This window comes from Mauremys reevesii, linkage group 6, assembly GCF_016161935.1.
Source record: "Mauremys reevesii isolate NIE-2019 linkage group 6, ASM1616193v1, whole genome shotgun sequence".
Classification (NCBI taxonomy): Eukaryota; Metazoa; Chordata; order Testudines; family Geoemydidae; genus Mauremys; species Mauremys reevesii.
The window spans coordinates 4,949,264-5,200,904 of record NC_052628.1 but is presented as its reverse complement, the minus strand read 5'-3'; the positions used below and the strand labels follow the sequence as shown (position 1 = coordinate 5,200,904).

General features: G+C 43.3%; 3 protein-coding genes and 4 non-coding genes across 10 annotated transcripts; 2 read left to right on the top strand and 5 right to left on the bottom strand.

Moving 5' to 3' along the window:
- Positions 1–19,562: 19,562 nt before the first annotated feature.
- UBE2R2 (ubiquitin conjugating enzyme E2 R2) lies at positions 19,563–116,921 on the top strand. 3 transcript variants are annotated; one of them, XM_039543639.1, is made up of 6 exons: positions 23,759–23,968; positions 24,781–24,811; positions 91,539–91,625; positions 100,538–100,635; positions 108,212–108,346; positions 113,128–116,921. In XM_039543639.1, exons 1-6 carry the CDS (start codon positions 23,808–23,810, stop codon positions 113,345–113,347), a joined length of 732 nt encoding a protein of 243 aa, XP_039399573.1. In that variant the 5' UTR covers positions 23,759–23,807; the 3' UTR covers positions 113,348–116,921. The 3 variants fall into 3 exon arrangements, with proteins under 3 accessions (XP_039399571.1, XP_039399573.1, XP_039399572.1); XM_039543637.1 differs by lacking the exons at positions 23,759–23,968; positions 24,781–24,811 and adding an exon at positions 19,563–19,658; XM_039543638.1 differs by lacking the exons at positions 23,759–23,968; positions 24,781–24,811 and adding an exon at positions 45,236–45,256.
- A 9,222-nt stretch (positions 116,922–126,143) lies between these two features.
- Positions 126,144–218,769, bottom strand: UBAP2 (ubiquitin associated protein 2). Of its 2 annotated transcripts, none has more exons than XM_039543632.1 (28): positions 218,630–218,769; positions 213,917–213,994; positions 211,257–211,367; positions 204,930–205,083; positions 202,532–202,609; positions 185,564–185,618; positions 184,519–184,622; positions 181,660–181,719; positions 180,070–180,122; positions 174,706–174,773; positions 173,482–173,671; positions 172,454–172,676; positions 170,782–171,056; positions 170,053–170,225; positions 168,277–168,487; positions 165,204–165,243; positions 155,406–155,589; positions 151,935–152,001; positions 148,566–148,761; positions 147,063–147,154; positions 146,048–146,098; positions 134,655–134,733; positions 133,216–133,430; positions 131,779–131,878; positions 131,578–131,685; positions 130,200–130,267; positions 128,582–128,773; positions 126,144–126,381 (listed from the first exon to the last, which is right to left on the bottom strand). In XM_039543632.1, the coding sequence occupies exons 1-28, from the start codon at positions 218,726–218,728 to the stop codon at positions 126,286–126,288; spliced, it is 3,420 nt and encodes a 1,139-aa protein (XP_039399566.1). In that variant the 5' UTR covers positions 218,729–218,769; the 3' UTR covers positions 126,144–126,285. The 2 variants fall into 2 exon arrangements, with proteins under 2 accessions (XP_039399566.1, XP_039399567.1); XM_039543633.1 differs by having other exon boundaries at positions 146,048–146,095.
- On the top strand, positions 139,885–140,470 carry LOC120407717 (interferon beta-like). Its single transcript, XM_039543640.1, has one exon. The coding sequence runs from the start codon at positions 139,885–139,887 to the stop codon at positions 140,425–140,427; it is 543 nt and encodes a 180-aa protein (XP_039399574.1). The 3' UTR covers positions 140,428–140,470.
- LOC120408808 lies at positions 154,328–154,410 on the bottom strand. Its single transcript, XR_005600984.1, has one exon. It is a non-coding gene; the product is annotated as a small nucleolar RNA SNORD121A (small nucleolar RNA).
- LOC120408809 lies at positions 157,430–157,510 on the bottom strand. Its single transcript, XR_005600985.1, has one exon. It is a non-coding gene; the product is annotated as a small nucleolar RNA SNORD121A (small nucleolar RNA).
- On the bottom strand, positions 170,561–170,646 carry LOC120408807. The gene has a single exon (XR_005600983.1). It is a non-coding gene; the product is annotated as a small nucleolar RNA SNORD121A (small nucleolar RNA).
- On the bottom strand, positions 173,084–173,167 carry LOC120408806. Its single transcript, XR_005600982.1, has one exon. It is a non-coding gene; the product is annotated as a small nucleolar RNA SNORD121A (small nucleolar RNA).
- Positions 218,770–251,641: the final 32,872 nt, after the last annotated feature.

The following is a 251,641-nucleotide window of genomic DNA, read 5'->3' as shown; positions in this document are numbered from 1 at the left end:
GCAACTGCCAACGTGGTCCATTAATACGCCAAGTCACTAGCTCTTACGATTAAGACGGAAGAAGCCCAAGATGGAAACAGCTGCTCTGTTGTCCCCGACAGTACATCACCCATCAACCATCACATGCAAAGCACCATCCCCTGCCTTGCCAAGTTCCACCTGTGAAAATGCACACACACTTGCACACAGCCCCTTGTGCCCACCCGTGTCAGTTTCACTTTCTGTGCTTGGATTGCAAACACGGCGGTCATGGAAATATTTCTGTTGCTCATGGATGGTGAGAGGTGGCTCTAGTGTTGCCCTTTAAAACAATCAGATTGGCTACATAGTACAGTCCCATGGCATGAAGATGCCAACACCTCCCTCCTCCCAATTTCAGAGCCAAAATCAAGCATCACCCATTGATTAGAAAAAGGGATTCCTTCAATATGTGCACAGCCACTTCAGGGGGCAGGTTAAGGCACAGGCACATGATGCTTGCACTGCAACCCCAAAGTCTTATTGATCACTGCCCTATTTCCACCCGGTATGTGCAACAATAGAAACTTCTTCTCCGTCATACCGGACCCTACATCACAACCTATGGCATGCAGGACCGGGAATAGAAGGCACGAAAGGCAAGTGCCAAGACCTGGCAACCCATGTGGAAACATGAGTAAGGTGCTAATATTACTCCTCCGTTTGGGATGAGACACAAAACCAAGGTCCTGACCACTCATGGGCATTAAAGGGCCCATGGCACTTTTCCCAACAGGTGTCCTGGCCAAATTCTAACTCGGGTATTTGCATTTTGCCTACCTAATTCCTCCCTGCAGTTTCAGTAAGCTATGGCATGATTTCTCACTTCCTGTCCTAAACTGGCATATAGTGTTGCTGTTGGTCCCAGCCCAGAAGATGCATTTAACTCTGGAATAAACCATTCCTCTAAGGTTTGTAAAGTGCTTTAGGATTCTTCAGGAGGATAGTTTTTTTGTCTGGGAATGATTAATAATCACTTTGTAGAGGTATAGAGTATACACCTGGACAATGGGATTAATAATAATTCCTAGACACAAAACTCTTAAAGTGGAGAGTATTTAGCAGTATTTTAAGGGAAAGAAGACATTACGAGAATTCTGTAATTATTCCCCAAATGTGTTACATTATGTAAATGCACAACTGAGGCACCCAGACAACTATAACTTTGCCTTATAGTGACACCACAGAGGGGAAAAATATGTAAAAAAATCATTTTAAAAAATCAGTTCCAGCTAATCTGTCACCAAAAACACTTAAGTGCCTTTGGTTGCACATCAGCAAGGTCCTTAAGTAACAGAGAGTGGACAGTGCTAGACTGGGACTCAGGAGACCTGTGTTCAAATCCCTGCTCTGCCACAGACTTTGTGTGTGACCTTAGGCAAGTCATTTAGCCTCTCTGTGCCTCAGTTCCCCATCTGTACAATGGGGATAATAGTCCTGCTCTAACTGCTAGGGGTGTTGTGAAGACAAGCGTATTATAGATTGAGAGGCTGAGGTGCTAAGGAAATCAGGACTCGATAAGTACCTGAGATAGATGGGAGTATTCCTGCTGAAGTCAATGGAGTGACTCATGTAAAGTTAAACACATGCCCTCCTGACGCGGGGCGTCATTTGGCTAGAACGGATAACCTGGCCCATTGTGTCTTGCACAGGCGCTGCCTTTGTCATTTCCTGGGGGGTACTCGACCCCCACTCTGCCCAGGCAATGCCCCCACTCCACCCCTTCCCCCAAAGCCCCACCTCCCTCTCCTCCTGCACACCGCTGAACAGCTCATTGCAGTAGGTGGGAGGCACAGGGAGGAGCTGATGGGGGGAGGGCACTGGTGGGTGCTGAGCACCGACTAATTTTTTCCCATGGATGCTCCAGCCTCAGAGCACCCGCACACACATGGAGTCAGGGCCTATGGTGTCTTGTCTTCCCTCTCCGTTTCACACCAGCAAGCAATAGGAAGCCTTTATCTTCTCTACTGAACCACAGCAACGCTGACTCACCAAATCTCACGCTCTTAGCACAAGTCTCACTGTATTTCTTGTTTTCCTTAAAGCCCCACTTCCTGGAGTTCAGTGATTATGAAACTCTCTGCTTTTTAAATTTGAAGTAAGTTTCTAGCCCTCAGGCTTGCGGAGTAAAGCTTGAAAACATGACCCCTACAGCCTTAAAAATCTGAAGGCAAATACAGAGAATCCCCAAATCTTTTTTTTTTTTTAAAGTCTCGTGAATTTTAAGCCAGTCTCATGATTTGTGTGGGAGGAGGGTTGAGGCAGGATTTTGAAGGTCTGGGGTCAGGAACCTTGAAATTACATTCAGAGAACAATCTGACCTGAATTAAGTGGGGATAGGGGAGCTAACAGATGGCTCCAGGGAATTTGCTAGCAAGGTTTTTTCTTTATTTTTTGGATTTGTTTACCTTGTGACAGGACTTTTCACCTTTTCTCCTGCATGGTCAGTTTGTTTTTCTTGTTGTTGGTGGGGGCGGGTCTCTTGTCTTACCCACCAACAGGGAAGAGCAAAACATTTTTAAAAGATACCATAAAGCTGCCCAAAACACAATCGAAGACTCAGAGGGAGGGATAGGACCTGAACCTACTTTTAACCCATTTCTTGAAATTGTTTGGTTTCTAAGTGCCTGGTATCCCTTTAAAAGGATCCTCTGACCTGTTTGGGTGAGGATTCCACTCAAATAAAACTCCACATTCTCTGCAGATCAGAATCTCATTCTGTTTCCCCCAAAACAGGCTTTTTATTGGTATGTGCAACTCCTACAATTTAGATTTTCTTGGAAAGAATCAAGAAAATGGAAATCCTGTGTTTATTTATTCATGCATTAAATCGGCTGCTGCCAAATTGGCCAGCAATCTGGGTACACTTGCTCTCTGACTCACTCCCTTCTCTGCAGGCAAAACCTGAACCGTATTTTGCTTGCTACAGTGAAGGCCTTTATTGCTGGCTCGTTGCTCTTTGCTTTGCCGCTGTTTGCTGAAACATAATGGAAACAGTAGAGAAACTGTGCTGTGTGTGTTTGTTGTGCAACAAGCCATCCCGGCCCCAGTGCCTCCTTCTTCCAAATATTAACTGTGCTCTTGGCAGCCGTGAGGAAGAGGGAATCTTGACTTTCTGCCACCTGCAGCCTGAAAATCAACTCCAGCAGCACAAATGTGCTAGAATATTTACATCACTATAGAAACCTGACGCCCCTTTCATTCCCAAAGGATCCCAGAGCCCTTTGCTAAGGATATCTAGGCAGCACCTCTGCAATGCAGCCACTTCTGTGGGGAGGGGAGGCGGGTGGCAGCAAACAAGAGATGAAAGTCAAGAGATAGAGGGAGAAGTTTGGGCAAAAGCACTAAGGGTAACCCCCTGCTTCTACTAAAAGTGCCATGAGAGGATGATTGTAGCACAGCCCCCCACCAAAACTGATTGCGGGGGGGGGGGGGAGAAAGCACCTGATGGGTGGAGCCGAGCCCTTCAGATGCAGAAGGGCAGGACAGGAAGCTTAAAAGCCAAGCCCTGCAGCTCAGTTGGGAGGGAATTGGTGAAGGAGACAGAGGTGTCCTGCCTGCTGCTGAGGCTGAGCCCTGCAGTGCCGAGGACCCAGAAGGGCTGCTGGGTTGGACAACTGACAGGAGCACAGAGGAGCTTCTCAGACTGCTGGTGGCCATGTGCCCTGGGGAGACGGAAGACACCCACAAGACAGAGGCACATTGCAACAGGGTCGTAGGAAGTAACCCAGGGACATCAGCAATAGTCCAGTCGTGTGGCCAGAATACTGGTCAGTGTGTTTCAGTGCGATCCCTTCTGACCCCATGGTGGAGCCTTCCGCCACTATCAGGGCCCTGGGCTGGGACCTGGTGTAGTAGGGTGGGCCCGGGACCCCCTATCCCCTGCAGCTGCCCCACCCCTGGGGTGGCAGCCTCCCCACATTAGGCGGAGAGACCTGCATTTGTCTGCTGTCTGCCTGGGCCAGGAGAAAACTGCCTGTTGCTCAGCCCTGTCCTGAGGGCCTGAACTCCTCAAACTGTTTGTTGCTCTGCCGTGCTTGAGGGCCAGAGCCTCATCAACTGCTTGTCGCTCTGCCTCGCCCATGGGGTCAGAGCCCTGAAAGCACTAATTCCCCCTGAAGCTTTGTTGGATAGCCATGCGGTAGTGAGGGGGCCTGGCCCCCCCACCCAGACTGATGGGGAGGGACAACCACGGACCCTTGCAGTGATAAATAATACTGTTATCTTATACTTGCCACTTTTCATCTTCCAAATGCATTGCACCCATCCACAATGAATCTGCACCAATCCCCATTTGAGGGAGGGGAATGTTTTATTCCTGTTTTGAAGATGGAGAAACTGAGGCAGAGAGGATCAATGCCTTACCCAAGGTCATGCAGGAAGGCAGAACAGGAGCTTGCATGAGGATGCATCTATCTTTTGCAGAATGGACAGAAGCTCAGTTCTGAAGATCTCCCCTGTAGAATCCAACCATTGGAAATGCACAGCTCAGCTTCTTCAACTCAGCCGGATGACGGGGTTGAGTCAGTCTTACTGGGATTCACGCTCATGGTCCAAGAATCCCAGTCTTGTTGCTTATACTACGGGCACCTCCCTCTAGAAAAGGCTGGATACAAATTAGTATCTTGACTTCAGATTGAAATAACCTTCTCTCCCCCACCCCACAAGATTGTGCTGACGTTATCATACAGTGTCTAACCTCCCAGTGACTTGACAGGAGGTCTATAATGAGAATGAGTCAGAAGGCCCTGGTGCACTCAGGGACTGAGCTGCCCTTCGTCCGGGAGATGCCCGCCATCTCTACACGGCAGCCAGTACCAATAATCTTGCCCTCAGCACCGCTGTGCGGCGCATGCCCCTCTACAAACACAGCCCACAGCGAGAGCCTGTAGGCTCTTTGGTCCGATCACACAGCTCAGTGAGGTGCTGTGGTCTAGGGCGCTGCGTTTGGGGCTAGGGCTGAGGATTTTCAGCCTGAGTTCTAGTCCTGACGTTGACCTCCTCTGAGGCCGTGTGCAAGTCACGGAGAATTTGCCAGTTGAACTTTAGGCACCTGAAACTCTAGTAGTGGTAGGGTGACCAGATAGCAAGTGTGAAAAATCAGGACAAGGGTGGGGGGTAATAGGAAAAAGCCCCAAATATCAGGACTGTCCCTATAAAATCAGGACATCTGGTCACCCTAAGTAGTGGGCAGGTGCTGGGTGGTATTGGTGGCTTGTGGTATACAGGCAATCAGCCAAGATGATCCCTTCTGGCCTGAAACTCTAAATTAGAGATCTAATTTTCAGGGGTACTGAGCACTGGCAGCTCTTAGCAACTCCCCCTGGAAACTGCGAGTGTTCAGCACCTCTCCGCATCAGACCACTGAGGGTTTTAGGAGCCTGACTTCAGGCATCCAGATTTGAAAGTTACAGCTTTACCTCTCTGCACTTCCATCTTCCCCTCGGGTAAAACAGGGACCAAAATACCAACCTACGTCCCAGCAGCTGTTGTGAGGCTTAATCAACCCCTGTTTGTAAAGAGTTCAGTGCCATTATTATTTATTTGTTTGTGCTGAGCAGGGCAGCAAGGACTGCCCTGAGAGGGCAGCTTCCCCTGCTGGAAGCAGTATCTACGTTTCACTTCTTCTCCCTCTCTGACTGCAGCCACTGATAAGCTCTTGGGAAGTTCCCCTCTGCGGGCCAAGCTAGGACTTCGGAACAAATAAAGCAGAGGCAGCTCAGAGCACGCAGGAAGAGGACACTTGGAAAGCTCTAGTTAGCTCTGTTTGGCTGGACGACTGTTTCAATAAACGCTCGTTATTACATGCTAGTTCTTTACGTGAATACGGAGCCTGACTTCTGTATTCAGTTCAGATTTCCAGTGACTTGGCATGAGAAGAATATGCCTCAAGAATATTGTTACCAAAAATTAGTACCATTTTTGGGGATCCTGGGAGAGAAAGGGGAAGAGGGCAAATCAGTCAAAATCAAGGTTTAATTTGTGCCAGGTCTTGCCAGGGCTGAGCCCTGGCACCTCTGGGCTTGGCAGTTCCTAGCCACCACACCTCTGGGCTTGCCGCATCCGTTATGAAAGTAAACAAATTGCTTGAGCCCCAGCACCTCTTTCATTACTGATTAAGCACTGGTCAAAAGATATGGAAACAGCATCCAAAGTGAAGCTGAAATCTGTACAGGTGGCAGAGGCCAGACCAGGGCTGCAGATGCCTAGCTCAGCAAGGTTAGAAGGAACTGGAATGAAATGTCCTAGAGGGGACTGTTGGCTCAGAAAATGTCTGACCTGCCTGTGCCACCAACGTCCAGAAATCTTTGAGAATGCTCATAGAAGAGTTCCCTACTATAGCATGCTAGGGACCTGAGACCCAGGATCAGGAATCCAATCCATGTGGCATCTTCAGAGCCCAGATCAGCAGTAATTCGCACCCGAGGGGTGCCTAGGCACAACGGTGTGCACCCCTTTACATTCTTCGCTGAATGAACAAACCCCCATCAGGCCACTGTGCTTTACGAAATCAAGGAGGGAAATGTCACCCTTATCCCAGCCATTGATTTAGTTTATGCCCTGAATGAAGATTAATAATAAGCATGCACCGAATCTTCCTCTCACCACTACTTAGCCAGTTGCCTCAATATGCAGCAGAGAGTTCCACAGTTTATTATATTTCTCCTGGGTTTCTGTAACGTCACGGAGGTGCATGGCACATTAGAGCAGTGGCTCTCAACCTGTCCAGACGACTGTACCCCTTTCAGGAGTCTGATTTGTCTTGCGCACCCCCAAGTTTCAGCTCACTTAATAATTACTTGCTTACAAAATCAGACATAAAAATACAAAAGTGGCACAGCCCGCTGTTACTGAAAAATTGCTGGCTTTCTCATTTCTACCATATAATTTATAAAATAAATCAATTGGAATATAACCATTGTACTTACATTTCAGTGTACAGTATACAGAGCAGTGTAAACAAGTCATTGTATGTGTCAGGGTCTATGCACACTCCGTCTCCATTTGGGGCAGGGCAGGGTGGTGATATCACTGGCATTAATCCCCCCTCGTAACCTTCGGGGTGACTGCAGAGTCAATATGGCGGCCCTCAGACACAGGGTAGCACAGCCTAATGGCTAGCGTCAATATGGCAGCTCTCGGAGTGTGGAGTTAACCCTTTCTTCTCCGGTGCGGTGTATACGCGCCCCGACACAGTATGAAATTTTAGTTTGCACTGACTTTGCTAGTGCTTTTTATGTAGCCTGTTGTAAAACTAGGCAAATCTCTAGATGAGTTGATGTACCCCTGGTTGAGAACCACTGCATCAGAGAACCAATAGAGACCGCCTTCCTGGCCAGAAGACCTTGCAATCCAGGACAGCAGCAACAACAGAGGAAAGGGGACAGGGAAGAGGGAGCATGAGCAATAGGACGATGTGAGCTCACTGGGGAAGCTAGTTCATGTCTCTTGATGGTTCATTTTGATTTAATTTTTGGAGCAATGGGTGTTTGTCGCTATAGAGCTTCATGGCTGGTGTCATTCCACGGGCTTCACAACAGCCGTCCTCAATCTTTACCATACAGCGACCACATCTTACAACAGAAAAAAGTTTTCAGACTTTCTAGCCAAGAGAGTAACTGGGACCTTCTAGCATGGTCATGACCCCCAGCTTGAGAAGCCAGAGGAAACACCAATGGGTCAAGTTCATCCCTGGCATAGTTCCACTGAAGCCGATGGATTTTCACCAGGACTGGAATGGGCCCATTTGTTGAGACTAGCTCCCAGCCCCAGGGAGCTTATGCTGTAAACTGAATGAGTGCAATACACTGAAAGGGTGAGGGGCAAGGGTTGGAGAAGACAAAATGGTGGCTGATTAGCAATGGAAGGTGACAGAAGATGGATTTAAAGAGATAGGAGGGGCCAAATTCTGCTCATTTACACTGGTGTAAATCCAGAGTGACTTTGTTAGTGATATACACCAGCGTAATGAGCCGAGATGCAGGCAGGGGTGGCGCTAGGAGTAGCCATGGTATAGCGGAGGACAGCCTGGGTGGGTGCAGTGTTTCCAATTGTGTTGCTATGCAAGGAGTCTGTCATGGGCACGGAGCCTGGCGGAGGAAGGAGCAGCACTTGGCGAGTGATGTAAGAAGATAGCGTCAGGCTGAACTAACTCAGCCAGCCAGTCCTTGAGATAGGATAATTTAGGGTGAATAAGTCTAATGTGAAACCCTGATAAAGGAACAGCTGCTTGCTCTGAAGGGGAGAAGCCTTGTCTGAAGGCCACACGATAAGGGACAAGCAGAGGCCAGAAGACAACCACTTCAGAATCTCTCCTCGCTTTCTTGTAGGGTGACCAGACAGCAAGTGTGAAAAATCGGGACAGGGGCTGAGGGGTAATAGGAGCCTGTATAAGAAAAAGACCCAAATCAAACAGGCACTGAGCAGCTAGGGCAGCACGTCCACTCCAGTGTCCTAGAGGGCAAGACAGCCTATTTCGGCCTTTCTGCCACTACTGAGATTTCCAGTGGGGTCAGTGCTGATGGTGGGTTTGATGATGAAAGCACTGCACTGGTAGCAACGGGACCGAGCCGACCCAATCTCCGAACAGCCAGTGGCCAGTTGCAAGTTTTGATCACTTGGGCTGGGTTCAAGACCGTACCTAGAAGGTGAAAAGTTCTGTTATCCTGTTATCTTCCCTGCCCTAGTAAGTAATAATGGGGCTGTGCTCTTGTTTAGCACTTTATATCTATATATATCACAAAGCACTTTACAGAGGAGGCAAGTGTCATAATCCCCCTTTCACAGGTGAGGAAAGTGAGGTGAAGCAACTCACCCAAGGCCAAACAGCAGGCCAGTGTCAGATATTGTAATAGAACCCAGCCCAGGTGTCCTGAGTCCAGGTAATATAGGATGTGCTCATTTCCTTCCCAGTAAGAGATGAGTCTGGATTAAACAGAAACATTCACAATATGATGAACAGGAGCTATGACACCAATTCCTGCTAATAAATGATAACTCCTAGGCTTACCTGCTTAGCAAATCATTTGGAAATACGCCTCCCAGGGAGAGAATTTCCAGGAGGGCCGCCTGCTTATAAACATTGCAAATGAATGGTCCTGGCAGCCTCAGATAAAAGACTATTCTAATGTGTTTATTATTTATTAATCATCAGAATAATAAGAGTAACAGCAGGGCATTTTCATAGCCCTCTTTCATCAGCTGCTGAGCCGCCCCGAGTCCTGCGTGAATTTTAAAAGAGCAAACTAGATTTGAAAGAAAAAAATTGTCTTTGCTTGTCTTAATTTGAATGGACAAATCAAAATGCTGAGCAAATGTACCATAAACACCAGGATCTTACCCATCACCTCCAAGGAACCAGAACAGGATAGAAGGTAGAAAGAGTGGGAGGATCAAAAAGGAGGTGCAAGGAACCACAAAGTAACACTAAGGGGAAATATGATACTGACAAGTGTAAACACCCAGGTGTGACAGCACATGGGTAGAGTGGGCAGAGAGAGTATAAAGAGGAGCAATGGGATGAAGTTAAGCACCAACAACATAGGCTAAATATCAGGACAAGTTTCCCGAGGGTGAGATTATGTCCCAGTCTCCCGAGGGAAATATTACAAGTCCCCACATTGAGCCATTCAAAACTGGCCTGGAGCAGGCTCTTGAGGGGACAATCCTGCACTCAGAAGAGACTGGGATGTTACTAATCTTTCCCATCACTAATTTCTATCACTAATTACTGATAAGACAGTAAATATACAGCTCAGACCTGATGTAGCACTGCTCTGCCACAGACATCCTCTGGGACCTTGGGCAAGTCACTTAAACCCAGATCCTCAAAGGTATATTGAGGCACTTAGCTCCTATTGAAATCAACAGGGATTAGGCATCCAAATACCTCTGAGGATCTGGGCTCCAGCTCTTTGTGCCAAAGTTCCCCATCTCTAACCCAGAGATGATAGCACTTCCCTGGGATTTTGTGAGGTGCTCAGAGATCTACTGATGGAAAGAACTATATAAAAGCTAGCTATTCTTTTCAAAGCTGCCCAGACTGTATATGCTCCATTACTACATGGAGGACTTGAGTTCCCTGGGCTCTCATTTTAGGATCTTTTACTAGAGTTGCACTCAGGATAAATAAATAAAAATTAAAAACAGATGCCAAGAGAGGATCTAGATGTATTTCAAGAGAAGCATTTTCAGAGTTTTTCATTCTTTGCAGCATTTTGAGATCCTTGGCAAGTCCTTGGCCTCTTCTTTGTAAGGTATAAGAATCACTTTACCTGTTCATAGGAGTCTCAGTTACTGATGAAATCTTTCCGTTCCTGGGGTCAATGCCTCTCCCACTCTTGGTGTGTTTTTCCATACACAAAAAGAGCAAACGGATACTTTGTCAGAAAGACTCTTAATTCAGATTGAGAACAAGAAAAAACAGAGGTATGGTCTCAGGCTGGGAGGAGAGGAGGGGAAGAAGTGAGAGAGTGAGTATGTGTCTTTTCTCAGTTTGCACTGGACCAGCCCCTGTAGACACTAAGGTGCAAGCAGGGAGCATGGTGCTGACTGGCTCTGTAACCTGTCACGAGGTAGGATGAGGATAGGTCATGAAGGGCGTTGAATGTGAACAGAAGTAACTTAGTTATGATATGATAAAGAGGACGCCAGCAGAAGGATAGATGTTCAGAGAATTCTTGCACACTTGACACTGGATCTATAAAGTTAGTTCTCCTATGGATGGGTGGGGCTTAGTGCTGAGCCTTCACTTTGGTTTCTTTCCTATGGATCTCCTCACATTTATTTTGGGAACTGCCATGTAAGGGCCAAATTCAACCCTGGTGCAAGTGGGACCAACTCTATTGACTCCGTTTTGTCTAGAGTCCACAATGCTCCTACTTAAAAATGAAAAGTGAATCAATAGAATTTGGCTTGCTAATTAAATTTCTGCCCTAATGGCTGGAGGGGAGCTCTTTCTATTTAGCTTTCAAAGCATTGCTAAGGATCTGAGCTTCTGGGATAGCTAACCCTAGCCGGATGCCTTTACAGGCAGTGTCTGGTTACACTGCCTCTGGAGGCTGGCCCACAGAGTAACAGCCAACCGGGGATTGTTCTTTAGCTCAGGTGGCAGAGGCAGTTGTTTCCTAAATCAAAGGTCCTAGAGGCTCTGTCCACACTGATGACCATGGTATTGGTATATATGCAGCACATGGTTTCAAGGCATTGAGGCAACTCTTTCAATGCATTCTGCTTTGCTTCTTCTGCTCTCTTCTTTCTTTTTGCAAAAGGCTGCTGGTGTTTTTTTCCTGTTAGGCAGAGCCGCCCAGAGGAGGGGGCAATTTGCCCCAGGCCCCAAGCCCCACAGGGGCCCCCATGAGAGTTTTTTGGGGCCCCTGGAGAGGGGTCCTTCACGCACTCCGGGGGCCCTGGAAGACTGTCACAGGGCCCGGGCCCCCGGAGCTTCTTCTGCTCCGGGTCTTTGGCGGCAATTCGGTTCCCGCCACCAAAGTGCTCTGAAGACTTGCAGCGGGGGGTCCTTCCACCCCGGGACCCACCACCGAAGTGCCGGGTCTTCGACGGCAATTCAGCAGCGGGTCCCCCGCCGCCGAAGGCCCCAGGCCCCCTGAATCCTCTGGGCGGCCCTGCCGTTAGGGAGATCAGTGGGTGGTGGGAGAAACCAGGCCTTCCCTTTCCTCTGGGTTCCAGTCCAGGGACCTAAGCAGCCACGGTTGGCTGCACAGACCCATTGGTGCCTCCCTGGTCCCTTTCCTATTTTGCCTTCTCTTAGGCCTTTCCCACGGCCTCTTCCCCATGCTGCCAGGATATCAGCCCCTCTCTGCAAGCCTCTTTCCCCCCAGGCTCACTGCAAAGCTTCTCAGCATTTTCTCTACCCCAGCTGGTTCTGCTGCAGGGGCATTTTCTCCACTCTTCAGGCAGGGCTGTCTCTGACCCAGTAAGAATTCTCCTACTCCCTGCAGGCCCCTTGGCCAGCACAGAGAACCCCAAGCAGACTCACTTCCTCCAGCTTTCCTTCCCCACAGCCTTGTACGCCCTGTTGCAGGCCCCTCTACCTGTCAGGAGCCTGGACACCTTGCACAGACGCAGCAGGTTGGGGCTGACTGAGACCACAGGTGCTCATTAACCAATTCTGGCCCACTGTGGGATTGGCACACCCCTCCTGCCTCTCTTCCCCCAATGCCCTGCACCTGCTGTCAAGCTACCTCCTGTCCCCAGAGAGAAAAAGGGAAGTGGGAGGCTCTGTGATTGGGGATGGGATTCCAGAGACTTTCATTCTAGGTCACTGGTTTGAAGGCAGCCCCAGTTACCAAAAGTTGTAAGTATCCCATGAAAAGCAACAAAGAGTCCTGTGGCACCTTATAGACTAACAGACGTATTGGAGCATGAGCTTTCGTGGGTGAATACCCACTTCGTCAGACGCATGCATCAGATGTCATGCGTCTGATGAAGTAGGTATTCACCCACGAAAGCTCATGCTCCAATACGTCTGTTAGTCTGTAAGGTGCCACAGGACTCTTTGTTGCTTTTTACAGATCCAGACTAACACGGCTCCCCCTCTGATACTTGAAGTATCCCATGGTCGCTCGGTGACCCATGAGAAATTTAGTTTGGTGTGTCTCAGTCCTATTCCTAGGGACCTGGGGCCCATAGTACCAAAAACACCATCAGAACTGAGCCAGTCCCAGGGCTGCCCTGAGGATTCAGGGGGCCTGGGGCAAAGCGGGGGAGCTGTGGCACTTGTACTCACCCGGCGGCGGTCCGGGTCTTCGGCAGCATTTCAGTGGCAGGGGGCCCTTCAGTCACTCCAGGTCTTCGGCAGCATTTCAGCAGCAGGGGGCCTTTCAGTCACTCTGGGTCTTCGGCAGCACTGAAGGGCCCCCCACCGCCGAAATGTCTCCGAAGACCCGGACCGCCACCGGGCCAGGGCTCACGGGGCCCCTACGGGGCCTGGGGCAAATTGCCCCACTTGCCCCCTGCTGGGCGGCCCTGGCCAGTCCACAGTCTCAGCTGTGTTTCTGCTCATAAACGATTATATCCCAGGTATACCTGCTTTGCAGATGCAGTGTCCATCATCATTTTTTAGCCAACACTGGGGATTGAACCAGGAACTTCTATAGATAAGAGCATGAACCTCTGCATCTTGAGCTAAAGGCCAGATTTTTAAAGGTTTTTAGATGCTTAACTCCCATTGATTTCAGTTGGAGTTAGGGGCCCAGTTACCTATGAAAATCTGACCCTAAATCCCTTAGTTGTCAGCTCTAGCAGACATATTCTTCTGTGGGTCAGGCACTTGGGATGTAACATGCACTGAACAGAGGGTTACACACACTTTTGGAAATGCAAGCCATTGTCTCAGGGCCTTCAGGAGAGACATCAGGACATAAGCATCCAAATTGCAGGCTACTAGGAATCACAGATAAAATGGCATTCTAATGTGTTTATTTATTAATCATCACAATAATATGAGTAAAAGCAGGGCTTTTTCATAGCACTCTTTTGTCATTCCCCCCCCCCCCCCGACGTACCTCATGAATTTTAAAAGAGAAAGCTACAGTTGAAAGGAAAGAAAATGTATAACATAATTCCATTCAAATTAAGAGAAGCAGGAAAAGGGAGACATCAAGATAAGGAAGAAGAAATTAAAACCATTTTTTGTTATTGTTGTTCTTCTAGTTTTTTCTTTGGCTTTATCTACCAATTTCTCTCAAACTCACAGACTCTGGGGTCCCATTTTGGCATCAATAGGTGCACGTGACTTCTATTAACATGAATAAGTGTTGAGTGCTTGTCATAACAACATAGTGCTTTTGCATTCCTATAGTACCTGCTTGTGTCTGAGGAAGATTGCAAAGCGCTTTGCAAGGTCATTTGGTATCATTAGCTTAGTTTCATGAAAGAAGAAATTAAGATAAATTGAGAGTAGGACCCATGTCTCCTGAGTCTCAGTCCCTGGTACTAACCACTAGACAAATCTGCCTCCCAAACACAGTAACTCTCCTATTGATGACAAAATCTACAGTTATAGTGGAAGTCATCAGATGATGCTGTTAAACATCATCTTAAAAGTCCTTTTTCTTAGCATGCGAGCAGTGTTCAGACTTTGAAGAAATGTTGATAGTTTTGTGAAAAGGGTTCTTCTGGGGAAGATGTTGCAAACCGCAAAAGAGTTTACTCTGTGCTTTAATCTCTCTAACTAGAGCCAGTTCTTGGAGCGGAATTGTTCCCTGTGCACCAGGCTTGGGTATGTGGGCTGAGATTCCTGAAAGATAGATTTGCCTGTACGCTGTTTGTGACCACCTCTGCTCCAGGACTGGTGTATACGGTGTAAATAAAATAAGTTGCATTAATAAAACACCCAGACTCCATGTCACAGATTTCTCCTCCAATAGGAAACCTACCTGCAAAGCCTCAAAATCTGCCAACATTTGGCAGATGAGCAGCAATTATCTCTGGACCAATCATCAATATGAGTCTCACACAGTTTTTCCAGGGCTTGTAGGAGGCTCTCAGAGAATCTACAGAACTAAGCAGAGTTCCCTGCCCTCTGACTGATTCTTCAATCACCAGAGTACTCTCTGTGCTGCCTGACATGGGTGAGGCACTTGGGGGGATGAGGGGTGGAGGGTTGGGTGTGTAAAGGTTGAGCAAATGCAGCATAGTTACCAGGAGCCCAACCAAACATCCAAAAAAGCGAGAGAGGACATAATGGAGAGAGAGGAAACAGTGTCATGTGGAGTTGCAGGGAACAGGATGTTGACAACCCTACAAATATTTGAAGGGTATAAATATCTAGGTGACAAATGTTTTGGGGAGAGCAGAGTAATGTGATGAAACCGAACACGTGAAAATGTAAGCTAAATAACTGGAAAAATTTTCTGGGGGTGACACCTCTTAGGCAAAGTTATAGTCTCCTAGAGGAAGTAATAGATGCCTCATTTGAGTTATTCAAAAATGGATTGGCTAAAGGCTAAAGCTGTGAAGAATATGGTGCAGGCAGGTGCCAATCATTCGCTGGTCAAAGGACAGACAAACTGTGACCCCTTACCAATCTTTCTCACTTCTAATTTCTATCACTCTATTAACTGATGGAGCAGTACAGAGATGCTTTAGCACTTTGCATTTTCAGAGAGGCTCGGTCTGGACCTGTTCTGTTGCTAAGCAGATCTGATTCTCAGTTTGGCATCTTTCACAAGCGTGGCACTAGATCTACACAATGTCACCAGCAGAATTTCAACTCTTATTGTCAGGCCCAACAGGCCTTGGAGCTGGGTTAGCATGGGATCCTTGCAGCCAGCACACTCCAATCCTCCACCCAGCAGATCATGGACAGTCACTGGGACCGGTCCCCATGAAGGACACTAGCACCACACCTACTCTGTGATTGGGAGAGCTCCAAAGCTTCCGATTGCTTTGCTCTGCTGCACCTATTTAAGCCAGAAGAGGAAGCAGGAAGTTGTTTGCACAAGTGGGTTCTACTCTGCTAAAAAGTCCTTCCCTGGTGTTTATTTGTTTCTGCCATCTAATCCTGATCTCCTGGTGACCTGACTCTCCCTGACACCTGTCTCTTGGTTCTGGCCCTCTGGTTTGTCACTGGATTCTGATCTCCTGGCGTTCCAAGCTGGCCTGGTTCCTGGCAATTGGCTCCTGGCCCCTGGATCATTGGCCTGTGCCTGATGTTAACCCCTAGATCTAGCCACCCATGCCCTGGCCTTGCCGCCTGCACATAGTGACAGGTTCTTGGACTGTTCATTTTAGATTAATTATTTATATACCCAGGATTCTTCTTTCCTGGTGAGATATTTTTCTCTTTCCATGCCTTAGTGTCTCATTTTGTGCGCTCGTGTTACACTTTCAATACACAAAAAGCAAACAGAAACGTTGTCGGAGCGACTCAAAGTCAGACTGAGAACAAGAAACACAGTAGGGTCTCCATGACAGGGCACTCAGTGTTTGTGTTGGAGTGTGTGTATTTCTTCTAACAATCTGCACAGTAACTGGACACCATATGGCTGCCAGTCTCTGCAGCACATAGAAGCCTCAGATATATAAAGGTGGGAAAAGGCATAAATTTAATAGCTAAATGTTAGTGCTGGTTGGACTAAAAAAAATTTCCATAGAAAATGTTGACCAACACACATGCATATACAAATTTTTCATTAACAAATTCAAAAGAAAATTCTGACTTTCCAGTGAAAAATTTAAAACTAAAAAATTTTCTGTTGATAATAGAAAATCTCAATTTGAAAAATGTCATCACACTATCTAATGGGAGTTGTAGTTTGGGTGCCTCGTGTCCCCATTTTCCTGTATGGGTCAGGCTCCCTAGCTGGACTACATCTGCCATGATGCATCATGCTTTCCCTTCTTGCTGTGCTACCACAGTGCATCATAGGAGATGTAGTTTGTCTGGGGAACCCAGACCACAAGGAGAATGGGGTCATCAGGCACTCAAACTACAACATCCATGTGGCAGCCATTCAGAATTGAAACTTTTCAGTTTTTGGCCAAAACACCAAAACAATTTGGGGTATTTGGTTTCTTGGAGAAGAGTCTACATTTTCTGTGGAAAGCAGACACTTTTTGTGAAAGATCTTGTTGTGTCAAAACCCCAATTTTCTGTATAAAAGCAGCTTTGATGGAAAAATTTTATCCAGTCCTCTAAATATATCAGAGCTCTCTCTAAATTCTGCCTCACACAAGTAACTCTGTTACTACATTCTAGAATGGCAGTAGGCACGGCTAACTCATGAGTAGTTGTGAACTCAACTTTTCCATTAATCCCAGCAACAGGCTAGTTCAGTCAGCTTTTGTTTGAGGCTGGCTGCAATGAAAGGTGCATTGATTATTGTGGCACTGTGTACCTCAAAGCAGCACCCATATTCACCCCTCTCATATAATTATGATATATTTAATACAAAGCATGCCATGTAAGATATCATATGAAAAGTCATGACCTTCTGAAACCCATTGTTCTGTCAGTGTGTATATCATTTGTGTGTATGAAGCTATGAGGTTTTGCTGTATGGTTGTTACTGAACTATGTTGTAAATTAGAGAGTCTCCACTTCTGGTTCTCCAGTGACAACAAAGGAGGTGACCCACTCCTAGGAGGGTATTAAATGACCATTAATCAGCAGGAGAGTTGTAATCAAGGGATTTACAATGCTGTAAGAGGGCTGGGCAAGCATCACACAATGGGGTATTGCTCAACTCTGTGACTCAGCAAAGTCCACCAGGACATGTCTGGACTAGTGTGTTCCAGGAACCTGGACTGAGGATATAAAATAGGGGACAGTGGCATCATGCTTTTGCCTTTCTCCTTCCCCACCTACGCTGGAAACAACAAGAATGCTGGGAGGACAAAGACTTGAACTGAGGAGACTGGTCCCAGGCTTAAAATGGAAGCCTATGTATTAGAACTGTAACCTATCTACAGCATCCAATGGGGGGAGAAAACTGCTTCATCCAAATACTGCCTAGTCTAATAAGGTTCAGGATTTAGATTGCGTGTTTACTTTTTATTTTTATTTTGGTAACTATCTCTGATCTTTTATGCCTACCACTTATAATCACTTAAAATCTATCTTTCCGTAGTTAATAAATCTTGTTTATATTTTACCTAAAACAGTATGTTTTGATTGAAGTGCTTGGGAAATCTCAGCTCAGGTTACAAAGGCTAGAGTGTGTCCTCACCACATCAAGGGAGGGGCAGACTGGATATTGAACGTCTACTGTTCAGGCTTCTGGCCAGGACAAGATGGTACAGTTCTGGGGGCTTGGGAGATTTGCTGGTGCCTTTCTCTGTGCAATTCATGAGACGCTCAGGGAGTGTTCATGCAATTTAGCTGGGGGTGGGGCTCCACAAGCTGTTTTACTGAGTGATGATAATGTCTGGAGAGATTTGCTGCTTGTCACTGGCAAAGCATTGTGAGAGACAGCCCAGGCTGGAGAGTTAAGGGGGCACAGGGTACACCAATTCCAGGTTGTACCCTGGGGATCCCGTCACCATTATTGCAGAGATAGGGACAGCTCAAGCCAGAAAGAACTACTCTAGACTCTAGACAGTTCAGCTAAATATTTCCCCTAAGGCACAAGTGAAGAAATGAGGCTCTTTGATCTGTTTCACAGCAGTATGGGAAACAAAGCTAGGCTAATTAGACAAAATGTGCAGGTAATCAAAACCCAACATCAAGGGTGCAGGAGGCAACATGGCCTCGTGAACTAGACCTTTGGGAATAACAGTTGTGAATGGGAATTAGGATCTGACCATTGGGAATGGCAGTTGGAAAAGGTCAGGGGGAGGGATAGCTCAGTGGTTTGTATATTGGCCTGTTAAACCTGGGGTTATGAGCTCAATCCTTGAGGGAACCACTTAGTGATCTGGGGCAAAATCAGTACTTGGTCCTGCTAGTGAAGGCAGGGGGCTGGACTCAATGACCTTGCAGGATCACTTCCAGCTCTACAAGATAGGTATCTATCTCTCTCTTTTTATATATATATAGACTTGGGCAGTTGGAAATCACAGTGGAGAATAAATTAGACTGGGGCAGTTAGGAGTAATAGTTTAAATGGAGCAGTTAGATTTGGGTGGAATAACAGCTGGGAATGGCAATTAGCAGGGAGCAGGCATCATAGCATCAGTGATCATTGCTCTTTCACTACATCAGATGGGATCACTATAGATAGATGTGAAGCACTCTCTCTTTCTGAGGGCCTGGTTCTGCAGCACTTCCAGCCTTGGCCTAGGTCCTCAGATATTACAGTGATGAGGACAGTATAAGAACCTACATAGAGCCAAATAGACTGCAAGCTGGGACTGCTTCAGAACCCAGTGCAGATCATACATGTTCTAGTACAATGTATTCCCAATTGCTTTGGACCCTCAAGGATTGAATATTATGTCCAGGGCACCTGTGTATTATATTGAGAGGCCAAGGATGTATTTGAAAAATAAAGAAGTAATAATGTGGAACTGAACGCTTATCAGCAAAAATATCTATCATCACCTCAATGTCCAGTCTAATCGCTGCAGAATATACAGTATCTGTCAGAGGCACTGCAGGGAGACCACGCTGACAGTTTATGGGTATGTGTGCACTTGATGGCTGCCACTGGCTCTGAGGATGAAGAGTTTGAGAATTGGATTAAAGAAAGACTCTTACTACTGCAAACACTTTCATGTCAATGGCAGAGCAAATGCTTTGGAAGACAGTGACCCCAGATTTAATCCCATCAGTAACTATGTTCAGGAATTAGGTGCATGAGCAAGTATATCAGGGACTTTAAATGGTTCAGAAAATGTTGCACCTGAGTATGATTGCTCTCATCAGGAAGAACTCCACTGGAGTTGCACTGGTGTCAGAAAAAAAAGACTCACGCCCATTAACTTGTGATCAGGGGAGGGGCTTGTCTGTCAGCCTCTGAGTGGGAACTCAAGTTTTGTGGTGGCCTAGAGGAAGGCTATGCAGGGAAGCCTGAGTGAAATGTAACAGGCATTCCTGTTGCTTATCCTCCTGCAGCTGCTCCTTTAGCTCAACAGCAGAGAATTCATTCAAGGACATGGGAGACTTGGATACTAGCTCCAACTGCGATTTCCACCAGACTTTGATCTCACTTATTCACAGTGCTAATACAATACAGGTACGGATCTCATTGGGGTATAGGCCTCGTGTTTAGGAGGTAACAATAATGGACCCAGGACCAGTATTACAGGGTGGCAAGCAGGGCAATTCCATGAGGCCACATGCCACAGGTGGCCCAGCAAAGCTAAGTTGCTCAGGCTTCAGCTTCAGCCCCTGGTGGTGAGGCTTGGGCTTCTGCAGGACCAGCGTTAGACTCACTGGGGCCCAGGGCAGAAAGCCCAAGCCCAAGCCCTACCACCTGAGGCTGAAGCTGAAGCCTGAGCCCTGCACCCAGGGCTGAATCCCTCAGGCTTCCACTTCAACCCTGCGTGGCAGGGCTCAGGCTTTGGCTTCCTGCCTGGGGCTCCAGCGAGTCTAACGCTGTCCCTGAATGGACCTGTTTAGGCTTAAACGTTAGCTAGAATGACAACTTTTGGCTTTAACGGCTGATCCATGGAAGGCAAAATCATATATGACAGCTCATTAATGGTTGAACAGGGGATCCCATGCCATGTTGGAATTTTACTGGATTGTATAGGGGAACCCGTGTCTGATACTGACTCCTGAGGGATTCTGTGTGGTGCAAAGATGCTCTTATGTTTGCCAGTCACTGTAGAAGTTTTTGTGTTTCTCATGTTCTGTACCTCAAAGGAACAACTGTAGTAGCCCACTACAAGCACATGGTTTTGATAAGGCACCATTTTTGGTGGGTGAGATGGCAGCTTGTGGAGGATTATGAGCGCGACATGTGAGGCGGTCCCACAAATTGGACATTTGAGAACCTCAAAGCAGCTGCAGGTCCCCTCCCCGCTCCTTTGAGGCTGGGCACCAATGTCAGCCCTGCAAAAAACACCCTGTGTGCAGGGGGCTGTTCGGGGCATGGGGGAGGAGGGGCTGGATCAGTGGTGGAAGAAGGTGTGGCTGGAGTGATTCAGTTTCTACTGATTCCCCACTGCTGCAGAAACCAGGTCGGGGATTAGCCCCTGCAGCAGCAGATGAATAGGGAAATCACAAACTGCCTGCTCTCAGTGCCTCTACCTGCATTAGTGATGGTTCAGGGATGAACCTGGCCCCTAATCTTTTCCTGTCGTCTTCTCTTCTGCCCACTACCACAGGGATCGAGGGACCCAAACCTTCATAGCCAACCTTCCACCCTGGACCGCCATATTCCTGTCTGCCAGCTTTTCTGTGGGAGTTCCACAGGCCTCTGTCCTTGGTCCTCTTCTCCTGCTAGGCTGTATCTCTGGCTAATCTCATCTGCAAACACAAATTCCACAACCTTCTCTATAACGATGATCCATTGGCTCCCCCCCTTGCAGTCCTGGTTCTGGAGGAACTGTCAGTTTCCCAGAGGGCCGATGGAGCTCACTCTTTCCACCATGGCCCCGAGGCTGCAGTTCTGTGGTTGATTATTGGGAGGGGGAGGGGTTAACCCTACTTGCCTGCCTTGTGCACACCCTTGGCTATATCTAAATCTTTCTGATTCTTCCTGCATAACATCCTTAAGATACAGCATTTCTTATCCAGCCACACTGCTAAAAATCTCATACAAGCTCTCATCATCTTGTGTCTTATCACTGCAACATCCTTCTCTCTGACCTTGACAAAGGCAGTCTTGCCTCCCTCACATCCATACAGAATGCTGTTGCAAAGCTAATTTTTCTAACCCGTCGCTTGGACCCTCTCACCCCTCTTTGAATCCCTCCACTGGCTCCCACTTCTCTATGGCATAAAACATCAACTGCTTGTCTTCACTTTCCAGGCCTTTCATGGACAATCCCCACCCTACCTATCATCTCTCATTCGCATCAAGCTGTCCATGATCACCTCCGATCGGCCCATGACACCAGCCTCCGTCACTCAGTTGTTACATTTTTAAACAAGCTTTGTGTTTGCTAGGCAGCAAGAGAGAATACGTGGGTGGTGCTTCCCATGAACATTCACAAAGCTACCAGCTTCAAATCCCTTCTCAAAATGCTCCTTTGCTATGAGGCCTTCAAAAATCTTAACAACAATTAGGCTGTTGGTGGGCTGAGACGACCACTGTCTGTCATGCTGACCAATATGTTCTCATTGTTTCTTTGTACTCCCCCGTCTATTTGTATCCATCTGTTGTCTCTTGTTTTATACTTTAGACTGTCAGCTCCTTAAGGTCTGGATCCTGTTTTTATTCTGCTTGTACAGCACCTGCTACAATGTATCCTGGTCTATGATTAGGGCTCCTTGGTGCTATGATAATACAAATCATAAAGAAAAATAGTAAAATGTGGCCACTCTCTTCAGCCATCTCATCCATCCTCAGATGACTATTGAAGAGAATCTGGTCCTGAGTGCCAGACAAAGATTTAAGAGTCCATCTATAATCCAGACTCCCCAAAGGACTACCCTTCCCCACTCCCAGCCCCAGTTTTGTTTTATCTAGTTGGAACAAGGAGGAGAGGCAGATTTCTTTGGACTACCAGCATATGTTCTTCAGACCACTAGTTGCCTGTGGGAGCCAGTATTGCCAACCCTAAATGTTTACCAAAAAATCACATATGGAGTGGTGGGTTGTAGCCATGTTGGTCCCAGGATATTAGAGAGACAAGGTGGGTGAGTAAATATCTTTTATCAGACCAACTTGTGTTGGTGAAAGCAACAAGCTTTTGAGCTACCCGAAGAAGAGCTCTGTGTAGCTTGAAAGCTTTGTCTCTCTCACCAACAGAAGTAAGTCCAATAAAAGGTATTACCTCATCCACCTGGTCTCTCTGAAAAAAATCATGACTCAGGCCCCAAACACATACAATATATGTTGGGGTTAGTTTTTGTTGCCTTCTGTTTGTTTTAGCTTTTAGGATGCAGTCGGGTCACATTTTCAAGTTTTCTCTGCAACCATGAAGGCTAAAGCTTATTTTCTTTTTCAAATGAAAGCTGAGATTCTCATATATTGCCATACCTCCTGCAGCTGGGGCTTTAAGAAAATCACTAATTACTGAAAGACTCATGACAAAATCATGAGAGTTGGTAACATGGTGGACCACAGTTTGGGAACCTCTGCTAGGCAGATGGGAATTTCTGCCAATTATAGCCACCAGTATAGCTGCACCTGTGCACAGTGCTAGTGGCGACACACAAAACATTATTTGCACTCATGACCTTTACCCTGGTGCCAAGCAGTCATTACGTTTCATTGCTGCAAACAGCAGCTTTTCCTGCCTACTCTAGGGGTTGCGCTGATGCAGCTATACTGATGGCTGTGAGCAGGGAAAACACCAGTAGATCGCTGGATCAGTCCAGGCCAGCGGTTTCCAAACGGTGGCCCACAGCATTGCCCACTCTCTTAATGTTACCTCTGGCTTTGACCAAGAGAATCCCCTGGGCCGACAAGACCATAGAGACTGGGCCAAATGTCCCCGAAGCCCCAGGCCAAGGAAACTGTTACCCTGCAAGTGATGTAGCCGGCTGCTCATACAAGCACCATAAAAAGAGGGAAACCACTTCCCTAGGGTGGGGGAATGATGGTGGCAGGGCAGGGGCCGGGGCCAAGCCATGCAAGCCACGGTGGGCGGGAGCCACGAGAGGCAGCGTCCCCGTGCAAGCGGGGTGACCTGGGGGGGCTGCCCCAGGGCCGTACAGGACGGCAGCCAGCAGGGTGACCCTCAGAGACAGGGTGGGATGGGGTGCTCACTTCTGCCCCCAACAAATCACTAGGGCTCCAGCCAGGGGAGGCCGAGGGGGAAGGGCCTGGTTCTTTGAGAGGGGGCGGGGCAGCGTGGGGGGAGCTGGCTATGTGGTGGTGGGGGATGGGGCGAGAAGAATGGCGGGCAGGGGCGGGGCTTCGGCGGGCCGGGGCGGGGCGTAGCGGAGGGGGCGGGGCCCGGCGCGGAACGGCGCGCTGAGGTCAGCGGCGAGCGGCGCCGTCACAAAAGGAAGTGGCGGCGGTGGCCGAAGGGGGGTCCGGAGCCGGGCGCGAGCGAGCGAGCGAGAGAGCGGGCGGGGAGCTGGGCCGGAGGCCCCGCGGCGCCGTCCCGAGGCAGCGGAGCCGAGCCGCCCCCGCAGCCCGAGGGCGCGGGCGGAGCGCGGCGCCCAGGCCCCGGCGGAGGGCGGGAGGCAGGCGGGCGGGGGCCCCGGGGCGGCGGCGGCGGCGGGGGGCGCCCCGGGCCCGCTCGGCGCCGCGCCGCGCCGCGCCATGGCCCAGCAGCAGGTGAGCAGCTCGCAGAAGGCGCTGATGCTGGAGCTGAAGTCGCTGCAGGAGGAGCCGGTGGAGGGCTTCCGCATCACCCTGGTGGACGAGTCCGACCTCTACAACTGGGAGGTGGCGATCTTCGGGCCCCCCCAACCACCTTCTGTGTGTGGGGGTGGGGGTGCTGTGAGGTGCGGGGGCCCCCACCACCTTCTGTGTGTGGGGGTTGGGGGGTGCTGTGAGGTGAGGGGGCCCCCACCACATTCTGTGTGTGGGGGTTGGGGGGTGCTGTGAGGTGAGGGGCCCGCCCCCTCTGTGTGTGGGGGTTGGGGGGTGCTGTGAGGTGAGGGGGCCCCCCTCGGTGTGTGGGGGTCGGGGGGGTGCTGTGAGGTGAGGGGCTGCCCCCAGCTCCCCCTCTGTGTGTATGTGCGGAGGGGGTTAAGGTAAGGGCCCAATGTACTCCCAAACACCTCTATTGTGGTGGTGGTGCTGCTGCTTCAAGTGTAATGGACCCCCAAACCCTTCTGCTACTTCAAGATAAGGAGACCCCACTTCCTCCAACCTCCTCTATTGGGGGGGAGGGTTGCTTCAAGGTAAGGAATGCATGGGTCTTGACACTTGTGCTTGGGTCTCCCATAACTCTTGGAGTGGACCCCTCCTCCACCCTGTATAGGGGGCAGTTTTAGGGCCCCCTGACACCACCCTCAGGATTCCCTGTGCCCCTCTGAGTAGACCCATCATCTCCTTGTATGGTGGTCCTTCAAGGTAAGGTATGGGCTCATGTTCCTTGCCTCTCTCTGGGAGAAGAGTGTGTGGGGATGGCCTGCACGTGTATGGGTGAGTTGCTTCAAGACAAGGCATCTGCTGCCCCCACCATCCTGTATGTGGGGGTGTGCATCAAAATAAGGGCTCCTTCCCCCACTCACTCTCAGAATTAATTATCCCCTCCTTCTGGGCCCCCCAGTGTTCCAGTTTGAAGTACTGTACTCCATGAGGGAAGCTACTTCAAGGTAAGGGCCCCCCATCCACTGGTTGCTTTTCAGCCTGTATGAAGGAGTCCTTTTCAGGATAGAGAACCTCCATCCCTGGGACTCCAGAACTCTGCATCTTAATTCAGAATAAGGGACCCCATAATTGAATCCCCATAACCTTTTGTAATGGGGAACACCACCCTCTGTTGCCTAAGATTAGCCTGTGGGGAGGCCTTTCCAGTCCCTGTGGAAGGGTATTTCAAAGTAGGTGATCACTCTCATCCCCAGGTTGTTGAGGTGCCCCAACACTCTGCATAGGGGATCCCTTCAAGATAAAGGATCTAGGGGCTTCTGTTGTCCCCAGTGATTCCCCTATATCTTTCAGCTCCCCTATACTTGTATAAGGAGTCTACTTTAACTTGAAGAACCCAGAGTGGTCTGTCATCTCCTACACTGGCAATGGTGGTTTAACATTCTGTATAAAAGAGGGCTGATTCAGTATGAGGGTTCTGTCCTCTGTTTAGAATGGGGGCCATTCTTTCTCCTGATGGTTCTACTGCGAGCATTCCTTCATCCCCTTTACAAGTAATGTATCTGTGCCAACACCATATAGAAAGATAGCTACTTCATGATAACCCCTATGGCATTCTCCCATCCCTTCCCCCCAAGCTGTCCCTGGGTGAAAACATATATGAATGTGACTGTTTCACAGTAATGGGTTGACCTTGGTGTCTGTTCTTCTCCCCCAACCCCCCCAACTCTTAACTTCTTTCAACAGCACCCTTTATCAGGATGGATACTTCATGCTAAAGGTTCTCCCTGCTGCAGGAATGCCTCGGGTCATCCAGTGTTTGATTTACCTGTTACCTCACAGTGCATCCCTCCTCCATCCCAAACTTGGAAGAGGGGCTAAAAGGGCTATAAATCTGCTTCAGTGCAGAAGGCAGAGAAATGCTTTCAGTTCCTCTTTTGATCTTCCTGTCTTTCCAGAAAACTGCATATCTATTATTTCTCCTCTTGTGACTAAACAAGTCCTTTGACTTATGAGAAAGGAACTAAGGGGAGCGGGCTCCAAAAATGTGGAGACATTGGGGATGTTAGAAGATAACTGCCCTGATGAAGGTATGGGGAAGTAGTTAATCTTCTATTTGTTACAAATAGCATATTTGAGGGTTGGCTGCTGCAGATGGTACCCCATTGGTCAAATGTGGCCTGCCAGAATTTTGCAGTGTCAGTGGCCTCTGATATGGCATCACCTGCTGTAACTTATTTCCATGGGATTCCCCCTTTCTAACAGTGACTCCAGTCTGCTCCATTTTATGCCCACTAGCTGGTGTCCTTTGACTCCTAGCAAGTTGAAGAAAAACTTGAACATGTTTACATCCGGTTCTTTGCACCTTCACTGACTTATTGTCTCTCTGGGTCAGAGTGTTGGTACTTTCTTTTGGGAAACCAAAATATTAACAGCCTGTAGCTTTCTGAATAAATCTGAGTCACCTTTCGTTTAGCCTCATTGTTTTGAAAGAAGAGAATACTTTGGCACAAGTTGCTTTCCTTTTGTAATGAGTATGGTTGACTTAGTCATGGCAGTGTTATGTTTATATTTTTAGCCTTACCGCCATTACTACTTAGGAAGCAGCCCCAGTTTTGGGTTAGTAACTGGGTCAGCTTTGCATCATATAAGGTGGGGTTAACCTTTCATACCTATACTTAGGAATTGGTGAGTAACACTAATAAAACAGGGAGGGCGGGTCTCAAGTATTTTGTATGTGTTTAGTTACTTGCTGGGTCCTGCATTTGTCTTTGGGCTTTAAAATGCTTGAACAAGCTGATAAGTGTATTTCCGAAGAATACTTTTAAGTTTACGTTTCGGCTAGGAGGCCACAGTTGACTTTTAGTAAAATAAAGCAGTGAATGATTATGGCTCTGATGCTCTTCCCCTTGCTGTACTGTATCTGTTGTAGCTTTTCCTGGGGAGAGATTTGTGTTACATTTGGCACAACTGACCTATTATACAGGTCTGGGGTGCTATATTTAAAAAAATATTTTATTTCTATACTTCTATATATAGATTTATTCCACTCTCATTACCATAGTATCAGAGTGTTTTCCAGTAGTGCAGAAAGTAATTTGACTAACATTGTCATATGTGATTTGTTCTCTCCTTTTCTCCCTAGGGGAAGACTTGTATGTGCTGTGTAAACGTTCCTTGTTTTGTCAGGATTTTTTTGGGAGCGGGGGGGGGGGCACATTTCTTTTAAATACACACATAGCTCTTTGTTTGAGAAGGCAGGTCAAAGAAGTGCACCTTGCAGTTGGAGCAAAAGGTGGTGAGGTTTGTGATATACCTCGCTTCTTGCGGGAATTCCCAAGAGAGCTTGACCATCTCCTGCACAAGTTGGCTTTACCATTACTGTACGCAAATTCCATTGTACCTCAGGAATGGAGTTTACTGACAAAGGTCATCCTGGAGCTTTGGCAATTCTTCAGATATGCTGGGCCCAGGCCACTGAGTGCCTTGAAGATAGGGACTGGGGCCTTGGACTTAACTGTGCTCTATGGGATGCTAGCATAGAGAAAGGAATGGAGACTTGATATACTTGTGGCAACCTGTGTTGCTGAGGAGACTAGGCGCAGTGTTCTGTAGTAGCCGAGTCTCTTGGCCAACTGGAGGTATTAAAAGTATTATTCATTGATGTTATGTGAGATCTTATTGTTGGCAAAGAATCCAGAAGCAGTCTAAACTACTGCTGGATTCACCAGGTGTGCGTGCACCTTTGCAGCTATGGAGTCTCCCTCGGTTGCACTCCTCAGAGTGCTTTCCTCTGCCCACCAACATAATGTCCACCTTGTTTGGATTCAGCTTCAAATAGCTGTTTATTTACCAGCTGATCCTGTCCAAACATTGGGCTATCTTGATGAGTGGTATGGTCAGAGTGGTAAAGGGTAGCTAGGATGGTTATCGAAGTATCATTGACATGAGATTGTTATCTTGTCAGTTCACCTAGTGGCTGCATATTGATCTCTTTAAATAAGAGCAAAGAGATGGTCCTTATGAGACCTCCACAAGTGATGGGTCTAGTGGCGGAGATGCAGCTTACCACGACTCTTTTTTTAGTGTTTCCCTCCAGGAAGGATTTAAACCATTTTAGAGTATAGGATCTCTGTCACTTCTACCAGGCAGTGCAGAAGTATCTTAATGTTAACAGTGTTGACTGGTGCAGAGAGGTCCAGTAGGAGGAGAATGGATGTCTCCATCCTCTGATAGCAAGAGATAATCTATCACTGCCACAAAATCAGTTTCCATCCTGTACCCTGGCCTGAATCCAGATTGTGCGATGTTCACTTCAGTTAGATAAACTTGTATTAGGCCTTTGGATAGAGTCTTGTTACACTAGGAAAGTTTTAGCTGGAATAGCTATACTTGTATAACTTGCTGGTAAACCCTTCTAGTGTAGATGTAGCTTATACTGACACAAGTGTTGCTGGTAACGTAGCTTGTACCAGTTCCCCAAGACACGTAAGTTATAGCCGCAAAATACTTTTATGGCACTGTAAGTGCATCTACACTGGGACTTATACTGGTATAGTTATTCTTAGGGCCCTACCAAATTCACTGTCCATTACGGTCAATTTCACAGCCATGGGATTTGAAAATGTTTAAATCTGAAATTTCACCCTGTTGTAACCAGTGGGGGTCCTGAGCTAAAAGGAGATTAGGGGTGGGGTGGGGTGTTGCAAGCCTGTTATAGGGAGGTCATGGGATTGCCACTCACGCTTGTGCTGCCTTCAGAGCTGGACTCTGAAGGTGGCAACTGCAGAGCTGCTTTCAGCTGCAGCAGATTCCCGGAGGTGATGGTGGGATCTCTTATCTTTCCCCCTTCCCCCCCCAGCAGCTGTGCAGGAGATGGACAAGTCCTGTCCCTCCCCTGCCTCACCAGAGCTAGGAGCCCCCTTACCTGGGATGCTCCTGGGGACGTCAGATTTCACAGGGAAGGGCTTATTTCACAGTCTGTGACATGTTTTTCATGGCCCTGAAATTGGTAGGGCCCTAGTTAAACTGGTATAAATTAAGTGTTGCCCACATATGGGTGTTCTAGCAGCTTGTTCAGGAATGGAAGTTTTGATACTGGGTAGTAGTTGCCTAGAACAAATGTAACCGGGTGGATTTCTTCTGTGCTGGTTATACTATTGTCTGTTGGAGGAAAGGATGATTCCTTCTGAAATACCAGTTCCTCATTCAGGATTATAAGCGGCACTGGTTGGTCTTCTCTCTTTCACAAGCTGAGAAGAGGTCTTGGGTTGAAATGCCTCTAAGGTATCCAGTAATTCTTGAATGAGTGTACTAGACTCCAGGAATTCATGTGGGCTCTTATTTGGCTGGTGCAGGGGGAGCAGATCCATGTTTGAGAAGCATTCCTGCAAGTGCATATTCTTTTCCATCAAGTAGGATACTAGTCCTTTTGCAGTGCTTGGTACTATGTTCTGATGTGGCCTGTCAGGATTGATGAAGGGGGTTTGCCATCCTGGACAGCTCCTTAGGGTGGGGTTTGGCAGCCTCATTGGAGGCTGATGGGAAGGTTCTCCTACCCTGTAATATAGCCACAATATAAGCTTGGAGAAAATCTTTCAAGTCTGTTTTTTCACCATCAGTGCTTAAGTTTCTGACCTTCTCTTTCTATTACAAGGTATAAAAAAAAAACCAAGGAGATCTGTTGTGGGTGAAGAGGAGCTGGGTGTGTGTGGATGGTCACGGTTCACCAGATTAACTCCTTGCCTTGTGGGTGGAGTGCTGTTGTCCATTGGCATGCTTTGGAATTCAGTGCAGTTTGCCTTTTATTGAATCAGGGTCATGGTCTTTCTCTGATTCTGGGAGCTGGGAAAACTCTTAACTGCTTTAATGAGATGATGGTCTGTCCAGAAGACAGTGGCTGGATTGTGGTCATCTTGATATTGGCATCTAATCTGAAGATCTGGTCCAAGGTGTGACTGGCTATGTGGGTTGGACTGGAGAGAATCTGAGAGAGGCAAGTGAGGAGAAGGGATTTGGGGTTTTGAGAAGAGTGTCAGACACATGTCTCCCTTTAATCCTCCCCAAAACTGGGAACAAGGTAATATAGGAAGCCTAAGAAGATGTGGGTGTAACTTTCTGCTAAGTTATATAAGCTTGTTTTTTGTTTTGAACAGTGTTTCTGTATAAAACAGGCTTGTGGGCAGTAGTTAAAACTGGGTCTATAAGTAATGTCCCTGATGAGGGATGATTAACATGACAGCATTGAGGTAGGGCAAACCAGAAAAGGGAATGTATATAATTCTTGGGATAAAAACATTTGGGAAGTTGATAAGATGCATCCAGAAGCAGAGTCAGATGAACCCGAATTCAGTCACACTAGTCAAAATTTGTAGTTAAGACACCCAGGACGAGTTGCTTATGTAAAGGGTGTGACTTTCATCATGTTAATAGAAACAGTGGGTAGCACAGGCATTAAAAATAGTACATAGCAACTAATATATTTAGTAGAAGAGCAAATTTTTAAATTTAAAGGGACACAGTTGATTTAAAAATCACACTTGTCTGCAAAGTTATATATTTGATATGATGTCCTAGATGTTTCTCCAGTCATTCAAGATGGGATGGTTCCTGCCTGGAGGAGCTCACAGTTTAAGTATAGGCATGTGGATAGAGGCTAAGGAAGGGCACAGTAAATAGAGATGGTTCTTATACAAGTCAGCTAGATTCTCTATAGAAAGCATGACAAGTGGAAGTTGAAGAGGGGCTTAAATGTGGACAGAGTAGTGGCCTTGTAGATGAGCTAAGAAGTCCTGCCATGCATATAAGAGACATAATCTTGTGAAGCTGACGGGTGGTCAAAGACATGGCTGCAGAGTGGAGGGAGCAGGGTGACGTGAAGCTTGACAAACAAAATGGGGCAGAATTGCATAGAGCTCTGAATATGGTGATAAGAGTTATTTGTAACAATTTAAGGTTAATACCTTTTAAAATTTTTCTCTAATCCTTCACTTTATTGTGGGTTTGGTGAAGTTGTGTTGTTGTTTACACAAATCATCACCCATCCATTTCCATTGCTACTATGATCAGTACTTTGCACAATAACTTTCAGTATCCCTGGGTCCTAAATATGCCTATCACAACATGTGGTATACCTCATCCTGTGCAGCAAATGTCCCAACTGCTACTATGTGGGTGAAATCAGAGAATCGCTACACTGTGGAATGAACTCACTCAGAAAAATAGGACCAACACACCCTATCTGCCCATAAGCAAACACTTTTGACAAAGCGATCACTCCATATCTGGCCTTTCAGTCTTTGTCCTCAAAGGAAACCTGCACAACACCTTCAAAACGAGTCTGGAAACTCAAATTCATAACTCTGCTTGACATTAAAAATCATGAACTTAGCAGAGATGCCAGTTTTATGGCTCATTACAACAATTTGTAATGCATCCTGTTATAGAACTGCACAAGTGTTAATTGCCCACTTCATTCATGGTCTACAACATGATTGAAGCACTGATGCTTAACAATCTGTCCTGCCTTGTATTTAGATAAGACACTTTCTGGTTACCTTCTCAAGGCCTGAGGAAGAGCTTTGTGAGGCTTGAAAGTCTCTCCAACTTCTGTTGGAGGAAGGGTCCAATAAGAGATACTGTCACCCACCTTGTTTCTCTCGGATCTTGGGGCCAACACAGTTACAACAACACTATAATCATTGAAGAAGAAAAAAGGTATATCTCCATTATTTCTTATCTCCTAGAACTGGAAGGGACCCAAGTGTCATCAAGTCCAGCCCCCTGCCTTCGCTAGCAGGACCAAGTACTGACTTTTTTTTTTTGCCCCAGATCCCCCAGTGGTCCCCTCAAGGATTGAACTCACAACCCTGGGTTTAGCAGGCCGATGTTCAAACCACTGAGCTATCCTTCACCCTGTAAATTGTTACAATCATTGCTTTCTCCTGTATAGTCAAATTGTTTTCCTCTTTGTGGGTCTTTGTTATAAGAGAAGAGAGATTATGGTTAAAATAGGGAAATATTATAAAACCACAGCCTGGCTGGAGGATTGAGGGGGCAGGTTTAACCCCTGGAACTGTTTTATATTTCTTTGAATAGATGCTGCCAACTTGCTCTTTAGTCAAACTTTTCTAACAACATTGCAGATTTCAGGATCTATTTTCAAGTATTCCAGCGTCAATTTCTTTTAACCTTTTTATCTGGAGTTGACATGTCACATTTAGTAGTACAAAAAGAGGTAGAACAAACATATCTAATTGCTTGTACACGGTCTCCTTCAAGTCACCCAAATCTTCTAGTACATACTGTGTGGCTGTTAAAGTGCCTGGGGACGCGTATTTAGAAAAATAGACAAACTCATGGCGAAGGAAATTCAAGCAATGGTGACAGCTTCAAACACTTGTTTTCCACTTCACTTGATGACTGAACTTCTTCTAGCAAGGAATTCAGTGTTCCTTCATAACACTTAGATAAAGCTAGTATCTGAACTTTCCTTTGTACTATCCTCTTATCAAACAGGCATTAGTGCCCAATATATCTAGCTACACTTCATTTTAAACCTCTTTTATACTAGCATATTATTCTCAAAGAAGCTGCCAGTCATTGATTCACTTCAAGATTTTGGCTTACTAATATTAGATAGCAGTTGGCTTCTTATATTCTGATCAGTTGCAGGCTTGGTGCATCCAGCTTGAGCCACTACTAGTTAACCTTACCGTTTATTCAGATTGAGGCCTCCCATTCACGTTTTCTTTGACCGCTTACTGTATTTGTCTCCAGTCTCTCTTTTGAACAGCTTGTGACCCTTGCTTTGGTTTTTCTCCACTGCTCCAGAAAAGCCTCATGTATGAAATACTACATCTAATATCTTATATAATTTCTTGGATTTTGAAGCTAGCTGACTTCTTGCTGCTTTGTGTCTGACACTCAACCACTTTTCTTCATTGACCAATTAATAGGGCAATGTGGAAGACCACAATGTTGCTGTGACATGCATGTTTGGTCTTCCACACTTAAAAGTAGCCACTAGCATAGTGTGCCCAAACCTTGCTGTCTGTTACTGGCATAGTAAAAAAATCTTTTTTTGGTGGAACCAAGTATTAAACCAGCCAGAATAATGGTGGGAAATATCTGAACCCTCTGTCCTCCAATTTCCTGGTAGAGGAGCTATCCTGATTCAGCATTATCTGTGGAGATCTGTGAAAGAGCAAATTATGGCTGGTGATCCCAAATAGTTCTTACAGCAATTCCTTCCATCTACAAGTATGTTCCCTGGAACAAAGGATCTTCCAGTTAACAATTGACTTGAGTGGTGACCATGAACCAGAGTAAAAGCTGTTTTTAATGGTGATGCAAGTATGAAATCATAATCTAAACATTTTATTGTTAATCAGATTAATTGAAATTTTAGGGAATGTTAGCCAAATACATCATGACAAGGGAGTCCAAAGTTCTGTTTGATGTACAGCAAAAGCCATTACAATTTTCAATGACTTGTGTTGGGGGAAGATAGAAGTGGGTACACCTAACAGGCAATGTGCAAAATTAAAGACTACTTTTTCTTAAGGCAGTTCATTATTTCACCAGGTATTTTTTTCAGGAAGCATGGCTTAGCAAATGTAAATAAAAATGTGACTTACCTTTGGCTGTCTTGAGTAATCAGTAGGCAAAGTAACTTTTAGCCATTGTTTTCCTTGATTCTTGTGACAACCATGTACTGTTGGGTCTTGGTTTCTTTCAGGTGATTTAGATTTGAGTTCTGTGTAATGTTCAATATGTGTCTTCATTCTGGGCAGAGTCAGACAGAATACATATTCTTAACAGTTTAGAGTGAGTAGAAAAGAGCACTATATTTAGAGATCTGAAATTGTGGACTACTTTCCAGGAAGCTTAAAATTCAGCAAATAGAAGATCAAATTCTTAACCATTCAGTCTACAGCCTGTTGGATTATTTAATGGGTAGAATATTAACATAAAATATTACACAGTGCTGTAGATGAATTGTGCTGTTGGTCTTCATGCACAGTAGATAAGGAAGCCTTAAATTGTCCTCTACAAAGCTGTTCCCTCTAACCACACTTCGGTGTCTTGCAGTTTCAATTTTTGGTTCCTACACAGATCATGTGATACTCCTATTGTGCAAAGAATTGTCAGAACAAAGGGATGTAAATATTGTACATTACTGAAAGGTTGGAATTGCCTGCTGATCATTAATGCTTTAAAGCTTGTGGTGTTGCAGTGTGCTATAGCTAGAGTGAATAGTGACAGGTAGGCTGTTCCTATGTACAGGATTTTTTTTTCAATTCTTGCTGTTCTAGTACTAGTGAAGCTCTACTGGTACTAGATACAGTTGGAATCTGACTGACTGATAGATATGGTCCCAGGGTTAAGGTAACCTGTACATTGCTATTCTGTAGGGACTTCAGTTGTGTTAAATTTTTCACCATTTGGGCTGAAAGTTTTCAACTGTCTGCCTGAAAATAATTGAGGAAGTTAACGCAATCTTTGAGTACAGTCAGCAGTGGGAAGAATTGTGACCTCTCTTGAAAGTTCTAGCACTTTTAAACTTCAGCATGGGTGGCTAGTCATTTGACCAGATGTTCTTTTCTGGGGATTAGTAGAAATGTCTCAGTTTGGCTGAGTTATCAAGATTGATGTGAAAACTTGACTTAATAAAGATCTCCCAACGTTGTAATGACACTTTTGTGTGGTTGCGAAATGAAGTACTCAAAGCTAGGAAATGCCAACTAAACTCTGCCACTTGTTATACATTGATACTCTATCTGACCATGTCATTTAAAGCTATCCATAGTACCCTTTCTGTTCCTTATGTAGTTCACATGATGGCATGCTTAAATGAGAAATAGTTGGTGAATGAGAAACCCAAAGGGCAAAGATCTGCAAGATCCAATTTTTTTTAAAGAGGTGCAAATTCATAAACTTGAATTTACTTGACTCTACACTAGTAACTACATTTGAGGACAGTATACATTGTGTATTTATTTGTATTAGCATAGTGCAGGGGTCGGCAACCTTTCAGAAGTGGTGTGCCAAGTCTTCATTTATTCACTCTAATTTAAGGTTTCGCGTGCCAGTAATACGTTTTAATGTTTTTAGAAGGTCTCTTTCTATAAGTCTAATATATAACTAAACTATTGTTGTATAAGTAAATAAGGTTTTTAAAATGTTTAAGAAGCTTCATTTAAAATTAAATTTAAAATGCAGAGTACCCCGGACCGGTGGCCAGGACCTGGGCAGTGTGAGTGCCACTGAAAATGAGCTTTCATGCCACCTTTGGCACACGTGCCATAGGTTGCCTACCCCTGGCATAGTGCCTAGCATGCTTCTCATTGACCAGGACCCCATTGTGCTAAGTACAGTACAAACATAAAAAAAAAAAGTTCCTGTACCCAAGAGTTTACAGTCTAAGGGTATGTCTACACTGGCAAGTTTCTGTGCCACAAGTTATACCACTTTTATTAAAACGCTGGAATTAAACCACTGTTGCATGTCCACACTGTGTTCCTTATGACGCTGGAGCACATCCACATTAGCAGCTCTTGCAATGGCAAAGATAGCAGTGCATTGTGGTAGCTATCCTACTGTGCAACTAGCCTCAGGATGCTTTGGGAAGGGTTTTCAGTGCCTCATGGGGCCAGGCACAGTGTAACATGATGCAGGTTGCCCAATCGCATTGTTCCATAGGCATCCTACTACATTGCCTGCTGATTTTCAACTGGTGTGTGTGTGAGGGGGGAGAGTGACGGGGATTTTGTGTGTATGGGGGCAGGGGGAGAGTGCCAGCATGCTGTCTTGTAAGTTTAGACAGTGGCAGGAAACAACCAGTCCTGGGGGAGGGAGAAACCCTGACATCAGTCCCAGCCTCTCTCCCTGGACTCTGTACAACTCCCCCTCTCCATCGCACCCATGCCTCTGTGTTCAACAGCATGAGTGTTCCACATTAATGGTTTGCTTTGTGTCCCGGAGAAGATCAGCACAGCACACAACAGCTGTCAGAAATGGTGCTTTGAAAGGGGAGGGGTGCATGTCTCCAGGGCAGCCGAGTTCAAAACAATGGGCAGAACAGTCACTTGAGGCATTATGGGACAGCTCTGGAGGCCAATTACAGCATAGAGAGCAATCAAGTGTCTACACTGGCAACAGAGCGCTGGAGCCTCTGCGCAAATAGCCTTACAACTCTTGTTGAGGTGGTGTCACGGAGTCCCCGGGTGATGGCTTTGTGGGGAGCAGTTCCAGAGCAGTCAGGACTTTGGGGAGCCGCCTCTCCCTTGGAGCAGACTGTCTTCAGGGCAAGAAACTCACATGGCTTCACCTTCCTGGGTCTGACCTTAGTGCATTCAACATATGCCCCTCCGTGCGCTTCCCACAGCAAGTCCGCCCAGGCAGGGTCCTGGGGAAGCCAGAAAGTCCTGCACGCACCACCACTTTGCAGTCAGACGTGACTCTTAGCCAGCCAGTAAAAGAGGTTTATTAGATGACAGGAACATGGTCTAAAACAGAGCTTGTAGGTACAGAGAACGGGACCCGTCAGCTAGGTCCATTCTGGGGCCCAATGAGCTAGACAACCCTGTCTGCCCTCACTTCCCGTCTCCAGCCAGCTCTAAACTGAAACCGCCCTCTAACCCCTCCTTCTCTGCTGAGTTCCTTTCCCGGGCCAGGAGGTCACCTGACCTCTTTGTTCTCCCACACCTTTAGTATCCCCTTGCAGGGGGGAAGGGCCCAAGCCATTATTTGCCAGGAGACAGTGTTGGCCAGAAACTGAGGCACCCACACAATATTCAGAGGAAACATTAAGAACAGTCCCACTTCGTCACAGGTAGGTTTTTTTGCAGCACTGCAACTGAGGAGTTTCTGCGCACGAGGTGGCTTGGCAGTGTGTACACATCTGCAGTTTGAGCGCAAAAAGCTGCTTTATGGTGCAGAAACTTGCCCATGGTTTTCATCCTATTTATCATTGTGGGTCTCACATGGGGCTCTGTTATGTGGGCCACATCCACACAATATATATTAATACCTGGATGGCCTTGAGGTTATCACATGGGCCACAGCTGCATGCTGCTAAGGGCCCTGGGTTGAGAACCTCTAGTCTAGGGGTATGTCTTCACTACCCACCATATCGGCGGGTAGCAATCGATTTCTCGGAGTTCGATATATCGCGTCTCATCTAGACGCGATATATCGAACTCCGAACGTGTTCCCGTTGACTCCGGAACTCCTCCACCGCGAACGGCGGTGGCGGAGTTGACGGGGGAGCCGCGGACGTTGATCCCGTGCCGTGAGGACGGGTAAGTAATTCGAACTAAGGTACTTGGACTTCAGCTACGCTATTCGCGTAGCTGAAGTTGCGTACCTTAGATCGACCCCCTCCTCCAGTGTAGACCAGGCCTAGGACAAGTAAAAGATAGATACAAACTTGGGAGTACAAGAAAACAGTGTTAAGTAAGCATGATAGACTGTGGTCTCAGCACGCCAGCAGCTGTAGTGAGGGAGGTATTGATCATGAATGTATAATATCAAATGATCATGTAACTAAAAACTATACATAAATGCAGATACAGAAAAAATTAATTGTGTGTGGCATTTTTTTCTGTTTTGTGCTTGTGTTTTCAGCCTTATAACATACCCTAAGCTATTAATAGTAATGTGAGAGCTACATAGCTGTGTGTGGTGACTGGTTCTTCCAGGGGTTTGGTTTTGTCCCAGGGACACATGCAGACTTCAGGGAGTCTGCCAAGCAGCACCGGAGTTAGACTCTCTGGGGCCCAGTGCAGAAAGCCAAAGCCCCCCTGCATGGGTCTTAAGCCCAGGGTTGAAGCTGAAGCCTGACCAGTGTAGCTTTGCGGGGGCCCCTGTGGCGTGGGGCCCAGGCAGTTGCCCAGTTTGCTACTCCCTAATGCTGGCCCTGGCTTTTATATGCAAGAAAACAGTTGTGGCAAACCTGGGCAGTGGAGTTTCTATAGCATGTTGAGGGGGCCTCAGAAAGAAAACAGTTGAGACCTTCTGGTGTAGACTGAGAGGTTTCTTTTTTTGCTCTGTGCACTGAGTTGATGATTAGTTATATGGTGATAGAATTCTGTAACCTCCATTTAAAAGACTAGCAGTCAAGACTAGCCCCTAGCACCTTCTATCAGTAACTTGATTTATTAGCGAAACACATCAGTATACAAGACTACTACTACATCTTTCAAATCTATAGTATTGCCAAAAGTGAACTGCACACAACTCTTTTTGAAGTCCCAAACACTCAAGGCTTTTTAAAAAAAACCATGGCTATTGTTAAATATAATTGGCACTATAGCTTAACAGAACAGTTTGAGATCCTAAGAAATCTGACCTGAAGGCTTTGTGTGTGTGTGTGTGCTCATTCACTGGCTTAAAAAAAAGTGCCACAAACAAAAAATGAAAATAGTGGGTGTTTATGGCAGCTGCCATAAACAATGAGGAAGACAGCAGGGTGCAGCTCAGATTCCTCAGGGTCTCAAGGTGGTAATCTGACTCTCTAATTGAATTACAGTACTAACTATAGTTCAGTGTCTTTTAGAATCTTACCTGTGATTTGGAACCCAGCGAACAAAAAAAACACTGCTTAAACAGTTAATCTAATTTGCTGCTTTTTTTTTTTTAATTTCCCCCCTCTCAGGGACAAAATTGAGTCCATTATAGTGGATGCATGCTTCCAAGAGGCAAGTAAAATTTGTCCAATTAAAGAGGGGTATCTGTGTTTAAGATCTCATCAAAATTTAAATATAGGGTTTTCCTTATGCCCTAGTCCCACCAAGGTCTTTGAAAAAGGCTGGTATTCCATAATATGAAACTATTTGTTAGATGGCATAAGAATACTGTACAAGATACACATTTAGTGGGGCAGTCCAGCTAACCATTTAGGCCATGACTTACACCGACATAAGTGGCAGTGTATTTATGTTGCTCAGGGGTGTGGAGAAAACTCGCCACTCTGAGTGACATAAGTTACACCAACAGAAGCACCAGTGAGGACAGCGCTGTGTTACCTGGAAAGTTGCTACCGCTGTTTGTGGAAGTGGTTTTATTATGTTGATGAGAGAGCTCTTTCCTGCTGTAAGCTCCCTAGTGTAGATGTGGCCTTTGACTGAATGACCTGCTATATTTCTGTGCCAGTGTAGGTTTGTCCCCTACTGTAAACTTTCTGTTAGTCTGATTTCTAAAACGCCAAAGCAATGGGGGTTATTTCTTTGGGAGACTCTTCTACAGCCAAAGGCACATCACTATCAGATTTCTTTAGATATGGTCACTATAGAAATATCTGAAATGTGATTCTTTTCTACATCCTTGGGGCTCTTATAAAGAAAGGTTATGCCACTGTGACCATACTGGTGCAGTTTCAGCAATACAACCCCTTTAGTGTGGACACAGTATCTGTATAAAGGTGCTTATTCCAGTATTCACCTTCCGTCGTGGGAATAAGTTATACTAGTATAAGGCACCTTTGTACTGATGTAACTGCACCCAAAACCCCACTCTCCCCCCCCCCCCACAACACACTCCCTGTCACACTCCACCCCACCCTACCCTCCAATTTGAAAAGCATGTTGCAACCACTTGCATGCTGGGATAGCTACCACAATGCACTGCTCTCTGTGGTTGTTGCAAGAGCTGCTAATGTGGCCACGCCAGTGTGCTGTGATTGTGGCAGACTACAGCACTTTCCCGATTTGTGCTCTATGAAGGCCGGTTTAACTCAAAGCGCTCTACATCTGCAAGTGTAGCCGTGCCCTCAGTGTAGACAGTGTACTCTACTGAAAATTACAGCAGCGTAGCTGCACTGGTGTAGTGCTTTGAGTGTAGACTTATCAAACCACTTGACACCAAGAGTGAGGGTAAGTATCCTGTGATGCACCCAAATGCCTTTGAACTTTTGTACACACAATCTAATGTTTTCTCTTGTATGGAAAGGCTAGTGAACGTTCAAATGTTGCATATGAAGACGTTAATTGTTGTATTTTCAACCTGAGCTGAAAGCTTCATCTCAAATTGATCACTTAATTATTGTCTTCCACCAGTTATGATTTTAAGATAGTTCTCATCTAAAGCACACTTGTGGGTGCTGTAAAAATAATTCTCCTTCCACTTAAATTTCACTACTTCAGACCAGCTACAGACAAATGTTATTACATATGGTCGTGACTGTAGCCAAAAAGGCTTGAGCCTTATGATTGCAGCAAGTTGAATTTGGATCTTTGATGTCAACTTGTTAGTGCTTAGATTGTAGTTAGCAAACTTGTCTTCTTACTTTAGTGCAAGCAGCACAATAAAGAAAGGGCTCCCAAAGCTTTCCCTTTCATGCATTTTGATGGACCAAATATGTGTAATGCCCCTTCTGTGTATATTAATGAATCCCAGGCCACTGGGCTGAATGTGGCAAAGCTTGAACATTGGAGGTGTAAAATGGGAAACAGAATTATTTTGTGGAATGGCCTAAATTCTTGTGGCTATAAATCAAAGTAGCTGCTTACTGACATACAGGGCTATTATATCAATATTGCATCAGTGCCTAGGAACCCCAGTTATTGACACTGACCTCATTGTGCTAGGCACTGCATACACACCCACAAAAGGTGATGCATGTAATATACAAGTTAGGTAGTACAGTAATAAAAAAAACAAAAACAAATTCACTCACATTTAAAATAACAATAAATGTATAACACCTGTAATAAACTCCTCCACTCCTGAAATCCTCCCCTTGCTAAAAGACTGAGGGGTGGGAAGATGAGTGGTATGTGCTTTGGAAGATTAGACTGTAGCTTCTGGCAGACGAAAGGTGGGGAACAAGTTCCAAAGCAGAATGCCCTGCTATGAGCAATCCCTAGTGTGTATCGTGGAAGTGCCAACTCGGCTGCCTCTGCTGATCTCAACAGTGGCAGTATTGCTGCAGGGAGGCAGGCAATCTCAAGTGAAATGAAGATCCAGCCACTCAAAGCATTATAGGTGAAAACTAATGTTCGTATCTGAAACTTCTGCATAGCCAATGCAGATCCCAGAGCACTGGTGTATGTCTACAATAGCCCTTGCACTGGTGACAGAAAAATGTGGGATACTGTCAGAGGACACTGAGCTGACATATTCTACTCTAGTTTCCATTTAAATGGTCTCTGCTAATAGCAATCAATCTTGAGCTCATAAAATTGTGATTACTATGGCAAGTCCCAATTGAAGAGGTCTTCTCACTAGGTACAGATACGGGAAGAAGGGAACAAAAGTCTATTGCGCTTGGACACATCTATTATGTCGGCATCCAGGAGCAGCTCAAATTTTAACATGTCTAAGTTGAGCATCAGTGTTCCAAATGGCAGTCACAATCCCTCAGTTAGAGGTACCCATACATCTTGACTAGTTCCCCAGTCCAGTAACATTGGTCTTACACAATTTGAATGTGACTGGTATTTTATGCTTTTAACATAAAGTGGAGTAGTTCAAAGTCAAGCAAAAATCCTTCTATTTTAAGGGTAGTGGTTAGTCTAAATGCTGCAGCTGTTACAGTGTAAATACCATGGAGATTCTATGTTAACATAATGTAATGAGTGCCCTGTATGTAGATGAGCACCTATCGTTCTAGTCTTCAAAATAACCCTTTAGGGCAGGATGCTGTATTTGCTCCCTTGCTCCTGCTCACATCCACTATAGAACAATAGTACATATCCTTCTGGAGCATACAAGCACACTGTGTACAATGAACAATTGCCTTTGATACACTAAATTTCATTAGTCTAAAACTAACTTCCAAGAGACCACGTTGGCTCATTAGAGGGGCAGAGAGCATGCCAGGAACTTCCATTCAGTTTGGGAAAGGCTGTTAAAGTGCCACTTCACAGAATGATCACTCCATATCATACCTCTCAGTCTTTAGAGAGAAAAGGAGGGTGAGATAATATCTCTTACTGTACCAATGTCAAGTCCTGAAGAAGAGCTCTGTGTGGCTCGAAAGCTTGTCTCTTACTGGACCAACTTCTGTTGGTGGAAAAAGACACTGCCTCACCCACCTTGTCACTCAACAAGAGTAGCCATAGTTAATGTAGTGGATGGAATTTCCTATGCCAGGAATGATAGGACAAAATTGAGCAAAGCAAAACTTTGACTGAATATCAAACCATCCTACCATTGATCTAATTTAACTGGAAGTGATCTCCTAAGGGAAGTTGTATGACACGTCTGTATCTAGCACAACATACTAGGAAAACGCACTGTATGTAATCTTGCTTTGACATGAAGAACTGCTTAGTACTCTTCCAGGTCTAGTTCCTGTGTTTGTGTTGTGAAATCATGATGCATCTTGATACTCCCAACCTTTGGATTTTTAGGCTATGTAGAGGATTGTGGAACTCTGTAGAACTGGCAGACTGGTTCAAGGGGTAATGGTAGGCCTGTAGCTGTGATGGTGTGGAAGTTAGCAGAGATAGCTGTTGGCTTGTAGAAACCTTGCCTTTTCAGTTCTTGGTAATTCACTAAGTCCTCTCCACACATGTACTTTAACACCATGCTGCATGGTGAACTCTTATGAATCTCTGAACCTAAAAACCAATGTCTAGAAGCAGTCAGTTTGGTGGACTAAAGGATTAAGGGAAACTCTAACTGCTTCATTCCAGCAGAAGGACACCATATGTCTTTCAGAAGGTATCAGATGCTTTTATGTCAGACAATGCCCAGTCAGTCCTGTTGTAACAGCAGTAAAGATTGTTTCTTCTAGTTTCTATACTGCTGATCTCCCTTAGATAGTATACACCTACCCTGATATAACATGGTCCTCCTGGAGACAAAAAATCTCACCGTTATAGGTGAGACCGCATTATATCAAACTTGCTTTGGGCCCCCCCTTCCTTGTTCCCTGTCCAACCCCTATCCACCCCCCGACAGGCACTCACTGGCAGCAGCGGGAAGTGGAGCAGCCTGGCCCCAGTCTGCTCCACTCCGTCAGCTCCCAGCCATGGTGCTCTGCTTCCAGCTGTTGGGGAGGATGGGGTAAGGACGCCCCCCCGCACTCACCTGCGGCAGGAAGCGGAGCGACGTGGCCCCAGCCCACTCCGCTTTCCTTGCCCTGGCCCCAGCTGTGAAGCTGGAGGGCGGCTGGGGAAAGGTCCTGCACTCACCTGTGGTGGGAAGTGGAGTGCCATGGCTGGGAGCTGGTGGAGTAGAGCTGGCTGGGGCTGGGCTGCTCCGCTCTGCTTCTGCTGGTGAGTGCGGGAGGGATCCCTTCCCCCGAGCGACATGGCTGGGGCCGGGGCGAGGGAAGCAGAGCGGGCTGCTCTCGGCACCTCTGTAATCCCCCGGGCCACTCTGGGACTGCAGGGCCCCCAAAAGTACCCTCCCACAGCTCCTGCCCCCCAGACCCTGAGCTTTATCACATTGTATGCAAACTCTCTTTATATCGGGTCGTGTTATATCGGGGTAGAGGTGTAATATTGAAGTATGACACACAACTTTTTTGTAGCTACTATCCTGAATTGTGATGGTCTCAGCTTGCTGTCAGACTGGATGAAAGGGACAACAAAACCCAGAATTCATCTGTTATGCTCGTTGTTTGCAGAGCATACTCTGCCTAGAATGGTCTGCAGTTACCACCTATGTTGTGTGAAAGGAAAACCAACACAATGCATCGTTTGAGATCTTTTGGTGGTTGCATAAGGTACCCATGTGAGAGACAGGTGGGTTGGGTCAAGGGCAGGGGAAAAATGCAGAAGCCACGAGTCTGTTGCCTTTGTTAAATATAATGTAGGACACTATACTGAACTTGTTATGAAACTAATTAGCGAATATACCACTAGGATACAGTGTGGTCTAGTGCAGGGGTTCTCAAACTTCATTGCACTGCAACCCCTCCTCTGACAACAAATTTCTACACGACCCTAGGGGGGGACCGAAGCCTGAGCCCACTCAAGCCCTGCCACCCTGCGTGGGAGGGCCAACGCTTGAGCACCACTGTCCTGTGTGTGTGTGGGGGGGGTGTCAGTCGAAGCTCAAGGGCTTCAGCCTGAGGTGGGGCCCTGTAACCTTTCTTAATCCAAAATGTTGTGTGGTATCAATTCAGATACCTTACAGAAGTCTATATTTGGGGCATCTAGTAAAATGTTTTTAAACAATCCTCAGTTATCACTCACTTTCCATTCCAATAGTAACTCAGGATGTCAAAAGTTTGCCAAACCCATCAAAGAATTGTTGAACTGCCCTGTCTACTCTACCTTGTTTTCTCAGAAAGCCAATCCATTATACCATCCCTACAGGAAGACTCAGATCTTCGAGCATTCTAAGCAAGGCTTGTTTGTCTTCATTATAAGTGAAATCTTAAGCTGGGAAGGAGCCCCCTACTCTGCGGATATTATACAGTTCAGACATCTTGGGGAGAAAGGCATGAAGTGCATGTTCAGGTCTCTGGGCTTTTTAAGACTGATCTGGCCAGAATGACTTTCACTGGAGGCAAAACTCCCTTATTGGCTGCCTCTGCAACAGGTGTTGCTGCATTTAGGCATCAACTTTTGAGGATGTGCCAGAGGGCCCTGTGCTGGTTTTAGTGGAACTGTATCTTCTACTTCCTTCCCCTTCTACACCTCCCTTTGAGGGTCAAATGTTTCAATTTTTTAGATATTGCAGGTAACTCTTGTGCTATAGCTAGGCTGACTTTCCTTCTTCCCTGCAGTAAGGCTTCTGGAAGTAGAGAAACTGAGTGCCTAATAGAAGAAGATTGGTATGTATGCCCTTGGCATGTAGGGCTTGAGGGATCTGTGTGTCTTAATGCGACTGATACGTAAAGATTCTGTAACCACAAGGTCACGTATGTGCTTTGCACAATGTGGTTCTGTATAAACTGGTAAGTTACAAATTGCTAGAATAGTATTGCTGGTTATAGTTTGCTATTAGCAGAACCTGGTGAAGGCATGTTATGCTTGTCTAAGTGTAATTTCCCAGTCTATGCCATAACTTTGAGTTTAAAACACGTGGTCAGAAAACCAGTCTCCACATTTAGAGAGTGTTTTAAATAGAAAACTACAACATGGATGACCTGCAGGTAATTCTTTTCCTGGTTGTAACGTAGCTAGTATTTCCAAGTTTTAAACTCCTGTGAATTTAAACTGATTACCATATGTAGTGGCTTAATGCTTATTATTTTAGGCTGAAAAATGACTGATTGCAATGGAGAGTTTAAGAACTATGCTATCAAATTCAAATGTTTGTTCAATTTTTTGCTTGTATTAATAGGTACAATGCAGGAACATGCGCTTATTACTGTCTCTTAACAGGTCATTTGATGCTTCATTCTATCATAATAAAGTTTCACGGTACAAAATTGTTCCTGAGTTCCCTGATACAATGTTATAATTTTCTGTTCTAGACTCAACTCCTTTATGCAGCCACACTTCCATATAGTAAGCCGATGAATATATTTTCAAGATAAAAATATGCAGGTAACTATGGAAATATCCACCCATAGAACTCTGAGAGAACAAACATCATTTGTAAAAATGTGTGCGCATGGATATTCACTTCTGAGTCGTCTTGGCCCTGCCACATGTTCTGATGGATATTGAAAATCATTTTACATTTCTCTTGGTAACATTATAAAAATTATTAAAGAATGAGCTTCCATGGCTTCTTCAGTGTTTACTACATTGTGGTGTGGTGTGGTGATTGGATACCTCTTTGGCTATGTCTACTCTGCATTGAAAAACCCACAGCTGGTCCAAGTCAGCCGACTCAGGCTTGGGACTCTAAAATTGCAGTGTATGCATTCCAGCTAGGCTGGAGCCTGGGCTCTGAGACCATGCAAGTAGAGAGGGGTTCATTCCATCAGCACACAGGGTGGACTGTACTCTGGGAATTAATCAGAGTTGTGTAATGACGGAGTCCATCCTGTGCACTGAATGAGGCAGGAGTCTGGGGGACTTGGGTTGGGGGAGGAGTATTTGATCATCTAATTAGTCTGTTAGAATGCATATACACAATGGAACTGAATTAAGGTGTACCAGGCATCAAGCATTTTTCAGCCTTTGAGTGCTTGACTTTACTACCTTAACATTCTGCCTGGTTTAATTGCTGTAAATGTATACACCTTTTGTCCTCTATCATGCTCTAGATAGCAAAACAATACCAAACTTTATCATGAATCCATAACTTGGTTTTAATCTTCTGCCTTTTTCCTTGTGAAGCACTTAATTAATTTATGTGCCTTGGCAACAAAAACTTGACATCTGAATAAACTAAACGAAGTTTGAACTAATAGCTTGTCTTTTTGCCATAAGAATGTATTTGTATCTGCCAGCTGTGACATGTTTGTAAAGGCACCACTTCATGTTAAGCAACACCAGGTGTTAATTTCTTGGCAGAAGAAAATTACAGAAGGCTAGTCATAAACTTTCTGAATCTCTGATCTGCTATCTGAACCTGTATTTGTACAATGTCTTTGTATAAGAGAAATAGTGACGGGTGAGTTGTAATGGTTAAGCTCTGTATTCAGATGGAAGCAGGGATTTTTCTAGTGCACTTTCAGCTGTGAAAGAGCTCTGGGCAAAAGTAGGTGGTAGGTTCAAAATCTATTATGAAAATGACATCTCTGTTCCTAGTTCAATAAAATAGCTTTGTGTAAATGCTGGCATCTGTTTAAAAGCTGCCTCATTACTTTGCTAGTGTTAAGGATTTGTCTAAGGTATCTTCTGAATTCAACTTGTTCTTAATTTCCCACCAGCGCTTCTATGGTGCAGCTCTGTGGGTGGTAGCAATTTGAGCACTCTAGTTCATACAGAGTCCTGAAGACCTTTTTAACAATGTCATCTAGACCTGCTCTAAGCAGAACTAGATGACATGGTGGTTAAAATGTTGTATGATCTGCACTAGCAACATCAGCAAGCCTGTGGGTAACAATTAATACTTGGAAAGAACTCAAAGCGATACTGGAGCTTCCATTTAAAATAAAAAAAAGGACTACATACGTAATCCTTATGGCTGTGAAGGTAATGCAGTGTTTTCTTCCAAAGTCTGTTTTTGTGGGAAGATGCATAGTAATACAAAAATTAATTCATTCTGGCTAGGAAGTTTATTCCTTAGGCTAGTATGTTTTGGATAAGCTTTCCTAACCCAATTCTTGATATGTACTGTAACTTTCATCCATAGATCTCAAAGCACTCTATTAATTGAAATGGATTAAAAGGGCTAACTGTTAACATAACCCAATCTCTGTTTAATATTAAACAGTGTTCAGCGAGGTCCAGGGATTGTTATACAGATACCTAAGCCTGGCACCATGGCACAAACACCATTAAAAATCTTTTTAACCTTTTTACTAAAAATACAGAAAAGAAGGAAAAGCTGTTTAAAGCATTTGAAATATAAATTATGAAATACGGCTTTCATTTTAGCAACATCCCCTTCTACCTTTTCCCTTTAGCTGGAAACCATCTTACAGAAGGAAAAACTCCCTGTTTGAGAGTCTTAGGTGTTATGAGAGAAGGTAAGTGTCACTCCAGAAGATGTTTGGGATTCATTAGGAACTGGTAGGGGTGACAATATCATCCAAGTCCCCCTCTCTCTGGCCTGTTCTGGTCAGGACACCTCTTAGGATCAGGATGATGAAGGCCCATGGTTCCAGGAAACCTATGGGGGACAGCCATAATGGTGGAGCTTGGTCCAGTAGCCTTTGTCTATATTTCCATCAGTTTTTTTATTTATTCTTTTCCCCCACAATATTTTCTACCCACCATTCCCTTTTGGATCTTTAAGTGTCCATGCCCTCATTATTTTATCTACCAAATAGGCTTAATATCTGACACCAATTTTGGCTCTAACGTTAGGCTCCACATCTGTTGGTTTTATCTTCAACGCAGTCCTTGAATCATATTGATCTCTTCTGTTTAGACTAATTCGGTTTTTGCCTCCCTTTTCCAGTCATCGTTTGTTATAGGATATTATGACATCTTATAAACTTTTTACATACTTCTTACAATTGAGCTCACAACTCAGGTACATTTGTAGGCCCAGTTGTCACAACAATTCACAACGCTGCTTTTATTAACTTTCAAGGCCCTTTATAGTCAGTCCCCATCCTATCTCTCGTTCGCTGTTGAGCTATTGGTGCTTGCCTCTGATCAGCCGTGATGGCAGCACCCACTCCTCACGTGTTAAACTTTGTGCTTTCTCATATGTCTGCCCCACGTGCTTGGGAGGAGATCCCAGTAAATATCAGCAAAGTTACCTCATTGTTAACCTTTTGAGTCCCTCCTCAAAACTCTCCTTTGCTATGAGGCCTGCAAAAGACTTGACACCGGTTAGGCTGTTGGTGGGCAGAGACCGCTGCATGTTATGCTGATTAGTGTTCTCATTGTTTCCTTGTATTCCCCCATCGGTCTGTCTGTCTATCAGTCAGTCTCTTGTCTTGCATTTAGATTGTAAGCTCTTTAGAGCAGGGGGGCCATCTTTTTGTCCTGTGTTTGTATAGTACCTATCACAGTTGCATCCTGGTACATGACTCAGACTCCCAGTTGTTATGGTAATACAAATACCTTAAAAAGGTATTGCTGATGCAGAGGCATTAAAAAACTAATTTTTTTCCCCAGAGGAACTGAGAATCTGCTGCTGCCATGGACTTGAGTTGAATGAGTGCTCAGTAAGTGTGAAAATTAGGCCCTACAGTAAAAGTGCCAGAGACCCATTTTCAAAAGTCACATCTAAAATATGTGCAAATCATATAGGGCAGTGGTCCCCAACGTGGTGCCCGCTGGGGCATTTATGTGCACCCGCTTAGTGCCCAGCAGGGGAGAGAAGCCACGGCCCTGCACCTGCCAGGGACAGAACTCCGGGGCTGCAGGAGCCAGTGTTCTCGGTCCCTGGCAGGCGCGGGGCTGCGGCGTCTCTCCAGCTTCTCCGGGGCTGCAGACTGCGGGCACCGGTGTTCTCAGTCCCTGGCAGGGCCCCAGGGGGCCGGGGCTTAAGCCAGAGAGAAGCCGTGGCCAGAGAACTCTGGGTCTGCAGGCGCTGGTGTTCTCAGTCCCTGGCAGGCACAGGGCTGCGGCTTCTCTCCAGCTTCTCCGGGGCTGCAGACTGCTTCGGTGTTCTCTGTTCCCGGCAGGCACAAGGCCCACCTAGTGCCCAGCAGGGGAGAGAAGCCAGGGCCCCGCGCCTGCTGGGGACAGAACTCCGGGGCTGCAGGCTGCGGGCACCATGTTCTGTCCTCCCAGCTTCTCTCTGCACTGCCCAGAACTGGCACCAAAACCAAAACAAAACAAACAATGCTCTGACTCTGCAGAACGGATGGAATGTTGCCCCGTAGCATGTGCTGCCCCAGGCACGTGCTTGCTCTACTAGTGCCTGGAGCCGGCCCTGTATGTGAGTAATTGTTGGTGCCCGCCACACTCTTCTGAAAACATGAATGTGCTACTGGCCACAAAAAGGTTGGGGGACCACTGATCTAGGGTAAAAATTTCAATAAATGCCTAAAGTTGAACAGTGAGATAGGGGCTGGTCTAGGAATATAACTTAGATGTTCTGACTTGAGCTTGTGCTCTGCCTATTTGGATCATGCTGCTTCAGGGTTATGAGTGTTCTTAATGTGTTTGCAGGCTTTTAGTTACAGTTCTTAGTAGAAGGCATGAACATGTAAAGCTTGCCTTCTATTGATAGTATAGTGACCTATTCAGATTCAGTTGGTCCAGTAATCTTGTTGTGAACTTTGCATGGTACTTTCTATTAAAGCGGTACAAAAACCATGGCATAGTTGACACTGGCCTCTGGAGCGATGTGAACCTTGGTATACCAGATCTTGCTGAAACTGTGCACTAGAGTATTCCATGCTCTTACTACATGTTCTTTTCAGAATCTGATATTTCAGCTGGCACTAATTTTGATGATAAAGGAATTTTAATCACAATTCCAAAAGGCCCGCTTTACTTCATGGGTCTAACATCAAATTTAAGCAGATTTCTAAAGAGCAACAGAAACCAAATATTTTAAAAAGAAGGCTAACCCATGCTTTAAATGTCCCTAAAGAACCTTGCATGTGGGATGAGTGCACATATCCCAAGTATCAGACCTAAGTGTTTAAATTTGTCTGAAACAAAATTTGATAGCAATATTAACAAAAACCCTTCATTCTGCTTGGTTAAGTTCCCTCTAAGCTGCGCAGCACCCTATTAAGTGCTGCGCAGGCACTCAGGGCTGTGGCAGGGAGAGATGCCTCTGCCGCAGCCGGGGGGGAGTCCTCTCCCTGCTGTAGCCCCAGGACAGCCTGCACCCCAAGCCCTCATCCCATCTCAGAGCCCTCTCACCCTCCTGCACCCCAATCCTCTGTCACACATCACCTCCATATTGGTGCACATAATTGATTCCACACATGCGTGAGGAAAAATTAGAGGGAACACTGCTGCTTGGTGAACCTTGGTGCTTCCAGTGACTAAGGTCTTGTTTAAATGATCTTTTTTTATAAAGCACCCCTTGCAAAAGCACACAGGGTGCTGAGCAACAATTTTATAAATCTGACTTCTTATTCATTAACAAAAGAACATCCTGACCTCAGTGAAATTACTGACGAGGTGGGTAAAGGGTACATTTTAAGAACATTTTAGCTAATATGTTTTCAAACCGTGTAGGCGGGGTGAAGTTGAGCCTCCAAGGTTTCTAAAGACGAACCTTTAAAAGCCTAGTCTAGACAAGCCCCAAATGACACTTAATCACTGACAAGAGCACTTCAGTGCTCCCTTGAATCCTAAAAATGTCATGTTGCGTTGTACAGTCAGATTTAGGGCTGGTCTACACACAAAAAATTGCACTGAAATAACAAGGTATTACCTTTAAGCCTGTTTAGTTGTCTTGCTGCAAGTCAGTGAATGAAAGTGGTTACAATTGATTTAGGCAAAGTTGGTTGACTTTGAGCCACTTTTTTCCAAAATAACTGTCTGCGCATACTTTTAAACCCATCTAGTTATTTTAGTTAAAGGGAACTGACTTGAGCTGATTTAATTAAGTTTTTGTATGCTAGCGCTTAGTAAATTGTTTATCCCATTGGTCTAAAAATTGTAATTAGCTTCCAATGCTCTATTCCAATCATGAAGGTTTCCTGAGACTGATATGGCACTGCAGTTAGTTGCTGACATGTCCTGAAGCATGAGTTGGTATCCCTTTAATCCTTTTTATAAACTTTTATCCTAGCTGATGTAATTGTGGATGTTGTTATCCATATAAATGTCTAATCCTTTTTTGAATCCTGCTAAGCTGTTGGCCTTGATATTGCTTAGCAGTTATTTCCAGAGGCTGCTTATGAATTGCTTGTTTCCTAAGATCCGTTTTAAATTTGTTGATATTTAGTGCTGAAATCCCAAAAATTTTAAATTACAACATGTATTGTTATGAGGTGGATGTCAAACCTTCCTGGTTGTGTAACGCTGAGACGTGCCTTATAGGTGTCTCCAAACTTCCAAGAGGCCTTGTGTGTCTCACCTTCTGGCCCCAGAATTTTTACTTTTTAGTCCCCTCCCCCCATTTCTTGAAGCCTATCATCATATACATTAGATGGCCTGCCTTGTTACTCAGAAGTCCCCAGCGAAAGGCTTCCTCCTCTTCCTTTGGGCATCTGTAAACTCTGAACACTCATACTTTTTTTCCTGTAGACTTGAGAAATGCCCACACTGAGACCAGTGGGACTTTTTTCAGTCTTTTTTTCCCCCTTGAATTATAAAAAGGAAGGACAAATTATTTCCTTGTTGGTACAGGATGATAGAGGGCCCCCAGGGCAAAGTGACGGGTTCAGTTTTACTCGTGGATAGCTGTTAGTTAGAAGTCATTACAAAAGATGACTTATTTAGGAATTGCTCTGTTTAAAGCCTAGCAGAAGACCCCACATTTGTTTTCTCTTATCTGCTGTTTCCTCTCTTCCCAAACACAGTGCTAGCTAGTGTTTTGAGCATGGCCATTTAAAGGCAAAGTATGCTGCAGGATTTTGTACTCCTTTCTAATATTTTAAGTGTTTCTACCAGTGTGGACACAGAGGATACAAATCATCAAATACTTTCCTTGTGCATTTTTTTCTGCCCTGGTGATACTGATTATATTTGTTTACAAATAAGTTTCATTTCTGGAAACAGCCTTGGCTAGAGGGTGCAGAATTCCTTGGTTCTTAACTGCTACTTACCTGTAACTGAAAGGTCTACCAATAATATGTATTGGTGTAAATAAGGATCCAAGGGTATGATATCCACCAGCACAGATTCTTTAGTAATCGAATGGTGCACACTGCTGTCTTCTTTTATTTTTTTTAACCTTTCCTTTTTCACCTAAGGAACTTAATCTGAAATGGTTATCTAAAATCTGGCCCTGTAGCAAAGCTCTAGCATCCCTCTTAATTTTTCAGTAACTTCAAAGCATAGTTCATATGTCTGGCTTCATAATGTCATTGGTGAACATCTAAGAATATACAAAAATGCCTTTATTAGTTTTCTGTCTTTAGTTTTTTTAGATGCAGTCCTGATTTAATAAGGAATAGCTTCATTTTAACACTAAACCGTTTTAATATCCTATAGCAAATGCTGACTAATCTGACTTTCTAGTACATGTTTAATTTGCAAACTAAAATCTTGCTGTTGTGGCTTTTGTGTTAAACAACTGAACTGTACAGGATAATGAACTAATGATGCAGACTCACAGGATCATTAATCTGTTTTATTGCTCTAGCTGTATTAAAATCAACTCTAATCACAGTTGAAAAGCAAATGAACTGTGTTTTACCTTTAGGTATAATTGGACATACTGCCTTGTAAGTTTGTTTTTGTGCCTCTGTTTCATCTGTAAAATAAGGGGCTATTAGATATGCTGCAAAGCCTAATACATAATTGATTGTGGGATACACACACTGCAGCACATACCATTATCTAGGCTGCAGGGGCTGTTTTTGTATCTGATTTGCTAAGAACAATTATTTTTATAATAAAAGCTAGAGGATTTTCAATCCTGTTATTGGGGGTACCTGATTACTCTTCCCCTATCCTGATAAAAGTATCCAAAATGAAATGCTAAATCCCTCATCCAAATGCAGACTGACTTTTTTTGAGGATCCAGTGTCCCAGTAAACATCAAGCAGTTAGCACTGCACATGCCATTGCTCACATACTCCTGAGGTCACTTCCCCAACATCTGACTCCTTGGTTTTTCCATATGAGGAAGATCCGGGTACTGGAATCCTGTCAAACATACGTAGTGCTGCTGTGCTCTGTAAAGTTGCTATGTTCTACTTTCTTTGTATCTCTCCTTGGGATCTTTTTGTTCAAAAGATGCTGTTCAAGTGTAGCTTAATGTACGCATATCAACAGGTACTTACATGGATGTCCTCCAGACACTTTATTATTCCTTGTGGTGGAAGCCTTCCTTTTAAGGCCATAAAATATTGGCAGTTTCTGATGCAGATCTTGCATACCTGCTTTTTGGGATGGGTGCCCTCTTTGGGACTGCTGTCACTTTATTATTTTTTTAATAGAACCCAATACTATGGGGCCCTGATCTGACTGGGAACTCTGGGTGCTGCAACAGTATAAATAAATCTGTGAAGTTAATCCCAGTACGTGATGCAGTAAAGATTTTCTGGATATTAATGTGCTGCACAAAAATAACACTTGTTCAGTTGTTAGCTGTACAGCTTGTGTGGATGCAAATGTAGGCAAATTGATTAGTGTATTACATAACACTAAAATTCTCTGAGTTTCTATTTGGCAAGCCTCATGCATACTCCTGAAGCGAACAAGTAATTTTTTAGTGACTGGGTTATGAGTGAGCAGAATTTTGCATAATGTTTGGTGGTTTTGTAGCTTTGAAAGAGAATTTATGTACAACAGAAGTAGATATGGCATATTTTGTTGTTGTACAGGGGTTAGTGTTTTTTAGGTTAAGTCTTAATCTAGTAATTGACAAACTTTTTAAAATATCCAAGACTGAAGCAATAACTTAAGTCTGGTTAAAATGGTTAGTTTGGTCTTGTGTATATACCTATATTTGAATTAGTGAGGGAAAGTCCATTAAACTGTCTAACTTGGAATATTCCATTTTCTTACACACTGTTGACTATTCCACGTGCATCTAAAATAACACCATAACTGTTTAGATAAGTAAGGTATCAGTTGAGACTGAATGCATATCACTTGATTTTGATAAATGCTATAGTTTACATATGCAAACCCTAAAATTCTTAGTCCATGGATGAGTCTTGTACACACTCTGCCTTGAGAGAGTACTGAAAGAGTGCAACATTTTATTACAGTAGCATCTAGAGGCTCTAATCAGAGTCTATTCTGTGTGCATACTATATGCAGATTCAAACGATAACATTCATCAAAATCTGGCAAATACTCCATCTAAAATGTTTTCTAATTGGAAAAATACAGATATATCAACACTTCACTGGTCATTGAACTCCTGAGTGTTTACATCCATAGAATACTGGAAAAATGGTTGAAAACTGCGGCTCTAGAGGTTTATTAGATCTGAAGTGGTTACACCACTTTTCAATGGAATGCCTTCTTTAAATTAGGCAGTCTGAATCTTTCAGAAGTGTGTAAGTGTACTGACACTTCCCTCAGTCATACAAGGTACCTCCATATTAAGCCACCATTTCACTGTTGCTTGTATAACTAATTTAGTTTACTAATCCCATTTCACTACTTGTTTCCCAGAGTGTGTGGATGCAAACAAAACTTAACACTGTTTGGTAAACCTGTTGTGATGCTAGGATGCCACACTTAGAATTCCAGGCGGCAAACCTTCAGTCCTTACTTGGCTGAGTCCTGTGAGCCTAAATAAAAACTGGTTCTTCATTCTCCTGGTATTAATGCATCTTTTCCTCACACTGAGGTTATTGGCAGTTTCCCCTAGCAACCAGCACACTGCAGCAGTTTGCACATGAGAAGCACAGCTGTACAAGGCACAAGAATATCAGTAGCTGCAACTTTAGATACTCATGGGTTGGGGAGAAAGCATGTTTATTGAATAAACTTAGCACCATGAAATGGCCTTCTGTAGAGTTCCTTGATTTGCTCTCCAGAACTGACTTTGTTCATTAATACTAGAGTGGAATAATTAACTCTCAATTTGAGGCTTCTCATGAACAGAATCTTAGTTCAAAGCCTCTTTACTAGCACTCATCTTCAATAGTTAATACTTTTTCCCATTCACTGTGGAAAAGCAGTGACTTCTGTTTCTTGTAGAAATATAGGCCTTGATAAGGGACTTGATAAGTCATCAAGTCTAGCCACCCGTGCAGAGGTAGGACCAAACACACCTAGATTTCTGACTTGGATCTTGTCCAAGTGGTTCTTAAAAACCTCCAATGACTGGGATTCCATAACCTCCCTTGGAAACCTATCCCAGAGTTTAACTACCTTTATAGTTGGGAAGTTTTTTCCCAGTATCTGTCTTAAATTTTCCTTTCTGCAGAAGGTTTGTCCATCTTTCTTAAAATGTGGCATCCAGAACTGGACACAGTACTCTAGCAGGTTCACCAGGGCTGAGCAGAGCGGGACACTGCCTCCTGCATCTTGCATACAACACTCCCGTTATATACCTCAGAATATTAGCCTTTTTTGCCACTACATCGCAGCTGTATTACTGCATAGCCAGTTAATCCCCAGTGTGTAGTTTGTACACTTGATTCCTTCCTTGTCCTTGTTGATTTCAGACCAATTCTCTAATTTGTCATGTTCAGTTTGATTTCTAATCCTGTCCTCAAGTGCTTGCAACCCCTCACAGCTCAGTGTCATCCACAAATTTTGAGTGCATTCTCTTGATGCCATTATCCAAATCATTAATGAATATATTGAATAGGATTGGACCCAGGACTGACCTCTGAAGGGATCCCACTGGGTCCCCCCCTTTCAGTTTGACAGTGAACCATTGATAACTACTCTGAGCATAGGTGCTGACTCCATGGGTGCTTCATCCCTGGAGCACCCATGGGGGGGGGGGAGAAATAGTGGGTGCTCAGCACTCACCAATAGCCCCATGGATCAGCTCTTCCCCCCCCCACCCCCTCCGAGCACGTCCCACCTGCTATGATCAGCTGTTCAGCAGTGTGGGAAAGGGGGAGCAGCGGGGTGCAGGAAGAGGAAATAAAGAACTCCTCTCCCATCCCTCCCTCCCCGCCATGCTTTCCCTGCCACTCTATGTAATTTGCATCATTGTAGCTTCAGCACTTTATAACAGACACGGGGAAACTGAGTGCGGAATAGTTCTTGGGCTCAGGACAGGATCTCTTCTCCCTGTATGGTTAGAAGCAAAAAGGCCTAGAGCCAAATTCAGGTTTTTGCCTCAAGCCATGCTGGCTTCCACCTTTACATTTGCAACAAATTTCTCCCTGTTGGTTAGAATCGAGTCTAAAATGGAAGAAACCAGGGGGACAGCCTCCACTTTCTGAAACAAAATGTTGTCCCTGAGACATTCCAAGAGTTTAAGGGAAATTCTGTGTATTGCTGTATTAAAGCCCCCATTACTACCAGGTCTTGGGTATTGGATTTTTCTGTTCATTCTAGAAATGCCTCATCCACTATCTATTCCTGATTTGCTGGTCTGTAATAGACACCTACCATGACATCCCCTTTATTTCTTTTTCTCCTTTTATCTTTATCCAGATATTTTTCAACTTGTCTGCCTCATCTCCTTCTGGACCGCAGAGCAAGTGTATACATTCTTGATGTATAATGCAACATTCTCTATTTTTTTTTTCCTTTGTGACCAATCTATCTCCCTCGGTACCAATATTCCAGTCATGAGATTTATGCCACCAGGTCTGTCAATACATCATAATTTAGTTTATATACTAATACTTGTGGTTGTTCCTGTTTTGTGCCCCATTCTCCTATTTGTTTATAGATATCTGATATTGAGCAGATTTTCCTCTTTTTGCTCCCAGCATCCTATTGCAACTTTGCATAACCCCCCACCCCCCCAAAATCTAGCCCTTTGCTAAAGTCCCTTTTTTATTCTTGTCTGTGAGCTTTGTCACTTGCCCTCTTTGAATCTAGTTTAAAGCCCTCCTCATTGAGTTGGTGAGGAAAGATGCTGTTCTCCTTCTTGGCCCCATGGACCACATCTCTTCCTAGCAGTCCTTCCTGTGACCACATCCTGAGGTCAAGAAAGCTGAAGCCATCCCATTAAAACCTTCTCTACAGCCATGCATTCACGTCCAACGTGTACGTGTCCCTCCTTGGGTCCTTACCCGCAACTGGGAGGATGGACTAGAACATAACCTGCTCCCTGAACTCCTCCATCCTTGCTCCTGAGCTCTGCAATCACTGATCTGCTCAGGGGCATATCTGGTAATAGTATTAGTGCCCATGAAGATGAGCACCATGTGGTAGTGGACAGAGGGACACCCTTTCCATTATGTCTTGCCTGCCTGGATCCTGCATCCATCACACTTCGCAGGATATCATGTTGTTGTCAGGGTGGCAGATGGATACCTGTTACGCCAATCACCAGCACCATTGTTTCCTCCTCTTCAGTGTGAAGACCGAGTCTCCCAGTTCTCGGGGGGAGGTGGTTCCTCCTTACCCATTGTGGGATCTGCTTCTCTCCATCTGTTGCCAGTAGAATATACAGGTTCTTGACCCAATGGGCAGGGTACAGAGGCATGAGTTCTCCTTCCTCCTCTGGTGTTACTGTAGTTGGCTAGCATCCTCTTGTCCCAGATGTTTCATCGACAGGATGCACACAGCAGTCCGTGGGCTCTTGGATGATGTGCATACAAGCCATCTTTCTGCAGTTCTTACTTGCTTTCTGAGGGACTCCACCAACAGACCTCTCACACTGGATGTTTTCCCCCTACCTGGCTTTTGTTGGCGGGGACATGCAGGCCACGTTGCCAGCAAGTCAAGACTGTGGCCTGGGTGGAAGCCTTGAGGGTTAGGATACTTGTCTGGCAGGGCTCCCATAGGTGCAGGTAGAGGAAGAGCTGGTGGTGGTGATGTGTAACAGTTGAACCCATACTGTTCCAACCTCCTTTCCCTGAGTTGAAATCTTTTATCTATTCACCTGGGAAGTTTTTAGGTTCCATTTCAAAATCACATCAGTTTTAAAAGAAGCTAAAAGTTTGTGTCCCACCCCCACCCCCCCAAGTCTCCCCAACTATTTTTATGGCATCATGATCACATTGTTTTTAAAATGCCTACTTTTTTTCCCCACTGCAGTGTGAAGGACCCGTGGGGGTGGGTGGAAAGAGGGGAATGGAATTGATCTTGCATAAAGTAAGTTTATGAGATTCTCCATATTTTGTTTTTAATCTATAATCTTTGTGTTAATTCTAAGACTAGTTAGTGGTCAGATAAAGTGTGACTCAAGTTGATGTCCCTTTAAGTCCTGACACCAATGTATGCATTAAATTTCAGATTGCATGCCTTCTTCAGTTCATCTTCCCTGCATTATATTTAAAGAGGATAATTTTGTTGGTAAAGACCACGTGACTTGCTGAACATGTCTACAAGAAAATGAATTTGTAAATTCTTACCTTTGTATGTTGCTTGGTAAACTGAGTGCTAAATTAGTATGTGGCTATGCATTTTGGAGGAGAGGGACATGATGAAATAAGAGTGTGTGTGTTAAAGCCACACTTTCTCTGAAATAATCTGAACATGGCCTTGCCTTCTCTACACTTAAATACAGCAGGGGTAGTCGATAGGTGGGCCATGGGCCAAATCTGGACTGCCAGATGCTTTTGAACGGACTCCAAAAATCTTATTTACTTATAATTGTTTTCTCTGGAGTCTGGACCTTGACAAAAAATGATTGCCCCTGAAGTACAGTGTATCTCTGCTGCAAACAGATGTCAGCAATAGGTAGCCTGTCTTGTCTGGGGCAGATATTAAAGAGCTAGTGTAAGTAACTGTAAGACAATCATCACTGTCGGAAAGGATGTTGGGCTAGATGGCCCAGTATGGTTTTCCTTATGTTCTTAAGTCCCCTTTAAAGTGCATTTGTACTTTGAGTTGTCAGTGTGAAAATGGCACTTACCAGAGTTGACAGATCTGATCTAGGTCATCTCTGCTTTCTTTAGGAAGCAAAACTTTTTTCTGCAGTTTAGCCCTACTAACAGTGCAAAGCCAGTATAACTGGGCAGAGATTCTATTTTGGCTTGTGCATCAGCAGAACTGTTAAATCATTTCCAGCTACAGGAGCAAATTCTGCCCTCAGTAGTTGCATCTTTACAACCAGATGCTACTGAAGGAATGCACAGATGTAAGTAAAGGGTAGATTTGGCATGCTGAATCTGTTACCAATGCCTGAGCCAGAAAGAACAGTGTGACAATTTTATTTGCAGCACTGGAAGTCTAAAAACATTTTTTTAAAAAACCTTTTTCAGTTTGCTTGTGTTTACTTAGTTTCTAAATGTAGCTAGTTCAAATAAACAGTTTCTTCTGTGTGTAGGTGCTTCATACAGTAGCTGATGGATGTGCATTTTAAAAACCACAAATTGGTAGAGGACTAAGTAGTAGGCATAGTACATGAAACCTCTTTAAATAATAATAGCCCAGATATCCAGTTCAAGTCCTAGTAATTTAGTAGCATAAACAGTCCTAACTGCAAAGAGCATACAATCAAATTAAGACAAATATAGCCAGGAGTAAGGCTTTCACAAAAAAAGGACACAAGGCTATATGCACTGCTTCACTGCGTTGAGTAGCTTTTAAATTTTCTTTTTTGATATAGGAGTCTGGGTCTTCATTTGTCACAGGGCTGTGAAGGAAGAGGGTAGGTTGGTCCCAAGTGTAGAGGTCTTTTGTGTAGTCTTATGTTTTTTAGAAATGTTAAATGTCTAGCAAAAGAATAATACTAAACCTGACCAAATTGGCTTGGTTAGACTTGAACTATCACTTCACAGAACTGTAAAGCAGGGATCTCAAACTCAATTTACCTTAGGGCCAGTGCCAGTCCTCAAATCCTCCCAGGAGGCCAATGTCACTCATGCTGCCTGGAACCCCCCCCCCCCCAAAAAAAAACCTCTGTTCCCACCTGCCTAAGGCTCTAGGATGGAGTTTGGGTGGGGGAGGGGGCCTGGGGTGCATGATCTGGGAGGGAGTTTGGGGGCGGGAGGAGGTTGGGGGTGTGGTGCTTGCTTGGTGCTGCAGGGCCGGGGGGGCCTCTGCGTGCTTCTGCCTCCAGGCACTGCCCTCGCAGCATCTCATTGGCCGCAGGGGCGCTTGGGGCAGGGGCAACACGTGGAGGCACAGCCCTGCCCCTGGGCCACAGGAAGGGGCTGGCAGCTACTGGAGTGAGCAGGCAGATGCTGCTCTGCTCTGCTGCTGGGGCCTCTGAGGGGGGAGCACCTGGGGCCAGCAGGTGGGGCCAAGGGAGAGACCCAACCCCAAAACTGCCGGATCCCTGCGGGCCACGCTGGGGAGGCTTGTGGGCTGGGAGTTTGAGACCCCTGCTCTAAAGGATGGAAACTGTTCACTTCACTTTGAAAATATCACAAAATATGGGAGTTCAGTCAGCCCAGCATGCAATCAAACAAGGGATTTGGGGTGATAACTCTTTGTTCAGCAGATGTCTCTGAAAAGTTACAGCATGATAAACAAAACATTCAGATATTTTATGTGGTTATCTTGTTGCAAATACCACATGACAGAAACTTATCTTAGTCAGCTGATGACTTAGCAGAAAAGTTTGAAATGGGAGTGTCCTCACTTGACATTGGATAGCCATCTGTCTTGGATGGTTGAGACACAACAAATCCTGCATGTTGGCAGGGGGTTAGACTAGATGACCCTTGTGGTCCCTTTTAACTCTGTGGTTCAATGATTCTATGAAACTGTCCACACTTTCTCAATAGTTTATATTGGGTATGAAGTAGCTGCTATTTGAGGGAAAGGCTTATGTCTTGCTTTATAACCACAATTTAGTGGTGGTGGGTGAGGCCTTAATTATTAGAACTGAATTGCAGGCATTTCTGTCATAAATGCTAACTGAACAAGCAGCTGTATCTGGTTTCCTGGGATACCAATGCAGAAACAATGAACAGATTTTAGATGTTGTGCCCCTTCCAATGTCTGTCCATTGTAGAATATGGTAAATGCACTTACCAACCATATTTTGTCAAAGTGCTGTCTAATCAACGGAATTGCTCCTCAGGTTTATCATAAACCTCTAGTATTTGGACAGCAGTAAACACCTAGTGGTGGAATGATTTTTATATTTTGTAATGCACAAAGTTATGATTGGTAATGCAGTCAGTGACTAGGCATGTATAGCATCCATTTAGTGCTTAGTAGCTTTTTTCATAGTCTCTCACTATAACCTCTCACTAAGAGGGAATGTTGGTCAGCATGCTGGATTTATCCATACTCTCGAGAAACTCACAGGATCTTCAACGTCACTGCTAGTCTCTCAAACTGGAAGGACCTCTGTTTTAATGACAGCCAGGGGCGGCTCTAGGTATTTTGCTGCCCCAAGCACGGCAGGCTTGCCTGTGGGAGGTCCCCGGTCCCACGGATTCGGCGGCACGCCTGCGGGAGATCCACCGAAGCCGCGGGACCAGCGGACCCTCTGCAGGTATGCCGCCGAAGGCAACCTGCCCGCCGCCCTTGCGGCGACCTGCAGAGCGCCCCCTGTGGCTTGCCGTCTCAGGCACGCGCTTGGCATGCTGGTGCCTGGAGCCGCCCCTGATGACAGCAGCTACTGAATAACAGTCTAGTGCCCCACCAGTATTGCATTCCATTGTTAATGTCCGCTCTGAATCAAACCTGGCATAGGGAATAAAACTCTCTTCAGGCTTATGCTACTCGTTGTGTTAAGTGGAACTTGTGTGCTATTCCTGTGTACTTGTACTGAATTTCTTATAGTGAATTTTGACTTGAGTACTTCAGTATAGCATCTGAAGTGTAAGGATGTCCTCTTACTTGAGAACCTTTGCTCCCTATTTGGTATATGAACTTAAATGTTGGGGCAAATAGCATATTTGCCATAAACATTTGAAATAAAGCTTAGGCAGGAAGCTATGGGAATTCTGAAGCATCTCTCATTGTTTGCAATGCATGGTAATTATTACATAGTGTGAAGTAACAGTAAATGAAATTTGCATAAGGGTTTTTTCCCCCAAAGCATAGTACACTAATTTAAGCCTTCAAGGAAAGGGGTGTGTATGGGTGAATTCCAAGCTATATTATTGGAAGAATAAAGTAACTGTTTTGACCAAAAACCTCAGTTGTCTTAAAATCCAATTGTCTAAATTAATAGCCAGTTTGACTTGAACAAGTACACTTAATTCTAACTCCAAATCTCCTTCACTTCAGTAACTGAGCCTGGCCACAATGTAAAGAGGTTACGGTTTGAAATCTGTATCTGTAAGAACACAAGTGCAATTCTGCCTGGTGAAGAAAGGTCTTTAGAATGTGGCCCGATTGATAGCATTTAAACTTGACCTATATGAAAATAACTTCTGGAGAGATGACACCATAACTACTCTCTCTACCAGGGGTGGGCAAACTTTTTTTTTTTTTTTTTTTTTTTTTTTTGGTCTGAGGGCTGCATCAGGTTTTGGAAAATTGTATGGAGGGTTGTTAAGGCAGGTGGTTGTGGCCTAGCCCCCACCTCCTATCTGCCCCAGGACTCCTGCTCCATCCAACCCTCACCCCTGTTCCCTGACAGCTGCTCTGGGACCCCTACCCTATCCATACACACCCGCTCCCTGTCCCTGACGGCCCCCCTGGGACCTCGCTACCCCATCCAACCCCTCCCCTCATTCCTGAGGGGACCCCCCCGGGACTCCTGCCCCATCCAACCACCCCTTCTCCCTGTCCTTTGATTTCCCCTGGAACCCCTGCCCTTGACTGCCCCCTGCCACCCCATCCAACCCCCTCCTTCCTGACTGTCCCCCAGGACCCTTGCCCCCATTCAATCCCGTTCTCCCCCCCCCGACCACCACCCACACCCCTGACCACCACCACCTTGAACTCCCCTGCCCTCTCTCCAACCTTCCCTGCTCCCTTACCGTGCTGCCTGGAGCACCGGTGGCTGGCGGCGCTACAGCCGCACTGCCCAAATGGAGCCGGGGCACACCGCTGCCACCATGTAGCACAGAGCGCTGGGTCAGGCCAGGCTCTGCAGGCTGCACTGCCCCAGGAGCTCACAACCCCGCCACCCAGAGCATCGTGCTGCCGGCGGAGCGAGTGAGCTGAGGCTGCAGGGGAGGAGGAACATCAGGGGAGGGGCCAGGGGCTAGCCTCCTGGGCCAGGAGCTCGGGGGCCAGGCAGGAAGGTCCGGTGGGCTGTAGTTTGCCCACCCCTGCTCTGTAGGCTCGGCTACTTACTGATGGAGAGCGCGCTTAGGGGGAAAAACAGTTCACACCACAATTGTATATGAGCTTTTCTTTTGGTTTGCAGTAATTTTTTTAAAAGTACCGATTCCTGCAGACTTTACTGGTGGTGTCAAAGGCAATAATTGTTACCTTGGTGTGAACATCCTAGGTGATATGGCCATTTTTGTGTATTAATTATTGTAATGCATCTTGATCTTAAAGTATTTATTAAACTAAAATGTATAAACTGTCAGCTGATGCATGTATAAAATGTGCCAAAACTACTAAAATGGGAAACTGAATTTTATTTTTACACTTCCAAGAGATTTTTCTAAGAATTGAGATCATATCCAGCTATAAAACACAGCTTAAGACTTTAAAAGAGCTCATCTATATCTTCTGATACGAGATGTTAATGGTGAGGAAATCTTCTGTTACAATAAGGGCATGTCTACATGAACACTTGGTGTACAGCAGGTGAGTGCAGGGTAGATTCATGCCCAAGCTTGCTATGAAGTAAGGTTATGGCTACACCACAGTTGTGCTGCTGTAGTGACCTATTGTAGATACTTCCTACATAGATTGAAATGACCCTTCCATCCACCTGTCCAAGAGGTGGGAGCTAGGTCAACAGAACAATTCTTCCATCAATCTAGCCGCCTCTATGCTGGGGATCGGTTGACCTAACCATGGCACTCAGGCTATGAAATCTTTTAGTGCCCTGAGCAACGTAGCTAGGTTGATCTAATTTTTAAGTGCCTTAGTGGTCATGTAGAGTAGCCCTATGTGTAAGTGTTCAAGTTCTTGGAGAAGCAAGTCCATGCTAGGGGGGAAGAAGGCCTGAGGTGGCGTGTGGTGGTTTGCTGAATGGTTGCGTTCCTTGAGGTGTTTAAACTTCCACAACTTAGTGTTTTTAAAATGGGATTTTTAAAAGTGCTTAGCATTGGCCTTGCTCTGTCATATTGAAGTCAGTGGTAAAAGCTCCTACTTTTCAGGGGGGGGAGTGAGTTAAGCCAACCGTGAGCCACTTTGAAAATACAACCATAAGTTTCTGAATACAAACTGATACAGTGAGTTTAGAACAGACAATTGTAAGGGCCAAATGTACAGAAGGCTCTAAATATAGGAGCCACTGTAGTTCGTTTGTGCAGAGAGGAGATACTTCCCAGAAGAGGTCCTTGGTGGCATGGCAGACTGTGGTCAGTAGATGAGTCATTACCCTTTTGTAAAATGCTGTACATATAGCTCAGTGTGGTGTTTGGTGCTGCTCAGTCTAAGCAGAGCAGGTGTTGCAGCCAGTAAGGAAGCAGCTGCAGAGGGTTACCTCTGCATTCACTCAAGGCCAAGCTTGTTGTTTGGTGGGTGAGACCTTAGAAACAATTGCCCTTAGGATCTTAAAAATGCCTCACTCTTCTCGATAAGTTGATAACAGTGATGCCTAACAACTTAAATGCTAGAACTACATATTTCCCTGATGATTTGAACAGAAATATCCTTCTACTCTGGGATTAGAGGCACAGTTTGGGAAGATTGCCACTATTTCCCTCCCTTCCCCCATCTTCAGTGTGGTCTCCGGAATCCATTCTGTGCTGCTCGGATGAAAATTGTCCAATTAAACATTTGCTCCAGCAATTATGAAAAGTGGTGTTTGTGAACAGTGGCGGGAATGTTACTGGTTATATAGTGATACGTGCTGACGTTTTCAAGAATGAAAACAAAATCCCTTTTTCCTGAGAAGGAACTTGGAATCAGTTATTTTGCAGTAGCATCTGTCCCCTTTTGGCAGAGATGCAGTGCAGGTAGCTCACCAACTATTACTTGAAATTTTCTTAATTTGCAATTTGAGACAGACACAGTGTCCCTTAACACATTCTTCCATTAGCTGATTAAGTGTGTTCTGCAACTTGCTCTTTTCCCATCAATACTTGTATGGCTGGAACTCTAAAAAGTTACACATACAAGAATGAGGATTGTCTAAACTGAATACAGCTGAACAGAAGCCAGATATCCATTTCTGAAGTCAAGTCATCACAAGAGTAGAAACATAGTATTTTTGACAAGATGGCCTATGAGAACTTCTGACAACTAGTGGAAATCATCTAAGGGCTTGGCTACACTTGAAACTTCAAAGCGCTGCCGCGGGAGCGCTTTGAAGTGTGTGGCCGCAGCGCCGGTGCTGCGCTCCCAGCGCTGCAGCACTGTTTACAGCGCTGTAAAGCGCCAGTATATCTTGCAGCACTCAGGAGGATGTTTTTTTCACACCCCTGAGCGAGAAACTTGCAGCGTTGTAAAGCACCAGTGTAGCCAAGGCCTATAAGATTCATTGTCAGGGTACACAGTGTATCCTGCTATTTTTTTCCTAGTACCACCACTGCATGTAAAAATAGCAAAAGTAGCTTCTAAAATGCCACCTGCCCACTCTACGAAGAACATAAGAATTTGCCATACTGGGTCAGACCAAAGGTCCATCCAGCCCAGTATTCTGCCTGCTGACAGTGGCCAATGCCAGGTGCCCCAGAGGGAGTGAACCTAACAGGTAATCCTGTCATCCATGTCCACCCTCTGACAACCAGAGGCTAGGGACACCATTCCTTACTCATCCTGGCTAATAGCCATTAATGGACTTAACCACCATGAATTTATCTAGTTCTCTTTTAAACTCTGTTATAGTCTTAGCCTTCACAGCCTCCTCAGGCAAGGAGTTCCACAGGTTGACTGTGCGCTGTGTGAACTTCCTTTTATTTGCTTTAAACCTGCTGCCCATTAATTTCATTTGGTGGCCCCTAGTTCTTATATTATGGGAACAAGTAAATAACTTGTTCACTTTCGCCACACCGCTCATGATTTTATATACCTCTATCATATCCCCCCTTAGTCTCCTCTTTTCCAAGCTGAAAAGTTGTATCTTCTTTAATCTCTCCTCATATAGAACCCGTTCCAAACCCCTAATCACTTCAGTTGCCCTTCTCTGAACCTTTTCTAATGCCAGTATATCTTTTTTGAGATGAGGAGACCACATTTGTACGCAGTATTCAAGATGTGGGCATACCATGGATTTATATAAGGGCAGTTAGATATTCTCCATCTTAGTCTCTATCCCTTTTTGAGTGATTCCTAACATCCTGTTTGCTGCTGCACACTGCGTGGACGTCTTCAAAGAACTATCCACAATGACTCTAAGATCTCTTTCCTGATTAGTTGTAGCTAAATTAGTTCCCATCATATTGTATTTATAGTTCGGGTTATTTTTTTCCAATATGCATTACTTAACGTTTATCCAAAATAAATTTCATTAAATTTTACTTCTGCAATAATCGGTTAACTATCTTATTTGTCTTAAGATGTCAAACCTCTTCCAGGAACAGAATTTTAACAAGCTGAAAGGATTTTTTTTTTCCTTTTTGAAAACCTGGAAAAATGATCAAATGTAACCCCCTAACCACTTCGTAGCTAAACTTGCATTGGAAGTACATGTGGAGAGCTAGAACTCCCAACTTAATTTACCAAAAAAACCCAACAAAACAAACTCAGGACTTTTATCACTAGTCAGAATGTCTGGAGGGGTCTCTACTTTTAATATAATGTCTAGTTCTTTTAAACTGAACCCTCTTGAGTGGCAATTCCTGTAAATGCGTTATATTAGTATGTATATCTCGTCTGAGAGCTTGTCAGGTGGCCCGGTCCTAATTTGTATTGCTTTCTGACAAGATTTAAATTTTTTCAGTGGGGCTATAGGCACTTTGGTCCCAGGATGTGAGAGAGGATAGGTGAGGTTATATCTTTTATTGGACCAACTTCTGTTGGTGGAAGGAACATGCTTGCGTGCTTCACAGAGCTCTTCCTCAGGACCTTGTCCCTTCCACCAACAGAAGCTGGTCCAATAAAAGATATTGCCTCACCTGTCTTGTGTGTCTCAGGATTTAAAAGGAAACTTCAGCCTCTCCCTCAATTCTGTTAATGATTTTAGATCTTGAGAAGGATTTGTTAGCCTGTTTCTCAAGTTTTGTTGTTCTAGTGACCTACAATTTCTCCATCTTGCTGTCCTAAAGAAGCTGTTTTTTAGTCACTAAAAACAAACCTTTTTTTAAATACTTTGACTAAATCTAGTTTTGGAGTTGGTAGGGAGAGAGAAGTGCTGAAATGATTCTTAATCCTTTTTAATATTTGAAATTCATCTGCATTCTCCAGCATCTGATGCCTACAGGCCCATATAGCCCAACAGTTCATTCTGCTTTTGTCATTTCTTTAAATAAGTCATAACATGGATGGGTCTGGTTTGATACTAAGCAGATGTGACAGGGTCTCCAGGGTGCAACCTGAACTGTGCCCTCTGTCCCACCAACCTGGTGTATCCCTCTCACCCTGTGATGCTGTTGACAGGCTACAGACCTTACATAGACATCCACAGGTAGGGACATACCCAAATGAGTTACATAAATGCTTTTCCAACCACTCATGAACCAACAATATAGAGACTCCAGCCAATTCCTTCCAGTTCCCTAGCCTTGCACCCCAGAACTATACCATCTTGCTCTGGTCAGAAGCCTGACCAGTATAAGTTCTTTACCCAGTTCACCCCTCCCTCGGGGTGGAGAGGACACACACCAACCTTTGTAAACTGAGCTGAAATTTCCCAAGCGCTTCAATCAAAACACACTGTTTTAGATAAAATATAAAACAGATTTATTAACTACAGAAAGATTTTAAGTGGTTATAAGTAGTAAGCATAGAGATCAAAGCTGGTTACCTAAGAAATAAAAGTAAATTTGTAGTCTCATTTATAGAACTCAAACGGGATTTGAATCAAGCAGTGTCTCACTCTGCTAGATGATACAAACAAGTCGCAGATCTTCAGTACACGGACTGGAACTCCAGCCTGTGACCACCCTCGCCAGTTCAAAGTCTTGGTCTCCAGAAGTTTGTTCCAAGTTTTGAGTTGTGGAGGGAGTGAGGACAAATCGTGATGTCACTTCCCCTCTTTATAGTTTCTTCCAGCTTGCAAGAAGCCTGGGAAACAAGCAGGGAGAACTCGAAGTCCTGGCATAGTCAAGGAATTATGATGTGGGTGGGATAACTCACATGACTGGAGTACTGTCATGGAAGGGTATAAACTGTTCAGGAAGGACAGGCAGGGCAGAAAAGGTAGGGGAGTTGTATTGTATGTAAGAGAGCAGTATGACTGCTCAGAGCTCTGATAGGTTTTTCTGCAGTTTCATGAGAGTCTCTGGATTAAGTTTAGAAGTGTGAGCAACAAGGGTGATGTCATGGTGGGAGTCTGCTATAGACCACCAGACCAGGGGGATGAGGTGGACGAGGCTTTCTTCCGGCAACTAACAGAAGTTACTAGATCACAGGCCCTGGTTCTCATGGGAGACTTGAATCATCCTGATATCTGCTGGGAGAGCAATACAGCGGTGCACAGACTATCCAGGAAGCTTTTGGAAAGTGTAGGGGAAAACTTCATTGTGCAAGTGCTGGAGGAACCAACTAGGAGCAGAGCTCTTCTTGACCTGCTGCTCACAAACAGGGAAGAATTAGTAGGGGAAGTAAAAGTGGATGGGAACCTGGGAGGCAGTGACTATGAGATGGTCGAGTTCAGGATCCTGACGCAAGGAAGAAAGGAGAGCAGCAGACTAGGACCCTGGACTTCAGAAAATCAGACTTTGACTCCCTCAGGGAACTGATGGGCAGGATCCCCTGGGAGAATAACATGAGGGGGAAAGGAGTCCAGGAGAGCTGGCTGTATTTTAAAGAATCCTTATTGAGGTTGCAGGAACAAACCATCCCAATGGATAGAAAGAATAGCAGGCAACCAGCTTGGCTTAATAGTGAAATCCTTGCTGATCTTAAACACAAAAAAGCAGCTTACAAGAAGTGGAAGATTGGACAAATGACCAGGGAGAAGTATACGCTTAGAGTTGCAGCTAGCAAGAGATGTTAAGAGTAACAAGAAGAGTTTCTTCAGGTATGTTAGCAACAAGAAGAAAGTCAAGGAAAGTGTGCGCCCCTTACTGAATGAGGGAGGCAACCTAGTGACAGAGGATGTAGAAAAAGCTAATGTACTCAATGCTTTTGTTGCCTCTGTCTTCATGAACAAGATCAGCTCCCAGACTGCTGCACTGGGTAGCACAGTATGGGGAGGAAGTGACCAGCTCTCTGTGGAGTAAGGTGGTTCAGGACTATTTAGAAAAGCTGGACAAGCACAAGTCCATGGGGCTGGATGCACTGCATGAGAGGGTGCTAAAGGAGTTGGCCGATGAGATTGCAGAGCCATTGGCCATTATTTTTGAAAACGCATGGTGATCAGGCGTGGTCCTAGATGACTGTAAAAAAGGCTAATCTAGTGCCCATCTTTAAAAAAAAAAAAAAAGGGGGGGGGAGGAGGATCTGGGGAACTACAGGCTAGTCAACCTCACCTCAATCCCTGGAAAAATCATAGAGCTGGTCCTCAAGGAATCAATTCTGAAGCACTTAGAGGAAAGTGATCAGGAACAGTCAGCATGGATTCACCAAGGGCAAGTCATGCCTGACTAACCTAATTGCCTTCTATGATGAGATAACTGGCTCTGTGGATGAGGGGAAAGCAGTGGATGTGTTATTTCTTGACTTTAGCAAAGCTTTTGATACGGTATCCCACAGTATTCTTGCCAGCAAGTTATAGTAGTAAGGGCTGGATGAATGGACTATAAGGTGGCTAGGAAGCTGGCTAGATTGTCGGGCTCAACGGGTAGTGATCAATGGCTCCATGTCTAGTTGGCAGCCGGTATCAAGCGGAGTGCCCCAAGGATCGGTCCTGGGGGCCAGTTTTGTTCAATATCTTCATTAATGATCTAGAGGATGTTGTGGACTGCACCCTCAGCAAGCTTTCAGATGACACTAAACTGGGAGGAGTGGTAGATATGCTGGAGGGTAGGGATAGGATACAGAGGGACCTAGACAAATTGGAGGATTGGGCCAAAATAAATCTGATGTTGAACAAGAAGTGCAGAGTCCTGTATTCAGGATGGAAGAATCCCATGCACTGCTACAGACTAGGGTCCGAATGGCTACGCAGCAGTTCTGCAGAAAAGGACCTAGGGGTTAGTGGACGAGAAGCTGGATATGAGTCAACAGTGTGCCCCTGTTGCCAAGAAGGCTAACGGCATTTTGGGCTGTATAAGTAGGGGCATTGCCAACAGATTGAAGGATGTGATCATTCCGCTCTATTTGACATTGGTGAGGCCTCATCTGGAGTACTGTGTCCGTCCAGTTTTGGGCCCCACACTACAGGAAGGATGTGGAAAAATTTGAATGAGTCCAGTGGAGGGCAACAAAAATCATTAGGAAGCTGGAGCACATGACTTATGAGTCGAGACTGAGAGAACTGGGATTGTATAGTCTGCAGAAGAGGAGACCAACTTAAGACAGAACAAGGAGCAATGAAGTAGGAGAGGTTTAGGTTGGATGTTCAGAAAAACTTTTTCACTTGGAGGGTGGTGAAGCACTGGAATGGATTACGTAGGGAAATGGTGGAATCTCCTTCCTTAATGGTTTTTAAGGTCAGGCTTGACAAAGCCCTGACTGGAATTTAGTTGGGAATTGGTTCTGGTTTGAGCAGGGGGTTGGACTAGATGATCTCTTGAGGTCCCTTCCAACCCTGATATTCTATGATTCTATGATCTTTTGCTATGATGTGGGTCCAGCAGTCTCCATTGTATATGTGCTGTCTCTGAGAAGTCTTCTGAGATGATGATTGAGAGGGTGGATTCCTTTCAGTGAGCTATCTGAATCTTGCTACTGCATTGTACCTGGAATGCTGGTTGTGGGTGTTCCTCATCTCGCAACATATTTCAATAACTCATAGCAAAACTTCATAACCTCACATACAGTGATAGAACATAACATCCAACAGGATATTAACATTCAACAGATCAAGACTTTTTTAAAACGATACATCACAAGGCATATTTTGTACAGAACATATAATTCTATGACAGTGGTGAATATGGGGGTTCCAGGATGCTGCTTTGAGTTACAGAATGCCACAGCAAGTGTTCAGAAATTTTTGGAGTTCTTGTTTTTAGTAAAGTTTGGTTAATTGGTTGCTAGTTCTTATGAACTGTCTTATCTTCACCCCCAAACACTATCTGTTTATAAAAAAAAAAGTGGGTGGGGGATGGGACCCTTACCATATGTTTGGGCTGTTTCCCGTTAACACTCAAACCTAACTTTTCATCTTCCTATTTCACTTCTGCCTGTCTCAGTGAATGTGGAAGCTCCTAGTTGTGATTCCTGGATCTGAGCTATTTTGTTCTTGACATGTAATGTGTAGCGGATAAGTTCATGTTCAGTCCAGTGGTGAACTCTTAGAACAAACAAATGCTTAATGGTTATTTAGTGTGAACAAGCCAGTGTGGCTTCTACATAACTAGGGCACAGATGAAACATGTAACAACATAACTGCTTTTTAAAATTTTAGTTATTTTTACAGAGCATTTGAGTTAGGCTAGCCTTCTCTATATCAAACACTTTACTGCCAGTGGCATTGCCAAAGCCAAAGTCCCAAGCTGTGATTGGACATGACTGGGGTAGGAGGGCAGATGGAAATCCCTCTCTACCAACTCTGCACTTACCTGACTTAGGATCTGTTCCTGCCGCTGGTCAGGAAGGAAGTGGGTTTTTTCCAAGACAGTACCTGGCACGTGGTAGACCACTTAGCTGACTCTTTTTGTCTCTTAACCATGTAAGCTTTCTTCAGTGCAGGAGCTTAAACTGTCAAATTTCGCTTTGGTATTTTAAGGTACAATATTAGCTTGTGAAAATATAGGACCTTACCTTTTAGCATGCAGTCTTTGAAGTATAAAAAGTGAGTCTAATAACTGTTCTATGCCCTGTATGAAACCTTAGATTGGAGTGCTAAAAATTGTAGATTCTATATTTATCATGTTGAAAGGTTGACTCCTGCCTCTGATCAGCTTCCCATGCCCATTTGTTAAACAAGCACCTTCATACTTTCTCCTGTGCGGCCCCTCACACTCGGGAGAAACCTCCCATAAATGTCTACAAAGTCACTTCACTGTTCTCCTTAAAACTCTCCTCTTGCTAGATCTCCGAAAACAAACCAACCACTTGAAAATGGTTAGGGTCCTGGTGTGCTGAGACCACAGTCAGTGATGCTGACCAATATTGTTTCAGTTTCCTTGAACTTCCCAGTCTATTTGTATCCTCCTGTGTAAGCTCTTTGGTGCAGGGACTATCTTTGTTCTGTGTTTGTACAGAGCCTAGCATAGTGGGGTGTTGGTCAATGACTAAGGCTCTTAGGTGCAATAGTAACACATTATTTGTAACTCCTCATTCCAGTCAATGTTGTATTAATACTTGTCCTGGTATCTAAGGAGGACATAGGGAGACAGTGAATGGTTCATAACGTAGTACAGTAAAGGGGTACAAAACTTAAGTGCTAAATTTAAACTTGGGCCTAGGTCGGTACTAACAATAAACACTTAATCTGCAGCTTTCAAAGTATTCCAGTAGTTACTAATGGTTTCAATCAATTTTTCAGTGGATAGATATAAAGGTAATTAACAACCTTGTTTGTGTTTACTGCAGAGGCTGAGAATTGGCCTATATACTCATCTATTTTATTACCACTAGAGGGTCCTCCAGGTCATACTTCATTCATTTTAGCAATATGAGGAAGCTTCTACTGGCTGTACTGTGGACAGAACTTCAGTTTCCAAAGCTATCTGTTCAGCACCTTTTCACAAGCACTAAATTATTCTCAAAATACTTGTAACCCTTTACCCTCTTGCTGTTATGGATAAGGCTATAATTTAGTCCGAGGTTGTGGAAGTCATGGAATCTGTGACTTCCAGGAAGTTCCGTGACTTCAGCCTGTAGTGGTTGAGAGCTGCAGGGTCCCCTGCCTCCCGCGGGTGCCAGGGGACCTCCCCCCAGAGCTCCTGGTGGCCCTGGGCAGCAGGGGAATCCCCTCCCCCTGGAGCTCCCAGCTGCCACAGGCAGGGCTCCTGGTCCCTGTGCTGCTGCCCTGCTTCAGGCAGTGTGAGGACCCGCATATCTCCCATTTTGTCTCAGATATTTTTACTAAAAGTCATGGATAAATTCACGGAGGCTGTGACCTTTCTTTTTTGCCTGTGACCTGTCCTTGACTTTTACTAAAAATATTCGTGACAATCTTAGTCTTAATTATGGATAATTGAGGCATAGAATACCATTGTGACCTAGTCACTAATATTGTTGTAGTACTTAAAGCAATTTAAATAGAGACCTACATCATCAGTGGATAGAAACACATTATTTCTAATTTACCATGAACTATGAAAAGTTGGAGACAGTTCTCCTTCTGAAACAGGTAAAAGATCAGATTAATTTAGGCAAAGCTGCCAATCATGAACTACTCCTAGGCTTTAAATAATTCCTCCATATTTTGGGTCTAGGATAGGATACCATTGGTTAGGCTGGTACTTGTAGCAAATGTTCAGAATCTGTTTTGGCAAGGACCAAGCATATCTTTGGTGCTACTGGAATATCATAATATGCCTCAGTCCCATTGTGCTAGGTATTATACAAACATAAGACACCTTCTTGGAGGTGAGGCTGACTGGTGTGTAGTTTCCAAGATTCTCCTTCTTCCCTTTTTTTTTTGAAGATGGGCACTATATTTGTCTCTTCCTAATTGTCCAGGACCTTCCCCAGTCGCCACGAGTTTTCAGAAATAATGGCCAATTGCTCTGCAATCACATCAGCCAATTCCCTCAGCACCCTCGGATGCATTAGATCTGGACCCATGGACTTGTGCATGTCCAGCTTTTCTAAATAGTCCATAACCTGTTCATTCACCACTGAGGGCTGCTCACCACCTCCCCATACTGTGTTGCCCAGGACAGCAGTCTGGGAGCTGACCTTGTCTGTAAAGACTGAGGCAAAAAAGCATTGAGTACTTCAGCTTTTTCCACATCATCTGTCACTAGGTTGCCTCCCTCATTCAGTAAGGGTCCCACACTTTCCCTGACCTTTCTTGTTGCTAACATACTTGTAGAAACCTTTCTTGTTACCCTTCACATCCCCGTAACCTCTTTTTGGGCTAGAGAAATGCTGTCTTGCTCTGATTAATTATCCAGAAAGTTCTTGGAAAGATTTTCTTGGATTGTCACTTTGACCATGTCATCCCTCTCTGCTTCCTTTCATTGGCTTCCCCTTCTCTGCTATATCAAACATAAATGACCTGTTCCACATCCATAATTTAGCATAATGTTGATATGTCTTATGTTGTTGAGCCAATGACTCTGCCTCCACTCCACCAACAATGCTAGCCTCCATTGTCTACTTGTCAGATTTTCCAGAGTTCCTTCATGCTTTCTCCCTTCCTGTCCTTTTTCCTGGAATGAGGTCCCTTTTAAACATCCACAAAGCCACATTTTCCTCCTTCAGATCCCTTCTTAACTCACTTCTGCTGTGATGCATACAGTGTTCTTGACAGTGGTTAGGTAGCTGGTATGTCATAACTGCTGCTCATTGCAAAGATCCTCACTATTACCATGTGCTTTTCCCCATTTGTTTTTACCTGTTCTCTTCTGGTACTTGCATTTGTAAGCTGTTGGTTGGAGACTTTTTTTGGTATTTGTACAGTGAGATCCTGATCTGGATTGGGGCCTCCTGCTGCTACAGTAGTACAAATAATAAAGGCTAGCGCAGGTGGCTGTCTCTCTTCTTGTGTACTACAACAACAGAAATAACTAATGGCGTCTTTCTGTAGGAGTAGAAGTTCAGACACTAAGCACAAAGTTTACTGTTCTAATATACTGGTTAGACTTGAGAAGCAATTCATTGGAAATCATAGTAATAAGTCTGATGACCTCTCTGCTGCTTCTATCTGTCTTGCAGAGCTAGAAGACCACCTTGGTGTATATTGATAATACTTAGCACTTAGACTGTCTTCTGTTTGTAGATTCTATCAAAGCTTCTGTAATAGAGCCCATCACTATAGTGTGTGAATGCCTTCAGAGTTAGTCCATTTTTGGCTATATAACTAACTTTCCTCCCTATTACACTGAAACAATTTGAGTCATTTCAGTTTCTCCCTGCTACCAACTGAAAGGATGCAGGGTTCTGGTAATTTTGAGTAGTTTCTTTTTTTAATGTAACTCTCTAACGTAAGAGTCAGCTTTTTTCCCCATTCATCAGTTCCTTTATGGTGCAGCTTGCTGTGAATTAAGTCATCACCTACTTATGAATAAAGTTGTCATTTAATCTGGTTAGCGCTCTCCAGAACATCCTCTAAACTTGGAGTGGGAAGAGGGAGGCGATGGGGAGAGAATGTGAACCTCTTACAAGTCAGAAATGGAATCTGACAAATGGGACCATTGTTCCATAGTATAAGGCCTATTAAACTTCAGGGTGACTATCTCCTTTGAGCAGGCTTTTGCATTAGTTTAGTCATAAGTTTAAAAACTAACAGTGATTTAGCTGAAACAGCCCATGCTTATGGAGATGCCAGGCATTCAGTTTTACAAGCGTATCTTCAAGTTACCATGCTTATGTAAATACAGGTTTTCACCAGTAGATAACTGCTGGCATGTCACTTGTTACCGTCATGAACCATCTGAGCAGCATTGTGTGTAGATATAACTAACCTAACTTGCTGAGAGAAGAATGTCACCTTACAGTGTTTTGTAAACTAACTGTGCACTAGGACTAAGAAACCAATATAAAGTTTTCAGATTAGAATAAAAATCCTCAAAACTCAACACAGTTTCCATAAGAGGTGGTGTAACTATTTAGCCCTTCCTGTAATAAGTTCCACTGTAAACCAGATCTGCTTATTATTGCCAGTGTTAACTGCTTCCCCCTAGTTTCCTCACCCATGTCCACAGCTTTAAACAGAAGAGTTCAGCTATTTGTTAATGCAGTAATTTGAACATGAGCAGAATAGTAGCATCAGTTCTTACATGGTTTCTTTTTTTTTTTTTGGGGAGGGGGGGGAGTTTGTATGGCAGTGAAATGGAGACTTCATATAGTTCTAGTTCTTAGGTATCTAGCTAATCTGGTGTGTCATATTAGTCTTCAGAAACCATATTTGGTTTGTTTAAATTATAACCAGTGCCTCTAGCTTCAGAATTTTCTCTCTCCAAAGAATTGCTGCCTGAACTGATGGTGAGAAATACCAAGTTGTATAACACTGCAGCAGTAGTGCTTTGGTTTACACTTACAATTCTATAAATAATTCTCTTCCCTTGCTGCTTTCAGCAGGGGGAGAGGCTGCTTATGAAAGAGGTGACTGCATCAAGACCTGCCTTGTGTTTTTAGCTGAACATGTGATTGTCTGTCTCTCTTGGGAAAGCTTAGCTGATACAGATTCTGAATTGCATATGAAGAGATGGAATCAAGGTGGTTAGTCAGTGAATGACTCATGAATGTTCAGAGGTTAGGCTGATATTTATTTAAAGCACTATCTAAAAATATTTAGTTAAACATGAGTGGCATGAAAAAGATGCTTCCAAAGCAAACCATTTCCTATCTACTGTGAATGAAAGGGCGACATACTAGATTACATGGCATACCTGAAAGGTTGAATGACTGCATCTACTCATTTCACTTCAGTTTGTACATGTAAAGCCACAAAGCAAAGGAGGAAGTTGAATTGCTCTTCAAAATCTGTCAACTTAGTAGAATCTGACAAACTGTCTGAGGAATGCAGATAATAGTAGGGTGAGGAGAAATGGGAGAGCTGATATTAAAATAGATCTTGGTGTGTATTCCATTGTGGCTTCTCTCTTCGAGTGATTGGCTGTGTAAAAAATAATCTCTTACCATTATGTTTGAGTCAGACTCTGAATAAAGTAAACATATATATGATCAAAATAGAGCTGTGTTTTAAAAACAAGTCTGGAGAACTACATGCATCACACTTTTTTCACATTCAGAAGCTGAGTCATTTATCCAGATCATTGAAGTTCGAAACACAATTCCATAGATCAAACAAGATTCATCTGGAATGTGTAGAGAATTCAATCACAGACTGATGCAGCTCTTAGTAAATGACATCACTCTCTGGACTTCTGAATTAGGTAAATAGTGACGATGCTAACATGGAGTCCTCTTTCACAATATTGCTATCAAGGCCCAGCACAGATTCTAGTGGGTTAGAAGCTTACTCATGACTTGCTGAGATATCCTAAACAGCTGGCTGGATTGCACTGTCTGCCCTGCGTCTGGGAGCAAGCTTCCCAACCCAGGTCCACAGACTTGTGTTAGTGTGGCTTGTGCTAGGGTGCTAAAAATGTCTGTGTAGATGGTGTTTTGACGGTGTGACTCAAGCCTACCCCTTTGAAAGCCTGAGAGCCCAAACTCCAGCCCAAGTCCTAACATCAAAGCATAGTCTACCGACCTATTTTTAGTGCACTAGTGTGAGCCCTACTAACACAGGTCTGTGGACTCAGGTTGGGAGGCTTGCTCCCAGATGCAGTGTAGACATCCCCTTAGTATCTAATGTAGCCTGCCCGTTTTCTCCATCCCCACCACACCAGACACCACAAGTGGGCCCCTTCAGCCTGAACAACTTCAGATGCTATTGTTGGGTCCTGTTCAGTGTTACGCTGTAGTGATGACTGCCTAGACTTCAATTTTCTGCAAGAAATGCTGCTAAGTTTTGGGAGTTTGCCTTTTTTTTAAAAGCATCTATAGTTGAGTATTGTTTCCTCTCAATGGGTGCATGAATATAATTTTTATGAAGGCCACTGTAAATTGTCTAACATGACTAGTGGTTTAATGAGAGAGCAGAATGTCCCAGTACGAACGGTAGTTGCTTAATCATAGCAGCAGCAGCATTGCTGTTAAGAACGGATTGGAAGTAGAAATGATGTGCATTTGTGCCTGAATGTGTTCTGAAAAGTATTTTCTCATCTAACCAACAGGTAGTGCAGGCTGTGCATAAACTGATTCTCTGAGGCTTAAGGATCATTCCTGAAGTTGTTCAAAGTAAATTCTGGCAGATTTCATCATGGATTCAACAGAATGAAAATTCAGCTGCTAGACTAACAAACTTTCTTTTCCGCCTTTCATACTGCTTTGTTTGGATAGTGTTGACTACACTCTTTCAAAGCCCCTCCTTAAAACACATTTGCACAAGGCCTATTAAACCATAGCCCTCACTTTGCTGAAGCACTGAGTAGATAGTAGAATATTTTTAAAGTGGAACTAGAACTAATGAGGCCTATGCTAACCTTCACTGCTTTTTTCCAGCCAGGTGCACCGCGGTTTTCTAATCTACATGAAGAAATGGGTCATTGAAGGAGGAGGCTAGACCTCAGGATACTTGTTGATGCTTTATACTTACACACCTTTCAGCTATAACTCAAAATGCTTTAGGGACATCAAGTATCTGTTTCCCATGTTGGGAGTGGGGTTGGCAGCTTTAAACTCAGGAATGGTTTGTGACTTGCTCAAGGTCACACAGCATACTGGCAGTCTGGAATATAAATTGCCTTTTTACTCCTGGATCCTGCCTTCAAATAAGCTGTCCATGACAACAGCTACACAACTTGTTTGCAAAAGAAAGCAATGGCTAGATAATAGAGCTGCAAGTGAAGGGTCAGGGAAAACCCAGATAACCTGGCAAATCCTACACTGAACCTAGCTGGGAAGTTGTAAGGTTCCACCTGGTCTTCCAGCATGACTAGACTGGACCTATTTCACTTTACCCATATAATGTTACACAAGCCAATGGATGCTAGCACTTTGGCAGTACTAAGGTATTGATCAGACTGTACGTTATTGGAATTCAGCCACACAGTTCCTCATCCTTGGGTTTGTTTAGTCTGGAGAAGAGAAGACCGGGGGTGGGGGGAGGGGGAAGATAACCGTTTTCAAGTATATAAAAGGATGTTACAAAAAGGAGGGAGAGAGAAACAACAATTCTTAACTCCTGAGGATAGGAGAAGCAGCAATGGGCTTAAACTGCAACAAGGGCAGTTTAGGTTGGACCTTAGGAAAAACTTCCTAACTGTCAGCGTGGTTAAGCACTGGAATAAATTGCCCAGGGAGGTTGTGGAATTGCCATCATTGGAGATTTTGTAAGAGCAGGTTGGACAAACACCTATCAGAGATGGTCTAGATAATACTTGGTCCTGCCTTGAGTGCAGAGGACAGGACTAGAAGACCTCTCAAGGTCCTTCCCAGTCCTATGATTCTATGCTACCTATAGCTGAGGATAAATTTAAAGCCTATTGGGCTCTGTCCTATTTTTTTTTGTCAGCTTCAAAGTTCTTGTGTAGTCACCTTGAAGACTTAATTATATTCTTGTCTGAGTAAGAGAACCACTCTACTAAACTACCACTTTTGGCAACGCTTAAGTGTTCATGGAAGTTCTCCAGTCAAAGCATGCAAATGAGTTTGAAATTCGTTGAGGCTTCCTGCCCTCATTTGCCAAGCCTAACTTTCAAAGCAAAGATATCAGTGGATGATGTAAGATTGTCTTAGGGCTTTGGAGAGGATGGGGAACTCTGAAGTGTATGTACTCAGTATCCATCCGTAAAAACATATGGGCCACAAACGTACTTTGTCCTCTCCCTCACATGAAGCAAAAGACTTGGAACTGACACCCTGAAGCCTGGAGAACAAGGCTTTGGGAAGATCATAAAAAGGTATTTCCATTAGAGGAAGGGAGGGAAATAGTAAGACATGATGTAGAAGAATTTGAGCAGAGATAGGGTCCATGGACTAGTAAAGGCAATAGGCAGGCTTGTAGATTACACATTTGGGGGAAGCATTCAGGACCAATGATTGCTCCAAACAAAGATGCTGTTACTGGTCAAATTTCAAAACTAAATAAACAAATAGATTTAAATTCTTGCAAGTGTAGGAGGGTAGGTGGGAACCAAGTTCAATGATATTCTCTGGACAGTTATGCAGAATTAAAGTGACCAGATGTCCTGATACTTGGGGTTTTGTCTTGCCTATTACCCCCATCCCCGTCCCGATATTTCACACTTGCTATCTGGTCACTCTATGCAGAATGCCAGATACTAGATTACCATAATAGTCACTGAGTCTTAACTGAGTCTAAAATATTTTGATCAATCTAAACCTTAACTCAAATATTTCAAATGTTCCCTTTTAGATTTGTGATGGAGTGGGAACAATACCTTATTTTGTTGATGGGGCGGGGGGACAAGTAAAGTCCTTCTGTAAATGTCTGCTTTTGAAAGGTTGTTAAAGCTTTGAGATTGACATAGTAAAAGCATGGGGTGTGTGTGTGTGTATGTATGTATGTATGTATATATATGTATGTATGTATATATGTATATAAAAATAAAATACACACACACTCTTCCCACCAAATAGCTTGCCACGTACCTTCATTCTGACCTGCAAAAAATTCTGATCGTAGTATCCATGTATTTTAATAAAAGCTAGATTTCAACTTTTAATCCTATTTGCACTTAATTTCCCTTTCTGGGCTGCCTATGCTGAACTAGGAGGAGGGAAGGGATAGCTCAGTGGTTTTGAGCATTGGCCTGCTAAACCCAGGGTTAAGAGTTCAATCCTCGAGGGGCCCATTTGGGGATTGGTCCTGCTTTGAGCAGGGGGTTGGACTAGATGACCTCCTGAGGTCCCTTCCAACCCTGATATTCTATGATTCAGACCTCCAATGGTTAAAATGTCTGTCTTGCTGCATGTGACAGAATCTGATATTCTATGAACTACATTTATAACAAATCACCATTTTTACTATGATATTGGCTGTATTATGTGAAATGATCTTTGGTTTAAGGTTTCAACACTAACTACAGAACATGTGCTGCAGAGCTTCTAGGTTAGTGATTTGTAGTACAGAAGGAACCAAATAACTGTCATTTTTCTTTCCCATGTGCTTTAATTGCAGTTTTTCCTTTTCCCCCCCTTTTCCTGCTGGTGCTGCTGAAAAGTGTGTATTACTAACACTGTGCATGTGAACACAGCTCACTTTGAGCCTGGGATATAACTCTCTCAACAGTTCACTAGTCCGGCCCAGCTTTGAAATAGGCCCTTGCTTTGTCCAGTTCGTATTGGTAGTGTATACTGCTGAGCTAGGAAGGCTTTGCATTGAAAAATGGGCATTGCAAAGTTGGCGTGGTTAATACAGGCAATGGTAGCCATGTGCTGATCCCAGTGCTGACAAAGCAACAAGAATAAATAGCGTGGTAGGGGAAGGGCACTGTTTCAGGAATATGCAGTTGGCCTATTATCAAGGGAGGCAGGTCATTCTGCTTTCAGCATACCTCTGCCATTTTAAACAGCTCTACAGCAAGATGTCAAAACTAAAATATTTTAAAGATACATTTGCTATGTTTAAGGCTGAACACCTAACTCATGGTCAGCTTCCTTACATTAGATATCACAGTAAATGTAGTCTTACAGCAGATAGTGCCTTTAGTTTACCTCTGGTATTTCAAGAGCAGTTTATCCTTGACTCATCAGCATTTGAATCAGCTGTCCTATAATTCATACCTAGTAGCAATATTTAGTTTGGCAATACTGTGAACTATCTCTAATAAAATTTCACTCGAAGGTAGAAGTGACTTAACTGAAAACTTCTTTAAGATCCTAAACATTCTACTGGTTTGCCCAGACTAAGTTTCTGATTAGCTCAGGAGTTTGTAAATGAAGATTAAGAGCTGTAATACATCACAAAGACTAAAATATCTGAGCTTGACTCCTCTGACACAAAAGGGAGAACCATTTAAAAAAAAATAAATTGTTCCTTCTCTTTGAGTTAGAGTGTAGGGAAATGACAGAATAACTGCTCAGCTCTTCACCCATTCCTTGTTCATGACACTTGGAGGAAAGGACCAAATGTGGCTCAGTTTACACAGATCCTCTAAAGACAGTCCAGACGTGAGAAATGAGGAAAATATATATGTCGCTTGTGCACCATTCTCTTATCAGACTATATTTTTACCCTGATTTCATAAGTATGGTGCAGCTGTAACTTTGAACTTGGTCAGTATGTGGACTTGCTGCCTTATTTGTCCATTTCCTGTTGAATTTAACACTGCCCAAAACCATTAGAGTATTTAACAGTCACAAAAGCCATAACTACCCATAAATATGAATTGAAGACAGACATAGTATTTACTGAAAGTGGACACTTTCTATAGGCTATTTCTTGCTTGTAAAATTTACAAATTACAACACAATAATAGTAAAACTCTTAATTTGTAAATTGTAATGTTGCTATTATAATAGTTCCTAGATGCTCTAATCAGAATCGGGGCCCCATTGTGTTAGGCACTGTGCAAACCTATAACATGGTTCCATTCTCAAAACGCTTGAAACTTAATATAAAAGGTTCACTTTGTGTTAAATGACCTACAAAAAAGGATTTATCCATTATTTTAAAATGTATAAAGGACACTTTTCAACAGGGTTTTTGCCTGGAAGATGCTATGAGTGTCCAATGGGTTTTCCTAATGGACCTTGTGGATGAGGAACAGTAGGCAAGATGGTTTTTGTGTGTATCTTGAGTTCATTCACCTTAATTGTAGAAGAGCAAGGTTGTAGGTGTTCAACAAAGGTTTATCATGGAAGTTTTTAAAACTTTTTGGTGGTGTGTAAACAACCAACAGTTTGACTAAAATTTCCTTCATCCTTTCAATAGCTTAACTTTCATTTCCTGTGATGTTTCACTAGATCTCTAGTCTTCCAGATTAGACTGTGAATTATAGGTCACCTTTATAATCATAAAGCAGCAAAACTTGATACAATCCCAATTTTTTCCTTTATGGGTTATCTTCGGGAGTGCATATCCTGTGTTAAACAGTTGCTTTCTAGTTCTATGTAATGGGCATCTTCATTCAGGATTCCCAGAACTAATTTGGCTGGCTGTCTTGTTTTGAATTCATTCAACCACTTGTTTTTTCTAGCATGCATAGTTGAAAGCCAAGCTGTCTCTAATAGAACTCTGACTTGGTGCTTTCTGATTGTACTACTTTAGTTTAATGTGATGTCTGAAAAGTGAAGTGAATTATGGGTGCAGTCAGGTGCTATACTGGGAACTCATGTTCAGGCATGATTTCAATCAGGACTTGAAACTTAGGGCCCGGTGTGAAAAGCTGGTGTATAGCTCACTATATACATCACTGGGAACAACTTTTTATTGGAGAGGCTTGCAAAGACCTTGCACTCAACTTGACAGCATTTCTGTGTGTAATGCAGTAGCGTTTGAATGCCACATCGGATCAATTCCAGAATTCCAGGGAATGTTCTAGGTATCAATGAGCAGAATGCAATTGATTTTAGGGGAAATGGGTGATGCATTGAGCTGCTGTCATCTGTTTAGGACAGTCACTGCTTCAGGTACCTCTGCAGTTGTCTATAGATCAAACCACTGGTGTCTGGCACCTATTTAGTACCTTCTAGCATAACAATTCCTCTCCATGTGGTCCTGATAGTATTTAGCATGTGATGCCCTGGATGACTTCTCTCCCAGACAGAAGAGAAATCCGTGCTCTCCCTGCTGGAAGCTGTGTGAGGTGGATGCTCAGTCAGCAGGGACAGCCAGAAGAAGTAAGAGGAAGGAATGAAGTGTCCTCTCTCCTAGTGCCCTTCCTGGTCTGTAGGGGTAGGACACCAGTCATCCACTCCTCCTTTCCAATCCAGGGTTGGGGGGAGACACTAAGCCATTGGCGTGGGTGAAGGTGGGAACAGAGACCCTGCTGTGGTGGGAGATGGAAATGGGTTGTGGGGGAGGAGGAGGAGACAGAGCCCCAGGTATGGGGGGAGAAGGCAGGACCCTCCTAAAAGAGAATGGAGGGGCAAAAGCCAAAGCATCAGGGAGGAAGTGGGGAAATTTTTGCAGAATCCCTGAAATAGAGGGGGATCGGGAGGGTGGCAATACAGGGAGCTTGTTGGGTGGAATGTAAGGATGCAAGGAACCCCTGGTGTGTTTAGTGAGCTTGGCCTACACAAACTACAGTGTGTGACCCACTACTTTGTATTAATGGCAAGTCAGCCTAGCTAGTTTTAATAGTAATGGTGGTCTTGCAGGTTCTGAAGTTGGACAGCATCAAGGTGCTTCCGCTTCTTGACTGACTTGCTAAATGGACTGTTAATACTTAAGATGACCTCCACTAAATGTTTTCCAGGATGTAGTATTAAACACCACATTTCAATAATCCAGCTTAATGTGGAAGAGCAAATCCATTAGGTGAGTTTTAAAAAGTTGTGATGCACCAGCCAGCAATAAAAGGCATTTTGTGAGACGATATTAAAATTAACATTGTGGTTTATATAGTTCCTGTACTTCTGTTGGCCTTGTGCCTTGTGTTAAGTATGTGCGCAGATACAGCCATTTTGGCTGAAGGCTTTCCTCTGGAATGCAACTGCTGAAAACAAGGTGCATAGGTGGAAGCCTGAGTTTCCTGCTTACTTGCAGCATACTTAGCGGTCATGCTCTGTTTACCTATGCTAAAAATTAAGTGTTAGTGTGTAGAAGTACTGTGTATACTTTGGCCACTGATATTTGAGCACTAGTCCCACGGTCTGATATGCGCAAACAACTGAAGACTCCGCCAGTACATAATAAATCATTGATGGGAATTCTCTGCCTTAGTTTCTCTCAACTGAAATACCCAAACTTTCAGTTGTCCAAATGAGAATTTCCCTTCTATTTCAAAATTTTGAATTACTGTAGCACAATCTGCCCGCACTTATGAAGATGAAAACATTTAATTTGCCCTGGGCAAATGGATGAGTACAAAGTTGCTTTAATATTTGTTCGTTCTGGTGTGGAAAGACTGGGTTACTAATAGCATAAGAGAACTGGCTGGGACAGAAGTGGGAAATCATCAGTGCCAATATTCCAGTTAACTGCTGGGAAACATCAAATATGTGTTTTAAAGTGAAAACCTAAAATTAACAAACATTTGATTGCTGAGAGAACCCTTTCTGTAAACAAGCACTTTGGGCCTTAGTAGTGGTTAAGTCCTTTACACATGAAGGAATTGGATGTAATCCAAACTATTGGTTGACAGTTGTGCACGCTGTGAGATAAACTAAAGCAGTAGTTCTCAACCAGGGGTACATGTGCCCTTGGGGATATGCAGAGGTCTTCCAGGAGGTACATCAGCTCATGTAGATACTTTACAACAGGCTACATTTTAAAAAAAACAAACTAGCAAAGTCAGGACAAACTAAAATTTCATACAGACAATGACTTGTTTATACTGCTCTATATGCTATACACTGAAATCTAAGTACAATATTTATATTCCAATTGATTTTAGAATTATATGGTAAAGGAAAAAGTAAGCAATTTTTCAGCAATAGTGTGCTGTGACACTTTTTTTTGTATTTTTAGGTCTGATTTTGTAAGCAAGTCATTTTTAAGTGAAATGAAACTTGGGGTACATGAGACAAATCAAACTTCTGAAAGGGGTACAGTAATTGGGAAAGGTTGAGAACCACTGAACTAAAGAGATAAATTTGTTACAACAGTAGCCCTTGCAGTATCATCTTGCGTATGAGGTGCATGAGCTAACATGCTTGAGTTTTATGCTTTCTCCTGAGCTTACCTGAAACAGCAATAACTTTGTGTAGTAAGTTTTTGTTTTTTTAAAAGTGTTTTACTGATTACAATAAAACAGTTGACATAAATGGAGACTAAGGGCTTGTTTGGACTACAGGGATGTGAATAGCTGCGTGCGATCAAGTGCTGTGCTGTAACTCTGCTGTGTTGACGCTGTGGGTGCAAACTGAAAGGTTCCAAGGTCACTTTAACATAGTCCTCTTCAAACAGAAGTTAAGTGCCTTTTCTAGGAGGCAGAAGTTGAGTTGAAAGTATCTAGAAATGTCAACAGTTTCAGTGATGGTTTTTGTATACAACACTATTAGTGGGTAATACATTTCTAAACTGCCATCACCTGCCCTTGTCCCTCCATACCACCCTATTAAGAAACCTATGTAGCTAATGAGGCATGTTGTAGTATGAATAAATAATTAGTTGTCTTTTGGAAAGCTACTACATGTTACTTGGCAGAAGGTATTCATTGTGCATTAGTATCTTCACACTGAGATGCAAAGAACATCATACATTCAGTGCACATGCACACCGTCCCCCTCCCCCCAACCTGGAACAGTGTAAATTTAAGATTTTTTTTTTTTTAAAGTTAGGCTGTCTGCTGTTCTGCACCTCAGAGGAAGCTAAGTTTCAGTGATGCTGCATGTTCATAGCTTGTAAAGAGTGTTGGGAATAAAAAGCAAGACCTAACATTTTATTATAGGGAATGTAACTTTAAAAAAAAATTCTTTTCAGAGGTGCCGAGCATTTGCAGCTCCAACTGATTGCTGTGGAAGCTGCTGGTCCTCTGCACATCTGAAAATCAGCTCAGTAGTCTTGAGTACTTTTTATTTATTTTTTTTTGCATAAAACATGCACTTTTCCTCAACAAATTTTAACTGTGTTAGAGTAATATGTTCATATTAATACTGGTCATAGAGGGGACAGTGGTAGGTAAATATTTTGGATGGAGTAAGTACTTAACAATTCTAGAAATGAAAAGCAACGGTAACTACCACACTCTACCCATATTGATTGGCTCTCCGAATGCATTTAAAAACTGACTAGAAATTTTTTTAGTAAACACTTTTAAAAACAAATGCATAGTAAAAGCCGTTTTATCCAGCACTTCAACTGGAAAACTCTATAAATGGTCATTTCTGATCTTCATTGACAGTCCAGATTATAATCTCGTTGGTGCGGGGCCAGCAGGAGGTTGGGATGTGGGAGGGGGTGTGGAACGCAGGCTCTGGGAGGGAGTTTGCATGCAAAGGGGGGGTGCCTGATCCAGGGGGCTGTTCACCTTGGGCAGTTCCCCGCAAGTAGCGAACTGTCCCGGCTGCTCTTAGGCGGAGGCGTGGCAGGCGGCTCTGTGTGCTGCCTCCACCCTCAGCTGCTGCCCACGCAGCTCCCATTGGTTGCTGTTCCTGGCCAATGGGAGCTGCGGAGGCAGTTCTTGGGGCAGGGGCAGAGCTGTCTGCCACGCCTCTGCCTAGGAGCAGCTGGGAGAGGTCAGCGCTTGTGGGGAGCTGCCCCAGTTGAGCTGCCCCCAGATCCGGCACCTATGCCCCAAGCCTCCTCCCACACCCAAACTCCCTCCCAGAGCCAGTGACCCTCACCTCCTCCTACACCCCAGCCCTGCCCCCAAACTCCCTACCTCTGCCATTTTTCACTTACCGGCACCCCCCCATTTCCACAACATGCTGGATAAAACTGCTTTTACTGTAATGTATCTAAATGGTTAACTTAGTTGACAATTGCTTTCTGAGGTTTCCCTTGAATGGCTTCCCTATGTGCATGTGCTTTGACCCATTTTAAATATAAAGGAATAGCGTAGCAGGAAAATGCAGGCAAAGCCAAATAATGTACTTCAAATATGGAACACTGACAGCATCTGGAACATGTAGGGCAATAAACAGGAAGCAATCCACTAAAATAGCCATGCTTTTTCTACAAATGTATTTAAATTGCATAGTGTAGTGTGTCAGCAATCTAGTTGAAGAGACTGTGTATGTCAAATAATTACATGGGTTGGCTGCAGATTCCATCCTATTTTATCAAGCATAATATCATAGTGATGTTTAATTTACCCCTTAGAACCTCTTAACTAACATGTGCCTCGGAATTGGCAAAGCACAGATCTAATCCTGACTTCTACTTTCCATCCTGCTACATCTTCAAGTGTTTCCAAGAACTGTAGTGAGGGAAGTTAAGTGTTCAGATCTCTGAAATCTAGGATTTGCTCTGGTCCCTTTCTATAGTTGGTTTAAGGTAAACTTAAAATGGCTCAACAGCTTGCTGGCAGGTGTGCGCGCGCGCGCCGGGGGAGGGGGAGGAGGGATATTGGGTATCAAATGTTTTTTCATGATTTGTGTATTGGGGCTTTCTGGATACTCACTCACTCTAAAAAATAAATTCCACTTGGAATTTAACCAAAAGTATACTGCCTCAGATCTGTGCTACTCTGACAATATATACAGTAGAACCTATCTTAACCCAGTTCAGGGTATGTCGCGTAAAAAGTATCCAAATATCTTCCATTCTTCACAGGTCAGTGGGGTTGTATAAACTTATTTGCCACAAGTAAGACAGTCACTCAAAAATGAGCTTTATATAATCCTTGGTCTTCTGACGTATTTAATCCAGGAAATATTTTAAATGGCAGTTTGTGATGATGCTGGATTCCCAGCTATGGCGATTAGCGAGTCTTCACCAGCTATGTGGCAGCTTGCCCCTGAAACTCCTGGTTTCCTTCACCCGTTCAAACGAAATATATTAATGCTCAACTGGTAGAAAGCTGCTTTAAACTGATCATTTCTATTAGGAAAGTAAAATGCTGAGTAATACCTGGAAACCTGTTTGTGAAAATTCTAATGTCCTGGATATGAGTTCAGTTTCACTTTTCAAGCCAATGATCAGGAGGAGGAAGAGAGGTGAAAGTGAGCTAAAAAAAATTGGGGAATTTTACAGTGATCATTTGGGTTTCCCCAGTGCACTTAATCCTTCTGGCTACAGCTTGAACAGCTGGCACAGTGAAATTCTGACCTCTAGTGCTAAAGAGCTATTCACTGGAAAAGCCAATTTCTGTATTTGGGTTGCTACACTAGAGCATCTCTGTACTCAGTACTTCAATTTAGCTAAATAAAATGGAGCAGGAAATAATTGCTTGTTTACAAATTCTGTAGCCTTCTGATCTTTTGTGAAGACATGACTGGTTACAATGTAAATTTGATGCGTAGGCAATTGATAGATTTTTAAAAGTGGTTCCCTAATGTATACTTTTTATCTGCTACCCCAACAATGTTGTGTGGCACTCTACAGCAGTGGTTTTCAAACTTTTTTTCCCCTCATGACCCAGTTGAAGAAAATTGTTGATGTCTGTAACCCAACATAATTATATCTTTTTGACTAGTTTTCATAAAATCATAATATTGCAATACATTCCAGCTTAACCCACTTCACGGAACTAAGACTATCCTTAGTAAGCCTATGGTAAGGAGTGTGGGAGGTGGCCCAGGGTGGGGTGCAGGGGTGAGGGCTCTAAGATGGAGCCGGGGTTGAGGGGGCTCAGGACTGGGGCAGAGGGTTGGGATGCAGGGGGGTGAGGGCTCTGGCTGGGGGTGCAGGCTCTGGGGTGGGGCCAGGGATGAGGAGTTTGGGGTGCAGGCAGGACTCCCTCCAAGCCCTCTCCCCACTGGCAGCAGCTAGCTCCAGGGGCGGAATGGGGGGTGAGGGGGTGGGTGTGTGTGTGTGTCCCTCTCCCTCTCGGCAGGCAGCACGGAGCTGGCCCCGCAGCAGCCCTGCAAGCTCCAACTTGCTCCCCTCCCCAATTCCTGCTCCCCCCCACCTCTCTCCTCTCCAGGTCCCTTCTGCGCAGCAACAATCTTTATCATTTGAATCAGCAAGGTGACCCAGTACTTTGAAAAACACTGCTCTACAGTGTATATTGATTTTTGTACACTCAGTGCATTCAATTTGTTCAATTCTGGAGTGTTTGTGTCTTAAGCAGTTCAGTGGTCAGATAGCCTCCCGGTTTACCCTACAGTTGTGCATTCAACCCAGAAACTGCTTAATAATTTATATAAAGGCACTGTCTTTGGATCTGTGTGATTTCTGGATAGAATACGATACAACATAGCAGTGGGAAAGTGCTGTCAAAGTTAAATGGACCTGTCTAAACTGGTTTTCAAATTTTAAATCCTCTGCATTTAAATAAAAATAAGACTCCAAGTTGAAGGCACAAAAATCAAAGAAAGTTTAGGCTGAAGTTGTCTGGGACATGCCTAGCATCATGTTAGGATATTATCAAACAAGAGATGCAAAATTATGCAAGCAAGCTTTCTACCTAGCTCAACCTTGGGTTTTTATTTCTGAATTTAATTTGGACTCTTGAGCACTACTTTTCTCTCTTGTTCTAATAAAATGTCAGAACTGGGGGAAGAATGGGCTTAGAAGCTGACTGATGATCACTGTTGCATTATATTGTGAACATCCAGTTAGCATTTTTCTAAAAGTGTATACTCCAGTAAACCCCCTCTGCTTAGGATTTGACATTACTGTACTTTAGCCAGGATGGGTAAGAATGGTGTACCTAGCCTCTGTTCGTCAGAGGATGGAGATGGATGGCAGGAGAGAGATCACTTGATCATTGCCTGTTAGGTTCACTCCCTCAAGGGCACCTGGCATTGGCCACTGTCGGTAGACAGATACTGGGCTAGATGGACCTTTGGTCTGACCCGGTACGGCCGTTCTTATGTTCTTATGTTTACTTCCATAACGCATGCTGTCTACCTGTATGTGGACACTCTGTGAAAGTGCTTAAAAAAATATTCACGCTACTGAGAATGCTGCTTTTGCTTTAAACTAGAGGAACCTAAATTGCAAAACAGGCTGGATTTTTATTTCAACGCACCTTGCTTCCTTACCAAACCTTAAGAGTCAGTTTTAAGATGCTGGTTTGTACCCACCTCTAGTTTTTAACTGTAACTAGAATCTATCTAGTTGAAATCTAAAGGTCTATTTGTTACTTTTTTTATTTAAAAAATGCTCCTCTAAGGCTTCAGGCATGCTAACCCACCATTAGTACAATAAAATTCTCTTATCAAGGTTCTGGTTTATGTGGCAGGATTACGCAGCTCTGCAAAATGTAAGCCTCCGAATACCTGAATTTGTGAAGTGCTCAGATGCCATGGCAACAAGTGTAGTATAAATACCCAGGTTGGTAGACAAGTTAGTCTGCCTGAAGTAGAATTTCTATTTCCTCCACCAACCAAGTCCTTCAAAACTGCCAACAAATATTCCTTGTGCCTATTCACAAGTTTTGTGCTGTGTACAGGTATTGATGTAAATGTTCTTTAGTTACCTCTTTGTGGTGTGATCCAGATAGTCCCACTAACGTGCTTGGAACATTAGAAAATTTCTATTACTGGGGCCAAAAGGCTTAACCTATTTTGAGGTTTAAAAAAAGGAAACTAATAATATTGGCCACTGAATTCTTAAGTGATTTTTAATTGTCGGTGGTGATTATTTAAACAGTTAATTAAGACATCTCGGGACTTTGACTTGAATTAGAGCTACATGAAGTTGAGGCAGTTGCTTGCCTGTCTTTCCCTCTCTATTTACAAGGATTGCCAGTCCAATGAACCTCAGTCCTGATCTTCAAATTCTACTGTTCAAGTACCAGTCTGCTCACAAAACCCAATAATGGAGCTAAAAACTGTGTAGATTTGTCAGGTGCCTAATGTCCGTTGAAGCACTAACAAAAAATGATCAACTTTCTTTCTTTTAAGACTGAAATCACTTTGGACCACCAAACCTTCCAGTGTGAAAGACTAACATGGATTAATTTGCTGGTCTCAATGTGTTCTGTTACATGAAAACTGAGATTCATTTTATTTGTTGCAGGCTCACATTAAATTTCCTATCGACTATCCATATTCACCGCCTACATTCAGATTCCTGACCAAAATGTGGCACCCCAACATTTATGAGGTAAGATACTTTTAGTGGTTTTTTATCTTCAGGTGTACTAGACATGGTTTTAGTTTTGAGACTTACGTAATGCATTCAACGTTTGCTTGTCTTCAGTCACAATTAAGCCATATTCTAGCTGTTATAACTTAGGCTTCGTATGTAAAAAGCTAACCCTAGATTTTTCTGGTAAGCACTCTAATTCAGAGAGCGGTGTTCAACCCTTGCAGATAACCCCAGTTGTAATTGCCTCAAATTTACCACAGTTGTGAAGCTCTGCTGTTACTTGGAATGTTGGCAGTTACCTGTTTTTTTCCATCCAGATTCGTTTGGGATCTTACTAATGACCAACAATTTCTCCAATCAACTTTTTATCTGACATGGCTTTGTCAGAAATTTGACAAACAGTGAACTTTTAATTTTAATCTAAATATCTTATTTTGAAGCAGTTTTTCCTTTGGTATTAAAGCAATAAATAGGCGACTGTGGGGGTTTGGGGTTGTATACTGTGTAAGCAAGCTAGAGAGTTGAGATTTTTCAAATGTATGGGGAAAGCTTGCCTCACATTTAACTAAATGTGAATGCTCTTCCCTCCAGTTATGTTCTCCCCTGCGCTCCAGAAAATCCTTACTCTTCATCACTAACTATTGTAGATAATTTCACGATATATTATAGTGGTTGGTCTACCCTCTTCAGCAGTTAGTAAAAAGGTCCTCTCTAGTTTCACTATGTCACACTTCCTGATCTTTCAAGTACCATGTCAGTCTTAATTAACTATTGGTCTTGGGTTAAGGAATTTAGCAGTCTGCATCAGGCATCGTGAGACTTATCCAAGAAGCAGCTCTAGGCAGATCCAGCTCTTTGTCAGTGCAAACAAATGTGACACTTAGTGTGGATTTCTGGATTCTTATGGAAACTCTTTATCTTCCTCCTTTTCATGACCTGTACTTTTTCTTAGCATGTTTTAGTCTGTAAAGCCTTTGCCACTGGAGACCTTGCAGCAGCACTGTATGTTTGACAGTGTGTGTGCATGTCACAGAATTCACAGAAGTACCTAACTTCAGCAGTCTTGTTTGGAAGTTGAGAGCCTATTCTGAAATTTTAGATTGGCCTTTAGTGGAGGAGTCAAGACAAATCCTTGGGGAACCTTCTGCCTTTGACTATCTTAACAAAATTTCTGTTCTTAATCTTTAGTCTTGCCAGTCCTCTCTGATGAGAAATAAGTGCACTCCAAGGATACTGCCCACTCCCCCCCTTCAAAAATTTTCTACCTTGTAAACCCTCCTTTCTTTCAACAATGGCCTTAATACAGTCTTTCCTACGATGATGAATAATCATATATGCCTCTGCGTAATGGGCTCACTAGAAAATGAGGAAGGCATTCCTTCCCAGGGGCTGAGCACGCTTCTTGGATTTCTTGAGGAATGAGGACTGCAGCCCAAGTCTTGGACTTGGATGCCCTTACTCCAACATTAAAGTACAGTGTGCTGCTCCTGAATGCCCAGTCCTGAACAAATGGTCTTAAACGTTGTTTTCTCAGTAATCTCTCTAGACTGGAGGCTAGTTATTGAGCTGATGGCTTAGTCTTAACTGTTTGACTGGTGGCTTTTACAAATCTGTACTGGCAAATAAGATCATACTCCATATTAATTTCTTGATGCTGAGGAGGGGGGCTGCTTTCTTATGCAAAGGACTATCCTGGGTTCAGATAGTACATGGTGATTGGTATCCTTGTAGTGGCACTTGGAAAATCTTCCAACTTTTGCCGCCTCCTCTTATTTAAAAACTTAAAACAGGAGATTAAACATATGGCTACAAAGATGTTTTCCTTTCTCAAGGCTCTGCTTCAATGGCATTAGATTTTCGTGACCCGTAAGACCAATTAAAAACTAGGGCTGTCAAGCAGTTAAATAGAATTGTGATTAATTGCACTGTTAATAGTAGAATACCATTTATTTAAATATATTTGGATGTCTTCTACGTTTTCAAATATATTGATTTCAGTTACAACACAGAATACAAAATGTACAGTAGTCACTTTATATTTTTGATTACAAATATTTGCACTGTAAAAAACAAGATAGGTTTGAAAAATACTAATACAAGTACTGTAGTGCAGCTCTTTATCATGACGGTTGAACTTACAAAAGTAGAATTGTTAAAAAAATAAAACCGTGTAAAACTTTAGAGCCTATAAGTCCACTCTGTCCTACTTCTTCTCTGTCTCAACAGTTGGCTGAACAAGTTTGTTTACATTTGCAGGAGATAATGCTGCCTGCTTTTTGTTTACAATATCACCTGAAAGTGAGAACAGGCGTTTGCATGGCACTGTTGTAGCCAGTATTGCAAGGTTTTTACTTGCTAGTTGCGCTAAAGATTCCTATGTCCCTTCGTCTTCAACCACCATTCCAGAGGACATGCGTTCATGCTGTTAATGGGTTCTGCTTGATAACTATCTAAAGCAGTGTGGACCATCTGAGTCAGTACCACAAGCAGAAGATTGATTTTCTGTTTTGGTGGTTCTGGTTGCTCTTTTAAGACGTCTGAAAGCGTGCTCCACACCTTTTCCCTCTCAGATTTTGGAAGGCACTTCAGATTCTTAAACCTTGGGTCAAGTGCTGTAGATATCTTCAGAAATCTCATATTGGTACCTTCTTTTGTTTTGTCAAATCTGCAATGAAAGTATTCTTAACACAAACATGTGCTGGGTCATCATCCAAGACTGCTGTAACATGAAATATATGGCAGAGTGAGGGCAAAACAGAGCAGGAGACATACAATTCTTCCCCAAGGAGTTCAGTCATAAATTTAATTAACACATTCATTTTTTAATGAGGGTTGCTCAGCCACCATTCCAGAAGACATGCTTCTGTGCTGAAGTATGAAGAAGCATACAAAAGTTTTAGCATATCTGACACATAAATACCTTGTAATGCCAATTACAAAAGCCTGCCATGCAAACGCCTGTTCTCACTTTCCGGTGATGTAAATAAGTGGGGCAGCATTATCTCCCGTAAATGTAAACAAACTTGCTTTAGTGATTGGCTGAACAAGAAGTAGGACTCAGTGGACTTGTAGGTTCTCAAGTTTTATATTTTGTTTTTTAAATGCAGTTATGTAACAAAAATCTACATTTGTAAGTTGGACACTCATGATAGAGATTGCACTTCTGTACTTGTATGAGGTGAATTGAAAAATACTATTCCTTTTGTTTATCATTTTTACAGTGCAAATATTTGTAATAAAAAATAATACAACATGAGCACTGTCTACTTTGTATTCTGTTGACAGGTTTCAGAGTGGTAGCCATCAGATTAGGCCTGAATAAAGACTGGGAGTGGTTGGGTCATTACAAAGCCTAAACTTAATTTCCCCATTACTAATTTCTCCCTACTGTACTCACCTTGTCAACTGTCTGTAATGGGCCACTCTTAACACTTCAAAAGTTATTTTTCCTCCTTTGGTATCCTGCTGTTAATTGATTTATCTCATTAAACTGACCCCACGCTTGGTAAAGCAACTCCCATCCTTTCATGTAGTTATACCTGTTCCTGTATTTTCACTTCATGCATCTGGTGAAGTGGGCTCTAGCCCACAAAAGCTTATGCCCAAATAAATTTTAGTCTCTAAGGTGCCACAAGGATTCCTCATTGTTTTTGTATTCTGTGTTGTAATTGAAATCATTATATTTGAAAAAGTAGAAAAACGTCCAAAATATTTAATAAATTTCAATTGGTATTGTTTAACAGTGCAATTAAAACTGCAATTAATCAACAGCCCTAATAAAAACTAATCCATACTGAATAGGGAGTGGGTTTAGCTGTGGATTCATAATCCCCAAATCCTCACTCAGGAAGTGAGGGCATGTGAGGATGTGCCAGTTCAGTTATCTGAATTCCCAAAGTGAACCAAAGTTTTTTAACCCTTCTTGGGTTGAAGTAGAAAGACCTTTCCCCAGTAGTTATGAGTGGGGGGAAAAGATGGCATTCCTATAACTAAAGGAAGAAACTAGCTTAAAACTCTGTTCTTGTTTTTTGGAGGTCACTTTTAGAGCAAAGATATGGAAGCTGTGAAAGTAAAAACTATATGTGAAACTAAGGACCATGAAGCTTCCTGAAATAAAAAACCTGGAGTAGTATTTCAATTTGCTGGCTGTGGTGTGTACTGCAAGACTAAGTGATTATCAGGAGGAGGAAGTGGGACACCTACAGTTGCATGTGATGGCATGCTGCTGCCAAGAGTGGACTGAATCAAGGTACTGCAGACAAAAGGAACCAAATATTCAGTTTTGCTGATGAATGGACATGAGGAGGTGTTAGAGACAGCGTTCTGATTCAGTAGTGAGAGAAGGCATAAAAGTAAACCTTAATTCAATTATACCCCGATAGGAATAATAGATATTTTCCATATTGAGCTTCTGTTAGGCCATCTAGTCCACAGTCTTGACAATGCTATGTTTAAGCCCAATTTCTGATGCCCCAAGCAATGTGGCTTCAATTTGCCATGAGAAATAAGTTTAAATAAGTCTAAGTTTAATAAGCTAACTCAGGATGTTTTTTCTAATATTCAGTCTAATTTTTCCCTTGTATTATGTCCAGTTACTTTTAGTTATGCCCCATTATGCAATCCTCAGGTCCTTTCCATCCTCTGTTTACAGCTTTCAAATATTTATCCTGTTCTTATGTCCCCTTACCTATATCTTAAATGGTTTTAAAATCTCTTAATCCATATGGCCCCCTATTCACTTTTGTTCTGCTCTGAACTCCTTCTCCTCTGTCCGAAGCGTGAAGCTTCACACATGTGATGTTAAACTTCCCACCACTTTTGAGCACTGGAAAAAAGAACTTCCCCTTTCCCTCTCTTCTGTTCCACAGAATAGTTGCTAGTCTGAGCACTACTTGTGGGTTAGACCAGCTCACTCCATCACTCTGGAGCAGGGGTAGGCAACCGATGGCATGTGTGCCACCTTTGGCACACAAGCTGATTTTCAGTGGCACTCACACTGCCCGGGTCCTGGCCACAGGTCTGCGGGGTTCTGCATTTTAATTTAATTTGAAATGAAGCTTCTTAAACATTTTAAAAACCTTATTTACTTTACATACAACAATAGTTCAGTTATATATTATAGACTTATAGAAAGAGACCTAAAAATGTTAATGTATTACTGGCATGTGAAACCTTAAATTAGAGTGAATAAATGAAAACTTGGCACACCACTTCTGAAAGATTGCCGACCCCTGTACTAGACAAAGCCAACAGTGCTGAGGTACAGGAGGGAATACCATTTATGAGAAGTTAGTTCCTCAGCAGATGATTTTGTATAATGGAAGGTGTCAACTGGCTTGGACAGTCCATCCATATTACAGCAACATTTCCCAAGTAAATGTAAGCTTCTAGATGTTGTATTAATCCTATGGCCCACAAGGGTTTGATTAGTGTTTTCTATTGTTTATGTAGTTTCAGCTCTGAAGTCTTGTCACAATGCAGTGCTGCTATAGTTAACAGAGGGAGTCTGAACTCGGCAAAAAGCCTCCAGAGCAGGGTTCGGCAACCTTTCAGAAGTGGTGTGCTGAATAAAGCAGAAAACTTAATTTAAATGATCTGTTTTAATCTTGGTTTGTATTTGTATATTTTCTTTCCTAAAGAGGCTGATTTTCATTGGTTGGTAACCATTAAAAGATGGCCTTTACGCTAAATTTGGTGCTGCTTTTTGCTAGCTGGGAGGATACACGATATTGATTTAGTTAAGCAATTATATAGTGTAATTTATCCAGAGTCTTAATTTTTAGAATAGAAAATCATGAATGTTTTATTTTACTAAATGATAGATTTTTTTTTTTATATTTGATTTGTCAAGCTGTATTTGGAAACTAAAATGCACAAAAACAGCATTTTAAAATTTAAAACTTTTTTTTACTAAAAGTACCTTAAATGTGCTGGATACACAGACATTTTCAGAAAGTTTATCCAAACACGCTTTGCTTTAAAACTGATTTTTATTAAGCAAGGGAAGTACTAGCTGTAGTTTAATTGAGATGGCTGATTTGTTTCTGGTTACCATGTCCTTCAAGATTTTAGAATTAGATCTCATACCTAGGTTTTATTGATAGTTTGGAAGAGGAAAACAAGCTTTCCTGTTTTAACTCCTAGTTTTTCTTAACTTTTTTGAATGAACCTAGTAATTGAACCTAAAGCAATTGAATAAACTGAAATGAGGCAAGTATTCTTTCAGCAGGTGCAGAAGAGGCTACTGCTGTCAAACACTGGTTTACACTTACAGGGGGAGGGATAGCTCAGTGGTTTGAGCATTGGCCTGCTAAACCCAGGGTTGTGAGTTCAGCCCTTGAGGGGGCCACTTAGGGATCTGGGGCAAAAATTGGCCCTGCTAGTGAAAGCAGGGAGCTGGACTCGATGACCTTTTAAGGTCCCTTCCAGTTCTAGGAGATTGGTATATCTCCAATGATTTTATTTTATTTTTTTTAGTTTCTGGTGTTAGGTGCTTAGCCAGTGACTTCCACCAGTTCATTTGTCTCACTTTGTCTTTAAAACTTGGTAACAAACATGTACTGCTTAAAGTCATTTACGTTTAAAAATATTTGTAAATCTAGGTCTTAACGTAGTTTAAATTAAATTTGAAATTATGACAAACACTTTTTTATTTTTATCTGCATAAATCCACTTGTAACATGTTTCATGCTAAAGAAGGGGGTGGTTATGCTAATAGGGAATGTTACTGAAAGTGGCAAAAAACTGGGCTTTTCCTTGAGTTAATCTGAGAATCAGAAATGAAACTTTCTTCTCATTTTTTGAGGAAATGCCAAAAAAATTGAAGTTCCACCTAATATTTAATAGGCTTTGCTTCCACTGAATAATGCCAGCACAGTGTATTGAGTTCATCTTTGTGGTATGCCACAGGACTGTGGTGGTCCATAATGAATCAGTGTTCAGTCTGTCCCGTAGAAGAGGTCACAAACCACAGGGCAATATAAAGCTTTTAAATTCATGCCTAGTTCCTATTTGTGTCATTTGGAGTTGGGCTGTAGATTACACCCTTACAGACACACAGTCCTTTTAATTATGTGCTGCGAAAGTACCTCTTTTTCCTCTGGGATGCTGGGAGGGAGTCTATGCAACCTTCAGAGAGCATCTCTTCTGTTTCTCTCCTCTCCCTGATGTTCTTGCATGGTGCAGGAGCCCATTTAAGAGTTCATCATGCTATCTGGTCAGTTTACTCTGCTCCCAGTGAGGAGCACTGCTGTGATTCCCTGGGTTAGGACAGAATGCCAAACTCAGCTGAGCACCTTAGCATGGGAGTGTTGTTCAGTTGCTGATGACAGGAAGTAAGGGAGCAAATGTGATGAGGGAGCAAATGTGAATGGTCTTATGTTTACAGACTTATTTTGCAGGTGTGACTTTAGAAGAGGGTCAGTATATGTGCTCAACTTCTAGTTGTGATGTTCTGAGATCTTAACCTATAATCCCTCTGAAGTTTTCTCTGACCGAGAGAGTGCCATTTTATACTTTATAAAACTCTCGGTAGTCCTCTCGCGTTTTATCCTCTCAAAAGGAAGCAAAGTAATATAAGTTTATGAGGAGGCCACTGTGTTCTCATAGGGTTTCAGTGATTTGGCTGGATATTTCAGTAGCCATTTGGAACTACGTAACTTCTTGTCATGCCTGGAATCCCCTGTGACTGCAGTTGACCGTTTTTATAGCAACACCTTATGAACTGTAGATTTTTGGGGGATTTATGTGACTTTTGGTATTTGTTACCTTTTGTCTTTAAATAAAGACTGCAGCAATTCAAAATTGTTAACCCTCTTGAATAGAAATTGGAGTGTTGCATAGTAGGGTGGATTATTTTAAATCAGATCACTTAAAATGAGTGTTTTTTAATCCATGATTTAAGCAGGAAACTTTGATTTAAATCAGTCTTAATCTTGTTTTGCATTTGTCTATTTTTATTTATTTAAGTTATAGTAGACCCTCAGAGTTGCAACCATTTTGGGAATGAAGGATGTTTGTAACTCTGAACAAAATGTTATGGTTATTCTTTCAAAAGTTTACAACTGAACGTTGACTTAATACAGCTTTGAAACTTTTACGCAGAAGAAAAATCGTGCTTTAAACCATCTTAATTTAAATGAAATAAGCACAAACAGTTTCCTTACCTTGTCAAATCTTTTAAACTTCGTCTTTTCTTTTTCTAGTAGTTTACATTTAACACAGTAGTGCACTGTATTTGGTGGTTTTTTCGCTCTCTGCTGCTGCCTGATTGCATATTTCCGATTTCCTAATGAGGTGTGTGGTTGACTGGTCAGTTCGTAACTATGGTGTTCTGAGGTTCTACTGTATTTTCCTAAAGAGAGGTTGATTCTCATCGGTTTGGTAGCCATTAAAATATATTGACTTGTGACTAAATATAACCTTTACATTAGATTCCTCTTTTGCTTAAAAAAAAAAAACAAAAAAAAACACCCTTTTAATCTACCCTATTGTTCACTAGTTTACTTCTGAGGCACACTGCGCATATGCTAAGGTGGCAGGTGACCAGGATTCATCACCAAATTTGATCTGCTGGTTGGATCGTTAGCTTCCCCAGCTTGGGTCGGGTACTGACGGGGAGTGCGACGTGAATGCTGATCCAGTTTACACAAACTGCAAATTTACATTGTCTTCATGCACAAAGGCCTCCATTTGCAGTGTGTAAAATGGCTAAAGAAGAATTTGGTGGTATTCCTGGTCCTTTACAACTGCACAGGTTTGCCATACTTTACTGTTTAATAAATATTTTGATCTTGGGTAAAATTGCCCAGGAACCTATCCCAAGTGGCTGAAAGCACTTGGTCAAACAGTCCTCAAGTGTGGTGTTCCAAATTGTTAGTCCAATAATTCTGCTAATGTTTACTGAATCTTTAACCTCTGTCTTGCAGAATGGAGACGTATGTATTTCAATTCTTCACCCACCTGTAGATGACCCACAAAGTGGAGAACTGCCATCCGAAAGGTGGAATCCCACCCAGAATGTCAGGTAACAAAATACGGAATCACTGATTCCACAAATGTAGACCTCATGAAAGTTCTCTTGTGGTCCATATGTCCATCCAGACCATAGCCTGTCTTCCGGCCTCCGATGGAAATGGGAAAACTGGCTTGGCAACAATCTCTAAACATGGCTTGTCTGAATCTGGCAGAAATAAGTATCTCAAATTGGAAAAATAATCTTCTAGTTAGTTACTGGAGTGCAGTGTGTTCAGATACTGTGCTACCTTGTTGAGATTTCCACTCTGTGTGGTGATGTATCAGTGTTTTAAAAATTGCTCAGAGAATAAACTTGCTGTCTCAGATTTAGACTAGCCTTTCCAAATCACACTGTCCTTAGTGTTTAAACTACCATTCTACTTTTGAGTAAGTACTCCACTGAGATACCAGAAGTAGAAAAGACCCATCTTTCAGGATTTGTCTGCATACTCATTTACTAACGTTTGAGATTTGTCCTGAGGGATCGTCCAACCAAAAAGGGTAGAAAAATCCTCTTTAAAAGGCATTTCTGTGGCCTTCTGTCTAGCCCTGGTGACAGACTAAATCAAGCAGGGGGATCCAGCCTGTGGGCCATGATTTTGACACCAGTTGCTTATGCTCTCTGCTTGTACCTTGGGCCTTTTCCTACTTTTTCCCCTGCCTTCCAGTATTTGGCAATCTTGTCCTTTTTGAATGTTGTCCTAAGCAGATGGTTTCCAGGTATTTCCCTTTGGTGCCCAAAGCTGAATGAGTCACGAGTCGCCAAAAGCATTCCAGGCTAACCAACACTTTCCTTTCTTTGGGCAGGTCTACGTTTAAAAAGCTGTATCTGCACAGCTGTAGCACTTTAATGAAGATGTTGTATGTCTACAGGAGAGAACTCTCCCATTAGTGTAATTAAGCCACCTCTGTGAGAGGTGGTAGCTGTGTTGACAGGAGCTCTCCTGCCAACATAGTGCTTAGTTTGATATAATGACGTTGCTCAGGAATGTGGATTTTTCATACCCCTGAGCAACGTAGTTATACCAAAGTAATTTTGTAGTGTAGACCTACTCTTTGAAAAGCCTAACTCTGTATATCCTCTCTTGAGTTTATAGTGCTCCATGCTACAGTATGCCTCTAATGACACTGGCTTTATGTACAGGGGTGAACCATGCAGTGGTAATAGCTACCACTGAGGGATAGCTCAGTGGCTTGAGCATTGGCCTGCTAAACCCAGGGTTGTGAGCTCAATCCTTGAGGGGGCCACTTAGGGATCTGGGGCAAAAATTGGTCCTGCTAGTGAAGGCAGGGGGCTGGACTCGATGACTTTTCGAGGTCCCTTCCAGTTCTAGGAGATTGGTATGTCTCCAATTACCACCTTTTTTTTAATTACCTTTATTACTATCTAGCTACACAGTGGAAAGTATTCTTGCTGGGATATTAAGAACTTAGAGTAAAGCTTTATGCTGTGTTTTAAGTTTGTCTGATTCACAACCAAAAGATAAGTTGTTTTTTTTTAAATAACTGTCTCTAATTTGCATTATATTTTTAGAAAAGTATCAGCAAGTGGAAGTATCCAGTGTTTAGTGTTACTTAATACTAAACAGTGATTCCCCTATTTCAGATCTTGCTCTATCCCTTGATTTATTTTTTCTATTTTTATTGGTAATGTGTATTGAGGTCCCAGCCTATTGGAGAGAAGTCTAATATTTGGAAAGAGTCAAACAATGACACTATACAGGAGAGTTTCTGCCTTGATAGCTTAAGTAGCCAAGTGATGGCACTTTTGCTGTTGTGATCCTTAGAGCATGGAGCTCTTTCTCTATTCCTCAACCAATTTCTCCACTTACTATTAGCTTTCAGAAGATTGTCTCGTAGTCCATGATTTTTAAGCTCTGACTAATTTGGGGTTTTGTTAATTTATCATTAGAAAGAACTGTTGTCTAACCAAATGCTTTGGCAAAGAGGGGATAAGGAAGATTCCTGACCCTTAGGGCAGGTCTACACTACAGGGGTAAGTCGACCTAAGTTATGCAACTCCAGTTATGTGAATAACGTGGCTGGAGTCAACGTACCTTAGGTTGACTTTTTGCGCTGTCTACACACTGTGTCGACGGGAAAAACTCTCCCATCAACTTGCCTTGCGATTCTCGTTCCGGTGGAGTACCGGAGTCGACGGGAGAGTGATCGGTGGCTGTGCATCAGTCCCCCGGTAAGTGGAGACAAGCCTGTAGAATAGGCTAGCGAGCCACAGTCTGCAAGGTGCTGAAGTAGAATGGTCTTGGCTGAAAATGGGGCATTTTAATGAACCATTGATTTTATAATCCCAACTACACATACAAAAGGTTGGGGTCTAAATTAGCTGTTATCAATAAGAAAGATCTTGGAGTCATCCTGGATAGCTCTCTGAAAACATCTCATCAGTGTGCAGCAGCAGTCAAAAAAGCGAACGGTGTTGGGATCCATTAGGAAAAGGATAGGTAAGACTGAAAATATCATGCCATTGTATAATTCAGGATATGCTCACATCTTGAATACTGCATGCAGTTCTGGCCATTCCATCTCAAAGATGTATATTAGAATTGGAAAAAGTACAGAGAAGAGCAGCAGAAATGATTATGGGTATGGAACAGCTTCTGTATGAGGAGAGATTAAAGACCTGGGACTGCTTATCTTAGAAAAGAGACCACTAAGGGACGCTGTGATAAGTGTATAAAATCATGAATAGTGTGGAGACAGCAACAAAGAATCCTGTGGCACCTTATAGACTAACAGACGTTCTGCAGCATGAGCTTTCGTGGGTGAATACCCACTTCTTCAGATGCAAGGGAGACAGTGAATAGGGAAATGTTAATTACCCCTTCACATAACACACAAACTAGGTGTCATCCAGTGAAATTAATAGGCAGTAGGTTTGAAACTCACATAAGGAAGTCTCCTGACAATATTAACTGTCTCTGTAATCCCTGCTGCCTAGCCATTAGTTGGCAGTGTACTTACCCTAGACCCCACAGTGGATCTTCAAGAGGGATTTAATTCTTCCACTCCTAAAGTAGCTGCTGTTCATGTTCCTTTTGAAAATGTAGAGAAGACTTAGCCCACTAGAAACATTAATTTTGTTGGTAGTATATGGTAAAAACGTCAGGCAGATGAGAATTACCAGATAGTTGGTAGTATTTCTCATTGGTGACCCTTGGGGCAAGTACTTAAGGTACAAACTTAAGTCAAATGAGCTTTGCTGGTTTAGGGAGGGTAGAATATCTCAAGCCACTTCCCCTCATCCTATTTCCTTGGGAATCTTTTAGGCACTATCCTAGACCATGTCTTTGCTACAGGGACTATCACCACGTAGCTATGTCAGCGTAACCCTGTAGCATAGACTCAGCCTATGGTGACGGAAGGGTTTTTCCATCGCTGTAGGAACACCACTTCCTCAAGCGTTGACAGCTAGAGCAATAGCAGTATTTTTCTGTCCATCTAGCTGCATCTCTGCTGGGGATTAGGTCAGTATAGCTATGGGGCTAAGGGGGGGTGCGTCCTATGCAACAGGGACTCACTAGTGCTAGGCCCACCTCTTCTCACAATCAAGGCAGAGTGTCTGGAGAAGGGCACCCAGTTAGAAGTCAAGAGATCCTTATGGCTCTGCTTCTTGTTCTTTTGTGGCCTAGTGCAAACAGAAGTGGGTAAATCACATCAATCTGTAAAAATGGGGATATTCGTTAATCCATCCTCAGCACCCCTAGGATATTACTGTCTGTACAGTGATTTGAACAAGACCACCAAGGTATTCCTTTGGACAATAAGAGTAAAGCTTGTCTGTGCAGGAGACAGAACTTTCTCCAGTAGTGGTCAGAGACTGGAATGAACTCTTCCAGAAACTGACCACCTTTCACTGCCAGTGCAAGGCTGTTTTCTTTTACCTTGCATTCAAAGAAGGTTAAGGAGTGTCTCGATTACAGTCGAAGCTACCTACAGGAGGAACAAATATTTAATAATGGGCTCTGCAGTCTAGCACAGAAAGGTATAGCATGATCCAGTGGCTGGAAGTTGAAATTAGACAAATTAAGACTGAAAATAAGGGATACCAGTGAGAGTAATTAACCATTGGAACAATTTACCAGGGCTTGGGGTTGATTTTTCGTCACTGACCATTTTTAAATCAAGATTGGATGTGTTTGTAAAAGATCTGCTCTGAATTATTTTGGGCAAGTTCTGTGGCCTGTGTTGTACAAATCAGACTAGATGATCACAGTGGTCCCTTCTGGTCTGGAATAAATGACCATGACCTCTCCATGTGATCTCCTTGATATTTCTAATTAGAAAACATAATTGTTGGACTACCTACAGGTAACCATAGAATATTGGGGTTGGAAGGGACCTCAGGAGGTCATCTAGACCCAACCCCCTGCTCAAAGCAGGACCAATCCCCAGTTCCCTAAATGGCCCCCTCAAGGATTGAACTCACAACTCTGGGTTTAGCAGGCCAATGCTCAAACCACTGAGCTATTGCTCCCCCTCCAAACCAGTCTGTTACCATGTTTCCTGTTGAAATAGGAAATTCCTGTAGTGTTCCATATATCATAAAGATCCAGTGTGTTGATGCACAACTACTATGCCATCTGCCTATATACATTACATATATACAGGGTTTATTTTAAAGTAAGATGTGAAAAGCAATGACTTCCATCTACCCCTCTTTTTTTCCTACGGAATGCTGACACCCATGTGGGTTGTCAGTAGTGGGGATTAAATTTGTGACCTCTGGATCTATACTGGCTGAGCTAAAAGATCCATGTCCCTTAGCCAACGCTGTAGCAAGCTCATCAACCTCTGGGGCCTAGCTACCACTAGAGGGAGACAATACCACACTAATTGTGGGTTATGGCTTATGCTTGTGTATCTGGCTGGTCTTTATATTGCTGCTATTTTGAATCCCTACTAAATTGTAACAGTTTCAGAATAAGCCATCGCAGAGCACTGATGGTGACCTGTTTGACTGAATAACATAGAATCATAGAATACAAGGGTTGGAAGGGACCTCAGGAGGTCATCTAGTCCAACCCCCTGCTCAAAGCAGGACCAATCCCCAGATCCCTAAATGGCCTCCTCAAGGATTGAACTCACAACCCTGGGTTTAGCAGGCCATTGCTCAAACCAATTGGTATGTGTTTCTTGAAAATACCTTACTTGAGTCCTAAGTGAACAAGCATTTACCTAGAAAACATGTATCCCAAAAATATAGTTATAGGCATAACACTTAACACACTCTTGGACAGTAATCTATACCCCTCATGGTAATGTTTCACTCTTTAGAGCAATATAATTAGCAGGTATGACTTATTTCTTAGCCCGATAAGAGGAATATTCCCTGAGTTCTGTAGACGCAAGTGTTTAGGCACTGTCTTCTCAGCTCTTGTCTTTGGTATCTCCTTCTATTTCATATATACTTTCCTTCCACTTAACTTCTAATGCATTTGTCTCTAGTAAGGCTTCAGAGCAAGTGCAGTAAACATAACAGTAACTGCAGCCATGTGGCTGGGAGTATAGAATTACCTAGTTTAGTTTATTCTTTTTGCCTTGTGCCTTTGTCATGAGGTGTGTGCATGCACCCAAGAGCACAGGCTCTTAAGCTTTGTTGTATGAAATGTAACTTTTGACCTTCCCGTTCTTGTTGTCTTGTTTAGAACCTTGTCTCCTTAAAATAAACTGTCACTTATGAACACATCCATCCTACTGAAGTGAGCTTTGCTCTCTTTTGGCTTGTTATTGCTGCAGATAAAGGAGGCTCTCTGCTAGGAGTTACATAACTGGCCTTGTGCTGATTCACAGCTCACCAAGAATCACGCTTGACAGTGTAACTGGATACTATAGAATTCTTGCCTTGTGTGTTCTCCTTATGTTGCCCAGCAGCTGTCACCCATAGCACTGTGTGGGCTGGGGGAATCCAGGCAGGACCTACTGGGCATCCAAGACATCCCCCAACAGCAGTCAGGCAAGAAAAAGCCAAGGCCTGGAATCCAGACTGTAGTATGAGGAATCCTTCTCTGGAGGCATCAGACCATAGCAACTGCCATCTCCTTCCCCACTACTGGGGCTGAACAGACAGGGTTTCCTGGGAGGCTGGAGGAGGTAGCTCCCAGGAGCATTGGGGATTTCTCAAGTAGCCTGGCTCCTTGGGCATACGCAGCCCCTGGATGTCAGCAGACTGCCTTTTACACTGGAACTATGGACATTATTTTTGTCTACCAGCTGGCTGTCTGCCCCAAACACATCCCACTCTGTCTCTGCAGCCAGCCTTGCACTCCCTGCCTGCCTGCCTTTCATTCCCTGTAAGGAACAAGTAAAAGTAAATGGAACTGACAGGCCTGGTGCCCATCACCGCCCTGAACATTTTTACTTTACGTTGGGCTCCCACCCACCACTGTCATGTCTGCCTTCTCTGGAATGTGAGCCTTGGGGCACAGGCAGTGTGTGCATGGGTCCTGATTTGGAGCATTTGGCTATTTAGGAAAGAATCTTGGGTGGATTCTTTAAATGATGAATATTCAGTTGCTAGGGTGAGGTAGGGGTGTGGTGTATGTGTTTAAACTCTTAAAAGCAAATATGTATGTTCTCCTCAAACTCTAAACTCTTTACGCCAGGGACGCTGGGTGTGCAGGTTTCTGGTACTATCTTATAAACGCTTAAGCACTAAAGCTGGGACTACAGCACACTGGTGCTGAAAGCCCCCAGTACCTCAGGTGTGTGGCGGGGATTATGTTCAGCACCAGTTTGTACGGGCACCTTAACGCTTTCTCCTTTCAAATCTTCCTGGTTTGAAAATCTCCTAGTGCATCATTCGTGGAGTTGGTCAGAGAATTTTTTCACAAATCACCTTTTTTATTGGAAAATGCAGATTCCTCAAGACCTCATGGGAACTTACCAGGTTCAATGAAACTTCCACTGGGAAAGGTTTCTGACTCCTGTTTGGAATTTCTGGTCAGAGACCACATGTCCGCCATTATAGCCAGTAGCTCAGTAGTTAGGGCGCTCACCTGGGATGTGGGAGACCCCAGGTTCAAGTTCCTGCTCCAAATCAGGCAGGACTGAAACTTGGGTTTCCTATATTCCAGGTGAGCACCCTAACCACTGGGCTATTGGCTGTTCTGTGTGAGGGGTCTCTCTCTCTCTGGCATGATTTATTTATTTTTTGGTTGAAAAACTTCAAAAGGTCTTGGGTCCATCCCAGAACTTAGCAGGAACAATTTGCAGTCCTAAATATTTGCTGGATGGGAAAACTCCCCCCCCCCCCCCCCCCACACACGTTTTCATTTTACAATATCTCCAGTGAAACATTTGTTTGTTCTCTACCACCCCATTCCCCTCCCCCGCACACAGCCCTCTAAAACTCCTGGCTAGTGGTGGTGTGAGCGCATAAATCCTGTCCTGCTGTTAACTTTGCTTTCATTCTAGCTGTGGGGTGTGAGTTTGCACCTAACTTTATTCCAAGTCTCAGGTCTAAATGTGTTCCTAAAATGGCAGCCTTAATTCACATTCGAGACTTCTACCATAGCTCCATGAATGCTTTGCCCTGACCTCTAATGTTGCTTTTTTTTATTTTCCAGGACTATTCTACTGAGTGTAATCTCCTTGCTTAATGAGCCCAACACCTTCTCTCCAGCCAACGTGGATGCATCAGTCATGTTCAGGAAATGGCGGGACAGTAAAGGAAAAGACAAAGAGTATGCTGAAATCATTAGGTAAAGTCTTGTTTGGGCAGGAGACCTTGCAATAAGAATTCAGTGTGGTGCGTCACACCTTTAAAAACCACTTTAAAATAAAGTTTCTGGATGAGCTTGATGCTTACAGAGCTAGATGTTGAAGGGGACATGGACAATTACAATAGAGTCATAAGAGCAATGAATGAAATCAGTGGGGGAATCTGCTGTACATCTTAGATATGTGTACACAAATGCAAGGAGTATGGGGAATAAACAGGAAGAACTGAAAGTTGGCACACAAACTATAACAGCTGGTATCACCAACTTGGTAGGATAAGTCTCATTACTGGAATATTGGTGTAGAGATAGCCTTTTCGGGAAGTGGGGGAGGGCAGAACACTTGTTCTGAGGTCCAAAAGAAGGTGAGAGGCAGACCAGTTGAGTCTCTGGATAAACATAGAAGAGGCAGGAGAGTCAGGAGGGGTGATTTCATGGTATGGAGCTACTGTAGACCAGCAAATCAGAAGAGGAGGTGGATTTCTAGAACAAGTAACAGAAATATCCCACACACAAAGCCTATTGGTAATGAGAGACTTTACTAATGGGACCTTCCCAGACATTTGTTGGAAAAGTAACATGGCAAAACACAACACACTTCCAATAAGGTCTTGGGGACAACTTCTTGTTTCAGAAAGAGGAGGAAGTAACCAGGGGAACTAGCATGTTAGACTTTATTCTGACCAACAGAGAGAGATTGTTTGCAAATTTGAAGGCAATTAGAGTAAAAGTGCTCATAAAATGATGTTTCATGATTCTAAGGAAAGGAAGGAGTGAAAGCAGCAGAATAGGAACAGTGAACTTCAAAAAACAAAACAAAAAAAAAGACCTCAACAGATTCAGAGCTAGTAGGTAGGGTTCCATCAGAAGAAAATCTAAGGGATAAAGGTTCAAGAGAGCTGGCAGTGCCTCAAGGAGACAATATTAAAGGTACAACTGCAAACAATTCCAATGCGAAGGAAAGACAGGAAGAATAGAAAAAGGCCAGTATGGCTCCATCAGGAGCTCTTTAATCTGAAAATCAGAAAGGAATCCGACAAAAAGTAGAAACGTGAATGAATTGCTAAGGATGTCTACAAAAAAATAGCACAAGCATGTAGGGACAAAATCAGAAAGGTTAAGGCACAAAATGAGTTACATCTAACAAGGGACATAAAAGGCAATCAGAAGAGGTTCTTTAAATACATTAGGAGCAAGAAAAGGATAAAGGAAACTGTAGGTACCTTACTTAATGGGGAAGAGAAGAGCTAATAACTGATGCCATCAAGAAGCTGGCGTGTTTAATGCCTCTTTTGTGTCCATCTCACTAAAAGGATTAATAATGACCAGACACTCAACACAATATCAATAAAGGGAAAAGAACACATTCCAAAATACAGAAGGAATGGAATAGGCTAACGAATATTTAGGTTAAGTTAGATGCATTCAAGTCAGCAGGGCCTGATGAAATTCATCCTAAAATACTTAAGGAACTAGCTGAAGCAATCTCAGAACTGTTAGCAATTATCCTCAATGAGTTCTGGAAGATGGGTGAGGTCCCAGAAGACTGGAGAAAGACAAACATGGTACCGATCTTTAAAATGCAGGAACGAAGAGGATCCAGGGAATTAGACTAGCCAGCCTAACTTTGATACCATGAAAGATGTTAGTACAAAATATTCACTAATCAGATACTAAACACCTTGCAGATAATAGCATTATAAGGAATAGCCTGCATGGACTGGTCAAGAACAAGTCATGCCAAACTAACCTACTTTCCTTCTTTGACAAGGTTACAGGCCTAGTGGTTGTGGGCGAAGCTGTAGATGTGATATGTATTGATTTTAGTAAATCTTTTGACTGTCACGTGCCATTCTCCTAAGCAAAATAGGAAATGTGGTTTAAATTAAACTTTAAGCTGCGTGCACAACTGATCGAAAGGCTACTTGGAGTAGTTATCAATGGCTTGCCGTCAGAGTGGGAGGGCGTACCTAGTGCTGTCCCACAGGGGTCAGTCCTAGGTCCAGTACTAGCGAATATTTTCATTCATGACTTGGATAATAGAGTGGAGAGTGTCCTTATAAAATTTGGGAGGGCTTGCAAATACAAGGACAAGATTAGAATTCAAAATGACCTAGGCACATTTGAGAATTGTCTGAAATCAACAAGATGAAGTTCAATAAAGACAAGTGCAAAGTACTACACTTACGAAGGAGAAATCAAATGCACAGCTACACAATGGGGAATAACTGTCTAGACTCTAGGTAGTAGTACCGCTGAAAAGAATCTGGGAGTTATCTGGATCACAAATTGAATGAACCAACAACTTGATGCAGCTGCAAAAAATGCGATTCTGGGTTGTATTAATAGGAGTCTTGTATGTAAGACACAGGATGTAATTATCCTGCTTGGCACTGGTGAGGCCTCAATGGGAGTACTGTGTCCAGTTCTGAGCACCACACTTTAGGAAAAATGTGGACAAATTAGAGTGTCCAGAGGAGGAGAACAAAAATGATAAAAGTTTTCGAAACTTGACGTGAGGAAAGGTTAAACTTGGCATGTTGAGTCTTGAGAAGAGAAGATGGGAGAGGGACCTAATAAGTCTTCCAATATGTTAAGGGCTGTTATAAAGAAGATGATCAACTGTTCTACATGTCCACTGAAGGCAGGACAAGAAGTAATGGGCTTTAATCTGCAGCGAGAGAGATTTAGGTTAGATATTAGAGGAAAACTTTCTAACTACAAGGGTTGTTAAACTCTGGAACAGGCTTCCAAGGGGGGCTGTGGAATTCCCATCATTGGAGGGTTTTCAGAATAGGTTGGACAAACACCTGTCAGGGTGGCTTAGGTGTACTTGGTCCTGCCTCAGCATAGGGGGTGAGATTTGGTGACCTCTTCAGGTCCCTTCCAGCCCTGCATTTCTAGGATTCTACATCAGATTCACATAAATGTGTTTTGTTTTTTTAATTGATTGGACCAACTTCTGTTTGTTGAGCATATCTCTTGCACTAATCTGTTCCATCTTGTACATACTTAGCTGTGATACAGAGTACCTTTCCAAGACCTGAAGTAGAGCTCTGTGTAGCTTGAAAGCTTCTCTCTCTTTCTCTCCAAGTTTGGTCCAATAAAAGATATTACCTCACCTACTTTATGTCTCTGATATCCTGGTACCAACACTGCAGATATAAATAAGTTGTCACTTCTAACCTGACTATTTCTGAAAGCTGTTAACTTTAACCTTCTTAGGGCCAAAGTAATTTTAAAGCCATTTCTCTGCCTTGGTGGCAGGAGCCCCTGATAGAACACCCTTAGTGTGCTATTGATGCTGACTGCTGGCACAAAAAGGTCAACATCTCTCTTGACTGCTTTTCTTTGTCAGATTGTTCTGGCATAATACTCATACAAAGTCCTTTGGCCACTAACAAATCCCCAACTGGATCACTGTTTCCCTTTGCGCATTGCCTGTGTGGCTTGGTGAATGGTTAATTACTCATGCTTAATGAATTTACTTGAGGTTGCACTCCTGGCCCTCTTGTATTTTAAATGTTATTTCTGTACTGTAACCTTACTTAACAAAATCTGCAGAGTGTGTTTCTGAGCTTGAAGCATCTGTTTAAAATCCTGCCTGTCTTTCGTTTAGAATGGTGATTCTTAGACGTCCCTAGTTCTGTCAAGTCACTAGTTACTGAAGAACCCTTGTAAAGGCAGTAAGGCCCTCTTGGTCAGTAAAGCTTTCAGGAGCCTTTTTGACTACTGGAGGATTTTCCCTTCCCCAGGTGGTAGCGACTAGACCTGCATGGAGCCAGCACACTTTAGGAATATGTTGAGAGTTCTGGATTAGAGCTGACGACTTCCAATCATTAAATCAGCCTCATAGTTGTATAAGTGTTGGAGCAAGATCCTCTGTCCATGTACAGTCATAGCTCCAACTCTCACCAGGTGTTAGGGTAAAATGTCATGGTGTCAAAATGAGACCACCAACCCTTTCCTCAGTGAAACATGCGGATGGCCAACTGTAATTGGGAGTGTGATGCGTTGTCTCTTAAAGGCAGAACCCTAATTATCAGCTGGTTAATCTATCCATATTTCTGTAAGAGGGAACTGTTTACACACACACCATAATGGCTTCCAAACAGTGTTACTAGAAAGGATTGGATAGCTGTAGCTCAAGGTAGCCAACATTTAGTTAGACTGAATTTTCAGAAGCACTTGGCATTGACTCAGCTCTGTTTGCATTTACTTCAGTGGGAGCACAGCAGTGCTAAGCATGTCTGAAAATGCCATCCTAAGTATAGCTGGATAAAACTTTTAGTGGAACTTAAATGCTTTTGGAGAAACTTTGAGACTGTGGCCCCCAGAGGAAACCACCTGATATGTCTGCCGCGCCCCCCCCTTTTTAGGACCCCTTTTTGGAAAGAGGAAGATTCATTGCATTAATCAAACTTTCTACCTGTAACTAGCTTATGCAAGTCACTAATATTGGACCTTAAAATACACTATCTTGTGTTGCTGGAGTTTTGGAAGAGTTTACTGGGACTGATGATTTGTAGCAACCCCATACTAGTGACTGGAGGAAAACAAACTTGTGTGTTAGCTTCACTTGCTATACTTCTGACTCAACTGCTGGCTTCCTATGGAATGCACGTGCTGAAATGGCTTCATTGTCTCTGGGCCAGGGATGAGGTTTATGTTGGTTCTTGGGGATTGCTCTGCAAGTGTTTTGGAAGGGAAAGCTACGGCTGAACCTGTGATCACATTGCTGCTTTCTCTTCTCTACCTTGCAGGAAACAGGTTTTGGCTACCAAGGCTGAGGCGGAAAAGGATGGTGTGAAGGTCCCCACTACACTGGCAGAGTACTGCATCAAAACTAAAGTGCCTTCCAATGACAACAGTTCAGATTTGCTTTATGACGACTTGTATGATGACGACATTGATGATGAAGACGAGGAGGAGGAAGATGCCGAGTGTTACGATGATGATGATTCTGGCAACGAAGAGTCGTGACCTGCTCCCTACATGCCCCTGTACTGCCCTGCCGACTCAGGCCAAAAGGGAGCAGTGGTAACCTAGCAACAGTCCAGCAAAAAATACACGGGGGAAATCGACAACAAACTCTTGTCTCCTGCTGTACGGATCTCTGTTTGCTCTTTTTTATGGACCTCTTAGAGAGAGAGAGACCCTTCACAGAATGTCTGAATTCTTGCATTCTTAACCCTTTCATCACTGCATTATGATTTCTTTTTTAAGAAAGAAACTCCCCCCCTCGCTTCTCTACAAAACGTTCACAGTGAAACAGGTTTGGTCTGTGTTTAAATACTTTAATTAAACACAGTCTTGCATCGAGATGTTTAATGTATTTAAAGCTGGAACAAACCCATTGAAGTTGGGTCCTTGGGAGTTCACAAGTGCTGCATTTACTGGGAAGAAAAAACAAAACCACACAAAAAAGCAAATTGCCAAGGTTTAGCTGCTCCATTTACAATAATAGCGTGTGCACATTTGTGTAGCTTTGTGGTGGTGGTGGTTTTTTCCTTTTTTCAAGGCTTGGGGCGGAGAGTGTAAGCTACTGTGTGTTGAGCTTGATGGAATGTGTTACTGAAAGGTACAGTATTCCTTTTCAGCCTGTTCTAGTTAGGAAGTAGACAGCCCCTGGAGCCTTGCGCCCAGAGGGCAGAATCAGCTGCCTTTTTACCAAGTGTATGATATGAACCCTAAAATAAACACTTAACACTTCACATCTGTACAACTGAGCCCTGGGTTGCTATTTATTTTTCAGACTGGTTGGGGTTTAGAAATCACTATGCCGTTTGTTAGAATGCTGCTGAGATCTGCTGCTGGCTCCCATTATTGGGAGGGAATCGTGAAAATACCAACTTTAAATCCTCTCCTCCTTCAGAATGCAAAGTTGGCCACCTTAAAAGCGGTGGCAGGTTTAGTCAGCCAGTATTAGTCCTAGGAGCATGTTCAGTGTCTAGAATCTGCCGTTTTCAATAAGCTACTACGCCTCTGGAGAGTCTAGTCTGTGCGTTAGTCGTAGCTGCCAGTTGCTCATCTCTGCGCCTCAAATGCCTACTATTGACTTTTAGCGTCTACCTTTTTGTTTATTTAAATGGGTAAGACTAGTTGTGAGTTGGCAAATGATAGGGCCCCCCAAGACTTGTTGCTGCAGATTGTGGGCCTTGAGGCAGAATCCAAAATTCCCTTGCGCAACAATGCGCTCACAAGAACTAGAAATACCAGTCTGGCCTTCCCCATGCTTATCAGTGGGCAGATCTTCTGAATCGACCGTCAAACCAAGACTGTCCTCGTTACTGGAGAGGGAAAGGGGGTCCTGGTGACAAAGCTTCGTTGTGCTCACATAGCTCTCAAATACGGATGCCAGCTTGTTCATGGCTGAAGAGCTGTGTCAAAAAAGTGCATGGACCCAGATGGCTGAAGGGAGCTCTGCAAACCAGGATTAGAAATAGCTGCTGCTAGGCTTTCAGCATGTTCATTGGGTGGTGTGCAAAATTCAGGCAGTTCAGCCACTCAAGAATCTTTTGCATGTGCTGGGGAGCTTTTGGCAGAAGATCCGACCTATCATCCTCAGACTTTTTGATGAGGGAAAAATAGCTTATTTTTTCCCCCAGCAGAATTTGATTGCTTAACCTGATTGACATCACAAATCCATTATAAAGCACTGTTGTGATTTGGCTGCAGTGTGGCACCCTGAGTTGGCTTTTGGGACTACTTTTTGCCCACTGATTAGGACAGCATTTCAAGTATACTGAGCCTCGAATCACTTCAAGAACCTTCTAGTGGCGTGGAGTGACTCATGGTGCTGTTCTGGCTTCAGTGGGGGTTTTTGCCTATATGGGGGAAGTGAGGACTGTTGCATCAGGCCCTTACAGGCTCCTTGTCCTCAGGGTTTCCAGTGGCATGTCACCACCCTTCACTAACCCTGCCGCCTCAAAGTTGATTGGCTGGGGAAGCCTTCTAACTTGTTAATAAAGTGAAAGCTGGGAGTGCTGGATCTGTGAGCGGAAGGGCTGTGACGTCCTGGTATCAGAAGAGCAGATGTGTCCCCTGGGCTGGGCGCTGATCTTTTTTTTTTTTTTTTTTTTTTAAATAAAAAGATACTGAAGTAAGGTGCCAGCTGTTTGGAGTTGAAAGCAGTCCAGCCTCTTCTACAAGGAAAGAGCAGGAAAATTATGCCAGGAACTGGAAACGCAGGATTCACTTCATATGTTTTTTTAAAATGTTGGTTAAAGCCTTTTTTGCTGATAGAGGAAAATGTGACTGTTCCTTTCTGAAGGCTCCACGGTGTGATCCCATCAAGACATTCCAGAACATGGTATATGAGACATTGGCACCAGCTTGCTGGTGGAGAAACCCCCTCCCTGTGCCCCATGGCATGACCAGAAAAAGCACCCTGTTGTGCCTTATTGATTAAAGGCAGCCTCCTACATAAACTTGCATCCCTCCACCCATGTCCTCACGCCGGATACAAGGATCTGTCTGCCTGCCTGCGTGGCATTCCCTTGGGCGCTAGTCAGTACCGTTCCTTAAGCAGTCACATTGAGTTCTGCTGAGTCACATGAGGCTTTGCCCACCATCCTCTCCAGGAATGAGAAACCTTCTCCCTGCCGCACTTTTGGAGTGAGCAAATGGAGCTCCTGCAGGAGGCGTATAGTGCAGCTACCACTAAGGCGAACAGTTTTTCAGCCAGAAATGTATACTTCCAGATCAAGCACCTGTGGTGTACTAGCTTCTTAAAAACCTATAGGAATGTATACAGTGTGATTAGATTGCAAGAACCAAGTGCGTTTCCCTTGAACTCATTCATGGGAATAGTTCTTAGGAGAATAATTATTCCCTCTGAGGCAGTCGGTGCTTTCTAGGGAAACTAACCTCACTCCTTTTCGGTGTGGTGGTGGATGGGATGGGTGTGACTTAAGATAGGGAAGCAAACAACCCAATCAATGCAACACCACTTGTGCTGATGACTTGGTTTGAAATGAGGATACTGCATCTTTCAGGATCTTTCCCTTGTACTTTGACCGTCTTCACTGTATACTCTCCAGTGATGTGTATTCTCAAGCTTGGTGTTGTAAGATGCGTTATCATGATTCTTCTGTTACCCTTTGATTTGTTAAAAAGCCTGTTCCGAGAGCTCCTACGTTAGCCAGATTAACATCTCTCCCCCTCCGTCCCCTGCAGCGTCATTGCTTGTTGACTTGCTGGTTCCTGTCTCAAGATACAAACCACCCAAGTATGACTATGAAACTATTTAAGAGATTATGAGGAAAAATGTTTACCTGACCTGTGTATTCTTTTCTTACCTCCCATCCCAACCAATGGTGACGTTTACATTTATAATTCAAGTGCAGTTTTCAACCATTCTGAGACCAGCAGGGTGCACTAGATTTTCTTAGTAGTTTTCTTAGCTGAAAATTCTGGATGTTTTCCTTTATTTTTTTTCCCCTTCAATATAATTTACCAGAAAGGATTAACTGATGCATTTTGTGTTGTCTTCCCCTTCAATAGTTTATTTTGTCTTTTCTGCACATCTGTCTACTAATAAAATGTGAAATAAAAATACCCATGTATTGTTACTTCCCTGTCAACCAGACCACTTTGTTGCATACGTTAAAAGCTCTGAATGCCAGCTCTTTGAAGGGGTCCTGAGGTTCTGTCTGTCCTTCAGAGCACCAACACCCAGTGTTCGACGGTTGTGTAAAGAAAGATATAGACCCTGCCCCCAAAATGCTACCCATTAGCATTAATGTTGGGGTGGGGAAAATCCTACCTGCCCCAAGCATGGTCTTAAGAAAGACCAGAGCAGTATGGAGAAACTGTCACTTAGGCCCAAGCTACAGTAGTTCAATACTTTTCATACTCTTAGCATAGCTGAAGTGTAGGGCTGGAAGGGACCTCAAGGTCATTTAGTCCAGCCCCCCACTGAGGCAGGATGAAGTGAAAATGGTAAATGTAACTGACAAAGAGAGAGGACTTAAGCTTGTTATAAAATAAAGCTTAGTAATATAGGGTGTCCAGGTTTTCTCTTGGACTGGAATTAATCCAATGTCTCAATTGCCTAAATGTGTCTTGCTTTGTACAGGGCCTGAGCATGTTCTCATTGAAGTAACAAGCTTTGCTGCTGATTTCAGTGAGAGCAAAGCATGACCACAGGGAAACCCGGCTTAAGTGGTCACAGCAGACCCTGATGGCTATTTGCTGAGTGGAAATGGACTTAAAACAGCTACTGGAGTAACCTGTACCCTGTCAGCTCTTAAGCCAAGACCTGGTTGAAGAAGGCAGGCCTCATGGACAGGTGTGTACTGGGTCAGATTAGCCTGACAGTTCTAAACATCAAGCTCCCTATTCCCCTCCCCTCTGAACTAGTATTTGCTGATGTTAGAATGAACAAATGCTACAATAGGCCTAAAATTAGATCAGGGCCAGTTCACACAGTTCCCTGTAGTGAATACCCTCTCCCGCTGACATGCAACTACTGCTAGAAACCAACGTACTGAATGGTGAATTGCCCTGACTGGTACTACACTTCAAGCAGTTCTCCCACTATTGAGGGTGCTGCACCTCAGTGAAGATGGTCCTGGCATGACTGCCTGGAAGGGCTGGCCACTAGCCCTGTAACTGCATTGCCCTGGATACATTGGATTGGTATCAAAGCTAAGGAAGGCCTTAACTATTTCCTATACGGTTATGTGTAACGGAGGGGACACCTGTCAAAGGCAGGTATGAATTTGTATATGGGGAAAACCTCACCAACAGAAGGGGTGAGACGATCCAGTCTTCACTAACTCTGTAACGCTGTTCTCCTTTCATTTTTGTTACTCTAGCGTTGCCAAAGCACCTCTATGGACCCTCTGATGCAAATATTCCCTGTGCAGGGCCAGTGCCTGTACAAACCCCTGTAAGAGGGGGCAGGAAACAACCTCACAACAAACTTAACTTAGGTAGAATATGCAACTAAAAGATACTTACCACCTTTAGTGTCTCTGCTTCATAAACTTAAGTTTCACACCTTTACAAATTCTTCTGGACCCATGGTTTATGGTGATAGGATGATTTGGAAAATATTAATCCCAAATCTGCTCAAGTTTCTGAATAGCTCTTACCTTGTCAGTAAAGTGCTAGAATGTGGGTAAATAAGCTTGTTGTTGTATTTAGTGCTTGTAGTCTCTCCTAGCGGAAGGCCCCTGAATAATCATTATTGAAATACACTTCCTGCCAGCAGTGCCAGTGGCACTGCTAAGTAGTGATGCTCTAAAGAGCCTGCTGAATGATGGGGGAAGCTGGCTGCCTGGGGACAGAAGGGGAGAAGTCACTGGAAAAGCAGCTGGCCAGTCCCCCAGCGGTGGGGGAGCACCACAACTTAGTGGGATATTAGACAATAGAGGAAATCACTGTGTAGGCAGCCAGGGTGGTGCACAACAGCATTGATCCTGCCCTCAGAGGAAGGGAGTTTATTTCTGCACCAGTTCAAGCTGCTCCAGGGCCTATTACTCCTCCAGCTGGAGCTGATAAGAATAGGGCAGGGGGACCAGGTCTGCAGCTGTGAAGAAGATACAGCTCTCCAGCTCACAAGGAACAGAGAGAGGCAGCCAATGCAGAACTGGTAAAGGATGCAGGGGAGTGCTACTTCCAGGAATGGACTGCAGGGCCTCAACCCACCCTTCTCACGGCCATAGTCTCCAGAGCTCAGGTGACTAGCCCATTCAGATTGAGCCCTGACCAAAGCCTGTGCTGCGAAGAGACATAGAAGGGATGATAACAAGGCAGCTCAGTGCTACAGGTGCCACTAGTGCTTTTCAGTATTAATGTTGAGTAACAAAAAGCAGCAGGTTCTAGCTCAGCTGTGAAGGTGTCTACACTGCACCTGAACCCCCTGTGAACCTGAGCTGGATGCCATAGGCCAGCTGTGGGTTTTTACTGGCAGTGTAGACAGCCCATGCTGAATCCCAGCAAACATCTACACTGCAATTAAATAACCCCTTAGCTTGAGAGTTTCTCAGGGTATGACTACACTGCAATTGGGCAATCTGTAGCAATTAGTAGCTGAGAGTTATACACTGGGTGATGACTAGCCACACTGCTGGCAAAGCTGGTCTTTGCAGATCCAGCTAATCAATGAACAAGCCCATCTTAATGCCAGCTAGCTCTAAAATCTGAGCTGGTCCATATATAGCCCCACTTCAAAAATCTATTAAATCCTAGAGTCACCTATTCCTGCTTGATTGGGAGTACAGACTCAAACTGTTCTTTCCAGCAAACAAATACCCTCATCCACCTCTCCTCACTCATTGTGCCTAGGTTCCCTACTCTTAAATGATTCTGTGGTTGTACCAGTAACAGACCAGGTTTGCTCTCCCAGGCCTATCTCTGAGTAAGCTTCCTGAAGCCACACTTAGTAATGGGTGAAACTTACCCATATCTAGAGGGCTTACAGCTCACAACCCCCCCGTACATTGTAAATGATGCTTAGAGCACAGACTGGCTTGCTGGAGTGTGAATTTCCAACAGGGAGCGGAGTAGTTGTGCACCTCCCATAGAGGCCTAAGAACCCCACTTAACTTAGGTCACATACATCATACTTCAAAATCTTGGCTCTGAACTTTGAGGCCTTGGACAATATTGCATCTCTTCCTGTAACTCTCCTTCACTCTTCACCCAGCAAGCAAATAAATAAATAAATGGGATGTTCTTAGTGTTTCCTAGTCTCTGGGTATTCTATTGAAAGACTTTCCTACCCCCAAGACCTATTTCTGCTTCATACTGGAAACACATGCAGAAAAGCTTAACTAACTAGGCAGCCTGAAGGAAAAGCAGTTTTCAGGCTTGAGTAGCCACTGAAATTTAGACCCCAAAATTGTTTAAAATATTATTTTCCCTAAAGGAGATTCATTACTTCCTTAGCCTGAGGCACCTGGCAAGAAAACTGGCCTGTTGCCTTCCCCCAGGGAAGCATTAAAGGTGTCCTACAAAGGAACTTGATGTCTGGGTGGTTCTGTGCTGCCCTGAATTCCAACTGGAGCAGCTCACACAGGGCAAAATGCTGTTGCACTAAGTGGTCCTGCATTCTAGCAGTACATAAATTGCAGAGCTGAGCCTATTGATGCCAGCATGAAAACTCCAAGCCAAAGTGTCATTCCTCAGTTACATATAGGGCCCTAGGAACATCCTGAACCCAGCTGTAAGCAGAACACACCCAGTGGTGGTCAGCAGTGGCTTTTAGCACACAGGCAAAGGAGGCCCACTTTGGACCACCTCAGGGGATTTGCAGTTCAACCTTGACAGGACATTTGGGCTGACAGCCATTTTCTAAGATACCTACTGAAAATGCCAGCAGGTTAAGTCTTCTGTATTCATTGCTTACTCTGGCCATACTCAGTTTACAGTAAGCTTCCGTTTTAGCAGTCAGGCAAGTCTCTACTTGTATCAGAGTAGCCTCTGCTGGTTGTAGTTCTGAGCTGAAGGCAACATTAAGATGTGCGTTGGAATCTGCTCTTCCACACCCTAGGATGGGAGAAAGATGTCAGTACTGATCCCCACTGTGAAAGGAGCCAGTCACATTTCTGGTGACTTCACCCCTCCCTTCATGTCCCTGAAACTTCAGCCTCAATGTCCTTTTTACTTCCTTTAAAAAGAGCATTGGAAGGCAGCTCCTCTCTATCCTTCCTTACCAATGTCTTCAGTGCATTCAGACTGGCTAGTGGTATCACTGCATGTGGTGTCCCCTTGGGCCACTTTTGCATGTGTCCCTCTGATTAAAGGAAGATTGATCCCTGGACACTGGAAACTTTTTTTTTTAAACCCAACAGTTGTATCAACAACACAACATTTCTGGGGGAGTAGAATGCTAAGGAGAGAACCAGCCCAATGGCCATCTACTGAAAAAGCAAGGAGATAATATGATCAAGAAAGGAGCTGCTATTTCTACTACATGGGGCTGTAGGGTAACAGGCTCCAGCCAGCTAAATAGTTACAGGATGAGAACATAAGAACATAAGAAAGGCCGTACCGGGTCAGACCAAAGGTCCATCTAGCCCAGTATCTGTCTACCGACAGTGGCCAATGCCAGGTGCCCCTGAGGGAGTGAACCTAACAGGCAATGATCAAATGATCTCTCTCCTGCCATCCATCTCCATCCTCTGACGAACAGAGGCTAGGGACACCATTCTTACCCATCCTGGCTAATAGCCATTTATGGACTTAGCCACCATGAATTTATCCAGTCCCCTTTTAAACATTGTTATAGTCCTAGCCTTCACAACCTCCTCAGGTAAGGAGTTCCACAAGTTGACTGTGCGCTGCGTGAAGAAGAACTTCCTTTTATTTGTTTTAAACCTGCTGCCTATTAATTTCATTTGGTGACCCCTAGTTCTTGTATTATGTGAATAAGTAAATAACTTTTCCTTATCCACTTTCTCAACATCACTCATGATTTTATATACCTCTATCATGTCCCCTCTTAGTCTTCTCTTTTCCAAACTGAAGAGTCCTAGCCTCTTTAATCTTTCCGCATATGGGACCTTCTCTAAACCCCTAAGCATTTTAGTTGCTCTTTTCTGAACCTTTTCTAGTGCTAGAATATCTTTTTTGAGGTGAGGAGACCACATCTGGACACAGTATTCGAGATGCGGGCGTACCAGGGATTTATATAAGGGCAATAATATATTCTCAGTCTTATTCTCTATCCCCTTTTTAATGATTCCTAACATCCTGTTTGCTTTTTTGACCGCCTCTTCAGAGAACTATCCACGATGACTCCAAGATATTTTCCTGACTCGTTGTAGCTAAATTAGCCCCCATCATGTTGTATGTATAGTTGGGGTTATTTTTTCCAATGTGCATTACTTTACATTTATCCACATTAAATTTCATTTGCCATTTTGTTGCCCAATCACTTAGTTTTGTGAGATCTTTTGAAGTTCTTCACAATCTGCTTTAGTCTTAACTATCTTGAGTAGTTTAGTATCATCTGCAAACTTTGCCACCTCACTGTTTACCCTTTCTCCAGATGATTTATGAATAAATTGAATAGGATTGGTCCTAGGACTGACCCTTGGGGAACACCACTAGTTACCCCTCTCCATTCTGAGAATTTACCATTAATTCCTACCCTTTGTTCCCTGTCCTTTAACCAGTTCTCAATCCATGAAAGGACCTTCCCTTTTATCCCATGACAGCTTAATTTACGTAAGAGCCTTTGGTGAGGGACCTTGTCAAAGGCTTTCTGGAAATCTAAGTACACTATGTCCACGGATCCCCTTGTCCACATGTTTGTTGACCCTTCAAAGAACTCTAATAGATTAGTCAGACACGAATTCCCTTTACAGAAACCATGGTGACTATTGCTCAAGCGGTTATGTTTTTCTATGTGTCTGACAATTTTATTCTTTACTAGTGTTTCATCTCATATGCCCGGTACCGGCGTTAGACTTACGGTCTGTAATTGCCGGATCACCCTAGAGCCCTTTTTAAATATTGGCGTTACATTAGCTAACTTCCAGTCATTGGGTACGAAGCGATTTAAAGGACAGGTTACAAACCTTAGTTAATAGTTCATACTTCACATTTGAGTTCTTTCAGAACTCTTGGGTGAATGCCATCTGGTCAGTGACTTGTTAATGTTGAGTTTATCAATTAATTCCAAAACCTCCTCTACTGACACTTCAATCTGTGACAGTTCCTCAGATTTGTCACCTACAAAAGCCAGCTCAGGTTTGGGAATCTCTAACATCCTCAGCCGTGAAGACTGAGGCAAAGAATCCATTTAGTTTCTCCGCAATGACTTTATCATCTTTAAGCGCTCCTTTTGTATTTTCATCGTCAAGGGGCCCCACTGGTTGTTTAGCAGGCTTCCTGCTTCTGATGTACTTAAAAAACATTTTGTTATTACCTTTGGAGTTTTTGGCTAGCCGTTCTTCAAACTCCTCTTTGGCTTTTCTTATTACACTCTTGCACTTAAGTTGGCAGCGTTTGTGCTCCTTTCTATTTGCCTCACTAGGATTTGACTTCCACTTTTTAAAGGAAGTCTTTTTATCTTTCACTGCTTCTTTTACATGGTGGTTAAGCCATGGTGGCTCTTTTTTAGTTCTTTTACAGTTTTTCTTAATTTGGGGTATACATTGAAGTTGGGCCTCTATTATGGTGTCTTTAAAAAGCGCCCACGCAACTTGCAGGGATTTCACTTTAGTCAATGTACCTTTTAACTTTTGTCTAACTAACCCCCTCATTTTTGTATAGTTCCCCCTTTTGAAATTAAAGGCCACAGTGTTGGGCAGTTGGGATGTTCTTCCCACCACAGGGATGTTGAATGCTATTGTATTATGGTCACTATTTCCAAGCGGTCCTGCTATAGTTACCTCTTGAGGTGCATAGATCTCACCATGCCCCCCTCCAAACTCCCATTACACCCACTAGGCTTAACTAGCAGGGATCCAGCTTGCTACTCAATTCTAAACAGGCAGCTGGAAGGCACAGACACCCCTTTCCCCTGCTGATGGTCTCATAGAATCATAGAATTCAAGATCAGAAGGGACCATTATGATCATCTAGTCTGACCTCCTGCTAGATGCAGGCCACATAAGCCGATCCACCCACTCCTTTAGCAAGCGACCCCTGCCCCATGCTTCGGAGGAAGGCGAAAAACCTCCAGGGCCACTGCCAATCTTCCCTGGAGGAAAATTCCTTCCCGACCCCAAATATGGTGGTCAGCTGAACCCCGAGCATGCGGGCAAGACTCTCCAGCCATACCCTCTTGAAAAAGGTTATATCATCATATTGACCCATTGGACTATTTACTTCAGTGCAGCACTTAATTGACCTATTGACTAAGCCCGTTATCCTATCATACCATCTCCTCCATAAACTTATCTAGCTTAATCTTAAAGTCATGGAGGTCCTTCGCCCCCACTGTTTCCCTCGGTAGGCTGTTCCAGTATTGCACTCCCCTGATGGTTAGAAACCTTTGTCTAATTTCAAGCCTGAATTTTCTGACTGACAATTTATATCCGTTTGTCCTCGTGTCCACATTAGCACTGAGCTGAAATAATTCCTCTCCTTCCCTGGTATTTATCCCTCTGATATATTTAAAGAGTGCAATCATATCTCCTCTTATCCTTCTTTTGGTTAAGGAAAACAAACCGAGCTCCTCAAGTCTCCTTTCATACGACAGGCCTTCCATTCCTCGGATCATTCTAGTGGCCCTTCTTTGTACCCGTTCCAGTTTGAATTCATCCTTCTTAAACATGGGAGACCAAAACTGCACACAATACTCCAAATGAGGTCTCACCAACACCTTATATAACGGGACTAGCACCTCCTTATCCCTACTAGAAATACCTCGCCTAATGCATCCCAAGACCGCATTAGCTTTTTTAACAGCCACATCACATTGCCTACTCATAGTCATCCTACGATCAACCAGGACTCCTAGGTCCTTCTCCTCCTCCGTTACTTCCAACTGGTGCGTCCCCAGCTTATAACTAAAATTCTTGTTAGTCATCCCTAAATGCATAACCTTACACTTCTCACTATTGAATTTCATCCTGTTACTAATACTCCAGTTTACAAGGTCATCCAAATCTCCCTGGAGGATATCCCGATCCTTTTCCGAATTGGCAATACCTCCCAACTTGGTGTCATCCGCAAACTTTATCAGCCCACTCCTACTCTTGGTTCCCAGGTCAGCAATAAATAGATTAAATAAAATCGGACCCAAAACCGAACCTTGAGGAACTCCACTGGTAACCCCCCTCCAACCTGACAGTTCCCCCTTCAATACTACCCTCTGAAGTCTCCCCTTTAACCAGCTCCTTATCCACCTCTGGATTTTCATTTTCGATCCCCAGTCTCATCCCACTGTCTGCAGAAGAGGGAATGGGAAGGGGTTTAGAAAGCAACTGCTCCTTGAGTCTTTGTGAATGGAGACAGCAAACACCAGTTATACGCTCAGATCTTTATTATTAGGTGGAGTAAGGGCTAAAAAGAAATGAAACTTCTAAAACATTCACCATACTGGTGCAGGACAGGAAGGACCAAGAGCTTCCTCCATCAGTCTTTTTAAAAAAAAAAAGTGGGGAGGGGTAATGAAGTTTCCATCCATTAGCTCTGGGTATCCTGGGCAGGGGCAGCTTGGGGCAAGAAGAGGAACAAGAGACAGCTTATATTTTTATTTAAGAAACCGCTACATAGTTTTGCCTCTAATGATGCAAAGGAGGTTCCAGGACACTGACTGAGCCATCCAAAGTCTCTTGCTAGAGAAACAAAAAACCCTGTCAATTTTTTTTATTTAAAAATTGTGAAATAAAAAGATGATGCTGCAGCTCGTGGCCACGGTAACAAAACTGTCCACGAGAGAGTGTCTTCCACACCAGCGGCGGTGGGGGGAGATAGGGGACAAAAGAAGGGAGAGGGCCCACAAAACAGTTAAAAAAAGTAACGGCTACATCTGAAAGGAAAAAATCAAACCAACAGGAGACAGAACCCCTGATTTGTCTTTCAGGCCAGGCCTTCTCATCTGCCTGAATTAGGAACTGCGTTAAATAAATGGGCTCCTTCTTCAACAAAAATGGCACAGTTTGTCTTTTGACAGATTATAAAGCCCTTAGAGCTTAACAAAAACAAAGGAAGATGCCCTGGTGCAGAATGGAAGTGAATAATTAATTCTCCCTACAAAGAAAATAAAACAGGCTGCAAAGATGCAGAAACCACATTTAGGCTCTATTACATTTACAAATACATACATAAATATATTACATACAACAGCAACTCAAAGAGGGAGCGGGCGAGCGCCACAGAAGGATGGCTGGCTGCAGTTCTCCCCGCACAGACGTTTGGCTGAGCAGTTACTTTTTCTCCTAATAGTTCCAGGAATGGGCATCGACTTTTTCTTCTTTCAGTCTCCCCGTCTCCCCCCCTTCCTTGTTTCGGTTTTAGTTTGTCCAGTATGGAGAAGTGCCATAGGCGGTTTTGGTAGCCTGAGACTTTTGCTGCATGGTGCTTGGCTGATTGCGCTGGCCAGATCCACCCTGGAAAGAAATGAAAAGGGAGGCACATGATCAGATCAGAAGCCACCGCGGCTGGATCCCTAATCCTGAAGCCTCAGGGAGCACACTGCATTTATTAGCTTGGAGCAGTAAAAGACCTGCCTGCCCCATCCATCCTCTCAGCAGCCCTGGGGATGGCCTTTGAAAGCAGCAAGGTCTATGTTAAAGCAGGGAAATGGTGTCCCTTGGCCCTCACTCTGGAGGAAGAGTTGAGTATTCCAGCATCACGCTGCCCCAGGCCTCAACAAAATCCACAAACAGCCAAAGCAAATCCCACCGGGAACAGAGGGCAGAAGTGCTGAGTAAGCTCATTTCCACAAGGCTTGCCCCATCTGGGACAAGTCAGCCAGCCGCCTCACTGCCTCTTTTCAGCCAGAAAACGTTCTTGCCTGCCGCAGCTGCAGCAAGGAGATGGCTTAAGTGATTTGCTGGGAGCGATCATCTGTTGCATGGAAGAGAGACCTTGAAACTGCACACTGAGGGCATGGCCAGTACCCAGCTTTCTGCAGGTCAAGAGACTCAAAGCATCTGGATGCTCTGAGAATCATTTTGCCACAACCTTTACAACAACCTGAACCCCAAAAGCAAGAGTCAACCCTGGATGACCATCATTCTGGCTCTGTCACGTGATGTAACTGGCCTTGAGGCCATCCCATATCTGCTTGGAAAACGCCAATCTCCACTAGCACTGGCCTTCAGCCGTCAGGAAGGACATGGGCCCAGAGCACAGGTTGTGGTGTCAAGTTCTCTTAGCACCTCAACCTGCATTATGGGCAGACACTCAAGCCGAGATGCTGCAGCATTTGTCCCCTGCTGCCAAGATACTGTCCTGCCTCCCAGAACGCAGACAACCCAGCCCCAATCTAGGTGACTTTCAGCACAGAGCAACTAGCTGTTTCCTCAGAAGAGGAGGAAGTTGACTCAGCCGAGCAGAACTAGGATTAACCAAGCTGTCCACGACCTGAAACAAGTCAGCTGACTGAGCGTGGGTGGAGCAGACACACCTTTCCCCCTCTGCCTCTGGACCACACACAATAAAAGTTCTTTTTAAAAACATCTTTGATGCAGTCAGCTTGAGACTTCCCCAACCGGCACCCGAGCGACCTCCTCTCTTGCTGATCATCTGTTAACCAAGATAACCTAGGAGGACAAATCTGAGGCCTAGGACACTTGGGGTCACTGTGGTGATGGTAGGGGGTGAAAGACTTATTAAAGCCTACCTAATCATTGATAGTCTGTCAAAGGAACAGGGCCTCCTTCCCTCAGTGCCCTCTGGGAACACTCCAGTTCCATGAGTTTCTTAGGGCAGAGGAACAAAACACATTCCCCACCCTAAAAAGAAAGGTGTACCCCAAACTCAAACAGCTGGAGGCAATGATTGGCCCATGATCCAGGAAAATCATCCAAGTGGCTGACCCCAATGCCAGCCAACTCTAGATCAAGAATGTGACCAGCTGCATGACCTGAGCTAAGTCCATGATTTCTCTGGCTAATAAGCCACACTGCAGAAAACGAATTAGAAGAGGCAGGTAAAAAACACGGAGAGTGAAGGGAAATGGTCAGAAGCTGGATGGGCAAAGGAGGTTCCCCTAGGGAGGGCTGAGACACCAGGGTGCACAGGCGTAAGACATCAGACACATCCAGGGACAGGGAAATAATTTGTTATGTTCAGACGCAAAGCAAACTTTGCATATTTTTCAAGAGACATTAACAGAGATGAAGGGAAATGAACTGGCCAGAGAAACTGAATGCAAAACCACCAAAGATACTAGGGAAGCTGGCGAGAAGGCTTATTTTGCTGCTAGCTGTATTTCTTTTATTGTTACAGAACAATTATGATGGTTGTAAACATCTCCGTGACCTGCCCAGGAAAGGAGAGTGGCAGTCTCTGCTGGCTGCTAGAGCTTCCCGCCTCTGCACTGAGATTGTGTGCACCAAGGGGGAAACTGCCACAAAGCCATGTTAGCCTCTTGAGACCAGCATCTCCCCCACCCTACCCAAGGCTACATGGCAGTTTAGTCTGTATTACCTAGCGAGGTACTTTGCCAATGGGCAGAGCCAAAAAGAACAGGACCGAGTACCTGTGATGGGTGGGATCAGTTTGGACACACTCTCTGGCTGATGGTCATCTAGTTACTTTGAGGAGCAGCCTCAGAGAGGCACCAGGGATTGATAGACTCACCTGCCCATCTTGCTGAAGGTGGTGATGCAGCATCTGGGAATGAGGCTGCTGATGTGCAGGCAGGATATGCAGGAACGGGGCTGGAGCATAACCTGGGGCAGCACCAGGGTTCAGTGGCCCAGTGGATCCAAGAGCAGATGGCAGGCTGAAAGGAGGCGGTGTGCCAGCATGGAATCCCTGCTTGTCAAACGTCTGCATGGAGGCAACAGGGAAGCAGTTAGACACTTTCCTCAGCGCCCTTTGGGTGACCAAACAAGGGCAAGAGTTGCCTGAACAAAGAAAACTAACTCTTTACCAACCCAGATCCAATACACATCAGCACTTTAGCTAGATATTTACAATCAAGTGTTCCCTTTCCTCTTAAAGGCACACTGCTGTGCTGCCTGGAGTGAATCGGCTGCCTTGGCTATCAACTGCTCATTGCGATTTCACTTTCTCTGACCTGTCTACTTGGTTTGGCCTTAGACTGCAAGCTCCTCAGAGCAGAAGCCATTCCTAAGGGTTTAGAAAGTCCCTAGTACATTGTGGGTACGACCACAAACAAGCAGTAACTGCCCATGACCCAAGATTAAATGATCCATTGACAGACACTAAATTGCGCCTGTTGTGAACAGGAGAAGATGGCCTCTGGGCTTCCCCATAGGCAGGAAATTCATGCACATTCTATACAATGCAGCAGACCAGCAAAAAAACAACTAGTTCTTAGCAATCAATTTGCTCATGACAAAGTCAGGAAATATTTAAGCCAGTCAGGGCTGCTCAGTAAAAATGGCAGAAGAGGTCACAGCAGGAGTTTTGCTTCAAGTCCCCAACCCCTCATGTCTGGTGCTAAGCAGCAGACTCGAGGCCCAGGTGCCTTTGTTCAGAGAGTGTACAGCCCGGCTCATCAGAAATGCAGGAGCAGGTCCCGGGTAGGCAGCAATATCTATATGGATCCCCACCCCAAGGCCCTTACAAAAGGGCACAGGGATTCCATGCTCCAGAGAGTGGAATCGGGAATTAGTATTTAACCCCACGCATTCCACAGCTTCTCAAAGGGAGACTAGCTGCAGCACAAACAGCCACAAGACAACAGCACTGGGTGGAAGAGACGGTGATCTGGTATCAATGCGCACACAGCCCAAAAGGAACAGAGGAAATCAATGGCCATAATTATAGATTTGTGTTTGTCCACACAGTCTAGCCTCTCTCGAGATGATGCTATGGCCCTGTGTTTAGGACAATGCAGCCCTAAAACATTTGTGATACTGCATTTTAAAAGCATCTCAGGACTCGACGGAAGTTAGGCAATAATGTGGGAATCTTTGCTTCCACATTAACAGCCTGTGTCATGAGTCAGCATGGCAAGAGCAGGCTAAGGATGGAAAAGAGCAGTGGTGTCAAATGAGACACTTGGAAGTCCTCTTTAAATCAAGTGGAGTGAGTGCTGGAGAAAGGCCAGAGTCTGGGATTACCCCGTGGAATGGGGCTGAGAAATCACCAGCGGCCAAGAGGCTCCCTGAGAGGACGAGTCCTGCTGAAATGACACTGGCCAGTGATCTGACCACCTTACCCTTGGGCACAGGAGGGAGGAGGGCATGTTCATGCTTCTCAGAAAGAATGGGCCATAGCTCCTCACCTGAGTCTTGTTATAGACTGAGCCACTGATATCAGGCACACCTGTGTTACTTGAGGTCACAGAAACACCTGGAAAACAAAAAGCCGCTGACAACGCAAGAGCCAAAGGCAACCCAACCTGAACCTTCCTTTCCCTTGCTCCTGGGATCCCCATCGTGTTCACTGGCTGCTGCCCGCATCCTCTGTGTCACCCCCACCTCCCTCTCCCCAACTATATCAAATGAGGCCACTCCTGGCTGGCTGTGCCGTTCCCTCCCATGCCATCCCAGGCCCTCTACAATTCCCCACATTAGGAGTCAAAAGAAAGCGCAACAGCCTATTTCCTGAGCTCCCTTTATAAATCAGGCGTGAGACCACTATCCTAGGGCACTGAACATTCATTTAGATCAAGAGAAGGCAATGTTCCCCTCAAATTAGGGAGCTCATTAAAAGACGCTGTGTGGTTCCCTGGTCCACAGTGGCTGAACCAGCTAGTGTGGCAGGATCAGAACCAAGCAGGGGATTGATCGCCAGCTGGGAGGTGGCTGTTCATTCCCAGTCTGAACTAGAATCATGGCTCCCAACTCGAGCCGTTTCACTTACGCAAGAAACAAAGATCGAAGTCTCTAGCCGATGAATGAAAGGATTGGGCTGGCTGGGTTTCCACTGCTCTCAGACATGTGAACAACAAGGCTGAGGATATAGGTACTGAGCAGCTGGGCTGAGGAAGATTTTTCTGGCCAGTATTTACATAAGTCAGGGTAGGATTAGTTGGTGCCAGGGGGTCACTGTACATTTCTCAAGTGGTCCCACTAGCATCTGCAGAGTTTAAGCTTTCATATAAAACAAATCAATGTTCTAGCCCTTATGGTATGCAAAGAGAGCATTCCAGGGATGAATGGATGCTATCAGTGACGGACTCTCCAGAGAGCCTGAAAAACTAACTCGATTTGCCCCCTTCACCTCAAAGGGTGTTGATTCTGGAGCCTAATCATGAATGTAAATAACATTCATGATCTAACTGGTAACTATTTCAGCAAAGAGACAGCTGCTCTGGGATCAGGGAGCTGGCGTTGGCGGAGTGCCACTATCCCTCCACCACATCTGAACATTAGCTTCCAGCTGGCAGAGGTAAGGGTTTGCTGTTTCTCCTCTGTGTAAGTGAGGAAAGCTGGACTTCAAGCCACTCACCTCCTTACACAAATTCAGCCATTGGCTTAGAAGGGGCGTTTGGAACATTAAAAGCATTTTGAACATGAGAGATGGAGAAGCAGCTTGGGACTCACCCCATTTGAGAGCTGGTCGTCATGCTGACCTGACACTGGGAATTCTGGGAGTTTGCCCTGCAAGATCCCTGATCTGAAGTGCTTATGTGCACCTCAGATCCCTTTATTTGTTACCTTTCCCAGGTCCAGTGCCAGCAGATTTGTTTTGTGCTTGAGATGACCCACTGTAGCCTCCTTTGCTGTAGTCTCCAGCTGCCGTTCCCTGCGTTAAGTCATCATAGCCTGCCAACGTGGACAAGACATGGTGCTACAGTGAGCAAGCAGCTCTCAGGACATTAAATGGCACAGATGCACTGTCCACTCGAGTAACCTTACCTGCTCCATAACCATGTTGTCCATAACCACTTGGCTGCTGAAACGGGGTGGAAGCGGTGTTCAAATTGACACCATGCTGCTTGGCTGATGCTGGAGGTACCTGGAGGCAAAAGGCATTCTCAGTTAGAAAACAGCATAAAAGCCAGTTTCCTCTGCCATCTAGTGGGGAAGCTCATAGGAAAGGAAAAGGAAATAATTGGAGATATACCAATCTCCTAGAACTGGAAGGGACCTTGAAAGGTCATCAAGTCCAGCCCCCTGCCTTCACTAGCAGGACCAATTTTTGCCCCAGATCCCTAAGTGGCCTCCTCAAGGATTGAACTCACAACCCTGGGTTTAGCAGGCCAATGCTCAAACCACTGAGCTATCCCTCCCCCCCTCATCCCATGGCTCTGCTGGCCTCACTGCGCTGCATCTCCCAGCTGTGAAATAGAGGCCTTTAAAGTGTTAGGAAATCCTTGATTCCTTTTGCAGTACCTCAGAGCAGTGAGATCTAGTGCTCTGAGCACAGGGCTGGGAGCCAGGACCCATGAGTTCTACTCCAGCTTCCAACCTTGACTGCTGTATAGCCTTGTGAGAGTGACAGCTTCTCTGCCTCAGTTTACCCCTCTTGTAAAATGAGGACAGTATCTGCCAAGCTTGGATACAAGATTACCTATCAATTACAGAGCAAAGTTATCCCCACCCCAAGAAACGTGCCTGTTTTATACATTTATAAAACCAACAGTGAACAATGAATTCCTCAAGAGTCTGGAGATCGCAAACCAGACACACCCAAACACACCCATGGAATTACAGCCCCATAACTCAGGGAGCCTGATATTTATTTTGTATAATAAAAATGTACAAAGCCTGGATCCAAGCCTTGTACAGACACTGTCTGCACTTACCCCTCTACCACCTTCTCCTGCCAGGGAACCCCTTGCCTCCCAAAGCCTCTTCCCCCTAACTGATTTCTCCAGCCTATCCCACGCCACTGACTCAACTTCTGCCTCCCTCTCCAGCGGCCATCATGGGCTGCTATAATATAGTTAGGCTCAAATTTGTAATTCCTGGATGAACCATCACCTCCCCCCAACCCCAAACTGTTTTTGACACTGATCAACATTCTCTGCTGTATCTCTATACCACCCACCATTGCCTACATAAAGTTAGAATATTACAGTCCTGGCCCTTTAAAGTTCCTCCAGTCCTGCATGGACAATGTCATTTTACACGGAAGCCACAGAGCGGACGACAAACTTGGACGTCAAGCTTTAACGTTGCTTGCCAAGTTGCCATACAAGAGAAGAAGTTCCACACGTAAACTGAGCCTTATTTCATCGGAAATGCCCTGAAGGACAGGGGGAGCTTTAAAGAGCCAGGACTGCACTAGGCAAAGCTCGAGAAGCACAAAGAGGGCAGCTAATGGGGTACGGTTTGGTTCCCATGACTTACAAACATGGTGGGCCCATACTGGAATGCACTGGGTACTCCTGGCACGCCGGCGTAATATGGTAACCCCGTGTAGCTGTATCCTGGGGGCAACGTAGGGTTTAGGAAGGGTTGCTGAGTGGTGTGGTGAGTCTGCGTCTGATTCTGCTGCGGCTGAGCCAGGGTGGTAGCGGGAGCAGGGGAGGCAGAATCCCCACGGCCAAATTTTGTTACATCACCTGCAAGAAAAGCCATCAACTGTTTCAGGAGGGTTGTTTCTCATCCTTTGCTTTCTCAGCTCTCCAGCATTGGCAAAAACTGTCAAGGGCTGGGCTTGTGATACAGTCAAGAGGGTGAGAGTTTAGTGGTGAGAGCATGGACTGAGAGTCAGGACTCCTAGGTTCTATTCCAGCAACTCATTGCATGACCTTGGCCAAGAGAGAACTCTCTGTGCCTCAGTTATCCCACTGACAAAATGGAGAGAACAATACTTACCTGTCGCACGGGGGATCCAGTCACCGAGTGTTCGATCATTACATGAAATGTACCATAAGCATAAGTTCTGGGTGGCCAAACCAAACAGTTCATTGGGTTACAGTACCACTCTCCCGGAAGTGAACCTGGCTAGCAACATCTCCTGGGCTAAAGGAATCAGGGCCTTTGACAAAAACATGCAAGTCATTGCAAGGTCTCTATTTGCCAGGCATGACCAATTAGATCTCTGGTTCCTCACAGCACCAAGGCCAGGAAAGCCAGGCTTGCATCTGAGGCCAACTAATTAAAAATGTAGGAAGGGAAATTTGATTATTAGCCCAGAAGAGGCCTTCTAGTAGCGCCAGGCAATCCGAACAAGAAACCTAACCACACTCGTGTCCTGGGGACAGCCTGCAAGGTAGCGCGATCATCAATTTCTGGGGGGGTGGAGGCAGAGATCCTGCAGGTGCCACCACAATACAAACAGTAACAATGGAATGGAATGGAATGAAGTCAGAGAGGCGTTTAGAGAGGTCTGAAAGGGTCTAACCAAGAGTAACAGATTGACACTGAGCAAAGGAGGCTGAATACCAAGAAGAAGAGTTATTAGGCTGCAGATACTTTCCCAGTAGCAAAAGTTCTATTAGTTGAGTCATCTAAACCCAGACACAGCACCATAAGGAACAACCTTGTATTGGTTTTGGGATGGACTACAATTTGGAAGTTAAATCCCTCTTTAGTATGATAGGACTTGTGTATGGAGTAGATATTGGCTGAATATTCCTGTTAACATCTTAAGGAGATCAGTTGTCAGAAGCTGAAATATAGCCACTTACGATTCCTGCTCTTGTCTGACTAGTTTGGACTGGCCAGCTAAGCTGCCTGCAGAGAGAAGGCCTGGATTGCTCCTTTGGCCATAGCAGCATGCCCTATGTTCAGAAACCAATGCTTCTATTCAACCATCATCCTCATCTTGACTTAGTACTAACCTGAGTATGGGTTGTTAGCAAGGCTCCCATCTCTGCCTGTCAAGGTTGCAGGAGCAGGGAATGTAATTCCATAATAATCCTGAAAAAGACAATATTTATTAATACTCAAATGCATAACAGAGCCAGCCTGTTTTATGAATGCTGCCTTATGTGCACGCAAAGGTTCACAAAAGCAGAAGATTCCCAACAACACTGGGACAGGGTGAATGGGTTTATTTTTCCCTCCTGCCAAACGTGCAGGGAAGCATGGACAGAAACTTATCCAGGCAGGCTGTGGCAGAGCTGAAGATTTGGAGTGGCAGCCCTTGAAATCCCCAGCTCTACATAATGCCTGTTTAACACATTTAATGATTTCTCCTTGAAAACCATTCCTCAGCTGGTGACAAGTGTTCCAGCTCTGTAACTAACACAAGCACTGCTGTAGAAAACCCCAGACATTAACTAAAGAAATGGTGCAAACATATATTAAAATGACCAGTGAGGGAGTTGCTAAAGGGGCACAATCAGAGTGTTACCATCCTAGATGGAGAATATAAGAACGTAAGAATGGCCCTACTGGGTCAGACCAAAGGCCCATCTAGCCCAGTATCCTGTCTGCCGACAGTGGCCAATGCCAGGTGTCCCAGAAGGAACGAACAGAACAGGTAATCATCAAGTGATCCATCCCCCCAGCTTCAGGCAAACGGAGGCTAGGGACACCATTCCTGCACATTCTGGCTAATAGCCATTGATGGACCTATCTTCTATGAATTTATCTAGTTCTTTTTGAATCCTGTTATGGTCTTGGCCTTTACAACATCCTCTGGCAAGGAGTTCCACAGGATGACTGTGCATTGTGTGAAGAAATACTTCCTTTTGTTTGTTTTAAACTTGCTGCCTATTAATTTCATTTGGTGACCCCTAGTTCTTGTGTTATGAGAAGTAGTAAACAACACTTCCTTATCTACTTTCTCTACATCAGTCATGATTTTATAGACCTCAATCATATCCCCCCTTAGCCATCTCTTTTCCAAACTGAAAAGTCCCAGTCTTATTAATCTCTCCTCATACGGACGCGGTTCTATACCCCAAATCATTTTTGTTGCCCTTTTCTGAACCTTTTCCAATTCCAATATATCTTTTTTGAGATGTTTAAATTATTCCTATTACAGTAGCACCTAAAGGGTCAGGACCTCGCTGCGCTAGGTGCTGCACACTCAGAACAGAAGCTGATCCCTGTTCCAGATAGTTTATAATCTAAAGACAGGACCCAGAAGCAGAAAGACGCACAAGAAGCACGGTGTACATTACAATTTTTCCCAACTCTCTGCCCCTCCATAACAACCCCACCAGCAGTCCCAGTCCAGGTTTCTCGGCCAACCTGCACTCTCACCATCCATCCAAAAAGCCCTCCACCCACCCCACTGTGCTGTGTTCCCACAGAAAGACATTAACTTTAGTCTGGGGAAAGGAAAAAGTTTGACAGCTGCTTCCAGATGCTTCCATCTCCCCCATCCTACCTACAAGATGCCTATGCATATGTAACCGAAAGCTCCACTAGGCTGTTTTGCTCTCAGACGTCATGCCTCCTGGTCCTCCTCACCCCCAAGCCTGCCCTTCAGTATTACAGCTTGACAGGCCCTTTCTTGCCACTGAACATATTTGCTTCAGATTATTCCCACACACCCCCTGAGACCCTCCCCAATATATTAGCTTGCACTTTTCCATGCTGGGAAAGGATTTTTCTCCACACTTCTAATCTCTTGTGTTCCTTCGGATCACACACATCTGTCCTCACTTGAGCTCCCAGCACCTCCTAATTTTGTATCATTTGTGACTGTCATGAACATGCTCTCCATACCCTCTTCTCCATCTCTGAGGAACTCTCAATAAGACAGAATTTAATAGACGCCTACAGTACCAAGTGGACAACTTCCTGCAATTTGATCCATTGCTATTTATCATTATCCTCCACTTACCAATCTTCCATCTAGTTTGTAAGCACATGGGACAGTGTCATTTCCAAGCCAATATGAATTAACTTTAATGAGAGACCACCAAATCCTCTGCTAAAATCCCAACATATGTCAAATTAAAGTGATATTTACCCATACTGTCTCTCTCCAAGAGAAACAACAGAAACCGTTTCAAGTGAAATCTGAAAGTGCTAGGTCAGAATTTACATTCCATATATTCCTTGGGGTCAGTCACCTTTCTAGATGAGGTGTACAACAAATACACACTCACACCTGTATGAGGACAATTCTGTGGAATCAGGTTGGGAAGGATGTTACACCCCATTGTCTTTCACACCAATTAAAGGAAAATCCAGATTCTCCTCCCCCCCCCCACTAGCCCCATGAAAAAAGTCACAGAAGAAACAGCACAAATATCCCATGAGGAAAGTGAGAGTTGTTTACAAAGCAAATCCACATTCACCCACATGTGAGTGTGAGGGGGGCACGTGTTTTTGTTCTTAAAAACAGTTCAGGCATTATGTTCTTGGCCCCACAAAACGTGGGGTTTGATGTGCCATTGATGAGAGCCAAGTCCCTGCTGTCACAAAGCAGACGCTACAGGTCTGATATCAAGGTTACATAAAGGGCTCAAACACAGATATGGAGCAGCAATGCCATTACCCAAGAAGACAGAGCAATTTAGTAGGTAAATAATGGAGCAATGCTACCTAATCTGGGAAAGGTTGGCCTGATGCTACATCAGTGACTATCAAAGCAATCACAATAAATATATTCCAATGGCATCTGACCCCACCAACCCTGCAAGATAGTGTAGAGAAACCTTTGTATGCATACTGGAGAGATGTAGGTGGGTGTGGAGAAGGGGCACATTCAGAGCTGGTGGGAGCACCCCTATGTCTAGACGTAGTGCTCCAAAACCGTAGAAATGGTTAAGAAAGTCAGGGGCACGGAATTGCTTGCCTCCCCTCTGCTAGTCCTGCTGGCCCTAAAGTTTACCGTCACGTCTATTATCCCAGGGAGTTGTACCAAGGTGGAACTCCAGAGAGGAACCCTCCCCCTAACCCCAGGCTTGGCAGGAGTTTGTTATGCTAGTGCTCACAGATGAAGAAAGACAGGTATATAGTTTGTTCCTTTTTCTAATCTAGACATTTAACTGAATGACTCACACAAAGGCAAAACCTAAGCCACACTAAGCCATTTACTCCAATATAATGCATTGTAGTTTTCTTGGGTTGCTATTACTGCAGGGATCTGTGCTTTATCCACAATCTCACTGTGTAACCACCATTTGACCGAGTGAGGGTTGGGGACTGTCTCCCCTCAGTTGCTCCCATTATGTCTAGTTTACAAATGTGCTCTTTAAAAGGACATTGGTATAGTAGCTTAAACCCCATCCATTCTAATACAAATTCTTATTGGTTTCCAATATGCTTATTTAAGAAAAGAATTTAAAAAATCATTTACTTTTCATCATCTATGATGATCACTTTTCCCCTTCCCAAGTTTCTACAGTGAGCCCTCAATTTCACTTTCTTTTTAGCCAGTTTCACTTTCTGGATCTCATGAACTGTCACACTACAGCAAAGCTTGGGTTGCAAATGCCACAGAGGGGAAGTTTTAAATCCCCATGAAACAATGTGTTTGGAATTAGTTTTTAAGGTGGTAAATGCAGCAGAACCCCGTTTATCAGATCTTACTGGGACCGGGGCCAGAGTGGATCATCAAAAATTCCAATAATCCAGAGAATGGGAAAGTGCTAGGCTGCAATGCCATCTAGTGGCCACAGGAGAGATCTCCCGCTTCTGGACCTGCATGTGCTGGTTGTTCAGTTAATACGGAGAGCCAGATAATGAAGGGTCAGATAAATGGGATTCTACTGTATTCAATATATTTTATAAAGATAAGGACGGTGAGATAATATCTTTTATTGGACCAACTTCTGTTGGTGAAAGAAAGAAGCTTACACTGTGTAAGCTCAAAACCTTCTCTCTCTCATCAAGAGAAGTTGGACCTGACCTACCTTCTCCCTCTACTATCCTGGGACCGATATAGCTACAACGACACTACATACAATATATTTTATAAGACATTTAAAAAGAAAGCCTACAATTTACAGCCTGAAACACCTGACAGTGGTCCTTTAGCTACAAAGTAAATCTCCCTGAACTATCTTGAATATTATATGTTCATACTGTGTTCTACCAGCCTACTATTAAAACATATTTCAATTTAAAAGTAGGAATTTACATTCTACCTCTGTAACAGCCTCATTCAGAATTTAGCCAAAAGACAAAAGCATATCACCTCAATCCTTTGAAGATATTACTTCAGGATTTGTAATGACTTCAAATGGTCAATACGTTGGTTTTGCAGCTCATCTGAAAGGCAGCATTGCCAACAGCACAATGACCCTGAGACACTATTTATACACTCAGACGCTGGTGCAACAGAGACTCAAAGGGAAGCGCACCACCAACGGCGGATCACAGTGTCCAGACTAGGCCCCCAGCAAGCACAGAGACAGGCCCCCACACTTTCCACAAGAGTAATAATTACATTCTTTCCACCAAGGTGTCTCCTCCAAGCAAGGTCCTCTAATACCTAGGGATGAACCTGACACCTACTCAATCACCAACAGCACTCCCTACAGAGCGCTCAGATCTCTTCAAAGATCTGGAATTCAAACACCAATCCCATGTATCCCTGCTCAGCTTCAGAGTTTGACAGGTTGGAAGGCTACAGTCATATGTCTATGTCACATGCCTGAAAGAATTCAGGTTTCCTATTAAAAAAGAACAAAACTGTACAGAAAATTCTTGGAGTTCAGGAACAAAAATAATTGGGGTTCCACAATCAAAGAGAACAGATTCATTCAGATCTGAGCAATTCAGCACCATAGGCTATAGGACTATGATTAAGAACCCTAGTCCCTGAGATGTTTAAATATTTCAGAGCATAGTTTAGCAGTACATGCTGCACAGAGCACACAAAGGTCAGAGGTCAAACACCCAGGGCCTCTAATAATGCCGCAGAGAGGAGATGTTTAACATCCCCTGGGGGAAAACATAGACATTGGTAAGGAAGTGTCAGAAGACACCTGAGTCGCCAGTTGGAAAGTGAAAATGAACACAGGGAAATTTTAGAGAACCAGAAAATGATGAAAGGAAAAACATCCCACCAAATAAATTCAGGGACATGGAAGGCATGCACAGTAGATCGCAGACATCTAACAAGCTACAAGTACTTTGGCATAAGTCGTGTGAAACGTTATCATGGCTACCAAGTCTCAAGGATGGCTGTGGCAGATTTGTCTGGTACTGCTGTGCTCCGCTGGGATCATGTCGCTGGACTGTAACCTGCTTCGTCACCAGCAAAGCAGATTTAACTGGGACAGTCTACAACTGCTGCAAAACATGGGTGGGAAGTTTCCTTTGGAGTGTCTGGAGGACAACACCGCCTTCCAGTTTCCTCAGAAGGTTCTGAACCCCAAATTTCAACAACATGCCACGATGGCCATCCATGAAATTCTCCAGCAGCTCTTTGGCATCTTCAGCAGGAACCTGACCCAAACTTGCTGGAAAAGAAGAAATGTGGACAGGTTCCTAAATGGGCTCATTCCGCAGACCGAGCGCCTCGAGACATGCCTACCTACAAAGGCCGGGGCCAACATTCTGAGACTGAAGAAATACTTCCAGAGGATCCAAGATTTTCTTAAGGAGAAGAAATACAGCGCCTGTGCCTGGGAGATTGTCAGAGAGGAAGGGAAGAGGTGTTTTCAATACATTGACAAGCTCACAGTTAGGATGAAAAAGTAGGGGACAAACATTTTACTATGAACATTTGAGAAGTTTTGGTGAAGCAGCGAACTGGGAGCAGGAAACCATCTGACCTCAAGCTTAAACTCGAATACGGACTTTGTGACCCTTTTCAATGGGAAAAAAGTTACAGAACTATATGAATGTACTGCATGTACTGTGTACGAAGTCTCATCCAAAAGCTAAGAAATATTTTAGAGGCCAAACACAGGTGGAGGGGGAAAATATTTTGCAATTGTTATTTATTTTCTTTGTGCATTGTCAAACTTATCCTGATTGTGGGAATGGAGACTGTCACATCTATATTTATAACTATTTATTTTCTTTGTGCATTGTCAAAAACTTATCCTGATTGTGGGAATGGAGACTGTCACATCTATATTTATAACTATTTATTTTCTTTGTGCAGTGTCAAACCTCCTGATTGTGGGAATGGAGACTGTCACATCTATATTTGTTTATTTATATATTTAAAATAAAAGAATGGCTAAAAAAATTGAGGAACTGGTTAGAATAAATGTATTCTGTTGCATATGCTCCTGTGAGCCTCACAATGTTTATGAGTTGAATGTAACTTGTATTGGTCTAAGGCAGTGATATGCAGACCTCCGTGATTAACATTACCCAAAAGAACTGCAGTAGTGTGAATTCACTGTTTCATTTACTATATATATATATATATATATATATATATAAAAATATAAAATTCTCACAGCCAAATGACTGACCAAGTATTATTTAATCAATTACAATCGCTTAACAATATCTTAAGGAGCATCCTGATTGGTTAATGAAATCACACACTTTTACTATCATGTGCTACAAAGCTGCAGGAGACACATTAAAGAGGCACTTGCAGCTTGTGAGTCTCAGTCTGAGTATCACTGGTCTAAGGAAAGACACAGAAGACAGACACAATAGGATCTGAAAGGATATAATAGTTTTCAGGGAAAACAAAGGTAAGGCAGAATCATAATGGATGGAAACTGGAAGCAAAATTAGAGACTTCCTGGATATCACCATCCACAAGGGATGGAAGATGTGTGAAAAATCAAGTCATGAGTCAAAAGAGGACAAGTATTGCCAGGGAACGCAACCGGGTGTTCTTTAGCTATGCTGAACATAAACATTACACATTATTTTTGAAGACTCTTCCCATACTCAGACCAAGACAAGAACACAAACAGAAGCCAAGATGCTATGGTTAGCTAGGCTATGGGTCCTGTAGGAAAGGCTCTCGGGGTGCCTTTTCATGCTCGTTTGTTTTAGGGAATCCCCACCAGCAGAGACCAAGGGAAAGGCAAAAAAAACCATTTCTCCATTTTTGCTAAGCCCCCGCTCTGGGACTTATGTGTGCGTGCAATATGAATGAAAAGTGAATTCTCTGGTTTTCCTATCCATTGCAGGAACATTTTAATATTTTAACTCTAGAATCATACACTATCAGGGTTGGAAGGGAACTCAGGAGGTATCTAGTCCAACCCCCTGCTCAAAGCAGGACCAATCCCCAGACAGATTTTTGCCCCAGTTCCCTAAAAGGCCCCCTCAAGAATTGAACTCACAACCCTGGGTTTAGCAGCCAATGCTCAAACCACTGAGCTAACTCACCCCAGCCCACCCTTCCCCAGGGGAAAGAAATTAGTGTCCTTGGCTCTCTTTCCCATATTTAAAAACAGGTTTCATTCACCCATGAGATACACCAAGCTTTGTTTCCTGGCTTGTAGGACAGTTCAATCTAACAGAAAGCTTAGGCCCAGATGACAATAAGGATGAATACGGTCTTAATGTTTGCCAACTTCCTGGATGTTTGGAAGCTGGGCAAGTCAGGAAGCCACAAAACAGCAGACAATGATTATTCTAAGCTGACCAGCGCCTCCCAATTGCATGCGTTTTCCACGTACTACTGAAGAAAGCATGTAATTGCCTTACAAGGCTTCACAGCTACTAAGAGCACAGACAAATACATTCAGTGTCCATCCTTTGGCCTTCCCGTCGTTTAGTCCCAATGCCTGGTGATCCCAGCAAGAGGACTGTAGTCTCCTGGCAGTCTATTCCTCTCCCCACCTGGCCGCAGGAGGAGCACCAAGCCCTCTTTGCCAGACACCCACTTCTTGGAATGGTTGCCACAGGCAGAGTCTGGCTCGGGGTTGCTGGTTGTAAGAGGCTCAATACAAGGGCAGCCAAACTTTCTTGCGTGCTTTCTCCCCAAGTCTGAAAATGTAATTCTAAGCCCCCAGTTATTTCACTGATGTTGTGATACATGGGGCTTGATGCCAAAGATGTCACTACCCCCATGCATCACAACATCAGTGAAATAACTGGGGGCTTAGAATTACATTTTCAGACTTGGGGAGAAAGCACGCAAGAAAGTTTGGCTGCCGAGGTCTAAGGTACCCCAAGAACTGAGTAGGGCATGACCTCTGGACACTCAAACTACTGACACATTTTTGCTTGTAGGTATGTCCAATGCCCAGGGAACAGAGGGCAGCCCTGGAGCCCTTCAATGTGTGCAGGGAGTCATTCACTGTCTCTGAGAAGGAGAAGTCCTCTACTGTGTTTGAACCTCTCTTGGAAACCCTGAAAGTTGGAGCCATGACATCCTGAGCATAACTACCCCGCTATGGAGATAGATATGGCAGCAGTGCCTACCGCATATAAGGACACTTGGAGAGCCATTCTGGCCAATGACTCCATAACTATGGACTGGAATTGCCCCTCACAATTGTGCGCCAGCTTTCAATAAAGGCTGCAGGCCTGTTGTAATTAGTCAAGTAGTATTTGGCTATGACCGCCTGATAGTTTGTGGTCCGGAACTGCAGGGTTGAGGACAAGTATGACTTTCATCCAAAGAGATCCAGCTGCTTTTGGTCCTTGTCATAAGGGTAGATGTTGAAAATTTCTGCCTACCCTGTTCATTCACTGCATCAACTACTAGGGAGTTAAGGATTCTGATCACCACCTAAGCACACAGTGTTTCTTATCCACCTTTTTTTCACATTGGTGGAATAGTGGCAGGCGCTTGCTACACCATCTTAGCCAGGTGAGGAGAGCCTCATTAGTAGGTAGCACCACTCTGGAGGGTGAAGCTGACTGCAAAATATTGAGCAGCTTGTGTTGCGGATCCTTGACTTCCTCCAGAGGGATCAGCTGAGTGTCTGCCACCCTTCTAATGAGGGCCTGAAGCTGCCTGAAGTTGTCGGCCATGGAAGGTAGTGGAGGCATAAAGGCCTCATCCAGCAACGACAATGAAATGGGAGTCTCAGGGGTGGCTTCTTTATCTGCCCTACCCTCTTGCTCCTCCAATGTCTCTTCCTGTGAGGGCGGTTGATGGGGAGGGGAAGATATGAAACCCTCGTCTCCCTGAGGGACTGTACCAGTGGTTTGGGTACATTGCTACTGACAGTCGGCCCAGAGGTCCCAATAGAGCCATTGCAGGACTCCAGAAGAAAGCAGATTTAGTATGCAATGCTGGTTCTAATTTCCCTTGGTGACCCACAAGATCCTCCCTGCAGCTGGCCAAAAGGCAATGCCCAAATGGGTATGTAGGAAAACCCACCACTCAAGTCAAAGAAACCATTTGGAAGTTGTCTTCCTCCACATCCTCCCGTGGAGGGAGGGAGGGGGGCAGCTGTTGAAGATGGAGGAGAGCCCTGTGCCACAGGATGGCCACTCAGAGACAAAGTTCTTTGTACCAAGAGATGCTCAGTACCTGTCAACAACTTTGATGGACTCTGGTTCATTCAACACCAAGAGGTCCCTCGAGTATCAGAATTTCTGTGGTACTAGAAAGGACCCCAGTACCGATGCCGTATGTGCCATAAGTGAGGTAGCTGTAACTGAAGCCGACGATGCTGACAATGATGGGCACACTGCTAGCACTGTAGATGGCTGGCGCTGTTGCTTGCTTGGTACCGAGGGTATGGCTTGCACAGGCACCCCGGCTTAGCTGCTTGCACTGGTACCAAAAGCTGGCTGAAGGCGCATGATGGCACCAATGGCCAGGTTGGATGCATAGGTACTGACGGCACGGCAAAACTCGATGGTATCCCTGTGCTTGCCTTCCTCACTGGTGGAGGGTACCGGTACGCTATAGGAGATGTGCTTCAGACGATGGTTGAAGAGATCGTTCCATGGCTAACAGTCTGAGCTTTATCTCCCTGTTCTTCCTTGCCCTGGACTTAAGTGCCGAGCAGAAGAAACACTCTTGGGAGACATGGGACTGCCCCAGGCAACAGAAACATTTGGAGTGCCCATCGCTTATCAGTACAGCCTCCCAGCAAGAGAGGCAGCATTTGAAGCCTGGCGAGCCAGTAATGCCCCGCCAAGACAAGACAAGTTGCCTGGAGGGAAAGAGAAAGACAATCCTCACACCTAAAAACTACGTAACTATAGTAAATACTAAACACTAACCTACAACTATAAGCTACCTAACTGCAGTAAAAAACAGAAGGCCGAGTACGTTCTAGGACGAGGCAGCAGAGAAGGAACTAAGGGCGGTTCACACACTCACCGCTATGTAGCATCGGTGTCTGAGGGCTCGTCTACACTTACCGGAGGATTGACATGTGGCGAGCGATCACAGGTCGCTCTCCCGTCCACTCCTGTACTTCACCTGAACAAGAAGCGCAAGGGGAGTTGACGGGAGACCATCTCCCATTGATATAGCATAGTGTGGACCCTGCGGTAAGTAGATTTAAGTACGTTGACTTCAGCTACATTATTCTCGTAGCTGAAGTTGCATAACGTATCGGGGTGGGCAAACTACGGCCCGCGAGCAGGATCTGGCCCGCGCGTTCCTGCTGGGGAGCTGGGGGGGGCCCCCACACCATGCAGCTCAGCCCCAAATCCACCACGGGGAGGCAGGTCGGGGACCGCACCATGCGGCTACCAGAATCCACGGCATGGCCCCACTCCGAGGGTCGCAGGCTACTCCACACCTAGGAGCGGGAGAAAGGACATGCCACTGCTTCCGGGAGCCGGCTGAGGTAAGCGCCACTTGGAGCCTGCACCCCCGAAGCCTCTCTCCAAGCCCCAACCCTGATCTCCCCCCACTCTCCAAACCCCTTGATCCCAGCACGGAACACCCTCCTGCACCCCAAACCTCTCATCCCCAGCCCCACCCTAGAGCCTGCGCCCCCAGAGCCCTCACCCCTTCCTGCATGCCAACCCCAATTTTGTGAGCATTCATGGCCCGCCATACAATTTCTATTCCCCGATGTGGCCCTCGGGCCAAAAAGTTTGCCCACCCCTGACTTAGATCGATCTCCCCCCGTAGTGTAGACATGGCCTGAGACGAGGAGGCTTACGGCATGCGTGAGGGCTGAACGGTCACTGCTAGCTAGAAACATCCAATCAGGGGCTCAAGAGGTGCATGCGCACCAGAAGTGGAGTGCCCGTAGGTGTGTTTCTCGAAGAAGAACCTTAAAGAACTTACACTTTCTAGGTAATCGCACTGAAAGGAGACGCTTGAGCAGCTAGAATACATCAGCAGCTTCATGGAAGTAGGACAGCCTCAAGGAAAGCTCTTAAAAATCACCATAAACTGAAGTGGTTTCCCCTGGGCAGAAGGGCTACAAGATTAACTCACAGTGAAAGCAAGCCATTTGGTTCATTTACCTACCATTGGCAGCCTGGACTGGAGCATCTGAAGATCGTCATAACCATAGATCTGCTTGAAGACAGATAAAAATACAGCAACATTATAACACTTTTCTCTAATATTGGCTAATTTGGGGTTTTTAAGACAGAGATTAATCTAGACCCAGACTATTTTAAAAACACCAGGCTATCGCAGATCTTGTACTATCAAGATATACAGTTCTATTTCCAAGGGCTAGCACAGTGAAAGTTTGGTTGACATGTCAGTTACAAATCCTCATTTTCCATGGTCATTAGCACTCTGAGATTTGAAGACTGTGTAGTCAGTACAGTTCTCAAGGGCACAACGTTTACTGGAAACAACCATAAGACATTCAGAGCTAGGAGCTAATCAACCCTCAACTGCATTGTTTGCTATTACTGCTTCCCGGTACGTGGTGCTCCAAGATTCAGTGATCAGGCCTTACGTTTGCAAGATACAATCGTTCATTTCTCGGTTAGAACTGAGGAATGACTATTCCCTCCCTTCGGTGAAGAAGGAAAAGAACTAGTGGTAGGACAGAGCATCCAACAGAGGAGACTGGACTGTGCAGCCACGGAGATTAAGTCTGTTCCAAAGCATGCTGACATCTATCTGAAAATACAGGTGACAGGACACGTGGCTGGTTTTGAGTACAGCACGCCCAATCTATCCCAGAAAGTCAAACATTTAACTCAAATGATTCTATTTCAGCTGAAAGGGCCTCATACTGATCCCATTTAAAGTCCATGGTAAAACTCCCATTTTTCAGTGGAAGCAGAATCAAACCTGTAATCAAGGATTTTCAAACAGTCGGTTTTGAATTTAGCAATGAATTGCAAACCTGCACAGAATATACTTCCCATACCCTTCTTCAGCATCTGGAGCAAGGAGTCCAGGATTCCACACACAACACATGCCAAAAAAAGACACGCTGGCATAGACAGTGGCAGGTCTGGAGGACCCTTTGGCACCAAGGAGTTAAGTAATCTACGGCAGGTACAATGAAGTTGCTTACTGGGTAGGCAGGCAGGAGTCCTCCAGGTCCCACAATATACTGGTTATGCAACAAGGGTGGTACACCTTGGGGCAGGTTGGGGGGAGCTTTGCCTGTAGAATCAAAATACAAACGTTTTAACAAGCCTCAAAATAAAGGCTTCAGCCCTGAGACAAGTTTGTTGGCCAGCCCTGAAGGTTGAACTCTCACAGTGTCTAGACAGCAGAAGTATGCTTAAGAGGAATGGTGAATAAAAACTGCAAGCTAATAATACTTGAAAGAGGGCCTGAACATTACAACAGACACCCTGTTAGCTAAGGGACCAGACATACTAAGAGATAAGGATCCTCCACAGGCCCAGAGGTAAAGAACATGGTTCCATCCTGGAGATCAGTCTGGGTTTGGTGGATTAGTTCTCAGGTTAGTAGGAGTCTGAAATGACGGAAAGGGTTATGGACCCATTGCTCCCTCCCCTAGTCCCTTTTCAGAGGAAGAGTCCAGGCCTCATTCTCACTGCAACAGATAAGCAACCTTGCTGCTCACACTTTCTGCTCTGCTGTCAATCAGATGGAAATCACTAGTCATCAGTATCATCATAGCTCTCTTGTGGGTACTGCTGGCTTCAGCTATGGCCAGGAAGAGCGAAGAGAGGTCATAATGCAGCTTTGATCTCATGCTATGAAGCAGGGCTGTGCTGAGGACCATGGGGGGAGAAATGCACTTTGTCTGGCCAGTAATTAGAATCTCCACTGGCAATATGAGTGGGAAAGGGAAAAGAGAAACACTTGTGCAAATGATTCAGCCAGAATGTCCAGTTCCTTCACCACTTTCCTGTAAGGGATATCCTGACCCATCACATTTCCTTTTGGCAGCTAAAGCGGACTACAAAGCCAGCAGTGAACTTCAATACTGCTTGCATTTGAGCACAAGACAACTCATCTCCCTTCTCTGAAAAAGATGAGAGCCGCCACCATCGCACAAAATGAACCGTCCTGGCTGTTTGGGCATTCTTTCTCCTAGCAGAGCCGTTTGCAGTGGCATGGGCAATGCATGAATCCAGAGCCTCCCCTCCTCAATCACCAAGGCAGCAATGCTTTGGCATGGGGTAATGAAGGCTGGAATTGCAGTGGATTCTGACACTGCCACATGAACTCGGACTGCAGGGGGAGAGTTGGAAGTAAAAGCTAATGTGCATAAAGGCAAGAGCTGAACATGTTGCTTAGTTTGCAAACCAATTCTCTACAGGTTCACATTGACTAAATCAGGAGCAGCTCTGGTTATCATCTATAAAGCTTTCTGAAGATGGAACATGCTACATAAATGCTAATTATTACCCATCAAATATTCCCAACGCATAAAAGCAGGAAACTTTATTTCATAGGCCAGCAAGTAAAGCATGCTGAAAAATGCAAGTCTTTAAAGAGTGTATATTTCTTAGCGTAGTTATTGCTGGCGTGGTGCTCAACTGACAACCTGCAGACTGAAGTCCTCTGTCTATCCATGTGATTTGTTAATATTGCGAACCTGAAGACACTAAGGGAGCTGCCCGTGTAGAAGCAGCTGGCATAGACACACTGGTAACGCTCAGGCCAAGGCTGTTTGTAGTGTTCATACTGCTTGCCATGCTGACAACCGAGGACGTGGTGCTAGTGGCTGAGGTTGAAGCAGTTGAAAAGGTTGTTGAGGGCTGGAGTGAAGCTGTGCTCTCAACACTGGTGTGCTAGAAAGGAGACAAAAAGAATGGGGATCACAGAGCGGACAAACCACACTGCAAAACACCTGAGTAAAAACACCACGCAACCTTTTAGGTAACAGCAGCATGTGCAAGAGAATCCTAGCATTCTCATCTGTATTATATACATACTCAACAGGTACTAGAAAGCCAAAGCTATAATTCCATTAAGAGGTTCTATAAACCTACACCATGAGAATGAAACAAGTCACCAGGCCTCAGTTGGAATTATATATCTGTGGTTCAGTTGCTTTTTTTATTATGTTAACTATTGGTCATTTTGGCTCTCACCAAAATCATCCTTTTAACTTAGATACGGTCGCATTTATGTTATCTTTGCAAGCGTCTAGGAGTTTATCTAAGAAAAAGGATATTTGCTTTAAAAGGGCCCCTGCTAATAGGATTTCTTCAGGCCACTTGCAAAAATTAAAAGCAAAATGCAAACTTAAAAACTGTGATGCCCTTAGTGGTAGTGGTGGTGATGTGTTAAACTGATATGCAAGCCTGATAGGGTACTGCTTGCAGCATAGTGTCTAAGAGCAACATAAGTGCCATAATGGCAAAGCTAAAGCTCAGCAGAGAATGGGAAGAGGGAACGTTCTGCTAAGTAAGAGATTTCAAGGCACAGTAAAAGCTGTTTTATCTGGCACTTCACCAACTGGAAAGCTCTATAAACCAGCATTTCTGATCTTCATTGAAACACTGGGTTATAGTCCACTTGGCGCAGGGCCAACAGGAGGTGGGGGTGAGAGAGGGGGTGCAGAGCACGAGCTCTGGGAGGGAGTTTGGATGTGGGAGAGGGCGGTACCCTATCCGGGGGGCCACTCACCTTGGGTGGCTCCCCACAGGCAGCGACCTGTCCTGGCTGCTCCTCAGCCGAGGCGCTCCTAGGCAGCTCTGCACGCTGGCACTGCCCCTGCAGCTCCCATTGGCCACGGTTCCCAGCCAATGGGAGCTGCAGGGCCAGCGCTTAGGGTGGGGCAAGGGCAGGAGAAGCTGGGGCAGGTCGCCACTTGCAGGGAGCCGCCTAAGGTGAGCAGCCCCCGGATCCGGCACCCCATACCCCCTCCCATACACAAACTCCCTCCCAGAGCCCATGCTCCGTGCCCACAGCCCCGCACCCCCTCTCGCACCCAAACTCCCTCCCTTTTAGTTAACCGCCATTTTTCACTAACCGGCACCCCCCATTTCCCCAATATGCCGGATAGAACAGCTTTTACTGTACTTGCCGACTAGGGATGATGTAATGGTTTCTAACACACTTACTACATATACTGAACCCATACAGAAAACCCCTGTACTAACCATAACCAATCCACATGCCATTCTGGGGTTGCATACACAGGGGCAGCCCACCACAGAGCAAGACGGCAACCGTCTTTCTTTTTAGCACTAGTATAACCACATCTGTTCAGTACTGGTTTCCTTGTTACCAGAAACATACACATGTATGCAGATGATGGTAATACCCATGCGACACATTCCAGAATCATGTGTTACATGGCGTTCTTCATACACCTTAGATCATGTCACTTGCACACTGCCCGCTAACTCGGCTCCACCGAGGTTAGTAATAACACTCAAAACTTTGGAGCAGCTTCAAACAGGCACTTTACTATGACTTTTTAATGCAACTTGTGGCAAAAATGTCTCTCTCTCCTCCCTTACGTGGAAATTTCCTCTGGGGCTACATTTGTCTGAGGGACAGGATGGGCAAAATTCAGTGCTAGACCACTGACAGCTTTTATGGCCAATCAATCACAAGCCATCAGCACTAGAGATGAGATCTTGATACCACTAGAGAGCTGGGGAATTGCCCCTCTTGCCTAGTGAGATAAAGTACTTGTCTCAGTCTCTGGGCACTGTGACAATGGCAGACCAGGTGTCAGCTCATGCCTAGGCCTCAACTAAACACTGATAAATGCATAGCTGGAAACCAGTCTGGTTCACCTGCGTGTTAATGTTAGTAAAATATGTATTAGATTTTTAAAAATATGTTTAGACTTTATGAAATGCTTGTACGATGTTGCTGGTATTAATCTCACTTAATATAACCCAATAACGTGGGGTACAAATGTTAAGTGTTTGCATTGTAAACCTCTAACTGTGTAACTCACTAAACAGGAAAGAAGCATTGACTAATGTAAAGGCTGGCTTCCTACAGAAGGTGTTAGGTCCTGTACACAAAAAGATTAACTGAAACCAAATGAGCCACTGTTAAACATCAAAGGACAAAGACTTTGTTAACTGCATTCCTCCTCCCACCCCCATGAAGAGGAGACCTGTACATGAGTTGATCCCATCAGCTTGAACTCTAGGAGGAAGGGAATAAAAATCCCTGACAAGAAGAAACTGGGTCTTTTATGCTGGTTGGACTCTGAGGGGCAAACAAAATATCCCCAGTGCTTGGTATGGGTTAGTCCTAAAGGACTTACAGAGCTTGCTTATAATAGGAGCGTCTATCACCTTTTGGAACTTAAGACTAACTCATTTGTGTGTATGTTTACTTGCTTTAACTTTGTAAATAACTCATTTATTTTTCTTCGTTTATTATAGGATTGGCTACAAGTGTTGTCTTTGATATAGAATTTAAGGTGCAATTGACCTGGGTAAGTGATCAACCTTTTGGGACTGGGAGTAACCTGAATATTGACTTTTGGTGTAAGGGACCATCTCTCACGAAGGCAAGCTTGCACGGGTGGCAAGACAGACGAGAGAGCCCAAGGGGCCTGTCTGTGAGTCCATGTTAAGGCTGAAATAGTGCTTTAGGAGTTCACACTTGATACTTGGTTGGTGAAAGCGAAGGACAGAATTCAAAACCAGTTTGAGATTTGTGCCCTGCTTCTTAGCCGTCTGCTCTGAGGCTGGTACCATTCCAGACAGCTTGACAGGCATCTTAAACCTTGATCAGGAAAACTGACTATAGATTTAATGAGACAAGGTAGGTGAAGTAAAATCTTTTATTGGACTAACTACTGTTGGCTAGAGAGACCAGCTTTCGAGCTTACACAGAGCTCTTCTTCAGCTCTGGGAAACAGACTCAAGAGTGTCTCAGCTAAATGCAATGCGGAACAGATTGTTTAGCATAAGTAGCTAACATATTTCAACACTGCAGACAACAATGTAGACTTAATAGCGGTTATGACTCAAACAGGACTTACCGCATGTGAGGTGCTCGCAGACAGCACTGCAGCAGAGGAGAGGCTGCTCTGATGATTAGAGAGGGAACTAGAAAGACAAATTTTAAAGGATTAATCAATAAAACGAAACTAAACAGACTAATCATCCTGAAATTTCTCACAATTGCACATTATAAAAGCATTTAAAAATACTGTAATGTTTTAGTGATTTATTTTAACACTAAAAATAAGTTATTGATATATACAAAAAACCACTTCTGGAATCAAAAGCAACAAAGTCAAAGATCTTCTTACAGTGGAGAATGGCAATTAACTACCCTCCTCTCAGTGTTATAAGTCATTGTGACTGACACGAAGACATTGCTCATTAGTGCTTGTAAATATCTCATGTTTTAAATGAGTAAAAGTTTCTTATGGAGTTGCCAAAGCAATGACAAGCCATTTATAATAACAAACAGAATCCCATCTGAATTCAACTGCATAATACTGACCCCACTAATGAACATTACAGAGTATTAACACCACAATTCTGCTAATGGTCTCAACACCTTCACGAAAATGGGGACCACAGAAGTGTAGATTAAAAACGGTGAAGCAAAAGCAGGAATAACACTTGTCATCTAGAACACCAAAAGGGAATTCCAGCATCAAACTGAAATCACACCACTGAGCCCCCAAATCCATTTTAATCACTCACAATATGCATACATAATACTAGATATCTTCTATTGTTATCTGTAGTGTTGTTGTAGCCATATTGGTCCCAGGATTAGAGAGAGAGAGAGAATATCTTTTATTGGACCAACTTCTGAAGAAGAGCTCTGTGGAACTCAAAAGCTTGTCTCTTTCACCAACAGAAGTTGGTCCAATAAGATATTACCTCACCCACCTTTTCGCTCTTATACACAAACTAATTCCCATTATGTTTTAAAATATTCAAACACAGTCAAACTCTGGGAACCAGAGCATGTTAAAGCGTCCATCACACAGAATATCCACTATAGAAATTCTAGGTAGAAATACAGTGAGAAGATACAGGAAGAGTGGTTCAAATAAAAATAAAAAAAGACTAAACAATAGGAGTTTGCATGGATCTGTATGTCATGTAGAATGCTAGGCTCCTTGAGCAACTTCTGAGCTCTCAAACCTTCACAGCTTTAGGCAGGTCTCCACTTTCTGAATTTAAAAAAATTGCCAAAAGTACACTCTTCGTTTAATCAGATGATTTAAAGACCTAAATCCCTCATCTTGTTTACAAAGGAAAAGCCTCATCTCTCCTGAGAGCTATAGAATTATAAGCACAGAACTCAGCCTTGAAATCAACAAATGATCAGCTCCTTTTGCAACAGTAAGGAGCTTGTTTCTCACCATCAGGGGTTCACATACATTAGGACAGTTCTCAGAGGCAGACGTACTCCTCAGAAGTCTCCTAGCAGAAATGAATCCACATTCTTCCTGCTAGATGTGAATCTTCTGATGCCTCAGCAGAAGGAATACTGTCTTCCCAGTTCCTACATTTTCAGGCAAGTCAGCCATTTTCAAACTCCTAACCTTAACTTTTTGAATCAACTCTCATTTCTTGTACTGTATTGTTTTGTTTTTCTCCTCCTTGACTTAGACTGTCCCCCCACATCCAGCACAACTCAGCTCGTTTATTTTCAGGGGAAAGGCTCAACATTTTTGTAAACAGTGGAAATGGACTCTTGTAGAGATTCTACTTTTAGGAAGTACATTTATTCTTCCCACAACTACTTGTTTTCTATCAATCAAGGAGTCCCACCTCCAAGCTTATAGTGCTAACAGCAACACCAGCACCAGATTTCAGCAGCAGTCTTGTAAAAGCCTTCTTGGCAGGTGACTAAAGCTTGTTCTTGAGCATTTTAAATGACCAACAGATTCACCTTTCCTCCCACCTCAAAACTAACGCCACCCCAGCAAAATAAGGAGCAAGCAAAATGCAACCACCACAAATAAAGCCAACCATCCAGAAGAGTAAAGCAGCTCAGAACCAGGTCTGCTCACCACCCACATCTATATGCTCCCTTCAGAATTCTGGCATTAAGAAAGCCCCATTCATGTCAATGAGGGGCAGGAGGACAAATGTCCTGACCATGATTAAATACAGGCATTTTCTTTGGAGATGCACCAGTGGTGTTTATAATCAGACTGAAAGTTAATACTGTAGGGCATTTCCTAATTCAGGACCAGGCCCTTTAAGGCACGTCAAGGAGGACCACCAGCATATACCTCCGCAGCTTTACAGACCAATTTCACTAAGACTTTTAGTGCCTCCCTCTCCTGCAGCCACCAGGATGAGGAGACACTGTGGCAGAAGGAGGGAAATGGTTCAGTCATGCACAGGTAGTTTTTGAAATGCACATTCCCTCGACACCTTGATTCATCGGGGGGCCACTACTGAAAAGACTCAGACTCAAGAGCTGTCTGCACATGCAAGTCAGATATGTGCTTGGAAATCAGGCATCACTGTCTTTTCAGGTTACTCCAAGTCTGCCCCGCATCATGCACACCCAAACCCAAATTTCTAGCCAGGCGCCTCGCTCATCGTTTGTGAAGCACTTTGGATCCCTTTTGGATGAAAGGTGGTACAGCAAAAACGTGAGATCGAGTCTCCGGTGAAAGGAATAATTCCAAGTATTTGAGGCATTTAAGACTTCACTCAACACTGGCTATCCAACAGGGCACGACCATGCACTAGCTGGGAGATGGACAAGACCCATTAGGTCCTGGTTCAATCCATTGCTAAATTCAAGAAATAAAGTGCAGAGGTCAAACAACGCGAGTAGTTTATATAATTAATACAGACTCACGATGACACCTGTTCAAGAACGAAGCTTTAATAATGTGCAGTGGGAAGCAAACAGCTGGCACAGAAGAGCTGAGTGGTGATGGACAGAACTTCCCAGAGCTTCAATCTGATCGTTCACATTTCCTCAAGGAAGCATCTTAGCAAGAAGCACTCGGAACCACTCAGCCCTCAGTCCCAGTGTAGACATTTTTTACTTTAAATGTGTGACAATCAAGGATTTAAACATCTACAACATTTAAATATGGTCAGAAAAGCAACTGCTAAAGAATTGGATTTTTATAGGCTAAAAAACTGGCCAGGTCAATAGCTGGTGCTGTGGACAAGGCAGCAGAAACACCAAATGAAGGTATGAGTGTCTCATTTGGAATCCACTATTGGCTATGCTGAAGCAGCAGATCCTTAAATAGGATATTGCTGCTAAATCTATGAGGCTCCAAGAACAGAGATCTGTGGGCACAGTACCGCTGAAATGTAGCATGTGGTTCGTATATTCCAACCAGAAACATTATCCTGGATCTCTTATGAATATCTGTCCTAGTTCAGGTTAAAACAAGAGAGGGGGCCGCATTTACCTGGAGTCACCTTGTACACCGACCCATATCTATCCTGCGCACACTGCCACTAAGCCCAAATTCAACCCATTTTCCTTCGTCCTCCTACTGTACCTGCTTAACTGGGAGAGTGAGCTGCTGGCCAAGTCACTGGACTGGGGCAAGCTGGGTAACGCTGCTGTGTGCTGTGGAGCTGAAGGCAGAAGCGAAGCAGTGGAGGACGCCGTGCTAGGCAGAGACCCCGCAGTAGGTAGCGAGGGAGAGGTTTCTGTCTTAGACGTTGGAACTGATGAAGTAGCTGCAAGTTAGAAAAAGCCAATCAGAAAGGAATTCCAGCACACACAACCCCACGTATTTGATTCAGGAACAGAGAGACTTTAAGGCAAGGCAGCACATTCCAGTCAATTTACCAGTGTGTGATGAATTGTACCGATGACTTAGTGACCTGCTTGACTTGGCTATTGGAGTAAATTCCACAAGCATTAGTAAAGCCATGCCATCTTTCCTTTGGCAGGGCTAAGATTTTCACTAGTAGATTTTTAATGAGTGACATTCCTTTATTTATCTATCACTTTTTTTTTTTTTTTTGCACCCACTGGTCTGTCACTCCCCAGCTTTGAATCTCCCACATTGATTCCAATCTTCTTCCACATCAATTTTGAACTCCTCGTCCTCACTTTCAAGGCCCTTCCCAACCTTTGCCTACATCTCTGTTCCTCTCCTAACTGGCCCACTTCCACCCTATGCTCTACAACAGGGGTCGGCAACCTTTCAGAAGTGCGGTGCCGAGTCTTCAGTTATTCACTCTAATTTAAGGTGTCGCGTGCCAGTAATATATTTTAACATTTTTATAAGGTCTCTTCTATAAGTCTATAATATGTAACTAAACTATTGTTGTATGTAAAGTAAATAAAGTTTTTAAAATGTTTAAGAAACTTCATTTGAAATTAAATTAAAATGCAGAGCCCCCTGGACCGGTGGCCAGGACCCAGCAGTGTGAGTGCCACTGAAAATCAGCTCACGTGCCGCCTTCGGCACGCATGCCATAGGTTGCCTACCCCTGCTCTACAAACACAGCATGTCTTTATAATCCCATAGCAATCTACTCTTACAACCCTGTGCTTTTGCCCATACCTGGAGCATCATCCACAACCATGATGTAGCCTCTTCCTCACTGTCTTTCCTCACAGCTCACTTATTTTGGGTAGATGACCTCCATTCTTGCCCTCTCTATAGGGTTTTTCACACTCAGATTTCAATCTCAATGGCTTTATTAGTCAAGAATGAAGACCTGCTAGCTGTCAAAAAACTGCAGACACCAAATTCACTAGAAAATAATAAAGGAGCTAATGGCTTGTATGCAACTGAGGTAACACTCTGCGCATCTTTCAATTCCCTTTTCTTCCTCCCCCATATCACTCTGCTCTTCTTGTTACACCTAGTCTAACTTGAAGCGTAAGCGTGACAAGGATCTGTTGTATTTGCCTGTAAAACTCAAGGCACATCTATGATGCTGTAGAAATAAAAAAATAATTTAATCTATTTGCAAACAAGAACAAGACACTTTTGATACTCAAGTGAGTTTTGGACAGACAAAAACAGTACGTACAACTTACTGGTTCAGAGTAGCAAGGAAGTACATCCCTTTAATAAATGGTTTACAAGTATTTGGGAAGTGCTGACAATGAAACAAAACAAGCTACATTCAAACATAACACTCTTTCATTGAGCACTTTTGGTGACCCAAACAGATGACTAACCTGACTCTGTTTTACTCATCCTAGCGAGAAGGAAAATGCTGAGAATGAACTGTTCTACTGTTAAAAGTCACCTACTTATTACAAATGCACCTTTCCCCGGGGATCGCTGCCTTGTAATGTTAAGCTGGAGGATTCTAGGACAGTAATGTAATTACGCTGTTAAATCCATGCTGTTGTTCTGTGATGTCCCATGAAGAACTTCAATTACAACATGGAAATTCACAAGTTCTCAAACTACTTGCTGAAATTCACAAGCAGGTACACTGAACAGCCATTTGCTGCTAAGCTTCAGAAGGCCAGTTACACCTTTCATGCAGCTCCATCTTTTTATACCTCATGATTTCAGTAACTATTAACTGGTAGGCAAAATACAAGCGGGATGAAAAGACTCAGTCTTAAGAGTGTCCACAGTACAATTCAGATATGTGCTTGGAAGTTAAGCATCATCGTCTTTCCATGTTAGCTGTTTTGTTGTAGCTCTCTGAGGCCCCCCAGTCAGGATCAGGCCCTCCCAATGTGTTAGGTGCTTTATAAACAAATATTAACAGTGACTACCCTCGAGAACTTACAGTCTGAAACCAAGCGCAATGAGTATGAGAAACAAAGAGGGAAGGGAGGATGAAGGTGATGAAAATAAAAGCATGTAGTGACCCAGGGAGCAACTGCACTACTTGATGGTTCATGAAGATGCCACTTAAAAAAATAAAACTAGCTGGTCCTGATAGACACACAAGACACTGCTGACTGGCTGAATTCTTGTTAGGGTCAAAGCAGAAATGGATCTTGAGGAGGGATCTGAAGGAGGAGGTAGTGACTATCCAGATCACTCAGACGCAGGGACGGTGCTGCATGCATAAGGGGTGGCATAGAAAAATCATACAGATGGCTGTAGGAGAAGCTGATAATTGGATGAACAAGGCTGGCATCCCTTTGCAGAGGAGGAAGCAGCCAGGGTAACACCGTAAGAGACAAGGCAGGACAAGTGGGGGGAGGGGGAGGCGGCGCAGTCATGAAGGGCCTAGACAGGAAGGATAAGACACTTGCACAGGATGTGTTTAGAGAACATAAGAATGGCCATACTGGGTCAGACCAAAGGTCCATCAAGCCCAGTATCCTGTCCTCTGACAGTGGCCAATGGCACAGGCGCCGAAGGGAATGAACTGAACAGGTTATCATCAAGTGACCCAAGCCCTGTCACCCAATCCCAGTTTCTGGCAAACAGAGGTTAGGGACACCATCCCTGCCCATCCTGGCTAATAGTTCCCTTTTGAACCCTGTTATAGTATTGGCCTAGTATTAGAAAGGGGAAACCAGGCAAGAGAACTGAAGAGAGGAGTGACATAGTTAGGGCAATGGGCAGGAATATAGTCCCAGCTGTCATATTTTGAAAGGATAGGAGGGGTTGGGGAAGGCATGATGTGGAAATCAGAGAGGAGGTGACAGAAGTCAAGATGGATGATTACGAGGACTTGAACTAGAGTTTTAACAGCATGGACAGAAAGAAAAAGGTCACAGTTTGAGTGTGTTAAGAAGGAAAAAAAAAGAAGGGTTTGAACATAGCCTGGATGTGTAGGGTAAGTGTGGGAGGAGTCAAAGATGGTCCCAAGTTTACAAACCTATATAAAACAGAGGACAGCAACGTTAACAGAAATTGAGGATTGGGGGTGGGCAGTGGGGACTCTCTATGAGCTAGATCAGGGGTCGGCAACCTCTGGCACGCAGCTCACCAGGGTAAGCACCCTAGCGGGCCAGGCCAGTTTGTTTACCTGCTGCATCGGCAGGTTCGGCCGATCGCGGCTCCCGCTGGCCGCGGGTCGCCGTCCCAGGCCAATGGGGGCGGCGGGAAGCAGCACGGGCAAGGGATGTGCTGGCCGCGGCAGGTAAACAAACTGGCCCGGGCTGCCAGGGTGCTCCTCCTGGCGAGTCGCGTGCCAGAGGTTGCCGACCCCTGAGCTAGATTCTAGAACAAATGCATAAAATGTAAGAGTTGTGAGGTCAGTTAAGGATGATTTACTTTGCACAGCAAAGAATTTGAGACTTAAAAAGTAGCCAAGTGGGTCTTCAGAGAACTTGGAAGATAAACAAATCCAATAAATAAAAAAGCAGGTCACTGTGCTATAGACAGGCAACTTCCACAGCTCCCTTGTGGCAGCTCATGTTTGGATTGTAAACCAATTTTCAACTGGAACAGTATTTTACAGATATTTTGAGAGCAACTGATTCAAAGATGGTAAATCAGCAGTCTCACAAGCTTTTTTCCCAACCTTAAACTGAATTTTGTGCTGATGAAAACATGCCAGGTTTACAGCTCTGGATACTAAAGACCTCTGTTCACAAAACTTGTATGAGAAAAGAGTACCTGAAGGACAAAGTGCCCTACTTCTGACACCAACCTTGAGGGCAGTTTTTGAGAGATGGATACCTTCCCAGAGTTGGGATGGACACAAGGTGTGGGGCTGAGGGGGTGGGTTTACAGGGAGATCAATTTGTGCTGCTACCCATAAAAAGGAACACAGACACGCTCATACAGGGCAGAAAAGCATAGTGTTATTGATAATAATAGGAATACCAGAAGTGATCCACAGGGGGTACTACCAGTAAGATAATACATGAAAAAAGGTTAAGCAAAAAGGCCAGACAGCCACTGCCTATGCATCAGCATGTTTTTCGCTCTACTGCAGCAGACAAGCCATCCAGCAGAGGGAGCATGTTGGCCAACCTTATTCCCAGAAGTTTGCTGCAGGATAACAAGAGAACAAAACAAAAGCCACATTCTTTTTGAACTCCACTAAAAATAGAATTACGATCTCTGTTCTCCAAATGGAAAGCTGGAAAATTGGTAATAAACATCTCTGACATCAATGTGGGCATGAGAATTAAAAAAGTAAAATTGGGAACTTCCCTATGACTCCAAGTCTATTCAGTGTTGCACATCTGGGAGCAAATTTAATAAGACTGATTTAACATTTCATTATTAGCAAACAAGTAAAAGTGCAGCTCACAGGAGAATATCGGGTTAGAGTTACCAGTGCCTTGTCCCTTTAAAAATTGAAGGTCTGCAAAGTCGCTTGAAATACAGTTTCAGAAAAGCATGAGAGAAATTAAACGACAAACCCCTGGGGAAAATGTGTCAACTTATCCCAGAAAACAACCAATTTTAAAGAAAGACTGTAAAACAACAGACAAGTGGGTGAGGTGGTATCTTCCACACCTTGTGTCTCTAATATCTTGGGACCAACACAGCTACACCACCACTGTAAACATTTAAAAACAGGAGAGATTGGGAACTACCACCAAAAGGACAGATTAACTGAGGCTAAGCAGTTGGATTTATCAAACTGAAAGTGGGATTTGAAAGCGGTACACTGAGATAACAGAAGCTGTAATTAGGACAGTTTGCCTTGGACTGAGCCTCAGGAGCTAGCTGGAAGGAAAGAACTAACCGAGCCTGCCAAAACTGAGGAACATCAAGGTCCTATAACCAGAGAAAAGATGCAATTGAACTCCACCTGCAGCTCTTAAGCCCAGCGCAAGAGCCAAAGGACACGTCAGGATTTCCTAGTCTGAGCACTTGATTTCAGAGAGAAAGTTCTGTTTGCCTCCCAAAGAGCTGACTCTGACCTAAGATATAATCCTGTCCTTGCAACAAAACACATTCCTCCGTTCAGTCCTGACAGGATATTCAGACTGTGATGCAACCTCGTTTAAAAGATAATCAAGTTGCACATGAGACCTTGTTTGAGAAGCTGCACACTGCTGTAGCTGAGGAAGCAGAGAAACACCAGAAGTTGGGGAATGGAGCGCATGCTATGGCAGCAGCTTGTAATTCTGTGAAACTGCCATATACAGAGCACAGGTCAGAAAGGGAAGCAGCACCTCCTCTTGAGTGAAAGGAATCTCCAAAGGTGACTTGCTGATGGATGAGATAAGGGAACTAAAGGCCAGTATTGATGAACTCAAAGGTGCAAGAGCTGAAATTAGTATAAGAAGTGAGCTGTCTGGGTGCACACAAAAGCGCTGAATGGTACAAGCACACATACAGGCAGGCAACCCCAGAAAAGAGGATGTGTTAGCTGCAGATCATCTGACAGAGGCAGTACTTGTGACCACCGTTTCAGATGTGTTACAGAACACTACCAATCAGATGTCATGCAGGAAAATCACAAGAGAGCAGAGGCAAAGCCGACACTATCAGATCTACCAGGATGGCCTGTATTTACCATTAAACACCCAAGCTGCAACCCAGAGTACCCAATTTAGGGTATGTCTACACTACAAGTGCTACAGCAGCACAAGTTGCAGCACTCCAGCTATGCCACTGTAGTGTAGACACTTGCTACAGCAACAAACAGGGTTTTTTCCCATCACTAATAAATCCATCCTCTCGAGAGGCAGCTAAATTGTTAGAAGATATGACGTGTGCATTTCGCTATTGGACAACGTTCTTGTGGACAGTGGCACTTTTGAAGAACACACAGAGAATGTAAGAAGAGTATTGCAACAGTCACAGAATAATTAAGATGAAAGTTTCTAGATATGACCTTTAAAACATTACTTGGGAATGATGGTATCTGATGAAGGTTATAAGATGGCTCCAGCTGACACCTTGATTCTGTGTTCTCGCAGAGAAACCACGGAACACAATAGGGGAACTTTGTAAACTGCTAGGCATCATCATCTACTATCGAAACTACATTCCAGACTTTTCTAGAATAGCACAGCCACTGTATGACTTGTTGATTGTTTCACTGGAATCTGACTCATCACTGTCAAAAGTGGTTTGGAAAAAGAAGAAAGCTAAAGGGCAAGGAAAGGCACTTGGACAGATATCCTCCAAACAGCCACTTATCTGGACTGAGCATCATCAAAACGTTTTAAAACACCAACAACAGCTTATCCTGATTTTGCGTAACCCTTTATCCTTCATGTAGATGCTTCCAATAAGGGACTAAGTGCAGTCTTCTATTAAATGTCAAGAAAGTAAATAGAGTAATTGGTATGAGTCAAGAACATGTACTACAGCTGAGGAGAATTATCACCTTCGCTAAGGAAAGCTGGAGTTTCTACCTTTGAAGTGGGCTGTTACTGACCATGATTATTTCTGTACACACAAAATCCATAGTTTACAGCAACAACAACCTGCTAATCTATGCTTTCACTTCTGCCAGGCTGAATGCCACAGCATACAGGCTTCAGAATTAGCTGACTAACTTCAAAGTTAAATATCATCTAGGGAAATCTAATGTGGAGCCAGATGGTTTATCCAGAGTGCCCCTTAATATAGAAAAATATATGACAGAATGCACAAGAGAGACAAGCAAAGACGTTAATGCTGTCTTTCAGTCCTTGGATGTACGAAAAGATGACACGGTATCTTAGTCAGCAGCTGTTACTACCACCCCTTTGCCAGTAGAAACTCATCTCTATGGGTATTAAATCCACCATAAAACCATTTCCACAAGAAGACATTTTGGAAGTTCTAAACGAAGATGCAGCTGTTGCTAAAATTCTTCATTATAAATCCATGGGGTAAAGACAAAATAACCAAGAGAACACAGGAGGCTATGGTAATATGCGTGTGAGTGGCACCACTGCATCTGGAAACAGATGGAATACTTTACCGAAAAACCAAATTACAAAATCAACTGGTATTACCTGAAAAATAAATAAGAAAGGGAATCAAGAGCTACATGAAGAGATGCATCCGAAGAAGTGGGTATTCACCCACGAAAGCTCATGCTCCAAAACGTCTGTTAGTCTATAAGGTGCCACAGGACTCTTTGCTGCTTATGAAGAGATGGGACATTTAAAAGCAGAGAAAGTAATCAGTCTTTCAAGAGATCGGTTTAATTGGCCACAGATGAAGGCAAAGATCAAACATTATGTTACTAGAGTCTGTACGTGAGTCAAGCAAAAGAAACCTCACCAGCCAACTAACAGTTACAATAGAACCATTTAAGTGTGAAAATAATGTATTCAGAAAGTTGTAGCATTATCGTTTCAATTTTACATCTCTCACAACCCCCTACCACCCATAAGGCAATGGGCAGGTAGAAAGGCAGAACTGAACTCTTCGCTATGTTCTGAACCTTGCTAGAAGAACAAAAGTCAAGCTGGAAAGTCTCCTTTAAGTAAGGTCATCGAAGTCTCTAACTGTACACAAAATGAAGCTACAGAGTTCTCCCCCTATGTATTATATGGAAGATCACCATGTTTGCCCATTGACATTGCATTTGGTTTACCTATAAACTCAATGTACACCTGGGCACCATAAAGATTAAGCTGCGAAATGGATACAGCAGATGAAAGAAGCTTATGAACGGGCATCAAAGTGTTCTCAAAAATCTGCTACTCATGGTAAATATCACTATGGTCAGAAAGTGCATGGTGCTGCCCTCCTGCCCGGTGACAGTACTTGTGCAGAATCTTTCAGAGAGGGTGACCAGGAAAATTAAGATCCTATTGGGAAGATAAGATTCATGTTTTATTTGAAAGGAAAGGGGATAGTCCAGTCTATGAATTAAAAAGCAAAAGATGGGGAAGGATGTTTTAAAGGAGTTCTCCACTGCAATCTTTTAGTTCCCTGTGACAGCTTGTCCTTGGATGTAACACCTTCTAAACCACAACAAAGGAAGAAACAGAGACCAAGGCAAACTAGCGCAACAAGAGATCAAAATGAGAACAAGCATTTGGGCTCCAGTGATTATGATAATGAGAGCGAAGATGAATTACATTATGTGATGGTACCAGATATTGCCCATGGCACAGATTCTGTGAATTCCAAGACAGAAGCATTTCATCCACATCTGGGAAATGAGGATGTGGTTGACCCTGTGAATTTGGAAACTGCATTAGACTGATGGGCCATTCACACCAGCCACTGAAAAACATGAATGGCAAAATGAGACGATGCAACCTGAAATCAGCAGTGCACAAGAGGGCAGATCACCAGAACAATCCACTGACACTCCAGGTCATCCAACTAGAAAAAGATGAGCCACACAGACCCAAAATATGAACATTTAGGGACACCTACTTATCAGTGCCTAAATCCAGCTACTGAACTAGTGAATGCACCATTTGGCTATCCTCATGTTTGTCAGATGCCATACCAAATGCTATTCTTGTACCTTATCCTGCAGTCTATCCAAGATGCATGTAATACTGGTAAAGTGATATTGACTCATGGTCTACTGCTCTAAAATTAAATGAGGCGTTTTATAATTCTGGATAGTTTGTTATGATGTTAATTTAGTATGTTCCCTAAATAGTCTGCCATATGCCCAGTGACTTCGAGTTATCATGATTATATCACTGCTCATACAGGAACTTTTATTTCTTAATATATGAATATCTTTAGGGATCTACGGTGTTCAGAACTGATTGTTCAGTTGGATTTTGGAACTAAAATTGCCAGACTTTCTACTTAATATGAAAAACTGAAGAGAGATGCATACATTTCCACCATCAGTACCAGAACGTGTGAGACACACACCCAAAGACACAGTTGAGAATGAAAGTTACGAGTTTAGGCATAAGCTTTCGTGGGCTAAAACTAGCATCACTTCATCAGATGCTAAAACCCACTTCATCAGATTGCATCTGATGAAGTGGGTTTTAGACCACGAAAGCTTATGCCCAAATAAATTTGTTAGTCTCTAAGGTGCCACAAGGACTCCTCAGTGTTTCTGCTGATACAGACTAACACGGCTACCACTCTGAAACCAGTTACGAGTTTGTGCAACTTGTAGACTTCTAATAAATCAAATGAATGGACTGTGTTATACAGAGTTAACAGAAATGTTGGGACAATGTTACATTTACATGGGGGGAGTGCAGCACTCAAAGGAACATCAGGGTTATATTTACCTATGCCCTGTCCCTTTAAGAATTGATGGTTTGCTGAGGGACTCAGAGGGGACAGCTCTGGTTGCGGCAGCGTGTGCTCTGAAAGGACCGAGTAGCAATGGGGCTTGTGCAAGCTGTGTGTTTATTTTCTGATACCAAGTTTAAAACTCAAACTGTTCAGCCAAAAATTAAACAGAGAAAGTTGTACAAAACCTTAAGTTATCTATTACAATGGCGTGCATGTTGAAGGGTAGGGGACGGCCAGAAAAACAGTTGTGTCTATAATGAAGCTTTATAAACTTACTGTCAAGAGTTGGCTGTGTTCGAACACCACTGTGCCCATTCTGTAAACAAAGGAAAAACAAATGAGTAAGCCACCTGACAGAGGTGGTATTAAAAACCCTACATGATTCAGACATTTAACAGGCTGCTCATTGCAAAACTTTATATTCATTCCAAACTGAAAGTCAAGAGGGACACAAAATAATCAACTGCCATTCCTTGGGCTAAACCAGGGGTAGGCAACCTATGGTACGGGTGCTGAAGGCGGCACGTGAGCTAATTTTCAGTGGCACTCATACTGCCTGGGTCCTGGCCACTGGTCTGGGGGCTCTGCATTTTATTTAATTTTAAATGAAGCTTCTTAAACATTTTAAAAACCTTATTTACTTTACATACAACAATAGTTTAGTTATATATTATAGACTTATAGAAAGAGACCTTCTAAGAATGTTAAAATGTATTACCGGCACGCAAAACCTTAAATTAGAGTGAATGAATGAAGACTTGGCACACCACTTCTGAAAGGTTGCTGACCCCTGGGCTAAATTATATAGTAGGAAACTGTAGGTACAATGTTGGAGAGAGACATCCCAGGGACACAGGAATAAAAATGAAACAAGAAGGTTGTATGAATGAGTGATGGTAAAGTCAGGGATACATGAGAAACTGTTGTCTCCCTGATCTAGCAGAACACACAACTGCATCTAGACAAATTACAGAGAGAGGCTGGAACTCTCCATTGAGAGATAAGGTTTGAGAGGAAACAATTGCTTCTTGGATCATTCTGGTCCACAAAAGTGGATGCTCTAGATTTATAATCCTGAGCACCATCACATAGGACTTGGTTCAGAAGGTAAATGTGATTGAGCCATTAAGTTACAGAGACCAGAATGTAATTCTGTTTGAAATTGCTGCAAGGAGCTCATACGGAGAAATACAAAGAAGATGTTATTGTCATTTAGATTCACAGATCTGTAGATTCCAAGGCCAGAAGGGACCATCGTGATTATCTAATCTGACCTCCTGTATAACACAGGCCAGAGAACTGCCCCCAAAATAATCCCTAGAGCAGATCTTTTAGAAAAACATCAAACTTGATTTAAAAATTGCTGGTGACAGAGAATCCATGACAACCCTTGGTAAGTGTTTCAAATGGTTATGACCCTCACTGTTAAAAATTTATGCCTTATTTCCAGTCTGAATTTGTCTAGCTTTGACTTTCAACCACTGGATCCTGGTATACATTTCTCTGCTAGCTTGAAAAGTCCTTTATCAAATGTGTACTCCCCATTTAGGTACTTATAAGACCATAATCATGTCATCCCTTAACTTTCTCTTTGTTAAGTTAAATGGACTGAGCTCCTTGAATATATCACTATAGGGCTTCTTTTCTAATCCTTAAATCATTCTTGTAGCTCTTCTCCAAACCCTCTCCAAATTATCAACACCCTTCTTGAATTGTGGACACGAGAATTGGACACCGTATTTTAACAGCAGTAACATCAGCGCCAAAAACAGAGGTAAAATAACCTAGCGACTTCTACATGAGATTCCCCTTTTTAATGCATCCAAGGATCGCATTAGCTCTTTTGGCCACAATGTCAGACTGGGAGCTCACGTTCACCTGATTAGACAACATGACCCCCAGTTCTTTTGCAGAATCATTGCTTCCCAAGACAGAGTTCTCCATGCTGTAAGTATGGTCTACGTTCTTTTTTTCCTAGATATTGATATTTAGCTGCATTAAAACACACATTGTTTGCTTTCATATAGTTTATCAAGTGATCCAGATTACTCTGAATCGGTGACCTGTCTGTTATTTACCCTCCCTCCAGTTTGTGTGTCATCTGCAAATTTTATCAGTGATTATTTTATGGTTTCCTCTAGGTAATTAATAAAAATGCTCAATAGTGTAGAACCAAGAACAGATCTCTGCAGGATCTCACTAGAAACATACCCACTCTATGATGATTCCCCGTTTACAATTACAATTTAAGACCTATCAATCAGCCAACTTCTAATCCATTTAATGTCTGCCTTGTTAATTTTATATCATTCTAGATTTTTAATCAAAATGTCAGCCAGCGCCAAGTCAAACACCTCACAGAAGTCTACGTATATTGCATCAAACACTATTATCTTTATCAACCAAATGCATAATCTCATCACAAAAAGATACCAAGCTAGTTTGGCAGGATCTATTTTTTATAAACCTGTGCTGATTGGCATTAACCCGCCTATAATTCTTTATTAGTTGAGCCCTGTATCAGCTACTCCATTATCTTACTCAGGATCAACGTCAGACTGACAGGCTTATAATTCCTCAGGTCATCCTAGCTACCCTTTTTAAATAATGGCACAACATTAGCTTTCTTCGTCTTCTGGAACTTCCCCAGTGTCTTCCCCAAGACTTACCGAAACTCTAACTCATCACTAACAGCCCAGTGTATTCTTCAGCCATCTCTCTTTAAATTCTTGGATGCAAGTTATGTGGACCTGCTGACCTTGTGATCTTTAAAATGTAATGAGCATGTTCTCTTTGATCTTGTATATTTTTATTATTTAACATTTATAATGTGGTTGTGCCTGAAGGCCCTAACCAGGTCAGGCCCCACTGTGTTATATGCTGTACAAATATAATAAACAGTATCTGCACCGAAGTTATGCTGGCAAGATATCATGGTAGCCATGTAATATCGATTTGTTTTTTTTAAAAACAAGATGCTAAGCTTCAGGAAGGAGGAGTCAGTCAAAATGAGAATGTTAGCTAGAAACAGACTGAAGAGCAAATCAAGAAATCAAAATCCATAGAAACATCACAAAGATCTGCATACCGGAGGACCGAAGGGCAAGAAAAGCAACAGCAAAGAACAACAGAGTTTGGGAGGGAGGGGGTCAAAAGAGAATCTTTTAACTAGTCCAAGAGATGTTAACAGACAAAAATATCATCTCTGTGTTAGCCACTGAAGTCTCAGAGTACAACTGCTATTGCTGAGCTCAACAAAACAGTTGAGCTATAGTCATAGTACGTCACCAACACCCAATTAACCTAATTAATTTATTTTCATTATCAAAGGTTTCTGAAATCTACTCACCGTGACTGCAACAGGGGTTGAATCCGATGGAGCCATGGAGCTTTGGTATGCTATCCTGCTATGCACAGAAGTCTGGTCATAGGAGGAAGAAGTTGTTACGGGGCTAGTGCTCTGGGATGAGCAGGTCAGACTGGAAGAAGTGATGGCAGAGGTTGTGTAGGTGGACTCCTGTACTGTATTGGATATTGGCAAAGAGGTATTCAAAGGATCACTGAAAAAAGTAAAAGTTATTTATCATCTCATTAAATGTCATTTCAGATACCTTCATGACATTACCAGCTTCTGCACCACAATCTGGAACTGGATACCCATTTGCTCAGCTAGAAGTTGCTCACGTTCCAGTTTCCAAGCATAACACAATTGAACGTGGGCCTAGGCAAAGTTACAGCGGGCCCTCTGCTCAGAGCCAGCATCTTCGCACCGCAACAGGAGGCATTTCCCCTTCCTAGGACAACTGTATTTTTCTCATCCCATGTTCCATTCTTCCTCCTCTCAAAAAGAGGCTAGCTATGATAATTGTTTTCCTGCTTTTTCCTGGCTAGAATTAATGTTATACTTCACAAGTGATTTCTTATGCTTTTAGATTGTAAGGTTTAGAGGGCAGACATCACCTCTTACCATGTGTTTGTACCAGAGCCCAGCATAATGGGGTCTGATCAGACTGAGGCCTTTAGTCAATATTCGAATACTTTGAGATCTACTGACAAAAGGCACTAAATAAGAGGTATTATTATTACACAACACTGCTGTAAATATACATGACAGTTTACATACACTGCCCTAGATCTTTCTAAACTCTTCACATTTGTTGCCTTTCCAGTATTGCTTGAGTGAACATCAGTCTTGTAGGACTTTACAGGTTAAAAAGCACTTTTTAAAAACTAAATTTTCTTGCCTGTGAAACAAACATTACTTTAAGACAGTTAACACAGCAAGTCATATTTTTCATGTCTTGGATACTGAAACTGGGTATCCCTCCATTTCTGTTTATATGGTCTCTTTCAGGCTCCCATACATTAGCACAATGCTGCAATGTTTGCTCTGCCAAAACTGGAAGGGGTGTTTTCCCCCTCCCTTCCTTTTTTAAGGTTTGTATTGCATTTTTTAAAACATTTACAAAAGTTAAGATGAATGGAGGAATTTATTTTTGCAAATCCTCCATCAACTTTTTAAGGAAGATTTTACACAAACAAAACTCTGAAAGAACATTTGAAAAGTAAGCATTTATTTGGCTACTATGTTTGCATTTCCCTTGTTTTTACTGGAGATATTAGCATTTTAATAAGGGCTTTCTGCCCACTTCAGAGCCTGGCTGCCTTTAGGCTGAGCTTACAGTGAAGTTAGACCTCAGTTTATGGTGTTGGTCTGCTGACAGATGGACGTTGTGATGCATTTATCTCTGCTGGGTCAATTATAAGAGAGATGGGCTGGGAGGGAGCCAAACCCTCACTTAAACAGCTTTGGGAATCAGTATAATTAAAAACGATAAAGTAACAATGTGAAGGGTAGCTCATGAAAAGAGCATTTAAGTTCAATTCATTCCCCCCTCCATGCCAACCCATTTTTCAGAATGTCTCTCTAGTCATCAGAAAAGGGACCATCCTCCTTTTAAGGGTGCCATCCTCAGAAAACAAAGACTGAGGCTTACAAGCAATTCTTTTGCTTTGAGACAGCTACACCAAACAGCCCCTGGGCACAAGAGACCTTGATCTTCACATGCCACTTTTTTTGGTACCAGAGAACACAGAAGGATGCAGGAATGGAACTCTTACGTACTTTACAGGTTTCGAGTACAAGCTGTTGCTGGGCACCTGGCTAATATTCTCATTGCTTGGGGCCGACCCAAACTCTGGGAGAGAAGGCTCTGACCCAAACTCCAGAGCTCCAAACTGAACATTTAACCCCGTCACATCGGCCGATCCAGGCATTTCCACTGCAGAAGCAGGGATCTGAAAGTAAAAGCAAAATCCTGTATCTACATAGTTTATATGAAAGAAATCATTCATGAACCACCTTGGACTCTAGGGAACTACAAACATACAGAACACCAAGTATGTAACTTGGTTACAATCTCATAGCCTTGGCTTCTAACCTGAATCTGTTGGTCACTGCAGCTGCCTCTCAGATGGAGCTGCATAATTTCACCTAACTAGAAACCCTCTAGCTTAAAATTGAATTTGTCAGTCCCACATACTTTTGGGGGCCTAAGAGATTAATTCATACTGTCCTCTGTGCCTACTAAAAAGTATTTTGTTTTAAGCATTCACCTCCCAGTCACTAGTTAGTCCAAAAACACTCAGAAATGGTTGAATTTCCACACAAAGCAATCAGATATGTGCTTGGAAAATACCACATCACTGTCTTCTGGACTATAAAGCCACCCATCTTAAAATTCCCTGTTTTAAACCCAAAAGTGCATCAAGACTGCCCTATAAAGTTTCCCCACGCCCCCATGTATCTTAAAGCCTATATTTGCCATATATTTGCCCCTGCTGTGTTACCCACCTTAGAAGCCGGGGGTATCCTCCGTTTCGGTGGTTTGATCTGTTTCTGCTGTGTTTGATGGGCAGACACTGCATGGTTATCCATAGACATGCTAGGGAGCTGCAGCATTTTGCTTGCAGCCATAGAACTGTCTACTGGTGATGGCTCTCGGAGTTTTACTTGGGAGGAGAAGGACTCCAATCCAGGAGGAGGAACAGGGACTGCTTGTGTCTGCTGTTGCTGTCGTTGGGTCAGCTGGCTGAGAACTGGGGATGGTTCAGGCTGGGATTTAAAGTCTAGCCAGCATTTGGGAAAAGAAAATCACAATTGATGCATTAAACTCTGCTCCCAGGACTTTTATGTTCCATCTCTGTAGTTGAAGACTCAGTGCTTTTATTCACCCCTCTCAGACCTATTGCTGCAGACTGTGTGCAGACTCTGTCAGTTGTCAACGCATTATTTTACATGAGCTTCAGATTTTGAAGATTATTTTTGCAACCACAGAGCTGGCAACTTAATTTTCTCTTTTGAAATGAAAACTGAGATTCTGCGATAGGACTAAATGGCAATTTTTTTAAAATAGGGAATTAGGCAGCTGTTCATATGGCCACACAACTGCATTATACTCAAGTCCCTAGCAGAAATGCTATGTATTATTTTAGTTAGACCTTGCACCGCTCTGCAGTGTGAAGACCTGTCTGAAAGTGGGACTCTTAAATGCAGAAAGTGCAATTCACAATAAAAGCTAAAACTCATGACTTTTGGAGAACAGGCTTATAAGCAATGATTCAAAACTATGGTTCACAAACACAAGAGGTTCACAGAAGATTGCAGGTTACATGTTGCCAGCTTCTTATTTTCAGCTGCTAAACTGCATTAAAATGCAGCTGAAAACAAATATTTTCTTAATATTACTTTATGTGAACAATTGTGGTTGCTAGCACAATGGCTGCTTCTATACTGGCAAAACCAGGACCTATAATTCTCCACAGTAGGAGCATCACTGGAAGCAACAGTGTAGAGATTGCTCAAGCAATTTTTATCACTGCCTTGTCTAACCCTCCTCAGAGAAGGGTCTACGTAATTGTGAATGGAAGGTATGGTGATCTACTCCATCGTGGACAGAAAGGGAAGTATGCAGGATGCAGGTGGTCCCAGGATTAAGACGTGATCCACACTATTAAAGAGCCAGAGAATGCATCATAAGGTGGTATTAACTTAGTCTAGCATTGAAACTTTATACTTTGTCACTAGTAGAAGTACAGTCAAGGTAAAATAAAAAGGTATTTCCCCAGGATTCCTAGAGACATTTACAGTCATACTTTATATGAAGGTTCCATTTACAAACAGTTTATAAAAGTTTAGTAATAGATTTTTAAATAAATGGCTAACCAATTGCCAGAGATGAGCCAAACAGGCTGCTTACAACCATTTTTAACACTTTCTACTGAAGCCATCTATAAAAATATTTATGACGTCTATTATGCTTATAACATATATAACTTATTAACCTTTTATGAATAGAACTCAATATCATGTGATCAAGTTTACTAGTCTCCTTTAGGAATCTAATTTCAAAAGAGAAGCCATTTCTCAATATTTTAAAAATATCTCTTACATAACATCTGCCACTGAAGAGTCAAAGTTCCACAGTCAATGGCTTAAAAAAACACCCCAATATCTAAACACTTACCAAACTGACTGAGGACAGAGGATTGGCTAATAGGGGGTTTTAGATCCCAGGATGATGTGGTGGTAGTGGTGGTGGCAGTGGAGCTACTGCTGTTTTGCTGAGGGCTCGGAGAGGTGAACTGATCCAAACCTGGAGACTTCAACTGGTCCAAGAGCGGAGATCCAGTGGAGTTTGCTAATTTAGAGGATCCAAGTTCTCCAAACCCAGAACAGAGAACTGAAGTCTAGCAAGAAAATAAGGGAAAAAAATATTTCACTAAATGTTAACATGACCAAACCTGTGAGGTCTGAGTTAATCGCTCCCATTGGCAGCAATTCAATTCATACTTTATCCCCAGATTTCTAATTAAAAGTGAAAAGTTAAAACTTAGCAAGAAAATCCAACTGAGCACTAACAATAGGGGGCCAGATCCCCAGCTATTGTATATTGGTTTAGCTCCACAACTATTAATGGAAGTATGTTGATTTACCCAAGCTAAGGATCTGACCCATGTAGTTTTGTCTATATAGTGCCTTAAAACAATGTAAAGGTAAAGTTACTGGCAAGAGTATTTAATTTGTTTCAAAACATTTACCTACATCTAATCTCCAACTCTATTAAAACTAACAAAGGGTAGCCAACTTTCCATTAGTCCAGAAAACTCAGTAATAGTTGATTTCCACACAGACCAGTCAGATATGTGCTTGGAAAATACCACATCACAGTCTTCTGGCCTAGAATTCAATGCTTTATAAACAAAGATTTTCATTTTAATCAATATGCAGAAAACTTATTTGCTCTTTTCTCAAGAACCAAAACAAGTAGTTCACTTAAACAGACAAGTAACAAGCCTGTGAGCACAAAAAGGTCCATCTGATACTTTTTTTTTTGGTGAGGACATTCTTAGTCCAGTGTCCTCTTATATACTTCAATACCACTTGCAATTTAAGTGCTGCAAAGAAAAGTTATGAAAAAACAAGAAACTGAAAAAGTATAAAGAGTTTATTCCTTAAGATCCTGAGTCTTTAAAAAGCCAAGATTAATTTTACCAGACTCTGAGGAGAATAGGAGTTGACAGCACTGGAATTGCCAGGTCCTGATGCCATCTGGGTGTTGTGTTGGGAATTCGTGAAGACTAGGGCTTGGCCAAAGTTCTGCTGTTGGGGAGACTCGAAAGAGTTGCCTTCTGTTTCTTGGCTTGAAGTCACAGGCTTCTGAAGTAACGTTACTAGGTCAATGCTACAAGAAAGAGTAAGCTGTCATCAAATGCTCACAATTGGGATATTTGAGGAGTGAAAGAAGATCAAATAACTAAGATCCATACGAAGAACACTATGCTAGCAACATTATTTAACCTTTCTAGGTCTCATCTCTGCAGCACACAGCACCTCTAGGAAAAGCGAGAAACCAGCTTTCTACTCAAATGGCAAGGTCCTGCCAACTGCTCGAGCACAGGGTTATTACCGCTGCCACATTTACTGCTTCAGAATTGAATAAAACCTTGCATTTTGTTCTGTATTTTAGCATTTCAAAGTGAAATGCAGTGCAATTTGAATATCATAATTTCTCTTGGGTATGTCCAAAGTACTTACCACCATGGTAGCTAACCACCCATTGGCTTACCTGGTAAGCTCATGGAGATCAACATGATTGAGCCATGGGAAGTAAGTGAAAAGAGATGTTATTTGCTTACTTGAGTGGATCTTGCCACTCAGTCAGTATGTACTTTACATGTCTGTAGCACCTGCAACCTGAGAATCTCAAGGTGTTTTACAAATATTACTGCATCAAGCTTGCCCCCCTCCATGAGGTGAGTATTATTCCCATTTTGTAGATGGGGAAACTCACGCACATAGCAGTGAGGTGACTAGCCCATTATCACACAGGAATTCTGTGGCAGAAGCAGGAACAGAACACTAGGCATGTGTCTGAATTTGCTCCACATTACACAACATTAGGATTTGGAACACACGCCTTTCATATACTTAATATGGCTTCTTGTACACTACAGTGTAGTCAGAGCCTAATATTAGATAAAATCAGGTGTTAATACTAAAACAAATTCACCCCAAAAATTCTGATTAGACATGAGCTTGTCCATTCACATCCATGCCACCTCCTGGGGGCAAACACAGGATTGTTTTCTAGTATTTTATCGAACTGAACTTTAAAGTGTGCCAAATGCTGAAACTTCAACAACTTTACAGGGAGTGCATGAAAGAGTTTAGGCTGTAAGAACATTCAATGGAACAAAGATATAAATCCTCCCCTACCTTTGCCCAGGAGTGATGTGATTCTCAGCTGGAACAGAAGATGCAGTGAAAACCTTTGTTTCAGAAAGCTGAGAAAGGGGGAAGAAAAAAGGAGAGAGAAAGTGTATTTTAGTTATATGTGCATTGAAAGTTTACATGCAGCAATATTCAAAATAAATAATCCAACCCTGGTTATGTAACTTAAAGAGATCAGTAATACCAAATCATAGTAAAAAGTTGCACTGCAGATCACCTTTAAAGGACAAAGAAAACACAGCCCAATTTTAATAAGGACGTGTACACAGTTCTGCACTGATTTAAACACATTGGTGTAAGGCCTGGTCTACACACAGATTTTGTACCAATATAACTGTGTGTGTTAGGGGGGTGGTTTTTTTTTACCCAAATAGTTGCATCATTACAGACCCTAATGTGAATGCAGTTATAGTGGCATAAAGATGCCTTATACTGGCATAAATTAGTTTATTCTCATAATGGACAGGGAATAAGATATAACAGTACAACATAAGCATCTTTCTACTGGCATAACCGTGTCCACTCTAGGGGAATTGTGCTGCTTTTACTACACCAGTATAGTTAAAGCAAGCCAACTTTTGTGTTTGAACAAGCCTTAAGAAACCAACTTAGTTAAACTGATGAAACCCCCTTTGGTGTGGATGCAGTTACACCGATATAAGGGATTATATTTCTATAGCTGTTAAACTGATAAGTTAAGTTCAAACAGATACAAGAGTGCTCACACACAACATCACTCTCCTTTAACTAATTCAGTATAAAATCATCTCCTTAGTTATATCGGTACAACTTTATGTGTAGACCAAGCCTAAGAACAGCTGACCTACCAAAGGAGTGAGCAAGCATTTCACTAGAGTTTGAAGGTTGGGTCCCTTCTCCTTTAAAGCCTTACACGTTCTTAACTTTATACAATGTGAGCAGTCCCACTGAGGTCTTGGAAAGCAAGAGCCAAATTCATCTCTGCCACACTGTGTGCAGTTCCACTGACATCATTGGGAGTTACATCCCTAAATAGGCTACAGTTATTAAATCAAATTGCAAGAGTGCTCATCTGATTAGGGTTCTTTTATGGAACAATGTTCATCCAAATTGAGCGTTACATGCCAGGACTGATTCTGATGTGTATTTTAAAAGGTGAATGCCTCCCACCAACAGAGGCAAAGATCTAGTTCCGTGGTGTTGGAAGAGTGGGTTGACAGCTGGATGAATGCGTTTTGGATTTTATGCTGGAACACAGTTCATGCAAAGTACGGTGTGTTATGAGAAAGTGCAACTCCTAGCTCCTCCTCCATTCCCCCCGTGCTGCCTCTGCCAGTTCTTATTTTAAACTTCGTTCTTTGAGGCAGAGATTCCAACTACATCTGTTATGTAAACCACCATACATACACAGCACTATATACATAATGAATAAGGCTAAGATTTTGTCAAGGTTATTTTTAGCTCTGACCCAGGGGGTTGGGTGGGCTTGCGAACCTGTGCCATAAGGTCCGCACTGCTATTTGTAGTGCGCTAGCTCGAGCCAAACTAGCTGTCTACCCAGGCTGGGAGGTACACTCCCAGCTGCAGTGTAGACATACCCATTAGAGTCCTGATTTTGGCGGTTTGTTACTCTTACTTTGTATTTCGCTTCAGTTCTTAAATACACATCTTGAGTATTTGCTCCCAAGCCATATTAGCTGGGTGTGAGAGATGGTTGGCAGCTGGTAAACGTTGCATACTTGGTGACTAGGCAAAGGTTTTACAATTGGAACTTTGCTGATGTTTGTATTTGAAAGGATATCGCTGTAAGAAGGGGAGGCGACCCTGTGAAGTTGACTTTTAAAAGCAATTGATGATCATTGTTTGTCATCCACCTATTTTTAGGAATGTGCTAGTACATTAGTGAAGGGTGTGTTTGTTGTGTAGCACAACTGGTTATCCCAGACAGTTACTCAGAAGCAGATAAAATTGCTTCTGAGAAACTCTGGTGGCATCCGTTTCAGCTGCTGCACATGTCATGGGCTCTGACAAATGCCATAATCCCAGCAGACTCTCAAATCTGCTGCTTGTTTACTGTTTGCCACAGTCCATAGCATAAATGTAATACAGCAGAGCTACTAACCTGCATCTTGGGCGTTGTTTTGCATGCAATTATACTTGGATAGAGAACGTTTTTTCCCTTTCATGCCCAAGACGCGCTTTTGAAATTGTCTCAAGTCTGTCAAGCTCTGTAGCCAACCTGCTTTCAGGGTTTGTCAGTGTTTTTAGTCACTGTTGATCATACTCCAGGTTAAGTGAGCATGGGAAACTGTTAATGTTATATTGAGGATTTAATATTTAACTAAGGGGTGGCAGATCACAGCCTACCACTCCGCTCTTAACTGACCTCTTAGTGCCATAATAATGCAGGAATCTCACAAGGCTGCAGAAAGCATAGTACAGTGTATGCTACAATAACACGTAATGAGGGAAAGGCGCTATAGATGGAGCAGGAACCTTTACTATGAATTTATTTGGGCTGAAATTAAACGCTTAACCTTCTTTATTGTCCATTATTAAGGCTATGATTTAGTCATGGCAGTCACAGATTCCATGACTTTACCGGACCTCCGTGACTTCTACACTTCAGGAGGTGGGGGGTGGGACTGTGCGCCCTTGCCCTGCAACTGGGGGTGGCTGGAAGCAGGTCCCTGCATCCAGGGTCGTGCAGCCAGCCCCGTGGCTTCTGGGAGCTTCCGCCGGGGGCTGCAGCTTGGGCAGCGCACTCCAGCCCTGCAGTGTCCCGGGCTAGGCAGGGCCATGCCCCTTAGCCCCGTAGCTTCCCAGGGCTGTGCACCACCCCTCCCAGCTGTAGCCAGGGCTTGGCGGGGGGCTGCAGTTGGGGCCGCACATCCCTGTCCCGCAGCTACAGCTAGTTCTGGAGAAGGGGCTGTGTGTCCCCTGTGGTGGTTCTTCCCCCCACCTCCCTCCGTAGCTGCTGGAGCCGGGGCTGTGCCTGTTGGGTCCCCCCAAGCCCCCAATGGGACTCCATCCCTCCCCCTAGCTAGCCCTGGCCTCCGGTTATTTTTAGTAAAGTCATGGACAGGTCACAGGCTCATTGAATTTGTTTCTTGCCTGTGACTTGTCCATGACTTTTACTAAAAATAACCTTGACAAAATCTTAGCCTTATTCATTATGTATATAGTGCTGTGTATGTATGGTGCTTTACATAACAGATGTAGTTGGAATCTCTGCCTCAAAGAACGAAGTTTAAAATAAGAACTGGCAGAGGCAGCACGGGGGGAATGGAGGAGGAGCTAGGAGTTGCAAATAACTGGGCTGGGAGGCACCCTCCCAGCAACACTGTTACTGAGGCCAAAGAAGTTAAAACTAAATGAAATTGATGGTTTTCATGTCATCTTAAATCCTGTTTAAGGGACACTGCCAATTTAATCACACTTCTGTCCATTTTTTTTTTTTAAATAGGAGACTGGTTGTAAAAACTGGCAGGAAGACTGAGGACCAACTGTAGTACCTGAAAATCTATTTGCTTTTAATTTGACTTGCCTTCACATTGACACTGTCCCTTTAACAAAATACAATTTCATATATTAGATACACAAGATAGGTGAAGTAATATCTTCATATATTGTAATTCCAAGTGTCTATTACTGTTTAAACAGAATGGAGAGTATCACTATTCTAGATTCGTAGAGTTTAAGACCAGAAGAAACCATTAGATCATTTAGTCTGCCCTCCTGTATATCACAGGCCATTAAATTTCACCCAATTACCCCTGTATTGAGCCCAATAGCTTGCATTTGACTAAAGCACAATCTGCACTTGGCTAAAGTATATTTCTAATTTAAATTAGTCTACCTTTGGCTTCCAGCCATTGGTTCTGGCTATGCCTTTCCTCACCAGATTAAAGAGCCTTTTAATAGCCTATACTTTTTCCATGTGAAGGAATCAATGCTTTTGTCCACTGAGAGACTGGATTCCACTAACAGTTTGTAATAGACCAGCCACTGAAGTCATTAGTTTCTTGCATGAGTATAGTTGGCGGGCCAGAATAGAGGGATCCCTGACGTGAAGTGAGACAAAGTTAGCCCCGAATCCTGTAACGAACTCCATGTAGGCCAACCCCTGTGCCCACATGGAAGCACATGACTTCGACGATGCTCCAAATGGATGCAGGGGTTAGCCTGCATAGAGTTCTTTGAACAAGTTAGGCCTTGCTCCTGTAATAAGCCCAGTTATTTGACTATACTATACCAACAGAACCACTCCTCGGACATTAAAAAATAGAAGACAGATTTCTAATTATTCTAAAACTGACACCTTTAAAGAATTCACACGGGATAATAATACTTTTATAGCACTTTTAATACTTTCCAGATTACAACCTCCTTGGAAGCTAAGAAAGAATTTTCAGATTTGTCTTTCAAGTGAGACACTCCTCTCTCCAGTAAGAACCAAAACCACCACCGTTCTCGACCCAAACATTCTGAAGCAAACTCTTCTCTTAGGAAAATGAGCTTAGAATATCTGATGTCCACATACAACAGAAAGGCCTTGATTTTTAAAGTTCTCCGTTTCCTTATCAAATTTCTCCACTCCACCCCAAACTCCTCTAACCTGCATACACACAGTGGTTTGTTATTGTGGGTTCCTCAGACTGGGCTGGTAGGTATTAATATTATTAGAATACCAAAAATGTGCTAAGTGCTTTACAGATATGAAGCAAGGCTATTGGCCTGAGAAAAATACATGGACACAGATTTGGGGGGGGGGGGCGGGCGGGGGAGGAACGTAACAAAAAAAATGTGATTATGTGATGATATAATCTTGATTTTTTTTAACAGTCTGTTAACACAGACTGACTGACTCATGTTTTGAAAAAATTAAAAGAATGATACAGATCTTATAAACAAAAAAAAATGGATCAAAATTTGGGCAGTCATTAAGTTTTAATACTTAATCTTCCAGTTCATAAAGATAATTATATAAAAAAAAGTCTCATGATGCTAAGAGTGTAAGCTCTAGACAATGCAAGGAGAAATGTGCATGATTAACTCTCATAAGTGCTAAATAGTAGAATTGGGTTAAGAGTTAAAATATTTTAACTGTAAAAAATATGTAAAATTCTTGTATTCACAAATAGTTCATCCTGACTGATAAAATGGGGAATAATATTTTTACATTATTTGAATCAAAAAGTACAATGAAATTCATCAAATAATTGATTTTATGATCTCCATTAAATAGGAATGAACTACAACCCCCCCCATACGTTTCAAAGTATTACACAAGACATTTTTGACTTCTGAAGGAGATGCAAAGACAGTACAGAGTGAATAATTGCTGCCTACCCATCCACATATACTTACGTCTTCATTCCAGTCTTCTGCCGTCCATTCTTCTATTGAATTCTTCCATGCTCCTGTTGCAGTATGGGAGAGAAGAGAAATTAGGCACAAACCCTAAAGCCCAATATCATATTTCAGTTTGCACATTAAAAGCCATCTTACCATCCATCTCTAATTACAGTTGTGAATGCAGTACATGCAGGAAATTATGGTCAGGACCATGAGATGCTCTACAGAGTTAGGGTCTTTTTGGGAGATATTTTTAACATGTTCTCTAGAATTTAAGGATATTTCTAGCCCTTCTGGTACCAGAGATGGTTTATGTTAAAGGAAAGACTATAGTGTCCTTAAATCAGCCATCATACTCAATAGCACCAAGCATGGTGAGAAATTCACCCCACTCACCTTTCCCTGATGATTAAACTTAATGATGGAATCCTAAAGCAGAGTAGAATCTGAGCTCTGAACCACCATAAACATGGGATCCATACTGGCTGCATAGTGGAGCAAGACCTGCTTAGACTTCCAAAGTCTGCATCTGGACCAGTGATACTCAGACCTCAGTGGTTCGGGAGCCAAATCAGTGATCAACATAACCCAAAAGAGCCACAGTAGTGTGAATTCATTTTTTTATTTACTGTTTATATATATATTTCTCACAGCAAAATGACTGACCAAGTATTATTTTAACAACTACAATTGGTAAGCAACATAGTAAAAGCATCCTGATTGGTTAATAACTTAAGATTGGCTAATAATTAAATCACACAGTGTTTTAATATCATCATGTGCTGTAAAGAGCCACTTGCGGTTTGCGTGCCTCAGTCTGCGCATCACTGGTCCGTACCCGCCTGAGCTGAAAGCACATAGTGGTGTCCCCTTTAGGACATTCCCTTCCTGCCTGCTGGCTGTCTCCTCAGGCCAGAATAACCCCATTCCACTTTCCCCTGAGTTGGAAGAGAGCCATTTTACAGGAAAAAAATCTCTCATTCCTACTGTGGCAGCATGGTGGTTGGTCTGCCACTCCAGCTGCAGCATGGTGCCAAGCCAGTTATGTCACAAGTTGTAGAGAGCAGGCAGACTAACACTTGCAGGAATAGCACAGCAGCAGGAAACGTGTTTAATGTTTTTAAAACTGGTCTCTTCCACAGGAAACAGCAAGGGAGAGAGGGGGCACACAGTCGGAAACCATTAGAAAGCAGGGGTGTTGGGGCACACACACTTGAGGCTATCCCAGGAACAGAGCCACCAAATTAACTACACAACCACAAGCGAAGCACCCACCAGCAGTAAAATTTCAGTTTCCACCACCTTTGATCAAATGTAGCTTTACAAGACACCTCCGTTTTAATCGCATTCTTATATTCGGCTCTGAACCATTTGCAATTAATGAATTTTAAAATAAAGCCCCTTGAAGACAGCATCAAATCCAGTCTACGCTAATTAGATCAGTATAGATGTATATATATCAATATATCCAAATTCATTCCTCTGTGCGTTTTACATTGCAGTTAAGTCATAGACAGTAGGATTGAACACTGCTGATTTGGCAGTCTGAGCAGCCCTGCCCCCAACACACACACACCCCCAAAAAAGAAAGAGGACTTATACCTTGGAGTCCACAATTATTTGGCAGGTCCTGAGTAAGATAATGTCCACTCTGGGCTGGCTCTGTGGAGCAATATAAAATTGCCTGAAATGTCTCTCAATCATACTATACCAAATAGTCTCTCACTGAAACTCTCCATATAAAGTGTTGAGTCATGTACCTGCAGCTAAGCAAAGTAATTTTTGGTGTTTCCAAGGAAAATTCACCAGATCTCCAATTCCTGGACAAACTCCCAAGCTAGCCCACGTGTCCATGACTTTTCAGACAGGAGGAAGCGCCCAAGTGAGTAGCATAATTTAGATGTGGAAGTTAGATCAGACTTTCTTCTGGCTTCTTCCTCCTGGCCAATGGAGGATTGCTCCCTACAGGATATGTTCTATACGTATTTTTATTAGTTTCTCTTAAGAATGGATCCTCCTGTCTACTCTATGTCTGACTTGTGTAGACGGTAAAGCTCTTCAGGGCAAGGATGGTCTCTGTATTTTGTGTCGTGTGTCAGTACTTTAATAATAAACAATAGTGCTCCAAGTGTTTTGTCTAGTTTTGTTTTACGCAAGTCCAGCAATGGAGCTTCCACCAGTCCCCTTGGGAGAGTATTCCAAACCAACAGATCCCACAGTTAGGACATTTCCCTGACATTCAGCCTAATGGTTCATCCCATTCTTATTTTATACCCGCACTGGATCAACCCGTTTTCTGTACTGGCACCCTTCAAACATCTGCAGACAATGAGCACGTCTCCCCCACTACGCATTTTAGAAGATTAGCTAAGTTATACATATTTCATTCTCACTCTTGCTTCCAAAGTCAATCCCTCCAGCCTCAACTACTTTGTTGCTCTTCCATTAATTAATTCATATTTGACAATGTCTTCCTACATTGAAGGGCCTGGAACTGCACAGAGTATTCCAGGTCTGATCTTACTACTAGCACAACAGGTCCTCTCTTCAACATGTTCAGTCTGCAGTCCAAAAAACAAAAGAAGAAGAAAAAAACCATCACGCTGGCTTTAATGCCACCTTTCAGCACTGCAAACTTGAATAATTTTCTGTCCACCATTGCCCTAGGTCTTCTGAGACACTGCAGTTTTTACAAGTATGTTCTTTCTATTGAAAGTTTGTGTTTTGTTTTTCCAAGTATGTTTGTTATGCACATTTCATCCTGGATTTCCATCTGTGTGTGCTTCCATTTTTCTTCCGTAAAAGCTGGTTTATCTGCTTTGCAGCAGCTCAACGAGCCAGTAAAAGTGCATTCTACTCTTTATTGCTGGCATGATTGCTACTATTTTCCTCCTAATTTCTGGCTACTGATCACACCACCTTTGGGATTTTTTCCTCCTTTCACTCCAGAAGCATTACCTTGCACTTTTTGAGCGTGAAACTTATTGTATCCCTATCAATTTCTCAGTGTAGAGTCTCCTTTCTTGTATCTTTTCCTTTCTTCATTAAAGTAGAATTTTACTGCTTCTAAAATAAATTAGAATAGCATGCCTTGCCTCCCCCACCTCTCTTCTCTGCCTCTATATAGCAAGCACCGATGTTAACATTATAGGCAGGATTTCATGTGTAGTATCACTTCCACTGCCTCTTCTGGCCTTAAAACTTATTTTTTAAAAACTAACATCAATGAATTCATAATCTTTATTCTAGCTATATGTGTTTTGCTGCAGGACAAATCTATTCAGAATAATCATTCATTTTGGAAATACCTGCCAGATTTTGAGCTAAGTAAAAGATCCTTTCCAACTAGCTTAAAGTTTGCCTAAGGAGCCATACCAGTTCTGAACCGAGATTTGCCTCCTATCCGTCTAAATGGAGACTGTCTAATGCAGAATGTCACATCACAAGGGGCTCACACCAGTGCTCAGTGAAGCTGAAATCCTTCTCCTTACATCAGCAGCTGGTCACCAGTATCAGCCTTTTCCTTTCATTTGACAGTAGAAGGGTTGTCAAAAAGATGACCTGCATAGAACCCTTATCTTGTGAGCAATTCCTCAGATGGTGAAGTCACCATTTTCCTCCACTTGCTGGACTTCTGTATCTAGTGGCATTTCTCCAGCATGACACAATCTTTTTTTGCTGTCATTACATCTCTTAACCTGGAACTCAAAGAGGCAGCATGCTATTCTGTTCTTTTTCTGAGTCACTGCTAAGACCGATTATGTTCTTTGCTTTCCAGTGCCCGGACAAGATCACTCCCCTTTCAACCTACCGTCTGTGTCTCTGCCTCTAACCAACAATGAACATTCCACCCTAAAGACTCCACCAATAAATATAAAACCTTCTTAATCTTCATATGAAGATACAGATGGTTCTGCTGGTAGCCATTCTATGGCCTATTCACATTTCTGGTTATTCCCTGTTCTGGAAGATGGCAAGATCTAAGGAACTCTCCCACACCTCAGGAACTAATCTGTTTGCCTTCCTGTATGGTAATGGTGGGAATTTCAGAAGTGTCTGAGTGACTTAGGGGTACAAGTCCCAGTGACTTTCACTGAGACTTGTGCTTGTAAATCAGTCATGTGCTTTGGAAAATCCCACCGTAATGTACCTATCAAAAATTCCCCATAGGGAAATGGATTTAAATAACTCCATCCTTCAACCTCTCGACTCGTGGGGAATTGTTTATAATTTTGCGAACAAGAACTACCCTTCTCATTGTCTAACCACAGAGCTGTGCATATACAGCCATCCTGAGGCTGGAGTACAGCAGCAAGCTGTGTAAGTGAGCAAATACCCATGTCAGGTGAGAAGTATAACTATTTTCAGATGTTCATGAAAAAACACAACAGAACTGTTATTTTAATGGCAACTTGCTACAGCTTTTCATTCCAGCTCTTCCACTTTTGGAAGCCATCTTACCAGTTCCATCATCTGCATCATTCTGACCAGTCTCCCAAACTTCTGGTTTTGGCCCAAAGCCGTCTGTGGCAGAAGTCTCCGTGTAGTCTGCAGGGTTAAATGTCCTAGGGTTTAAAAAGGTTGGGAAGAACAGAAATACGCAGAAAGTGAATACCAAAGCCACACAAAATGAAACGCCCCCTCTTTTCATCTGGACTGGAGAACTGTAACCTTGTTGCCTCTCGCCATTATTTGCTCTCAGTAACTTTATGGATCATGTAAAAGCAACAAAGAATCCTGTGGCACCTTATAGACTAAGTGAATACCCACTTCTTCAGATGCAAGTATGGATCATATCCGTGGTGTCAAGAGAACAAAAATTAGCTGAGAGCAAATAATGGCTAGAGGGAACAAGGTTACAGTGCTCCAGTCCAGATTAAAAGAGTTCTAATGGCAAGACTGAAAAATCCTTAGAGTTGTGGGTTCAGCAGGGCAAGAAGCTTCTTTTGACTCTGTACCAAGGTGCACGTACACGCAAAGAACATTGTCTAAAATATAAAACACTAAGAATGGAGGGAAGCTCCCGCACCTTCTGGTAGAAAAGGTTAGATTACTTGTCTTTTGGGTTTTTTTTTAGAATCTACGTGCTTCAAACTACAGCCAAACAAGTTTCCATTCAAACTGGGCTACAAACCAGCCCTGCAGAACTTTCAACCTGCAACGCCTCTGGATTGACTTGGACTTTCCTTGAGGGGCTGGGTTACATGGGGACAAGCTCAGTTTTCTGAGGACTGAGGGAGGATTTTGTTTAGGGGGTAGAGGGTTTTTTTGAGTGTCTCTGACATGTTGATTCCTGTGTACGCACGTTAGTGTTAGTTAGCCAAGAGATGGCAATAGCCACTCTGCATACAATGAACCAAACTAGTATTTCACAGACACTGTTTCACAGATCTGTATGCTTTCTATCCACAGCAATATACATTTGTCAAGTAGCATTAACGAATTGGACAGCAATTAACACTCCTATTGTGTGCGATTTTCCCTGAGAACTATGTGCATCACTTACCCCATGCCTTGGGCTGAAAATCTCCCAGCAATTCGCCCTCTACCCCGTCCAAACCCTATAAGAATAGAGAACACCCTTTAATAGCGCCCATACAGATGGGATGATTGCTAATCTGTCACACAGGAGAATACTGGGTTTGAGGAAGAAAGCTAGAATGGATGAATTTACTATAATACAACTTCTCTCTCCTCAATTCCACTCAAAGTAAAAAACCCTCCTCTAATCCATACGAAGAACAAACTATTAGTTCATCATAATATTTAGTAGTACAGTAAAGCAACAATTCTTTCCCCTCCTCTTAAAACTAGAAGAGAAGATCAAACAGACCAAGGCAAGGACCAACATAAAATCTTAGGTACATCATTCACATCAACACAGTGCATCTACTGTTGAATGTGTGTATCAACCTAGCTCTGTACAGCACACAAATTAAACTTGGGTGGGCAAATATCTACTAGAAATTACTCAAACCATTTTTTTTATGTCTAGTAGGGAGATGTATAGGTATTATTATCTAAGTTCAGTGTACAGTCCTTACCTTTCAATTTCTTATGCTTAACTCCAAGGCCTGCACAAGCCCCAGCCCACACCTCTGGCCTAATCTTATCACACTCTCTCTCATTCCTCTGCTGTACCAACGTCAGCCTGAACAACCCATTTTGTTTCTCTCTCCTACTCCTGGATCTGGGCCTTTCCCTGCGGCTGTCCTTTATGCAGTCTCAGTTCACCAAGCCGAAACTCCCGCCTTATTCAAATTATACTTAAGGCTAAGGATTTTTGTCTCAGATATTTCTTGTAAAAGAAATGGACAGGTCACAGGCAATAAAGAAAAACTCACGGAAGCCCATGACCTGTCTGACTTTTGCTAAAAATATCCATGGGGAGCTGTTGGGTCCCCACAACCCCCTCAGTGGCTGCAGAGAGGGCCTCGCTAGCAGGTCCAGGTCCCCCGGCCGCTCACAGCAGCCGGGAGCTGCAAGTTACCCCTGGTCGGTGACTGGGAGCTGTGGGGGCCACACTGCCAGATGTGACCGGAGTACCCCACAACTCTCAGCCATCACAGGCTGGGGGGGAGGAGACGGGACTTCCACGACCTCCGTCACAAAATTGGAGCCTTAACTATATCCAATGACTCCCTTCTTACACAATGCAGCTAGGGGATGGTTGGCACTGGGGGGCTGATGCAGCGGCGGGGGTGATGCGGCAGGCGGTGGTTGGCACTGTGAGGGAGACGCCGCGGGGGGGGGGGGGTGTTCCCTCCTTTGGGTTGCACTCGACATCAGCCTCAGACTATAAACTCTTTGGTACAGGGACCGTCTTTACTTTCATGTCTTGCATAGTGCTGACAACATACTAGAATCATTTACGTTACTCAATAATCCCAAAAGCAGTCTGCTATTTTAGCATTTTAAACTGTCTGTTTCATATGTGCAATACATTTCTACATCTGGTTTTCCATTCATTTTTTGCTGTTAATATGTGATTTCATTTTTTTTTTAGAAGAAAATATATTCAGAATTCACAACTACCTATTTGCATAACAGAACACTTGGGAGCCTAGAGCTCCAGCTACACAGCAAAGCAGAATATTTTATTATGGATACAATTACAGGTTACCAAAACAGGGATCTTTAGGTTGCCCCAACTATCATGGCAAGTACGAATTTGTAACATTACCCTGCTATTGTAATCTTTTAGGGCTCCCAAGTACTAGTTACAGTCATGAAGCAATTGGATGCATGTGTGAATGTAAGCTCTTAAATACATACAAGAAAGCAAGGCATTGCTTGCCTGACCTTAGTATGCTCCAGGAAGGGCACTAGAATTTGGAGCAGGTTTATCTGTTATTGGCAGATCTGGCCTCAGTCTCTCTCTAACTTCTCTCCAAAAGAAGAGGAACTATTCAACTCAGAGTACATAGTGTGCACAGCAGGGCTGGAAAAAGAGGACATTGTCAAGGTTCCTTCAGAAACAGAGTCCAGAGAACCACTACGATCACAGTATAAATATTTAGATAGATAGGACTAGTTTTAGATCATTAGGGAAATGTCCTGCCCAGGGGCTGCTTTTAAGGGCTGAAATACCTAACATAGGCAGATGGGTAGGAATGTTTCAAGGATTCTTCAGCAATATCATTCTGGACACTGACAGAGGCAAGACACTTGGATAGTAACCTACAGAACAGAAAGATATTGTTGATTGAAGCAGGAGGCATTTGTTTCAATAGCTAAAGCAGAGGTATAAGAAGCATATAAATGGGTTGAGCAGCAGAGCACCTCTTCCATTTGATCAGGTGAAAGCATTATAGAAGGAGAACTTGAAATGTAGGTGAAAGATTAGAACATCAGTATGGCCATATGGGGTCAGACCAAAGGTCTATCTAGCTCAGTATCCTGTCTTCCAACAGTGGCCAATGCCAGGTACCCCAGAGAGAATGAACAGAACAGGTAATCATCAAGTGATCCATCCCCTGTTGCCCATTCCCAGCTTGGTGAGGGACACCATCCCTGCCCATCCTGGCTAATAGCCACTGTGGACCTATCCTCCATGAACTTATCTAGTTCTTTTTTTTTTAACCGTTATAGTCTTGGCCTTCACAACATCCTCCGGCAAAGAGTTCCACAAGCTGACTGCGCATTGGGTGTAGAAATATTTATTTTTGTTTTAAACCTGCTGCCTATTAATTTCATTTGGTGACCTCTAGCTCTTGTGTTATGCGAAGGAGTAAATAACATTTCCTTTTTTACTTTCTCCACACCAAACATGATTTTATAGATCTCTATCATATCCCCTTAGTTGTCTCTTTTCCAAGCTGAAAAGTCCCAATCTTATTAATCTCTCCTATTCCATACCCCTAATCATTTTTGTTGCCCTTTTCTGTACCTTTTCCAATTCCAACATATCTTTTTTTGAGATGGGGCAATGGATTTATACAGAGGCAATATATCTTCCATCTTATTATCTCTCCCATTCCTAGAGATTCCCAACATTCTGTTAACTTTTTTGACTGGTGCTGCACCTTGAATGGATGTTTTCAGAGAACAGTCCATAATGACTCCATGATTTCTTTCTTGAGTGGTAACAGTAAATTTAGACCCCATCATTTTATATATGTAGTTGGGATTATGTTGTCCAATGTTCATTACTTTGCATTCATAAACTTTGAATTTCATCTTTCATTTTGTTGCCCAGTCACCCCATTTTGTGAGATCCCTGTGTAACTCTTTGCAGTCTGCTTTGGACTTAACTATCTTGAGTTTTGCATCATCTGCAAATTTTGCCACCTCACTGTTTACCCTTTTTTCCAGATCATTTATGAATATGTTGAACAGAACTGGTGCCAGTACAGACCTTGGGGGACACCACTATTTATCTCTCTCCATTCTAAAATCTGACCATTTATTCCTACTCTTTGTTTTCTGTCTTTTAACCAGTTACAGATCCATGAGAGCACCTTCCCTCTTACCCCATGATAGCTTTCTTTGCTTAAGAACCTTTGGCGAGTGACCTTGTCAAAGGCTTTCTGAAAATTTAAGTACACTATATCCACTAGATCACCCTTGTCCACATGCTTGTTGACACACTCAAATAATTCTAGCAGACTAGTGAGGCATGATTTCCCTTTACAAAAACCATGTTGATTGACTCTTCCCCAACAAATGATGTTCATCTATGTGTCTGATAATTCTGTTCTTTACTACAGTTTCAACCAATTTGCCTGGTACTGAAGACAGGCTTATCGGCCTGTAACTGCCAGGATCACCTCTGGAGCCCTTTTTAAAAAATTGGCGTCACTTTATCTATCCTCCAGTCATTTGGTACAGAAGCTGGTTTAAGTGAGAGTTTACAAACCATAGTTGTTAGTTCTCCATTTCACATTTGAGTTCCTTCAGAACTCGTGTGAATACCATCTGGTCCTGATAACTTATTTAATTTATCAATCTGTAACAAAACTTCCTCTAACGACACCTCAACCTGGGACAGTTCCTTGGATGTGTGACCTAAAAAGAATGGCTCAGGTTTGCGAATCTCCCTCACATTCTCAGCCATGAAGACCAATGCAAAGAACTCATTTAGTTTCTCCGCAATGGCCTTATCTTCCTTGAGAGTTTCTTTGGCATCTCAAACGTCCAGTGGCTCCATGGGTTGTTTAGCAGGCTTCCTGCTTCTGATGTTCTTAAAGTTTTTGCTGTTTCTTTCTGAGTCTTTGGGCTAGCTGTTCTTCAATTTCTTTTTTGGCCTTCCTAATTATATTTAAGATGACAACTTAGTGCATGAAGAGAGTGCTAGACCCTGTCCTGGTTTCTGTCCTGCTGTTTCATTAAGGACTAGAACATAAGAACAGCCGTACCGGGTCAGACCAAAGGTCCATCTAGCCCAGTATCTGTCTACCGACAGTGGCCAATGCCAGGTGCCCCAGAGGGAGTGAACCTAACAGGCAATGATCAAGTGATCTTCCTCCTGCCATCCATCTCCATCCTCTGACAAACAGAGGCTAGGGACACCATTCTTACCCATCCTGGCTAATAGCCATTTATGGACTTAGCCACCATGAATTTATCCAGTTCCCTTTTAACCATTGTTATAGTCCTAGCCTTCACAACCTCCTCAGGTAAGGAGTTCCACAAGTTGACTGTGCGCTGCGTGAAGAAGAACTTCCTTTTATTTGTTTTAAACCTGCTGCCTATTAATTTCATTTGGTGACCCCTAGTTCTTGTATTATGAGAATAAGTAAATAACTTTTCCTTATCCACTTTCTCAACATCACTCATGATTTTATATACCTCTATCATATCCCCCCTTAGTCTCCTCTTTTCCAAACTGAAGAGTCCTAGCCTCTTTAATCTTTCCTCGTATGGGACCCTCTCCAAACCCCTGATCATTTTAGTTGCCCTTTTCTGAACCTTTTCTAGTGCTAGAATATCTTTTTTGAGGTGAGGAGACCACATCTGTACACAGTATTCGAGATGTGGGCGTACCATGGATTTATATAAGGGCAATACTATATTCTCCGTCTTGTTCTCTATCCCCTTTTTAATTATTCCTAACATCCTGTTTGCTTTTTTGACCGCCTCTGCACACTGCGTGGACATCTTCAGAGAACTATCCACAATGACTCCAAGATCTTTTTCCTGACTCGTTGTAGCTAAATTAGCCCCCATCATATTGTATGTATAGTTGGGGTTATTTTTTCCAATGTGCATTATTTTACATTTATCCACATTAAATTTCATTTGCTATTTTGTTGCCCAATCACTTAGCTTTGTGAGATCTTTTTGAAGTTCTTCACAATCTGCTTTGGTCTTAACTATCTTGAGCAGTTTAGTATCATCTGCAAACTTTGCCACCTCACCGTTTACCCCTTTCTCCAGATCATTTATGAATAAATTGAATAGGACTGGTCCTAGGACTGACCCTTGAGGAACACCACTAGTTACCCCTCTCCATTCTGAGAATTTACCATTAATTCCTACCCTTTGTTCCCTGTCTTTTAACCAGTTCTCAATCCATGAAAGGACCTTCCCCTTTATCCCATGACAACTTAATTTACGTAAGAGCCTTTGGTGAGGGACCTTGTCAAAGGCTTTCTGGAAATCCAAGTACACTATGTCCACCGGATCCCCCTTGTCCACATGTTTGTTGACCCCTTCAAAGAACTCTAATAGATTAGTAAGACACGATTTCCCTTTACAGAAACCATGTTGACTACTGCTCAATAATTTATGTTTTTCTATGTGTCTGACAATTTTATTTTTAACTATTGTTTCATTTTAACTGAAAAATGAAGTTACTGGTTAGGGCTAGACATGCAGCAATTTCACTCCATATTCTGACCTCAAGAGAGGTGGTCTTCTAGGTAACTAACCAGGAAGTTCTATTCTGGATCTTTTTTAAAGGCTTGTCTACATGGGAACACTCAGGAAAAGTGATCCAAATTAACTAAGGATATGACTACACTATTGAGCCTATGCTCACATAGCTATTTTAGCACAGTTATGCCAGTATAGCCCCCAAGCTTAGATACAGCCTACCCTGACAAAAGGAGTATTTGTCAGTGTAGGAACACAACCTTCCTGAAAGACATTACCTGTATCAACAAAAGCCCTCTTCTGTTGGCATAGCTGCATCTAAACTTTTCTGTTGGTCTGGGTGTGGGTATTTTTGACACCATCTAACACAGCTATGCCTACATAACTTTGAAGTATAGACTAAGCCTAAAGCTGTAAATTTAAAGTGGATTAATTAAACCGCATTAAGCTTCTGTGTGGATGGTCTCATTCAGAATTAAAGTGGCCTTAATTCAGTTTAATTCACTAAGAAATGAAACAAACCAAATTAAGGTCACTAGTTCTGAATAAAAGCATCCACACAAGGGTTTAATGAAGTTTAATTAATCCACTTGAAATTTTAATTCAGATTTTCTTTTTGAGTGTTCCCATGTAGACAAGCCCCAACATTCCATGATGTTAATTCCTCCTGTGTCCTTTGGGAGAGTTCCAGCATGAAGTGATGCAAGGAGATTGCTGCAGTGGAGCCTGGGTGATCAAAAGAGGCTGGCTGCATCCTAAAGAGAGGAGACATGGCAACACAACCCGACTCTGGAAAACCTGCTGTGCACAATCTGAACGCCTACCATCTTTTGCCATCTTTGCTTCCAACACAGTAGAAAGTGGAATCAGAAGTATTCTAGTGACGTATAGACTGAAAGTGACCATTCTTTCAGGAAGCAACCAAATCCATATTTTGAGTATTTTAAACCAAAAAGTTCTCTCCTCCCAACTCTGAATTTAAAACTCAGCCTCAAAAATATTTTAAGCGTTTGGATCCCTAGAGGTGCTTAGCACCTGCAACTTGTACAGAAATCACTGATGAGTCACTATGGCATTACAGGTTTTCCCCACCCCATATTAGGAAATTTTTAAAACATTGTCCCTTAACGGTGACCAACAGATTGCCGTGTAGATGGAACCTTAAGTACTGTGATGCAGCATCCATCCAAGGGAGGGAAGGCAGGCCTTAACTGTTATTTTATGAACTTGCCTTGTGCATATAGTTTCAACAAAAAATGCACCATAATGGTCAGTTTTCAAAACAAAAAGTCACAGGTTTTTTGGCAACACAACAGGCAATTCTGTGACTGTAAATTTCCATCTGCCCAAGAAAGGAGAATAAGCAACTTTGCAGCAGCACATTTTAAACTCTCAAGCAGGCTGCATGAATGGACCTTGCTTCAATTAGTCAGCCTACTGAGCACAAAAGGAAACAATGGGGGCACCAGGCAAAGAATAAAATCTTTATTCTCTAATTGCCACTCCTAATCCTGACATTTCTCAGCTTCCTTTACACTTAGATCTCCAAACGACGGGTTCCAGTGTCAAGCCAAATCCTGGCTATTCCTCTCCACTCACAGGAAGCCAGCAGTGGAAAGTTTGTTGTGTTTTTTTAAATTGTATTGCTCATTTTGACATTTTACTCTAGCTTGTTCCCACATTTTACTAATTGAGCCAGGTGTCCCTTTTCTGTTCACTAATGTATCCTCACGCTCTTAATCAACTTCACACACCAGCTGTAGTTTGCTTTGTTGCATTTAGAGAGATTTTCCATAGCAACTCAGTTACAGGAAATAGGATACCTGGATCCTCTAAGGTGCTGAGCATTCTCCATTCCCAATGAAGTCCATTGAGACTTTTGGACACACAGATGCTCACAGGATCAAGCCCTAGTGTAGCCATAACTGTTGTTCTTCAAGATGTATTGCTCTTGTCGATTCCATTCTAGGTGCATGCACGCCCACATGTCGGAGACTTTTGCCTTAGCAGTATCCGTAGGGTCAGCTGTGGTGCCCTCTGGAGTGCCGCACTCATGCTTCGGTATATCAGGTGCTGCTGGCCCTATTCCCTCTCAGTTCCTTCTTGCCAGCAACTCCAACAGAGGGGCAGGAGGGCAGGTAATGGAATGGACATGAATACATCTTGAAGAACAACAATTACGAAAAGGTAGGTAACCGTTTTTTCTTCTTCGAGTGCTTGCTCATGTTGATTCCATTCTAGCTGACTCACAAGCAGTATCCCTGGAGATGGGCTCGGAGTTCACAGATGTTCGGTTTGTAATACTGCTCTACCGAAGCCAGTGTCATATCTCAGGCTTGCTGGGTAAGCATATAGTGAGACATGAACGTGTGAATGGATGACCAGGTGGCAGCCGTGCAGATATGTGGAATTGGCACATGGGTCAGGAAGGCCACCGCCAAGGTTTGCACTCTAGTTGAGTGGGCAGTTACAATTGCCGGGGGAGGCACTTTTACCTGATCATAGCAAAATCAGATGCAGGCGTTGATCCAATATGAAATTCTCTAGGTGGATACTGAATGACCTTTCATCCTATCCTCCACCGTGATGAACTGTGTCAAATTGCAAAATGGTTCGGTCCTTTTGAAGTAGAAGGCTAATGCTCTCCTGCCGTCCAGAGAGTGCAACCTACATTCTTCCTCAGACTTATGAGGATTTGGGAAGAACACTGGCAAAAATATGTCCTGGCTCATGTGAAATTGCGAAACCACCTTGGACAGGAAAACCGGATGCGGCCGCAGCTGGACCCTGTCCTTGAAAAAACACCATATAGGGTGGCTCTGAGGTAAATGCTCTAATCTCGGAGACCCTTCGGGCAGAAGTTATCACCACTAGGCACCCCTTTTTCATTATTTTAATTCCCATGGTAGCAGGGTTTTTTCTAATAAACATTCCCCTACAGCTTTTGCAATGCAAACATGCTCTAGATCAGCATGAAGAAAAAAGAATTTACTAAAAACTGACTAGGAACAAAAGTGAAACTGACAAGTCTAGTCTCATTTCTCAAAGTGTAAAATGCCACAATGAAAATTAAATTGGTAAACCTATTACACTTTTAATTGCTCCACACAAATAAGGAATCTTGGTTTGTTTGTTTGTTTTTTTATAACTTTGGGATTTTTAACCCGTTGTGTCCTGCTAAACAGTTCTCCATATCATCGTTGTTATAGAACTCTACTCAACAGATATGCTCAGAATCACAGAAATGTAGAGCTGGAAGGGATCTTGAGAGGTTATCTAGTCCAGCCCCCCATGCTGAGACAGGACCAAATATACCTAGAACATCCCTGACACATGCTTGTCCAACCTGTTCTAAAAAATCTCCAGTGATGGGGATTCCACAGCCTCCCTTGTTAACCTATTGCAGCACGTAACAACCCTTATCGTGAGAAAGATTTTCCTAATACCTAATCTAAATCTCCCTTGATGCAGATTAAGCCCATTCCTTATTGTCCTATCTTCAGTGGATATGGAGACCAATTGATTACTGTCCTCTTTATAACAGCCCTGAACATATTTGAAAACTTATCAGGTCCCCACTCAGACTTCTCAAGGTGAAACATGCCCAGTTTTTTAAACCTAGCATCATCAGCCAGGTTGTCTAAACCTTTTATCATTTTTGTTGCTCTCCTTTGAACTCTCTCCAATTTGCCCACCTTTTTCTTGAAGCATGGCACCCAGAACTAAACACAGTGCTCCAGATGAGGCCTCACCAGTGCAGAGTAAAGCAGAACAATTACCTCCCATGTCTTACATACACTCCAGTTAATACACTCCAGAATATCAGCCTTTTTTGCACTGCATCAGATTGTTATTCATATTCAATTTGTGATCCACTATAACCTCCAGATCCTTTTCTTCAGTACTACTGCCTAGTCAGTTATTCCACATTTTATAGTTCATGCATTTCTTTTTCCTTAAGTATAGTACTTCACACTTGTCTTTATTGAATTTCATCTTAGTGATTTTAGATCAATTCTCCAATTTGTCAAGATCATTCTTAATTGTAATCCATGTCCTCCAAAATACTTGTAACCACTCCAAGCTTGGTCTCATACACAAATTTTATAAACACACTCTACTCCATTATCTAAGTAATTAATGAAAATATTAAAAAGTACCAGGCCTAGGAAGATCCCTGCATCCTCCCAGTTTGAGAGAACCACTGATAACTACTCTGAGTACAATTTTTCAACCATTTATGCACCCATAAATTCATCTAGACCACATTTCTCTAGCTTGCTTATGAGAATGTCTGGGACTGTGGGACTATGTCAAAAGCCTTACTAAAATGAAGATATATCACATTTACTAGTTCCTCCCATCCACCAGGCCAGTAACCCTGCCAAAGGAGGAAATTAGGTTGGTTTGTCATGATTTGTTCTTGACAAATCCATATTAGTTCTTACTCATCACCTCTTACCTAGTAGGTGCTTACAAATAGATTGTTCAATAATTTGTTCCAGCATCGTTCCAGATCATAGAATCATAGAAGATTAAGGTTGGAAGAGACCTCAGGAGGTCATCTAGTGCAGCCCCCTGCTCAAAGCAGGATCAACCCCAATTAAATCATCCCAGCCAGGGCTTTGTCAAGCTGGGCCTTAAAAACCTCTAAGGATGGAGATTCCACCAGCACCCTAGGTAACCCATTCCAGTGCTTCACCGCCCTCCTAGTGAAATAGTGTTTCCTAATATCCAACCTAGGCCTCTCCCACTGCAACTTGAGACCATTGCTCCTTGTTCTGTCATCTACCACCACTGAGAACAGCCGAGCTCCATCCTCTTTGGAACCCCCCTTCAGGTATTTGAATGCTGCTATCAAATCACCCCTCACTCGTCTCTTCTGCAGACTAAAGAAACCCAGTTCCCTCAGCCTCTCCTTGTAAGTCATGTGCCCCAGCCCCCCTAATCATTTTTGTTGCCCTCCGCTGGACTCTCTCAAATTTGTCCACATCCCTTCTGTAGTGGGGGGCCCAAAACTGGATGCAATACTCCAGATGTGGCCTCACCAGTGCCGAATAGAGGGGAATAATCACTTCCCTCGATTTGCTGGTAATGCTCCTACTAATGCAGCCCAAGATACCATTAAGCCTTCTTGGCAACAAGGGCACACTGTTGACTCATATCCAGCTTCTCATCCACAGTATCCCCAGGTCCTTTTCTGCAGAACTGTCGCTTAGCCATCCCAGCCTGTAGCAGTACATGGGATTCTTCCGTCCTAAGTGAAAGACTCTGCACTTGTTCTTGTTGAACCTCATCAGATTTCTTTTAGTCCAATCCTCCAATTTGTCAAGGTCACTCTGGACCCTATCCCTAGCCTCCAGTGTATCTACCTCTCCCCCTAGCTTGGTGTCATCTCCAAACTTGCTGAGGGGGCAATCCATCCCATCATCCAGATCATTAATGAAGATGTTGAACAAAACTGTCCCTAGGACAGACCCTTGGAGCATTCCACTTGATACCGGCTGCCAAATAGATATCGAGCCATTGATCACTTCTCGTTGAGCCTGACGATCTTGCCAGCTTTCTATCCACCTTATAGTCCATTCATCCAATCAATAGTTTTTTTAACTTGCTTACAAGACTACTGTGGGAGACCATATCAAAAGCTTAGCTAAAGTCAAGATATATCACATCCACCGCTTTCCCCATTTCCACAGAGCCAGTTATCTCACCACAGAAGGCGATCAGGTTAGTCAGGCATGACTTGCCCTTGGTGAATCCATGTTCACTGTTCCTGATCACCTTCCTCTCCTCTAAATGTTTCAAAATGGATTCCTTGAGGACCTGCTCCATTCCAGGGTCCGAGGTGAGGCTGACTGGTCTGTGGTTCCCAGATTCTCCTTCTTCCCTTTTTTAAAGATGGGCACTATTTTTGCCTTTTTCCAATAGTTCAGGACCTCCCCTGATCGCCACGAGTTTTCAAAGATAATGGTCAGTGGCTCTGCAACCACATCAGCCAACTCCCTCAGATGCATTAGATGCAGCCCAGGGACTTGTACATGTCCAGCTTTTCTAAATAGTCCTTAACCTGTTCTTTCACCACTGAGGACTGTTCTCCTCCTCCCCATACTGTGCTGCCCAGTGCAGGAGTCTGGGAGCTGACCTTGTCTGTGAAGACTGAAGCAAAAAAAGCATGAGTACTTCAGCTTTTTCCACATCATCTCTCACTAAGTTGCCTCTCCCATTCATTAAGGGTCCCACACTTTCCCTGACCTTCTTCTTGTTGCTAACATACCTGTAGAAACCCTTCTTGCTACCCTTCATATCCCTTGCTAGCTGCAACTCCAATTGTGCTTTGGCCTTCCTGATTACACCCCTGCATGCTTGGGCGATATTTTTATACACCTCCTTAAGTCATCTGTCCAAGTTTCCACTTCTTGGAAGCTTCCTTTTTGTGTTTAAGCTCACCAAAGATTTCTCTATTAAGCCAAGCTGGTCGCCTGCCATATTTGTTATTCTTTCTGTACATCAGGATGGTTTGTTCTTGTGCTCTCAATAAGCCTTCTTTAAAATACAGCCAGCTCTCCTGGACTCCTTCCCCCTCATATTAGCCTCCCGGGAATCCTGCCCATTTGTTCGCTGAGGGAGTCAAAGTCTGCTTTTCTGAAGTCCAGGGTCCATATCCTGCTGCTCTCCTTTCTTCCTTTTGTAGGATCCTGAACTCGACCATCTCATGGTCACTGCTGCCCAGGTTGCCACCCACTTCTACTTCCCCACCAATTCTTCCCTGTTCGTGAGCAGCAGATCAAGAGGAGCACGGCCTCTAGCTGGTTCCTCCACCACTTGCACCAGAAAGTTGTCCCCAACACTCTCCAAAAACGTCCTGGATTGTCTTTGCACTGCTGTATTGCTCTCCCAGCAGATGTCAAGGTGACTGAAGTCCCCCAGGAGAACCAGGGCCTCTGGAAACTTTTGTTAGTTGCCCGAAGAAAGCCTCATCTACCTCATCCTCCTGGTCTGGTGGTCTACAGCAGACGCCGACCACAACATCACCCTTGTTGCTCTCGCCTCTAAACTTAACCCAAAAACTCTCAACAGGCATTTCTCCAGTTCCATATTGGAGCTCTGAGCAATCATACTGCTCCCTTACATACAGTGCAACTCCTCCACCTTTTTTCCACCACCTGTCCTTCGTGAACAGTTTATAGCCATCCATGACAGTGTGCCAGTCAACTGAGTTACCCGACCAAGTCTCTGTTACTCCAATCACAGCATTGTGCCAGGACTTCCAATTCTTCCTGCTTGTTTCCCAGGCTTCTTGTGTTTGTGTAGAGGCACCTAAGATAACTAGCCAATTGCCCTACTTTTTCAGTATGAATCAGGAGGGCTCTCCTGTTGCACCCTCCTCCTTGTGTTTCCTCCCTGTATCTCACTTGCCCCCGGTCAACATCCCCCGGCGAACCTAGTTGAAAGCCCTCCTCACTAGGCTAGCAAGCCTGCCTGCGATATCTTAGTATGTATCATAATTGCATGTTTTAACGCTATCAGGCAGGAATTGCAAGAAAGTAATATCTATCAGCATTATAATACTTCTCAGGGATAAATTAAGCTTATTCAAGAACTTCAGTCTTGAGAATGAGAGACGAAGATACTGAAGACCCAGCTAAAAAGTTTTCATTCCTTGACTCCTTTCCAAATCAAAGATTATACCCTCTGCTTATTACGCAGAGATTAAGGTCTGTGCAGTAGAGCCACTCCAGTAAGTAATACCTTAACGCACAAGAGCTTTTGCCATCCACTAATCAGCCAATAGTACAAAACTGCTCCAAAACCCAGCTGCTGTTACACCAGCTCGAACTGTTTGTACATTCTAAAACATAGCACCATATCCAGTGCACGCAGCTGGAAAAAATGTCATACAGATGATCACGGCATCTCTGTTGGATAAGCATGCAGCCTACAGACGTGAGGGTGAAAATCTCAGGGCAGAGGTTTCTATGGAGGGCTACGCACCACTACTGCTACAGTATTAGCCCCATTCCTGCCACTTTCAGGAACGAGTACACATCTCTTTAAATCAGGTTTTTCTCCTATAAAGGAGTAACACGATGGCCCAGCACAGATCCTCCTAGAAAACAGCCAGTAAGATTATTCCTGCCCGAGAAGGCAGCTTAAAATAGGAAGGGAGAGATGGAGTCCATTGTTCAAACATTAACCAACCTCTAATTTTGTATTTGGTGCCTAGATTCCTGAGTGACATGTGCATTAGAAATGCATATAGAAATGCTGCATGGGATGCCTTTGAACGGTGTTATTACTAGATTACATAAAGTGAGGGTGCCATGCTGATCACAAGTGACCGATTTGCTCTCTATTGAAAGGGAAACTTATCCCTGGTCTCAACTTTTCTGTATTTAATGAAGCAGCAAGAACCCAGTTTTTATTGCATTAAGCTGACTGCAGGAAAAATTATTTTTCTGCTAATATGCAAAGAGAGAGAAGGTCATGTAATCCTGAAAAGAGAAGACTCAACAGCGAGGAAGTGAAATGTATAGCTTTAAGCAATCCCTGCCGCTTTTAAGGATTACTTTAGGAAATTTTAACCTTAGGTATTTTTCTCCCCCAAAATGCATGCATCTGCCAATGATCCAGAAGCCATAAGAAGAGAGAGTTTATCATGGATAGTTAAGAGCTACAGATGGCCTTTCATTAAATTAGCTCATTTATGTGACTGTGCAGTCTATTTGTTAGGCAGATATAGAAGTACCACACAATGCAATGAATTGTGTCTGGTTGAAGATGGCACACACAAAGCATTCTTTTTCTCAATAAGGTATGCCAGCTTTCTATTTGAGATTATCAAATGCCTAATTGTGAGACATTTAAGAAACTATTTAGTTATCCTTCTCTGCTTAGCCTCACTACTGTATCTGAGTGCCTAGGGTAACACCAGCAATTTTTTTTATTAAAACTGTAAAGAGTTGGTGTCCTCCTCCAAGTTAAAATGAGTCTCCCACATTCATCCATCAACTAATTTAATCTTTTTTTAAATATTTATTTTCCTTATACCTCAGAAGCTTAAACAGAAATTTCACTTTCAAAACTAAAACTGAGCTCCACCAGTTTTGTGCAAAAACTCAGAAAATGGTAGCAGTTACCCCCTCCCCCCCTTCTGAACAGCAACTCTGTACACATAAAAAGAACAGGAGTACTTGTGGCACCTTAGAGACTAACAAATTTATTTGAGCATAAGCTTTCGTGGGCTACAGCCCACTTCATCGGATGCATGCATTGGAAAATACAGTCGGAAGATATATATACACACACAGAGAACATGAAACAATGGGTGTTAACATAAACACTCTAACGAGAGTGATCAGTTAAGGTGAGCTAAAATAAACATGAAGGTTTTTTGTTGTAATATTGCAACTTTTAGGTCTGTAATTGAGTGACCAGGGAGATTGAAGCGTTCTCCAACCAGTTTTTGAATGTTATAATTCTTGACGTCTGATTTGTGTCCATTTATTCTCTTACGTAGAGACCGTCCGGTTTGAATTACAACATTCAAAAACCGGTCAGAGAACAAAAATCTTCAAAAACAGACTCCAACGAGAGACTGCTGAATTGCAATTAATTTGCAAAATGGACACCATTAAATTAGGCTTGAATAAAGACTGGGAGTGGATGGGTCATTACACAAAGTAAAACTATTTCCCCATGTTGATTTTCCCCTCCCCCCCCCCGCCCACACACACACACACACAGTTCCTCACACCTTCTTGTCAACTGCTGCAAATGGACCATTTTGATTACCACTACAAAAAGTTTCTCTCTCTCCTGCTGGTAACAGCTCACCTTAACTGATCACTCTTGTTAGAGTGTATATGGTAACACCCATTGTTTCATGTTCTCTGTGTGTATATACCTATCTTCCAACTGTATTTTCCACTGCACGCATCCGATGAAGTGGGCTGTAGCCCACGAAAACTTATGCTCAAATAAATTTGTTAGTCTCCAAGGTGCCACAAGTACTCCTGTTCTTTTTGCGGATACAGACTAACATGGCTGCTACTCTGAAATCTGTACACATAGTTAGCCTGGTATTTGCTGATTCACATGCACAACCTAGTCATGTTCCCACTCTGCTCCGGAAACTACATGTCCTTGTTTTCTGCCAGTCCTTAAAGGAGCAGGGTTAGATACAGATTAACTGTTGCTCTCATGTGTCAATGAACATGTGATTATCCTCAGGTATTATGCCAAGGATAGGGAGTGCTGCAAAAATATTCTGTGCATATGAAATTAGAAGTATGCTACTTATTGCTTTTATTAGCGCTGACATACTTTTACCCCAGCTCCTCCTAACAACCACTTCCCTTCCAACCCACAAGATATTACGGCTCCCCACAGACCCTCCCTGCATGCTAAAGAAATCACTTCCACCCCCAAAAGCCATGCTCTCCTAACCCACTAAATCAACAGAAGCTTCCCGACTCCCAAATCCCTGATAAATCCAGATTTCACCCTTTTCCCTTATCTTCAGCACAACACAATCTAGATTACTTCCTGCACCTCTTGATCCCCTTTCTTCTCTCATAGTACCCCAGGTTCCCTTAGCCTTCCATGTTACCTAGCTAGCAAGCCTCAGAGAAGCACGATGTCCCCTCAAAGGGTACAAAGCAGAGATGGCATTCTTGACACCACCAGAATCCACTTTGAGGGACTGGCACATGTACAAGTCAAACCCCTACACCCCTTCATTATCTTCAACAAAATAACCCAGTGCAGCCCCACAGGCCATAGTGTATCTTGGGGTTCCACAGCTCTCCGCTCAGATTTGACTTTCATGGGGCGGCTGGCACTCTCCATAACAGCAGGTTATTGAGGGCTCACAGCCCAAATGCTGGATGTCTTTGGGGTCAAGTGACAGATATGAGTATGCCAGCCCACATCTGAACCTGCCATGCAGGCTTGCATACCTTGTTTAGGTCACGCAAGGCAAAAATTTAATGAAAATCAAATTACACATGGCTTTTTCTTATGGAACAAAGGGCACAGACTATCGTATATAGCTGGGCTTTTTAAGCTGCTCTTCTTTTTGAGATCTAAAAAAGCCGACTATCCTTTGAACAAGAGAAAACCCATGATTGTCCATGCAGCAGCAACACCACCTTACCTCTCCCACGGCCACGCTTCCCACGGTCTGAAGGTCTCTCCCCTTGACTGTTGTCCACTCCATTCTCTTCTACTCGAACTGGGGAGAGAAGACAGAAGATGGACAGGGAAGGAAATTTTATATTTACATTTGTAAGAGGTTTGAAAACAATGGAGAGTAGCAACAGATTGTGTCGCTCACAGTTTCTAATGAGCACCCAAATAAGCTGCTGGATTTTCAGAGGTGCTGAGCTGGTACAGTAAGTGAGGTAGAGATGATGGGAGTTGTGGGTGCTCAGCACCTCTCAAATCAATACACTTATTTAAGCATCTGAAACATGGATTTGGGTGCCTAAATGAAAGTTTGTAAATCTTGGGCCCTGGCATTTTAGAGTGGAGTGGGGAGCAGGGGAGATCACCTTTCAGCAGGAACCCCACCTAGAGCTGTAGGGGGGATATATGGGGCAACAGGAGCTCTGCCACTCTTTGGTGCATCTCACACTGTCCCTGGCCTGCTCTGCTGACCTGTCTGAAGGAGAACAGAGTAATGACCTCACCACTCTGAGGCCAGCCTTAAACTGAGCCCTCCCTACCCAGCCACATTCTGATTGTCCCTTGTGAAAGAACCAGGACGACCTAGAAGGGGGTGGGGAAGAAGCCTCCTGTCTCATGCCTTCCCTTTCCCCCACCGCACACCCAGAGTCTACCAGAATCTGGTCCTTTACATTTAACCTGCATGGGACAATTGTTTAAAAAAAAAAAAAGATCTATAATTACGTTCCGTGGAAAACCTCTGGCTGTATGTTTTGAAGTGTCAGCTGAAATCCAAAGGAGGGGCTCCCTGAAGGAAAATAATGACTCTCACTACTTACTACAGCACTTGTTATTGTTAAATGGAGACTCTGCACTGCACGACTTCTATTCAGCACTGCAATGGGGATGTAACTACGTGCACATAAAGGTGCAGAGAGCACATTTTGCAAGATTTAGAACCCATTTGAAAATCTTAAATTCCAGATTTAGCACAGAGCCAAAAACTTAAAGGCCAAGCTGCATTTGGCTCTGGCAAACAAATTCTGGGCAACTACTTTTTTGTTTTGGTGAATTAGAGCTTGTTAACAGGGTCAGTTAGTGTTCAGCCAGCCAGGGTGTTAAAGCGCAATGCTCCAGCCTGCTACCGTGCACTAAAAGTTCCATAGTGCATGGCAGTAGGGTCCACATGGTCAGTTAGTGCATGGGTTAGTGCATGGCACACTAGAGCGCTGTACATTCACACTCTGGCTTGCCATGCACTAAGCCTCAGAGAAGTCTCTGTGTGGACAAGCCCCGATATTCCCTTATTTGTTCTAAAAGCAACTTGCAAATTTCATTAAATATCCTCTATACATCATCTTCCAGATCATTAAATGAAACAACATCTAGATATTCTTCTATTCTATGTATGTTCTTACAGCACCCAGATCACTGCAGCATCTGAGGGCCTTCCAGTAGTGCATTAAGCAATGTGACTAACATCTGTCACATGTGGTTCATTCACTCTCATCATCTCTCCAAGGGGAGAATTGTGAATGCAATATACTGTTTTGTATAGGTGGAGGGTTGTTTTTTTTTAAATGTATGTATATATATATTTTCATATGGACTTTGTATGTAATTTTTTTACTAATATGGTGAGGGGCACTTTAAGAAATGGCTTAAACAATGGGTAACATACTCAAACGTGATCTAATTCAATACTACTTAACTTTGGAAATAGCGTTTGCAGCATATTAGCACTCTTTTGTGCAATGTACTGGAATCACTGCCCTTGAATACACTGTGGTAATCCTAATAATGTTTAGGTTCACACCATACCCTTTCTATTTGTGTAGAAGCTTATCTTTTGTGCATGTGTGCGCTTATAATTAATCCCCAGGATATACCAAGGCCTTTTCATTTTCCCTTAAGGGGAAAAACATTTCATAAAACTCAGACTACCCTCAGGTTCTCCCACTCATATGACATGGAATCAACTTGGCTATTTGCTTGTTAAAAGAAACATATGGAAAATGTATCAGGTTTTATCTGCTCTACAATGCTCAACATACAGTCCTTACAAAGGTTCTATTCCAAATTTAAGTGCCCAACAGCAACCCTCAAAAGATCGTGTGATCATAAAAAGGCAGAAGGTATTTAAAATAAATTCAATTTGCCTCTAAAAACATAAATCAAAAATAAATTCTCGAAACCAAGACATGTAACAGCACCATGCATACCTGTTGCCAAAAAAACAAATGCAGTAACTCAGTCACCACACTGAGGTTCTGTTGGACTTTATTCCATTAGATCCTCTTCTCTTTCATAACTCAACCAATTTCAGCTGCAAGAAAGAGAAAGACTAAGGCGACTAGAGCTTTAAAAATGAAGGTGTCTGTGCTTACATTCTCGGCCACGGCTGCCTCCTCTTCCTCGTCTGTTGGAGCTTCCCCGTCCACGGCTCACTTCTCTGTCCCCTCGCTTTTCTCTGTTCTCTTTGTTTTCTGAACTCTCTTTTCCAAGGCTTTTCTTCTTTCCCCCTACAGTTTCCCATGAAGTCTATTTGGGTGGAGAAGTATTAGACACAACAGATCAAAAAGCAGAGATAACTACAGACAACTTTGCAAAACTTTCCAGCCCAAACCCCAATTCATAGATAAATGGATTTTGTGTGTATAAAACCATAGATGTATGTGATGCTTTTCACATGCTAAACTAGGACAGAGAGCAAGGAAGACATCACTCTGAGGGGGAAGAGGATACAGCTTTTTGAGAGTAGGTTTTCCCATGGAACATAGGTAGCACGCATTTAATATCTCAACTCTTTCTGGCTACAACTGACATGGGTTACTTTAAAGAAGTCTAGGTAGACAGCATAGTAGAAAACCTGCTAAAGGGTAGGTATTCATCCTCTCGACTGTTTTCAGAAGTCTGACTGGAAACAAACAGGACTGAATCGTTCCATCTCTCAACAGGACAGGGGAGAATGCATATTTGCAACAGGGAGAAAGGTCAATGAGAGAGCAGATGGATTAGAAAGATAAAACAAATGAACTTGGCTTTCTTGGAATCTAAGCTCTGATGATCAGGGTATCAGAACAGCAACTTGGGGAAACTGGGCCAAAACAAGTCAGCCCACTATGCCCAAGGACTGCAGCACATCGTGTGTAGCATTACTGTGTTCAGAAACTGCTGCAATGCCCAAGCAAGAGAAAGACTCAAGGCTTGAACGTCAGACCTCTGCTCTCCTCTTAAATCCAGTTAAATTCAGGATTCATGTCAGACCCTTCGGAATTACAAAACATTTGTAGGAGTTTAAAATGAAATAGCTAAAACAACTTCTCAGAATAACATGGCAGTTGATAATATATTATGTAATTATATAATTAGGCTATTGAGCGATAGTTACAAAGCAGGGGAGAAAAATTAAAATTTATTTGCACAGTGTCAGTGTGCTAGGCACTTTAAGTACAGTTATGAGAATGAAGTCCCTGCCTCAGAGCTTACAGTCTAGACAGACAACATACAAACAGAGGGCAATTTATGCCTCCAGCCACCATCTGGAATGCTGGATGAAGCTGTGACCTCAAGAGAAGCAATGGTACCAATCAGAAAGACGACAAAGTACGGCTGCCATTAACTCTAGGTCCTGCCCAGTCTCTCCTGAACTACTGAGGCAAAGTTTCCATTGCTCAAATCAAAGTCCCCTCTCCTGAGGATGAGCTGTGATAAGCTAACCAATGCTGGCTAGACAATGCAAAAGTCCCAAATGTTATCAAGGTAGCAACACAAACTGAAGACTGTAATGTTTTAAAAGTAAAAAAAAAAATAGCCTGTGCTTCAACTTCTCCATTGGAAAGAATTAGCACTACTGGTGGCTCCCTTTCGCGGCTAGCTGTTTTTAAATTTTGATTTGATTGCGGGGGGAAGAGTGATAGTTACAATCCTATTTCAATTTCTTCTCAGGTGCGAGAGGTTGAAGTATAATAGGTTTGGGCTTCTCCTAAGCTGACAGAAGACATGGACTATGAGTTGCTCATCAAACAGGTGTCAGAATATGCAAAGGATATTAGTTTATACGTGGTGGAAAGCTTGATTCTCCTCCAATACAGGAGGATTACCATTAGGTTCCAAGCACTATGGTGGATGAAGCCTATTTACATACTGAAATCCTGAGAAAGTTTGAGACATCTCTGAAAGGAAAGGAAATCCTACAGGGCAGACAACTTACAAGTCTCCCTAAAAGGGGTGGGTCTCAAAAGTAGCTGTCGTTAAATTTGCTCAGGCATAAGCTGTATGCAAAAATGAACAAAAGTCGGGTAGTGGCAAACAGATAGGAATTTTTAAAGGCCTCTATCTATTCTATTTTCTAACAAGTCTGTGGAATTGGTGTCCCCCAATATGAGAAGAGATGTTTTGCTGGAACAGAGGCTACTGCAGAGCCTACTTCAGAAGCAGAGGATCACAGTTCCTCCTTAGTGAGAACTGACCTGAATTGGTGGGAAGAATAGAATTCCTGTTGAAATTGTTCAGGTGTTAATGAGTGTGTTAAGTAACAGGTGTAGAGTTATGGGGCAATCAAGTCCTTCCTTCTCCACTCATAAGAACTTCCCCTAAAGTAACAGCTGAAGTGGAGGGTTTCATTAAGCCATTTAATGCTACTTATGCACAGAAAGAATAATTCCTCTAGAAGGAAATGCCGAGAGGAGTCTGGGTTTCCCTAGGAATGTCTTCTAAGGCTAATGCTGGTATCTCCTAACAGGAAACATCTTAGAGGAGAGGAAAGCCAGCATCAAGGTAACTCACTGCCAATAACAGTCTGTTAAGGAACAAAGTTTTCAGCTGACCTTGTGCAGTCCAAGCACCAGCTGCAGATCTGATCTTGGGCAGCAATGTAACAAAAGAGGCCTGTCTTTGGTGAAGTTATTGGTCTTATCTTAAGTGGCAGGATGGATTGTTTGAAGAGCCAGCTTGCCACTCTAGCTTCAGAGGATTTAGCCAGCAAAAGAGCTAGTCAGGCATGAAGACAGAGGCTAACAATTTGAGTAATATCCCCAGCTGAAAAAATAGTCAGACAAGGGAACATTGCCTAATCCCTCCATAGATTCTGTACACCCAGAAGAGACCATAAGAACTACTGGAGACGGGGATCTTCATAAGGCAATTATCAGACAGCCAGATGGTATGGAGGCCTCAGCTCAAAGAAGCTCATTGGCAGTCTTTTGGATGCTCTACAAATAGAACTTTTAACCATATTTTCTTGCTTTGCAGACATCTTGGCCGCATTAAATAGATTACTTACAAGTTACATCAGCACGTTAAGTGTAGCATATATGAACAACTAGAATCCCAGGACAACGTTTGACATCCTATAGTGTCTTTCAACCAAAGACCTCCAATGCACTGCTAACAGCAGCAAAGAGTCTTTTGGCACCTTGTAGACTAACAGACGTTTGGGAGCATGAGCTTTCGTGGGTGAATACCCACTTCGTTGGATGCATGTAGTGGTGCTATTATTGATGCATGCTGAAGCTCTCTCATTTCACCTACCACTGGACTGGAGCCACCTGTGGGGCAGTTTGTAGCAACACTACACAACAGATAAGGACAAAGACAATTCTGCCCAACCAAAAAATTCCTCCTGCAATTAGGTATACAGAAAAACTTCTCCAGCTGAACTTTAACCAGGATACTAAAGCAAATGCCCTCATGGTAACAAAGAGTGACACAAGCTAAGATCCAATTTTCTCCATTCTCATTTAACAACAGCTGCTGGCTTTAAACTCCTTCTGTGGCAAAGCATGGTGCTACTGTAATTCTATGGCTGCCAAGGCTAGCAGTGTGGAAGCATACTCTTGTAGAGAGAAGTCTGGGTAGACATTCTCAAGATGTATCCTCAGTGAACTACCAAGAGATTGCCTCAAAAATAATTGAGAAAGGTGGTGAATATGCACAGCAGCAAATTTTAGGAGTAGCTTTAAATCCTTTCATTTCATGTAATAAAAAAGTGTATACTGAGAAACTTGGAAAACGCTGCTATTTATGACATCAGCATTGGTTCCCAGCAGGCAGGCTCAGTAGTACACTGATGTACAACCATCCAAGCCTTTCGCACTTCTCTATGGTGAGCAACAGATTTGGAGTGGCTCTCCAAAAGGTGGAAGTGGTATGTTAAACTATCAGAGTGCTGGCTACCTGGCTTCTGGTTTACAGGAAAACTTCTCTTTCTTGAGCTATCTAATTTGCTAAACAGAGAAATCATTCATAGAGACCTCGGGAGGTCGTCTAGTCCAACCCCCTGCTCAAAGCAGGGCCAATCCCCAACTAAATCATCCCAGCCAGGGCTTTGTTAAGCCGAGCCTTAAAAGCCTCTAAGGATGGAGATTCCACCAGCTCCCTAGGTAACCCATTCCAGTGCTTCACCACCCTCCTAGTGAAATAGTGTTTCCTAATATCCAACTTAGACTTCCCCAACTGCAACTTGAGACCATTGCTCCTTGTTCGGTCATCTGCTACCACTGAGAACAGCCTAGCTCCATCTTCTTTGGAACCCCCCTTCAGATAGTTGAAGGCTGCTATCAAATGCCCCCTCATTCTTTTCTTCTGCAGACTAAATAACCCCAGTTCCCTCAGCCCCTTCTAATAAATCATGTGCCCCAGCCCCATAATCATTTTTGTTGCCCTCCACTGGACTCTCTCCAATTTGTCCACACCCTTTTGTAGTGGGGGGACCAAAACTGGACACAATACTCCAGGTGTGGCCTCACTAGTGCTGAATAGAGGGGAAAAATCACTTCCCTCAATCTGCTGGCAATGCTCCTACTAATACAGCCCAATATGCCGTTGGCCTTCTTGGCAACAAGGGCACACTGCTGACTCATATCCAGTGTCTCGTCCACTGTAATCCCCAGGTCCTTTTCTGCAGAAACACAAGACACTTGTTCTCTAGCCCATTTATGTTACCCAAAGAAGCAAGTATTTTCAACATGAAGACCATGAACACTAATTTTGTTTGTTTGTTCTAAGTATGTATTTGGTCCCTGAGAGATACCCAAGACATTCATTCAAAGTGTGTTGTTTTCTGCTAGTCTTGATTTAACCACCTATTGTGCAGCAAGCAATAGTTAGGCTACAATTTAGTCATGGGTATTTTTAGTAAAAGTCATGGCCAGTGACCTGTCCATGACTTTTACTAAAAATATCCCTAACTAAATCTTAGGTGCTGGGGGTGTGCTCCAGCGGATGGTGCTGCTCTGGGGGACCAACTGCCTGGGGCCGCCCAAGCAGCGGCTGGTGCCGCTGGCTCTGGGCCTATCCCCGCTGCTTGGATGGCGCTGGGGTCAGCTGCACCAGCCACTGCAGCTGCGGAAGGCACAGAGGTCCCAGAAAATCAAATGACCTCCATGAAAGACTCGCAGCCTTGGCAAAAGTCCACTTCAGAAGACCCCAACATTTAGACATAGGCTGGGCAGAGTAAGGTTTGTTTGTGATTGTTACCTGCTTACGTAAGCGTTTCCTGTCCTCTCAACTAGAAACAGATCCCAGTTTGTGACCCCTACACTTTAGAAGCTGAAACAGGAATAACTGGCTTATAGCAACATCCAAGCAGGACATGTCTTTGCACTGACTCGTTACAGGAGAGATAAAGGAAGAGGGTTTAAAAAGGAAATGAAGTCCAGGGTTCCCTTCCCAGTTAGGATGAGATGAGGAAGCAGACTGAATCCCATCTTATAAATTTAAAAGGCTCTGCAGGAACAACTTCACTCACATTAAGACTCTTGTCCACTGCTTCTTGGAACAAGAAATTTGCGTTACTTCATTATTACAAAACACATATTTGGAGAGATTCCTCTGCCCTCCTCTTAAAGGGATTCTCATTAATGAGGTTATTAGTGAAACAAGTAGCCATTTGCTATGTCCTACTGTTCCATTATTAGAGTTTGATCTGTAACTCCTCAGGGCACAGACCTCATCTTAATTTTACACTTGCTAAGTGCAGTATGCACCTATGGAGCAATACAGTATATCTACAAGTGGCTGCTTCTCCTGTTACAGCAGTGAAAATTGGCTATTCATGGCAAACACACAAGGCTGTTTACTCTGGACCACCTCCAACTGCCTGAGATGCCAGACTGATTACAGACATGGCAGCACATAACACTGCATTTGCCATTAAGTGTTTTTGTTTATATGAAGTCTTAGTGTCTATCAGAGGGACCCAGCAGTAAAGTGACATGACAGAAACAATGTTTTCAAAGCTTAGTTTGGGGTTTGGGTGTTTTGTTGTGGATGCCCCAGTTTTGTTTTTGTTTTTAAACTCTTTGTTAAGGCAAAGTCACAATAAAACATTAACACGCTATATCATACATCAGGATCAGGTTAGCATTCAAAGAACCTGGCTAAAGATTCTGTCTTACTGGCTGGGAAGCCCTCCTCCTCTGAGCATGCTAAAAAGGGTGACCAAATTTCTCACTATCTATGCTCCCTTTTGTGTACATACTTGGCATGAAAGATTTTTTTCACTCCAAGGATGGTCCAGATTTTACTATACCAATATGTGAGTGAGAAGTCTCCCCAGTCTTCATTTCTTTTTTAGGGAGAGCTAGAAGGAGATAAAGAGATTGGAGGCTCCTGAGGTCAAGAGCTTGATTGTTCCCCCACAATCCACTCCTAGAAAGTAGAAAAGGGACCATAACAAAAATATGTGGTTTTGTTCACAAGTGGATTCTTACTGTGTCTGAGCTTCCTTCCAGCAGTATGTTGATTGCTCTATTCACATCCCCATTACAATCATGTAGCGCCACTATGCATTCATCCTGGTTCTTCCCCGTCACTTCCATAAGCTGGTAAAAAAAAAAAAAAGTTGCAGACACATTAGATATCAAACCATTAGTAAAAGGAATAAGGCAAGAATTAGTGCTACTGCAGACTCTCCCAGGAAGAGCACTGCTGCTGTACCAAAGACGAATTGAAATATATATATATATTTTAAAGAATTGCTTGAGATCCCAGAGTCACTACCACCACATTTGCAGCCATACAGGACAAATAAATACATTTTAAGGGTGACCTAAAAAGCCTTACCTTTGCCAAGATCTGGGCTAAGGTTTCTGTGTGTGATTTTTATTTATATTTATAACTTAGGGCAGTGGTCCCCAAACTGTGAGTGTGCCCCTCTAGGGGAGCGTAGAGGGACATTTGGAGAGTGAAGGGGGCCTGGGCCAGCTCCCATAGGGGGCAGGGAGGGAGCGCCACCCAGCCCCACTCTGCCCCCCAGGTCCGCTTTGGCTCTGGCCCCAGGCCAGGCCACGGCCTTGGCTCCTGACCGCAGCTCCTGCTCCCAGCCGCAGGCCCTAGCCAAGGCCTCGGCTTCGGGCCATGACCCCCAACCGTGGCTTGGCCCCACTCCCAGCTTGCAGCCCCAGGCCCTGCTCCCGGGGGGGCGCACACAGTTTACATCACAGGTAAAGGGGGAACGACATAAAAAGTTTGGGGACTACTGATTAAGGGTCAGATAGCTGTGTACAGCAGAGAAGTGCAAGGGCCTGAGGAAACCTTCCCCACAATAGGCCACAAAGCATCATGGCCACAGCAGTGTCTGCAGTGCGCTTTCAGGGGGCAGAGAGATGACTGACTAGATATCATCTCTGTAGTAGCAGATCTACCAACCCCCTCTCAGCCCCACCCCAAAACACCATGCATGTGGGAAGCCTCTGCCACATTCTGGTCCATGCAGGTAGTGTAGCCCTCCTATGCAGAGTCTTGGAATCCTATTTATTTCCACACCCAACAGATGCACACAGGTTATGCTAGAAGCAGGGGCCTCTGGTTTGAGCAGGGAGTATATGATTTGGCTCCTGGTGTGCACCCATTGCCACAGCAATGGAGCACATATCAGACAATTGTATAATGTAGACATCAGGAAAAAGTAAGGGATAAAGACAATGCATCAGACCAGTCTTTAAAAATGAAACCCAAGAAAATGCCACTGGAAGGAGGGGAACAGCTGCCATGCACAGTCACCCTAAGCTGGACCTCTAAGTGGGTGGACTGCTAGATTATGCATCAGCTGAAGCTGCTGACTGTTTTTCAACAGTAACCCCAATAGTAGCACTTGGCAGCAAGTGATAATCATAACCCAAGGCACAGCAAGGAACTGAACTCTTTACCCTGCATAAGTTGCTAGTGATTACCCACTACAGCAGGATAATTAGAACCCTAAAGGCCTGTACCCAGATCCTGGCATGCAAGTGGAAGAGGAACTGATAAGAAGCAGTTTGATTTTACAATGAATTTACAGCCTACACTTGCTCTTAATGATCTGGGAACTCAGGTTTTTTTTGTTGTTGTTGTTTTTAAGATTCAGTTCACCTTTGAGCTATGTTTAAACTTCCACTTTTCCTGAAAAGCTGCCAAGATGTTAGCAAATGCAGTTTACACAGGTGATAAATACTTCCCACATATGTGTATGCATAAGAGCTAAATACACTCTTTATTCTAAAGATTACTAAGCAATAGCAGCTCGCTGGAGGGATTCTGTATCTATAGGAGAATAGGGCATGGACGAGGACTAGGTGGATAAGGTTCAACCCAGACGAGTTCAATGGAACACTGGTAGAGAAGAAAAAGCAATCGGAAAAATTGACGACAACAATGTTGGCACCTCTGACTGAGGCTGGCACTTGTCACTGAGTTTTTCAGTCTGAGGATCTTAAATATCTTGGGCTGCTTCTACCTGGGACAAACATTTAGTTTTCATCTGTGCGATGTGACAGTTTCATCCGAAAGCTCACCTTGTTACAGTCACCCTGAGATTAGATGTGAGCAATATGATCTACATGGTGCTTTAACTTGGGATCATCTAGGTACCTTCTGCACTAGCTCTTGATTTACTACAAAGGGTTTAGCAGACAGAGCATAACATCAGTGATCCAAAATTTGCAGTGACTGTGTCTTGTCCTCTGGGTGGAGTTCTGGCTGCCGATTTGGACCAAAGCAGCCCTACATGGTATAAAATATGCCTACCTGGGAGACTATCTGCCCACCTATCCCCCATGCGATACAGCCACAATTGCAATCAGGGAGGTGTTTAGGTTGATTTAAATGGGAGGTGGCTACTGGCAGGGCATTGTCTGTGAGAAGTCTTGTATTCTGGAACTTGCTTCCCACCACAACCTGGATTCATTAACCTTCAGGGCATGCTATGAGACCATGGGCTCCCCATTGCCACCAATGGGCTTAATCAAGGGGGTAAGTTGAAGGATGAAGATGCAGTGTGAAAGCTACAGAGAGATCACTCTGTCCTCTGAAACTTGAGCTAACAAAACCATTAAGCACCAGACTAAAGCTACATATAAATGTCAATGCACCAGTAGTAACATGGGAAACGTACTTGTTTCACTTTATCTTCAAAATCTGCATCATTCTTATCATAGATCATCTGAGCGAGGCGAATCTGTTCTGCTGTTGCCTGAAAAGTGTAAATATCCAGTAAGGGTTCCAACAATTTTAATTAAAATATAAAAACAGACTTTTGACTGTACTCAGGTAATATCCCTCCCACTGCCAACACATACCAATTTTTTCTTCCAAAATTTTTGAAGAGGAATACAGGGAACGGGCTCAGAAGTTACATGAGGAAGGAACTAAAAGGGCCTCATCTAGATCAGCTGTAAGGTTGGAGAGAGAGTACGTCAAGGATAAATTAATCTATACCACAATCGTGACATAGTCAGGGAATCTAGATAAGTCCTAACTGTGCCCCTGTAACAGAATAAAAGTCCTACAGAGTCCAGGGGTTTCACCTTGTTGTAGGGACAGCTTCCATCTACACTACAGCTCTGTCAGTGTGTAACCAACCCCTGGACTGTGCTATAGTATTAGGTCTCACATTTTCACTTATGAACAGTCTCACTTGTTTTCCCTGTAAGTGCTAAGCTTGTTTCCTTTGTCTCTCAATCTGTCACTGAATAATTTTGTTAATGGTTGTTTTTGTTGTTGGAAAGGTTGGTGCTTTGGTTATAGGTTTGGACAACAGACCCACACTGGCAATTTGTCAGGAACCCCGAGAGCCAGACTCGACCGGCATAACATGGAGCAGACTGCAGCTGCCCTCGTCTTTCTGGTGAAGCAGCAGCCACCCATGGACATTAGTGGCCACATCATGTAATGTTACATTTTGAACCATCATGTGGCTTTCAGGGATCTATAGCCTCTGTGGGATAAACCTCTAAAGGAAAAATGAAGGGGGCTTTGGGCCACCTTTTGCTCATGGGCCTCAATCCATTCCCTCCCAAAATAGGAGACCTTTTCTACCTGCTGGATACTAAACTGAATGCTGGGGAGATGTCTGAGGTCCCAAGTTGATGCTGACACATTGAGAAAGAGTTCTTAGTGAAAAAGGGGATCATATCTAATCTATCCATGGAAGAACACAGGTGAAAACCCACTGTCGAAGGTGAATCTCATTACTACGAGGCCACCTCAGAAAGGCGGCACGGTAAAATTCTATTCCTTGGCTGCGAGTCAAAGTAGCCAACACCTCTTTCAAGAAGAATGCCTGTGCTGTTAGGCATTTACCAAGAGCGCACAATTTAAAGGAGGCAGACGGCTATCACTTCTGCAACAAGTCTAAACACTGAGTGGAAAAGTTTAAAACTGGTTTTCAACACACACTCGGCTGCTGACTTACTGAGGAGTCACTGCAGCTGTCCCAGTTCCTTGAGGAAACTGGCATATGCAGCGATGAAAAGTCAGATTCCAGGCTGCAGAACAATCAGTTTGTACTGATAACAGGACTTAGTCCTTTACATTTTCAAGGTGTCATACATACATGATCCTCACAGAGTAAGTCAGTGACAGAACTGAGAGAGTATTCAGGAGCTCTTAACTCCCAGATCTATGTTCAATCCAAGAGACCGTTTTGCCTCAATTAAAACTAAGCTTTTCAAATCAGACTAGCACCAAATGCATGTAAACACACACCAGTAAGCTTTTAGGCACCTTTATTGTAAAGAAGCAAGGTCCACCAATAACTTTAGGAACAAGGTCCCGATAATCCCGACCAAGTGGTTTCTACTTATCTAGTGGCACAATACTCCTGTCACACTAACGCACCTGTTTCTCCATTTCTGATAACCTACCCACTAATTTCTCAGTGAAGAATTTAGACTGTAATCACAACAAACAGTAGCATTCCTGAACAGAGACAACTATTTGACCAGAAAACAAGAAACCAGTGATTTCATTCCTGCTCAATACTTTTAAAGAAAGCCAACCATTGTTAGATAAAAAGCAAAATCTTTCGCAACTTGACTGTAATACAAGATGTGACATATCCACAAAGAAAAACTGGAAATAAAAGCCTTATCTACACTAGGATTTTTTGACTTGCAAATCCCAATGGGCGCAACACCACTGGTGCCAGTATCAATAGTATCTGTATGTACACAGAGTTCAGGAATTTAACCATTTTCCTATTACCCAGAGTTAGAAGACGGTGGTAAAATCTCCTGAACCCTGTCTGTACTACAGCTATCATCAGTGGAGCTGCACCCATTTTGAATTATGAGTCCAAAAACACACAGACACTGTTACCAAACCAGCATTAGTCATGGGAAGTGTCGCTTTCAATATCCGCAGTCTGTTTTGCCCTTATTGAATAAGTGTCAACTCTATAACTAGCACTGTATTAGCCCACAAAAGGTTGTGCCGTCATTTTTAGTTCTTATGACTAATAAACAAGACGGCTAAGTTCTACCTGTCTGAAAAACCTTGATCTTCGCAGTAACAATCACAAAACACACTCACAGGGATTTTTAATTATGTCTTACTACCAACACAAAAAATCAGAAAGCAAAAAAACCCACAAAATCAAGTAACAAATGTTACAAACCCAATGTAACAGTGATACCATTCAGAGGAAGGAAAAATGTGTAATGTAATTTCTTATACAATTCAAATTAAGATCAGCATTACTCTGTGGGGTTTTAAGGTGACTTCTGAGGTTAGCAGCATCCTCTCAATTCAGAGAAATGAACAAACAGTGACCACAAAGTAAAATAGAGCACATTTCTGTTGGTTTGTAAGCTCTTCCATGCAAAAGTGCCAATGTGATATCGGAAGACAGCACAGAGAGAACAGGACAGTCAGCAGTACTTAAAATAAGCAATTCTTCAATTGACCAAACCAGCATCATCTTATGAAAATGGAGGAGAAAAGAATTTAGACACCACATAGGAAAACTCAGAAGATTTACTGTATCCAAGCTGTCAGGTTATAAAAATAAAGCTTCTCCCCATGAAAACCACTTTCTGGGTCTGTGCAATTGAGCAAGACACCAAGTTCGAGACTTACGAATGCAAATCAGAGGGGGGAACTTGGGGTTACATGGTAAAAGACTACTATATGCAGTAGAAAGTCAGCCTCTCCATAACACAACTCAATCCAAGAGCCAAGAGGAGGCACCGTTCCCCCAGGTGAGCACCAGTAGGATATGCAGACCTAAGACAGACAGGCTCTTGTCAGCCCAGCAGAACAGTAGGGTGACTCCTGAATTAATGCCAGATTTTCAGAAGTGCTTGGCATCCAGAAGCTCCCAACCTTTTTTAAAAATCTGGGTATGAGTGCCTAGCTTCTTTCCCTCCCCCACCCTGATGGACTGGCCTAGACCCATCACTGCAGGGTTGCTGAGTCTCTAAACAATTGAAAGATGGCTTAAGTCCTTCATAGTCAACAGTGTCAACCTCAATGCCCTCAAAATGCAAATCTTTTTTTAATCTTCACTGTATGACTTCCTGTGAGTATGCCCCACCTGACAGGTCTTTGGAAGCTTTCTGGATCCTGCTGCAGATGCCTTTTTGAGTGTGGTCCCTATTGGCCACTGAGAGAAGCTTCGCTCATCCACCCAAGCTCCAGCACTAACTACAGATCCTCTAGCACAGTGGTTTTCAACCTATTCACCATTGCAGGCTGCATACGCAGCTCTCTGCGTTCTCTAGGCCAAATCCACACAATATATATTATACCTGTATGGCCCTGAGGATGTCACATGGGCCACAGCTGTATGCTCATTAGGCCGCAAGCAGCCCGCGGGTTGAGAACCACTGCTCTAGCATCAAGATTCTAGCCTCTGGACAGCAGAAAGAGCTGAAATCTGAAAAGATGTGAAGAGTCCATGGGATAAGATCCTGGCAGAAGACTAGCAGACAGCCTTATGGTTCCTTGCTGATCTGGAGCACTCCTGAAGAATGCAAGACTAGTGTGGATGTAGGAATATAGATCCCAGACTTGAAGCCAGCAAGCAGTTTGCTCAGTAACCCAATACAGTATTAAAATACAAGCTACCGGACATGCTCGCCAAACTGAGGCAATGCTTTCTTCCCTCCCCCACTCTCAGCCTTTACAAAACCTAGGGCAGCGGTTCTTAAGCTACAGGGCAGGCCTCCCAAGAGTGGCGAGGGAATGTGTCATGGGAGGTGCAAGCTGTGTACTTTTACTTACTTTTTTTTGTTTTGGAAGCGCTCTAGCTGTCAGCCCCAGGTGGCTGGTCCTAATGCAGAAGGGCCGTACACACCCAGGAGGCTGGGATAAAGGAGGCAGCCAAAGTCCCGTCACCTGGGCTCTCCCCTCCACCCTCAACCTGGAGGGAGCTCAGGCTCTCCTTCCCTCCCCCCATTCCCTCACTGGTAGGCAACCTGGGCTCAGGCTCTCCTTCCTCTCCCGCCCCATCCCTCACCTGGAGGTGGCAGGGCTCCAGCTCTCAGCCCCGCAATGGCAGCAGCAGCAGCACAGAAGTAAGGGTGGCAATGGGCACTAAGTCTGCTGTGACAAGCGATATTGACGAATACCACTTTTTATATTGCTTTCCTTACTTCTGTGCAGCGCTGCCTTCAGAGCTGGACACCCGGCCAGCAGTCACTGCTCTCCGCTGTGCCTTCAGAGCTGGGTGGCAGTATATGCACTTGTGGGAGGGGGTAAACAACTACAGACACAAAGAAGGGGACCCAGTCAAAAAAGTTTGAGAACCACTGACCATGGGGATGGTTGCAGATCATAATATGGCATTTACTCTCAACCTGAGGGACAGATGTTACACAACACCTACCTGTACTACTTGTTTCTGTGGTTGTGTTGGCTGTGTGGCTGAAATCTGTGTTTTGTCCCGAGTGCCCCGGGTACGTTCACTGCCCACCGAAGTCATCATATACAGTATATACAAAACAATGTATGTACAAAATAGAAAATCTGAAAGAAAAGGAAAAAACATATCAGCTGGTTAACACAGAATACATATGCTTGAACTACCAGATATATTACACATCCAAACTCAATGAAGAAGGGTGAATTCGTCCACAGGATTTATTGCCCGTCTCTTACCATAAAGGCATGAAAACAGATATACAACTTTTTCAACTGGCTAGGTGCATAATTGCACACACAGAGACAACTACTGTGAGTACTTATGTAAAGGGCAAATTCAATGCATAATTGGCCATCAGCATGTACAAATATTCTAAAGTGCATCTGCAGAAACTACATACAGAAATTAGAAACACTGCTGCATGCCCAATTCTTTGAAATACAGGTCTACAGTAATTAAAAGCCTTTTTTAGAGGTTACCTAGAAATTTTATAGCTAATCCTATTATTGCTATATCCTGGTCTAATTAGTATTTTTCACCTTCTTCCTCCTCTTCCATTTACACATAAATACAATTTTTATTGACCAAAATTGAACTCAGGCATTAAGATTTCTGATGTGATAGTTAAAATGTATTCAATAGATTCTGAAGAGAAACACAGTATTTCCTGAACTCTTACATATTTAATTGGAAAAAGGCTGCCTTTACCAGGAATTGACTGTAGCATGATATGAACAGGAAGACTGTTTCACCTGGTTTTATGAATAGGTTTGCCAAAGCCAACCTGTCCTTCAGGCTAAATTTGTCTTACAGCTCTCCAACATGTATAAACCTTCACAGCAACTGCACTTTTACATTCAGAAGACCCAAATCAAAACAGAACACATGTAATTCAAGCTCAGCTGGCAGTCTGATCTACATGAAAACTAACCTAGTAAGTAGTAGTGGGCATCATTTAAACTAAAAAGTGCATCAATTACGTCACACACTACCTTGGCTAACTAATACTTCAAATACGTATTGCAGGACAACAACCTTCATCAGAGTTTAAAGTAACTTCCTTTGATTAAAATTCTCTAATGGTAAACTTGCAAATCTTTTATATGCACTAGCACTTCTTTATACAAATAGCTTTTGAACTATACTGCCTGGAAAAAAACAGTTAGTGGCCCTCTGAATTCCAGTACACTGAAGATTTAAGTTCAGGTAAACTAATTACACCTTTGAGTCACTTTTGTTTTGTACTGCCCAGGACATCACAATTTGAATCCAACTTATAAGCAATAAGTAAGATCCTATGTACACAGAGTCTGGAAAAAGCATTACTACATTTCAAAGACTAAGGTCGATAGTTTCACACTTTGGTACCTGACGTTACGCACCTAAATCAAACAATGGGGCCATTTTGATTTAAGAGGTGCTGCACACCTGCAACTCCCACTGACTCCAACTTGAGTTGTGTGGACTCAGCCCCCCTAAAGCCAGCCCATTTTTGTTTAGGTGGCTAATTAAAGATTTGGGTCCCTAAAGCTAGGCACTCACTTGAAACGTTGTCTAAATCTACTTGCAGTAAATAAGTCCATCTCTATATTATGGAAATATTCAAGTTTAACATATGGCTGGGGCTCAGCTATTTTATAACATGGTTTCTTTTTGTCTGTACAAACATAAAATAGATTTAACCATGTTAAAGAACCAGGTTTTAACCTTCATATACCTAGGCTAACACAGAGTTCCTTAAAATAGAGTTATAACCTTTTTTGCCTACCCACACAGACCAAAATAAGCCATTTTATTACACAGCTGTGCCACAACCACCTTTCACAACCATGTTTACTTTTCCAGTGTGAAACAACTCTTAAACACACACACACCACATAGTTTTAATTCTATTGGGAAATCCAGCTGTACCGCATGGTTTGGCCTGCAAGCATGCACAAACACAAATACTGGTTGTGTTATAACAGAGGTTGTTTTGAAGTGTTAGCCCAGATTAGACACCTATATTAACACACTATTTTTTAACCCAGTTATAAAACTCAGCTTGACCCCATCCATGTTAACCAACAAGCCACTGTTATAACCTGGCTCAGCTGCAAGCAAGAACAATCATGCTGAGTCTAGGGTTGCCAACGGTCTAACTGCACAAACCTAAACACCCTTTTCCTGAGGCCCCACCCCCTCTCACTCCATTCCCCCCTCCCTCAGTCCCTCGCTGTCCCCCACCCTCATTCACTTTCACCAAGCTGAGGCAGGAGGTTAGGGTGCGGTGGAGTTGGCACTCAGGGTGGGGCCGCTGTGCAGAGACCCCCTGGCTGTCCCTGTGCCTAGGGAGCCAGAAGGACATGTCAATTGCTTCTGGGAGCCATGTGGAGCCTGGGCAGGTTGGGTGCCTGCCTTAGCCCCACTGACCAGACTTTTAGCAGCCTATTAAAATCTCCTGGATTGGTTTCAGTAGCCACCAGGAGATCAATTGTGATTCCAGGAGACTCACGGCCAATTTAGGAGGGTTGGCAACCCTATTAAGAGTCATAGGGTACATCTACACAGCAAAACACAACAAAGAAAAAACGTGCAGCAAGTCTCAGAGCCTGGGTCACCTGACTTGGGCACACGCTATGGAGCTAAAAAACAGCCGTGTAGATGTTAGGGTGCAGACTGGAGCCCAGGCTCTGAGTCCTGGCAAGGGGGGAGGCCAGCCTCCAGCCCATACCCTAAGGTCTACACTGTTATTTTTAGCCTTATTGCACAAGCCTGGGTCAGCTGACCCAGGCTCAGAGACTTGCTGCAGCAGGGTTTGATTTTTTTTTGTTTGTTTGGCTGTGTAGATGTACCCACAGGGTTTAAGGCCAGAAGGAACTGTCAATCATCTAATCTGACCTCCCGCACATTCACAGGCCACTAAACTCTACACTGTTACTCCTGCATTGACCCCAGTAATCTTTGGATTAGAATAATGTATTACAGCGCTCCAGAGACTAAAATTTAAGCATGTTTCTTAAAAATCACAGTTGAAAGCCCTGTGGAGATGGAACCTTACAAATAAAAACTATTACAGTTGAACCTCAGAGTTACGAACTAACTAGTCAACCACACGCCTCATTTGGAACTCAAAGCATGAAATTAGGCAGCAGCAGAGACCCAAAAAAATAAAAAATAAAAAGCAAATACAGTACATTACTGTGTTAAAGGTAAACTACTAAAAAATAAAATAAAGGGAAAGCAGTACTTTTCTTCGGCATAGTTAAGTTTCAAAGCTGTGTTAAGTCAAGGTTCAGCTGTAAACATTTGAAAGAACAAGCCAGGGTGTGAATCTACCGCACAGTGAAAGTACCAGAGTGCAGTTTAGTGTACTGCCAGGACTTTTACAGTGCTGTAGCACACGGCAAACCGGCATGCTGTAGATTCACACACCCTGGCTTGCTGCGCACTAACTCACCATGTAGACAAGCCCTAAGAAACCATGCTTTAAATGGTTTTATTGCACCACTGCATCCTGTGTGTACCAGCCAAGGGGAAACAGCACCTTTCTAGCAACAACAGGGTTAGGGCCATGCTCTACATAGATGCTAACATTACTCCCTAACTCAGCATAGATAGGGCCCCTGCTGTATCACTTTGTCACTAGAATTTCACCAACTCCCACAATCATCCTTTACAGTGGTATAGTAAAAAAATACCAGGACGGCAACAGACACCTGCTGCTTTCTAAATCAGAAGTTAGTGTGGTGCTAAGAGTTTTCAGTATTAAGTGGATAATGCTAATTATTTAAGATGTGGTTTAACAAGAGCCTCTCTCCCTCACAGACTGGCTTCTCCTTCAGCTTGATCGTGCAGGTTAGTCAAATCCTTTTGACAGTCTGTTGCCATGGAAATGACCAGAATGTCACAAATTCAAGCATCACATCTTGACTGCAAGATCAAGCGAGGAGAAGATGGGCTGGGAGGGATAGAATGCCTGGTTAAAGATCTATTCCGCAAAGTTACAAAAAGCTGACAAATGGATTTGTGTGTCAGTACAGTCCATCTTGATGTCTGGCCCGGTGTGAAAATCCCTTGATTGCAGTTCATATTTGACCTTACAAAGACAAAGTATTCTAGATACACTGCTGCTCCAATATGCACCTGGAACAGCTGTTTTTTGAATAAATTGATTCATGTTAAGCTACAGACCTTTACGGCACAAGTGTTGGAGGAGGGGGAAAGTGCTCCAGTAACACAACAGACTAGATTTTCAGACACTGCTATAAATCAGCAGTTACACTTTCCCTTACAACAGTCAAAAAAAAACTGTGCTACTTGGGATCAGTTTCAGCAAATCATCCCAAGCCCAATGTAAGTTAAGATCACCCTCATCTGGGAGATACTAATTCCCTCTAATAGAAACCCATCTACTACCTAAAAACCCCTCACTTTGAATACTGTTTAGCTTCTCAAGTGCTAAGAAACTCCTCACTGAAGGAGATCTGAAGGAGACCAGCCTTGAGCACTTTCAGAACATGATGCAAAACTCAACTTTAGTAATATCTCACAAAAGCCTTCCCACTGTAACAAAGGCTAAAGAATGAATTTGTAAAAGTCTTCAAGTACGGTGGCTGGCTAAACCTCAAAGTGGAGAAGAGCAGGAGCATTTACAAGTCTTAAGTTCACATTTAATGCCGTTGACTGTACAGAATCTAGTACAATTGGGCCCTGATTCTTGATTGGGATTCCTAGATACCACCATGAATACAAGAATGCCTGCATTTTTCAGGAACATAACTACAACGTTAAGTGAGGAGTTACTGTACATGTATTGTTTGTGAATAGTGTCTACTGAATTAGCAACTGCATGCTCCTCTTTTGAAACCCTCTGCATTGTTACTCTCAATGTCCAATCTTCCTTACTGCATCCTCCCAACCCAGGGGGGTCTTGATCCCAACTGGAGCCTCGAGACACTACCATAACAAATATTAAATAACTCATCAGCAGCGGCACAAATTTTTTGAAAACTGAAAACCCTCAAGGGAAGATTCTGTCCATCAGGACTAGGGAGGTCTCGATCAGCTGCAAGTGAAAGATTATGTGTGTCTCTTAGTATCTGTTGCTCTTTTAGAATATATTCTGTTCCTGATCTATAGTGAGAAAACAGAGTCATGTACTACACTCATTGAGAAATGTTCTTTAAATCCTAAATGCCTGTGTTACGTGTTAGCGTTCAGTAATTTGTAGTTATAAAAGACATTCCTGTTTACAGAAGGCTTTGAAGTGCTTCTATCCAAAGAAGGGAGGATAGTAAAACCTGTCAGCACTGGAATTATCTGTCTTTCCAAGCACACTATTTTAATCTGCATAGAAATTTTTATAACACACCATAATAGAGGCTCAAACTAGAGAGACAGACAGACAGACACACCCCAAATTTAAAAAAAAAAAAAAAAAAGAGGACCAAAAAAAATCCCATCATGACTAGACAAGGTAAAAAGAGGCAGTCAGAGTAAAAGATCAAATCCTACTGAGGAAAACAGAAAGGACCATCAACTCTGGCAAGTCAAGTGTAAAAGCATAATTAGGCCAGCCAAGAGAGAATCTGAAGAGCGACTAGCAACAAAACAAAAACTAACTCCAAATGTTTTTGTTTTAAGTACATCAGAAGCAGGAAGCCTGCCAAACAACCAGTGGAGCCACTGGACAATCCAGGTGCTAAGGAAGCACTCAAGGAAGATAAGGCCATTGCAGAGAAGCTAAATTAATTCTTTGCATCGGTCTTTGCTACAGAGGATAGGCGAGAGATCCCCACACCTTAGCCATTCCTTTAAAGTGACAAATCTGAAGGAACTGTTCCAGACTGAGGTATCAACAGAGGTGGTTTTGGAACAAATTGATAAATTAAAATAAATCAACAGGATCAGATGGTATTCACCCAAGAGTTCTGAAGAAACTCAAATATGAAACTGCAGAACTACTAACTATGGTATGAAACCTACCGCTTAAATCAGCCTCCGTATCAGATGAATGGAGGATAACTAATGCAACACCAATTTCAAAAAAAACCTCTAGAGGCAATCAAGGCAACCATAAACCTAACTTCAGTACCATGCAAACTGGTTGAAACTACAGTAAAGAACACAATACATTTGGGAAAAGTAAACATGGCTTTTCTAAAGAGAAATCATGCCCCACCAATCTATTAGAATTCTTGGAGGGAATTAAAAAACATGTGAACAAGGGTGATCCAGTGGATACAGTATACCTAGACTTTCAGAAACCTTTTGACAAGGTCCCTTACACAAGGCTCTGAAGTAAAGCAAGCAGTCATGGGATAAGAAGGAAGGTCCTCTCATAGCCCAGTAACAGGTTAAAAGATAGGAAACAGAAGGCAGGAATAAATTATCAGTTTTCACAGTGGAAAGGGGTAAATAGCAGGGTCTCCCAAGGATCTGTACCGGGAAACGTGTAGTTCAACATATTCATAAATTCTCTTAGAAAAGGGATAAACAGCGAGGTGGCAAAGTCTGCAGATGATACAAAATTACTCAAGACAATTAAGTCCAAAGCAGACTGCAAAACGTTAACTCACAAAAGGTATCTAACAAAACTAGCTGACTGGGCAACAAAATGGAAGAGGAAATTTAGTGTTGATATATGCAAAATAATGCACATTGAAAATATAATCCCAGCTATACATACAATATAATAGAGTCTAAATTAGCTATTACCGATCAAGAAAGATCTTGGAGTCATCATAGATAGTACTCTGAAAACCATCTACTCAATCAGCAGCGACAGTCAAAAATGTTAACAAAATGTTAGGAAAGGGTTAAAACAGAAAATATCTTAATTTCACTATATAAATCCATGGGACATCTACACCTTGAATATTGCATGCAGTTCTGGTCACCCCATCTCAAAAAAATATTAGAATTGGAAAAAGTACAGAGAATGGCAACAAAAATTATTAGGGGGCTGGAACAGCTTTCATAAGAGGAAAGATTAAAGACTGACTATTCATCTTAGAAAAGAGATGACTGAGGGAGGATATGATAGAGGACAACAATATCATGAATGGTATGGAGAAAGTGAATTAGAATTTTATTTACCCCTTCACATAGCACAAGAGCCAGGGGTCCCCAATGAAATTAGTATAGAGCAAGTTTAAAACAAACCTAAGGAAGTACTTCTTGTCACAGTGCACAATCAACCTGTGGAACTCATTGCCAGGGGAAGTTATGAAGGTCAAAGGTATAACTAGGTTCAAAAACAGAGTAAGTTCATGGAAGACAGGTACATCAAAGGCTATTAGCAATGATGGTCAGGGATGCAAACCTATAGCCTGGGTGTCCCTAAACCTCCGACTGCCAGGAGCTGGGACTGGACCACTCAATAACTGCCCTGTTCTGTTAATTCCCTCTGAAGCATCTGGCTGTCAGAAGACAGGATATTGGGCTAGATGGACCACTGATCTGACCCAATATTGCCATTCTTACCTTTTTATGAAATTCAGTTCTTTCCTTGAAACAGGGAAGTGCTGGTAGCGGTCTGAGTTTCCTCATACCCCATCATAAAGACCAAGTTTTTCACCAACATCAGACCAGACAAGAGAAATGCAAGTTGCTCTGAGTAGTACTAGTCATTAGTTGATTAGCACAACTACTGCATAAGCTTCTAGAGATTCCAACCATCTTACAAGAATTTGGACAGCACATTGGCTCTCATGCTTCTTCTGGTCCCATTGCTGAGTTTCAACTTCTACTAAGCCAGCGGTTCTCAAACTCAGGCTTTGGCACTCCTGCCCTTTGCGGTGGGGCTCGGGCTTTGGGCCCTCCCCCTTGGGGTCATGTAGTAATCTTTGTTGTCAGAAGGGGGTCACGGTGCAATTAATTTTGAGAACCCCTGTACTAAGCTAATATGCTGGGAGCCAAGACTTGGCGATTTGGCTTGGGTAAGAGCAAAAGGAAAGGAAGCTAGCTCTATAGCACACTCTCCTCCTAACCAGTCAACTCCATGGTAGGCCGCCCATGGGTGGGGGTGAAGAACCCAGACCCACTGTTTAGGAAGGGGCAGGGGCAGGGTTGGTCGCTCCCCACTGGATTTTTCCCATCACCTCCAAAACCCACAGGGCAAAGCAACATGTTATTGAAAGCTATCCGCACTAACTTGTGCAACACTTCACACCTCCTCTCATCTCCCAGTTAAGTGTAGGGAAGAGCAGCAGACTAGGTGAGCACCCAACTGCACAGCATCTGCAGGATTACTGCAGATCAAGGAAGCAGCTCCCCATGGAGCAAAAGGAAATGCACTGGGGAGGCACAGAGCTCTCAGACACAGAGAAAAACAAATCATCTGGTTAGTTCAAAATGTGAATGGAGATTTGTGACCTCTGCTTAATCAATGCCTCCATCTATTACTATTACAGGTAACACTGGTAAGATTTAAGTGACAGAGACAGGTTAGGTCAAGTCAGAGGTGCACTGCCAGAGCCATATAGGAAAGTCTGCACATATCCTGCCTATGCTATGACTGGTTTTTCTCGGTGCCATTACTCCTTCATGTTTCTAGTGAAGATGTCAGCAGGACAATTTCAAAGCAGTACAAGGTTGGCTACTGCAGTACGGTGAACATTAGCTAAAAGCACAGATGAAGGGCACTGCAGGCTTGCATTTTTCCAAGAATTCCAGTTGTTGGACAAAGCTGTTAAAAAAAATTAAAGTGAACCATTTTCCAGTATCAGTCACCACCCAAAGTCAGCAGTATGCTGACAATCCAAAAAGCAATTGTACACCCATCAACAAACCAGGAGTTAACCTAGTTTTACTGTAAGAAGGCAAGAAGGGACAATCTACAGATAAAGTTAACCAGACAAACCTACCATGGAAGTTTACAAAGTTTTCATAATTAATCTTCTTGGTCCATAAGTACCACTTAAATCCTGTCTAATATAAACCTTTGGTACTTTTAGGAAAATCTATAAGAACATAAGAACGGCCATACTGAGTCAGACCAATGGCCCATCTAGCCCAGTATCCTGACTTCCAACAGTGGCCGGAGCCAGATGTTTCAGAAAGAATGAACAGAACAGGGCAATTATTGAGTGATCTATCCCTGTTGTCCAGCCACAGCTTCTGTCAGTCAGAGGTTTAGGGATACCCAGAGCATGGGGTTGCATCCCTGACCATCTAGGCTAATAGCCACCTATGGACCTATCCTCCAAGAGGTACAAAAAACAAAAATTGTTAAAGCAATTAAGTGGTACAGTTCAACAGGTTGAGTTAAACAATTTACATCAATAAAAACAAAACTAAAGAAATATCAGAAATGTAAGGCTCAAAAGCAGGAATATTACAGCATGCAATTCACATTCAATTGAAGAAACGTCACCAACTATTAACAAGACTGGTGATTCACGTAACAAATTAGCTACTAAACTGTGAAAAGCTTTAAGAACACTGAATATTTTGATTAAGTCAGTTAATCAGATTTAAACAGGTATTAACAGAATAATAAGAATTCTCCATTACCATGGGAGAGGGGAGCTGATAACTTCAGTTATTAAACTAGAGAACGTGGATTTCAGCTATTCAGTCTGGTATAGCAAGGCAGCCCTTAAAGTTTACCACCATTCACATATGAAAACAGACTCAAGGAAGAGCGAGGTGCTGCAAATCGCAGTAAGAAAAAGCATACACAAGTCCTGCACCAAAGAGAAGATAACTTCCCGTGCTGGGAATTCACTTTGACCAAGGTTCTTGCTTACAAGGTGCTGTACGGAAAACACTAGGGCACCAGACGGAGGCCAACACTATGCACACTGTTGCCAGATCACAGGAATATGCTCAGTGTTTGCGTTCTCCCTGCCCCCTTTCTGCTCCTCCCTGCACTTCTAAATAGCATTCCCCTGGAACAGGTTCCAAATGAATTCCTAGAATAGAAACAGATACAAGCAACAGTATCTATAAATAGCCAAGCAAGGATTCAGACATATCTGACACTCTTGAACTGGAAGAAACGCAAACTTGCATGCCAAAGCATCAAAAAGAGTGCCTAAGCCCAATTCACATTAGAAATGGAAGCCACTAAAAAGGTATAGAACTATCTTTCACATGAAGGTGCGGCTGTTTAAAGTTTGAACCAGAGAGAGCCACCTTAATACAGATCTACAACCTTCTCACCAGCTCACATTACAGTTTCCAACACAAATCCCAACGGCTAAATTACCAGCCATAAGGAATATCACAGCAAACGCTGCTGAAAACCTAGCTAGGCTATATCTGGAGTGTCTTCACATGAAGTAGGTATGCTGTTAAAATCTCATTAAATCAGATTTTAGATTCTATCTTCAGAGTTTTGATGGTGATACCAAAGGTGGACAGATACCATGGACTGTGTGTGTTCCTACACTGTCTAGCACAATGGGCTTCTTCAGCAGTTCCACAATAACAGATTGCTACTTGTCACTCACTAACAATATGCTTGTCACTGCACGAGACACAAAATCAGGAGAGTCCCTAACTCAAAGATGTTATAATCTAAGAGGAAATATTATCTGCCTGAGGTTTTATTTGATCCCTCTGCATACACTATAAAAAAAACTGCATTGGACTATTTGGTTGCCAACACTTGTATTGCAAATTCATATCTTAATAGATTTCCCCTGGCATTATTGTTTACCAGGATTCCCCCACTTAACTGAATCCACTTACTTGAATCTGGATTGCTTTCCCGCAGGTGTAACAGCTGCATTTTTTCCTAAGCTGAAACTCTTTTCTTTCCACATTTCTCATCTGAAGCTTTCTATTTTTTTTTGTCTTTGCTATCATCTGCAACTCCTCAAAATTTAGTACCATCTGCAAATTTCATTTACATGTTGTTTATATGATTCTAGAACATTAATAAGGATAGACACTGATCCCCACCATATTCCACTAGACCGAAGCTTGATATGCTGCCAACCTAAAAAAATAAATTATTAATTTCTACAACCCCATAAATAAAGAGAGCTCTGGAATCCCCATCAGAGGTTTTAAAGAACAGGTTGGATTAACACCTGTTAGGGATGATCTAGGTTTACTCGGTCCTGTCACAGCACAGAGGGCTGGTCTTGAGGACTTCTCAAGGTCCCTTCCAGTCATACATTTCTATGATTCTATCAACAACATACTGCACCAAAGTAGGTCTATGAGAGTGAGATGCCTGCCCAATGTGGCATACAAACTAAAAGCAGGTATAATCTAGATCAGTTGATTGATATATGTTCAAATTTCTCCACCTCTTTTTTAAAAAAACAATACAATATCTATTTTATGGGGTCCTAATTCAAGTTTTTATCCTTCTTACAGAAAAATGTTAAAAGGAGTTAAGTATCTCAGTCAAATTTTAGTCCCCATCTCATTTATTAATGGACCTACTTTAATATTTCTTTTCCTCCTGATGTTTGTTTGTAAAAGCCTCTCTTATTCCTCCTTTTGGCCAGCACTGAATACTGGTTCTGCATTTTCTCCTGCCTTTATCTTTCCTCTGTGAATCTTAACTGACTTGAGCATTTGGCTGCCACCCCTGTTCTTCATTTCCAGTACAAGGTTTTAACCTCCTCCCCTCAGCTCTTTGAGCCGGTCTCTGATAAAATTCCACATTGGCTGCTTCATGGTTCTTGCAATCTTCTGTCTCAGAGGGAATGTAGACTGTTGTACCTTAATTAGCATATTTTAAGATTCCCGACATTTCCTTCACATTGATGGGCTTTAATAGTCCCTCCTACAACAACTTATTCACTAAGTTCCTCAAAACTTGTTTTCTGGCAATCTAATACACCTAGACTATTGCATTTGGGGAACCCTTTCTTTATTATGCTGAATTAAAGTTCCATGCTTCATGTTTTAAACTTTTGTCATCCGCCTGGCGAAAGTTACAATCCACATTCCCCATGCTAATAGAGCTTGTAATTTTCATGAGTGCTCATGAAATGTAATCCTCAGAGAGCTACTTATGAGGCTTCTCAGAAATTGCACTGTACAAGCACTATCAACTGTTTGTAATCACCCTGAGCACCAGAGAAAAAAATACTGCATTTGTGGAATTTACATATGCTGCTAGATTTGCATGGAACAAGCAACTTCCAAGTAGCTTCAAATGTGGTTGTGCTGTGATGGTTACAAGCATCAGTTGCAAAACTTGTAACTTGCATGAGATCTCAAACACTAAGTAGGGTTTGTTGAAACCTTAGAAATCAAACCTGCAGTGAAATTGTGGTAAACAATTTCAAACAAAAAACCCACAAGTTATATAGTTTCAGCTATGTTTTGTGACCATTACTGGAATACAGGCCTAATAGAAGAGTTTTTTTATTTTCATGTGGCACCCATGGGATGTGACAAAAATAATCAAGTTACAAGCACTGTTAAAAGCATCTCAATTTATCAGTTACACACACAATCTAAAGAAATTCCCTGACCAAAACTGCACCCCCAACTCCAAAATTCAATTTCATTAAGATTATGGAGTAAGATGCCCCTTTGGTCTCTTTAAAGCATTTCTCAAACAGAATTGTTAAATTAAATCTGATATTTATTTAGCTAAAATAGTTTGTTTTAAACAGAAATTTCAAAGTCAGAGAAATCACAATTAAGATTCAAAACCTAACTAACTCTGCCCTTGTATCACTGCCCACTCTCCATCTACGGTGGTAGTCTCCAACATGAGCTACAGACCCACACAACCCTCTCCTCACCAGCACACTCTACAAGCTGGTCAACCAACTCCTTGCTACCCACCCTTTATATACAAGTCAGAAAATACCAATTTACTGGTATGAGACTCCCCTGCTGTATTTTGGACACCCTCCTAATACAGGCTGAAAATATCATTATGTCCCTTCATCCTCCCTGTATGGATCAGGAAACCCCTTCTTCCAGATACATGGCAGGACACCCTATACGGTCAGCCAAATATTTCCACGTGCTTAATGTACAATAGAGAAGAAGCTACAGGTTACACGGTCACTGAAGAAAATTCTGATAACTGATTTTGGGGATGGGACTCTTTAATTTATAGGTGAGGAGACTGGGTCGGGCAAACGTAAGACTGGTGCAAGAACAGAAACAGGCCTCTCTTTTCTTTTTAAACAATATATTCTCTACTAGAACTCTGAAGTTTTGTATCTGGGAATAATTAACATATTGTGTGTATGTTATTTAACAAGGACCATTTAGACATACCATAAATAAGGAAAAACTATTTTTCCAAATATATCCTCCAATATGTACTAAAAAGGGATGCTAGCACCCACCTGCATATTTGACCAACAGGAGAACCTAAACAGGAGCACATTTGCTGCAAGATCAGGGGACTCTGACTTCTGTTTAAAAAAGGCTATAGCAGGGGTCGGCAACCTTTCAGAAGTGCTGTGCCGAGACTTCATTTATTCACTCTAATTTAAGGTTTCACGTGCCAGTAATACATTTTAACGCTTTTAGGAGGTCTCTTTCTATAAGTCTATAATATATAACTGAACTATTGTTAAAAGAGCAGGAGTACTTGTGGCACCTTAGAGACTAACAAATTTATTTGAGCATAAGCTTTCGTGGGCTACAGCCCACTTCATCAGATGCATGAACTATTGTTGTATGTAAAGTAAATAAGGTTTTTAAAATGTTTAAGAAGCTTCATTTAAAATTAAATTAAAATGCAGAGCCCCCCAGACCAGTGGCCAAGACCCGGGCAGTGTGAGAGCCACTGAAAATCAGCTTGCGTGCCGCCTTCGGCACGCGTGCCATAGGTTGCCTACCCCTGGCCTATAGCAACCCCCTTGCAGTCTTTACATTAGTGTATAAAACAGCTACTTTTGTTTTATTATACCATTTCACCCCTTAGCATGCAGGTGAGCTATGCTCAGGTAGATTTCACCAACACCCTCAACCTCAAAACTGAACCATGCAACTGAAGGCAGTCTGTCAGACAAACATTAAAACATTACAAATATCAGTTTTGCACTTATAAGAAACATCACTGGACAAATATCTTAAATGCATGCCCAATCTTTTGGGCTGTTCTAGTATGAGGGAGGGAACCTAGTGACAGAGGATGTGGAGAAAGCTAGTGTACTCAATGCTTTTTTTGCCTCTGTCTTCACAGAGGAGGTCAGCTCCCAGACAGCTGCACTCTGCAGCACGGTATGGGGAGGAGGTGACCAGCTCTCTGTGGAGAAAGAAGTAGTTCGGGACTATTTAGAAAAGCTGGACGAGCACAAGTCCATGGGGCTGGATGCTCTGCATCCGAGGGTGCTAAAGGAGTTGGCCGATGAGATTGCAGAGCCATTGGCCATTATCTTTGAAAAACCATGGCTATCGGGGAAGGTCCCGGATGACTGGAAAAAAGCTAATGTAGTGCCCATCTTTAAAAAAGGGAAAAAGGAAGATCCAGGGAACTACAGGCCAGTCAGTCTCACCTCCAGTCCCTGGAAAAATCATGGAACAGGTCCTCAAGGAATCAATTCTGAACCACTTAAAGGAGGGGAAAGTGATCAGGAACAGTCAGCATGGATTCACCAAGGGCAAGTCATGCCTGACTAACCTAACTGCCTTCTATGATGAGATAACCGGCTCTGTGGATGAGGGGAAAGCAGTGGATGTGCTATTTCTGGACTTTAGCAAAGCTTTTGATACGGTCTCCCACAGTAGTCTTGCCAGCAAGTTAAAGAAGTCTGGGCTGGATGAATGGACGGTAAGGTGGATAGAAAACTGGCTAGATGGTCGGGCTCAACGGATAGTGATCAATGGTTCCATGTCTAGTTGGCAGCCGGTATCAAGTGGAGTGCCCCAAGGGTCGGTGCTGGGGCCGGTTTTGTTCAATATCTTCATTAACGATCTGGAGGATGGTGTGGACTGCACCCTTAGCAAGTTTGCAGATGACACTAAACTGGGAGGAGTGGTTGATACGCTGGATGGTAGGGATAGGATACAGAGGGACCTAGACAAATTAGAGGATTGGGCCAAAAGAAATATGATGAAGTTCAACAAGGACAAGTGCAGAGTCCTGCATTTAGGACGGAAGAATCCCATGCACTGCTATAGACTAGGGACCGAATGGCTGGGCAGCAGTTCTGCAGAAAGGGACCTAGGGGTTACGGTGGACGAAAAGCTGAATATGAGTCAACAGTGTGCCCTTGTTGCCAAGAAGGCTAATGGCATTTTGGGTTGTATAAGTAGGGGCATTTCCAGCAGATCGAGGGATGTGATCATTCCCCTCTATTCAGCACTGGTGAGGCCTCATTTGGAGTACTGTGTCCAGTTTTGGGCCCCACACTACAAGAAGGATGTGGATAAATTGGAGAGAGTCCAGCAGAGGGCAACAAAAATGATTAGGGGGCTGGAGCACATGACTTATGAGGAGAGGCTGAGGGAACTGAGATTGTTTAGCCTGCAGAAGAGAAGAATGAGGGGGGATTTGATAGCTGCTTTCAACTACCTGAAATGGGGTTCCAAAGAGGATGGATCTAGACTGTTCTCAGTGGTAGAAGATGACAGAACAAGGAGTAATGGTCTCAAGTTGCAGTGGGGGAGGTCTAAGGTTGGATAATAGGAAAAACTTTTTCACTAGTAGGGTGGTGAAGAACTGGAATGGGTTACCTAGGGAGGTGGTGGAATCTCCTTCCTTAGAGGTTTTTAAGGTCAGGCTTGACAAAGCCCTGGCTGGGATGATTTAGTTGGGTTTGGTCCTGCTTTGAGCAGGGGGTTGGACTAGATGACCTCCTGAGGTCCCTTCCAACCCTGAGATTCTATGATTCTATATGATCTATGGTAAATTTGTACCAAACTCTCCTAATTAAAAATTACTATATATGCATATGTGAGGGAAGAATGATAAACTAGACAAAACATTACAAGTTGACAAACTTTGGCTACAGACTATCATGCAGAAGCACCAAGTTTTAAACCAGAAATTTTATAAAACATTAATCTGAAATGTATGCTGTTGATACTGATACACTTATTTCCAACATCACTTCCTGGACAGCCTTCTGTAAGATGCTGGCACAGTGACAGTGGGCTGTAAGTTATTGTACTTTCTGTAAAGTCATGGTGTCATAGTAAATGAATTAAGAGAACAGCTTTATGGTGAGTAAAGCACATAGTTGCACATTAGTCATTTTTAAGATGTACTGAAAACATAACAGCCTTTGTGTATTACAAGCACAGCCAGCACTTCCTCCAAAGAACAGGGATTTTAAAGACTACCTTAAGGAACTGTTTCACTAGAACAAATAAGGTGAAACTAAAAAAACAACACACAAGTAAAATGTTTCTCAACAAATCATTCTGTGTATGCCTTTCATACCACCCCAGGTATTTAAATCTGGGTAATTTCTCCTTCTCCAAAGCAGGAGGCAGATGTTAACTGCCAAATCTGCCACTCTTTCATTGCATGACCTTGGGCAAGTTACAAATCTAGTTTGTATCTATTTATAGAACACCAGTCACCATAGTATCCTGGCAACAGCCTCTCTATGTGACTCAGTTTTCCCTTCCGCAATATATGAGAATAATGCTCACCTGCCTTTGCATAGTGTTTTGAGATCCACAGGCAAGAGGCACTAGGTAAGTGCTCAATTTTGTTATCCTGACTGATCTTGCAATGAAGTCATAATTCTGAGTTTGTGACATCAGGCAGTGGTCATGAAAGTGAACATGAGGTTACAAATATAGCATTGCACTTTCATTTTCAGGATCAAATAGAAAAGAGAGATGGCATGTAAAGCATCAGCTCTCCTGATCATTGTAATATTAAACTTTTACCCAAAAAAATGAATTTGAGTAAAGCAAAAAGTGTAAAATTTCTTTTACTCCTACTCTTTTAGGGTACGTCCAGACTACCTGCCATATCGGCGGGTAGCGATCGATTTATCGGGGATAGATATATAGCGTCTCATCTAGACGCGATATATCGATCCCCAAACGCGCTCCCCGTCAACGCCGGAACTCCACCGGAGTAAGCAGTGGTAGCGGAGTCGGCGGGGGAGCCGCGGACGTCGATCCCACGAGGTGAGGACGGGAGGTAAGTCGGAACAAGATACTTCGACTTCAGCTACAGTATTCCCATAGCTGAAGTTGCGTATCTTACATCGACACCGCCCCCCCAGTGTAGACCAGGCCTCACTGAAGTCCATTTGAAGAGTTAAAAATACATACACTACAAGAGTAATAACATTTCTTGCTTTCTTCAAAAGAGATTATTTTTGCAGAGGTAAGAGAGAAAAAACAACACTAATCAATATATCATTTTGTTTCCAGGACACAAGATACACCCATCTCCTTTAAAATTACTCTGACTTTTCCAAGATTATGGACACCATTTTAAACAAACAGTCAGGCTAAGAACTCCCACCTTAAGGTCAGTTCATATATAAATATATCATGGTCAGAACTGATGACAAAAAAAACCTTAAACAGTAATTCTGTCACAGTGACTACTGGCAAGTAAAAAAACAGAATAAAATGAAATAAAATAAAATAAAGAGACTGGCTGGAAATCAGTGAGCTGAGGTGACAAGGAGGAAAAAAGGAGACTGGAATTAAACCTGGTGCGTGAAAATAAAATATCAGAATTTAATGAGAAGCCAGAGAAGGCTGTAACTTTACACCGGAGACATCTCAAGCAAAAAAAGTTATTTAAAAAATGTTTTCCTGGAACTCATTTTCTCCATCATAAATGTAGTGACAACAAGAGGGATGAACTGCAACTGGCTGCTTAATAGTTCAGAGGACAGTGGTGTCAACTTACAAATCATATATGTTGTATACAAACATTTCTCTTGATGGGATATACAATTTAAGGAGTTAGGCACCCAAGTGCCATGAAATTCAATGGGATTTGGCAGCGTAACAGGTTTCTTTGAAAATCGCAGCCTTTGTTCCTAAGCCATTTTAGTATTATTAAGAATTGAAGTATTTTAAAAACCCAATTTGACAAAGGCTCTATTTTTGCATTTCTTAGTTCGGACAATGAAAATCAATGTTTATACTTAGATTCACTTTCAAGCTTCCAGTGCTTCAATGTTCGGGTTTCAAATGAGCCAGGGAAATGTTTGTGCAAAACCAACTGTTTTCCTGTTTTTAAACAAGGGCATGGAAACATTATTGGATTGTAAATTGTTTTTATGAAATCTGAGACCAAAGTTTGGGGTCAAATCTAAATATGAAGTTTTTTATAAAGATTTTGCTGGGTTTTTTTAAAAACATGTACGATTCAGAAAAGGGGGAAGTAGATGTGGCCATTTTAAAGTATAATTAGCCCAGTATTTCAACCAAATTTGAGACAATAAGGCCTGGGCCCTATTTTGTGTAGTGCTGCATGCCCTGAACTCATACGGGCTTCAATGAGTTAAGCCTGGTGAGGAACCTTCACCCGACTGGGCCTCAAGATGCTGAGAAATCTGAGCTCTAGACTTTCCTGTTGTCTCTGCCTCTGTAAATTAAACAGCTACCATGAACATAACTGTGGATGAATCAGTCCACTCTGAAGTCCTGTTTTCACTCATACATTTCTGTCTTCAGCAGAACATATTCAGGCTTCATCACAACCAAGGGTGAGGGGTTTGTGTGTTTTGTTTTTTAAAGTTTCAGCTAAGTCAGTTTATGAGCCATGTTTATGTGAGGTCACTTGGTCTGGCAGAGAAACCATGAAGTCTGCAGCTCAGATTTCTCAGGAAATTGAGGAGGCAATGGTTTCATTTTGTTAAGTTACAGAATTAATAGCATGTTTAAACAGCTAGCTATTCTTTCCTTCTTTTGGAATCTTACAAAGCCACTATGAGATTATTCCCACCCCCCCAAATCTTTTGTGGTTCATTTTATATCTGAAAAACTTATGCCCAAAATTTGCTGGTTATATTAAAGTTTACATAATACAACAGCAACTTTCCAATGCTGATCCATACTCCCACACAAACTTAATAAAAATACATTTATAAAAAGAACCAGATCACCGGCACAATGCATGTAATGCAGAAGATGATCTCATAACTTTAGACTATTTATGATTATAGTAGAATCAGAAGGCCCCAATTATTACTGTGCTAGGCATAGTAAAGAACAAAAAACACCCTAGAGAGAGTAGAAGACAGCCATCATGCCCCCTGCCTGACTTTCTCTCTTCCTGTGTCATGTCATATCTAACCTAGACTGTAAATTCCTTTAGCAGAGACTTTGTTAATTTGTCATCCCAAGCACATCTATGGTGACATTAAAATTATTTGTTCCCTGCCCCAAAGTACATGAATCTGCATACACACAACAGAAATGCAAATCTACAAAAATAAACACACCTTTCATGCGTCAAGAATACAGAACTTGTTATTTTCCCTGAAAGTTGCCAAATCAACCACTCCCCTTTTTTGTCTACATGCCATAGCCAATCCAGTTTGTCCTCCTCTCACCCTGCACACCCCATTAGAGCATGTAGCTGTTATCAGAGAGAACAGTCTGGCAAAAAGCATGTAAAAGGTTTTATCCTCAGTTGCATCACTCTCTCCCCCATGTGAAATGTAGAGGGGAAAGAAGCTGCGATGGTCAGCTTTCCCAGCAAGGTCTCTGGGTGGAGGGGACTGGGAATACACACTTGTGCTGGACTCCAAAGTAAGCCTAGTCACTGAACACACTTTTTTTTGTTTACAAGCTAAAATGAACTAAAAAAAGGGGGGGGACATATTTGAGACTTCTAGACCCAAAATGTCACCCCATTTTCTCCTGTAGCCAACTGCATGTCATTTTTAAAAATGGCTGTCATTTTTTATTCTGCTCTCTTGGAGGTGGGGAGGGGGAGTTTGTTTACTGAGAGAAGTAATAAAATCAAAACTGGATATTCTGCACGCCTCTCATTGAGTGACCTGGCACTCATGAACAATCCTATAGAACACTGAGCACCAGTGAGGGAAACAAGCCACAGTACAGAAACATTTTAGGTAAGTTTCCAAGGAGAAACTGACATATCCTTTCAGTCCTTCAAAATAAAAGGTAAGACTCTTAAGATTTCCCTTCCTTACGTTTCTAATACCCAAAATTATTAGAACTGAATATTAACCATCTAATACAATTTTCACCACACTGCAGTCTGCTTATTTTTTTGCACTTCAGTTAATACAGATAAAATGGGATAGTTTGTTTCTACTTTCAGAATTTCACGCACTAGCCGAATTCTGCAATATGTGAGCAGCAAATGCTTCAAAACAAAGTTTTATTTTAAAAGTGTTTTTGAAGTATTATACAATTTTGTAAAATACACGCGCATATTAGGTACCAAATACTCTGCCCAGCCTTAACTGCGGCACATACACGAACAATGATGGCCATCATTCACCATGCGTGCAACGGTAGTGATAAGTTGCACAGACATGGTTCAGGCACTTCTATCACTGTGCAGATGACAGTGGTAAAATGACTGAGCCCTGTCAAGAGCCACTTCCACTGAATTATGGATCTCTCTGTTTTGCCAATGCAGAGATGACCAACCAGGTCTCCAATCTGCAGCCACAGAAATTTGGATTTTGTTAAAACATGAATGCATCCTTTTGTTTTTAAATGCACATGCATTTAAAAAGAAATAAAAGATGAATTCCACTCACCCTTTCAACTCAGCAGGAGTAATTAGTAACTCCCATCATCAACATCACACTTAAATCCACTTAGTGTCTCCTTAACCTGTCCCCTTTTCAACAGCCTGAGAGAACAGTACGGCCCTGTCTGCACCCTGAAGGTCAACGGATTTAGGCTCAGTCAACTAAAGGGGGAAAATAAGTTCTGGAACAGATGAGCTCTCACCAAAAATGTGCAGGGAGACAGAGCAAGACCATTTGCCCTGCTATCAACCTCCTTTTGGGTAACTGCTAAGCTCCAGCACCTGAGCTCTGGTGGCACCACACACAGTTTGTCTCTCACTTAATGAGCAAAGCCCCAAGCCATTTAGGGCTTTATAGAATAAAACCAACACCTTGAAATGCTCCTGACACAAAATGGCAGACAGTGCAGATGACCGAGCACAGGTCTAAAGCACTCCCTGTGAGAAGCTCCATGAAGCAAGTGAGCCTCCACATTCTGGTCTTCAGGTGTAGCCCCCATAAAGTGCATTGTAGCAATCTAACCATGAGCGGATACAAGCACTGATGATTGCGGAAGAGGTTCACCTTCTAGCCAAGGGAAGATTAAAAAAACATTTTGGTTCACTGCTGCTGTCTTGACATCTAGAAGCAGCTGGGAACGTAACAGAAGTCCCAGATTGTGAACCTGTGTCACAAGCAACAGGCAAAGTCTTCCCTTCGAAGCATCCAAACCAATCTCTCCACCCACTAAATTGCTTCCCCCAGGCTCATAGTATTACCTCAATTTTATTTGGATTGAGATTCAACCAGCTAGCCCTCCCCCGCCTCCATATTTAATTATCCACTGGATAAGATACTCATCTGCACCAACTGGGCCAAATGATACTGAAGTATAAGGCCAATGCAATTCTATTTATTTATATCACACTCATCCCCATAGGAATTAAGCACCCAAACTTACCATTTGCAACCGAGATCACTGACATGTGCAAGTCCCAAACTGCACCCCCAACTCAGGGACAGAAGAATGTGCAATCTAAAGCCAAAATGAAAATCTATTTCTGAAATAAATCTATCCCCCTTCAGACGTAAGCTACTGATCCCAGCTATACACTTAAAATTTAGATCAACATAGCTATGTCACTCAAGGCCAGGGTGGATTTTAAAAATAGATTTTTTTTTAAATCAAATCTGTTTATTGAAATTGGATTTTTATTTCATTTAAATTATAATAAGGTTTTCTTTAAAAAACAAACCCATTTAAAATGAAATCTGAAATTAATACAAAATATATGTTAAAGTCTAAACTTATATCATCTTCAAGCAAATGGTTAAATAAAAAAAATGCTGAATCCATGAACCTCTATCAAAAACACTGAGTTAAAGGCTGCTTTTCTATATAAAGAAAGAATCGGGGGAACATTCTTGCTTTCGAGGTTAAGCTTTGTAAATATGGCACAATGTGTCATGTACTGTATTAAAGGCCTGATCCTGTGGACCAACAGACTGACAAAGTCATCACACATATTGGGACCTGGCCTCTGACTCCAGGAGACACCATCATGCATCTCATCAGGATCATCCACTGAGCCCATCTGGGTGGTCTCATACTCCTATTTTATAGCTTCTCCCTACCTGAGATCTGAGTGGCTGAGTTCTCAAATTATGAGCATCTGTGACTCCACCCACCATGGAAATTTATTCTCCAGCTCCTGGAAAAACACTGATCCGCCCACTACCAGGACCTTGCTTCTGGGCACCTCAAGTAAATGGTCTTGCTCTGTCTCCCTGCACATGTGCACAGACAGCAATACAAACAGAAATCCATCAATTTCTCAACCACCTCTCTCAATCTCTATACAAATAAAATACTGCAGTGCAAAAGGTATGTGGGTTATACAAGCAGAAATCTTAGATTATAGTTCTTTTGTTTTTCTGGGTGAGAGTCCGGGGGGGGGGGGGGGGGGGGGGGAGAAGAGGAGAGGAGAGAACACTTCCAAGGCTGGAAGTTGTAAAAAAAACAAAAAAAAAAAAACCACCACATTTAAGAATATTTTCAATAAATTCCTGTACCTCTGGGTAAACAAGAAACACATGCCAAAAGTAAACAATGTGACAAAGACAATGCTCCTCAAATGGCAATGACTTTGAAAATTATGTGGGCATGTCTGAACAATCTGGATCAGCTGGTTGGTAAACTTATTTTTACACCATTTTAATAGATGGACTACCATGTCCTACTATGCTAATAAATGATGATAGACTTATCAGACATTTGCGTTTTGGGTGGATTACTTATGAATTTCAAAATGCTTGTGTTCTAAATATAATTAATTGTGGGAGTATTAATCAATTACATTTTTACCATTACTGCTGGACTTAAGATTATTTTAATTGTTCAATATAAACATCCTAATTTCCTGTTTAAAAGTAAAGTTTTATTAGGCGTTTATGAATTTTTACATTTAAAAAGTGTTTTCCCCCAAGCTGTTTGGTATGTTGCTAAAGATAATAGAGTCAGATGATCTTATAACTTGGTACTAACAATTGTAGTAGGAAGAATCATTCATTTACAATCTTTTTTTTTTTTTTTAAAGGCAGTGCACTAACCATCAGTGAATGAGAGTGACTTTTGTTTACCATTTTGTTGCAGAGTCTGGCTTAGATATAAAGGGTTAAGAATGTCCATCATTTGCAATGTCTGCAATGTCTATAACTTCTGAATTATCTGCTGGTACCACCAGCAGTGCTGCAACTAAACATACCTGTATCAAAACAAAGAGCTTCTTCATCTTTTATGTAACAAAGTCTCCCTTTTGTCTTTTTCAGAATAAACATGTCATTGACATGGTTCAAGCATTATGACCTGGCTAAGCATCACCTGGTAGAGCAGATATTGCTGGAAGGTTGCGGGATACCATGTTTGAGAAAGAAATTGAACGGTATGCAAAAAACACTGAAAGGGAAATTAGTTAATCTGAGTCTCTGATCGCTAGAGCAATGTACACAATGATCTAGTAACTAATGCTTGTGTGACAATAGAAGATGGGACTGTCTGTTTTACAAAAATAACTGATACATCAGGAAATGCACATACAGCAGAATACTAAAAAGTGGCAGGAAAAGCTCTGTGAACAAACATTCAAGTGTCAAATGCATAGCTTTGTCACAGACAATACTGCAAATGTAGCAAAGATGAGAAGAAATCTAGAAGAAGATAATGAAGGGAACCTGAAACTTATAACACATGGGTGCAATGGCCATTTGGTATATGTTTCAGCTAACGACTTGACTCCAATAATACAGCAAACTGTTGTTGAAATTGCTAACACTTCTATAACCACCATTTCATTTCAGCTTCACCGAAGAGAGCAGGAGGATACAAACATTCTCCCCAAGATGTACAATGGAATTCAGTGGTTGAGTGTTTTGAACAATTTATTAAGACTGGCCTATTTTGATAATTTGTGGAGAAAATCATGACAAAATAGATGGAACAATCACAGCCAAAGTAGTCAACACTGGACTAAAGAAAAATGTAGAAAATATACTGAAACCTATTTCCATAGCCTTGGACCAACTGCAGAAAGATTTCTGTGTTTTTGCTGGGGCTGTTGAAATTTGGAAAGAACTTCAAGAGACACTGAAGAAAAAGATACCCAACAACAAAGTTAAATTGCAGGCATTAAAAAAAGCAGGTGGATCAAGCACTTGCTCCACCTCATTTTCTTACCAATATTCTCAACCCAATGCACTAAGGTAATCTGCCAAACTGCTGAAGAAGATGCTGCTGCGACATGGGTATCTAATAATCACTCATCAATCATGCCAACCAGAATGTCAGTGCTGGAGGTGACCATTCAAGCAGTACATGTTTGCTGATGTTTTAAAAAAAAGTCACATCACTGAACTGGTAGAAGTTACTAGCTAAGCACCAGGAACCAGAGTCTGTTGAAGTGCTAAGCCAGCTTTCGACAGCAGTAGCCTCTCCTGCAGGCACAATAAGAATATTTTCTTCTTTTGGACCAATACATTCAAAGTTGAGATATCAACTGGGAGTTGAAAAAGCAGGAAAACTTGTCTCTCTCTTCCAATCTATGAATAAAAATGAGCAGTGTGGGAGATGAGATCTACTAGTTTAAAAAGTCTGAATGACAGCCTAAGTAATTTAGGAGACTGTCATCTCATTTTCTAGGGACTTAGGTGAGCAGGAACTTAAGCTCCAGTCACTTTCACTTAGGCAGATATGAAAATGTTCCCAGGCTGACCTGAAATAATCAGTTTAATTCACTGACTACAATTAATCCCTATGTTCCTTTAATAAATCATTTAGCTGTAAATGTGAAACATGTTTTGATAAGAGAAATTTATGTATCCACAACATTTAAGATTGTTTTTTCATAAAAGTTGTATATGCTGTTATATGTTTAATTACATTCCAGTTACCACTCTAATGCAACTTGTCACAAATCGTGAGCAGAGTTAATTACATAAGTAGGCAATATATGATTCACCATTTTCTAACATACTAAAAATATACAACTAATAAAAATCTGAAAATATTAACGTAAACAATTGCTTAAATAAATATGGTTATAGTGTACCCTCCTAAGTAGCAAAAAAGATGTACCAAATCTTGTGCAAAGGCTCCATTTAGTTGTGAATCAACATGTTTTAATGGTTGTATCTGCTAATAAGAATGCACCTTTCTTTAGAAAATAACTGAAGTACATATGGAAAAGCTGATTTAAATCAAGGCTTTCCACTTGGTGATTTAAATTGCCACTTTAAATTGTCTTGATTTCAATCAGTCCACCCTGCTCAGGGCTGTGAAAAATTCATACCGCTGAGTGTCATAGTGAAGCTGACCTAACCCCCAGTGTAGACAGCAGGCCAATGGAAAAGTTCTTCAGTCAACCCACCTACCACAATTCAGGGAGGGGGATTACCTACATCGATGGAAAAAACCCCTTCTGTCAATGAGGAAGCGCCTACACTGCAGCACTCCAACTGTGATGCCCATAGTGTAGAGAAGCCCTTGGACTGTAAGCCACATTCTGCCATCACAATTACAAAGACGTCAACGGCTGTATTCTGGAATTACACCACTGCAACACAGCAGAAATTGGCCACAATATAAGAAAGAGTCACATTTTGCTGAAACTGGTCAAGCAGACAGCTATGCACAGTACAAGATTTAAGATCAACCAAAATGTGGTTCATAAAACTTCAGAGAAAACAGTCAACAGCCATTTCCTCCATATACAGAAAAAAGTGGATAATGTGATAAATTATCAAGCCACTCAGATATGTTCTTACCATATTTCAGTTTTAGAGTTTTTAAAATTTGCAACCAGTTAATCATTTGTTCCACTACGCATAACTATAATCACTGTGGCCCAAACAGTATTTAGATCTAGTATAAAGAATCTAAAATAAATATATATCAAAGAAGGATCTTAATCTGGTCTCTAGAGCTCCTCCCTCAAATAACTACTTCTAGAAACAATATCTTAGTCTTGAGAAATGCAACTAAAATGTTTTAGATTAAACCTATTTTTCTCACAGTAAAATTGCAAATAGATTCCCTTCTACACAGTGCCATGGAGCATATTTGGGAATACACTCAGCTGTAAAATCTGAATTTTACAACTAAACCATACGGCTGCCTAACGGAGTAAGAAAAGGATTTTTGCCATTAAACTGGATAAAAATGTTTATAACCTGGATGGCTCAAAAATGGAGATGAACAAAACAAAAATATTTTGCATTTCTTAAAATAACCACAGTCTGAATCTTAAGAGCACTGATAAATGTTGCTATGTATCCCTCCCTGTGCAAATTTGAAGTAAACTGAGTTTTCAGTAGGATAAAGCAAAAACCCTGCAATGGTCACTTAGGATGAAGTTTTTTCAAATTAAGTTCCAGAAAAGATCAAAGCTCCCTCAAAAAGGGAAACACTCCACTGGATTTTAAAGCAAGCTGTTACCACTTCACCAGGCTAGTGATCTCTCCAGCTGATCTGCTAGAAGACTGATTTAAGAAACTGAAAGAGAAAGGAACCGGCCGTCAAATCTACCTTCAAAACACTCTGCAACAAGTGCTTCTAGCAGTCTTCACTGAAGTGGTGGGACAAAGAGCATACAGGGTGGGAACAACTCCACCCACAGGAACCACATGCAAGCAGCTCAAATACCCTGCCCTGAGGAGTTTACAGTGTAAAGAGAGAATATTAAGAACAATAAAATGCGTGCACACTCACATCAAGAGATGGGAAGTGATGAAAAAAATGATTGAATCATGAGGTTTATCACTCATAGCATTTCCACAATTCTTATTTAGACCTTTGGGGGAAATTAATGATTTCAGGGTTTTTTCGTGCATGAGGCTAGCTCTTTAAGAATGGATAAGATTACATCACTCAACATAACCATAACTTGGGTCTTATCTTAGTCATAGTGTGTATGCTTCACTGTATTGAGAAGTAACAGAAAATAAAGAACTTGGGAGAACATATTCCTGGAGTAGAGTGGAAGAGCCTTCAAGGAGGACTGGAAGTTCTAGCTAGCTGTTGACATTAAATGTTAGTCCGTTGACATTAAATGTGGGTGGAGGAGGACTTTCATATTGGAATAATATGGATAGGGTTTTTCTGCATTTCTTTTGCTATTATTAAAGGTTTGTGCCTTAATAAAAGGCTTCATCTCAGCCTCTCATCCTTCCCACCATGAATAGGTAGTAATGTGTTCAGGTTAATTAAACAGAAATAAGTATAATAAGCCCTAAATCTGGGCTTTACTGAAGAGCAAGTAGGATATGATGGGCTCTGAAGGAACAAACACCTTTAAAAACAAAAAACAAAAAAAAAACAAAAAAACACACACAACTTAAAAATGTGTTAAGAAAAACTAGGAAATAAAAATTTGTACATTTTCATGTCATTTTCCATCCAATGATTTCAACACCCCCTCAAACTTAAAACTTCACAGCCATCCTGTGTTGGTCCTCATGACCCCATTTTTGCAGGTGGGTAAACTGAGACAGAGAGGGGTGATGTGACTACCCAAGACATAGAGAAAGTCTGTGGCAAAGCTGGGAACAGAAGCAAAAATCTTCTGAATTCCAGTCTTGTGCTTTAGCCACAAGACTGACTATAAAGAATTGGTTTCATGATAAAGTAAGGTACGTTTACAGGTTTAGTCCATTCTGAAAGTCCTGCCCCAAGTGTAAGACTAGTAACATTCTAGTTTTTGTACAAATACTCAACACACCTGTCTTGAGCACCAATTACTACAAGACAGTTCTGAAAAACTAATATTGTTAAGAGGGCATGAGCAATAGACAGATAAAGGTAGGAAAAGGTAATAATTGGAGATATACCAATCTCCTAGAACTGGAAGGGACCTTGAAAGGTCATTGAGTCCAGCTTCCTGCCTTCACTAGCAGGACCAAGTACTGATTTTGCCCCAGATCCCTAGGTGGCCCCCTCAAGGATTGAACTCACAACCCTGGGTTTAGCAGGCCAATGCTCAAACCACTGAGCTATCCCTCCCCCACTGATGAAGTCTCCCTAAAAATAGCAGTTTGTATGTCTGCTGTAAAAATCCACTAGTCTTAGACAAAATCTACACTACAAACTTACATCACATATAACTACTGAGCAATGTAGTTGTACCAACCTAATCCCCAGTGTAGACAGCATTATGTCAATCGGAGGGCTTCTCCCATCAAGATAGCTACTGCCTCCTGCAGAGCTGAACTACATATGCCAACAGGAAAAACTCTATCATCAGAGAAGCACTACAGTGAGGCTGCTGCAGCATTTTAAGTGTAGACCTACCCTAAAACTTGAAATATCTCCTGCCTAAACATCCTGCTTTTAAATAGCAAGTTTCAAAAGAATTATTCAGACATTTTTAAAGTTAAATAAACTACCAAACTCCTTGGTTGTGTGTGTAAGAGTTTTGCACGGGCTTAGATTATGTGGTAATATTAAAAATTTTGTTAGCTCTAAAAATAAGCAAGAATTGTGTAAAGTAATAATACTGAAAATTCATTCTTAACCCACAGCAATGTGAGGACGGGGGTGGGAGTGGAAGACAGAGGAGGCTGGTCAAAAGCATCATGAGATAAACAAACAGCTGGCCATCATTTCTGAATTTCCTGGATTTTGTCTTTATTGTAATCATAACATTTTTAAAGGTCATTTTCTGTACTGATAAGCTAAAAAGACAGTAACTAGTATGAAGTGGAACACAGCTTTCACAACCACTTCTGTAAAAGTTAGCAAATATAAGGGGCATTATAAACACAAACTTTGCTCATCTGCCCCAAATTATACATTATCAGCATGTATTTACACTAATTACTACAGCACCTGCACATAACACCTCAGGAGCACAAAAAAACACCTCCAACACTGCAAACTGATTTAGTCTCAGTTGCTCAAGTTTTATAGCACAAGCTTAAAAATAAACACTTTAAACAAAAGTTAAATCAAACCACCATACCTGACTGGGGCTCCCATATAAATACAGGGCCAGTCAGGTAAGAATCCAAACCCAGATTCCACTGGGGAATATGATATGACCAAGGGAATTCCTAAAAGGAGCTGGTAGATATTAAAAAAGCAAGACCTTTCCAAAGGCTGATTTGATGCCATTTGTTGTGAAGGGCTCCATTTCAATGGAAAGTGCTGCACCTCCCGTCCTGCACATCCTCCCCTCCCTTTCCTTCACTCACATCCAGTTCCAATTTCTCTCCTTGAAAAAAACAGCTGCTCTCACACCAGGAGGGCCCCTCCATTTCACCAGCCAACACCACCCCAGAGGCTATTGCCTTGATCTTCTGCTTTATTATAAGCATTCATCATTTACTCAAATTAAGATGACTAGAGGACAGATTGCTCTTTGGTGACAAGGGGAGGGGAGGGCTAGTCCCCTGAGTCACTTACAGTGGGCTGCAGGGACAGCCAGGGTATGCACACAGAACCCTTGGTTTTTGTTTTACGGGATTTTCCTGTTCCTCTGAATATAAGCAAGATGGCTGCATGTGTCCACACTCAAGAGGTTAACATACCTAGAGCATAGAGGTTTTAAACCCGGTTCATTCTAGTCTATTCATAACAGATATTAAACAGCATTTGCAGACATTTCAGTACCAAATTTTTAGTTCTGAGCTAATTTCAGACCCGAATGCACTCAGATCTGAAATGACAGTAGTTCCCTTTCTATACCCAGTTCCCAGCAGAGGGGCTTACACTTTCCTGCAGTAATTTTCTTCATCAACAATAGCAATGAAAGTGAAGATTTGTTATCTAAACATAAGTGACTGAACCCAGGAGACAGCACAGCCCTGGATGCCAGTTTCCCAGCAGCCAAGCAACATCAGGGACAAGGGTGGGGAGCATTGATATAGAGATGATCATTCATCTTCTTGTCCTCATGCAACCTACTGTTGCTGTGAGGAAGAAGGTATTATGGGCGGCCTTTCAATGATCACAGCCACATCTGACTTGCTACCTCCCTCACAAAATAAGAGGGGAGCACCCAGAAAGCAGTGGAAGAAAAGCAGCATGGAAACCACACACAATATCCAGTTCAATAATAATTCACCCTCCTCTTCCCTGCAACAGCTCCCCTTCAGCCTGCACTAGAATCAGAAAAGGGACCAAAGACACACCCTCTGCACAAACCCTACCCTCACTTTGAAGGTACCAGAGACCTCACCCACAACCCCGACCCCACCATGAGCAAACCTCAGACATTCCAGGCAACCCTGGCGTCCTGTGAGGGGACTGGACTGCTCCCAAAAAAGCGCACACCAATACACACACAGAGAAGCAGCAGGGAACAGTGGGGCAACAGAGGAAAATGGGGGTCCTTGTCACAGTAAAAAGAGACAAGAGTTCAAGGAAGACAGGAGAAGGGGGGGGGGACAATCAGAGACCCCTCTCCTTGACAGCCATGGTACAGGACAGCCAGAAATCTGGTGAGAGGGAGAGACGACCAAAACCCTCCTTTCAAACCAGTGAAGACTGACAGTAGTAATCTGTATGAAGAAGAAACCAGATGCCCCTCCCACACTGAAAATGGATGTGGAAAGAATAAAATCAGTTTGCAGGGGGAAAGAGCCCTGCAGTTCTGCTTTTTCTCTCCCCCGCTTCATGTAAGAGCACTAGCCTACACTCTCTGACCCCCTTCCTATGCCTCTCACTGGGGAAGAGAGCTCTGGAAGTGTAGGACAGAGTCCCTTCCCCCAAGTGAAAACCACAGGGGTTGGGGTCCCAAGGGAAGTAAGCCAGAGCCCCCTCCTCCACTGAGAGGCATAGGGAAGATGGGGATTAGAGGATTTAGGCCTAGTAAGAGGCCCAGGGTGGGGAGGAATAGGCCTGACACACACAGCCCTCAGTTTTAGCCAAGATAGTCAGAGACGCAACCCCACACTCCGGGTATCCCTAAGTCTCTATCTGATGCCAGGACTGGACCAACAGGGGATGGATCACTCAATAATTGCCCTGTTCTGTTCATTCCTTCTGAAGCATCTGGCACCAGCCACTGTGAGAAGACAGGATACTGTGACAGATGGACCATTGGTCTGACCCAGAATGGCCTTTCTGATGTTCTTAGGGGAACCACCAGAAAGGGGTGTGTGGGGAAAGGACTGACAAAGGCTTCTGACCTTCTTAGGGTAGTGAGGGCCCTAGTCTCCTTTCTCCCAGGTTCTTCTCCCACTCCCACCTGGTAGAGAAGACGACTGGCAATGCTGCCCCCCTCGAGTGAGAGGGGACAACAGCCTCCCCCAACCTTACAGTGGGAGAAGAACCTGGGAGAAAGGAGACTAGGGCCCTCACTACCCTAAGAAGAGAGACAGGGAATTGGGGGGTGCAAGAGATTATGAGGAAGGGGAGGATGGCATCCCTCAGACTAGGAGGGCTTGAATCCTCCAAACCCAGTTTGTGGGAAGAGATGGGGATGTATCTGCTCCTCAGGCTCCCCTAACTCTTCTCCCCCACGACCCCTGGAGCATCAGAAAGAAAGGGGGAAACTAGAGCTCCCTGCCAGGTACAAGGAAGAAACAAGGAACTGTGGGGCCTGGAAACAAAAGGCCTCCATGAGTTGGGGGAGGGACCTTCTTGATCAACTCTGCTCTCCCCGCCTCCAGACCCTTGCCCCTTTCCTTCTCATTAAGATGGGAAGGATTGAGGTTCTGGTGACCTCCTCTCCCCGGACCCTAAGCTCCCTCAAACTAGAAGGGTCCCTACCCTCCTGGGAGGGGGTACAATGGTGAAGGGGGCTCTACTCTCTCTTGGGGGAGGGGAAATGGGCAGCAAGGGGCTCTGGCCTCTTGGGGAGGGGGAGGAGATTGGTGGCGAGGAGGGGGAGAGGAGACAGGCGGCGAGGAGGGAGGGGAGCTCTGCCTTTTCTCTCTCCAGGGGCAGGGGAGATGGGTGGCGCGGGAGACTCGGCCCGGGGGGGGGGAGGAAACAGGTGGTCCCCGCTCTCCCCAGAGAAATGGGGCGCTCTGCTCTCTCCAGGGGGTGGGGAAGAAGACAGGTGGTGAACGGGGGGGCCCGCTCTCCCCAGAGGAATGGGATTGTCTGCTCTGTCCAAGGGGAGAGAAAACTGGGGCCTCCCTTCACCACCTCTCTTCCCAGAGGAATGGGGCTCTCTGCTCTCTCCAGAGGGGCTCTGCTCTCTCCGGGGGGTGGGGGGAAGAAGATAGGTGGTGAAGGGGAGGGGGCCACTCTCCCCAGAGGAATGGGGTGCTCTGCTCTCTCCACAGGGGCTCTGCTCTCACCAGGGGAGGGGGGGAAGAGAAGATAGGTGGTGAAGGGGGGGCCCCACTCTCCGCAGAGGAATGGGGCACTCTGCTGTCTCAGGGCAAGGAGAGAAGATAGGTTGTGGGGGGGTGTCCCTGCTCTCCCCAAAGGAATGGGGTGCTCTGCTCTCTCCAGGGGGGCTCTATCTGTCTCTAGGGGGGGAGAGAAGATAATCGTGAGGGGGGGTCCCCACTCTCCCCAGAGGAATGGGACGCTCTGCTCTCTCCAGAGGGGGAGCGCTGCTGTCTCTGGGGGGAGAGAAGATAATTGTGAGAGGGGTCCCCGCTCTCCCCAGAGGAATGGGGCACTCTGCTCTCTCTGCGGGGGGGCTCTGCCTGTCTCCAAGGGGGGAAGCGAAGATAATCGTGAGGGGTCCCCACTCTCCCCAGAGGAACGGGGCGCTCTGCTCTCTCCAGGCGGGGAGCTCGGCTGTCTCCGGGCGGGGGCTCGGCTGTCTCCAGGGGAGAAGATAATCGTGAGGGGCCGCTCTCCCCAGAGCTGCTCTCTCCGGGCGGGGGCTCTGCTCTCTCCAGGGCGGAGAAGATAATCGTGAGGGGGCCGCTCTCCCAGAGGAACGGGGCGCTCTGCTCT

Excerpts from the sequence above, each read along its gene's own strand:
- UBE2R2 (XM_039543639.1), top strand. The coding sequence starts at position 23,808 with ATGGCCCAGCAGCAGGTGAGCAGCTCGCAGAAGGCGCTGATGCTGGAG. Across the intron at positions 24,812-91,538 it reads ATGAGGGAAGCTACTTCAAG|GCTCACATTAAATTTCCTAT; the intron begins GTAAGGGCCCCC and ends TATTTGTTGCAG. Across the intron at positions 108,347-113,127 it reads GAGTATGCTGAAATCATTAG|GAAACAGGTTTTGGCTACCA; the intron begins GTAAAGTCTTGT and ends TCTACCTTGCAG.
- LOC120407717 (XM_039543640.1), top strand. The coding sequence starts at position 139,885 with ATGGCTACCAAGTCTCAAGGATGGCTGTGGCAGATTTGTCTGGTACTG.
- UBAP2 (XM_039543632.1), bottom strand. The coding sequence starts at position 218,728 with ATGATGACTTCGGTGGGCAGTGAACGTACCCGGGGCACTCGGGACAAA. Across the intron at positions 171,057-172,453 it reads CTCTGTCCTCAGTCAGTTTG|ACTTTAAATCCCAGCCTGAA; the intron begins GTAAGTGTTTAG and ends AATGCTGGCTAG. Across the intron at positions 128,774-130,199 it reads CAGTCTATAACAAGACTCAG|ACGTTTGACAAGCAGGGATT; the intron begins GTGAGGAGCTAT and ends GCCTCCATGCAG.